Source organism: Poecilia mexicana, unplaced genomic scaffold (assembly GCF_051168715.1).
Source record: "Poecilia mexicana isolate PSO_F unplaced genomic scaffold, ASM5116871v1 scaffold_22, whole genome shotgun sequence".
In the NCBI taxonomy this organism is placed as follows: Eukaryota; Metazoa; Chordata; class Actinopteri; order Cyprinodontiformes; family Poeciliidae; genus Poecilia; species Poecilia mexicana.
In genome coordinates this window covers 7,805,591-8,040,913 of record NW_028263391.1, presented here as the reverse complement: position 1 = coordinate 8,040,913, position 235,323 = coordinate 7,805,591, and the positions used below count along the sequence as shown (strand labels likewise).

The 235,323-nt window shown below is 40.8% G+C and overlaps 8 protein-coding genes and 1 long non-coding RNA gene across 12 annotated transcripts; 6 read left to right on the top strand and 3 right to left on the bottom strand.

Annotated features, from left to right (window-relative positions):
- The first annotated feature begins 5,226 nt into the window (after positions 1-5,226).
- LOC106918777 (transmembrane protein 62-like) lies at positions 5,227-16,404 on the top strand. 2 transcript variants are annotated; one of them, XM_088002347.1, is made up of 14 exons: positions 5,227-5,366; positions 6,236-6,440; positions 6,957-7,068; positions 7,150-7,287; positions 8,645-8,690; positions 10,023-10,164; positions 10,897-11,021; positions 11,199-11,321; positions 11,427-11,582; positions 11,860-12,019; positions 12,125-12,323; positions 12,462-12,557; positions 13,597-13,715; positions 14,210-16,404. In XM_088002347.1, exons 1-14 carry the CDS (start codon positions 5,272-5,274, stop codon positions 14,528-14,530), a joined length of 2,037 nt encoding a protein of 678 aa, XP_087858473.1. In that variant the 5' UTR covers positions 5,227-5,271; the 3' UTR covers positions 14,531-16,404. The 2 variants fall into 2 exon arrangements, with proteins under 2 accessions (XP_087858473.1, XP_087858474.1); XM_088002348.1 differs by lacking the exon at positions 5,227-5,366 and adding an exon at positions 5,833-6,126.
- Positions 16,405-19,487: 3,083 nt separating this feature from the next.
- Positions 19,488-32,045, top strand: tmem62 (transmembrane protein 62). Its single transcript, XM_088002349.1, has 14 exons — positions 19,488-19,863; positions 20,020-20,224; positions 20,736-20,847; positions 20,929-21,066; positions 22,303-22,348; positions 22,772-22,913; positions 23,651-23,775; positions 23,953-24,075; positions 24,181-24,336; positions 25,003-25,162; positions 25,268-25,466; positions 25,602-25,697; positions 27,916-28,034; positions 28,546-32,045. Exons 1-14 carry the CDS (start codon positions 19,826-19,828, stop codon positions 28,864-28,866), a joined length of 1,980 nt encoding a protein of 659 aa, XP_087858475.1. The 5' UTR covers positions 19,488-19,825; the 3' UTR covers positions 28,867-32,045.
- A 375-nt stretch (positions 32,046-32,420) lies between these two features.
- On the bottom strand, positions 32,421-36,021 carry ptgr2 (prostaglandin reductase 2). The gene is made up of 9 exons (XM_014988790.2): positions 35,876-36,021; positions 35,662-35,730; positions 35,440-35,558; positions 35,167-35,358; positions 34,146-34,316; positions 33,228-33,437; positions 32,946-33,155; positions 32,825-32,864; positions 32,421-32,748 (listed from the first exon to the last, which is right to left on the bottom strand). Exons 2-9 carry the CDS (start codon positions 35,696-35,698, stop codon positions 32,684-32,686), a joined length of 1,044 nt encoding a protein of 347 aa, XP_014844276.2. The 5' UTR covers positions 35,699-35,730; positions 35,876-36,021; the 3' UTR covers positions 32,421-32,683.
- A 1,238-nt stretch (positions 36,022-37,259) lies between these two features.
- On the top strand, positions 37,260-65,620 carry mideasb (mitotic deacetylase associated SANT domain protein b). Of its 2 annotated transcripts, none has more exons than XM_014988785.2 (13): positions 37,260-37,692; positions 44,681-46,276; positions 50,080-50,352; positions 50,831-51,170; positions 51,988-52,054; positions 54,485-54,627; positions 54,869-54,972; positions 57,553-57,628; positions 57,988-58,076; positions 59,213-59,356; positions 59,501-59,626; positions 60,709-60,899; positions 62,332-65,620. In XM_014988785.2, exons 2-13 carry the CDS (start codon positions 44,891-44,893, stop codon positions 62,576-62,578), a joined length of 3,186 nt encoding a protein of 1,061 aa, XP_014844271.2. In that variant the 5' UTR covers positions 37,260-37,692; positions 44,681-44,890; the 3' UTR covers positions 62,579-65,620. The 2 variants fall into 2 exon arrangements, with proteins under 2 accessions (XP_014844271.2, XP_014844268.2); XM_014988782.2 differs by lacking the exon at positions 37,260-37,692 and adding an exon at positions 41,047-41,438.
- A 2,172-nt stretch (positions 65,621-67,792) lies between these two features.
- Positions 67,793-109,356, top strand: LOC148152787 (uncharacterized). Its single transcript, XR_015761955.1, has 2 exons — positions 67,793-68,421; positions 109,227-109,356. It is a non-coding gene; the product is annotated as an uncharacterized LOC148152787 (long non-coding RNA).
- crip1 (cysteine-rich protein 1) lies at positions 75,821-81,899 on the bottom strand. The gene is made up of 5 exons (XM_014988791.2): positions 81,738-81,899; positions 76,857-76,951; positions 76,406-76,463; positions 76,189-76,233; positions 75,821-76,051 (listed from the first exon to the last, which is right to left on the bottom strand). The coding sequence occupies exons 1-4, from the start codon at positions 81,775-81,777 to the stop codon at positions 76,193-76,195; spliced, it is 234 nt and encodes a 77-aa protein (XP_014844277.1). The 5' UTR covers positions 81,778-81,899; the 3' UTR covers positions 75,821-76,051; positions 76,189-76,192.
- Positions 109,226-135,686, bottom strand: crip2 (cysteine-rich protein 2). Its single transcript, XM_014988793.2, has 8 exons — positions 135,293-135,686; positions 119,140-119,234; positions 114,943-115,000; positions 114,591-114,713; positions 112,675-112,743; positions 112,488-112,582; positions 111,562-111,619; positions 109,226-111,390 (listed from the first exon to the last, which is right to left on the bottom strand). Exons 1-8 carry the CDS (start codon positions 135,333-135,335, stop codon positions 111,323-111,325), a joined length of 609 nt encoding a protein of 202 aa, XP_014844279.1. The 5' UTR covers positions 135,336-135,686; the 3' UTR covers positions 109,226-111,322.
- A 12,892-nt stretch (positions 135,687-148,578) lies between these two features.
- mta1 (metastasis associated 1) lies at positions 148,579-193,127 on the top strand. 2 transcript variants are annotated; one of them, XM_014988795.2, is made up of 18 exons: positions 148,579-148,861; positions 165,365-165,432; positions 167,862-167,955; positions 177,775-177,901; positions 179,523-179,586; positions 180,636-180,753; positions 181,906-182,008; positions 183,583-183,682; positions 183,804-183,992; positions 185,052-185,126; positions 185,246-185,304; positions 186,453-186,589; positions 186,755-186,906; positions 187,922-188,111; positions 188,214-188,303; positions 189,000-189,155; positions 190,845-190,994; positions 192,165-193,127. In XM_014988795.2, the coding sequence occupies exons 1-17, from the start codon at positions 148,834-148,836 to the stop codon at positions 190,952-190,954; spliced, it is 1,860 nt and encodes a 619-aa protein (XP_014844281.2). In that variant the 5' UTR covers positions 148,579-148,833; the 3' UTR covers positions 190,955-190,994; positions 192,165-193,127. The 2 variants fall into 2 exon arrangements, with proteins under 2 accessions (XP_014844281.2, XP_014844280.2); XM_014988794.2 differs by having other exon boundaries at positions 148,581-148,861; positions 192,162-193,127.
- A 3,857-nt stretch (positions 193,128-196,984) lies between these two features.
- On the top strand, positions 196,985-218,654 carry tmem229b (transmembrane protein 229B). The gene is made up of 3 exons (XM_014988796.2): positions 196,985-197,862; positions 198,872-199,022; positions 213,662-218,654. Exon 3 carries the CDS (start codon positions 213,717-213,719, stop codon positions 214,308-214,310), a length of 594 nt encoding a protein of 197 aa, XP_014844282.1. The 5' UTR covers positions 196,985-197,862; positions 198,872-199,022; positions 213,662-213,716; the 3' UTR covers positions 214,311-218,654.
- Positions 218,655-235,323: the final 16,669 nt, after the last annotated feature.

The following is a 235,323-nucleotide window of genomic DNA, read 5'->3' as shown; positions in this document are numbered from 1 at the left end:
CACACACACACACACACACACACAGAGTGACTGATCTAACATGTGACGACGAGGCGGGGCCATGTTCTTCCTCCTCCTCAACGCCGCTCGTCGTCAATGATTAGGAAAAGGAAAACAAACCTTAAACCCTGGCAGCGTGCTGCCCCCCCCCTCTCTCTCTCTCTCTCTCTCTCTCTCTCTCCTATCGTGAATCACGCTTCCTGACCCAGCATTTCCATGGCGACGCCGGCGCAGAGCCATTTTCGTTCGCTGACGTGGCTCGTCATCACCTCTGCCCTTTTCGCTCGGCCGGGAAGCCGCGCGTTTTTAGCTTAGCCATCATGAAAACCTGCAGTCCATGCATGTGCATCAGCACAGGCATGCAGGGAGGGACACTTGGCAGAACGTGTTCCTGTGTTGCGGCAGGTCTAATCTTGGAGTGGCCTAGTTCGGCATAGCTGGACAGAGGTACACGTCCAGAGCTTGCAGCTGGATGAAGAGTCTAGTTTAAAACTGGGCAGAGGCCAGCTCTGGCAATGCCCTGGCTGCACGCTATGACCGAGATCAAGGCAGGCTTTAGGTGCAGCAAGAATGAATAACCCAATGTGATTATTTACAAAATAATTTAAAAAAAAAGAGGTTTGAGAGAAAGTGTTGCAGAAGGCGAACTGGGATTTTTCTCTGACTAACTCAGGAGGAGTCAGGATGAAATGCTTGCAAGGATACGCAAGACATAATAAAGTACTCACTGAGCTTTGTGCGTTATTTGTGACCCCAGCTAGAACACAACATCTGGAATTATTAGAATACAATAGTAGCATGGAATAGCGACTCAACAAACCAGACAGTGACCCGAGTCAGTGCATAAGACTCTAGTTAGGACGGGGAGATATGGATTAAAAATAAAATCTCGGCTTTTCTTCTCATTTTTTTTTCCTTAAAAAGACATTACAAGTAACAGAAAATGCTTTTAAAAAACTGTCTTTCCTTTCAATACATACATACTTCTGAAACATGATGATAGACTTTGAACTGTAGAAATCCAAGGAGTACATTGGTGGGGAAAAAAAAAACTATCCATATTTTCCAAGAATTAAAATCTTCAAAAACAGGAAATTCTATGAAACCATTAAAAGAAAAATATCGATTTGTCGCCCAGCTCTAACTCAAATCAGACTTGCGTTGCAAAACACAAGACTCCAGACTTGACTTGACCTCGAGAACCTTCTGGACTCGACACACACTCAAGGTTTAGATCTCAAGACTTGTAAGTAATTCTTTGTCTGTTTAATCAGTGGTGACAATAAGCAAGTAAAGCTTATTGTCACAGATGAAATGATGAGTGTTGCCCCCTTCGAGTTACTGTGACCACAACCACAGCTCGACTCCAATGACCTCTGAGTTCTGATGGAATCGGCAAGGTTGAAGCGAATTGGGGAAAAAAAAAAAAAGACGACCGCCTTTCAAACTATAACTGGTTTGTTATACCAGTTGGTTAAATAAAGGTAAGACAAAAAAATAAATAAATAAAACAAAACTTTTCAGTAGTAAGGTTATTTAAGCGTTGAAATGTCAGTCTGGTGATGCAAAATTTGTTGTTATTGTTCCAAAAAAATATTTTACAGTAATAAGACAAGTTTGGAAAAAATATCTGCTTAGCTATCGGTTTGGTGTTCGACAACAGTCACAGTTTTATGACCCCAAAGGAAAGTAACCCACCATTGGAAAACATGCCTAAAGGAACATTTTTGATTTAATTAACAACGAGAAAAATACAAATGGATGTACGTTAGATTTCTTATGATGAATTCTCATGGTGCCTAATGCTTTTTTTTTTAAATAACATTTTGTGAAAACCCTGCAAATGAAACACATCTTTGTCAAATAAGCGATATTAAAAAAAAACCATAATAAGAGCTACAAGTGTTAGATGTGCATTTATCTTGGACTTTAAAACTGTTCCAAGAAGACTTTAAAGAATTCACTGCCTGCAGAAGAAAACATCATGAGTAGTTTTCTGCTGGCTGCAGAGCAAACAATGGATGTTTGCAGATGTTCAGTATGGTTCAGTTTTTCCATTTAAGAGGTCAGTTTATGCTGAGTTTTTTTGTTGTTGTTGTTGTTTTTCTTTTTTGTTATTATTATTTTTGCCTGAACCAGTTTGATGACAGTCTGCTTTGGCAGAAGAATAAATGCAGAGTTAAGAATTTGCTCCAGATCAGACAAAAATAATCATGATATTGGAGAAAATTGCGTGTTTGATAAAGGCGTGTTTCATTTGCAGGTTTTAATTTGTGGTATCCCTTTTCTGGCTACGTAAAAACTTTGCAGAGATACAAAGTCATATTGAAGGTAAAATTAATTAAGTCCCACAAAGGCGGCATGTGTTTATTTCCGTTACACGTTGTCCATCAAACCTATCATGGAGAATGTGCAAATTACAAACTGACAAATAGCTGTTTTTTTTTTTGTCAAAATCTGTTTAAATGGCAACTGTTTAAGTGAAGGTAAAATAAGCATTGCTTCAACTTAAACCTTTTTGGTTAATGGGTTTAGTTTACATGATGAGAGTATTTTTTTTTCTACATAATGATTGCTATTTTTTTTTTCTAGAAAACAATTTCTTTTTTAAAAATTAAAAAAAAGAAAAGCAAACCCAATCGACTGAAACAGAATGTCCCGCAGACCTTTGCAATGATAATTATGTGACAGATCTGAACTGCCACTTGAAACAGCTTACAGTATCTTCTTTGCTCATAAACACAACAGTCTGAAATAAACACGCAGGGTGTTGTGTGCATCTGGTCTGTGCAAAGACACTGTTTCACAACAGGCAGCTGTGAAATTTTACTAATACATGCTACTATTCTGGATAAAAAAAAATAATACGCAAAATGTATGATGTAATTGATATTTATTATATCTATAATATACTGCTCAAAAAAATAAAGGGAACATTTCACTTTCATTTTGTGTGTGGCTCCAAATCCAGGCCTATATTGGTTAATAAATTTGATTTCCACTGATGATTTTTGTGTGATTTTGTTGTCAGCACATTCAACTTTGTACAGAACAAAGTATTCAATGAGAATATTTCATTCATTCAGAACTAGGATGTGTTATTTGAGTGTTCCCTTTATTTTTTTTTAGCAGTATATATCTTTGAGTCTGCTTCTACTGAATGTCCTTCAGCCTGTAAAAACACTTCTTGCATAATTTTTGACACATTTCTAAACTAACATTATCATAGTGATAACCCTGATAAATGTACACACAAAAGCATTATAGAACATGTTAATAAATCATAATATGTAAAATGCTATTTGTTTATACAGGGAAAGTGTGGCTGGTGCCTTTAAATTTGGAGGTAGGTGAGGAGGGGGGGGGGAACTCTACCTAAGGCCTTACAACACCTTGGGGCCGGCTCTGGAGGGTCAGACATGGATCTGCACGTTTAGAAGCAACTAAAGAGCTGCATTTGGTTCGCTAAAACTACTGAAATAACAGATGTACGTAAAACAATAATAATAAACACAAACTAAAAAAAAGGGGGGCGGGGGGGACCAACAGAAATCGCTCCGGTTTGTCTTTAATGTCCAGCTGCGCCATTTCATTTCCCCCTCATGCTGCGTCGAAAAATCCAAACTACCTCTCCTCCTTCTCCTGCGATGAACCGACCGGCTTTATTACGGAGAGCTGTTGCACGGCGAGGCTGGGTTGCTACAGCAGATTTACTCAGGCGCGTCCACAGGCCACGCAAACTCATCCTGCCGACCGTGCCGATGAGGTTAGCCTGACGCCGTGCAGGATAAACCCCACATGCTGCAGCGGCCGCTTGCAGTGGTGGAAACAACAGGCATAACCGCGAGAGGCGGAGAAGAAGAAAAAAAAGAGGGGAACCTTACCTCGGCAATCCTTGATCCAAAGAAGAGCCGGGTGTGGTTACAAAATATCCTCAAGGTTTCGAAGCGGCGCGTACGACATCAAGAGGAATGCCATGACGCGCGGACCGTCCATGGGGATAGAGGGAGACGGGAGGCGGTGTTGGCGTGATCGGAGGAAGAAAAAAACAGAACCGGTGTGAGGGGAAATACTGTGTGTGCGTGTGTGTGTGTGTGGAGGGACGGGGAGAAGGGTCGTGCCGTTCCCTCTTCTGCTTGTCACCTCAGCATCTCGCTGCGGATCCGTGACGTGACAGCTCCTTGGTGGTCATCCGCTTTCCTGCGCGCGGCCCCGATCCGATCGCCCCTCGCAACAGCTCGGTCGCGCGCAAGGGGAGACATTTAAAGCGAGCTGACAGTTTTACAGCTCCACGCACGCGCAGTAGATGGTCTGTTAAATACGCTTAGTATTAGTATTTTTACGATTGCTAATATCATTGTTATTATAAAAACCGCATTATCTAAACAGAAAATCCAGTGCATCTGATGAAATGATGCAATCGGTTTTATTTGGAAAAAGTGCAATGTTTTAAAAGACCACTAGAGGGAACCCGTGAGTTGAAGACTGCATCTGCAACGTCAGTATTAGATTTAGAAAATGTTTATCTGTGTGACCCATGCCTAACAGGGAAACTCTTAAATAAGTATTTGAGTCTTGCTGCTTATCATGTTAACGCGATTAAAATAAATGTTAAGATAAATATGATCTGTAGAAGTGAACATAGAAAGGGAGATTTTACTTTTAGCAAATTTAGATGCTTAAAGGGGATGCCATGTTCCACTGTTGTCTGTGTTTTGGTCCTAAATGTGCAAATAAGCTCTAGAACAAAAGTCATAGGCATAGGAATGGTCATTACCCATTACTCCAAAAAAAAAAAAAAAAATATATATATATATATATATATATATATATATATATATATATATATATATATATATATATATATATATATATATATATATATATATATATATCCTGGGAACAATATTACAAGTGTGAAATATGGACGGCTGGTATAAGTGGGCTAGTAGGACTAAGCCCTCCCTGACATTTACAATAAAGTTGTTAAAATCAACAACTTAAAAATACCTACTTAAAAATAAATATATTTTAGAAATAATGTATCACATTTTGTTAAATTTTCAACAAAATTTGTGTCAAACCTGGGGTCTTTCCAAAGATTCTGACAGCCTCATTCAGCGTAACTGTCTTTCACGGCTCAGAATGATTGGCAGGCGTCTAGCCACGCCCCCTCGGTTTGCCGCGACCACATGACTCATCCAATCAGGATGGACTTGCCTCGAGCTCGAGTGTGTGTGGGCGTGGTTTGGCGTAGACCGAGTAGGTGCGATGGCGAGCAATATTAGCCTAAGCGAAGTGGATTATTTAAACTTTTTGCGTCCCAGTACAGTCGTCAGAGTGAGCTTCTCTTTAAATAAGCGCAGGTAGGCGTCATATAAAAACATATCGTATGTTGTTTCATTTTATTGGTGTGATTTTGTCCAGGAGTATTGGGGAATTATTTTGGACAACTGCAGAGGCTCTATGCAAGCTTGGTCTTTGGTATGTTCTTATTTTTCATATTGGATGCGTCTCTTATTGGAATTTTAAAAAAAGATACCCACACTTAAAATGTCACCACCAGCCGCCACTGTTCTTAAAGTTAAAATTCATTGGCAAAATCGTTGGCAATATATATTTTCTTGTTTTAGTCTTCAACAAATCCAAACTAAAGCAAATTGAAATACTTCCACTTCTCAAAAATTTCCTCAAGCGGTCGTAAATTGCTTACATCTTACGTAATTATTTCTTTCCGAAGGCAACAAATTAATAGGAAGAGGGTCGCAGGTGGAGGCGATACTGAAAATAATATCAGAGTGGGACCTCCTGTTCCTGTTGTCCCATAATCTCTGTTGTCTTGGTGGTGTCGTTTCCCCGCTAACCGGTTCAAACTGTAGGAAGCTGGTAGGCGGCTGACAGCTGGACAAACCTCCAGCTGTTAGCTGGAGGACTGTCCCTGAACAGTCTGTCTCCGCCTGTTCAGGGACAGACCGGGATATACTTCCCGTCTGTCTCTGAAGGTAGCCGAACGGAGTTGTGAATGAACTAAGCACCTTAATGCGTCTCCCGTAGCCGCGATGGCAGCAACAAAAACGGTCTGAGCCTTAGCTTTAGCCATGTAGCTAGCTGGTGTGTAATATCAATGTAAGTGTGATTCGTGCCCTCAGCTGTTTCCGCCGCCAGTAGCTAGCTTTTTTTTTCCCCTGTCCGGGACAGACGGCGGCAGCTAGCCCCCCTTTTCTCGCCACTACAGGAGGATGCTGAAGCTGTTCGGTGCGCTGGTTGTCCTCGGACTGGCTCTGGCGTTCATCACCTCTTGGGTGCTGGATAGCTATGACACGGCTTGGCACCCTAAACGCATCATTCGGCACCCGAGTGCCAGTGATGGAGATGGACCTAAAGGAAGCTCTCCACCATTTCCCGGCGACGAGTTGAACAACATTTTCTGGTTTGTACAGGTGGGCTATCATTTTCTTTTTCCTTTTTTTTTTCAAGTGACAGTCCCCAGGTTGAAGTCTAACCAAACCCCGTAATGCTTTAGTCTGAACATGATGCATGGATTTGGCTTTACGGAGCTAAAAACCGGCTTTGGTGGCTTTTTGAATGATTGACAGAAAGGGGTCACTGACCACCGAAGTATTATGCCAGATAAAAAAGGTGATTCATCACCACAGCAGGTTGTGTTCAAACTTTGATACCTTGTTCTTTACAGCTGACAGAAATGCCTTGCATAAGTATTCACACCTTTTATACCTTTTCACATTTTCTCACTGTGATAATACAAATTTCAATCGGATTTAGTTCTGGATTTTCACTGGACCATTTTAACACATACATGTTCTGATGATTATGGTTGTAATGTGATAAAATTTTGGAGGGAAAAACAAAAACACCAATGGGTGTGAATACTTTTTTAAGGCACTGTGCACCATTTTACTTCTTAGTTTTCATCCTATTTTTGTGTCCGATCCAAGGTGTCGGACATTCACATCAGTCGGTTTCGCGACCCAAAACGTATTCCGGATTTTGAGAAGTTCTGTACCCACACCATCGATGTGATCAAACCGGCTCTAGTGCTCGCGACAGGTAAAATCCCAGGAAGCATGTTCATGCAGTCATGTTCATGCAGTCCAAAAAAGATGACCGTTTGTTGTTGTTTTTACTCAGGGGACCTGACAGATGCCAAAACAGAGAGCAAGGTGGGTTCCCTCCAGCACGAGGTGGAATGGCAGGCCTATCATAACGCCCTGAAGAAGTCGCGAGTGATGGAGCGCACCAAGTGGATCGATATTCGAGGAAATCATGGTTGGTAACCACAGCGCTGTTAAATGTTACCAAAAGCTTGGCGATTTATTGGGACAGCTCCTTATTTTGAGAGTTTACAAAAATCTTTTTCTCAGGGATCAGAAGGGAGATTTTTTCTGACTCAGGACGTCTTCACCGCCTTTTCAGAAAGCAGAAAATCCCCATCAATCTACTTGTACAGTTCCACACAGTCACTTTCATTTTCAATTAAATTACATCCTGTTGTATCAGGGGTGTCAAACTCATTTCCACTTTGGGCCACGTCAAGATCATTGACGTCCTAAAGAGGGTGTCAATAATCTGGCTGTTGCAGAATTGATTGATGAAACTACCCATTAACAAACAGTTAAAATATAAAAAAATAGCTTTCCCTGCATTCACCGAGACCCTCATATATTTAAATATTCATGAAAATGCTTTCGCATTTGGGAACAATTAGAATCAAAAAATGATTTGATTTGACATGAAATAAATATGAAATAATATTTAGGCATACAACTCATCTTGAAAGTTCTATTTATGTGGTTCTCCAAAGTCGAGAGGGCCACTTAAAATAGGTGTGGTGGGCCGGATTTGGCCTGCTGACCTTGAGTTTGACACCTTTTTGTTAAAAGGTGTCTTAAATTAATGTATCCAAAATTAAGGCTTTAAAATATCTTGAATTCAATAAAGAAAATATAAGCTAGCTTTAAATGCATAATCACAGCTCTTAGGTTATTCTTAGATTATTTAATCTTGTATATTCTATGTAGGTTTTTTTCTTGTGGGACTTTTCTTTGAGGCAAAAGTTTGAGTTGTGCCCAGACATCTTCACACCCCCCGTACTGTGAGGGAACAAGCTGCTAATACTACCTAGCTAATAGCTAGGCTAGCTATAGCTATACCTAGCTAGCTTTAGCAGCTATGTATAGCTGCTAAAGTAGACTGCTACTTGCAGTCTACTGCTAGCAAGAATTAGCAGCATTAGCAAGTATTAGCAGCTAACTAGCTAGATTTTTTTGTGTCTATCTTGGGTGTGTGTAAGTTTATCAACAGTTAGCTGGATGATGTTTGTCTTAGCCACTGGCTCGCTTCTGTTGTCAACACATACAAGGCTACGTTCTTCTCTACAAAGAAGCTTGTGTCAAAGCGGCTGCCAAGAGCCACCCCAGAAATTTCACAGCTTTGTTCCCCTGAAAAAACAAACAAGCAAACAAAAAAAATCCAGTTGTTTTCTGCCCAATACAGGTCTTGAATTTTATTCATAATGATCTTAAAAAGTCTTACATTTGAGTTAGTGAAACTGGAAAAAACCTTGTGTTAGCTTATGTGTGTTTTGAGATGCTTCTCACTCTCTCCCGTTTCGTTTTGCTTACAGATGCCTTCAACATTATGTCTTTGGATAGCGTCAACAATTATTACAGGTTAGTAAATAATCAATATGCCACCGAATTCCTGCTCAATGTTGAGCTCAAGCATTCGCAGCATAAATCTGATCAGTGTGTGTTGTGTCTTCGGAGCGGTCTCGCCGCATTGCAATCCGATTAGAGTTCACGTAGACCAGGGCTGCCCAAAGTCGGTCCTCGAGGGCCGGCATCCTGCACGTTTTAGTACTCTTCCTGTATATAGGACTGGCCCTGCACAGACAGATCATTCAAAAACTCACACCCTCTTCCTCGCTACCAATGAGCAAGGGGGGTGGCTTGGTGAGACACTCACTCATGCTACTCAGAGAACCGGGGTTACGAAAGTAACCTGTATAAATACTCCTGCAGTAGTAGGAGTATTTATACTCCTATAAATAGGAGTGGTTGAAAGCTGCTGGTTCACTTTCAACCAGCAGCTCCCGGAAAAAAAAGGCTGCCATACTCATTTTAAGGATGCTTATTGGTCCCCCCAAAATCGATGAGTACCCGGGCATTATCATTAATCAATGAAATCCCCACGGGCCGAACTTGAAAATTGGACGTTATGGTGCTAACACTTAGCTTTCGTCAACAACTCAGAGGCGGAAGTGAGAGCTACGCGTAACGCAAATAATGTCCCGGCCGGAACACGGTGTGCTAAATGATAAAACATAAATTAACGAAGCTTCGAGGCAGGACAATTTTTCTCAAGGAATATTAATAATTGAGGAATCGTTTCAGCCCCACACTCATGCTACTCGGAAAACCGGGGTTACAGAAGTAAAGTAACCAGTTCTATATTGGTCTATGTCAGGGGTGCCCAAAGTCGGTCCTCGAGGGCCGGCATCCTGCATGTTTTTGTTCTCTCCCTGGTTTAACGCACCTGGATCAGATGATGACTCGTTAGAAGGCCTAAGAGGAACATTGACAAGCGGAAAAGGTTGTCAACTACCACCAGGTAGGTGGGACACGCCCCCTCTCCCTGCCACTGACAGACTTATCCCCAGCCAATCAGGGCCGGTGGAGAGTGATTGGCGCCCAGGGCGTTCCCATAGTGAGACACGAAACGAATGCTATGAAATGCAACCCGAATCTACATGATCAGACTCTCACTGCGTTGCCTTTTGACAGTTATTATGCTTTATTGTTCCCTTGCATCCTCCCTTAATGTTGATTTGTCTCCTGCCTCCCTAATAATCCTTAATGTCCTGATTTTTCATCTGTGAGACGAGGCTAATTTATTTATTTAGAATGCATTAAATTATCTCTGAGGCTCAGGCTCCGAACAGGACCACCGTGCCGCCCTTCTGCTGCTCACTTCGCCTCTTCTTGTGTTGTCCTCTTTCCTAGAAAATACTCAGCCAATCAGAAAGTAGGCTCTTTTCATTATGTTCACACGACCCCGTTTGGTAACTACTCCTTCGTCTGTGTGGACGCCACCCTGACTCCTGGACCTAAACGGCCATACAATTTCTTTGGGATCCTCAATCAGGTAAGCTCTGTTTTTTTTTTTTTTAACATGTCCCAATTTCTGATTGAAAAAAAAATTGCAAATGAATGCTTTGAGCTTTTTAGTCAAATTGTATAATTTCATTCTTGTGAATTTAGGTCACCCATTAAAACGGGTAATAGAGGTGTAATTGCACATGTGTTGGTAACCAGGCCCTCGTCAACATTACATCATCAAGTGGTGCACCGTATTATTTGAAATGGACTCAGCTTTGTAGAGCAGGAGCTGCTTTAACAAGGTTTTTGTCATTGAGAAATGACCTATTTTGAAAGATCCACCTTTTTATGTTGGATGTTGCTTAAAAACGTTCATCCTGTCTGTCGGAACTGATCTACATTTTGGAATAAAACCCTAAAACATGTTTGGTTTTCTATTCATGCAACTTTCTTAAGCATATTTGTAATTTAGAATAGCTAAATAGTAATCATGAATAGCTTCTCAAGCTTGGTCAAACAGAAAAAAAGAAACAATTTTAATTTGGTCAGTCAGTGCAATTATAACAGACAATGTAAAATAAATAATAAACAAAAATGTCAAAACCAATAGGTCAAACATGCAACAAACCTTTCAAATGGACAAATTAGGCTATTTTTAGGGGAAGAAACAGAAGGTGCAAAAGAAGCAAAATTACTCTTACTATGCTTTTTTATCTTTGTTCTCTTCCTATTTCTCGTCTTTGAGACATTTTCCTGTTTTTCTGGATTCGCCTGTTAGACTCAGATGGACTTGCTGAACAAGTTTGGAGCAGAGAGTTTGAAGAGCAATCAGTCCATCTGGTTTGGCCACTACACCACCTCCACCATCGTCTCGCCGTCTCCTGGGGTCAGAGACATGATGAGGTAGGAAGGTCAAACCAGTTTAAAACAGAAGACGGGTTATGTTACCCTGTCGTGGTGCAACTATTCATCCACCTGGCTTTGCCTGCAGCCTGAACTTGCATCACACTCCTATAATATTGTGGCCCAGGCTTGCTCATGTAGATTCCCAGTTCTCAGGTCTGGGCTTTCTGTGTTCAGATCTGCTGTGGTGTATCTGTGTGGCCACCTGCACACACTCGGCGGCCTGATGCCAGTCCTCCACAGCCGCCATCCGCACGGCACTCTGGAGCTGGAGCTGGGAGACTGGATGGACAACCGCAGGTGTGTGACGCCACAGAACGTTTCGGAATGACAACTTTTTAGTTTTTTTGTTTGTTTGTTTTTTGTTTTTGTTCCTTAGAGAATTTCTCTGATGTTTTCCTACAGGTTCAGGGTCCTGGCCTTCGACCATGACCTGCTGAGTTTTTCTGACCTCCAGTTTGAGCAGTGGCCTGCAGTGCTCATCACAAACCCTAAGGATGCGCAGTACCTCCACCCAGGGGTGGAGCCACTGGGCCGGATACGGAAATCAACACACATTAGGTGCCTGTAAATTTGTTATTTTTATTTATTTTTATTTTTTTTTAATGTGTCTGGAAAGATTTGGAATGTAATTTGACTGTTTTAAAAGCCTGGAGAAGAATGGAAACATGTTTGTTCCTTCAGTTTATTATCATATCCCATTTTCTAATAGATCAGTGGATCCCTCCCTTTGATTGTTTATTCCTTTATCTATTTATGTGTCTAATTTTCTTCTCCCTCTTTTTGCAATGCTTTATTAATTGCACTTCCTCTGACTGTGACTTTGTGACTTCTGAAGGATCCTGGCCTTCTCCAAGGCTCCGATCACCGCGGTCCACGTCAGCATAGACGGGGAGCCGCTGGGCACCGGCCGCTCCGCTGGAGGGCCCCTGTATGTCCTACTGTGGGACCCGACTCGCTACCTCACTGGCCTGCACATGATTACAGTTAAAGTGGAGGTCGGTGCTAATGCGATTTCTAAAATATTTAATTTAGTTTGCGAGTCCCAAGAGTGCTTGTGAACTGTGTTTTAAAGCTTCCCTACTGGCCTGTGTTTGCATCAGGACTCAGCGGGCCGGTCAGTGGTGCGGGAGCAGCACTTCACGCTGGAGGACACCCTCAGTCCCAGCTTCGGTTTTGCTCAGTCCTTCATCCTGCTTACGGATCACTACATCCTGGGCCGAGCGCTCTTCATATTCATGGTGTTTCTGAATGTCGCCGTTCTCATCGCCTTCAGGTTCCTCCATGTTTCCTCCAGCAGAGGTGAGATGCTGCAGAGTCGCGATGCCATGTTTTGGAGCTTTAGATGAAAATGGCGTTCTAGTTCAACCCGAGATTTGAATTCGAAGAATACAGGAGCTACTAATTAATTAATTAATTATATTTTAAATTTTTTTGCAGCAATTTTTTCTCAAAGCTGTGTATCCCTCCACCTCATCAGTAAAATGGACCTGTACTACTACTCTCTGCTGATGTTGAACCTGTGCACAGCTTTAGGTAGGTAACCTGCTGTTCTTCAGTCTTACATTCACTGTTTCAGATTAATAAAAAAAATATCCAAAACAATATTTAAATAATTATTTTTAATAATACTTATAGAATGTTCAGTCCAGCATCTCTTATAAAATAATTACCTTTTCTGATGTACTGAATCTTCTCGAACTGCAAGCCATTATCATCAAAATGAACTAAACTCGAGGTTTGAAATATATCTTTTATTTTTGATCAGATTCTAATTTGTCAAGATGCTCTTGGTTACTCACAGAAATTATTTAAATAAGCACATCAGAAATAAGAGGCTGGATTTATAGAGGAATACTTGTGTAATGATACATCTGCACAAAGAAAAACATAACATTTTTTTTAGAAATTTAGAAATAAAATATGGGATTGCAAAAACAGCCTACAAAGAATCTTAACACTTTGAGACTGGAGTTGTTTCAAAATGGTTGAAGTTCCCTTTTTGCCGTCTTGTTTAGACTAGGCGTTAGTTTTAACCTCCAGAAACATCTAATCTATTTAAACAGAGGAAGATACAAATAAATAAAACACTCAGCTGTAGGATAGATATGAAGCTCCCATAATCGCTTAGCAAAACCCAAATTTATAAATTCTCACTATCAGGAGATTATCTTCATGTACTTGTAAATAAAGATAAAGACAATAATATTGTTTTTCTTAGGCAAGTTCAGGGATTTTTTTTTTAACTTAAAGCTGGAAACAATAATTATTTCATTGTAGCAGAGGTTTAGCAAAAGAACCTTTTTCTTGCTTTGTCAAATTAAAACCAAGTAACTTCACTGTATTTTTGGAGGATTTTATTTGATAAACCAACACAAAGTTGTGAATAGCAGTGAAGTAGGAGAAAAACATTCAGGGCATTTTTAATTGAAGCTATATATATATATATATATATATATGTAGTGTGTGTGTAAAAATGGAAAAAACGGTGACCTGTCCAGGGTTTGGACACTGGATAGATGTATGGATTCTGTCACTCTGTGGAAGAATGAACTGTTCATGTGCCTCCTGTCAGGTCCGTGGTTCATCGGAGAGATGATAGACGGACACAGTGGCGCCTGCTTCGCCTTCGGCGTTTTCATCGACGGCCATTTCCTGGAAGGAAGTCGCACATATGTTTTTGGAGTCAATCAAGTAAGACTATTGATTTTATTGATCGCTTCTGCATCTCTCTATGCACGACTCCTTTCTTTTTTTATTTCATGTGTGCAACATGCCTTTGGAAATCCATGTAAATATTTAATCAGCAATATTCTTAGCCTACTGGAGTTTTTTAATTCATCTTTGTCCAGACTGGGGATGTAATCAATTAACTGACTTCCCGTTAATTGTTGGTTAATGGTTTATTCAGCAACCTAAGAGCTTCCTGTTTTGTTATAGTTTAGAAATATGTCAAAGGTTAAAAATGTGAGTCTTTAATACAAAATATTTTAATGTTTTATTTTTTTCTAATTCAGCAACTCAGGTTTTTGAGAAAATGTCAGCTCATCAATTAATCATTAGTTGATCAATTAGATCAATTAACTTTCGATTAACTCATTAATCAATAACTTGCATCCCTGCTGTCCAGACTTATTTAGGTTAATAAAAAAAGAGCACAATAAGTGATCTCACTTTCTTTCTGGCAGCTGCTGTTCTTCAACATTCCCCTCACCTCTTACCTCTGCTGGAGCCTTCATCACCGTTGCCACGGCAACACCCTGTGGACCCACCTGGCACGGCCGGGCCGCCGCGGCCGGACCGTGGCGGTGCACGTCTTCATGCTGCTGCTGCTCACCTGGCAGGCCCACTCCTGCTACTTCCTCCTGCAGACCTACGGCGTCACGGCCTTCTTCCTGTCTCCCGTCCGCACGTGGGCCCTGGCGCTCGGCGTGGCCCTGGTCTACTGGGCCTGGACGGGCCCCGCCCCTCTGTTTCGCGACAGCGGCAAGAGCAACTCTTCCTCTTGACAGTAAATTGCACTGTTGCACCCTGAGCCTGACTCACAGATACATTTTGCTGTCTCTCCTCACCCTGAAAGCCTGACTTCCCTCCTTCCTCCGAAGCTCATAGTCGGTCAGACTGGACGAAAAGCAATTTTCAAGTCTTACTCCAGATTTTCAGATCTGACTTTAGTGCTAGACTTTGACTAGGTCATTTAGACAAAACCATTTTATTGCAGCTCTGAATGTCTCTGCCTTAATTTGAAGTCTTTTCCAGCCTATTTGATGTTTTTCACGGTTATTATGCTTCTTTTGAGGAAGGAATATTAACAAATATTAACATTTCCAGATTTTATTCAGGATTCCATTTTCTAAATGTTATCTCCTTTCTTCCATTTGTCTGTCCTTTCCTTCTTTCTCCTTGTGCCCTTACTTCGTCCTCTTTGTTTTCTTTTTCCTTCCTTGGCTGCTTCCTGCTGCTCTTCTCTTCGCTGTGTTCCTCCTCCTTGCTTGTCTTCCTTACAGCTTGCCAGCTGTAAAAATTCATGAGAATTTGTAGGGCTGCACAATATCAGGGAAACATTTAAGTGCGATACTAATTCTGAATGATACTTTTCCTCGATATTGCGATGACTATATCGATCCACAATTTCCAGACTTTCCCCCCCTTCATTAAAATGTCCCCACTTTCCTGTATAAGCTCTAGAATCTCAGGCAGGAATAATGTGGGGATCGAAAATCTTATTCAGTCAAAAAATAATTACTACAATGCAGGGCACTTTAAATATAACATCTTACGAAATATATCAGACAAGTGTTCTTACGGTTTGCTAATTTGCACACAGTAACGTTTGATTTATGGTGCAGCTGTAACAAATGTCTAATCTTGGGGTGATTTCATTCAAAATCACCCCCTTGATCTTTCCTACCTTTACTGGAGAAAAGCCTCCCCACAGCATGATGCTGCCATCACCATGTTGACAATCTTTTTCTGACTTGAGTGCCAAGTAAGTCCCGTTTCCAACACTCTTGTGAGTGGAAGTTATTACAAAAGGAAAATATTACCCACTGAGAACATTTTACCTCATTTTTACTAATCTCTGAACGAGGTTCACCTTTGTCTCCTTATTGGACAAACTCATCTAAAAGATACAAAACGTGCCTTTCTTGTGGTGGTGTATTTCCCAGCATGGTTTTAATTGTACTGGAAACTTTTGATCAGACTGATTTTAATGTGTCACACTTCAAGGATTTATGCGTGTACCAACGATTTGGCAGGAACTTAACTCTGGTTTGCCACAGTATCTCCACATCCCTGCCAGTACGCGTGTCAGGAACCAGATGGTTCAGATTTTACTGTGAAGAAAAGTCCCTCGTATTTTCCATTTACGACACGGGCAGCTAATACCGGCAGTTCTCAGGCCCGTAGACGTCACATTTTTCCACGTTGTAAAAACAAATAAAAGAAAGAAACTGTTGTTTTTATATTTGGAGTGAAGGCGTGTGACATTGCTCCATGGCTGACTCTGTGGCGTATCCCTCCACCAAGACTGACCTGAAGCTCCATCACCACGTAGTAGTGTGTTTCTCGTGATGAGAGCAGGATGACCAAGGAGCCTTGGAATGATACTGTTGGTCAATGTTTACTCTCGACAGTTGCACGGATCAGCAGCGTTGGGGGATTAGAGTTGAGTTCATCTCAAGTTACATGCAGGCTCCCTTAGGAAGCAGCAGAATCACAGGGCTGCAGGTCGAGGCCATTAGACAGCAAACATGATCCCAGCTTATCGATTTTCATCTCAGATGGACAAAAGAAACACAACATGCTGGTTAAAAAGCAAGAGAGTAGAGTTTAGAGTTAAAAAAAAGAAGAAAAGAAACGGATTAAGCCTATGCAAAAATTTTCTGATGAATTGTAAGAAGAAATTGACAATCAGGACACTGCAGCAAAAATGAAGTGTCACCCAAACTGAGTTTTAGATAATCTGTCCCCAGAACTGATCCACACATGGGTTTGCCACTCAACATGCCAGTTCCTGTGTTTTCAACAAGATTTATGTAAAAACGGTTTTCTTCTTCCCTACAACATTCACCCAATGACAAAAAGTACATGCATGTTGAATCAAATCAATGGGTCACTGCATCGGCGTGGATCGATCGGTTCTTGTAAATGAATCCACCGAGCCCATTTCCACTCACCCTGGAGCTTCTTCAGGACGGCCACCTCCATCTTTAGCACCTGTTTGGGCTGCTGGGGCGATTCCACCTTCAGCGCCACGCTGCCCCGCGTCAGCAGGTCCTGCGCCTCGTAGATCTCCCCAAAACCGCCGCCTCCTATCTTCGTTACTTGGGTTATAGAGGGAGGCAGACACCTCAGAAATGGCAAAAGCAAACAGAACAACACTGGGACAGAAATGGGATTATGTTCAGAAAAGGCAATCTGATGATTTTATAGCAAGATGATGATTTGTATTCAGACGGTATGTGAAAAAGGAAAAAAAATAGAGTATTATGATTTCAGTGGCCAAAGTGTTATTTTTGCAACTGGGAACAGCTGGATACCATCTCAAAAGCTCAATAATACTTGATAGAAGTTGAAAAGGAGGTTTTATGGATGCAGAGCAGGACCAAAGAGTAGAAAGAGAGGAAGTTCTGACCATCTCTTCCATCCATCATAACAAAGGATGTGAATAGTAACAATATGCAACCCATAAATCATCAGGTTGCAGTTTGCCCCAAGCCTTGAAGACACGGCCTTGGAATATAACGCTCCAGTTAGATGAGACCAAATTGTAACTTTCTGGTCTACATACAAAACCGTAGCTAGCTGTAAGCTAACACTGCATGACAATTACACCATCACGCAATGTCAAAACTGCTGTTTACAAAAGGCTTTAGAAGAACGATGCGCGCAGAATTTCAGTTTCTAGATGTGTAAACTTTTCCCATTGCAATGGATGTAAAGCGCTGTTTGACAAGATATGAGGACAGGGGGATGAATACAAATGTCCTCCACACTTTTAAGATTTCTGTTTGTAAACTACCGTTGTGTCGGTGTATCCGAAATACATTAAGATAAAAAAAAAAAAAACTTTTAAGCTTATGGTCTTAACCTGACGCCGTGCAGGATAAACCCCACATGCTGCAGCGGCCGCTTGCAGTGGTGGAAACAACAGGCATAACCGCGAGAGGCGGAGAAGAAAAAAAGGGGGAACCTTACCTCGGCAATCCTTGATCCAAAGAAGAGCCGGGTGTGGTTACAAAATATCCTCAAGGTTTCGAAGCGGCGCGTACGACATCAAGAGGAATGCCATGACGCGCGGACCGTCCATAGGGATAGAGGGAGACGGGAGGCGGTGTTGGCGTGATCGGACTGTGTGAGTGTGTGTGTGGAGGGACGGGGAGAAAGGTCGTGCCGTTCCCTCTTCTGCTTGTCACCTCAGCATCTCACTGCGGATCCGTGACGTGACAGCTCCTTGGTGGTCATCCGCTTTCCTGCGCGCGGCCCCGATCCGATCGCCTCTCGCAACAGCTCGGTCGCGCGCAAGGGGAGACATTTAAAGCGAGCTGACAGTTTTACAGCTCCACGCACGCGCAGTAGATGGTCTGTTAAATACGCTTAGTATTAGTATTTTTACGATTGCTAATATCATTGTTATTATAAAAACCGCATTATCTAAACAGAAAATCCAGTGCATCTGATGAAATGATGCAATCGGTTTTATTTGGAAAAAGTGCAATGTTTTAAAAGACCACTAGAGGGAACCCGTGAGTTGAAGACTGCATCTGCAACGTCAGTATTAGATTTAGAAAATGTTTATCTGTGTGACCCATGCCTAACAGGGAAACTCGTAAATAAGTATTTGAGTCTTGCTGCTTATCATGTTAACACGATTAAAATAAATGTTAAGATAAATATGATCTGTAGAAGTGAACATAGAAAGGGAGATTTTACTTTTAGCAAATTTAGATGCTTAAAGGCGATCCCATGTTCCACAGGTGTATGTATTTTGGTCCTAACTGTGCAAATAAACTCCAGAACAAAAGTCAAAGGCCTTGTTAAGATGCTGCCTGAAGCTGGTAAGATGGTGTCAATCCGTAGTGTGTCCTGGGCTGAAAGGCCGTTCAGCGAGGAGGAAGCCATTACCCATTACTCCAAAAGAAATATAAAAAAAAAAAAAAAAAAGCAGACTGCAGTTTTCAAACGCACACAGGGACAGAGATCTTCATTTTTGAGATATCCTGGGAACAATATTACAAGTGTGAAATATAGGGTTGGCTGAATAAGGTTGTGGGTCTGAATCGGTGGACAAGGAACTGGTGGACTTCATAAACTAGATGGCATCGTGAAGAAAGAACTGTATGTAAAAATATTGAAGCAACATTTAAAGACGTCAGCCACGTTTGGGTGCAAACAAGTCTTCCAAATGGACGATACCCTAAAAGAACGCAGGCAAAATTATTACAGTGGCTTAAGGACAATAAAGTCAATGTTTTTTCCCATGGACACCACAAGACCCTGAGCTTTGTTGTGTATATATAATGAAATATAGAGAACTGAAAAAGATTTTGCTTTTGATTGTTTTGCTAAAGATTAATGTAGCTAACTTATTATATAACCTATAAGAGAGTGTAGGTCATAAACATGGTGTGGACTGCATAATAATAAATGAATTGAACAGATATTATTCGGAAAGATTAGAAATTGTGATTTTTAACAAACTAACCAAATTGCATCAAAGAACATCCTAGTTGATTCATTTACAGACAGAAAAAAAGAGTTTAAATGATCGGTAAAATAAATTAGTTGATCTGCATTACTGGTCGACTGATTATTAACATAACTTTTATTACTTACGGTTGTACTTTTGCTATGTTCTAAAGCATAACAAACCATCATTGGCAAAATCGTTCGCAATATTTTTTAGTTTTAATCTTCAACAAATCCAAACTAAAGCAAATGTTTTCCCCTACTATACTCCCCTTGCCTTACTCATCGTGCTCATAAAATTGAAATACATCCACGTCCCAAAAATTTCCTCAAGCGGTAGTAAATTGATTAGATCTTAAGTAATTAATTTTTTCCCGAAGGTAAATTTTATTAGGAAGAGGGTCGCAGGTGGAGGCGATACTGAAAATAATGTCAGAGTGGGAGCTCCTGTTTTCACATAATCTCTGTTGTCTTGGTGGTGTCGTTTCCCCGCTAACCGGTTCAAGCTGTAGGAAGCTGGTAGGCAGCTAACAGCTGGAAAAACCTGCGATATACTTCCCGTCTGTCCCTGAAGGCAGCCGAACGGAGCCGTGAATGAACCAAGCATCTCAATGCGTCTCCCGTGGCCGCGATGGCAGCAACAAAAACGGTCTGAGCCTTAGCTTTAGCCATGTAGCTAGCTGGTGTGTAATATCAATGTTAGTGTGATTCGTGCCCTCAGCTGTTTCCGCCGCCAGTAGCTAGCTTTTTTTCCCCTGTCCGGGACAGACGGCGGCAGCTAGCCCCCCTTTTCTCGCCACTACAGGAGGATGCTGAAGCTGTTCGGTGCGCTGGTTGTCCTCGGTCTGGCTCTGGCGTTCATCACCTCTTGGGTGCTGGATAGCTATGACACGGCTTGGCACCCTAAACGCAGCATTCGGCACCCGAGTGCCAGTGATGGAGATGGACCTAAAGGAAGCTCTCCACCATTTCCCGGCGACGAGTTGAACAACATTTTCTGGTTTGTACAGGTGGGCTATCATTTTCTTTTTCCTTTTTTTTTCAAGTGACAGTCCCCAGGTTGAAGTCTAACCAAACCCCGTAATGCTTTAGTCTGAACATGATGCATGGATTTGGCTTTACGGAGCTAAAAACCGGCTTTGGTGGCTTTTTGAATGATTGACAGAAAGGGGTCACTGACCACCGAAGTATTATGCCAGATAAAAAAGGTGATTCATCACCACAGCAGGTTGTGTTCAAACTTTGATATCTTGTTCTTTACAGCTGACAGAAATGCCTTGCATAAGTATTCACACCTTTTATACCTTTTCACATTTTCTCACTGTGATAATACAAATTTCAATCGGATTTAGTTCTGGATTTTCACTGGACCATTTTAACACATACATGTTCTGATGATTATGGTTGTAATGTGATAAAATTTGGAGGGAAAAACAAAAATACTAAGGGGTGTGAATACTTTTTTAAGGCACTGTGTACCATTTTATTTCTTTTTCATCCTATTTTTGTGTCCGATCCAAGGTGTCGGACATTCACATCAGTCGGTTTCACGACCCAAAACGTATTCCGGATTTTGAGAAGTTCTGTACCCACACCATCGATGTGATCAAACCGGCTCTAGTGCTCGCGACTGGTAAAATCCCAGGAAGCATGTTCATGCAGTCATGTTCATGCAGTCCAAAAAAGATGACTGTTTGTTGTTGTTTTTACTAAGGGGACCTGACAGATGCCAAAACAGAGAGCAAGGTGGGTTCCCTCCAGCACGAGGTGGAATGGCAGGCCTATCATAACGCCCTGAAGAAGTCGCGAGTGATGGAGCGCACCAAGTGGATCGATATTCGAGGAAATCATGGTTGGTAACCACAGCGCTGTTAAATGTTACCAAAAGCTTGGCGATTTATTGGGACAGCTCCTTATTTTGAGAGTTTACAAAAATCTTTTTCTCAGGGATCAGAAGGGAGATTTTTTCTGACTCAGGACGTCTTCACCGCCTTTTCAGAAAGCAGAAAATCCCCATCAATCTACTCGTACAGTTCCACACAGTCACTTTCATTTTCAATTAAATTACATCCTGTTGTATCAGGGGTGTCAAACTCATTTCCACTTTGGGCCACGTCAAGATCATTGACGTCCTAAAGAGGTGTCAATAATCTGGCTTTTGCAGAATTGATTGATGAAACTACCCATTAACAAACAGTTAAAATATAAAAAAATAGCTTTCCCTGCATTCACCGAGACCCTCATATATTTAAATATTCATGAAAATGCTTTCGCACTGAATAAAATTTGGAACAATTAGAATCAATAAATGATTTGATTTGACATGAAATAAATATGAAATAATATTTAGGCATACAACTTATCTTGAAGGTTCTATTTATGTGGTTCTCCAAAGTCGAGAGGGCCACTTAAAATAGGTGTGGTGGGCCGGATTTGGCCTGCTGACCTTGAGTTAAATTAATGTATCCAAAATTAAGGCTTTAAAATATCTTGAATTCAATAAAGAAAATATAAGCTAGCTTTAAATACATAATCACAGCTCTTAGGTTATTCTTAGATTATTTAATCTTGTATATTCTATGTAGGTTTTTTTCTTGTGGGACTTTTCTTTGAGGCAAAAGTTTGAGTTGTGCCCAGACATCTTCACACCCCCCGTACTGTGAGGGAACAAGCTGCTAATACTACCTAGCTAATAGCTAGGCTAGCTAAAGCTATAGCTAGCCTAGCTAGCATTAGCAGCTAGCTAGCTAAATTTTTTGTGTCTATCTTGGGTGTGTGTAAGTTTATCAACAGTTAGCTGGATGATGTTTGTCTTAGCCACTGGCTCGCTTCTGTTGTCAACACATACAAGGCTACGTTCTTCTCTACAAAAAAGCTTGGCTGCCATGAGCCACTCCAGAAATTTCACAGCTTTTTTTCCCCTAAAAAAAAAATCCAGTTGTTTTCTGCCCAATACAGGTCTTGAATTTTATTCATAATGATCTTAAAAAGTCTTACATTTGAGTTAGTGAAACTGGAAAAAACCTTGTGTTAGCTTATGTGTGTTTTGAGATGCTTCTCACTCTCTCCCGTTTCGTTTTGCTTACAGATGCCTTCAACATTATGTCTTTGGATAGCGTCAACAATTATTACAGGTTAGTAAATAATCAATATGCCACCGAATTCCTGCTCAATGTTGAGCTCAAGCATTCGCAGCATAAATCTGATCAGTGTGTGTTGTGTCTTCGGTGCTCCTGAAACACGAGTCTCACCGCATTGCAAGCAGATTAGAGTTCACATAGACCAAAATAGAACCCGAATCTACATGATCAGACTCTCACTGCGTTGCCTTTTGACAGTTATTATGCTTTATTGTTCCCTTGCATCCTCCCTTAATGTTGATTTGTCTCCTGCCTCCCTAATAATCCTTAATGTCCTGATTTTTCATCTGTGAGACGAGGCTAATTTATTTATTTAGAATGCATTAAATTATCTCTGAGGCTCAGGCTCCGAACAGGACCACCGTGCCGCCCTTCTGCTGCTCACTTCGCCTCTTCTTGTGTTGTCCTCTTTCCTAGAAAATACTCAGCCAATCAGAAAGTAGGCTCTTTTCATTATGTTCACACGACCCCGTTTGGTAACTACTCCTTCGTCTGTGTGGACGCCACCCTGACTCCTGGACCCAAACGGCCATACAATTTCTTTGGGATCCTCAATCAGGTAAGCTCTGTTTTTTTTGTTTTTTTTAACATGTCCCAATTTCTGATTGAAAAAACAAATTGCAAATGAATGCTTTGAGCTTTTTAGTCAAATTGTATAATTTCATTCTTGTGAATTTAGGTCACCCATTAAAACGGGTAATAGAGGTGTAATTGCACATGTGTTGGTAACCAGGCCCTCGTCAACATTACATCATCAAGTGGTGCACCGTATTATTTGAAATGGACTCAACTTTGTAGAGCAGGAGCTGCTTTAACAAGGTTTTTGTCATTGAGAAATGACCTATTTTGAAAGATCCACCTTTTTATGTTGGAGGTTGTTTAAAAACGTTCATCCTGTCGGAACTGATCTACATTTTGGAATAAAACCCTAAAACATGTTTGGTTTTCTATTCATGCAACTTTCTTAAGCATATTTGTAATTTAGAATAGCTAAATAGTAATCATGAATAGCTTCTCAAGCTTGGTCAAACAGAAAAAAAGAAACAATTTTAATTTGGTCAGTCAGTGCAATTATAACAGACAATGTAAAATAAATAATAAAAAAACTAAAAATGTCAAAACCAATAGGTCAAACATGCAACAAACCTTTCAAATGGACAAATTAGGCTATTTTTAGGGGAAGAAACAGAAGGTGCAAAAGAAGCAAAATTACTCTTGCTATGCTTTTTTATCTTTGATCTCTTCCTATTTCTCGTCTTTGAGACATTTTCCTGTTTTTCTGGATTCCTCTGTTAGACTCAGATGGACTTGCTGAACAAGTTTGGAGCAGAGAGTTTGAAGAGCAATCAGTCCATCTGGTTTGGCCACTACACCACCTCCACCATCGTCTCGCCGTCTCCTGGGGTCAGAGACATGATGAGGTAGGAAGGTCAAACCAGTTTAAAACAGAAGACGGGTTATGTTACCCTGTCGTGGTGCAACTATTCATCCACCTGGCTTCACCTGCAGCCTGAACTTGCATCACACTCCTTTAATATTGTGGCCCAGGCTTGCTCATGTAGATTCCCAGTTCTCAGGTCTGGGCTTTCTGTGTTCAGATCTGCTGTGGTGTATCTGTGTGGCCACCTGCACACACTCGGCGGCCTGATGCCAGTCCTCCACAGCCGCCATCCGCACGGCACTCTGGAGCTGGAGCTGGGAGACTGGATGGACAACCGCAGGTGTGTGACGCCACAGAACGTTTCGGAATGACAACTTTTTAGTTTTTTTGTTTGTTTGTTTTTTGTTTTTGTTCCTTAGAGAATTTCTCTGATGTTTTCCTACAGGTTCAGGGTCCTGGCCTTCGACCATGACCTGCTGAGTTTTTCTGACCTCCAGTTTGAGCAGTGGCCTGCAGTGCTCATCACAAACCCTAAGGACGCGCAGTACCTCCACCCAGGGGTGGAGCCACTGGGCCGGATACGGAAATCAACACACATTAGGTGCCTGTAAATTTCTTATTTTTATTTATTTTTATTTTTTTTAATGTGTCTGGAAAGATTTGGAATGTAATTTGACTGTTTTAAAAGCCTGGAGAAGAATGGAAACATGTTTGTTCCTTCAGTTTATTATCATATCCCATTTTCTAAAACAGTGAATCTTAACCTTTTTTGAGGTACCAAACCCACCAGTTTAATAAGCACATTCACTGAACCCTTCTGTAGTGATAAATAAAATATGATTTCCCCCCTCCCCTAATTCAAGACGTAGGAGTCTAGTTGGGTCACCCCAAGATCACTAAGTCTTCTTAAAAGGTAGAGTCTCTGAGAACAGTTCTTCAAAATATCGAGAGAAACTGGAACCACTTTAAGGTCTTGTTTAAATCATTTAATTAGCTCTACATTCTTAAGAGAATGAAAATTTAATAATAAATAATAGTCTTTGCAGTATTCTGATTTAGTAATATAATTATATTAGTTGTGTTACCACCCCCACGCCACTAGGTTCGATCGAACCCAGGTTAAGAACCACTGTTCAAAAAGATCAGTGGATCCCTCCCTTTGATTGTTTATTCCTTTATCTATTTATGTGTCTAATTTTCTTCTCCCTCTTTTTGCAATGCTTTATTAATTGCACTTCCTCTGACTGTGACTTTGTGACTTCTGAAGGATCCTGGCCTTCTCCGAGGCTCCGATCACCGCGGTCCACGTCAGCATAGACGGGGAGCCGCTGGGCACCGGCCGCTCCGCTGGAGGGCCCCTGTATGTCCTACTGTGGGACCCGACTCGCTACCTCACTGGCCTGCACACGATTACAGTTAAAGTGGAGGTCGGTGCTAATGCGATTTCTAAAACATTTAATTTAGTTTGCGAGTCCCAAGAGTGCTTGTGAACTGTGTTTTAAAGCTTCCCTACTGGCCTGTGTTTGCATCAGGACTCAGCGGGCCGGTCAGTGGTGCGGGAGCAGCACTTCACGCTGGAGGACACCCTCAGTCCCAGCTTCGGTTTTGCTCAGTCCTTCATCCTGCTTACGGATCACTACATCCTGGGCCGAGCGCTCTTCATATTCATGGTGTTTCTGAATGTCGCCGTTCTCATCGCCTTCAGGTTCCTCCATGTTTCCTCCAGCAGAGGTGAGATGCTGCAGAGTCGTGATGCCATGTTTTGGAGCTTTAGATGAAAATGGCGTTCTAGTTCAACCCGAGATTTGAATTTGAAGAATACAGGAGCTACAAATTAATTAATTATATTTTTTATTTATTTTGCAGCATTTTTTTCTCAAAGCTGTGTATCCCTCCACCTCATCAGTAAAATGGACCTGTACTACTACTCTCTGCTGATGTTGAACCTGTGCACAGCTTTAGGTAGGTAACCTGCTGTTCTTCAGTCTTACATTCACTGTTTCAGATTAATAAAAAAAATATCCAAAACAATATTTAAATAATTATTTTTAATAATACTTATAGAATGTTCAGTCCAGCATCTCTTATGAAATAATTACCTTTTCTGATGTACTGAATCTTCTCGAACTGCAAGATGATAATGTTTTGATGAACATTATCATCAAAATGAACAAAAATCGAGATTTGAAATATATCTTTTATTTTTGATCAGATTCTAATTTGTCAAGATGCACTTATGTACTCACAGAAATAAAAAAAAAAACACATTAGAAATAATAGGCTGGATTTATAGAGGAATACTTGTGTAACGATACATCTGCACATTTTTTTTAGAACATTTTCCTATCAGTTTTGTTTTCTCATTCTCTCGGTAAAGTATTCTGAAATAAACAGTTTTGTTCATTTTGTAATAGGTTTGGGCGATGTATCGAGTATACTCAATGTATCACGATATTTTCAATTTACGTAGTTAACATGGCTGTGCAACCATCGATTATAAATTGCCGTTCAAATAAGAAACTTTCCCCGTCAAATTCACTGCGAGTATTGTTTGTCCGACACCCTATGAATGCATCACTAATCCCTCCCGCGGAGAAAACGAACAACATGGCGATAGCGAGAGTTTGAGGCGAGCCGTGAATGAGACGGTAACTGGAGAGGAGTCAGATGAACTAGTCTAGTTCCGAAGAGAAACAGCGCTGGGTCAATAATTTGGCAATAGTTCAGATTTTATATGGAGGATGTCGAACAAAATTAGGTAATTCGTGAAACATGTTATAAAACTATTGTGACAAAAGGTTGTACCACCAAGTTATTTCACCGCCTAATCAGACTACTCTTTTACATGCCATTCATAGTCAACTAATCCGTTAAAGTGAAACCTGGAGACGTATGTATGATTCATTTAATGCTATGCAATGGGAAAAATAACTCAAAACTACTCATTCTTCTCTCTCTCTCTCTCTCTCTCTCTGCTGGCTTTACGATACAAGCAGATTCATTGCCGTAGCAACTGACAACACCGTAACCTTGTGTGTCAGGATTCAGCACCAAAAACACGTAAACATTACCCCCACATAGTACAGAACATTTAGTTCGTTACAGTTTTATGGTTTTAGGCTTGATGTGTATTTTGCGATTATTAATAAGTGATCGCTGTGGTAGATTAGCCACCGCTGCTATTAGCCAAGCTAACACAGCTGTGGTTGATTAGCTAATTTAAACAGCTACTGTACTGATGATCTGTCAGTTTGTGTGTAGATCGCCTTTTTTATTTTTAAGCTGAACCAAAACATCTTATTCCACAGCACATCTATTTAAGTTTGTCAAAGTTAAGCATAACTGATCTACTTCCCTCTGCCTCGCTATTTTTTTTCTTAGTTAAAACTTATTTCTGACCTTGTCTTAGTGTAGACAGTACATGGCAAAACACTGTATCCCTTTTTATATATGAGCTTACATTTAAGTCTAGCAGGAAAATGGGGGCGGGAACTTGCGTGGATGACATGCTGCAAGGAGTCTAGTTTAAAATAACATTGGAGCTCATTTAAGAATGTTGTGATATATTGTGTATCATGATATAGTAAAAAAATATCTGAATATTAGATTTTCCTCATATCTCCCAGCACTACTTTGTAATATTGCCTCACCTTTTCAATCTGGAGTTTCACCCAGAAAACTGTGGACCTGATGTTTAATCTAAATGTTCTAGTTTTTCCCAACCCATGAAAGAAATGTCAAATATTTAAAAACGGCACAATTTTCTGCAGCACATGCTTAATCTACCAGGATGCACTTGCAAAAGACATTTCTGATCTCAAGGTAAATAAGAAATAAAATATGGGATTGCAAAAACAGCCTACAAAGAATCTTAACACTTTGAGACTGGAGTTGTTTCAAAATAGTTGAAGTTCCCTTTTTGCCGTCTCGTTTAGACTAGGCGTTAGTTTTAACCTCCAGAAACATCTAATCTATTTAAACAGAGGAAGATATAAATAAATAAAACACTCAGCTGTAGGATAGATATGAAGCTCCCATAATCGCTTAGCAAAACCCAAATTTATAAATTCTCACTATCAGGAGATTATCGTCATGTACTTGTAAATAAAGATAAAGACAATAATATTGTTTTTCTTAGGCAAGTTCAGGGATTTTGAACTGTTCATGTGCCTCCTGTCAGGTCCGTGGTTCATCGGAGAGATGATAGACGGACACAGTGGCGCCTGCTTCGCCTTCGGCGTTTTCATCGACGGCCATTTCCTGGAAGGAAGTCTCACTTATGTTGTTGGAGTCATTCAAGTAAGACTATTGATTATATTGATCGCTTCTGCATCTCTATGCAAGACTCCTTGTAGGCATGTTTTCTTTTTCTTTTTTTTATTTCATGTGTGCAACATGCCTTAGGAAATCCATGTAAATATTTAATCAGCAATATTCTTAGCCTACTGGAGTTTTTTAATTCATCTTTGTCCAGACTGGGGATGTAATCAATTAACTGACTTCCCGTTAATTGTTGGTTAATGGTTTATTCAGCAACCTAAGAGCTTCCTGTTTTGTTATAGTTTAGAAATATGTCAAAGGTTAAAAATGTGAGTCTTTAATACAAAATATTTTAATGTTTTATTTTTTTCTAATTCAGCAACTCAGGTTTTTGAGAAAATGTCAGCTCATCAATTAATCATTAGTTGATCAATTAGATCAATTAACTTTCGATTAACTCATTAATCAATAACTTGCATCCCTGCTGTCCAGACTTATTTAGGTTAATAAAAAAAGAGCACAATAAGTGATCTCACTTTCTTTCTGGCAGCTGCTGTTCTTCAACATTCCCCTCACCTCTTACCTCTGCTGGAGCCTTCATCACCGTTGCCACGGCAACACCCTGTGGACCCACCTGGCACGGCCGGGCCGCCGCGGCCGGACCGTGGCGGTGCACGTCTTCATGCTGCTGCTGCTCACCTGGCAGGCCCACTCCTGCTACTTCCTCCTGCAGACCTACGGCGTCACGGCCTTCTTCCTGTCTCCCGTCCGCACGTGGGCCCTGGCGCTCGGCGTGGCCCTGGTCTACTGGGCCTGGACGGGCCCCGCCCCTCTGTTTCGCGACAGCGGCAAGAGCAACTCTTCCTCTTGACAGTAAATTGCACTGTTGCACCCTGAGCCTGACTCACAGATACATTTTGCTGTCTCTCCTCACCCTGAAAGTCTGACTTCCCTCCTTCCTCCTTCGTCCTCGTCCCCCCCGGCGACGGCTGTCTTTTCCTCTCTCTTTCTCTACAGAACAACACCGAACTCTCCTGTTTCTAGATAGAATCGTTTACTTAATATGCATGTTCTTGTGAAACACCGACGAGCACATTTGTGGCCATATTCATAGCAATCTGTACAGCGTTTTAAAGGTAAATGGATCTAGGATGCATAAAGGGCACATAACGCACTGCCTTGCAAAAGTATTTATTCGTATTTTGTCACTTTAAAACCATGATGTTTAATATATTTAATTGGGATTTTATTGGATTTGTATTGAATCTTGCAAAGTTGATACTACGTCTTTTTAGGGATGTGTCTATTCCCCCTGGACTCCTCCAAGGTCAGACTGGACGAAAAGCAATTTTTAAGTCTTACTCCCGATTTTCAGGTCTGACTTTAGTGCTAGACTTTGACTAGGTCATTTAGACAAAACCATTTTATTGCAGCTCTGAATGTCTCTGCCTTAATTTGAAGTCTTTTCCAGCCTATTTGATGTTTTTCACGGTTATTATGCTTCTTTTGAGGAAGGAATATTAACAAATATTAACATTTCCAGATTTTATTCAGGATTCCATTTTCTAAATGTTATCTCCTTTCTTCCATTTGTCTGTCCTTTCCTTCTTTCTCCTTGTGCCCTTACTTCGTCCTCTTTGTTTTCTTTTTCCTTCCTTGGCTGCTTCCTGCTGCTCTTCTCTTCGCTGTGTTCCTCCTCCTTGCTTGTCTTCCTTACAGCTTGCCAGCTGTAAAAATTCATGAGAATTTGTAGGGCTGCACAATATCAGGGAAACATTTAAGTGCGATACTAATTCTGAATGATACTTTTTCTGGATATTGCAATGACTATATCGATCCACAATTTCCAGACTTTTTCCCCCCCTTCATTAAAATGTCCCCACTTTCCTGTATAAGCTCTAGAATCTCAGGCAGGAATAATGTGGGGATCGAAAATATTATTCAGTCAAAAAATAATTACTACAATGCAGGGCACTTTAAATATAACATCTTACGAAATGTATCAGTCAAGTGTTCTTACGGTTTGCTAATTTGCACACAGTAATGTTTGATTTATGGTGCAGCTGTAACAAATGTCTAATCTGGAAATGTTGACATTAATATTTCGGTAGGAACTCTAGACTTTCATTCAAAATCACCCCCCGGAGAGAAGCCTCCCCAGCATGACACTGCCATCACCATGTTTCACAGTTCCTTAGTCTTCACTCTGCTATTTGCTCACTAACAAATTTCTACTGAGATTAAATGACACCCTGTCCGATCACCTAAAATCCCAATTAAAGACGTGGAGGGTTGTCGTTTTAGCCTGACGAAATGTGCTGAAGCTTGAAGGCTGTGTATACCTTTTGCAAGACAGTGTGTCTAGTTTTATCCATAAGAGGAATATTCCAACTTCTACTGTGGTTGACAGTATTCTGTATTCTGCTGTGGTTCCAGATGGCTCATTTACTTGAGATTTAGCACTTTTTGGATATGTTGCCTTGGCCAAAACGCCACTTCACCACTGCCAAAGGATGAGTAAGAAAGATTTTTTTTTTTTTTTTCCCCCCTTTTTTTTTTATGTTCTCCTCCAAAGCTCGGTTTTGTTGGTGGAGTTTCCAAACTGCTCCCAGTGTTTACCTTGGAACACAAATCAGACAGGAAGTAGAAGTACAGCACTTTAAAAAAAAAAAATATATATATATATATGTATATATATTTATATATTGCTCCACTGGAACCTGTGAGCGATAAAAGCAACCGAGACTTTCATATTCTTCGTTCAGTCCACACAGAAATCCAGTAAATCAAATCGGCATTTGGACTGTGCGAAGGTAAGTTGACAATTTTAGCTGTGAACCAAGTTAACTTTAAGTGCAAACGACTGCCAGTGATGTTCACATTTACGCCAGTTTTCTCCGAAATCCTGAACCCGACTTGGATTTTTGTTTCTACTCTCAGAAAGCAGCCGTTTGTTTCTCAGGAATGTGAACGCTGGTTCCAGAAGTTTCTTTTGTTTGTTTTGTTTTGTTTCTTTTTTTTATACTCCAAAACAGTTCAGAGAACAAAAACCCAACATGAAGCAATCCAGATGTGTTTTGGATTAGCAAAGAAACTTAGATGAATGTGTTAAACGTGTGATGAAATGAGATCAACCACTATTTTATGCTGTTTTTATTTATTCATTTTGATTGTACTGTGTGATTTTTACTTTGGAAAAAAAAAGTGTTTCCTTGTGTTATTGATTTACTCTGAAAACGGGGTATACGGTATTTCAGCTCCCTCCAGCCCCCGATCCTTGGGTTTGGCTCGGAAAGCATTCCTCGTGTGTGAAAACCTTTCGTCCACGTTGTCGAGAATGTGTGCGAAAGCACGGAAAACCTGTTTGTTGCACTGTCGTTCACGCCTCTCTACTTGTAAATGCTGATGTAAAAACGTCACGTAGGCACGTCTGTTGGTTCAAATCTCCACGTAGGGGAAAACATTCAAAGTCGCATCTTTGATCGGATAGGAAACATTAAGACACTTTATTGCTGAAACGGCTGCCAGACACTTGGAAAATAATTTAATGGTGCAGTTCTTTCCTCTACAGCGACATAAATATACATTTATCTTCTCTTCATTCATTTACGGGAGCCGTTTTCTCCTACAATCCACCGTACCGTTCCATCATCTGTCCACATGGTGGCAGTGTTGAGATAAATTTGGATCACTACAAACACCTAATGCATGATATTTTTCCTTCTCCTCAAAAAAAGCGTCTCCACGGCCAAACGTGAACGCGCCCGGTTCGGTTTGGAATGCACAACGACCGGACTCGGTGAGGAAAACGCTGGCATGGACTCCACCACCTGCGCATCAACGCAGAGGGTGGACATGCGTGCTGGTGTTTGTGTGACCTCCTACCGCAACCCCTCCCCTGTGTCGGAGCACTGATGCTTTGTGAATGAATGGATGGTAATTTTACACCTGCCACATATTTTTCTTGTGACAACTCGATTTAGAACCACGATAACTATATTTTATTATTGGTTTATAGTGTTGTGGAATAAAGAAATGTGCATTACGGTATCGTTTGTGTCGTGCGTCCAATGTTTCTATTTAGACTGAACGGATTGCAATAAGACAGAGGCACGTAATCGATGGATCAGTATCTGATATCAGTGCCTTTCAAGAATTTAAATGGTAGTCGTCTGCTAACGGAGAATAAAGATCACTATTTTGGTTTAATAGTGCTTTAACTATTTCTTTTTGCACAATTTCTCAAGATCACAGGATCCAATCGGAGCCAGAAGTGGTTCTTTGAGCCTTCCTCAAAATGTCTAATATAGTTATAACATGTAAATACATATGAATGTTGATTTTAGCAGTTTTACATGCAATAATTGTTTTGAATTTCCAATATTTTTGTGTTCTATTTTTCTTGTGATTAAGTTGAAAAATTAGTGCAATTTTTTTTATTTATTTATTTCACAGTAGTTGGTGGATTGTCACTGATTTGACCCACATTTGTTAATTGGCTCCAGGTTACTCCAAGGCTCAGAAATTGCATTATGTTTTATGTTTTCAGAATACAGGCAGAAAATAAGTAAATATATTTTCTTGTTGCAACCTTAAAAGACTTCAGTAGGTTAGTGTTACAGTAATGCAGGTGATAAAAAGGCAACAGTGGACGTGGATTGCAAGCTCGATCCAGCTGGAATCTTTTCTCAGTCGGATATTTTTACTATTTGCTTGCCGATGTTTCCGCCTTTCATCATGGAGCAAAAAGCAACTGCAAGAAAAAGAAGAAAAAAAATGCTGAAACTCCAACTAAAAGTTACGACTGACTATATTTTTAACTTGCATACCTCCCATGTTTTCTATACCGTTCACCACCGTTTCCAACACCTGCAAAGAGGAAACAAAATAACGCCGCGTGTCAACCGAGGAGAAGGGAGCGCATTCCGACGGAGACGTCGTCTTTCGTACCTTGATTTGAGACGATTTTACTAACTGGCTGAGCTCAAAGAGGGCAGCTTCCGCTTTACTCATGTAGCTGAGCACCATGAATCTCTCCCGGGCGATGTTCCAACGTTGCAGGATTTCTTGCGTCTTGTCGCTCAGAGGGGGAGGATACGGCACATCCTTGTTGTACTGCGAGATCTGCCCGCAGAGGATCACGTGTCCTCCTTCGTTCATCTGCGGGCGAAGAGGCAGAAGGCTCGGTGAAGGCCGCGAGGCACGCCCGGCCCTAAAAGACGCGCACCTTACCTGCTCTATGATGGCGTCGCTGACGGCGCCTCCCACGTTGTCGAAGTAGACGTCGACGCCAGCGGGACAGGTCTCCTTGAGCCGTGCCGAGACGTCGCCACTGCGATAGTTGATGGCTGCCGAGAAGCCCAGGTCTTCCACCAAAGCTTTGCACTTCTCGTCCGAACCGCAAATCCCAACCACCTTCGCACATCCATCCAGCCGGCCGATCTGGGAGATGTACATTAGTACAAAGTAAGCCCTAATATCTTACTTAGGGCTGCAACTGACAATTGTTTTAGTAATAAATTATTCTGACGATTAATCTGTTTTTTTTTATCGACACATTCTGCAGATTTTTCATTCTGTAACGACTCATACATTAGAAATACGTTAAAAGATGCAAATCAATTTCTTAATAAAAAAAAAAGCATTTCATTGCTTAAGTCAACACCTGATCATTTGTACCAAAGGATGCCTCCGCAGGTAAAAAAGAAAAATATTTCAAACATCAACATGTGAAAGGACCTGCCCTTTCTGCTTTGTTTGACTTGTTGATTATGTTTTGGATTAACAGACTAATAACTGAATAGCAAAAGGTGTTTCATTGTAATTTTCTTTCTTCTTTAAAGAATTAGTTCAGAGTGAAACAACAACAAAAAACTGCTCCTTGTGGCATTTTTGATGGAACAGACATTTTTTTGTATACTTTATATTCAAGTTTTGTCTTGATTACAGCTCTTGAGTGTGGTTCTTTCAGCATATCTGTATATTCCAGTTAACGATTAATCGATTACTAAATTAGTTGACGATTATTACAGAAACTGATTAATCACAATTAATCGTTTCAGCCCCATTTTTACTTCCTACTCTGCTATGTGAACATCTCAAGTAACCAGATGAGTCAAAGACCCAAAATCTAAAAGTTTGTGTGTGTACCTGTCCAGCTAGGGAGCCACAGGCGCCGGCTGCACCGCTGACCACCATCGTCTGATTGGCCCCTTTGGTCACGTGGCCCTTCTCCCTGACCCCTAACAGCGCGGTGAGTCCCGTCATACCAACTGCTCCCAAAAAATAGGAAAGATGGCCGTCAACCATCTGTGAATCAACCTGTAAAAGGTATGGGATCCTCATGAACTGCGTATTGTACAAATGAATTTTATGGGTCGACTGACACAATGTAGTGCCTAATTTTGAAGAGGAAAGAAAGTGATAGATTTTTTTTTTCAAATAAAAATAAATAACATAAGGTTGTATTTTTAGACAGGTTTGACAAGAGCAAAAAAAAAAAAAAACATTTTTTACCGTTACAGCAACAAACTAAAATGCAATATACCCCCCTGGTTAAACATGGTGGAAGGAGCATCATGATTTGAGTATGCTTTACTGCAGTGGTGACAGAGAAGCTGCATAGTTGATAGATAAATGGAGCAACATACAGGGTAATGCTGGGGAGAAAAAAACCCTGATAGAAAATACAAACAACTTGAGATTGGGGCAGATTTTCATTAAATATACAACCAGAGCTAAAATGATTTAAAAATTGATCACGTTTTAGAACGGCCTAGTCAAAGTTCAGATGTAAAATCTGTCCCAAGACTTGAGAATATCTGTTCACAGACACTTTTCCACCCAATCCACAACTTCAGTCTACACAAGAAGCCAGTAGACATTCCCAGAAGTCTACAAAGATCGACTCGAGCTGACTCATTACAAATTAGCATCTTTCAGATTCTTTTGCTTGTTTTGTACTTTCCTTTTTGGTGTTATTTGCCTCCCTCTTCACAATTACATTTTGCATTGTGTAAGTCCATCACAGATAACCCTTATAACTATAAAGAGATCCTTAGTTAATCGCTTCTGAAAGGCACTGTAACATACAGCTTTTTGCACACGCAACCCAAGATGGAATCAAATCTTCACAACATAAAAACAACAACTTGGGAATAATATGCCATACCTTCTGAAGGCCACCTCCCACCATAACTGCATGGGTCTGCCACGGCCAGTTGAATGAAGTGACGATGTCTCCCTCGGTGAGAGCCCTGCAGCGGCTGCTTTCAACCACGCCAACACCGCCACCGTCCGCGCATTCAGACAGCTTCCATGGAGCCAGGTAATCAGCACCGGTGTCTTCATTCATTCTGCAGCGCTGAAAAAAACACACACCCCATAAATATGGACCAGTGGCTAAAGGTTATTAATAATGCTTATTTATGCCTTGCTTCGTTACCATGTAAGGGTCGACTGAGAGGTAAAGCGTCCGAACAAGGACTTGTCCATCTTCCAGGTCGGATGTTAAATTTATCTGTTCCAGGCGGAAATTTTCAGGACTTGGCTCCCCGTTGTTACCTGCACGTGCAAATGCAAAGCTCCAATAATAATAATAATAATAAAAAGTTTGCAACATGCATGCAAAACTCTTAATAAGGTCGCTGGTTCTGAAATAACGTACCTGGTCGAGAGTTAAGAACGACTCGTTGCACTTGCATGTTTGTTGCAGCGTTTGCTCGGGTGACCTGACCTGGCAACCCATGAGAAAAGCCAAAGACAGGTCACGGTGTAAGAAAGGGTGTTTGTAGCTGCACATTTTAAAAGAACATCTAAAAAATAAAAATAAAAAATAGCTGCTCGTGCAGAAAATTCTTAAAAATCTTTGTTGTACTTACAGGTATGAGTCGATGCTTGTTCGAAGGCTAGCAAAACTGTGAGGAAACAAGGCGCATTCCGTCACAGTCAACCGGAGGATGACCCGGGTAGAAATGAATACGGAGCAGAGTGCGGAGGGGGACTTTTCCTTTTAGGTTGGAAGTATTATATCCGGATCGGACGTCAGCGTGGCAGCCATATTGTGATTGGCATGCTTAGTTTGGGACTGGGGGGAAAAAAATGGTGCAAGTCCATTTATGGTGTATTACTGGCTACATTAAGACTATACCTGCTTATAGCAGTGTCACTTAGCAGTGTTCATGTTCAGATGCTGTAATAGTTCGAATATCCTTAAAAATGTTTTACTACAAGCAGCAACTGAAATAAGACTGTTAATAACCACATACTAACACTATGTAGTTACTAAAATACTGTTAGTATATACTTACTACTTACATTCCACAAGGCGTGATATACAATTTAGAGTCTTTCATCCCTTATTCCTAAACAAGGCATTAGTGTTAAGTTCATCAACATTTGAAAGACGAGATTTATGGTTTTTACATTGCTTTTTTAGTAATAATTGTTGACAAAAGAGAAGAGTTGAATTTTTTTTAAATGTCTTAGCTAAAACTAAAATTATGAAATCGTTTAGTGGTTTAGTATAATTTCTAGAGGCAAATAAGACCAGTTTATTAAACTATTTTGGAAGCAGATTTCACATAGTTATTCTGCCTTATTCAGAACTGCAGATATTGTTGATTTTTGTCTTGGTACAATTATTGATACAAAAACTTATTGTGTTTATAATTATTCCTAATTATTTGACTGTAAACTTTAGTGTTTCTTTAATTATGAAAATTAAGTTTTTAAGCGCGCTTGTATTATATTCTAAGGCGAAGGTGCCACTCATAAAATGGCGCACGCACCGTGCTACGTTTCCATGAAAAGACGGAGCCAACACAGTCTGTATAAGCGAAATCTACCACAGCAATGTCACTTCACTACGTTACCAACTGATTATAAAGGATGACATGTAAAGGTCTTGAAATTATATCCTGGTAAACCTGGTGTTTAACCCAATTCTGTAGAATTGTTCCCTCTGTTCATTGTTTAAGACGATACTTTTACCTGAATATATCCACACAATTCAGTTATAGTCACATGGGGTAAGCTCCGCCTGCTGGGCCTGGTTCGCAAACATTTGCAAAAGACTCGCCGGTTGACAAATGATGCGCACCAGCTGCTGGGAAAGTGTAGTTGAGAACAAACCAAAGATGATTCCCTGCTCCCAGCTTCCGTTTTCGTTAACCTTCTCATTTGTAGACCTTCCGTCCGAGATTTAATATGGATGATTATTTTTTTAAAAGAGTAACAACTAATACCACTAAAAACCTATCTTGAAAAATATATAGCTCTATATGGGATGGCAAAATTTAATTCACGTTTATGTTAAAGTGCGACATTATTTGACAGAAGCGGCTTACTATCTTGTTACTAGTACGCCTTGACGCGCCGTTGAGCCGTTAAGGAAACCGTGGAGCAAATAGAAACGGTATGCGCCCTCGTAATGAGGTTATATGGTTGGGTTTCATCAGCTCTGCAGCTTCTGAACAGATAAAGACGTTGATTTAATTACACGTTTTGTTGCTATCGAGATACTTTAAATGAAAAAAAAGTTCTAAACGCGCATGCCGTCTCGCGTTGAGGGCTAGCAAAAAGCTAAATTGGGTCAGTGTGGGGCTGGGATGTGACGCCTTGTGGAAGAATCTGCAGGAAGGCAACCTCAGAAACGGCGAGATGAAGGCTTGAATGCCATGGAGGACCAGAGGATAAAGTAAGTAAGCCTTACTGAAAGGCAGTCTGGGTGCATGGCAGCAAGTGACAGATGTGGTTTTATATGAATCATATGCTGGTTTTGTTGGGTGTTATCCGACAAACTGATCTGAAATCCCCTCTGACAGACTGTGACACAACTCAAAATGCCCCCCAGATTCCCAGGAGTGGCATTCATGCTTTCAACAGCTGGAGTCTGAATAAATAACTTTTAAGCAAATTAAACTCTTGCACCTGCTGAGTACAAGTGCAAGGAATATTACACCCCATTTACAGGTAATTTGACTTCTCATTGTTTGATTAAAGATTTCTAAATGTCAGTCAGGAAAGAAAAGAGAATCTGTAGCTGTTTTCGCGGTTTTAATTTTTCACGGTAACAGAAAGCCACAGAAGTCAAATATGTTTGTTTTTCCTAAGACATTTATCTAAACAAACATAGTAAATAGCTATATTTTAAAATGATCAAATTGCTCCACCCCTACATCAGTTTTCAATGCAGCAGTGTCATTAGATGTAGTTGGTTCCTAAATGCATTTACTTTCAGTTGCATCTGCAATTATTATTATTAAATCTTTGCTTGTTTTGCTTTTTTTTGTGTGGTTTGTGTTTTTTTATTTTTTTGAGAGTCAGAAATTAGACCGCCACATTGCTATCTTGCACATTTCTGTTTTGTGCTTTGTCATTTCCACTGTTACCATGAATTCTGTGTCAGCAGTGTTTATTTTATCTTTTTTAATAGGTTTTATGGCTCCCCACCCAGGGCAACCTTGCGCCATGTGGTGGCACTGACGCGCCCAAAAATAAATGAATACATAAATTATATATATATATGTATGTATGTATGTATGTATGTATGTATGACATATCTATGGTACTAATTAAATATAGAAGACATCTGTAACGTCTTCTATATTCTTTGACAAGAGCCTGTGGAGGTGATCTTATATGTCGTTTGTCCCCTTCCAGATAATCTAGTTCCAATGGACTATTTTTGATTTGTTTGCTTTGTGAGGGTCAGGGTCAGATTGTGTGATTGTTTGAGATTACAGACCACTAGATTACAGAAGAAACTGCATTCTCAGCGATAGACTGCAACACGAAACAGACATTCTCATGACAGCAGTGAAATAAAATTCACTGCCGGCATTCATATCCTAAAACATGCCTAAATGAAAGTTATTATTTCTAATATTTGTACATTATACCGATATATTTTCTTTCATTTAGTCATTTCCGTGGGTAAGTTTTGCAAAGAATTCATTTGATGAGCATATTCAGTGCACAGTGCTGCAAGGGTCTGGAAGGTTTTAGAAAGTAATGCACAAGTCTAATTATATGCAACTGAAGAAGCTTAAAAAGTCCAGACCTATAGCCTTGCACTCGATGAATATCACCACGCTGCTTTTTTCTATAAATGAGCAACAACCAGTTGTAGAGCGTCTCCGGGGATTCCCCTCGTATTCTGACAGTTTGTATGTTTCGTAGTGTAATAATTTGTAATACTGCAGAAAAATGACTAAGAATTAAGAAGTTGTTCTTCTTATTAAGTCTGGTTCTGTTTTTCCTTTTTTTTTATTACACAAAGGCCCAATAGTACTTCCTCTGGAGTTTTTCCCCATTCCTGAACACAAACTTTCTAATTATAGAGGTGGCTAACAGACCAGTATAGTGACACTTATTACAGATTGCAGGTCTTCTATTTTAAACCCTATGCTATTACGCAGATGCAAATACAGTGCGTTAAAGCCGACAGAACATGTACAAGCTGCGAGCTCTTAGGAAAACAGTGCTATGGTTATTCTGGTTCATGTGTGTGTGCAGAGCACACAATGAGGGCTGTTTGCAGTGGTTTTCTGTTGGAGAAATGGCTGCCGTTTGTACTGCCCGTGACCTCAGCATCTTTAGATAAGGGATCCTCCTTCACCTCCGCACAAAGCCTGTTGTAACCCTGTGCGCTGCGGTCCTCAAACCTGCTAAAAAGATGTAGAGGCAGCGTAATGCCTTGGCGAAAACTTGCGAATGATTCAATCTCTACAATTAACATTTTATTACGTTACGTTACATCAAAGTAATTTTACTTTCATGGCAGATAAGTGCCTGAATGACCAAGTTTTTCTTTTATAATAAAGAAAAAATTGGGTTTCTGGAAATATTCCCAGTTTTCCGGTCATATTGTGGAGACTTATCCATCGGTTTTCTGAATAAAATCATTTTTAAAGCTGCAGACGACTTCAGTCGGGTTAATGAGCCCGACTCATTAACCAACTACAAATGGTGATGACTAATAATCAGCTTCTTATGCTAACTTTTGTTGGTTTTTGTTTTAGTTTTTATTTAAGTCAGCGTGTCATAACCAAAATGGTGGTTGTTGGGGATATCGTAGAGCTGTAATATTTAAAGATTCACAGATTTCCGGTTTTGTTGTTGTTGTTTTATCTTTGCTCCTAGTTCCAACTTGACCAGAACTGGTCAAATCAGAATTTGAATAAATCGGAAAGAATATTCAGATTGCTGGATTCCGATCAGAGCTGGTTGGCGAGAAATTGACCGATTGATCAGTTCATCTGTAGTAAAGATCAATGTGTTTGTAGTATTTTTACCACGTGCTGAAATAATCAGTGCTGATCTCTTTCTTAGAAAAAAACAAAACAAAATAAAGTTAGGTCATGTTTTGCATCCTAGTATTAATTTCTACCTATACATAGAGATAATGAGAATCTCTTATTGTTTCTCCCTCTTCATGTCAGCTGTGTTTTGTTTTTGTTTGTTTTTTTAAGTTAAAGCAGAAATAAATGTTTGCTTAGTCTCATTTGCCATAACTTCCTGGTAATTACTACTTTAATTCATTGTATCTGTGTACCACCGACGTTTCCCATGCCTTCAGAATGTTTTCTTTATCTGAAAGGTGATTCATTTTCCTCTTGTGGGATAATTCTGAGGAAAAGTAAAAAGGTGAAATCATGCTGAAAGTATTAGGAGTCGCCTTAATATAAAATAAACAGTACTGTTTTCATCCTCCCACATCCCCCAGGCGGATGTAATAGGGATTACCTGCACCGCGCAGGCATTCCAAGAGTTTTTCAACGAGTAAAATAGAAAAAGTTAGTGAAAGGGAAGATGAATTCCGGTGCGTCTTTCTTTCCCCCGCCCTCTCCTTCATCCCCGCGGTCCTCCCTCGTGTGTTGGAATTTCCCGCATGGACTGAGAGGGATCTTGCTCCGTAAATTACAGCGCCTTCGCGTGTCAGAGGAAGAGCCTTTTATGGGCAGGGAAGTGGGCGGGGCCACGGAGCAGGCGGCGGGCAGAGAGGAGGTGGCAATCACAAGACAACCAGAGAAGCGCAGTCGATGCACGGCAGCAGCAGGCCGCATCCTTCTTTTTCTTCTTTCTTTTTTTTAGCCTTTTTGTGCAATCACAGTGCAATAATGTGCAACAAACAGCGGCTGCATTGCGCTTCTGTTCATGCGCATTAGCACGTTTGTGTTTACGCTCCAGCGTCGAATCCCCCTCCGCCCCCTCCTCACCTCTCTCCCATCCCTCCTCACTTGTTTTCTTCTTCTTAGCTGGGGGCACCGAAGAGAAGGGAAGGGGTGGGGGGAGAAAGTCCAAATGCGTGAGGTCAGCAGCGTAGCATGAGTCAACCTCGGGGATGTGTGCAGTCATCATCGTGGGCCTGCTGCTGCTGCCGCCGCCGCCGCTGCTGGCCGCACGAGAGAGCTATCCAGCGCGGCTGAGCAGCTCCTCGCAGTAAGTACCGGGGGAGATCTTCCGTAGAGGCCGTAAAAGTCGATGACTGTGGCGCTGTTGCTGCTGTTGCTGCTGTTGTTGTTATGGCAGACGTAGATGTTGTGGTTGACGCTGCATGTTGCTGTGGCCGCAGCTCGCTGACAAAGTTTTGTTTACCTCGGACTGGGGCGCGCGCGCGCTTCGGATCCCGGGGGCTCGTCACCGCCGTCGGGGTTGATTCCTGTGGCAGCTCCGTAAATACAACAAAAAGGGGCGAACCGCCGGGATAATGCGCAGGAAGAATCGTGACGCGTTAACCTTTTGACAACTTGAATCGATCAGTGGTTATCTCTCCTTTGCTCTTCTGCTGCCATGCTTGTTTCTTTTTCTCTCTCCTTTTTTTTCCTCTCTTTTTGTCGAACTGGCGGGCATTATTGGGTCAGTTTGTTGCAGCGGGACACGGCATTAGTGACTGGATAATCCGTTTTCTGCAACAAAGGGCTTCTCGTAAATAGCGCTGAGCTGGCTGGCTGGCTGGCTGGCCTCAGAAAGTGATGTGGAGGGAATGGAAAGCGGTGGTGGTGGGGGGGGAGAAGAGTCCTGAGCTCCTTCCTTCGCAGGCCGCGCTGGTAGTTTTAAATTAGCAAATGGCGATGGATTAGGGCTCTTGACATTTCTTTTAAGCCAATTTGCCGCGTTATGTGCTAAAGCCTCGGCTTGTGTAAGGGCTGCACTTGTGATGCGTCATGGTGATCCTTCACCTCAGATGGAGTGTGCTGCTTGCTTAATAACCCGCGCCGCTACCCTGTAATCAGCAGGTTCTGCAAGAATAAATAGGGCTATTGACGACGAGCACCTTCTCCAAAGGGAGGATGCATCCTGGGGTTTGACAGCATGTCAGTGCCATCACATGGTTGCTGCACACATGCTGTTTGTTGGCCACACAGCGTGGTCTTTGGTTTTCCTCTGTCAGTGCCTCCTCTAGCCCCCCCCCCCCCTTTCAGCCAGTGCAGGATCTGAACAGCTGCAGATGTCTATTTTAAGGCTTTCTCCAGGGCACCGGAGTAAAGGGTGACTATTGTCAGCCACTTCCTAAATGATATTAAGTGCTATATTTTTTTGAGATTTCAGGATTCATTTGTGCCACCGTGCTATCAATTCTGACAGATTATTATAATTCAGAAAGTAGCCTGCATGCTTTCTCTTTCTCTCTCTCGTCTTTAGATTATTGACTTCAGCACTTGAACGGTTTCTACTTTGTGCACAGATGGAACAATTATAATTTGACACACTGCGCCGTGCCAGAATCTGCTCCGAAACCCGGCCATTATGTAATATACTATCGGCCCGGGTTGCCACGGTAATTGTCAAGATGTGCTGTAAGTTACACAGATGCCCGCAAGGACGTCTTGACTTTTTCGTCCTCACCGCCCCTCTCCCCCCACTGTCTTTGCACTGTGACTCATGTGTGCTCACTTTCTGCTGCCCTTCCTATTTGAGGCTGCAGCCGTAGTTCAGAGGGCACAGTCTCCCTTTTCATTTTCACCTCTGAGTCACACGTTGTAAAAAAAGAAAACACTTCTTTTTTTCTTTCACATTCAGCTTTGCTTTGGCGGGAAAACGAGCGCTTTCTTTTCTGCTGCGTGTCTCGCAAAGCTGTTAGGAGTTTGATAAGGGCATCAGAGCTCCAAGCGTGCCAGTCGATGATGAACTTCGCCTCCGAGTGTTTGCGCGAAACAGCCCGACATAAACGCAGTGCGAGTGCGTTGATAACTGGTAATGACACTTTTGGTAACTATTGATTGAGCTGTATCTGCCATCTGCTTTCCTTTTGTTTCTGCAAGTCAAAACAAATTAATGCAGGACTGTAAAGACGCACGATTTTCACAGTTCTTTCCCAAGTTAATCTGAAAACCGTGGTGTGCATTTGTAGTCGGACTTTCTGGGTCAGTAGAACCACCTACAACTGCAGATACAGCTGCAGGTATGTGTGCAGCTTTTGCACATTTTGCTCCTTCTCTAGCTCTCTCACATTAGAGGGAGAACATGTATGATTTATTTTAATTTTTTTCATGTTTTAACAATAGATTTGGGCCTGATCTTTGACCAGCCAGTGCAACACGTGGACATGTTTTAATCAAAAGTCAAGCTGCACTCCGTCGGAGCTTTGGCTATTTCGGGTCATTGACCTCCTGGAAGGTTAACCTTCACTTAAATATTATTTTTGTCTGGGTTGTTATGTATTTAGCTTTATTGATCTTTCCATGAACTCTGACCAGCAAGGCACCGCCAGAGCATGATGCTGCCACCGTGTCTCGCTGTTGGCCTGCCTCTTTCTTTCTGCCACCCTATTACAGATGTCATATTTGAAGAGCGTCATATTATTGCTGTCATACTGACTTTAACTTTAGCTCACCTGTATGGTGTGCTCTACCTGATGCACTAATAGATGAAGATTTGTCAGTTTAAATGACACAATTAATAATTTGCAGATGTTTTTAAGTGTTCGTATTGGCTCGTAGGTGAATGAATACAAACGTACACCCTCCTTTTTTAGACTTCATTAAACCATTGTTTCGTCTACTTCACATTTTTGCACCAGGGCTGGACATTTATCACATCCAAAACCCCTGCAAGTGTCCGTCTTTTCAGCATTGTTAGTTTTACTATCTTTTTCTCCTGTTTGTTTAATGAAAGTATCAATGCGTCTTAATTCATCTGAAAATATGATTAAATGCAGTTACTGTGAGCAGTTGAGTGATAAAAATCACATGTCTTTATGTGACTGGTGTCCTAAAGAAGCGCCTTATAAATAGGTAGGTTTTCTTAGATTGCTGTGTCATGCCATCACAGCCATGCAGTTACCTAAAAATGAAGCAATAAATAGCTCTTATCGTCACTGTTATCGTGTGTCACAGTAACGCCACAAAGCATTGTGATAAAACTTTAATACAATGTCACGCACCCATGTAAATTTGCTCAATTGAGCGTTAATCCGTCACAACAAATCCCCCTTCCTCCTGCAAAATACATTGAACATGTTGTTTGTTGCATGACAATGTGAGCCAGCATGTAAACCCGCCCCTCCCCTGTGCTATTCTCCCACTCGGTACCTTTTAAAAGGAGATCTTTTGCTGAAAAAGCAAACAGCAGGTTTTTACGTGGCTGATGCTAATGAGACCCCCAAACCCCCGCCCCCCTGAGGGTCCCTTTTTTGGTCTGATTGTTTAACCCATGACCTCTGTCTCATTTTCTCTATGCAGGGTGTCGCCCATGAATGAGAAAAACACAGAGACGTCTTCAGATCTTTTCACCCCCGAATGGAGATTGTGAAGAACTTCAGAGGGCTTTTTTTTCTCTTTTTTTAACACTGTGAATAATACAGAAGACTGTTTTTTTTTGTTTTGTTTTTTAAGTCAAAAGAACATTCTGCATACGCCTGGGTTGGAGTGGTTCCCTGCTTCGGCCCATTCATGCTCGTCATGAGCGTACCTGCCCAGCAGAAACCCAGCGCCAAGAGAACGGGCAAACGCATCACGTTCTTCGGCGACCAACCAGGAGACCCGATGAAGGAGACGTCGCAGCATCCCGACGGAGCGTACTTCGGTGCCGCCGCCGCCTCGGAGTCCGGACAAAGCGAGGCGGCGAGTACGGTGACCTCCAACCCAGAGGCTCCTCACATGTACTTCAACTCTGTGATCTTCAGCCCGGATAAGGGTGACCAGAACAGGGGCCACTATCAGCAGACGGTGCCGATGAAGTGGGCTCACCCGGAGCCCGGTCAGCAGCAGCAGCAACACAGAGCTGCCTCTTGGACTGCAGTGCCTAACTGGGCGCCGGCTTTTCCGAATCTCACAAGGACCCAGAATGCGTTCGCAAAGGCGATGCACGAGACTCCCCCCAGCTTGCAGCTGCATCAGCAGCCGACCAACGCTGTGAAGTCTCGAGCTCTGGAGTGGGAGCAGCAGCAGCAGACATCCCAAATCTTTCAGGAGACGTTGAAACCAGGGGCGCTGAACGCCCAGCAGCAGAGCGCCCCTCACCCTGGAGGAAGCTCCGTCTTGCAGTCCTTCCAGCTGGCCTTCGGTCAGCCCAAACAGCACCTGCCCGCTTATTACCAGACCTTCCAAGGGAGCCGGAACACACTACCGAACCCGCCGAACTACTCGAATTCGAAACAGTCTTCGCTGCATCTTCAGCAGCTGCAGAATCAAGAGCAAATGCAACGGCAGCAGCAGCAGCATGTCATCCAGCAGCAAATTCAACAGCATCAGCAGATCATCCGGCATCCGCATGTCCAGTTACAGCAGCAGCAGCAGTTACACCATGAGCAGCAACAACAGCAACAAAAGATGCAACAACAGCGGCAACAGCTCCAGATTCAGCAGCAAATGCAACATCAGCAGTCGCAACAACAAAACCCCCATGTGCTAGACTGTTTCTCTGCGGCACAAAACGCACACCCGCACCCGCAGCCCGTGGTTGTGCATTCGCAGGAGTCCACCGCTCCGGCTCCGCCGAAGATCCAGGAGCCGCTGATCCAGGACATCACGCCAGAACCCCAGCAACAGCCATCCGATCCCCTGCAGGCCCCTCCGCTGCCCGAGCCGTCATCGCAATCGCAGGCACAGCTCCGCAGATCGCGCCGGCTGTCCAAGGAAGGCGGGGCGCCGTCTGACAACCCTTTCCTTTGCGGGCCCTCGGACCAGTCGGGCCTGGAGAACGGGGCCCGGGACATCCAGGCGGCGCCCACGGGGGTCATCCAGAGCACCCGCAGGAAGCGCCGGGTGTCCCAGGAGGTCAACCTGGAGATGCTCGCTCAAGAGGCTTCAGAAAGAAAGTCTCCTTCACTAAGCAAGGTAAGGAAACTGTTTTATTGTTGACTTAAGGAATATGCTTGTTCTTGTTTGCTTGTTCATGTATTCAGTGTAGTTCAGTTTATTTATATTGCGCCAATTCCCAACAATGTCACAGAGGCTAACAAAGGAAGTTACCAAGTGTTGCTTGTTGTCATTTTGTCCTGCTAACTCCTAAGGGTAGCATGACCAGCAATGGACCAGCTGTATTTTGGTTTTATTAATCATGGAGAACGGATAAATCTTCACACAATACAAACCTTTAGCAATGTAGAAATGTTATTAAAGGGTTAATAGAGGACCAATGCCTCTCCCTGAGGCCGGGTTTCAGAAAGAGCAGGTGTTTTTGAAGCAACAGAGACACAACTTCAAGGCATTAAATTACAAAGTTTAGTTTTTTTTTAGTCACATGCAGCATTTTTAAAACAACTGAAGGTAACATAGTTACTTCATAGTGCAATTGAACAGCATGATGTGTTTGAAAAACACAATATCGTATTAATAACGATATTATATGTCGTTATTTATACAACTCTTCTGATTCTGGTTTGTGAGCTTTATACACTGCTCAAAAAAATAAAGGGAACACTCAAATAACACATCCTAGATCTGAATGAATGAAATATTCTTTGTTCTGTACAAAGTTGAATGTGCTGACAACAAAATCACACAAAAATCATCAATGGAAATCAAACTGATTAACCAATGGAGGCCTGGATTTGGAGCCACACACAAAATTAAAGTGAAATGTTCCCTTTATTTTTTTGAGCAGTATATAAAGTATCAAAACATGCATTCGTTGAAAAAAAAAAAAAAAAAAACAGCAACATTTTTGGGCACCCCCCAGAAAAATGGAGCCCTGGGCTTCTGCCAGTTTTAAAACCTTGCCCAGCACAGCTTATTTTCTTTTACAGAAGAATATCAAATACGCTGAACTGCCCCCACCTCTGCGACTGCACCGCAGTTTGGAGCTCAAACCCTTTACAGCTAAAAAATCTGTTCTTCCAGCACCATCCACGGATATAATTGAGTTGGGACTTAAATTCCCTCAACAGGAGTGTAAAATAGAGCAAGAGGCATGACACGGCCGCCAGCAAAAAGTGTGCCAAAGCTCGTCGTTTGTGATTACCGTGTGGCTGGAAGAGCCTTTGGGTGTAAATCAGCACCCAGCGACATGTGCGCCACAAAGCGAGCTGCTCAGCTCGGCCTTATGGGTAAAATCTGGGCTGCGGAGTTTATTCATTCGTTATGGGACGCTTTTGGGTGTAACGTTTCAGGCATTTTTTTTTGTTTTGTTTTAAGTATATATGAGGTTGAATAACGAGAAACCCCCAAAACGCATGAGCTCATAAACTCCTCTTTGTTTATGCGCTGAGAGTCTCGGTTGTGCAACAAGTCGTGTTGCCAAACAGCAGAGTGTGTTTGTAGTGCCCTGAATTCGCCTCATGAGTCGCTGATCATGCAGCCTGTGTGTTTGGTTACATGCCTGCACACCTCCCCCCCCTTTAAAAAAAAAAAAAAAACGCAAACCCTTCAGCTTGGTCCGCCCTCCCCCCCTCACAGCCTCTGTGCAGGGTGGGGGGTTCAGGGTTGCCTCGCCTGCAGTGCTCAGCAGAATATCTCTCTACTTCTGTGTTGGAGGGAGCTGGAGTTTTCCACCAGTAATAATGCGCAGCGTAGCCACGGCGGCCTTGTTCCTCTCCGGCGAGCGTCTGGCCCCAACACTCTTCTGATGTTTTGAGATCGGGGTTTCGAAGGTGCTGCAGACCCGAGCCGACCGCGGCTTTGATGTACGGCCGCTGATGCTCAGTCATCGTGGTTTCTCAGAGACATTAGAAGAATGCAAAGGGGGACAGCTCCTTTTGTGAACCGTGGTAGAGTTTGAACTCTAAAGTGTGACGCTTCTGTTTTAAAGTCCGGGTGCAGACTGTCAAAAACAATACAGGAAGTGTCTACCACGAAATTGGATTTACTTTCTAAATTTTTGACTTAATGATATGTTAATTATATAATCAGAAAAGGATTATGATAATAAAGCAATAAAAGTACAAATAATATTGATGAAAATAAAACAGCGATTGTCATTTCTTATGTTTGCTCTGTCAGTTCACTTCTTCGGTTCTTGAGCTCCTTCCTTTCCCATATTTTTCCATCCTGCTTCCATTTTCTACCTGTAAGCAAATCATTTATACCCTATGTATCTTACCATTGCATAATATCCATTGAATATCAATATCCACTGAAATGCTCATGTCTCTGAAATATTTAAATTTAAATTCAGTTCAAAATCCCAAAGCGAAATTCAGTGTCATTCTACATCACATTAATTCAAGTTTCTTCAAAGAGTTCTTGTAGATGCTGATGGCTGTGGGCAGGAATGATCTCCTGTAGCCGTTTGTATTACAGCGAATTTGAAGAAGCCTCTGACCGAAGAAACTTTATTTTTGCATGACGGTTTTTTTAAAGAGGGTGATCTGTGTTATCCGTAAATTTTTTGATTTTTGTAAAAATCCTTTCTATATTTAAGCTAGTTTTTTTTAGGCATCATTTATTTTCATTTTGATCCGAGTTTAGATGTGCCAGATTGTTAGCTGTGATCAAGCCAATCTAATTCTAGGTGACTTTTCACTGGTAGGTAATTACTAAAGTAATAAAACATTTCCTTGCAGTAGGGAGTATGTAGCATACATATCATCAAAGCTGCATAAAACACCAACCTGTACCTGAAAGAGGTTAAATGTACAAATCTGTCCATATTTAAATGGTTATTTTATGTTCAATGCCGATTGAACAGCTTAGTAACTTTTTTTTTTAATTAACTAAACTACATTTTGCAGTTTTATGCTGATCTGTGGTTATTTTCAGACCTTAGCAAGTCACATGAGAGTTTTACTGTGATAAAATCTGCAAGCTGCTGTTTCAAGTTTTGGGCTCAACCTGAAAGTTTATTTCTGCTTTTCCATCAGTCCAAATGTCCTACTTGCCTTGCTTAGAAGTTTGCTCTCTTTCATGTTTAATATAGCACTTGTTCAAATGCTCATATATGAGCGGAGAAATTTGTGGGCTCTCATTATGATAAAGATGCTTTTAAAGGTGTATATTGTTTTCTTTTAGCAGTATTGTAAAAAAAAACAAAAACAAAAAAACTTTAGCTTGAGTATGTTTATTTAATGGATGAGGTAATGTAGTGATTTGCATGTATGCAATATGCTAAGTTGTTATTCTGTGAAATGTCACAGACTGCTAACACTCACAGTTATTGGTAGGCTATTAATAGACTCTTACTACTATTATCAAGAGTCCTTTTATATCAGTCTCTTGCAATTATACTTCAAGTGTCAGCTAATTAATTTAATGGATGCTTAATGTGCATAATGTCTGTATCTGACGTATATTTTTAATGGCTGAGATGATAAAGGTCACAAAGAGCGGTGGGGGAACATTATGAAACGGTACCAAAAAAAAAAAAAGTGTCAAGAAAATGTAGGTTAATCGAAACAGGCCCAGAGCATCACAGATCCTCCCGCCATACTTAAATTTGGACATAAGATGCTTTTGTTTCACATCAAAATCACTTTTAGGACAATTATTGATACTTCTAGCAATCCTTGAATGCTTAAAATTGATTAAAGGTGATTGAAGATGTTTTTTTTGTTGTTTTTTTTTAAGATCAGTGCATTTTAAGACTCGTTGCTCATCTTTTACCGATGCCGGCCAGCACATGTGCACCCAGCTTCTGTCTCGTGTCACGAAGTGGACAGTATTCCTAACGAGCATCGATACTTTTGCTCTGCCGTGTTGATCAGGAGCCTCACAGGCCGTGGAGCCCCGCCGAACCGGAGAGCATGAGCGCCAAGCGGCCCCGAGACGACAGCCTCCTTCCGCTCGTCATCCCCGTGTCCGTCCCCGTTCGGAGACAGGACCCCTCGTCTCCGGATAGGGATGGAGCAGCCGCGGCAACCAGCTGGCCTCACCGGCCTCCCAGCCACCAGGACCTCGGGCGAGCCGATCACAAACCCTCGGTCATCGTCACCCGCAGACGCTCGCTCCGAAACTCCTTGTCGGAAAGTTCAGAGCAGGTCAGTGCTCACCTTTTTTGTTTGTTTGTTTTTTTTGTTTTGTTTTGTTTTGTTTTCTGTCGTATCGTTGAATGTCATTTTACACACTGTAATAAAAACAAGCTGAAGACCTTCCTTAGAGCTGTGGGGTATAATCCAACGTCCTGGATTTTGTCTGTTTTAATTCCAGCTTTAAATCCTTGAATTCATGGCACGTCGCCCTACAGACGTGCTGCCCCTTCCCCATGCGGTATTCCATGTTGTCCCTCCCCCATCTCCTCCCTTTCCCCTCATTCAGCTGGGGGTGAGGGGGAGGTGAACTGGATGCCCTGTCCCAGATCAGGCCAGATTAGCAGCACTTTGATTCTGTACATTGTGTACCTTACATTTAAGGCCCGGCGCTCTTTGCTGTCTACCTTTCACGTTTTGTCTCGATCCCAAAGCGCCACCGCACACGCGCATGTCACCGTAATCAATTTTCCCACCTCCTTCTCTCCAGAATGACGGCACGGAGGGAGAGAGGGACGACGACGGCAAGAAGTCCAAACGGCGTCCCCGGCCGGAGCCTCTCTTCATCCCGCCGCCCAAACCGAGTTTGTTCATCGCTCCGCCCGTCTACTCCAGCATCACGCCCTACCAGAGCCACCTCCGCTCCCCCGTTCGCCTCGCTGACAACCCGATCACGATGCCCCCGTACACGCCTCCGCCGATCCTCAGCCCCGTTCGGGAGGGCTCGGGCCTCTACTTCTCCACCTTCCTCTCGTCGGCTGCAGCCAGTGGTCCGGGCCTGCCCCCTCCTGCGACTCCCAAGTCAGCCACTCGCAGCTTGTTGCGTTCCAGTGAGTTCAAGGACATCTGCAACAAGCTATGTGGAAGCATAAGCACATTAAATAACAAATCTCGTTACTGTTACTAGCTTATGGTTACATTTTAGATCCAATTAGTGCTGAAAGGATTAATCGAATTAATCGTGAAGAATTGGTTATTTAAATAATCGTCAACACGTTTAGCCATCGATTAATCATTAACTGGGGTATACAGGCTCATTAAAAGGCTATTTGAGCAATGATTAGAATAGAATAGTATAGAATATACTTTATTGATCCTCAAGTCCAGCAGAAAGGGTTGAGGTGTCGCCATTTTTTACCTGCAGCTGGATCATTTGCTTTAAATTATACTCACTAAACGAATTCTGTGTGGCTGCATTTTAGGCAAGAGAATCTTTATTTTATTTTAAAAAGGAATTGAATTATTTGTTGATTTGCATCTTTTGATGCATTTCTCATATTGCATAAAAAAACGATTAAATAAAAATTCTGCCAATATTTAGATCCCATTAATCAGTTAATTGTCAGAAGAATCCGTAAATCAACTGATAACTGAAATAATTGTTAGTTGCTCCGTAGTTATCCTATCAGATGCGACTTTTCCTGGCAGGTAAAGCTAAGACCTGGGTGGGCCCGGTTGCCTTACAACCGGTCAGATTGTTAAGTGCCTTACAACAAGGTCAGATTTGCTGGACTGTTAGAAAATGTACTCATATTGACTTTTGCTTTCTTGCAGTTCAGTTTGAAAAGAACAAAGCAATTGTTAAAGCAAAACCATGAGACCCTTGTATATTGTCAACTGACTGTATTTTCTTTCGCCGCTCTCCAGACAGCTGCGACATCACGCCACCGGTGCTGTCCGCCATGAGTGAGACCACGCCGGTCAGCATCGAGCCGTGAGTAATCCCGTTTCACTTCCGGAAGCGAGCGGCTCGAAAGGCCGACTGACATTTTCAAAGAGACGACGCCGCTCCTCCGAAAGCTCGCATTATCTTAGCCGGAGGAATAGCCCTGCGATCAATTATTCAAAACAACACCGGATTGAGTCATAAATCGTCTCGGAGGAGATCGCCGGTTCTTGAAACTCTAAACCTGTCATTAAATGCGGCTGTAGTCTCCACCACTGTTGCCACTCGACCGTCTAAAACCAGGATTTGCCCTTCTTTGTTCTCAGGATGCAGAAAGAGACCGTATAATGAAAGGTTTCTAAAAGTTAAGTTCCTGAAAACATTCAGCTTGATTACCATGTTGCACCGATGCTCGAGTCATTTAGGCTCGTGTCAATAACCAAGTCCTGCCGATACTTCATAAAATTCAACGCCATTTACACGCTTGAACACTCAGTAACTTAAATTGCAGTAAAATAACACACTGTGCTTCATCTGTATTACCTGGCATACGTTAGTGTTGTGATTATGTCAGTTCGGTTTATTTATACAACTCCAATTCTAAACAAAGTGTCCGATTTATGTACAACAACAACAAAAATCAATCAGTCCGCCAACGACGCTTTGTTTTTGTTTTTTGTTTTTTTCATGGCCGGTCCTGTCATAACAGAAGTTTTGTACTTTTGTTACTGAAAGCATACCTGACTCGACACATGCAGCTACATTCTTCAGTAGAAACTCACTTCTTGCTACTTTTTGTCATGTTTTGATTCAGAGCAGTTAGCTAAAATCCTAGCCAATTGCTAGCGAGTTTATTGTTGATGTTAAAAATGTTGGCTGGGCCGAGGAACAAGAGGTATAAATGAGTTGAGTTTGGTTAAGGATTACCGTTTAAAAATGCATTGACTTTACTCTGATCCATTATCCTGGATTGAACCCATACGTTCTGTTTTATTTTCTTTATGTTGCTTTACATGGACACAAAGGGCATAAAAATTAAAGTTTCTGTCCGTGTCTTTAAAATAAACAAATAATCAAATGCTACCTCAGTCGTAACCTGTCGTCCTGCCACTTTCAACAAAAAATAAACAAAAAAAATTGCCACTCTCGTTACCCATAATCTCTGACTTGATTGTTCATTCATCTAAAGCTCATCAGGTCAGTTTTATGAGACTTACAGGAAATAAGCATTTCACAGAGAGAGAGACAGAGATATTTTGTCTGGAACTGATTCATTCCAGGACCTTAATTCTTTGTCATTCTGTTGTTCTTCTGCAGATTTGTATCTGTGTTTAGAATGATAAAACCCATTTCTAGACCCTAACTGGGCCAGACGACACGGTGGTGGTTTCCTTAACTAGTTCAAAGCAGATTAATGATCAGCAGCACCTTGTTGCTGCTTTGTCAATTTCTGATTGCAGCAAGGATGTGCTTATCCTCTATTTACACAGATTTATTAAAGTTAATAGCTTTTATTTGGACACAGCAGTTTAAAGGGAAGAGTTTGGCACTCTCTGAATTTATTGTTGAAGCTCATTAAAGGCAATCGCCCATCCAAACCCAGCCTCTGTGAACTGAAATGCGAAGTCTTGCAGGCGTGCCCGAGAGGGTGGCCTCGTGTTTGTCGCCGCATCGGCAAAGAGCGGCAGTTTACGGCGTCGCTTTGTTCCAAGCCTCGGCCCGGCTGATGCTCGGCAGTTGCTCAGCCGCAGAGCACTCGGGCTTTTTCCACAAATCATGCTTTCAGATCAGTCTCCCGAAACGCACAGGAGCCATCGCGGGTCGGTTTCTACCGGCCCACCTTCCCTCGAGGGGGCCGCTACAGTACACTCACGCGCACTTAGCGGGAAATACGGCGAAGCTCGTGGGAAACGCAGAAGAGGAAGGGGACCGTCTGAGTTGTTTTCGGTGGCAACAAATTGAAGTGAAATATGAATATTCATTTAGAGGTTTGCATAGAAAAAAAAAAAGGTTATTTAATAATATACCTTTAATGACTTAGCAATGATTTAGTTATGTTGTGATGTAGGTATCTGATGTGATGTTGCTTTTTGTCAGGAAAGCTTTAAGCAGGAGTGCCGCCCGCAGCGTCCTCTATGACTTTTCACAGAATGACGTTTTAATGCAAATAAACTCAAGAGTTTTACTTTAAAACTCCAACATCTGTGCGGCTTACAGATCTGTTTCCGCAGCAACCGCTGTGGTGTTTATGTTTTTATTTATTTTTTATTATGGACCTCATTGTAAGGAGTAATTTATTGGGAGAAAACCTCAAACTTGTAGAGCAAAAACTCAGTGTCAAAGCAATATAATAATTAAAAATAATAAGAAAAAAAATAACAGAAATAAATGACACAACACAAGTTTTGCTCAAAAACAGAAACAACTTTTGGAAATCCTAATGTATTTGATTCTAATGTTCTGATATCACCTCTGCAGACGAATAAATATCGGGTCGCGGTACCAAGCGGAGGTGCCAGAGCTGAGGCAGAGGTCCGCTGTCGAACTGGATCGCCATCGAGCCGAACTGGTTTGGGCTCCACCATCCGAACTGGAGGGGAAACCAGACTTCCAGGACAAGGGTGAGACAAACAAGCCGAGAAAGGAAATTGGAACAATTTTGGCTCCTGTGATTGCAAATAGACTAAAGCTACTTCTGTAGAATAATCATTCAGTGTCTTACAGAACAAGCCTCACTTAGATTCCAGATTTCTCTATTTAATCGTCTTTCATAATGGAAATACGGGGTGAAAATAAATCCTGAGAGCTCAGTTGCTGTGGTCACGCTGACATTTTAACGTTCGCTGTCGACGTCTCTTTCAGTGGAAGACCTCATGCACCTGGCCTGTTCCAGCGTTTTATACGGAGGAGGCACCAACCAGGAGTTAGCACACCATTGTTTATACGAGTCCAAAGGGGACATAATGGTGAGTGCAGCCGAGCGATCCATACCGACTGACTCCACGGCAATTTGTATGAATAATAGAAAAACGGGCTAACGCTCCCACAAGCTGACAGAAGAGCCACGACTTTTCTGCCTGTTCAGATACAGGGTTTGTGTTTATGCTGATTAAGTGCAGGCATGTTGTTTTTTTTTCCTTTGGGATATCCCCTCACCCCCCAAACTCTTTAGATTTCAGTTTAGATTTCTAAACTGAATGAGAAAAATGTAAACGGCAGTTCCAAAGTTTACATCCACCGCGTGCAAATCCTTTGATCCTGTTTGGTCGAAACGCTTTTTGCTCTCGTCTCGACAAAACAGATGGAGAACTTTTTAGTGTTGGTCTGGTCCATCAAAACATCACAAGATCCGTCGGAATTTAAAATGACAGTGCCAACATAGACACTTTGGCACAAATGTTTTTTTGTGCCTCTGTGCGTTTTACATCTATAAGAACAACTTTTTTTTAAATTGCACAAAATCAGATTCCAGTTTTTTTTTTTTTGTCTTTGTATTTAGGTTTTTTAGTACTTTCTGACGCTAATCTAACTTCTTTAGAGTAAGCTATTGTGTAAAGAAAACCAAAGCAAAAAGATTTTTAGTGTTACAAAACGACGTACGATGTACAATCACAATAATTAAAACTTGCGCTTCAGCTAAGCAGTCTAAATTATTAGCTGAAAACTTCCTTACCTAGGTTTCAAACTACAACCTAAACCGGCCACATGCAAATGTGAGGTTTTAATAAAATCTGCTACATCTAATTTACAACCCTTCTCTAATCTGATATCTCCTCTTAGCCTTTTTTTTTTATTTTATTTTTTTATTTCTCGGGTTTGTGAAAGCGCGAGCGTTGACCGTCCTTCCACCAGCCCGCGCTGGTTGTTGTTGAACGGAAGTGACTGATCTCTGGATTTTCACTTTGCTTTGTGCTGATGCTCTGTGGTGATCTGAGATGACTGTGATAGTAAACCCGCCCAGGTTGTTTATAGCCTGAGGCCCTCGCTGCAGAGCGGTGTGGGCTGCAAGAGCCGAAACAAACATTTTAGCACTTTCGTCGATCGGTGAAAGCGGATCACAAACTGCTGGCGAATCATGAGGTTTTTCACCACGTGTCACACTTGTGCCATCTTCGTTGCAGACATGTGCCGGTTAGGAGTGGCCGGTTCAAACGGGGGTTTTTGAAAGATTTGCTGGCAAGATGAAGACAACCGATTTGTTATTGAGGCTAAAATTTCAGAGCCACTCGTTGTGATTCAAACCTCCTGAAACTGAGCAGACAAATAATAAGTGCCACGCCCATGCCGCAGGAATAAAACATCCTGTGCCCCGTTCTGATTGCATCACAAGAAGGCCACTAATGAAATCAGAGGCTAACCTCAAGCAGCCATCTAAAATGTTTTAGTGCCCGGATAAGACGGGCAAAATAAAACTCGGCTTCTTTTTGCACTCGGTTGAGTCGAACTTCAGCTGAGAGAATCGTTTAGTAATGAGGTAGGAAACGATTATTGGTAAATAGTGTGAGTTACTTCCCCAGTTCAACAGGAGAGGATAAATGGAACTCGATGTGCAAAGACATTCTTGCCACTTGACTTTGTCATGTTTTGGGAAAGTTTGTTGTGTTTTATTTTGGGCTTTATGTGATTGGAAAGTAGCTCCAAAATATTTTTATTTATAAAATTCAGAGATGATTTATTGGCATTTTTATTTACTCTGATGCCCCTAAATACAACACAGTTGGACACAGAGCGTTTATCAACAGCAATATCCAAGTCCTGCCACTGACTCTAAATCTAGATCGTAGGTGTTCAAAGTGAGGCCCCGGGGCCATTTGTGGCTCTTGAAGTGATTCTGTTTGGCTCCTGACCACAAGTCAAACATTTTGAAATTATTTATTTTTCTTTTAATAAGGCCTTTTTATGCTTTGGATATTTGTTGATATACAGATTTTATTAAAGAAAAGTCTATAGTTGACCAGGTAAACGTCAAGAAAGAAAAATTACAAACAAACTTTTGCATTTTTTTTAATCGAGTGCTATTTGTAGGCTTAATACCTAATAACAATGTTTGGGGGTTTTTTGCGTACTGTGAGAAAGACTTCAGAAAGATCTCTATTAACAAGATCTAAACTGAGTTCTTGCATCTTCATTGAAGTCTTCTCCCAACGTCCTTGCAGCCTGATCCCGAGCTCTCACAGTGCTGCACGGTGCTGTAGGTTGAGATTTCAGGCCCTAGCGACCAGCACCGGACCAATGTTGTCTAGGAAACTACGAGGAGGGGGCAGCCAAAGCGCCCACTCTCTGCAGCAGTCCGGCTCAAACTGCCGTCTTCCTACATTCACGCGCCGTCAGATGGTTTTTCTCTGAAAGAGAACAAAGTCGATTCGACGACTTCTCTCAACCCCGATGGAGTCCGGTTTTGCTGTAACGCTCGGTAGAGTGTGCAGGAAAGACGAGCGCGGTTAACCCAACTCATTGCAACCTCTAACCCCTTCCTCTAAATCTGCAGCCTCTAATCATGATTAAACATTACCTTTTTTTTTTTTTTTGCTTTGTTTTTCCCTCAGGCTGCTCTGTCTCTGCTGATGCTGAGGGATCCGATCTTCCCAAAGACACATCATCTGTCCTGCTACCATTACTCGGGTAATTCATGCCTCACACAGATGACTCCAGAACCCCTCTGTCTTTTTTTTTTTTTTTTTTTTTTGCTTTTTCTCCCTCTTTCTCTCTGTACTTGCCTGAAAGCAGCTGCAGCTCTGAAAGTGTGTTGGTGCCTTGGATGACTGCGAAGGTTGATGTAAAGAGGGTGAAGGGCAATGCAGCATGTGGTTAATCCCAAACAGAAGACAGAAGAGGCATTGTTTAACCAGTGATTTTATTTTGGGTGGGGGGATGGGACTCCACTTGTTACTGTCTCCTTGCACTCATTCTAACTGAGCAACTTTAGATGAGTGAACATGTTTTTATATATATTTATCTTCTTCCCTTCCTCCTTCCTGCAGGATCAGACAGCTGGACGGCAGCTGAGAGGCGTCTGTTCAACAAAGGCATGGCCACGTGTAAGAAGGACTTCTTCATGGTGCAAAAGCAGGTACGCGTGCTTTCAGTCTGAAGGAAAGGAAACTTTTGATTCTCCCCGTGGCAACAAAAGGCCGCCGTTATCATGTGTTCCTGTTCCGAGCGGAACAGGAACACATGATATACTGTGTCCTCTGCCCGCTGCGTGGGCGGAGGAAAGGGAAATACAGTTGCTGTGGAACAGCGTTTCCGTTTCTGTTTCGATTGTTGCTCTGTCATTGTCAGGCAAGGTTTTTTCTTCTTTTTTTTTTTTTTGCTTTGCTTTTCCACAACGGTGCAGCAGAATTTGAGGTCAAAGTTAGGCCTATTTAGAGTGTCACATTGTCGATGCCTATGTGGTTTGCACACTCAGTCTTTGCTCCACTTTTTTTTTTTTTTAAATCACAATTTCATGTCAAATGCTACAAGAAACTGTAAAAAGTCATGTGCAAACTTAAATGACTTGGTTCTATTTTGCTGACTCCACACTGAGTGGAGTTTTCTTTAAGGCCCCTACAGAAGCATGGATGAAGGTTTACTAGTGTCTTTTGAAGCATTTCTCTGTTGTTTTGACCTTTTGATTTCGACTCGTTATTCTTCTCAGTAACACAATTATGACCCAGCTTCTGTTTTCGGGCAGAGGCTGCCGTTTTTTTTTTTTTATTTAAAATGTCGTCGTATTGCAGCGATGTTTTTTGGCTTCTGGGAGATAAACTGGCCCACAGCATCACGGATCGTCCTTTACTTTGGAATGTTCATCATTTTACACCCAGATAGTGTTTTTGCTAAGCTTAATTTTGTTTTCCTCTGACTAATAAACACAGTTCTGGAACTTATGGCTTGATAAGCTGCACTTATTTCATAGAAATTGTGGTCATTTGATTGCTTAATATGATTTTCCCCGGTGAATAAATGTATTCACATTAAAGACTAGATTTTTCTGTTTGAGGTTGTCATCCTCGTACAAAGTATTTGACAACTAAAAAAAAAAAAAAAAAAACTTGGTGTAGAAAGTGGCAAATCTAGAAGCTGAAATCTTTCGCCAAAACCCAACTAAAACAATTACTTTGCCGTTCATAACCACAAAGAACGAGTGTTTGGAGAAGCATTCGTCTTTTCTTATGATGGAAATATGCAAAGATTGTGAAGCTGTGCTTACGGTCCGTGCAGGTGACGACCAAGACCGTGGCGCAGTGCGTGGAGTTCTACTACACGTACAAGAAACACGTGAAGGTCGGCCGCAACGGAGCGCTGATTTACGGCGAGAACGAGCCTCCGGAGAGCAGGACGGCAGAGGAGGAGCAGGACCACAAGGTCGGTCACGCGAGCATCTCCAGTGTTCCCCCGAACTTCATCCCCCCCTGATCGTCCACCTCGCTTCAGCGACGTCGCGGACATCTCAGGAAGACGGCTCTGTCCTGCCAGAGCGCTGCGTCTTACTCGCTGTTTTTCTCGCAGGCCGCTCAGAGACTGGAGCCGCAGCAGCAGCAGGAGGAGGACAGCAGGAAGTGGGATGGTTCAGCTGACAGGAAACAGGATGTGTGTCCCACCAGGGTGGCGCACACGCTGCCGTCCACTGAGAATGTAAGTGTGAAGTGACCGACCCGTCGTGAAGGCTTTGATCACTGTGGTCTTATTGTTACATGCTGCATTTTGTACCTTTGAAGTTCTTCCTTTGCATTTCTTCCTTATTCTTCTTTAAATCCGTTAAAGTTGTGTGTTTAAAAAAAATTCCTCAAAGGAAATCTGAACCCAGACACATTTAGATCACACTGTGAATAAATGCAAACGTGTTTGGAACTGAATCCGTAAGCAGGCCGAAGCCCGAAGCTCCTCGTGATTTACTGGATTTCAACACTCTGCTCCGCGCGTTCCTGGGTGGAAAACAAAAAAAAAAAAAAAAAAAAGTGATTTCATCACACACAGTTTTCATGTTGCACTCGGAGCTGGTGGCGAGGCGTTGGATGTGCTGCCCCCCGCTGGGCTTTTCTAGAAATAACTTGTCTCCTGTCTGTGCTGGGAAGGGAAACAATGACTCGGCAGGAAACTTTTGCACTTGTCCGGTTGATGTTGTGTGGAGACGAGTTCCGCCTCGATGGTTATGTGATCGGACACATGGCCACACGCAGCTTGGTAAAAGCATGAGGTCGTTTTTCACAGGTCTGGATAAGTTGAGGAGTTGGGAATGGTCTTCAGACTTTATTCCTCTTCTTGGCTTGTAAATGCTGCATCCATCCAACCATCCGTATGGTCGTCCATCTATCCTAGTTTCCTTCTCTCTTTTTTTCCTTCCTTCTTTCTTTCCTCATTTCTTTTCCTTTCCCTTCTTCCATCTTTCTTTACCTTTACTTCTTTCTTTCTTTTGTCTTTCTTTCTTTTGTCTTTCTTTCTTTTTCTCCTTTGTCACTTTCTTTCTCCTTTCCTTCCTTCTTTTCTTCTTTCCTTTACTCCTTGCTTTTTTCTTTCCTTCTTTTCTTTATCCTTTCTTTTTTTCCTTCCTTGTTTCCTTTATGTTTTCCTTCCTCACTAATGTTGTCCCTTTTATCCTTTCTTCCTTCCCTCATGCCTTCCTTGCTTACTTCTTTCTTTCCTTCATTTTTTTCTGTATTCTTTTCTTCCTCCTTCAGTTTCTGCCTTTTGGACTAAAACTTTTTTTTTTCTTTTAGCTTGCGACAGTCCTCATCATGAAGGAGGAGGTGGGAAGGGAGCAGCCGGTGTCCAGGGTCATCCACCACGCCCAGCCCCCCCAGACCAAACCACGCTTCGACGGCGGCAACGCGCGCCGGCCGAGCCCCCCGTCGGGCAACAAGGCCTCCGCGGGGCAGGAGGGCGAGTTCCCCTGCAAGAAGTGCGGCAGGTGAGCGATCGGAGCCGCCGCTCCCACAGCGGACTGCTTACCGATTCAGAGCAGGAAACGCTGCTGCTTCGACTGCCCTCTCGGAATCTGAATCGGTAAACAGAGGCAAGCGTTTCATGGTCTGTGTTTGGAAGAATTACCCTTCCTGTCATGCTTTGGTTGAATAACAGCTTGTCCTCTGGCAACACCGGTTCTGTTATTGCCAGCCGTGTCCTAGCAACCGAAGAGCAGAGCAGATAAGGCACATCTCGCCTCTCAGCGAATGCAGCTCTGCCTCTGCGAGAGCTGCATTCGCTCTTTAAAGCGCTCCAACAGCGTCCGCATTAGAGACGATGGTTTTTATTCAAAGGGTGTGAATACTCGTCGCTTTACACCCGACATTGGTTCCGATGGAACCGACCCGCGCAGTTCCTTCCGCGAGGCGGACTGCATTTAAACAGAAACGCCAAGGATTTTTCTTTAGCTTCAAATGTTTTTAGCAGTTTCAATGCATGTTTGTGGTTTCAACTTTTTATTCACGGAACATTCATGCGTCTCTGAGAAAATGTAAAAAATAAAATCCCACTCCTTTGAAATTTCTGGCTTTACCCACGTTCATCAAATTTAAATAATTATATTCTTTTTTTTGTTTTTTTCCCTTCTATTTAATTTCTAAGACTGTTTTGAGTCTGTTCAAAATATTTAATGTATTTTATTTAAATTAGGTTTTATAGACCCGCACAAATTAGTTCATAATTCTGCAATTATGAGGAATTATAAATGGTTTTAAAACGTTTTTTTTCCCCCTAAAAATGTATTTGTATTCCCCTCTTACTCTTATGCCTCTAAATTAAATTCAGTGCAACCAAATGTCTTCGAAATGAGGAAACGTAGGAGATTACAGGTCCACTGCGCCACACAACACCCCACAAACCTCACCTTTTATAGAAGACTAGTCAGAAGAACAAAAGGATTTTGATAGTACTAATTCTGTAAAATATAAATAAATAAATGAAACGACTCCTTTTTAGCACTTTCTTTGATGCAACTTGTAATCTGCCTCCAAGAAATAGTCGACAGATCAATTTTTTTTTTTTCCCAATTAATCGTCAGAATAATTGAATCAGGGAACCGACATCAGATACATGCCACACTTTTCAGATATTCTGTTAAAAATGAGAAAACAACACATCATTTTCCTTCCAGTTGTAATTTTTCATCATATGTCTATTACATGTAATCCCAATAAATGATATTGAACTCTGGTCGGAGAACAACAAACTATGGTAAGATCGTAATTTTCCAAGCCTCTCTATCTGCCAGCATAGGCAAATTATTTTTCCCGCTTAAAACGTGACGACGTGGTCGTTCTTTTTGCTGACCGTGATGTCACCAGTCCCCTTAGAAACTCAACTGCGCCACATGGTAACTCAGCCAATCGCTCTGTTCCCAGGATTTTCTACAAGGTGAAGAGCCGCAGCGCCCACATGAAGAGCCACGCGGAGCAGGAGAAGAAGGCGGCGGCGCTGCGACAGAAGGAGGCGGAGGAGCGCGCCGCGGCGAGGGCTGCAGCCGAGGCCGCCGCCGCCGCCATGGCCGCGCGGCAGCAGAACGGAACGCGGCAGGCGGTCGGCGACAGCGCCAACGACGACTCCTCCGGCGGCGAGGACAGCGACGACGACGACGACTGGCAGAATTAGGGCGAAGGCAGAGACCCTCTGCACCAGGAGCGGGTTTCCCCTCCTTTTTTTTTTTTTTTTTTACAGACCGCCGTTGCTCGGCAACGTCGGTGACGATCACCGCTCAAACTTTAGCGAGCGTCCGGATTCGTTGGGTTCTTCCCAAAGCTCCCCTTTACTCAGCTTTTCCAAGAGTTGTTACCTCTCTTGCTCACAGGGCTCGGTGAAATCAAAGCCATGCGTCGTCCTGTTGGATTCCCAGCCGCCGCCGTCGCCTCCTTCCTCCGCACTTTGAGTCCCGCTCCGACAGGCGCGTCGGACCGCCCCTTCCGTCTTCTGTTTTCCTTTCACCTCCGGCTCCTCTTCGGACCTCAGTCGACCAATATCCGATAGTCGGGGATGAGGTGGGAAAGAAAGGTTGCTTCCTCGGACAGACGGACGGACGGATGGCATGTTCAGACTGTTGTTGTCGCTCCTCTGCACTAACGGCTGCCAAAAGTGTTTTTAGAAGCATGAAATGGGTTCTGTCTGTTTATCCGGGCTTTCGGTTCTGTGAATCCCCCCCCCCATGCCCCCCTCCGTCGTCAAACTTTCTTCTTTTTTTTATTTTATTTTTTAAACCTGCTCTGTTTCTCAATGTTTTATGCCTTGGATGTTATGACAGTTTTATTTGAAAATGACAATCAATTTTACACTGTTGGTGTTTTTTATGGACGTGTATATAAGCAGGTCAACTTTTTTGCCCCTCCCCCCCCCACTCCCTCTTTTCTCTGTAGTTCTATGTGGTTCTTGTTGTTTTTGTGAATATTGTTGGTAATTAATATTATTATTATTAACATTATTATTATTATTATTATTATATTCTAGTTTTGGCTGCAGTTTTGTCGAGCGATTTTTTTTTAAACAAAGCTTTTCTTTTTTTTTATTTAAAAAAAAACAATTGCTCCTTGCTACCTGTTCATAACTGTGATTTTAAAAAAAACTTTTCTTTTTTTTTTTCTCTTATTGGGAGCCAAGAAATGAAGAAAAGGCAGAAGTGTATGTGCAATAGAACAAGTTACCCCTTCTCCCTCCCCAACACGGTGTCAGCTGAGAAGCAGCTGCTCTGGATGCCTCGCTGTCAGCTCCGTTACTGATAGCTGATGGGACCGCAGGTCTCCACGGACACGAGCGCGACGACAACCGGCCCAGTCCAAACCTAAAACCACGCTCCAGTATTTACGGCATGACATTGGCTTTCACAATGTGTGCTGCTGCTTCTTCTTCTTCTTTTTTTTTGTTCTTAATTGTAGGCACGAGCTGGTCTGTCGGTATAGATACCTCAGTATGGCAGTATTTACACAAGAAAAACTTTAGACTGTAATGTATAATATGTTTAAAACAAATTTCTAATATCACTTTTAACATTAGCTCATCTTTATTTTGATTCGGATTCACAGACATAGAGGGAAAAAAAAGAAATAAACATCTGCTAGTTCTCAGGTAAACGTCACACAGAGCCGTCTGTCAGTAAATCATTTACTTTCATCAACAGCCAAGCTTTTTGGAAAAGTAGTGATTTGTAGTAATAAGTTTTATTCTGAACTAAAGGTTCTGCCTCCTGCTTTCTACCTCAGCTTTGTAGCCGTTCCACAGACTGTTAACAGTAAGATCCTTTCATCAAAAAAATAAATAAATAAAATTACGTAATCATTTTTTTCTTTAGTCCCATCTAATCTGAGCTCAGATTAGAAACGAGTAAAAAGTGATATTGGTTTGACTTTTTTTTGTTGTTAATGGAGCTTTTCCATTATTTTTCATTGTTACGGATTTTTTTTCTCTCTTTCTCTTTTTTTGTTATTTCTGAGATAAAATCTCGAGCGTTCCTTAAAACAGCTCGTTTTCCTGAAAGCCTGTTGAGGGCAGGAAATCATTTACTGACAAACGGCAGATTCTGATCTAGACGGCTGAAATAAAACCTCTTGTTTGCTCTTAATATTTTAACATTAGAACGTGTCGATTGCCAAGACTTAGATCTCTACTAACACAGAGATAAATCTGTCTGCCTTTGGATATTTTTTTTTTTTTTGCTCTGAGATTCCAGATTTTTCTGAAAAAGCTGTTTAGATGACAATTTGTCATTTTTTCCCCCCCTCAGTTATTATTATTATCACATTGTCTTTTAGATGCCGATCTGAAGACAAAGTTTTCATCTTTCTAAGCGGACTGTTTGCATCTGTGATTCCTCTCTTCCCGTTTACCTGATACCAGGCGCTGAGTTGGACCATTGTAACCGTGACTCATCTGTTGCTACATATCCCAGTGTTAAGCCCTTTAGCCCGGAGCCGCCGAATGCAACAAATAGGTGAAAGGGTTGTTCTCCTTTAAAGGACAAACCGGAGTAAGGGAGGAACGTTGGGGTGGGGAAAGAGACAAAAAAACACCAAGCAGAATCAGCTCTGCTTACTCTACAAGTTCAAATCTGGGTCTATGCACAGGCTGTGTGTGTATGCGCTCGCGTGCGTGCGTGCGTGCGTGTGTGTGTGTGTGTGAGAGAGAGAGTTCTGTGAGGTCAAATGTTTGACTGCCGTACCAGTCACAAACAAACAAACAACAAATAAAAGGGGGGTTTTGCAGACTGTTCATGTTTGGTATGTTAATTTATATCTCCTTTTTATTTGGGCTCGTCTCAAGGTTCTTGTTTGGGTTTCGGGTGGGGCGGGGAGCAATGTTGCAAAAAAACAAAAAAAAGGTTTCGAAAAAGAATTTTTACGGATGGAAGCGGAGGCCACAGACACTTCTCGTTTCGTCCGGCCGGTTGAGGGAAAAAAAGTAAATAAAATTTCCGAAGAAAATGTTTATTTAGCTAAAGATTGGAAATATATAATATGAACGGAATTCTATGTTTGCATACTTTTTATGCTATTTTCGTATAGGGTTCACACTAATGATAAAATCAGAAAGGAATCTCAAGTGCTTTTTACTACGGTGTAACTTATTTGTGTTGATTTGATTTTTACCACCTGTGTTTTTAGTAATGATTTATGGAAGCACTGTATATTAAAGGTTCAAAACATTCTCCGAGCGGCTGCGTTTGTTTCTGCTCTCTTCTTGCACAGAACGATGACGGCTACGAAACGAAACGGTGATCAGTGGCATGTTCACCCTTTTCAATGAAATCCGGTTTATAAAACACCAATTCACCAACTAGGAGAAAATTAATTATTCATAATTTAATAACACAAGTAATTTTCTCCCTTAATCTTCTCCATTCTCTCTGTTTGTGTCGACTCCATGTTTTGTTTTTTGTTTCAGAGCTGGAACGTGATCATTTGGATAAAATTTGAAATACATAGCAGATAACTATTTTTAATATATTTTAAAGGTCCTAATTTATTCAGTATACTAGCTAACACAGTGAACCAATGTCATCTTTTAAAATTAGTTTTTGCTTTTTGTGCTATTATGCAACAAGTTACATAATAAAAATAACTTCAACAGCTGCTGTATTTCAATAAAGAAAAACCCAAGTATCTGATTGGTTAACCTGCACAGAGCTGCTGACCAATCAGCCGTCCTGTATCATGTTTTGACCCGCCTGCTGAGTCATGGCCATTAAAAACAGAATGCTATTTTTTTTTAATTGTAGTGTAAAAGTAGCATGATTCTTCTGTTTACAGTTGACGTGTGGATTAAAATATTTTAGTCGTTTCTGAACAAATGCTGCTGATAAAGGTCACTCTTCTACTTCATAAACTCAAGGATTTATATTTGATATGGTAAAAGTCAGAAAATTGACACTAAGGCACTCAATGCAGTCTCTTTTCATCAATGCAAAATATGAAGAAAAAAAAAAAAAGATTTTAGGCACAGTTGGCACATGGTGGTGAAATGAAAAAATTATTTCACTGTATGTTTTTTTTTTATTATTTTCTGACTTTATTTCACTTTAGAAGTACTGAAGGTCTGCGAGAGTCTGGGCGAAATTTAAATGTCAATGTAGATTCATAGACTGATAGTGACAAAGAGAGGCAGATGTGCTTGTAATCAATGTCTTGTTGTGGTAGCAACCATTACCTCGTTAGAAAAAAACAAAAACAAAAGACGCTCGACAATCAGAGGTTTCATTAAAACAGCCGCCCATAAAATTGTTGGCAAGAAAATCATGAAGGAAACAATAGTTCTCCAGATCATCATGAAATTCAACGTGAGATTGTTGGTGTCGACCAATAAAGTAAAAAAAAAAAAAGATGGAGAGAAAGGGTGGGTGAAAAAAATCAGTCCTTGAACAATATCTAATTTTTTTTTCAGTCAGTTTTTTCATTAAAAAAAAAAAACCTGATTAGAAAATGCAAGAGATAACCTCCTCCGACTGTTTCCTCAAGAAGACTGTGCTGCAGAATCACCTCTTAATAAACTTTAAACTTAATAAGTATATTGAAGCGTCTTTTAAGTTGTTAGGAATATCTGTAACAACTTATCTATGAGTGTTACCAGCCCTGTGCTGTCGGCTCCTCGTCCAGTGTGTTTCTTTATACAAATCTGCCCAAGAATTGTGACTAGATTGAAACAATACTATAATAAAAAAAAATGAGCCTGCCAAAATGTCTATAAAAATTTAAAAAAAATAACTGACCATGTAATTTTTAATACATGTATCTTTTAATGTATTCAGTAGTTTTTCCTAGTGTTAGCAAAATGCTTTATTAGGTTTACGGGCTAAGTATTTTTAAATTAAAAAGTAAGTTGCTTTGGATCTCCATTTTTCCCTTGAGAAATGGAAAAAAAAAAAAAAAAAAACTTGTGTATGTGTGTTTTACAAAGTTTGACCAAAATATTTAACTGAGACACAAAAGCATAGATAGAAGATGATATCTGCATTGTAAATTGGCATTATGCTAAAATCTGATATTTGTCTGTTAAAATGAAATCATGATTAAAAACTGCACCTCTTGATTGAGTTCATTACATTTTATTTGACCTGCTATTAGATGTTATAAGCAGTCTTCTGAATCTAATCGAATCTCAAACAAATAGTTATGTAAATACACACAAGGTATGCTGCGGGCCTCTCTGCTGGCTCCGCCCCTGCCAAGAAACACAGATGATTGAAGAGTCCAGAAATCCAGACACAGATTATTGTCATTGGCCATCTGTGTGTTTTCCTGGATGATAGAGCTCCCTTGTTGCAAAGCATCACAGTAATAAAAAAATTTACTTGATATTGCTGCAGATGAGCCAAAAGCTGCTGGCAACTACTGTTACTATTCAAACATTGGCCTTGTAAAACCTTCAGAGTAGTTTTACTTGTTTTAAAGTACAGCATAGAAACATATATGGATATGATAAAATTATGCAAAAATAATAGATCACCTGTGTCCTTGTCCTGTGACTCTGACAAACAGGTGTAAACTGTAGACGGCACTGGAACAGCAGGGGGCGGTGTTGTCGCAGAATTGATCTGCAGAAGAAGCGGCGTGTGCGTTAGCTTTAGCTGCCCGGACTAGACTTTAGAAACCGCTAACAGGGGCAGAAGCCCAGGGGTCCAAGTTTTGAGAGGCCAAAAGACTTTAATTTTCCTCTTGCTTTTTTTTTTTTTATTTTGGAATGAATGCATAGTTTGTAAACATTGCACCTTACTTAAAGCTCAGAGGCCCATATCAGGTGAGTTGTGTTAATATTTTGAGATTTTTATTTAGGTAAACAATGCTCAAGTATTTGAAAATTATGAAGTTAAGAGTACATTGTCTGGGAAACAACACTGCGCTACTGGCCAGGAGACATATTGAACCTACTTTGCATTAATTCATACCCATTAATTTATAGGACTACCTAATAATGTTGTGTATAAAGATTTTTTTTTTTTTTTTTTTTTTTTTTTTTTTGTGGAAAGCTAAGGAAGCCCCACAGCCTTCTAAAACAGAAAACCGGCCCTGACCATGACCCACATGCTGGTTGGCAAAGTATCTGAAGACTCAAAGGGATCACAAAAAGGTTACAAAATGTTTGACTTGTTACATGTATCAACAGATGCTTGAATGATCCAGTGAGAGTTCATAAATGTAGCTATTTTTGTCCTGGAAAATAAAAAAAAAAAGTCGATTTGTTTGGCAATGTCTAAATTTTCTCTCAACTGGGACAAAAGGCTTTTGCTGGCTTAACTCATGTTTTTTGCAATGCATTATAAACTTGAAAACACTTCTGGGAGATTGAACATTTTTGGCTTTCCAAATGAATTTAGTGGAAATCCTGATCTTATCAAGCATCCTTACATAGTATGGCTGTTTTTTTTGGTTTTTTTTGTTTTTGCATAGCGTGAAAAATTACTCTTTTGGTTAAAGTTCAGACCAAAGATCGTATCAAGCTCGGTTTCCCTGTGGAGCTAGGAAATATTCAGACTCGTTCTTCTCAGTATGAACCTACTCTTCTCGTTAGAATCGTCCTCCCGCTCTCATAAACGTCTCTTTATTGTTTCTGCTCTATTTTCATTTATTCCTTCCACCTTTTTTCCTCTACGGTCCCTGGTGTGCTTTTCAAACTGTTGTGAGCAAAAACCTGCAGTGAAAAAAAAAACGGAAAAAAGAAGAAAACCCAAATTTTTCACCGCTTTCACGTTTACGATTATGACATCGGAGGGTGGTTAGGCAATAACTGTGGAGCAGCGGGATCTGGCAGTGTCGGATCAAATGATGACAAGAGCTGCTTACTTCTCCCTCTGGCACCACAGCGAGCAGCAGAAAAATCTGGGAAAGGCAAACAGGAACAGCATGCGGCTCAGATGTGTCCTCGCGTTCTGTTTTCACCAGATCCAACCCGTGGGAGCAGGAGGAGGAGGAGGAGGAGGACAGCATGAAGGAGGAGGAGGAGAAGGAGGACAGCATGAAGGAGGAGGAGGAGGAGGAGGAGGAGGAGGAGGAGGAGGAGGAGGAGGACAGCATGAAGGAGGAGGAGGAAGACATAATATGTGGGAAGGGAGGCGAGGCATGCACAAGAACTTAATCTGGTGATTTCTGGAGAAAATTAGAGATCAGAGTGATGTCTGGGAAAGTTTAATGAAAGAGAACCTACAAAAGTTCTTGCATCTCTGTATGAAAATTGACGTTTAAACATTAGATTTAAAAGGCACCTTTTAGAGATCCCTCTGATCTTACTGAACTCTGTCATCAGCGCTGATATTGTGGAGTTCCCCCTTGTGCAACTCGAGGGAAATGGCACGTTGTTTATAAGAGTCATCATGCAGTTTAACAGCCCCTCCCCCCCCCCAAAGCCTCAGACAATACTAGTCTTAAGAAACCTGAAGAGGGTGGCCAGGTACAGTGTGTGAACACAAGGGTGCGTGGGAGTTCAGAGAGAAGATATGACTGCAAATGAGTCCCAAGCGGCTTCGGTCGTTAAGCTGAGACCTGATACGAGTCTGATTGCGCTCTGCTCCCATCCATCAGGAGGTGAGGTGTACGACGACGATCCTCAGCCAAATCTTCTGTCAGATTTTTGACAAAATGTGGAGAGTAAATCCAATGCTTTCGCTTGACTTGAACTGCTGCCGTTTTCCCCTTAAACCCAAATGCGGTTGGGACAGAATTTGGTTTGTTTTTACATCTAGACAAAAACATCAGACTTGAATGCTACACCACAAGTGCCAACAAGTATAGTCATCTTCAAGCTTCACTGAAAGTCTCCTATGGTTTGACACAGGAAAGTGTAAGATGGTAAATTTGTCCTGTACGTTGACGTTAAAGTCGCTGTGTTGTGTTTATTAGTTTAATTCTCACTAGAGAATGAGTTTAAGATGAAACCGTTAAACTTTTTACCTGCTTTTTCTTCTCCTTGTTTTCCAACAGCTTCAGTATTTCCATTAAACTATATTTAGCTACTAAGGCAGTTTAAAAAGAAACCAACCAAAAAACATTATCGCTCAAGTCTAGAGACGAGTGAGCGGAGTAAAGGAAACGAGTGAAACCCCTATCGATGCCAGTTGTTTAATTGCGGTCTTGGTGTGAGGCCCCTTTAATCCTGGAGCTGCTTAATAGAGGAAAAACACGCCTGCCAGACTCATGCGAGGCCTGCAGGGTGAACGTGGGAGAAACCCCAACCGTCGCACAATGATGTTTACTTTTATGTACTTCGTTTTAAAAATGCATTTCTTTTCAAAGTTTAGGGCCATATCCTCCTCATCAGGAGCCCCACTGCAGATGCTTCCCCCTGGCTTTTGGGTGGTTCTTTACGCTGCCCTCTTCTCTGCGACTGTTTGCAGGAAGCCGCCCGCCGTACAAACAAGTTTTCATGGCACAAGCTCAACTTTTTCTCTGCACACATGTTCTGGACCTTTATCAACAGTTGCACCGCCAGAGGGCCTATTTATAGTCACGTGGCGTTTATAAATCTGGTGAATCCTGCAGCATTAATCAACCCCAGACCGAGTTCTGGTAAACGAGACGGGAGAGTGGAGATGTGGAGAAAGTTGAAGTTGAGACGTTAGGCAGCTTGACTGACGATCAAGGGGTAAAAAAATGTGAAGTCAGAGTCAAAGGCTTTAGAAACGAAGAGCACAGATGTTCATCCTACCAGGACAGCTGGACTTTATTTCCTCAAAAACGTGTTTCGTATTCCTGCAGTTATTGCTACGAGTGAAGTCCAAAAACATCGAATGCTGAGACATTGTTTGCGTTGATTTCTAACAGATTTGTTTGGGTTTCCGGTAAATTGTTCAGTGTCGCATCATACGTGGGAAAAACTTTTCCAAATGAATTTGCGTCGTCCTCAGTCTTTTACATTTAAAAAACATGACACTTCGAAAATGGTGTGTATGCATCTGAGAGCCGCTGCTGGTAAATAAATGGCTGTAACATTCTAAAGGAAGACATCAAATTTGTCTGAATTACTGCTAATCAACAAAAAGGCCCCACCTATCTTTATGAACGCCTTGAACTTCTTCACATTCACTGGCATCTTATTCAGTAGATAAACACAAAATGGTGCGTAATGGTGTTGTGGAAGGAATTTAATAAATGGCTTTCAACTTTTCCTTTAACAATCAAAAACGTGGTTGTACATTTGCAAACTCTACCAGGTTTTCTTCGGCGTTTGCCCTTTCCTATCAACTCCAAAGCGCGAAGCTGCCACCCTGTTTCACCGTGTGAGTGCTCATATTCAGTTTTTATTTTTTCTCCTCGTGTTGCAGTTTTTATTTAGGAATAAAAAAACGTCAGTTGTCTGTATTGTTCTATAACCTAGCTTTCCATTCTCCCTTTATACATCACAGGTTTTTGTGTTGTAGTTTTTCCACCAATGTTCAATCATCTATTTACCAATCATTTAAACGCAGTTGGACGCGCTGGCGTTTATCGTTTCCTTTTGTCATCCAGAGATAAAATCCCAGTGACGTCACAACGAAATTTACGGTTCTGACAAAACCTTTGCACAGGAACGGTGCGAAGGAGCAGGAGTGAAAAATCTCTTCTCACATCTACGTCGCAGTGGTTACTGATTACTTTTTATATTGCACCGAGTGGAGACTGTGTGCATAATTTCCTCTTCGGATCTCTCTTTCACACTAACAGGTTGAGCGGCATACCACCAATATTACTTCTGCTCATTCGCTTCATAAGATGGAAGTGCTCTCTGCGGAAAAAGAACAAACAGATGTTCATTGGAATATTATTGGATAGGAGAGATGTGTGTGTGGGTGTGTGGGTGTGGGTGTTTTCACTGGTTCATATCAAAACTGACAGGGTGGGGTTCATGACCTCACACATCTGAAATGGTTTAAAGGATACAAAATACCTTTGGCTCATTTTTCTTTTTTTTTTTTTTTTTTTAAATGCAAAGAAATGCTTAGAAAACCTCCTGTCGTGAAACATGGATTTATAATAATAATTTTCCATTACCGTGCTGTTTACCTTCACTTTCATTGGGGGAGATTTCAACATGTCATTCATATGCAATACGCTTCACTTCTTCTCCTTTCCAGTCACACAGGAAGCAGCGGCCTCTGGTCTGTTGTCGCTCTGTCTCAACCACAAAGTTCTGGTTGAAAAAATGTTTTGTTTTTGGAGAAAGAAGTGCATAATGGTGAAGTGGAATCAAAATGATACTTGTTTTCAGTTTTACATACATATACAAAGGAAGTTAAAATCAAGTTCAACCAACTGTCTTCAGAAATCACCTAATTTCTCATCTTTGTGACTGATTGCAATTATTCATTTCACCACCAGGAGGCACCAAAGTCAGAAATCTGGCACAGGTAATTCATGCAAGTACAATAATGTTACTTATGCATTACTTTTTTTTTTTTACTTTTTCTGTATGTACAAGAAATAAAATATAAACTAATCCTTGATAATTTTATTATTATTACTATTATTATTACTATTATTATTATTATTATTTTCGGCACAAACGTCCACATAATTTATTAGAACCTTACGAGTTGAACCAACATTAAAGTACAAGTAAACATCTCAAAAGAGCGCATATTTGTCCATTTTTCTTTGCAAAAGTAGTTCAAGCCCAGTCATAGTGGAACACAGTTTGTTTTTTAAAAGAAAAAAAAGTTTCAGGTCTGGACTTTGACTGGACCACATAGCTGTTGCTGCATGTTTACTGTCGTTCTCCTGCAGGAATGTGAATATCTGCCTCAGTCTACTGCTTATAGGTTGTTTTTTTTTTTTTTGTTTTTTTTCCCAAGATTGTCCATCCATCTTTCCATGTTGCTTGAGAAAATTGTCCCCACAGCATGATGGCGCCACCACCATGTTTTGTTTTGTTTTGTTTTGTTATGGACATTACTCCTTCAGGGCGTAGTGCAGCATAATTTTCCTGACACACACAGCATTCAGAAATGCTGTGTGTGTCTCGTCTGACTTTTTCGGGAATAAGTTATACAAGTCTTGCAAGCAGTTGCACTTTGCTTTATTTAGGCATGTCAGAGTAAAGTGGGTTGAAAACACGCTTCACTATTCACATTTCCACTTTTGCTCTCAACGCACAATTTTGTGTTTCACATAACACCCAGCACAACATGATAAAAGTCTGTGACTGAAATCTGGGGGGTGAACAGGTTCAAGGGACGGGAAGACGTTTGTGAAGCGCAGCAATATGTTTTTCATTTGTAACTTTAAGGACTTAAGCCAGACTCCAATCCATCTGGAGCCTTTGCATCCTCACCTTTTGCGCTCCTCTGGACTGTTTGGCCACCCATGTATAATTAATGGCACCTGTGAAACCCTTATTTTCCATCCATTAATGGAGTCTGAATTTACAGCCTCATGACTTTGAGGGTCCTTGATTCACGCTGACTCAGCAACGTCAGCTTCCTCTTCCTCCTCTTCTTCCTCGACTGAATAGAAAGCAGTTAATTTTAAGTGCAGTGGAAGTGCAGCAATAGGACTTTATGGTGGTGCTTTCTGCTCGCATGATGCTTTCATTATGATCGTGCCTGGAAATTAATACACCCCCATCCCTCCCAGTTTAATACTTTAGGCTTCCAGATCCATGAATCAAAGCGGCGGGCCAGACACAGTTCTGGCGCCTCGCTGTACGTTTCTTGGATTTCCGTCTTGTAATTGTCATGTGTTTACACTTCAAGCTTCCAGAATCGCATATCGGGTTCGGGATCGAGCTGGGGAGGTGTGCCCATCCTGCGGGGCTCACGCAAACATCTGGACGCATCGCTCGCGTGACCAACAAGGTGCGGGATATATCGTGTGCAAAATGATGTGCGCGCGAGCGAGCAGGATCCAGGGATCTGAACACACGTCACTGCGCCGTGTCCGAGGAAGATGAATTGTCTTGTTTTTAATGCTTTGTGGAGAAGCAATGGCAATTTCGCACTAAATTTCGCCATTTGAATCAATTTGAGCGTTATTTAGATGATAATTAATAGTGGAAACAGCACTATGGGCTTTTTTTAGTTGATAAATGCTACAAAAAGTTGAATCTAGATGACGTGTTGGTGCCAAACGTCCTCCTGAATGTTTCCATCAGTGTCCTTTGTGGAGGCTCTCTCTGGCACAGGGAGCGTCTTTGTTGCGCAGGAGAGGGTGACAGTCAGCCAGTCTGACAGACAGACAAATGGGCTGTGTGTTGGGGCTTGTTTGCGCTGGTTGCCATAGCAGCGGGCGGGCAAAACAGGCGGGAGCATATAGTGCTACATGACTGAGTGCAGCCGTGCAGAGCAAACTGCTTTGCGGAAAGACAAGCAGAGGAAGATAAAGATGGAACTGCGCAGATACTCAAAATAATGTGATTTTTTTTTTTAATCCACAACTTGAACAGCCTTGAACTTCAACGCCATTTGCACCTGAGGTGGAACCATCAACCCTGAGTTTGGAAATGATAGTTCCACAAAAGTCTCGGTTGCATTGCACGGTGATTTTCTTAGTCATTTTTTGTCTTTTACCTTTTGGGAAATCACCCCCGTTAGAAGTGCTTAGTATTATTCCAGGCCTGTGTTTCACGTCACGTGCTCATTCATCTATACAGTAGTATATATATATTTTTTAAAGAATGACAATCATTTGAAACGGGAAACCTTATGAATTAGGGCGGAGACAACATCAGGCTAAGTTCGGGGAGAGCTATTGTAAAATAAAGCTTCTATTATTTTAAAACACCACAGACTTACTTTAGTCTTAGCGTTTAGATCACTGTAAAAAAAAAAAAAAGTCTCCAAGTTACGGTAACATTAGTAATCACGGTAGTATTTGTACCGTATTTACACTGTAAAATTTGGGCAACTACAGCTGCCGGTATTCTACCATAAATTAGAGACGTTTTTGTTGTTGTTTTTTTAAACTGTACAATTACTGCAGCTAGTATTATAAACACAACAGCCTGCAATTGTATTCCCTGGAAATCCCCAGATTCAGGCCTCAACTCAATATGACCAAATTTAGCAAGTCTTATGAGAGACGATTGAAAGCTCAAAAGTAATTTTGTTCTCTTGAAACCTTGAACCTGCTTCTTTTGTGATTAAAACTCCACAAAAACAAACAAATTCTCAATGTTTGTTGTACATTTGGGTCAACTGAAGCAAACGTGAAAGGCAGGATATAAGCCTGGACTAATTAACTATTCCTACACAAATCCTGAAGCGACTGGCGCTGGTCTTGCCCATTCAAGGTTCTGACAAACTAGTTTTCAAGAAAATGAAGACAAAGTAATTTCTATGACATTTCTCAACTACATTTGTTATTTGATAAAGTAAAACTTTGCTCTAGTGGTAAAACACTCATGAGTTTCTCACAAAACCGCCACAAAATAAAGGAATATCAAAGACACAAATTCCATAAAATGTTTAATTAGACAAGCTGAAGCCAAAGAGCGATGTCCCTATAACTAAACAAGAAATGATAAAATAAAGAAAAAAAAAACAACAAAAAAAACAAAAGCAAATGCATTCAAATTATTTCCTGCATTGGAAGCAGATGATTTGTTTAGAGGTTTGCTATCGTCTGAGAGGTTTGGTTTCTTCAATCTTGTTCCCGCAAAGCTTGTTCTCTGCGACGCCTCGCCCTGCAGATGAAGCGAAAAAACACAACAAAAAAAGCTCAGGTCAAACAGTCCAAAGTGCAAAGATGGATTTGCTTGCAGTCTAGTCTAATGTAAATAACATGAAAATGTATGAAAAAACAAAAACATCGAGACTGTACCTGTCTATTTGTAGGTGTGGCTTTCAGCTCCACCACGTCCGAATCCTGAAATGCCGAAAGAAACGCGCAAATTAGGTTTAAAAGTAGAATTAAAATGGAACCGTGGTGTTAAAATCAACGCACTCCTTAGGTTTCTGACAGAGACTACCTACCATTTATGTATTTTATTGACATGTTTTGTGTCGAGAGTTCAGGAAGTGACGAGATCACGGCTTACCTTTAGGTCCAAACATTGCAGCGTAGCAGGGGTTGTTACAGTACGGCTTGCCTTCATGCTGTGGGAGGAGAAAAGATGTTAAAAGTCTTTTTTTTATCATGGAAAGATGAGGCTAACGCAAAGTAGATGGAAACAAGTGAGTCAGAAACTAGCTTCATTTGCTATTTGCACCAAACAGGCTGAAGTCGAGTTTTGGTATTTTTTTAGGTCTAACTTGCTGATATCAGCTTTGACCAAATCCATTTTTCTCCTAAGTGTGTTGCAGATTTTAGTATATGCAAATAAAAAAAATCATGTTTTTCAGTTTCTGACCACCCAGTCAGAGGTCATAGAGCAAAGAAAATTGGCAGACTCCAATCTCTGACCTGTTCATTTAACAGCAGTTCGATTATTTGTAACATTCAGCACTTTTTCTCCCCCCTATCAAGGTGGTGTAATTTGGCCGTTCTACCTCTGCATGTGAGCCAGCCGACAGCGTCTTGTTGCACTTCTCGCACTTCAGACATGGCCTGTGCCAGTCCTTCCCCAGTGACGTCACCCTCTCAGCTGCAAAACACACAAACGGACAAATGATTAACACCAGTAGCAGTCCAACCTTTACCATAAAGATCGGTTACTGTTGTCTGGGAAGGAGATGTAAGCCAGAGAGTCATGCTGCAGGGCACATGAGCTCCTGGAGCTGGGAGTCGTTTTAGTCCCATCTCCGCTTAAAACCACAAAGATACACTGGTTGCAGATTAGTTTGGAAACACTGCTGGGTGTGGTTGAGGGAATAGAATAAAAAAAGGACTGAATGTCCCAGAGGGAATCCGTCCTCCTTGTGCCTCATAAACACAGATAAAGACTTTATCAGTTATGGACGATCTGTGCCAACCTCCACCCACCCAGGAGGACTGGAAGGGAGGCGAAGGGATATGACAGAGCAGCCTCGTGTTTTTAGAAGAAACAGAGCCGAAACGCAATTTTGAAACTCACGATGACGTGAGGGGAAGTGAGCCCAACAATTTGCATATGCTAACAAACAAAGCGTGCGTTAGAGAGGGAGCCATTATAGGGCAGGAAATGAGGAAAGCGAAGAGTCAGGTTACTGAAAGTGAAGCGCTAATGGTTTGATTCGGATGTGGAATCAAACCATTCGGATGGTCACGAAATCTTAATGTAAGATTTCAGAGTCACGAAAGGCTTGTCCAGAGTCCTTCCTAAAAAATGTTCATATATTTTCATAGTGTAATTTCTTTGTAGCAAACATCTAATGTAAAGTGAAATTGTGGCACCTTAATATCTACAAGGAATTTAAGTATAAAATATATGGGAGGACTGCGCTATGAGTCTGGTTGCCTTGTAACGTCATCGCAGATTTTCTTGCTTTAAAAGTTCAAAATTTTCCATTAAAGCTGTCTATGGCTGTTTGGAGCATAGCAACAGTCTTCCCCTTCCCCCACCTATTGCTGTGCATGTACTCACAGAGACAAATTAGCCTGCTTGGAAATATTTGCAGTTATGTTCGAAAAAGGACGGCGAGAATCTCATGCCGGCCTAAGCTTTCTCTGGTCTGCCGTGCCAGAAAGCAAATCCTCTGATTCCCGGTGGCAAATGCATGAAAGAATGGGAAATAATTACAATAACAGGCAAAAGCCACTGGCTTCCAAACATGTCAGGAAGTGGATTATTTGTGCCCTAAGAATAGCCCACTGTGGCAACGGATTACAAGTAAGTCATGAAGAAGCATGTGTAAGAGTCTCCAGAGTTGGGTCAGGCGCTCAGGTCTAGAAAAAAAAAAAAAAAAAACATCCCGACTGGATGCGGTGTGGTTTTGGAGCAAAGGTTCGTACCCATTCAAATCACTGTTTGACCTCAAACAGCAAACCAGTAGGTCTGGTAAACGGCACGCCCGGCCCAAAGCGGTAAATACAAACGGGTCCGTTCTAATCGGCTGTTATCGTGCCCAAGTTATAGGCCTGATAAGGCTAACCTTGGTGTTTATACCTGATAATAATGAGGGTTAAATGAGGCGTGACAGATTGGAGGCTAATTATCCCCTCCGCTCCCGGCTGCCCGGAGCTTTGTGGCAGCCGTCCAGGACACACAAACACACAAGTCTCCCTGTAAAAACACCATGAGTGAGAGCTGGGAAAGATTAATGGAGCGACATTACGACATTTTGTAGCGCAAACACTGTGAACGGACTTAAAGGGATACTAAGATGTTAGGATCGTCCTTCCACTGGATAACTCCCTTGATGTTAATCCAGATTAGTTAGCCGGCTACATGCCAGGTGCAAAGACGACTTCTTCTGTCTTGAAGTTGTCCATACGCTTCATCGAATTGTTATTAAAGACACTATTCTCGTGTTTCCGTTGGGTGCTTATTTTCATAGAAGCAAATGATTGTTTATACAGGAAGCAGGAGAAGGACGCGGTGCGCTCCCAAAGATCTTCCTGTTTGGAGCACGAGAACAGAGCGTTAAATGGGTTCCAACAGACAATTAAGACACCGTAATAACCAATGACACAGCATTGACTGAAATCTCTGCAGTGTATTTTTTGCTTGACTCTTCCACCAGTCAGTTAGGTCTGAAAGGAAGCGCTCATTTCTTTCTCAGCGCGTGTTTCACACAGACAGATTGTTGGAGATGCACATCCTCCAACCTCCCTTCTTCCTGTAAAGAATCATCAGTTTCTTATCCAAACACCATCCAACACCAATGTGGCCGGTGCTTGGAAGGTGGTAAAACTGGTGTTTGCATGATATGATGTTGTCCTAATTGGTATTCTTTAGGGAAATAAAAGTTTCTTCACTTTTAATGAATATCGACGGCGAGGGAACCTGAACTACTTTAACGATCTGGTTTAGAACATTCATTAGTATCGTCTGCCAAGGGGTTCGGTGAACAAGACTTTCCTTTTCATGACTTTTACCAAGATAATTTGGTAATTATCTAATTTTACCAAGTTCTTGTGCAAACTCAAGGCAGAGCCAGATAGCTTTTTTTTTTTCTTATTGTGGTTTTAAAAAAAAAAAAACACACACACACAAAAAACACTCCTTCTACCAAACCTAAACCATTCCCATTTGCGCTCTGGGCTGAGGTCTGGCCATCAACAGGCAGTCTGTAGCGTTTCCAGCAAAAGAAAAGCATTCCGCTGTTGTTGGACCTCCATCACTCAGGCAGGCAGACGGCGGTAGCCTGATTGTTTCCATCTGAGCTACAGAAACATTAAGTTGGACAAACAGCGAGGCAGACAGAAAGATGGAAGGTGTGACGGAACGAGCCGGACGCGAAGGGAAACATGCGGAGGTTTATTTGAGGGAAAAGAAACCGATTCAGACGCTTAAGGATATTGATGAATATGCTCGTTTTCTAAAAGGAAATGAAAGGCTTTGTTTCACGCTGCTTTTCCCCAAGCTTCTGAGGTGAACATCCATCTTGGAAGAAGACCTAAATGGCTCGTTCTGTTCTGCCAGAGGCCAACTGGTTTGATTACATTGGCTGGGAGGGAAAAAGATTATCCAGGAAGCAGGAGGACTGGCTCAACAGTCACACGCTCTGCTCATCTGCATGAGCGTCCAAAGACTTTGGGCTTTGCGCTCTGCTTTGGACTCAGCTGTTGCACCATCACAGAGCTGCTGGTGCACAGAGACGTGGGTAAAACAACAAAAGAAAAAAAAAAAAAAAAAAAAAACGGAGTATGTGGGTGATTAATGTTTGCTTTGACTGAGTCTTCTCATGGGAAACGCAGGACGAGGGTGTAGTTTACAAAATCAAAAACCTGCTTCCTCTGCTCCGGCCATTACTCACGGGGGCTCAAAGAGCAGAAACGATTCGGGGCCCTGATGGAGCAAAGATCTTTGATTTCAAAGTAACCTCGTAATGAGAAAGAGCATAGTGCAGACACCCTTAGAGACTGCAGGGCATTCCTCTGCACACATGAAAAGATGCAATTTTTCATTCTTATCACCTCTTCCTCTGTTTTTTTCTGTTATTCCGTATTTCAAACACGTTTACGTCTAAGAAAACTACAACATATCTGAACAGTGCTCCAATGCAAAAGTATCCTTAAGGAAACAATTCTGAATCCTGGAAGTGAGGTTTTGTTAAAAGTGCTGTATAAGGTGTTAATAAGTCTGCTGGTAGCTTGATTTAGGATAAAAACAAATCACTAGTTGATTCAGAAAGCTGAAGCTAATGGCTAGTCAGTGAATAACCAAGAGCAAACCAGCAGAACAACTCATCACATTTGCATTTGGAGGTTATTTACACAGGAGATAATAATTACTCCCACTGGAAAGGGAGGTGGAGGGCGGCATGCCACTAACAGCCGTCCTGAGTGAAACGTACGGAGAAGGCAATATGTAAAGAGTAAAAAAGCAAAGCCTTTATAAGCACTGAATAAACTTATTTTATCACTCTGCTTAGAGCAGATGGCTACACTTTGAATTTCCCAATCTCTGTTCACACAGGAAGATTAATGGTGTTGCACAGCCTCCAGCCTCTGTTTTCTGAGTTCACATATACTGGCTTCTTTGTAACGAAATAACCACCAAATGCAAATGTGACGACAACTTTAGGACATTTTTGAAGGAAAGAAGTTCCGTTTGGTCTTAGCCATCTTGGTCAAGATAATCTAAAATTATACAAAATGAAGACAGTAAAAGAATAACGCAGCACATGTCCATTACTACCCGCTTTTACAGAAATAGGTGAACTATCCCTTTAACAGTCACCCGCACTTGTGGATGTCGGTTCATGTCTGACTTCTGGTGATTATGGGAGCAATTAACTTTATCCAGGATCTAATCTAGCCTGCAGCTGCGGAGCACTTATAGTTTTTAAACTTTTACGATGAGGTTGTAGAAGCTAAAAGTATCAAAACGCGTTTTTTGAGTTTCCTTTTGGCACGTAAACCAGTAACTCAAAACATAAATAACACGTTTATGTTATTTATGTTGCTACTGGCCAACTAGTCAGTAGTAATAATCTAATGTTTCTATTCTTCAACTTATAGTTAATGCAGTTTAAACGACTTGTGCTCTAAATTTAATATGCTGAGCGCGAATGCAGCGCTGCCGCGATCAGGTCACTACAATGCCAGATTTGGTGCATAATAAACACATCACTTTTCTTTAATCTCTGTATCTTCTTTTTAAGCATATTTTTTTTAGCATTAAAACATGTGCCTGTCAGTGTTGCACCCAGCTTCCTGTTTCCTCCCATGAGCAGAAAAAGCCGCTATTTCTCTTCACCAACCAGGAAATGTTGACAAACGTGAGCAACATTAATAAAAGTAGAAGAAAATGTACACACACACAAAAAAAAGCGCACAAATCTCACCGAAGTAAACCTCCTTCTGGCACTTTGGGCACTTTACCATCTTGCTGCAGTTGTGTGTTTACGCGCTGATGTGCAGGAGAAAAAAGCAGATCCAGAGCCACCTGTCGGATCCGAGCGACCACGCCTCACTGTGCAGATGTGCGCTCCCTTTCTGTATTTATAGTCCGGAGGAAATGCTTCAACTGAAACTTTTCTCTTTTTTCCCCCCCCCTCTCCTCGTAAGTGGGAGAGGCCTGTGCTCAATGCAGAGAATAAAACGCTGAGCACTTCATGTACAGCAGGAAAAAAAAACTAATCTGAGCTGTTGCTGTTCTGCATTACTTTTCATGAGATAGTTGTGTTTGTAAAATGCCTGTGTATTTCATTTGTGTAAATTAAGTGAGATTCAGACTTTTTTTTTGTTTAACAAATTATTTTTATTTTATTTTATTTTTTTGTCTAAATGCAAGTGTAAATAAGAAGACCGTAGTTTTATTTTTCCAACCCAGTCCTTGGTGATGTATGGAGCGATCCATAACGTTCCAGCCATAACAAACAGGGTGAAGTGACTAATGTCTCACATAAAGACTAAACAAAAGGAAAACCCATGGCCTACATTGCTATTGTTATGATCTAGCTCAAAGGCAACCGCAAAAAGAGAGACACACGCAATGTGTTTCTGAAATATAAACTTATTCAGCATATTCGTGCATGAGAATTGTAACGTGCAATTAAATCGATGCATATAGCACTAGCTTGCCATGTTCTTACCTTCGAGCAGGTAAGAGGCTGATGTTGCCCCAAGTGAACAAACGTGATAGCATGAACTAAAATAACTGCGGCGACCCCACTGACATTAACATTGTCAGCGATACCGTTATTATTCTTTATCCAGCGGGTGTTAAAATCTTCCTAAGTTGTGTTTCAGCAGCGAAGTTAGCATTTGGTTCAAGGTTCAAGATCTGCTTGGCATGTTGTCTGATGCCGGGCGTCGAACCGAATATTTCGTAACCTCTGAATCTGAAGATGTGTCACTGATTCTGGAGCCGAGGAGAAAAGTTAATGGGGCATCAAACTTGATTGTTCAAACACCGATTTATGGCTTTCACTCGTCCTCTCCTTGACAGACGTTTACACAATGCAAGGCCGAGGAACGCTCACTCTTAATTTAAATCTCCAGTTCAGCTTTAATACCTTGTGGGAAACAAATTTCACTTTTAAACTACTTCACATATAATTATAATAGTTCACATTGTCATTGACTTATCCACGGGCCCAACCTACGACACGCCCTGATGTGTCATAGCGTAGTTTGACTCAACTACGCATTCCTATGTTTATAGATAAGGCAACTGACGTTATGCATACACCACTTCAGAATAATAAAATAAAACTGTCGGTGATTAAACATGATTATTTCTTTTTTTATTTATATATAAATTGGTTTGTAGAGTGACTGACACGGTAAGCCCTGCTTTAACCTTTAACCTGAATGGGATGGATCTACATCTTTGACAGACAAACAGAACTAGTTTATGGCATTAAAACAAAAAATCTGTCACATCTGCATAAAACACGCCTGTTCGCACATCAACACTCTGTGCTGGGCAGGTTTTTATCTTTAGTCACAGTTGTACATGTTTTTGGTGCATGCATCTTAACCTCACTTCTTTAAGACATTATTGAGAGGATAACTCCATAGCAATGAAACTTTGAGAGTTAAAAAAAACAAAAAGCCTGAAGCGCGAAAGGCTTTTTGATGCTGCCAAATTGTGGAACCGGTTGAACAAACGATCCACATGAAACAAAACAACTGATAACTTTTTAGTTTTCAGTTCTGTAATACCCTTTGGCACTTTAGCGACACAGGAGCATACTGAAGGCAGCATGGGGCGGATGTGTTTTACCCAGAGCTAATTTGATACATTAAGGGTCTAGAAATAAAACCCTGAACCTTCTGACTGCAGTGTGAACACTCATCTTTACCGTACAAGGAAGCCTTCAATAGGTTTCTAGGTTACAGCATGATTTTCAAAACTTTAGGTGTTTTTCAAGATTGTTTTCTTCTTCAGCTGATCCGATTTTAGCTTTACCCGTCTTTCCATCGACCCTGACCACCTTAAAGGCCCCACCATGTCTCCACAGAGCGGTTATAATTATTTAGAGACTCAGATTTATTCTAATTGCTAGGCAATTGCTCATACTGAATTTTACTTCAGAGGATAAGAGGAATGAATACAAGTCTACGCCAGCTTTCTGATTTTCATAAATTACTATCAACACATTCTGAGGAGCATCTATGACACATAAAATCCCAACTTACATGCAGGTTTGAATTCTGACAAAATGTGGAAAAGTTTGAGGGGGTGTGAATACTTTTGCACGCCACAGTAAAAGCCAATCAAGGAAGGTGAAACGAAACTGAATGGATAATGACTGGCTGTCATGTGACGGCAGAAGCTTCCACAGCTGATTGAAGGGGGGTAACATATCTGTCACTGCAGCCACAAACACTAGTGATTTTAAACTTTTAGAAGTACAATAGAGAGAAAGAGAAAACTAATTCAATTCAGATGCACACAAGAGAACAGGACTAAAGCCACCAGACCCAGGCCCAGGCTGCCGCCCCGTTGCTTTGCTCCAAAGCAGTGCAGAAAGTTGACGCGTGACTGGATAATCACGATGATGTCAGCGGTCTGTGGGTCTTACGTAGTTCAGAATCTGATGTTTGGTTCTTCACACCCAACTCCAGGTTGACTTGTGGCTTTCTCTGTGTGGACAAGAAAACTGCTGTTACTCAACAGCTTGTAGGTTTTATGTGTGTGTGTGTCGGGGTGTGTGTGTGTGTGTGTTGGATAGGTTTGTTATGGTTACTTTTATGATTAGCCTTTACTACACACACACACACACACACACACACACACACACACACACACACACACACAGGCACACCTTCAAAATGCAGCTGATCTCTGCTTTGATGGACTTTTAAAAGATAGCAAAGCAATGAAATCCCATGGGAACCAACAGCAATATGTTTGGTTGCTCAACTTGTTTTGCAAATACAAAAGTCGCGCTTTGTGTTGGGCTTTGTTGATCCTCTCTGAAGGATCACTGAAGGATCGCTCTTTTAAATATGTCAATGGGACGCGGCAGATTGGGCAGAACGCGTTGAACAAAGCGTCCCATATTTTAAGGGATATACCAAAAATGACGTTTTGACGGGAGGAAAATCCTAATAAATGGACACAGCAGAAAACAAAAAGAGCGAAGCAAAAAAGAAAAGAAAAGAAAAGAAAAACACGCAACAGAAATTTATTTTCATGCCGATATCATTGACAGAATCTGGATTGTTTGTAAAAAGGCACGATGACAACAATTCTTTGGATACACGGTCATCCACCTCAGTTAGAGTTCATCATGCTGACAGGTTTTATACATGATTGAGATTTATTAGGATGATTAACCAAAGTCCTTGGATTTAGAGGATAACCTCGTAATTCTTTATACGGGATGACGGGGCAGAGAACCTCTGGACTCTGGAGATTAATCATTGTGGAGCTCTGCCTCAGCCACCCAGGTAGCCGGGTGGAGTGGGGTTTGTTGTCTGGTTTAGGATTAGGAGGAAGGTTCTGCCCGGGCCCTTAATCCAGCCAGGCTTTGTAAAACTGCTGTTTTATAATAACATCTTACAGAAATCGTCTCTGCTCTCCTCTCAAATTAAGCAAGCTTAACGGGGACGTTTCATGTTCTACATCACCAGTCGAGTACAGCATCTTCCTAAACCTCGACCACATGAAAGCATCAGACTTTTTAGAGTTTTCCTGCAAAGGGAAGCCGCTTAGCAGAGCTTAACGGTTAAAAAAAGCTGCCTTGAAGGTGCCTTATGCAATTTTATTTAAAAAAAAAAAAACATCCTTTTGTTAAACGTCACCATCTTGTGACAGTATGGTATGAGACAGATAACATGTGAAAAGATCGATGTCCTCCACCTCCTTCCTGAGCTACCATTGGTGTCTGAAGAAATGCACTGCTCCCGATCAAAAACAACAGATCAGAGACAGGTGAAGGGCCTTAATGCTGTCAATCAACCTCATGTACTTGTTGTTGAACGTGCTAATGGGTTAGAAACAGCCTTCCGTTACAGAAAAGGCAGTTATGTGGATTTAAGAATTGTAGGACACTAACTTTTCGTAATATTTTCAAACTTTTACATTATTTGGATGGACTGAGAATGCAAAATTGGGTTCATACAAATGTTTTATTTATAGCCTGTTGTGTATATTTATCTGGACAATGAGCACTTCAAGTATTGAATACTGAAATGTATAGGCTCAGTAAATCAAAATGCTGATTCATTTCTTGCACGCTTTTTGGAAGGTGGCAGGAATACTTTATCAGACGCTACCTCGTTTTTGAGCTTCTGCTCAAGCCAGTCGGGTTATGAGGAAGGACAACGATCCATCCGCCAGTGTGTCCAACAAGTTAAACCTTCCTAAGGAATGTCAAAGGAGGGGATACTTTCTCACAGCGCTGTAGACATTCACCACATGCATCAGGATATTCACTTCCATCTCGTCTGGAAGGAAAGACGTTGACAACATCACGGGTCATATGCGGCTGGATTCGGAGAAGTTGCTAAAAGAGTGGTGCACATGCTTCCAGCTGTGAATAATCCATCCCGTTACCCAACCAATGGACAATAGCTGGTGAAAGCAGGGATTTAGCCGTTTCCCATAGGCCATCTTTTAGCCGGTTTCGGATGCTTGGCCTGGCTTGGTCTGATGGCACAGCGCATGCCATGAATCCTCATCAGTCAGCATGCTCAGCTGGGGAATGCACCATGCGACCGCTCCGTCAGAATAATCTCTCTGCTGAATCTTATTCTTATCTGTCAAAAAAACAAAAACAAATACCTTCTGTTGTAGCAGAAGGTCTCTGTGAAGTGTATCTAATACATACCACTGGAAATACACCATGGGAAATTAGAATATACAGCTGTAATGCTACTTGACATGCTATTGGCTGGCATTGAAAAGCAACCTATCAGAGAGTGCCATTTATTTTCCTTGGTTCTGATTGGCTGTAGCCCCAAGAACATTGAAAAAGAAGACTGCATGTTTGCTAATATGTCTCCCAAAGCGTGTGTTAACATGTATTTGGTATTTGAGCTATTAAAATAGGCAGTTTTGGAGCGGTTTCAGAAGGATTCCAAAGTTTTTGCAGATATTAGCTGTCTCTGGTCCCTAACCCTGATGGGGCTCCACTGTATTTGGATTTTCAGAAAATTATCTCCATGTTTTGGTTAGCTACGAGACTCTAAATCATCCCAACAGGATGTGTAAAATCTTTAGTGCGCCACCCAAAAAGTTACTTTTCCCAACAAAACCATCTAAACTTTAAACTTTTACATCCTTCTGTCACAGCTTCATTGTACCGAGACGTGACCTGAAATGCCTCCGTTTTGACTTGCCGTGAGACAATCGTATCAAGGTTTCATTACTGACCACACCAAACGGAGGGAGGAAAAATAATCATCAGATTTTTGGGTGAAGGCTGGCGGACAGATAAATGACTTGTACAAAAGTTTCCACCATCTTTCAGCCTTTACACTTCTTCTCTTTCATGGCTGTTTAGTTTGTCCTCGCTCTGTTTTCACGTTCCAGTCACATCTTTCAAACACACACAAACTGTGAAGTAAAATCTGTGAATTTACACGACCCGTCAGGACCTGTAAGCGGCTGCTGAGGAAACGAAACATGCTTCATTGATTATTATTGTTTAATGTGGCGTCTGACTTATAATTACATAATAGAAAATGTGTTAGGTCTTTGAATTTGCTCTGATATTTGTGGTCTGTGGAAATTATCAGAAGTTGAGGCGAGTTCGTGCTGTGGGCCTTTGAGTGGCCTGTTTGATTTTCATCTGTGTGTGTTTTGTTCTTTTTAAGTTGATGAGAGCTGCGGTGTAATCAGATACACGGATATAGATCAGAGTCTGTGATGGAAACAAACGGTGGCAGTTCATGCTGGGCTCTCTGGGTGAGTCCAACCTTCCAACTGCTTACACCCCTAAAGTTTAGGGACGACATCATTTCTTGAAATGTATGCATTTCAAGAAATTTGAAATGCATAAAAACATTTATATATTATATAAACATATAAAAACCGGCTTTCTTGTATACAAGAAAGCCGGTTGAGTGTTTCTTAATGTAGTGCCCAGCCAATCTGAGTAAAGAACGAGGAGGAGTCACAAAATGGCACGGGCACCAGGCGACAGAGAATAGGAAACTTGTTTAATGCAAAACTGATGAGCACTCAATAATCAATCTGATGCAGGTCTGCAGAGGACAAAACTTTGTTAAGAAATTGAGATGCGGTCGTTGTCGGCGCGAACTTTAGAATAACTCTGCGCTTTAAATCATTTATTTAAACTGCTCTTTGACATTCACTGACTGTATAAGATGGCACTTCAAGGGCATTAACTCGCAGCATTGTGTTCAAGAGTTCAAATTTGATCACAGATTTTCTCTAATCCAGACGGATAAAAATTCTGCATACAGGGAAGAAAAAATTAACAACGCTTTTCTTACTCTGCTTAATCGCTTTGATTCCTTCGGGACTCTTCAAATCTCTTTTCAGACAAAAAGACAAATGTTCTTATAAAACTCACTCTTGCTTTTAGCTCATATTTCAATAGCTTTTTTTTATTGAGTCAAATCTCGTAGTTGCTTGTTTTGTTGCCTTGTTTGTTTTATTAAAACAGGCGTCTCTCAATGAGACAACCTGTATAAATAAAGATTAAAAATAAAAAAATCAACAAAAGGCTCAAATGCATACATACACCCACAGTGATACTCTGCATCACGTGAACGGAGTGTTGTGGAGTTTCTCAAACCTCATGCAACAGGAGCAGACAATGGGGTGCGTGAGCGACGCACTACTCGGTTCATTTGGATTACTGAATGCTACACAGGTGAGTAAACAGGTGAGGATCAGCAGGTTAAGCCGTCGGTGCGCTTCCCTCGCTCAAAACGGAACAAAACGGCGAGAGGAAGAGGATGGATAAGATTCCTGTTACTCTCCTGGAAGACGAACGAGATCCTCATTTTCATCGCAACAAACACAACCGTCACACGATCGACGCCTCTTCCTTCCCCAACAAGGGAGACCCCTGCGCATTTTCATGCCACATTTGGACAGAGTTCATCTTTTGGAGTGTCTACATCAAAAATCACAGAAAAAAAGTGGCGTTAGCTAAAAAAAAACAACTCAAAATTGATTATTATTATTATTATTATTATAGAAAATAGGAATTATTTTTGAAGTCCTTACTGATAATGTGCATGTAAACACAAACAATGTGAGGAAAAAAATGTGTCGTTTTATACATTGCGTGTAAATATGTGATTGAAATTTCTTATTCAAGGGAAGAGACCTCACTGAAAGAAGCTGTAATGGTAAGATACTGGAATACTCACAACTGGACACAATTCATTCTCTTCTTATGAAAGGTTTCACATGTTGGTTGCAAAATATGCATGTGCTTTTTTTCTTCCACGAAATAGTCAAAAGATGACAAACATTCATCAACCCGGTCACATGTGTAGCCATTTGTCTGACATCGCATCGTTTCGGGGGACATTGTTCTCCTTTCATCTCCCTGAGTTATTCTTAGCCGGTTTCAACATGAACGCCCAACAATAATCCCTCCACGTCTACACCCTCACAGAGGGTGAGAATGTTGCTGCAGCATGGAGGAAATCCTGTGGCTGAAAAATGTTTTAATCTTTTTCGTTCCTTGTAACTTGACACATTTTTGTCGCTACGAAGTTGCAATATCGCTTCCCATGGCTGCAAAGCCGATGGTATATTGTCCAGAATCTGAGCTGGCACACATGTTTGCCTTGGGTCTCTAGTAGTGTAGCTCTGGGAGCTCGTTCAAAACAAACCCCGCTCTTTCACATCCACACACTTGCACTTAGAGATGCGTGTGTGCAAACGGCTGAGGTTGAGCTTTCGACTCATGGGAACTGGCGAGGAGGCTCGGACGCAGCTGGGGATCGTCAGGACTCCAAACACGGCTGCAGACAGAGTTGATAACCCAGGTCGAGTAAGAAAAAAAAAAAGAAAAAAAAAAAAAAGGCATTTTTTGCGAATTCAAAACATGCATTTAACCCACTGAGCTACGGTAAACCATTGTCATTAAGGTCCATTTAGTGCTGGGACCTGGCGGGGGTTCAACTATTTAACCAGAAAAAAAAAAATTCAAGTGAATAAACACTGTGGTAAGCTGCAATTTCCTTAGCGACTGGTAATTGTTTATGAGAGTGGTTGTGTCCACTGCTATGGCAACCAAAAGTTCCCCAATAACAGGAAATGAAGAGGCTGAATGATTCTGAGATCATTTCCTCAGAAAGACAAAGCAGAAAATGCTCCTTAAGGTCACAGATCATGTTAGCTGAAATCGTACCTTATCGTCTCAGAACCGTTGAACTTCCATGTGTTTCGTTAGGATTTGATGTGATATGCCGACAGAAAGCGGGACACGCTTGTAATCGTGAAGCAACACAAAAATGACACGTAGCTTTCATTATTGTCTACACATAAAAATTTAGAAAGCACTGCACCCACTTGTCTTCTGCACCCCAGAAACAAAACAGAACCCCAGTTCACTGCAATTACGGCTGAAATTGTTGCCCATTCCCCTCAGTTTTAGTTTTCTGCTAAATGGACCGTTCTGCCCGTTGAACAAAACCAAAAAGTTCAATTACCTCATCTGACCAACCCAAGTAGGGCACACAAACCGCAAACAGGACTTCTTATTCCTTTCTTCCACTTCTCGCTTCTCTTTCACTAAGGTCAAATATGTTCACAGAACAGCTGGTTTTACAATGAGATCAAGTTACACACAGATGGACTTTAATTAATACTATCATAATTTCATCTACACTGTGTTAGTCTGTCTCATAAAGCCCTAATGACACACATTCAAATATGACGTCAAAAACATTTCAAAGCTGAAAAGTCACAGATAATGGAGTGAGAAAACCAACGTGGAGGAGAGACAGCTGTGTCGTCTGGGCTCACTCAGCTGGAAGAAAGGGCAGAAAAAGAAAAGTGAAATAAAAAAGCGAAGGCCTCATCTGAATCAGTTCTTTCATTGCCAGGCAGAAGTTAAGTAAGAGAGGAAGGGCAGTATGGAAAAGGACTGGGAAACATGCAGTCGAGAACGACTGAACGGCTCATCTTCACGGAGACAGTTGTTAGAAAACCGACTGATAACACACAGCATGACCTGTGAAGTTTTCAGTTCCTTATAACAGAAACGTCACAGGAGAGAAGGAGGATGTGAAACCTTTGGTGACCAAGTCTGGTGTGAGAATTCATGAGGGTTGGCACTCCGGACACCACAGGGTCCGATCAGGAACCTGGTCTAAGGACTCTGGGAAACAAGACCTGATTGTTAATTCGCTTTACAGTTGAAGGTTGAGCGGGGAGATGAGTAGGTATGATTTTAAGTACTGTAGGTTGAGTCTCTAATGTCTGTGGGATGAGAAAACATTCCTCATTATCTCTGGCGCCTCGTAGTTGTGGTATGACCAGACAAAACACGAGTACAAAACTATCTACTTAGTTTAAAATGTTCATAGTCAGGGGTAAACCTCACTATTGTCTTGTGGCCTTTTAATTTATTCAAGCACGTTCAAGCTAAAGTAGGCTAGCATTACGCAACTAACAAAACTGCGTTCTCGGTCGGAAACAAAGCCGAAAACACCTGCTAAAGTGCAGCATCAACATAAAAACAACTTCATTATAGAGAGACAATCTTCTAAAATGATCAAGACAAAAAAAAAAAGAAAAAAAAGCAGGCTGCTCTGGGATATAAAACACAGAACCTCGTCACAAACATCTGGTTTTGCTGCCGACTCAGTTTTATCTCAGGTTTCCTGCGTTTGCGTCTTTCGTTGTTCCTCCTGAACATGTGCTGCTGAGGATCGCGTTTCAGTCTCAATCATGCAGTTTGTGTGTTGACAGCGATTCTGAGGGTGATAAACTGCATTCTTCCTCCCTATCGACATCCTCCATCAGCCGCTTCCCGCGATGCCCCCTGAACTCACCGCAGCTTCCTACCATCTCTAGGCCTGTTTCTTTTCTCACATTAAAGCTGCAGCTCCTCTTACCCCTGATTCATGGTGTGAGGTTGCTTTTGTGGCATCTCGTTAGCTATATAGTCCCTGCACGCTGGGTCAAATTAGGGAGTGTTTTAATAAAAATTAAAAAAAAGAAAAAGGCCTGAATTTAATTTCCCCATAAACAGCTGAGGCAGGACTATGCCTTGAACCAAACCGCAGCGCAGATCCCTTCAGTAGATCAGGAATGTGGAACAAGGCTGCATGTTTAATCGGGTTTAATGAAGTAGTTTTATTTGCAACTCATGGTGCATTGTTTGTTGTTTTAAAAGCACCCCATGTATGGAAGGAAAAATGTTGCAATGATAACAGCAATCACCGAAACCTTTAGCTGAACATTTAGCTACTGGACGGCGAAACGAGATGAGAAGCAGAACTATCTCACCTAATCCCATAGAGGACCCGATATAACCTCGCCATAGATTCTCAGTTGAATTTAGGCCTGGACTTTGGCTAGGACTTTCTACGGAAACACTCTTTGATCTGCAGCAGGGCTAAAAGTGAACGACATGTTGGCGTCGGAACAATGACACTGGGAAAGGCCTGAAATTCATCACTTCATTCTATCTTTGGTTAAGTTGCAACTAGCTGCTTGTAGCAAATGTGTAAAACGACTGGAGGGGCGCAACCTGCACCGCCGTCCCAAGAGCGACAAGAAAACAGGAGTTTCCAAATGAAAATGCAGTCAGCTCGAACACGTGCAGCAGCGCAGGTTAAACATCTACTCTTTGTTTTATTTGGACTGGATATCTTTATTGATGCGAATCAGCAATTAAACTATTCCTGCCGCGTTCACTTGGCTCCAAGTTACATCAGACATTGTTTTTGTCTGTTTCTGTCGCCGGGATCTTCCAGCCTCAATCCCCTGTCAGTCTTGAAACCTTTAACCTAAAAGCGTTAGCTTGCAATCGCAGCCCAGAATACGCTGACAGATTCTCTGCTTTTCTTTTTGTTCGCCTCTAAAAGTCTGAGCACCTTCCCCAAAGACATCGGAGAATGTTTGGTTTCGGTGCTCTTCTTTTTCTGCTCCCGAACATTTCGGAGGGTCGATAAAATAAAGTCTACTGGGGCATTTTAACGTATTTTGAAGCAAAACACATTTCTGTAAACAATGGCAGTACAATTGTTAGATAGGGAGTTCTTAACGTGCACATCTTGAAGCCTATTTTTTTAAATTTTAAATCATGTGTAAAAAGATTTTTACATATCGAAGGGTTGTTTTTGGTTTGGTTTCCTCCACCTTCATCTAGGCCCCATTTTTGGGGGGGATTTGAGGTCATAGTTCAAATACTATTTCAGTTTTCACCATGCTAATTAGCTACTCCCAGTTGTGAAAACATTTGGCCTACCTTGTTGCTACGGCAATGCATCAAAACAACTGTCTGAAAGGTAAAAAAAATAAAATAAAAAAACATAAATAAAAGGAAAAATCCTTCCATCTGCACAGCACTATAGAGCCAACCCAAAAAGACGGCGAACAAAAGTCAACAAAACCTAATCAGAGCCACTCCAACATGCTGCCACGATAATCAGCGCAATTCTTCAGATAATTAGACCTGCTTGTCCCGCGAAGTGCTTTGAGATGACATTTGTTGTAAATTAATGCTCAGTAAACAAACTTGAATTATGTTTGATGTTCATTTTCCTGTGTAAGTGTGTTTACTTTGCCGGGAGTTTTAACCTCGCCTCTTAAGGCAAAACATAATCTGGGTAATTAGAAGAATCACGTCAGGTCTGCGCTGTGTTTTTACCAGGTTGCTCCTGTTAGTCTTTAGGTTTGTCCCAACGTTAAGCTTAGCCAAGAACCCGACTATTAAAGATCCCACTAAATGTCTGTAAACCAGCTGAGATATTTCAGGGGAAGCAGCTTCTAGAGGGAGTGTTAGAATATGTTCTCATCTTATCTCGTCTTTGAGTTATTCTGTGTTATGTGTTCATGTTTTCTAATTTACTTTGAAAGGTACTTTCTGTTTATGTGCATGTTGTACTGCTGTTGTCCACTGGGGGCAATGAGAGCGAGTTCTTGTCTGTAGGCAGCACTGTTCTAACCCAGAGAAGAAGTTATCACCTGGACGTTAGCAATAAACGCCAACACAGCTATCTAACGAAAAGAAGTGCGGTTCATTGTGAATATGAGAACTGAACAAGAAAACGCAGCAGGGAGTAATGATCCTAGTATTAAGGTTCTCTCAAATAATGATTCAACTGGACGGAGGAAACACCTTAAATAGGCCTGCCGTTCAGAAGCCGACTCTCCTCTTCCACAGACTCTTAACAGAACCGCGCAGTGGTTTCCCTTTGAGTCCTTTAAAGGTTTCACGGTCGGCTGCGATCTCATTGGAGGCTGCACTTAAAGCCCGAGCGTCGTTAAAGATCACGGCCCCCAAACTGCTTTCAAAGGTTGCATTTTTTCTTTTTTTTTATCCCGTAAATGTCACATGAATCCCACTTCAGATCAATCACCGGTCTAATGATTCGCAAAGTGCCAGAGATCACATGCCGGCCCTCTGCCTCTCCTCGTGTGGCCTCTCAGGGCGCAGCAGCGGAGGAGAGACTGTAAAATTTTACTGTTCAGCACTCATGAAAAGGACAACAAATCGACACGTCAAAGTTTCGTCATCATGGGTGTGTCGTATCAAAATAATATTTTTACCACCAGCCATTAAAGTCGAATGAACCCGAACCTAATTTACAATAGTATTCGCACATATAAAAGTATTCGCACACCATTGGATTATTATTATTTTAACAGGATTTTATATTCTGATTTTTTTTTCTTTTTCTTTTTATAAAATCGCCTTCCATTGCAACCCCTAACTCTGTTCGGTTTTTTTTTTTTTTTTTGGGGGGGGGGGGCGGGGGGAGGTTCTACAGTCAACATCTATAAACTTTAAATTTAAAATCTAGCTAATTGGATTTAGAGTAGGACTTTAACTGCGAAGCTTTAAAAAGATATGTACGGCAACACAATCCTGCCAATACTAAGTTTACTTTCATGCAGTTTTACACGTGGGTCAGAAAGTTTGATTTTGGTGTCACTATCATGGAATGACTGATGTTTGTGGACAACCAACCGATGGTGTTCTGGTGAGTAAACGTTACGTTTAAGAGTGTTGACAAAGGTGTCCATGTTTAAAGGGTTTGAATAATTTTTCTCAGCGCCATACATACATGACAAAGAAGTGTAACCCAGGATGTGGATGTGCAGCTAGTGGAAGACACCCTACGGACTCTGCGTTGTGTTTTATTTTGTGTGTGAAGGTGGGATGTGATCTGTGCAGAAAAGAGGAATCGGACACAGGGATCTTAGTTGCGGGAAGACCTTGGCGCGTTTAATTCGTCCACCTTACAGGCAGTAAACACACTGTCAGCATTCAACCGTTTTTTTCTTTTTTTACAAAACAATCAAACATCACAAAACAATCAAACATCACCAGAAAGAAAATGTAACTTGTGCCTAACTGGCAATCTGAACCAATAGAAATATCTCGGTATAATAATGTTCATTTTTACACCGGGCTAGCGGAGCTGCTGCTTACCTCACAGGCAGTAAACACGCTATAAGGAATACAGCAGTTCGCGCACAAAAAAAAATCCCCGGCACTACGGTGTCCCCGGCAGGACAAACATGCCAGGATTGCGGTGGTACTAACAGCACCCTCTTTTGGGACACTTGTCCACTGCTTTAAAGAAGGATTGGAAACGTCTGCACACCTGATGTGCAGACGTCTGTGATGGTTTAGAAAAACAAGCCTTTCATTCATCCACTTAGTTTTTCTTTTCTTCTTCTCGTAAAGTTCCTCATTTTTCACACACACACACACACACACACACACACACACACACACACACACACACACACACACACACACACACACACACACACACACACACACACACACACACACACACACACACAATTCCTGGTGTATTTTATGAACCGGTCGTAATGATTTATCCCAGAATTTCTCGACTACCAGAACTTTGAAAGTTTCTCAGCTGCGCTGATGCATGATATTTATGCCTCAGTCCTGCTGGAAAACCAATCAGCATCTCCTTTATGCAGAGCCCAATGCCAGGGAACATCACGTTCCACTCGAGGTATCCGTTAATCATGCCGTGTTCCTGTCTGTTTGACTGTATTTCCATAAGGTCTCATGAGTTTTTGCCAAACAACTGCAGAATTTACTGTAGAGCACTCGGTGAAATGACAACCCAAGCGAAGATTTTTTATTGTACAAACAAAAAGTGACGAGAGAGGAGATCACGTCTATTATAGTGATTCTATTAGAGGGAAATTCCACAACAATCTATGGAAACCTAAAAACTAACCTTTTTTTTTTTTGTCAAGTGATTTTGTGGTCTTCTGTTTAGATCTACTGTTTCTCTTGTTGATCCATTTCAAGCCAGTAAACGGGAACAGTGTGTGAGCTGTGTGTGGCTTTACGCATATCATGTACATATGGACAGTCCCGTTGCATTAAAAAAAAAAGAAAAACAAGAAAAATGTCCTCTGGCGTATTTATTCCTGCCATCTGAGCCCAGATTCAGAGCTTTTAGTCTGACGTTGACCAGACCTGGAACGCTCTGCCGCCCTGAAGCCGTTTAGACGAAAACAGACGTGATTTCAAAACTGTGCTCCTGATTTTAATAACCGTCCTGCGGCTTTGTGTGGTTCGGTTTAAGCTCCTCAGAGACACCCCTGTGTGGGCTGTATATCAGAGAGGGATCTGGATGTTGCATTGCAAAAGAAGACCATATGGGAGGATGTGCTCAACCTCATAGTTTTCCAGGAAAGTTTTAATATAAATGTGTGCTCATTCTCATAGCTAACACACGCAGAGCTGGGAATGGAAACTACCGAGGTTAGTCTCTGCTAACAGTTGCTGGGGGGGACAAAAAGCAGGAGGTGCAAAATTTAGTCTTCCAAGCTTTTAAAAGGCTGTTTTTTCTTATTTTTTTAGGTAACCATGACGTTGTCATGGTGAATTGGACTTTTACACTTGCTACAATATACCAAAGTCCATTTTGCTTGACAAGCATGATGGTCCAGTGTTACTTTGAACTTGGTGGGTCATTTTGGAAAAGGTACACTCAGTTTCATATCGTGCGTACGGGAGCGTGTTGGGTTTGATTGTAGCTAAATCCAAGAATGTTGTGCTAACTGAGAACTGAACGTCAGCTCCTTTCATTGAGTGTGGGATTATTTGGTTCATCTAAAAAAAAAAAAAACAAGTCCAATCACAAAACGGAGGGATCAACCTTAACGGATTCTTGTCTACACTGATAATCCCATCACTCTGCAGCAGTGCAAATCTGGTTTAGTTCTACCTACACAGGTCATTAATCCCAATACCTTCAAGTTGCTGGAGCACTCTTACTTTGACTACTCACGTTTAATCATTAATGGTCGCATTTAGGCGATTCAAGAATTTTTCCAAACCAAGTTTCTTCCATGCTTGTGATGGTTCTTGAAGCCGCGTTGGAGAGATTTTAACCCAATTTTAGTCATTTCAGCAACCTCCTTAGATGTTTTCCTAGCTGCTCCAAGCTGATAATTTGATCCTTCTGAAACAGATTGACATCTTTTCCTGGACAACTGGACGCATCTTGTTTGAGAAATGAGAAAATACTCACTGTTTACCAAATTGATTCAGTCGAAATCGGAGAGACAGATTAGAAACGTTTGCGTAGTCTCAGTTTGTGTTCCCAAGAGGAAGATCATTGGTGGCGTACCGCTTCGTACATTGGCCTCTATTTTTTTTTATAGCTGTCCAATGAAAATGTAGTAGTTGTTTAAAGGTTAATAAAATACAATTTGAATAAACCACCTCTGAAACAAGTAATTTACTTCAACCTACAGGAAAAAACTGATCTGGATTTACACTAAGCAAAGATGCCAAGAGTGTTTTATCCCCATTGATAACCTTTAACAGAACCTCAAATAATAAAAACTGTGAACTGTACCTTTAACTTTTCTGCTAGTTTCCTTGGAAATCTGCATGTGACTTTATCCCATCCTGACTTCAGTGCACATTAAATGAAGCTTGTCAAGGAAGAATGTTGTCATATCTGGAATTTTGAATTCATCTTTTACTTTTGCTGTTTATGTTGGTGAAATGTGAGGGGAACATTCATCAGTTTTCCACACCTGCAAAAACCTTTGCAACATCGGGACAAAATAACACGTAACTCCAGCAGTGTGGGGTTAGAAGGAGTGACAGGATTCCAGCAAATTGGGGATAGTTACTATAAAATTATATAAACAAATCTGGTACATTTGCAAAAAAAAGAAAAAAAGAAAAGAAAAGACGTACAGACAAAGTCTGTTGTAATAGTTGCATATGGGGGGGGGAGGGAGGGGGATAAAAATCCTTTAGTTACTTTGACTTATTATCAATAACATCTGAATCTGTTGCTGTTGGTTTCCAAAAATGCATAAGTAAGTGGAAAAACACCCAAATTACACCGAAGAAGTTTTAGTTTTAGACAGAAACATGGCAAAAACAGAACATGAAGCACTCATATATACATATATAATCTGACCATTATGGTGATTCTGATGAGTCTTATTCATCACATGCTGTGGAAGCAAGTTTCCTGCATGTTACTTTGATGGATTTTCACAGTAGGCAACTTTCTTTCCAGTTGGCGGGAGCTCTAAAAAATCTTGCGGCTTCCCCTGATCATTTTCTACTCAGTCCAAATAAAATATAGGTTCTAGTGGTCGGTTGGATTTTTATCCAGTTTTTGCACCACTTTTTGGCAGCCTCAACAAACACGGTGAGCCACAGGCCAGCGCTATTAAATTAATTAATTATTTCTGCTTTGTTTCTGTGACGTGAGAGCTTCCAGAGCGACTGGGATCCCTTATTGTCCTCCAGCACCTTTCAGGAAGCCGAGTCGTCTCTTCATGCTAATTTGTTTCACTGTAATGGGAAGGAGCATGCCCCCAAATCATAACAAAAAAAATACATATATATATATCAAAGACATTCAAAATAACTTGGAATGCTTTTCGTCTGAGAAGCCCGCGTTTCCATGGGAACCGCCTCCAGATAACACAAACAGGCCCCGATTACCCGTCCAGGCAAGAGCGGAGAAAATGTTTTCCCTGCTGATGGATTCTGGAGAGTCCCTGGGGTGGGTTTCCATTATGTGGGAAAGCTTTGTGACCACTGAAGAAGTCTGTGAAATAATATCAGAGCAACAGCTGGGGTATTTGCAGGCTGAGTGTTGCTGGATAACAATCTGATCTATGCTGCCTTGTTTTTTTTTGTTTTGTTTTTCATCTGTTATGCTGTAGATTTACACCAAAAAAGGGACAGGAAATTTTTCAAGAAATGAAAATGTTTGCTAATTCCAGATTTTTTTTTCCTGTAAAAAAAACAACACAAATTATTCACTTCTTATTCTATTTTTCAACTTATTTAGCTCCAAGATTATTGTTTATGACGAAACAGATTAGCTGAACTTTTTGATATATTAATTACCTATTCATATTTACTTATAATATTTAAATTTGTTTATTTATTTTTTGTTGAAAACCCTTACTTAGACATTCTGACTAGATTTTAACTGCAGATGTTGGTTCAGTCAGGACGTATTCCCGTTTTGTTTTATATGAAGCCCAGAATAAGAGCCACTGCAAAAACACTAAATCTTATTTTTGGTCTAGTTTTTAATGCAAATGTCTTATTACATTTGAAATAAGTCAAACTAGTATAAAGTAACATTTCAGCAAGATATATGGGCTTATTTTAAGTAAATAATTCCTTAAAATATTGATGAAAATTTACTTGTTCTGTTGGCAGATAAATTAAGTTATAACACAGGAAAAATGTCTTGTTATAAGTTAAATAATCTGCCATTAGAGCAAGTACTTTTTAATCAACAATGAGGAACTATTTACTTAAAACAAGCCTCTACATGTTGCTAAAACGTTACTTTTCAGTTAGTTTTGATTTATTTCAAGTTTTCTATGATATTTGCACTCGAAATTATATACAAAAATACTTGGTAAGATTTTGTGTTTTGCAGTGTAAGACTGGTATATTATTTTAATTTTGGTTTACATAATGAATAAATATCAACTCAGTAAACATTATTAAATATATCATAAAGCATGTGCAGTAGCTTTGACGAGGGGCAAAATGGGCGGTTGCTCAGGGCGACAACTTCAGGGTATGTATGGGGTTTGCATAAACACCACAAGAAAAAAAAAAGACTTATTTATTTATCATTTGCCCCCTGCACAAGTGTGTTGCATTCATGCTTGTGCAAGTTGACACCGTCACGCTTTGACAAGATAACAACTGCTTTACACTTAAAAGTATTATGATCAGTCATACTGCGCCCACGTGGAGTTAGAAGCAAGTTATCATTTAGCTTCTTTTTATCTTTCTATCTTTAGCTCCACCAAACTCGGAAATTACTTTTTCATAGCTTGTTGTAGCGGCCGAGAATGTCCAAAGGAGTATGTGGAAATGAGACAAAGTTCATGGGTTGGAACAAGAAGTTCAGATTGTGTCCAGCTCTGGCCGGACGGAGCGAACATTGAAGTGAAACTTTCTCACAAGCTGATCTTGGCCTTTGAGGCTGTAGCCTTTAGTTTAAAGTTGCAAAATGTCCAATTATCTCCGCTGTGCTAATGTTGACTTTCTATCTGCCGTCTCGGCTCGTTGACATTCCAGCCATCTCTCATCCTCCTCCCACAAAACATCCACAAGCGACTCGTGGTATTTCACCGCTCCTCCTCGCTTGTTTTCCATCCCGGGCCTGACAGCCTCACACTGGGCCCATTGTACACACACACAGACTTTCGTTTTTTTTTTTTTTTTTTTTTTTTTACACATTCACCGGACATCCAACAATGAGGGAAGCTGCTGTGTGACGTAAAGCGGGTGTGCCCTCTGAGTCTGAGTGCTGATGGACACCCTCACGCTGGAAACACAAACTGTGCAGCGTTCACAATGTGCCATCGGAGTTACAAAATCCCAAAATGACAGAACTTCTGGAACCACATCCACAGAACAAAACGTCGAGTCTTTTCAGAAGCATCCCTGTGGCGCTCACACAGTTTGTCTCACGTTAGGTCATTGTTTTTGTTTCTGGTCTTACTGACAGATAAGAGTTCGGTGGCGTAGGAGCTGACAGTTCCCACATTCACAGACTGTTAATCACTTAAGATTTCAGGAGCTATAAATAAACTTCAACCTCGCTGAACAGGGCGATTTGCAGTGTAAAGCAGAGAGTGTTTTGGTTATTAAAGGCGCCCTTAATGTCCATTTGGATTGCAAATTGTCGGTTTAACAGACAACAGTCTAAAAGTGTTCCTACCGCTTTAACTTCTTTCGTGTTTTGCGATGTTGCAACCAAGAAATGACTCGATGTCAGAATTTTCTTATAGATGGGGCAGCTGCTAATTGTTAGACATAGGAGAAAGGATAAATAGTTTTCAACATTTTATCTTACAAACTAAAACGGAAAAGTTTGGTATTCAAGCTTTTCAGAATAGACAGACTTTGACTAGGCCATTCTAACACATGAACATGCTTTGAAGTTGAGTACGGGGCTCTTTGTCCAACTGGAAGGTGAAGAAGCAGCGACCCAGTGAAGTTGTTTGCGGCGGGAAAAATATTTCTGTGTTTCCAGTCAACCGTTTTCAGATGCTCGACATTCATATCGGATTTTAGCTGAAAGCGACACCAGTGAAATGAAGAAGGGATAGCATCGCTGCTCAAATCTTGTGGCGGTTTCCATCTGTTTACAATTTCTTGCATTCTATTTTTGTTTTTTTGCAATAAAAAATTTTCCAGGTATAATTCTGAGACAAAATCAAAATGCAAATTTGGTTCATTCAGGAAGTGCTCCACATTTCAGGAAATGTGATCTAATTTTGTTACAACCAGAGACGTCTATGAATGGCTCATTGTCCATGTTTATTCTGCATTTTTGCATATATTCATCATGCAACATGTTGCAAAACAGAAGATGTCACATCTGGCAGAAATATGACCTTAGAATACCCTGTTGCTTAAAAAAACACAAAAACACATGATTGTTTTGAAATAGGTGAAAACAATAATAACAATAATAAAAAGTGGATTGTGCGGCTCCTCTTTAAATTTCAGAACATAAAAAAACCTCCAGCCCTGTTTGGGATTAAACCAGTTCTGGTTTAAATACGGATCAAACCTTTGATTCATTCAACATAATTAAAGAGTCATGACTTTAAAAAAAAGGTGACTGATTCTAATTTCAGATGAGTAAAAAAGAATAGCCTAGCTTAGATTAAAAAAGATACGATTTTTTATTTTTATTTTTTTACCGACAATATTTCAATAATTCTCAGCTCATTTCTTTATTTTATTTTATTAACTTTCTTTCATTTTGAGGACGAGGCTTTCGTTATTTATGATGGCAGTCTTCTCTAACCCAACAAACAGGGACACAATGAGAAGATTTGTTCTTCGCTAAAACTGCTAAAAGCCCCCCAGACCTTTCCGTCTTCATGTCCTGCTTCATCAGCAGCTCAGCTTTCCACTCTGAACTCTGCTGGGACATAAGATCAGGTAAAAACCCAGTTTGTCGGGTTGGAAAAGAGACCGCCATGTTGAATTGTCAGTGCGTGTCTTCCCCAGAACGTAAGAAATAAAAAAAGAGGGAAGTTTGTTTGTTGTTGTGTATGTTGATACTGATCAATCTGTGCTAATTATTGAAAGCTAGTGCTAGCTATGCTAGCAGTCTCAACTCAACAGAAACATTGACAAGCTAAGTGTTCACTGGGAGTATTTTATACTATGTGATATATTTAGTTTTGTTTTGTTATTTTAATTCAATTATCAGTCGGTAAAAGCCCTATTAGACATGAAGAGGCTGTCAAAATTTCTGGCTGTTTTTGGCTCAGTTTACATTGTTGCTTTGCTCCAAGAAAAACCCAAGTCATGTTTCCAGTTGGGGCCGTTCTGTATGGCCCCAACTGCGTTCTCTTTGTGCGTACATATATTATCTCTTCTGTCAGTTCTCAAACACTTTCTGCTGTGAAGCCTTGCCGAGGAAAAACCCTTTTCTGCCCTGTCGTATCAGCAATAAAGTAGGGTTACATTTTGTTGCAGTTAAAGTAAAAGAACAGAATCAATATTGGTTAATACAATATCTATCAGGTGCTTTTTGTCCTACTGATCGTCTCTTTTCATCTTTGCCCCATATTATTGGTTCAGACCCACAGCCCAACCCTGCTATGTAAAATTATCCCATGATTGACCTAAGACTTGTTTGGAAAAAATAAATGATGAGATGTTTTTCCCTCTTGCAATTTCGAGTGAAATTGCAAGAGGCTCAAAAAGTAACATAGGTTGGAAATCTTCCTTTCTGCTCAATCGGTTTGGCTGAATAACACTGAAGTCACAGCAGCCTGGCATACATACGGGATCAGCTGTAGGTAGGTAGTGGAAAGCTGCAGCATTAAAGAGGAAAAAACAGGAAAAGCTGACAAAGGAGGGGAAAGAGTCGGCGTAGACCCGGTGATCGGCGGTCCGCTGTTCCATGTGATTGGGTTCACAGCTGCTTCCTGTCTGTCTGATGGGTGTGGATGCATGTTATATAACTGATCTAACATCAGTGAACTCCTGAAGGCGCTTTGTCTCTGCATTTTCTTCAGAGACATCTGAAGAAAGGAGACTCCTACGACAGCAACGCATCTTTCTCCAGACTTTCCAGACTTTCCTTTCATTCCGCCTCTTTTCTTCATCACTTCCCAACCCAATAACTAAGCTGACTTGCAGCTGAATAGGCCCTGTCGCTTGAATCTCGTTAACGCGTGCTCTGTTTTACTGTTTTAGCGGCAAGTAAAAGAAAAATGAAACCTGGTGGGTCAAAGATGAAATCATGTCGTCTTTGACTCACCAGCCAAGAAAAAAGCGAAGTAGCCTCATGCTGGATAAGGACATCCAGGCATTTTGTAGAATATATATATAAGTCCCTTCATCGTGGGCTGGAGGGAAAGAGGAGGGAGCTGGGGATTCAGAGGCGGAGGTGGAGGGAGGGAAAGGTTGGTTGGCTTCCTGCCCAGTAGTGGTATTTTGCCATGGCTTCACGTCTCTCCGCTGCCGTTCTCCTCGATTTAAAACAGCAGACGGGCCCACCTGTGTCGGCTGGTGGTTGACATGGGGCTGCTCTGGGCTAGAGCCGGAGAAGCCGCCTCCCGCGGTTAGGTAGGCCGCCAGGGCAGCAAGGAGGTTGCGGGGTTCGGGTGTCCTGCTCCTTTGTTAAAAACGATGCCGCTGCATCCAGGTCCATGTTTGGAAATCGAGCTCATCATCTGGTCGGATGTTCAGAACAAAGAGAGGCGCGATGAAACGACTGGCTCCAGACGCGAACGCGTGACAAGTTTGTTGAAAGAACGGAGACACAGAAAGCAGCCTTGGTGTACGAAGCCGTCAGTATGTTTAGCTGATTTAACACTTTACAAAGTTAAACCTTAATTTTCAAAGCAATAGAAAAAGGAACATTTGTTGTATCTTAGTCATTCCTTCTTCTCTGTTTTAGGGCGCAGAAGACAAAAAGCAGAACATGTCAACAATAAGGTGTTGTCTCCATTTTTGAGTATTCCTGAAGGATGGTGGAGAGGGGATGTGTTACACTTCTTTCTCTGCAGTCCTGCTGACCTTACACTGCTCTCTGAGCGGCGTACGTGTTTTGTTTTTTTTTATTTCCCCACCTACATTGACTGTTTTCAACTCTTAACAGCTGTATGGAGGCTCTGCTTTACATGTGGTTTAGAGATTTGAATAGAGTAACATCATGAGCTTGGTGCTTCCTCCTTACTAAAGAGCTGCAGTGCATGTATGACTTTGCAGCCAAAAGAAAGGACCAACACCTGTTGGACTTCTGAAAATAAAATAATTTTCCAAAAACGTTGATGTATTATGTTAGAGTTAATAAGCACCCCAAATGCATCAGATTTGTGTTTGTTAAAAGAAAAACAACTGAAAATTGTGTATTTTTCTTCATCTTAATAGTTGTGTGCAGTTTTGTTTTGGTTCATTACATGCAGTTCAAATATAAAGAGAAGATTGATGAGAAAAGGGGAAAACAAGTGGAAAAAGAAAAGCAAAAGGAAGTGTTATTGTACTGTGCGCTGCAAAAACACAAAGTCTCATCAAGTATTTTTGGTCCAGTTTCTAGTGCAAATATCTCAGTTCACTTGAAATATTAGAAGAAAAACTACCCTACAACTAACTTTTCAGCAAGATATGAGCTTATTTTAAGTAAATAATTCCTTAATATTGACAAAAAAGAGTACTAGTCCCCCTGGCAGATTATTTAGCTTATAACATGGGAAAATATCTTGTTTTAAGTAAAAGAATCTGCCAATAGAACAAGCATTTTTCATCAATATTAAACAATTATTGATTTCAAACAAGCTCTTACATCTTGCTGAAAAGCTACTTGTAAATTAGTTCTCTTACCCCAAATTTCTTGATAAAACTTTTGTATTTTTGCTGCATAGTACTTTTTTTTTAGTGCTTATAATACAAAAACGTGTAAAGAAAACAACTACAAGTGCAGTTCAGCCTGGCCTCATGATGAGTGTAGCTGGTTCAACTTTCTCAGCTCTACCAAACTCCTGCATCTCTAGATAAAGAAGAGATGTCGATAAAAAGTTCAGTCTTTTTATCGACACACCCAGGGGGAAACTGGGTTGCCCAGCGTCATTCTATGTTCGGTGACTCCTAAAACTTCTAAAGCTGCTGCTAACGTTAGAGTCTGCTTAAACACTTGAGCTAAAAATGTGTTTAGCGCCGTTTAAGTTGAACCGCGGAGTTTTTTTTTTTATTATTATTTTGTAGATTTTGCAAAAGATTTTGCAAAACTTTGACGGCAGGACACAATCATGGTCACTGCGATGGGACCTCGGCTGAAAGGAGGGGCCTGCCAAAGAAAGTGACTAACAGGTCTCCAGAGACGTGTCCCGATTTCATTTTAGTGACCTGTCCCCCTCCGTATGGCTGCTTTGGTCGCGTAGCTGAAGTGTTCAGACATCTGCTGGAAATGTTGGAGTCTCTGGAAGTATGCAGGACCTATTTAGGGAATAAGACGGTGGAAATATGGTTTTATGATGTGAAACAAAATTATAATCCCCTCAGAGAAGCAAGGCACAGCAACAGAGAGGAAATGATATCATTTTTACAAGGAAACCAGTTCTGCAAATTATTAAAAAAAACTATTAAATAATCACATGGTTTGCTGAGATTTATTTATACTTCAGGCTAGACTAGAGTGATTCCAATTATTCCCTTTGTCCCCCCCTCAGTAGTCACAAATGTGGTCAGAAGTGGACAGTACAACAGTTCAGACAAATGGCGAATTAGCCAAATTGCATGGCAACAGCTGAATGCATGCAAAAGACGACCTCCGACCTCCTGAAGTTTAAGCTGAGCATCAGAACGGGGGAAGAAATGGGATTTAAGGAACTTAAGTCCCCGTGGTCTAGGAATGTTTGTTCAGATCTGCTGAGAGTTTCTTGCATAATAATCTCCTGGGTTTACAGAGAATGTTCCTAAAAAAAAAAAAGAAAAAGAAAAAGAGTAAATATCGTGTCAGCGGCGGTTTTTGGGATGAAAATGTCTTGTGGGTGTCTGAGGAGAACCAGCAGACTGGTTTGAGTTGATAGAAATGCAGCAGTAGCTTTGAAAATCCACTTGTTGCAAGCAATGTGTACAGATTTCCAAATGCACAACAACAGATGGGCAGCAGCAGCAGCAGCAGAAGAAGAAGAAGGCCGCGTGCCTGGTGCCGCCACTCCTGTCGGCTGAGAACAGGAAACTGGGGCTGCAGTTTACAGACTCGCCAAAATTGAAAAATGACAGATTGGAAAAACGTTACTTGGTCCGGTGCCGTCTTGATTTCAGCAGCGGGAGTCGGACGGTCGGGCGAGAATCTGAAAACACGGTCCCACCCTGCATTGCGTCTACGGTTCAGGCTGCCGCTGCAGTCTAACGCAGCGAGCTTTGCTTCAACAACACATGAGACTGAATGATGAAGAACGTCACAAAATCAACCCAGTCTGGATTCTTAAACAGGACCATGTGTTTACTGTAGTTCACAGTTAGCATATATAAATCTAACATCCCCTTTGAATTGTGATGGAAACATGGCTACGACTAACACTTACTTTAGTAATCGAATAATCTATTGATTATCCGGATTAATTGAATTTAAAAAGTTGGCACATTATGCAGATTTTTCATTTAACCACTTGAGCCTTTTTGACATTAGAAATACACGAATAGATGCAAAACCCCAATTAATTAAATTCCTTTTATAAATAAAATGTAGATTGTATTGCCTAAACTGTAATAACATGGAATATTAATACAGAATAATGCTGATCTGATCCTATTTTTGCATTAACCAACTAATAACTGGATATATAAACGATGCTTAATTTTTCTTAGTCTTTATTTTATTTTATTTATTTATTTTTTTTAATTTTTTTACAGAATTTGAATTAGGTGAAGCTAAAACTGCTTCACCTAACAGAAATAGTAAATATTTGTTGTGCAGTTTTGGATTGATTACTATTCAGAGCATGTTGTTCTGTCAGCAATTGGTCTTTTTTTGAGTGTCCAGTTAACGATTCTGTCGATCACTAAATTTGCTGGCGATTATTTCAATAATCGAGTCATCTCGATGAACCTTTTCAGCCCTCGGTGGAATGGAAGATTCACACCCTGGATCTGCTGCAGCTGTGATGCTGTCCCGACTCGGACACGCTGATGAACCAAAACCAAAATATGAGAAGTTTTGAAGCTTAAAGGAGGACCTGACTCATTGTTAGCTAGATGTACCTAATAACGTGGCCAGTGACCAGCTCTGGACAACATAATTGAAATGAAATGATCATTATGGACTATTCTCTTTGTGTCTACTTTCGCCTGAGACAGCCGTCTGCTGCACTGCGCGCGCTCCACCGCAGAGCCAGACCCAGCTCGGGATGTGCGCGAGTTTACAGTGAAAGCGCGCGCGCCGTGGGCGGCTCAGTGGCTCCGTTTAATGTTTCTGTCTGTTTGGTATCCAGGCAACGGCTCCTCGGAGTTTTCAGGGAGCGGCCCAGCCCAAAGCAATGAAGACGTCCGATTGGAAACGACTGAATACGGAGGGGAGGGAAAAAACAACTTTATTTTTGATTTTCGTGCTCATAAATCACATCATGATGCAAACTGCAACCATTCCGCTAAATGCATCTTCCCCCCGCCCCACGGCAAAGCAGGAACGTCAACGCACCTGTATGAAGGAGAAACTTTTTTAACTCCCTTGTCGTACGGGTCAAAAATGACCCGCCCTAACAAAAAGCCCCAAAATAAAGCACCTTACTTGAATTTGAAATCCAAAATCTATTTTGCATGATAAATAACAAGGTTATTTATCAATTAAACTCAATTTAATTCATTTTTATCATGTATTTTTTTTGTTACAACATAAAAAGATGATCACATTCTTTTCTTTTTATGACAAACCAACCGTCATAAGTTTTCTTTTACACAGTACAGGTTTATTATTGTAATTATATAAATGTGAAGTAATTACTTCTGAATTACACTGAAAGGGTACAAGTTCAATTCATACATCAATCCAGTTTATTTGATGCGGGTGTGTAGGTGTAGAGACAGTTTCTGTGTGATCTTTGAAGTTTTTTCTGCTGTTTAAATGGTTTTATAATTCATGGGTCAGAAATGGCCCATAAAACGATCCTTGTACCCCAGTGGTGTGCAGCCCAAAAACAAAATCAAAGTGTCTCTTTTTCTAACGATGGGGTCAATTTAGGAAAAGTCATCAAATTTCACGTTGGAAAAAGATCGTTTAAGGTATTTTTTTCCCTACAGCTGAACACGCTAGTGGGTCATTTTTGACCCGCAACACAACACAAGGGATGTAAAAGTGAAACTGTGGAGCAAAGTCATTCTTGTTTTGGTCAACCACCACGTATGGAAATGAAGCGACAACGATGACGTCTAGCCGTTTCTAATACTTTGCGCTTCCTTTAGGAAACGAGGCGCTGACAGATGACGTTTTGTCGTGAAGGAAGGCACGCGTTATCTATTCTTCACTGCAGGATGGTTCTGCTTTAACGAGCGACAGACAATAGGACCATCTCACATGGGTCCAGGCAGAAGTCTGCATTCTGGGCTAAATGAGAAGAATGCAGTCGTGCTTTGTCTTTTGGATGTCACGTGAAAAGAGGCCACAGTCCAGACCTGCTGTTTCACTTTTAATGTTGACAAAAAAAAAACAAAGAAAGAAGAGACCTGCAGCAAGTTTAGTGTTCGTTTATTGCAGTTTATGAAAAGAAAAAAAAAAAAAATCAGAATTAGTCAAATGTCTTTCATAACAGAAACGGAGCTTCTGAAATAAAATACAATAAAATAAAAATAAAAACACAAAGGCCGTTGCCCAGTGAGTGTCTACGGTGCACAACAAACAGTGACGATCATACATTAATGCTAAAATGCACATTCTTACAGAATGACTTGTCTGTACGTCTACACGCTAAGCTAACATGTTGGCTAAAGGCAAAAAAAAAAAAAAAAAAAATTAAAATAGCGCATCATATCCTGGAAAACAACAGCAGGGTAACTTTTTTTCCCCCAAAAGAATAAAAAAATCTTGATCATAAAAGATTTTGTACAGCAGGCATTGCTTTGTTTAATCATCTTCATGATGTGCTCTTCCGTACGGAAGCTAGTAGTACGATGGCTGAAATTTAAAGGACTTCAGTTAAAGCAATATATACCCGCAGCCCGACCTTCTCCAAACTTCACCCACATAATAACTTTTAGAAAAATACCCCCCTCCCCCCAAACGTTTGCATGTAGTAGAGGGGGGGCGGAGAGGCTAAAAAATGTTCACCATGTTAAGCTTAAAAGTTTGCAGCGCCTTGTGAAAGAATCAAACTGCTAGCTTATGCTATATAACCCCAAGGTACAGCAAAAAGAAAATGTTTCATGGTTTAGAAACTTTTATCTTACAAATAACCAGAAGAATTTGGTGCATTTGTAAGTGAGGCCCTTTAACTTCAATACAACTAAAAAAAATCCAAGTCAACTAACCACCTTTATAGGTTACTTATGAAACATAACTAAAAAGAACAACATTGTTTTGAGGGAGGTGAAACACCAATATATGCCACATATTTTTCAATTTGTAAGACATGTTCAAAACCACAGCTCTTCTTCTATTATTCACAACAATAAACTGAACTTCATTTTTTGTTTTTTGCATTATTATCTGAAATTCAAATCAAACTGATGCTTTATAGCATATGTAAGGGTCACCTCCCTAATGCTTTCCCCCCCACCTTTTCACAACGTTCTCAGATTTCTCCCTCTCGTAGCAGGAACGTTTGTCACGCAGCCAAACTACGAATATGGCGTTTGTAAAATAGAGAATTATTGGCACGGCGCTCTGTTCCTCGAGACCATCTGTGAGTGCAAAACGGCCTCCGAGGTTGAATTTCTCCGTCTGTCGTCAGGCGGCAGTAAAGCAGCACCTGAGAATCCCTTGCGGCCGGATTTTTATTTCCTCACATATATCCTTAAATAACCCGAAGGACAGATTCGATTAAGTTTTGCGGGGTGAGAAATGTGAGACGGGGGGGGATCTGAGTAGTCTCCTCCTGTGAAATCGCATTTACAGTGTAAATGCGGCAACAGCTTTAGCTCTTGTGAAGGAAAATTTTTTTAAAAAGCACACTGCAACCAACATAAACTTTTAGTTTCTAGTGCAAATATCTTAGCACTCTTTAAATAAGACACAACTAACCTATTAGTAACTTTTCAGCAAGATACAGGAGCTTGTTTTAAGGAAATAATTCCCTAATATTGATTAAAAATAAATAAAAAATCCAATAGCAGATCTTTTCACTATAAAAAGATGTTTTTCCATGTTATAAATGAAAAAATTTGCAAGTGGAACTAGTACTTTAAAAAAATCAATATTATGAAATTATTTACTTAAAACAAGCTTATATATCCTGCTGAAAAGCTACTTGTAAATTAGCGTTGTCTTATTTCAAATGTACTAAGACACTTCCACTAGAAACTAGACAAAATATCCTTCATCAGATTTTTTTTTTTTATGTGAATTTTATGGGATACTTTGACGTGTCTGTGCTCCTTTCTGCATTCGAGTTCGCTAATTTTCCTCCGTGCTGCTTTATCTGATCCTGGGAGAAGAGCCGGGAAAGGGAGTCGCAGCCGACCGACAGCCGCCTCAGGTATGAACAAACGAGTAGGAAGGAGGAGGAGGAGGGGCAAAAAAAAAATCAGCACATAATACTGTGGGTGTTGGTCAATGTAATGTAGAGAAGAGGAGGGTGAGGCCGAGGTGGGTGTGGGGGGGGACAAAAGGTTCAAGGCTGGGTCACTGCACTGGGCTCCTTGTCATAGATGTAGCTGCCCACGCCGCCAGTGTTGACGCCTGGAGAGACCAAAAAGGAGAACAGCGGGAGAAGAGTCAGGAGGGGGGAAAACAAGGCGAAACATCAGCAGGAGGGGTCGCTGCACAGTCACAGTGGAAACACTTGTGTGACATTCTCTTTTCAAGTGTCAGTCGGAGATTCGTGGGTCGACAGCGCCCCCTAGCGGTTACCTTTGGGTCCAAAGAGGACGGCGTAGCAGGGTTTGTGGCAGTAGGGCTGGCCGTCATGCTGGAGGGGCAGGGGAGGAGACAGCGACAATTAGTTTGACAAAGTTACTCTGAAATGGAACAAAATAATAATAAAAAAAAAAAATAACAAAACTCTCACAGCTACAGCGTAACGTTACATATGCACGGATAAAAATCAGACTACAGCTGATGTTAACCTCTACAAAACGGCAGTAAAAAAATCTTCTGGGGAATCAAATCTTGGCCTTTTTAGATTATATTTATTTTATTAGAGAGCTTCTGGATTAAACAGTCGTACGTAGACGTAATAAAAGACTCAAAGAAGTTTGCTGTTGGAAATATGAAGTGACCTTTTCAATTAACTCCTCCTCCTCAGAACAGCTCATAATGTTAGCTTGGAGGTAGAAACGGTGGGGATCTGTACTGTCAATATTTCCTATTACCCAACTTGATTGTGGTCACTTATGTTGTTGGTTTTTGGTAAGTATTGCTTAACCTTTTAAAAACCACTGTCCAGTGTAATTTTTTTTTCCCACCAACATTTTTCCTCTGACTACAATACATAACACCAGTATGATGGAGAATCTGTATAGGAAGGGTGATGGCAAGACGGACTAGAGGAGACGTGCAAAAAGCATCAGCTGACATGATGAAATGAATAAAGATTTTTCAGTTTATTATTGAGGAGGGTGTAAATAACTGTCAATACAGGATTACATTTTTCTTATGTAGAAAATTGTTCATTATCTTCAGTCTGACTTTCAATGAGAAACAAACTTCTCAGTTGAACGAAAGTGAGCATTTTTACATCTAAATCTGCTCAAAGTCTACGAATGTTTCACGAATGCTTTTAACAGGCCTGTATTAGGCTGCACAGTAAAAAACCAAAACCTAATGCGTGCCGTCACCTCTGCGTGGCTGCCAGGAGCCAGAGTCTTGCTGCACCTCTCGCAGCGCAGACAGGGCCGGTGCCAGTCCTTCCCCAGGGACGTCACCTTCTCAGCTAAAGGGACGGAAAGCAGACACACATTTCATACGTCAGACGCTTTGCACGTCCGCGCCTTTTCCCTGTAAGGAGGCGTTTTAACGACTCACCAAAGTACACCTTCTTGTTGCATCGGGGACAAAGGTTGGCCTCGCCGGAGAAAGTGGTGATGCTGCCAGCTGCAGGAAATGAAAAAAAAAGACACCTAGAGGTAAGTCTCTAAAGAACAAATGTGGGGAGAAAAAAAAAGAATGAAAACTGATGAATGAGTATTAGTCTGGTCCTGCTGGGTGTGAACTCCACTGGGGCAATAATGAAAGGACAGGAAAGAAATGTTACGTTTTATGGATTTCAAGGGAAGTTTATATAAAACACCCAAATATTGCCAAGTTCAGACACTTAACTCATTGTTTCCTATCAGACTCAATCGTAAGGCGTGCTTTGGAACAGCGTGAGACGACAGGAGACGTGCTCTGACTGAACAGCAGCTTCCATGTTTCCCCACACAAACATGAGGCTCAGCTGACCGACAGATCCACAACATGAAGCATTCACACTCAGAACCTTTCCACATTTCCTCAAGCTACATTTTATTCGACAGCTAAACACAAATTAGATCTTAATTGCAAGAAAATGGAAGAACAATTAGAAATGATTTCAAAAATGTTCACATCTAAGAACAACAAAACATGTAATGCATTTGTATTTACCCCCCTTTTATCCTGATATCCTCTAAGTTCTGTGCAGCCAGTTACGCGCTGCATCTAATTGACTAATTAGGTGCCCAATTAAACATCTAAATTTCCAATTAGGTGCCTTGGAGGGCATCTAATTACATAAAATCCCCCTGTGTGTTATTTAATCTCTGTGTAAATCCAGCTGTTCTTTGTTAGAGAGGATTGGAGAACAAACAGCGCCAGGCAGACTAGGAACACAGCAGACAGGAGGAAGCTACGGAGACGTTTGAAGCGGGGTTAGGTCACAAAGCCACATCTCAAGCTTTGAACATCTATCAGAACTTTGTTCCGTCCAAAGTCTGAGACAGAAACGCCTTCCTGAAACTGCGTGAATCTGGCGGGCTGCGGCGTTGACGAGGGAAGCAGCCGATGGGGCCGAATACCAACGCATGCCACACTTTTCAGATTTCGGCATTTAAAAATTTTTTTGAAAACTATCGTTGACTTTCACTTCACAGCTATGTAGTACTTATTGCTTGTTTGTCACATAATATCAAGCAGGGCTGGAGCAATTAATCAGACGAATTGCTTATCGAAATGATTGTCAACTAAATGAGTAAGTGATTAATCGATGACTAGAGACAAAAAAAAAAAAGACATTTGAGAGAACAGTATACTCAGAGCCGTAATTAAACCAAAGCTGTCCAAGAAAAAAAACTTACATTTTGTTTTTAAGATAAAAAAACTAACTTTTGTAAACATGTTCTACCTAGAACTCCTCAAAAGGCAGTTTTAGCTCCACCTGGTTCAAATTATATTTATGTATATTAAAAAAAGTCTATTAAGCACCTTTTCCAACTAATCAGTAGATCCAATAAACAATCCACAAATCAGCACTACACTGTATTAATGTTAATACAATACATAAGGTCAAGACCTATTGACCTATCAAGACCTACTGACCTTCTTTTAGCTGCAGATGCATCTTTGCTACGAATGATGAATATTGCCTGGTGTTATTCCATTTTGGGCAATAAAATGTTAATTTTCTTATTAAAAAAAAAAAAGAAACTGACTTCTTTGTTTATTTGCATCTTTTAACGTATTTCCAATATTGCATAAAAACAGATTAAATTGTTAAATCAAAAATCTACAGACTGCGCCGATTTTTAAAAATCAGATTAATCGTCGTAAAAAAAACCCAACAAAAATGAGGGAATTACTCGAATACTCGGTAGTTGCAGCCTTTATATCGAACTCCCAAACAAAGAGAGAACGTCAGATCATTTTCTCACGTAGATTTTAAACCGACCGCAGAATTTTTTCTATGAACGCTGCGTCTGAAATACCTTTTGATGGTGCCTTTGGCGCGTACACACGCTTCTCTTCGACTTTAGAGGCCGAATCCCCACCGGTGTTGTTGTTGGCTGGAGAATCGTACACATAAGAACCTGCTCCTCCAATGTTAACACCTCGGGTAGAGTAGGAAGACGAAAAAAGGATTTAGAATTACACAGATGTAGTGGATATAATATTCATTTGATGAATTATCTGCATTAAAATGTTCCAGATTATATTTTCGTATAACAGGTAAGGAGCTAAATATAGAGAGTTACAATCATCTCACCAGCAGAAAAACTGCATAAATAAATCAAATGGGTTTTTAATAATGCAACGGTGTGAGACGGGAGTGCAGTTCACCTTTTGGCCCAAAGAGGGCAGCATAGCATGGTTTGTGGCAGTAGGGCCTTCCATCGTGCTGCAGAGAGAGAACATATCATCGTTAGCGGGAGAAAACCCCCACACTGATTCCCTTCTAGAGTACATAAAACAGAAGGGAAGCTGGACATGATGTGTGTGTGAAGTCATAACGTTCACACACTTTCCCGGTGTTATAAATGTTGCAGATGGGGGAACATGTCCAAAAATGGAGCTTTTTTTTTTATCCTTCTGCCACCTAATGATGAAGTCGTTGTCACAGGGTGCTATAACCTAAAATAACGAGCGCTACTGTATCCAGGAAACCGGTCTCTGTTGATGAATACAAACACACACACACACGCACACACACACACACACACACACGCACACACACACGCACACACACACACACACTTCAATGGGAGCTTTGTGTCTGCACATGTGTGACAGACATCGTGTTTCCATTCCCAAGAAAAAAGGGGGAGGAAAAGGGAAATAAAAAAATCTAAGTTGTGACATAAAAGGTCTTGAATCCGATGCACACTGGGAATGTGTCAGCCACCGCAGAAACATGTGATGGGTGAAGGGGATCGGGGGCGAGGGGCCACCGGTGTGTGTGCAGTCTCCGATGCCCATAGATGAGAAAAATCAGCGAGCAGGTGGCGAGACCTGCAGGGTGTTGAGTGGAAAACCAGCCACTGCTCACTTCGCCATGGCCACCTGAGCTCTTTATTTATTTTTTTTTCTTCCTCGAAGGACAGCGAAGAAGAAAGAAAAGATCGCTCTCTGACTTTAATAATGCATCAGCCGTGACAGGATTGGCTGTTGTTAAAGCCGCCACACTCTCCCTCTGGGCCTCGCGTTCGGCTTTTACGAGACTCCCGACGGTACGGAGTCGGACTCCGACGTCTTCCGCGGGATCCGACCGTACGGACGGACGGGACGCAAAGTGAACTCAAAAATGGATTCGCCACACAAAGAAAAGCCGACTCTCTTCCCAGCAGTTAAACCTCCCACACTGTCACACACACTTAAGGTTTGCTCCAACTCTGTGCTCTGGTTTCTAAACCACTGCTCACCTTTCAGCTGCTAAATCATCTCTGAAGGTTTAGCCGCTTTACTTTTTTATTTTCTGCAGACAAACTCCCTGCCATCCGTTTCAGGGTGAGTTATCACTTAATAAGACCCCTATTTATGAAGTTAAAGTTCATGTTTCTTCTAGGATTTCCTGATGAACCCTGGAATCAGCAGCAGCTCAGGAACGACCCGTCGCTGCAGGTCATGTAAGCGAACAGGGCCGAATTTCCTTCCTGTATTGTCTGAGTTTAATCATTTTAGATGGCTGAAAATAAGAGCAGTGTGATGAAAGAGTTTACATTAGCCGAGCCTTCTGAAAACATTTCTGACACATTGAACTTTTCCAGTTTCTCACATTACAAAGTATTTCATCAGGATTTTATCTAACGGAACAATAATGTCCCTGATAAATGAAGGAACGTCCGTAGCGTGAAGCTACCAAAAACCATTTTTTTTCCACATTAGGGTGAAACGTTTTGTTTCACTTATTAGATGCCTGCTGTGGCATATAGTCGGTTATTTAGGTGCCTTATTAGTAAATTAGTTCAGTGCAGCCAATCTTAACTGACCTAAAACAAGAGAAATGAATTTGTTCAGACAATGAGATATTTATTATCTTTAAAAATGTGGTTTCAACTGTAAGTGACGCTTTCTAAATTAAATTAAGGCTTTTAATCAAACGTCAGATTACACTTTAATATCAAACTGTGCAGTTTGAATATCAGGTGCTTTCGAGGGTTTTACACAGAAATCGAGCACTGATTTAGCACGACTGTCCCTGATCATTCTGACGTTTTCATGACCCGTACAGGCGGCTTCAGAGCATCATCATGGCCCATTAGGCTCATGCGATGACTGCTGACCCCCCCCACCCCCCCCCCAAGTGATGCAGCTGACCCTAAAGCTGAAAACAACCGGTAGCTTTTATTCCATTTGCGAGAAAGTGAACATATCTGAACGGACGAGTGACTCACTTTGACCGGATTTGAAGCTGTTAAAGATTAAGTCAAACATTTTAACCCAGCACATGCGCTAATTCGTGACCATTAGGATTTATGGATGTTAACTGAGTCCAGATGGTTCTGACGTTCCAGCAGTGTTGCGTTTAAAAAAAAAAAAAAAAAAAACACCTCCGACTGTGCTGGAACAAATAAAGCCAGGCTCTTTCAGGGTCAACAACGGAGACTTGTCACGTCGCATGTTGGAGGTCGTGCCTGGGGGGAAACCGCTGCCCTCGTTTAGCCCACAGACGTCAGGCCGCTCTGGGCCGCATCCTGTCCCTACGACTCCTTTTAAAGCAGCAGTCCTCGTTCTTCTGGGGTTCGCAACCTTCCACATACCGGGCCTGAGAGGATAACAAACAGCACTCCCGGACAATCCCTTTTAAACATTTCTTTCCAGAAGGAACGTCACCGGGCCTCGAGTTTCCATGACGACGATCGGGCAGAGATTCGTCTTCCTGTTAAAGTAAGAGTCGTGGCGTGGGGAGGGACTTGGATGCCCTCCACGGAGCGGAGGATGGCGGGAAGAGCGAGCGAGGGCCTCGGAGAGAGACTGTGTGCGACTACAGTACTGCAATCAGGCAGAGATTAAATGGCAGACAAGCATCCTTTGGGGTCTGTGGGGGGAAATTGCTTTTGTGTCCAAAGAGGTTGAGATCACATCCTCTTTGACCAAAAGGGAAAAAAAAAAAAAAAAAAGAGCGGGAGATCAAGAAGAGTGTTTAAAAATAAGAAGAAAAAAAGAAAGCATGGTTGCCCGGGTCATGAACGGGTAAATCAAAAATGATGAGATGAGAGAATCCTGAAAAGGCAGAAGCGGAGAGTGAGCAGTGCAGCGTCAGGGGAACCTGACTGAGATGTGATACTGCAGTCTGACTCTGCAGGACAGAGAGGCGGGATCTGAAAACGGCTCATCCTGCAGGGCTGGAGGGAGAAAAACATCCCATGAAGACCCGACATATCGAGACATACAAAACAGGCCCGGAAAACGGAAAGCAGACACAAATATATCCGGTGACAGATGCACAAGGACTGCGACATATCATGACCCAGAGAAGGAAAAATAACACTCCGATACGTCACAGGACCTTTTAAAAGAGACTACGGACTCTGGTGTTACACGACACCTCCGGCCCAAAAGGCCAAAATTCAGAGATTCTGTCTGCAAGTCTGATAATCACCAGGCAACAATCGATTCTGGCTCTTAGACGTTGCAGTAGCAATGAATGGACTGCAAGAATACTAAAGTCCTAAAGGTTGCAGACCTGTGCCTACTGTGCCGAGTCGTCTCGTCTCATTCTTTTATCTGATCATATTGCCATGAGTTATCGTAGTTTATATCTTGGTAAAGTTAACTGTGTGTTGTTGTTCTACTTTGTGCAGCACTTTGGTCAACTTTATAAAAGTATTATAATATAAAAAAATAAAAAAAGGAAAAAAGGCTGACTTGACTTCAAGAAGTCAGACTAGGATTCTCTTGCAAAAAAGATTTGTAATCTCAATGACAAGGTTAAATAAAAAAAAAAAATTAAAAAATTATTAATGAATAATGGTTGAAACAATGAGCTCATAAAGCAAAAACATCTCCTTTCTCCAACACAATGTCTACACGGCAATTGAAACTAATTTCAGAAAAAAACTAATATTTTATCTTTTCATGGATATATATATATATATATATATATGTATATATATATATGTATATATATATATATATATATATATATATATGTATATGTATATATATGTATATGTATATATATATATATATATATATATATATATATATATATATATATATATATATATATATATATATATATATATGTATATATATATATATATATATGTATATGTATATATATATATGTATATATATATATATATATATATATGTATATGTATATATATGTATATGTATATATATATATATATATATATATATATATATATATATATATATATATATAGATAGATAGATAGATAGATAGATAGATAGATAGATAGATAGATAGATAGATAGAGAGAGAGAGAGAGAGATAGATAGAGAGAGAGAGAGAGATAGATAGAGAGAGAGAGAGAGAGAGAGAGAGATATTTCACAGTTTGAACCCACTGACCTCTGCGTGGCCTCCTGCATTCAGAAGCTTGTTGCAGCGGTCACATTTGAGGCACAGTTTGTGCCAGTCCTTCCCCAGCGATGACACCTTCTCAGCTGCAAATCAAAGACAAAAGACAGAAGGGAAGTGGGATCAATGCAAACATTCACATCACGCAACATTTGTGCAGATTACTGTGAATAATCCCCCCTTTGGCCCCTCTATCAATTGTGCATGTTTGTATCACAGAGCGCCCTTCAATCAGCCACTGCAGGGAGGAATGACGTCCCCCATTGCTTCACTATCTACAATAATGATTGGTTTGTGCTGTGTTGTCTCTGGCCTCGATGGGGATGCTGTCATCACGCCAACAGAGGGATTGTTTTCTTGGAGGCGGGAACAGTGGGGATGCCTGTGCACAACACCGGGATACGGCGATGATGTCATAGCCGGGCTAACTGACAGCGGCGTTAGAAACAGCGGGGGGGATCCATGTCTAACCCAGATTCTTTGAATAATCCATTAAAAAAAAAACAACTATAAAAAGAAAACACACACACACTCCCTTCCCCCACCCTGATGCACATCACCCCTCGGCGCCCCAACCCCATTTCAGTCCACTTCTCCTGCCGTCGTCCGTCCAGACAGGCGAGGGACGCAAAACGTACACTTCAAAACAACAAATCACCACTGCCTCCAAACAATGGGCCCCGAGGAGTCGTCCTGGCAGCGGAGGAAACACCTTCTCTTATCAAGGAACAGCAAAAATAGCCGGATACTTCGGCCCGTTTCCTACATGCCCCAGCTCATAAAGCACACAAACATGTGCGCACGCAGCCAGCTCATATGCAGACATTAAGGCATTCCTCTTGTTCCTCCACACTGCAACATAGCTTCATGTTATAGTATATATTTATGGAAAGGTTTAAAAAAAATACTGTCTGCAAGTGAAAGATGAAAAGACAGAAGAGCCTTAGTGGGAATGTATTATTTTTTTTTTTGGATGATGAAAAGAAAAGATATAAATAGCATAGATGCACAAATCAGATTTGTGTTTGATTTTAGATCTCGCTCTGCACTAAGTTTGAAACATTTCACTGATACCCAAAATAGTTAACTTTGAGTCTTCCTCCCTCAGTAATAACTTCCACACTGCAGAGTTTTGTGGTTATTGCAATCTGGTATTATTTAAGAAGGGTGTGTTCGCTGCTTGGAAAACGATTGTAATTTTGAGTTCTCAATCAAAGTGAGCGGAAAAATATTAAACTCTGAATATTGCCTGGTGCATTTCTAACACAAAAAATACATGTTAGTGTTGAAAGCTGTCATTTTCTAAAATAAAAAAAGTTATTCCGTTAAAGAATAAACTTATGAAATTTGTATCTGGGCATTAGATCAATTGCCACATGACTTCACTAAAACATTTATTTAAAAAAAAAAAAATCAAAGTTCTATTAAAAATACATAAAACCCCCAAATAGCCACATGTAACACTTCTTGATTGTAGAAAATCTGCAGGTTTACAGCTAGACTGTGTCTCCTTTGACTGACTCTCAATGACTTCTTTGTAAACCTGATTAAATCAACTTCCCTCTTTGGGTAATCAAGTTAAATTTGATTTGATAAAAATTACAAAGGAATCACATTAAATTATCTAGTGGAAAAAATTCCCTCAGGATTGATTCGAGAGATGAGATTACTCTGTTCTTTCTCCAGTCGCACTCTGCTGACTCTGTCAATTACGTCAAATGGATCACAACAAGACCAGGGGAAAAACTCACACTGTGCGTGGAAGTGGGGGTCTTGGAAAAACACCAAGCGCTGGACAACTTCTTAAGTCCAGCAATTCACGCTGCAGTTTACACAATAAATTGCAGAGTGAATACTTTTTATTTCTTAAACCAGAGAGAAAATATACTTCAAGCTAAAGAAAAGAATCTGCCTTTCGACAAATATAGTCCTCGGCGCCACAACTCTAGTAAATGGAAACGCACCACCATAGTTAGGTTCTTAAGGTCACCTTTAACAGAAAACAGATTGGATTCTTGACAATAAAAAAAAATACCTTTCCATCAGGTATTCACAACCTAAAAAAAAAAAAAAAAGACGGAGCGAGAACAGGAAACAGCCGTGAGCATCAGGCGTGCTTTTGAATCGCTGTTCACCCCAGGATCATGAAACAGCTGCAACTGGGGGTTCAAGGGAAAAAACAAACACACACGACTGAGAGAAAAACCAAAACACAGTTCATGCAATAACAAGAGGTGACTGCAGGTGTTGTTTGTGAGCATAAAGTTTCTTAGGTAAGAATTCTCTGTAGTAAGAATAACATTTTGACGACTACATCAGTGAGGTGCACGAGTAAAGAAACGGACTGATTATGTGCGAAGAAGTGAGAATTTTAGCTGCTTCCATTCACTGCCACCATATTTTAACACATCCTCAGCAACAATGCTGACCAGAATCTTAAAGGAAATTCCTGTTTATCTGAGAACTGCGTGAATTTTCATTTTTTTTATTTTAATATTTTTGTCAAATTGTCATTCATAAGAAAATTGACATCCCATGTCTGTGCAACCCAGTAAGTAGTTGCCTTTTCGCTACAACTTCAGCTCAAAAAAGTAAAAACAGGATGTGTTCAGATTCTCTTCTAAGCAGATTTGCATCATTTCCTCTTGTGTCTGAGGTCACCGTATGACCTTTCAAATGTTGACAGAATGGCGCAGAAACGGAATACTGGAAAACTGCCTGCATGTCCTCGGGGAAATCTATCTGTCAATGACTCATTCACAAAAACGGACAGAGTTTTAAAAGTCAGAGGATGAATGGAAACACACTTCAGGGGGACTGCTGCTTGTTCTCTGCAGATGTCCACTGTTTAACAGCTCCCACTTTGAAAAAGACGTTAATCTAACAAGAAGGGTGAACTCATCTGGTGTATTAAGTGCAAGAAAAGGGAGGGTGGGGGAGGGGGGCTGGCCTAGATAAACTGAGTCACTATCTGCCGTCGTCATCCTTTATTCAGTCCAGACTAATGCACCAAGAAACAAAATGTGTTGCGTAACAATAAACAATCACGGTATCCTAAAATAGTGGACACGGGGGAACAAATGATGCAAATGAAAAAGCTGCAGTGCATCCTCCCGCCTACATGTGGGTAAAAGCCCCCACCGGTTTAAAACAAACAAGGGGGAGCAACTTGACAGAAACTCACGTTGGCAATGTCAACATTGAAGAGGACGTGCCAGATCCTGCCTGCTCTCTATCCAAAGCCCACAAAAAAAAGGAGGGGATTCCTGGGAATGTTGATGTAAACATAGGAAAAAGAAATCCCAACTGAAACGTTCTCATACATTTTACCTGACCTACGCTGACAGAGCCACGGGGAAATGGATAATTGTCAGTGAACTGGGCATCTCTTTGTGGTCATCCTTGCAAACGACAAGCATCTCTCCTATTGGATGTTCTGCGCTGATTTTGCAGCTGGACAGATTAAATACAGGACACTAACTACAGATATTTAAATAGTCCATAATTTGGGGTGCAACCATGTAAAGGCCTTCATTTGTGGAAAGGGTTTCATGTGAGAGATGATTGCTGCTGAGGCGTTTAGAGGCTCTTTGGATTTGCAGTGTTTGTGTTTATGTAATTGAGAGCCGGTGCCTTCAAAAACGAGAATGTCAGCGCCGACTTTAAATCCTGACGAACAGAGCGCGGTCCCTGCAGCGACGTCGAGCAGGACAGAGGTCGACTGATACCTGAACCTCTGAAAGCTCTTTGACTTAATTTCTTCATGTGCAGGAGTCTCTGAGTCTTGTCAGTGTGGTTTTAATCACAGAGACAATCTGCTTCCGACTCTCACTTACCAACGCAACTATTACAGCATCGCGCAAACGTACTCACCCCCCGTCAGCTTCTCCTCATCATGTCGTGTTACAGACACAAACTCTTTTTAGAAGGATTTTATGTGCGACCAAAACAAAAATAGTGTACAACTTGAAATAGAAAGGAGATTGATATTAGTTTATTTATACAAATTAAAATCTAAAACGTGGTATTCACTGCAAAAACTCAAGATCTTACCAAGTATTTCTGGTCTAGTTTCTTAGTGCAAAACTCTTAGTGCACTAGAAATAATACAAACCTAAAATTGATAATAAAAAAAAAGATATTGATCAAATTAAAAAGTACAAGTTACACTGGCATTTTATTTCAATTATAGGACAAATGTCTTGCAATATGCAAAATAATCTGCCTGTGGAACTAGTAAGCTTTATCGACTAAAGAAACCTTCCTATATCTTGCTGAAAATTTATTCGTGAGATATTTGCACTTGAAACTGGACAAAAATACTTGTTAAGATTTGGTCATTTTTTGGCAGCAACAGACGAGGGATAAAGTTATAGTGACATTCAAAGCAGACCCTTCACATGGTGATACACGATGGCGGCGGGATGATGCTGTGGGATGTTTCTTTTCCAGGAGAGTCAGGGAAGCTGCTCAGAGTTATGGGGAAACAGGGAGTGATAGTGGGAGCAAACCTGTTAGTCAAAGTCCAGATCTGGAGAATGGAAATGAGAGCCACATGTTTTTTCTTTTTCTTTTTAATATTTTTGAAAACTATGATTAGCCACGACTTTGCGGGGGTCTATCACATAAAATCCTAATAAAACACGTGGAGGTTGATGGATCCATTAAGCATGCATACCCAAAAACAGAGCAAAAAATATATATATTAAAAACATTAAACCTAACCCCAAAAGTAGAAAAAAAACTTCAACTGTATATATATAAAAAAAAAAATAACACGACCAGCGTGATCTGTAATGAACTGCAAATAAACAAGGCAACGTTCTTCACAACAAAACAAAACAAAGCGTCTGCATGTCGCTTTACGCCCTGCATAATATAATTTCATAAAAGGTTATTTCTGGTAAACTGTAGTCAAATGATTTTAACTAAGGGGAATAGAAAGGTCCATTCAGCATCAAATAGATTTAGCATTAGCGAGCATGAATTACTCGTGATTGGGTTTGAGATTGTCCGAGCATCCATGCCGTTGACGCCACAAAAAGCCTCCTGGAGGCTCTAATTTAATTCTCCCCATTCGCTTCGGTTGTGAGATGCACTTTTAGTCTAGACTGCTCTCAGAGTCGGGTTTTCCGCTTGGGAACAGACCCTCAACAAATGGTTCACAAACACAGCATAATTGGACGGAGCATTAGGAAACGGAGCACTAACGAGCAGCCTTCTGAGGGGAAACATTAAGCCGCATTTCTCTCAATGACTTAATTACCTTTCCACGATTGTCAGCAGTGACAGAGCAGCTGTGCCGTAGCTACAGGAGGACTTGTTTTTTGAGCTGGGGGGAGAGATTGTCCCCGTTTTTCTCACGAGTGATCGACGAGAACAGAGCGCCGAGCAAAATTTACACAGCCGAATTCACAGCATTAAAAAAAAAAAAAAAAAACTACAGGAAGCACCGTCGGTAGGTCTGGGTTTGGAAATCTAATATGTGTATTTACTTATCACTCAATAATTCGATCAGGGTGTAACAGGCGGAAATGTAATTTGCTTGACAAGAAAGAGGACAACAGGGCTTTCTGATCAGGAGCTGGTTTCTGTAAGAGAAAAATCTGGTCATCGTTTGGATTCATCAGGTAGTGATAACAAGCTACAGTCAGCCATGATGGTTCTGGTGTGACAAACTTAATGATTCGCCTAATGCTTCGTTTTGTGCCGTTCTGTTGCAGCCTGAGTTGACTTGGACCCTTTTCTGCAATAAACCCAACCACACAGCCGTCCCTTCATCTTCTTCTTCATCCAACTAGAAACAGCTGTGTCCACACGGGTGTTTGTGATTTCAGTGTGATAACCGTGGCTCCACGCACCTGAGGAACAGACTGGAGGCCACTCGGTTTGTGTCCCGGGAGAAACAACAACTAACCAAAGGGAAAAACTGAGCACCCTGTGTTTTCCTGTCTGCGTCCTTGTTCCGCTCTCTGGAGGAAAAACACCCTCAAGCACTTCTGACCTTTTCCTCCACATACAGACAATAGGCATTCATGCACCAAAGGAAAGTTCTCAATAGATAAATATGCTGTGAATTTAGCACATGTTTTTATTGTCTGCTCATTACAAAACATTCGAGATGCAAACTCGATATAAAGTTGTACAGTGCATTCAAGGGTGAACATTCTTAGATTAATTACTAAGAGGACAAGGCTCAAAATTACCAAAAAACATAAGAACTATGGACACACAGACCAAGTCTTAAATACAGGGTTTCTTCTTATTTTACAGTAGGATAATTTTCTAGACTCAAATTCCCAGTGTTCTCCATTCTTTATACACATTTTAAAATATATAAAACTGAAAAAAAAAATGCTAAAGTGAACAGGCACAGAGCCTATAAAAACCAAAAGGAACCCAAGGAAGGATACAAGAAAGGGAGGAAGAACAGAAGTAAGCAAGGACTAAATAGAAGGAAAAGCACAAAGAAAGAAGGACACAAGGAAAGGAGAGCAAAACAGAGAAGCAAAAAGGAAAATGGTGGATACCAGAAATAAAGGAAAGTATAAGAAAAGAAAGATATACAGAAGCAAAGAGAGAAATGGATAAACATCATCATAAGGAAGAAAAGAAGTAGGACATGATGAATGATTCATTTCCTAATGAAAGATGGAAAGACACAAAGTGAAAAAGGAAAAAGAAAAGAGAGCAGAAAGGCAAAAAAATACATGAAGAAGGAAGAAAGGAAGGATGGACATGAAGAGGAAAGGAAGCATTGTGTAGGAATCCTATAAAAAAGTAGCTTTGGCCACACTTATTGCAGATCAACAGGGTTTAACAACAGATTCTGCTCCTTCTTAATGGGTTTCCTGTGGTTGGGGGAGGAGAGGGCTTGACCAACACTGACAGAGCAAAGGAAGTTTATCTTAACTTCATAAGAACTTTCAAATGAATATTGTATCTCGAATGGCCAGAGGGAAAATGCAGCCTTTGAAACAAAACATACAGATAAACTCAAGGTTGGAAAACAGTCCTTGGAAGAGGGCCCTGCAGAGGACAGTGAGGGGATCTGAGTAGGTCATTGGCATAACCTTACCCTGTGTTTAACATTTGTTTAAGATCATATCATGATCACAATTTCCTATTGTTATTTATCTTAGGAGAAAACGTCCATTAACTCAAAGAAAAGTATGCACAAAGTCATAATTTAGTTTTCTAATATATTTTAAAATATCTGGTAGATGGAGATGTGAAGAGTAAAACAAAAACAGGAACACCAATTTAAAACAATTACATAAAAAAAAAACAATAGAGAGAGAGTGTAGCTTAATATAATTCAGGAAGATGTTACTATATTAGACTAATTTTAAAAAGGAATTCTGGGAAATCTATCCTGTAAATCCCCCTCAGTTTTATTTTGTAGTGTGGCAGCAGTTTTGGGATGTTGCTAAATCTGGTGAAAGTAACATGGAGCTGACCCTGATGGCAGCATTAACCAACAGAATTGATTTATTTATAGTCGGTACGCGCTCGTAGCTCCCTGAGCGGCTCACAGTGACTGTTCAGGGTGGTTGTTCGTTTGCTTCACAGCTACTAAAAAAAACATTGTTTTGGACCCAGCTCACTCCCTGTGGCTGATGCAACCTCATAGCAAAACCAGCTCTGGAGGTCGTCCATTGCCTCAGACGAGGCGAGGCTTCCTCTACGGGCTCACTACCCGTCGCCCCTCCCTTTGTGTACAAGCGAGGCCGACCTTGGGAATCCCGCTGGCTGATGTAAATGGACTGCAGTTAACGTGCATCCTGCCTGCGCCGACCAGCAGACCCGCGGGCGAAGCAGCCACTCGACTGTCCATCTCCCTTTGACTTTTTCCTCCGCCCCCCAAAGCTGCTTTCCCTGCACCGAATCTGTTCTCCAAGAAAAAAGGGAAACGGTGTCCAAGCTGCGTGCCGTTCAGAAAGATCGAGTGCTCCTCAAACAGGAAGTGGAGTCGTTTTTATGACTTTGCATTGTGCACCAGATTGCTTTAATTTGATAATGAGTCCCTAAAGGGAAGAGATCGCATGAGAGCGCTATAAAGGGCAGACGGTTTTAAGTGAGTCTTGAGGTCCGACTTGCATGGACTGCATGTCTGTGTGGCAGGATGGTGCAGAGAAGAAGCTAGGGCTGTTGTAAACAAATATTTTAGTAATCGAGTAATCTATCGATTATTCTTACGATTAATCGAGTAATCGGATAAAAAAAAATTATAAAATGAAATATTGGTAAATCTGGCATAATACCGGTGTTACTATCAGATATCAATATCAGTCCAATTTTTCATATTTGAGCATCCCTAACAGTTGCTTTTTTGTAGTTTAGAAAACTAACCTGTAACAATAACAGCTCACTTTCTAAGTTAACCAGAAGAAAAGTTATAGAAAAATCTGAAATTATATTGAATTTAATAACAAAGGGGCAGGCTCACAAATATGCTTATAAAAAATGTCTACAATCCAGCTTTTAGTTTATGTATTCATCTTCAGTGAGTTTAATAGATTAATTAAACTCACCTTGCCACCTAACCTTTCACGCTTTGGGTTTGAAAATACGGGAAATGCCGCCTGGACTGGGAGGAGAGGGCGAATGAACGAACATGGGGTGGAGGGGAGGAAATAGACCAGCGGACTGACGAACCGTTAGACCGGGGGACGAACACGACACCTTCACTGGTCACACTCAGAAACTCATCTACCAGCCATGTACGATGCGCTCCGCCACCCGTTTCTTCAGACCGGGATATGAAATTTATTGTGCGGTTCGTCGGTAAAGCTACATTTACACGGTAAGCATCAGCTACTCAGCCACCCGCCCTGTTCAGGCTATCCGCTCACCTCAGCGCTCTTCCCGCCGTTCGCTTTCAACCAGCAGCCCCGGAGGAGAAATGCTGCCGTACTCCAGGCATTCCCCCAGTCATTTTAAGGATGCTTATTGGTTCCCCAAAAACGATAAAAAGTCGGGCATTACCATCAATCAATAAAATCCCCACGGGCCAATCTTGAAGATTGGACTTTATGCCGCTGAGACTTAGCTTTTGTCAACAACTCAGAGGCGGAAGTGAGAGCTCCGCGCAACGCAAATGAAGTCCCGGCCGGAACACGGTGCGCTAACTAATAAAACATAAATTAACGAAGCTTCGAGGCAGGTAAATTTTCCTCGAGGAATTTTAGTAATCGAGGTACTCGAATCATTCGAGGAATCGTTTCAGCCCTAGAAGAAGCTCCAGAGTCTACCAGATGAAGTTGTAACTCAATGGAAATTTATGTTTCCACTTTAAGTACAATTAAATCATACTTAGAACACTGCAAATATTGTATGAGATGCATACAATTTTCATCATCTGAATGACATCCAAACCAAGTGCATGCACCATTTACGCAAATTAAAACCTGGAAGACCTCAAAAGGCATCAATTTGGGAATGTGGTGTGTTCCCAAATTGATCTTTCCATCAGATCGATTGGATGCTTTGTTGTCATATCTGTAAAACGGACTCCAGCTATTTCTCTTTACAGTCGTCAATAACCCCAAAAAACACAAACATGACCCCCAATCTTATCAAGCATCTCAAAGCACACAATACATGCAGGAGACCTGAATAATAACGCTAGTCTGATATCTGATTTCACTTCTTCCAAGTCCTTCTAGCTGATTACAAACACAGACGTTTGCAGATATTGTTTCCCCAAGTCATTTGTGCAACAGATTTTACTTTGGTAAGCTGTTTCTCATGGTGATACCTCAGCCCCCTGGCTTCAGGTACTCTCACTGCTCATGTTAGGTTTAATTGCTCTCTCTAACTTGACCTTACTAGAAAGTGTTTTGTGCTCTATGATGGACTGGTGTTGTATCCAGGATGTGTCCTGCTAGAGATGGGTACCGACTCCCCTACCAAACCTCACCGGGATAAGACGGTGGATGGATGATTCGTGCCAGCTGGCTGTGTGGAAGTTATGCCAAAATAAGCTTTTCTTTCCCATCATCACAAATATAAACATATGAAGTTTTTGAAACTCTACTGGAAGTTTTGTTTTAATTTCCTTTATTTAACCAGGTAAACCCCTGGTTTAACTGGAGCTCTGTGCATAGGCCTGTCACAGTGATCAATAAATTAATTAATTGCATGATCAATTAAAACAAGCTCAATAATTTCCATTGGTATAGTTCATCGTTTTCCTGTTTTCTTCTCTTTCTACAAAAAACTGAGATAGTCTTCAGTTTGGTGTTTTGGTTTCAACTAGCCCCTTTTTTGAAGGTCAACTGTGTTGCTTTGTTTACTCATCTTTGATATTTGACGTTGGAGACATATTTGTCTCCAACGTCCAGTGTTAAATGTCCATGACAATTTAAAGTTTATTGCTTTTTGGAAACGTGTTCTTGCATTATTTTGTCATTACTGTGACGTTCGTTGAAAATGGTCTCAAAACAATATTATCGGTTATCGCGATAATTTCTGGGACAATTTATCGTCCAGCTAAATTTGTTATCGTGACAGGCCTGTGTGTGCATTAAAAACAAGATTGGGCTTTTCAGTAGCCAACACTGCAACAAAAGAAGTGCCACTCTCTGTGTATGTTCTAACCTTGAAAAATGTTACAGTTTAAGTGCCATTCTGTAATAGTAGGCATACTAATATTTGTGCCAACTAGGGCTGAAACGATTCCTCGAATGATTCGAGTACCTCGATTACTAAAATTCCTCGAGGAAAATTTACCTGCCTCGAAGCTTCGTTAATTTATGTTTTTTTAGTTAGCGCACCGTGTTCCTTGTTCCGGCCGGGACTTAATTTGCGTTGCGCGGAGCTCTCACTTCCGCCTCTGAGTTGTTGACAAAAGCTAAGTCTCAGCAGCATAAAGTCCAATCTTCAAGATTGGCCCTTGGGGATTTTATTGATTGATGATAATGCCCGACTTTTTATCGTTTTTGGGGAACCAATAAGCATCCTTAAAATGACTGGGGGAATGCCTGGAGTACGGCAGCATTTCTCCTCCGGGGCTGCTGGTTGAAAGCGAACAGCGGGAAGAGCGCTGAGGTGAGCGGATAGCCTGAGCAGGGCGGGCGGCTGAGTAGCTGATGCTTACCGTGTAAATGTAGCTTTACCGACGAACCGCACAATAAATTTCATATCCCGGTCTGAAGAAACGGGTGGCGGAGCGCATCGTACATGGCTGGTAGATGAGTTTCTGAGTGTGACCAGTGAAGGTGTCGTAAATATCCCGTATTGCTTCCCCCCGTGTTCGTCCCCCGGTCTAACGGTTCGTCAGTCCGCTGGTCTATTTCCTCCCCTCCACCCCATGTTCGTTCATTCGCCCTCTCCTCCCACTCCAGGCGGCATTTCCCGTATTTTCAAACCCAAAGCGTGACAGGTTAGGTGGCAAGGTGAGTTTAATTAATCTATTAAACTCACTGAAGATGAATACATAAACTAAAAGCTGGATTGTAGACATTTTTTATAAGCATATTTATGAGCCTGCCTCTTTGTTATTAAATTCAATATAATTTCAGATTTTTCTATAACTTTTCTTCTGGTTAACTTAGAAAGTGAGCTATTATTGTTACAGGTTAGTTTTCTAAACTACAAAAAAGCAACTGTTAGGGATGCTCAAATGTGAACAATTGGACTGATATTGATATCTGATAGTAACACCGGTATTATGCCAGATTTACCAATATTTCATTTTATAATTTTTTTTTATCCGATTACTCGATTAATCGTAAGAATAATCGATAGATTACTCGATTACTAAAATATTCGTTTACAACAGCCCTAGTGCCAACCTCATCTTTCATTCAGGGAACAGGGAGAATACCGTGTGCACTAGGATGAACAACCAACTGTGCTCCTCTATGCTGTTGCGTAACAAGTCAAACCACAGCAACGGTTGTACCTGTGTGCGAAGCAGTGGTAAAAGATGAGCCGTCAGCACCAAGCTTAATGCCATCTCCATTAGAGGATCATATTTGTGCCTCATAAAGGCAGAGAAAGAGGACCCTCGCTGACTGCCGCACAGGAGCTGGTAGGTTATGCAATTCCACAAAAAGCAGGAGGAAAAAACCTCAAGAAAAGATCTTACATAACCGACAAGGCACATTCACCCAGCCCCGCTGGGCAGCCAAGTGGAAAACAGGGTGCTCTAGCGTTGACAGAAAAGCGGGGTGGGATAAATAAGGTGTATTGTGTGGGATAAAAGTGGGAATAAAAGGGGAGAGGTGTGTGGGAAACGGACCGCTGGCCTTTCGTCCCCTCGGTCTGGTTAGACCGAGGGGATGAAGGTACTCGGGCTCTCTGGAAGGAGAACCGTGCGCAGAGACAGAAAGAGCCCTGTGTGAATAGAGATGTCGCCTCTCATTAGAATGCATGAAGCACTCAGGGAGTCTCCGCTTAAAGAAAGGCAAAACCATCTCACCCTGCTTTCCCCATTCCGTGCAGTTAGAGCGAAAAGGAAAGTGGAGGAGGAATTACAGGTCCTGGGCCGCCACCAAGAGACTGAGAGGAGTCGGTGGATAAAAGAGAAAAAGAAGTAGCTCACCCAGGAGCTCCATTAGTTCCCATTAAGTCCTCGTTTATTCAGTTAGCAGCACAAAGATGCATTGCCCCCGTTTGTCATGCAAACGATACACATCAGCTGAATTCAGGCTTGGACTCCATGACATGGCCTGAATTCCCAGTGGGCCTGGCTACATGTCTGCCTAGAGTCCCCCCAGTGTATTATTACAAGCATTTCTGTCCCCTTCCAGATGCGAGGCCACAATGCGGACATGTGGTATTCAACCAACCATACCCATACAATCCCCTGAGACATTCGCATTCTTTCAATACCAACTCTGATGAGGGATTTCCTTTTTTTTTTTTTTTTTTTTTTTTAATATATTCCTGACGTTTTTCTTTTGGGGTCCCTGAAAGCAAATCAGCATTTTAAGTGGCAGAAACTACAGAAGTAGAGGTAACATTTTCCCCTTAAGTTGCAATTAAGCTAAAACGTCAGTGCCCAATAAAGCTTCAACGGAAAACCAGAGGAATTTCCATCCCAGCCGCGGCTCACCACTGCCCTTTGAAAAAGTATTTCTATTCAGAAAAGATGAAGAAAAAAAAATTGGAGTTAAATAATGAATCTACTGTTGCTTAACCCCATGCTAAGGGAACCAGATGGAGGGCCAGGTGGGTTTTTACAGGGTGGGCAAGTAGCTACTTTTTAGAACATGTCCCAAACAGCCAACGCATGAAGAAAAAGGAGAGCTAAACAAGACAGGAAATGGACAATTTTCTTAACCAATGACACACTTTTGAGAACATTTGAAAAAATTAAAGGCATAGTCGTGGAGAGAAGAGAGTCTTTGTTTAGGAACTTCAGTGCATCATATTTGCCTTTTGCAGATGATGTGGTTGTGCAGGCATTCCTTCAGCATGAAAGCGGTTCAAAACTGGACATTAAGGAGCTGTGAGAGTAAACCTAAAGTTCTGAATAAAAAGTATATGATGGACTAGGAGGTCAGCCTGTGTGGTAGAGTTCAAGTTCCTTGCCATCAACCACGAATGATGGTGGAATGGATGAAGACAGCTGGGCTAAAATTCCTTCATAGGGATATTGGACATGGTCAGGAACTGAACCATTCAGGAGAAGGTCTAGGTAAAGCCCTCGATCCTTCACAATGAAAGGAGTTATGATCAATTTGAGATTCAGATAATGACCTCAAGACTGACAGCTTGCTCCATTAGCCAGGGGAGCTCTGACAAGAGCTGCTGCTCTTCCACATTGAAAGGACTCAAACGTAGAAAAATATGGTCGAAAGAGCAAAACTCTCGATTTTCCGATGCGTCAACAAGTCATGTGAAAAAGGACTAGAAAGCAAAGATCTCAAGTTACTGGTCTCGCTAAACCCCAACATGACATATAGTTCATGACCAAAACAACCACACCTTGCATATAAATGACTGAGATTAGCTTCCTTCATTGGTTGGCTGGGCTCACCTTTAGAGATAGAGCGAATATCTTGATTTTCTAAGGGGAGATCTCAAAGTCGAGCCACTGCCCCTCCACGTAGAAAGGACTCAGTTGATGAAAGACCTGAGCCAAATAGTGAGGTTCTACATTTCTTAGAACCGTCCAACCTTCTCCGATGTTAATAAGAGATGGATCAAGTCCAAAAGAACTGGAAAGGAGGTCAGAGATAAGCCAATGACCTCCAAGTAAAGTCAGCAGTCCTCCAGGGCAAAAGGAGTCCTCTGAGATAGCTCGGCCCTCTGATCAAAACATCTCCCTCTGGAGGTTTTCCGGCCACTTAAAACTCAGCTGGAGAGCATCCGTGGGGAGAAGTCTTCTATATCTTCCTGGACTTTTTACCTTCGAAGCACCACAACCTCATAAGGGGAACACAATGGACAGAAGGATTGATCATCACACCCACTCATGTCTGCTTTGTAACTTCTACATTCCTGCAGACTTGTTAATTCACCCCTGCTCAGAATTCCTCACCTCTTTCAGGAGCAATATAATTGTAAGGAGTATGTGTGTGTGTGTGTGTGTGTGTGTGAGTGTGTGTAGCTAGTGCTGCTGAACTTTTTCTTTTACAGTATCTGACTGTCATTAGGCATGCTGTTATTGCTGCAGGCCAAATGTTACTCCCACCCTGACCTCTCCCATTCCTCCTTGCGCATTTCACAGCTTCGCTCTAAAATGACTGAAACGTTAATATTGTCATTAACGCCTCCCTGCACTCCTCCATGATCCCTTCATCATCTTCATCACTTGCTCGTCCCAGACACACCTCACGCAAAAATAACTGACCCGGACCAAAGTGCGTTACATAAAGACAAATAACACACACCAACAGGGAGCGGTGATTCACACGCTGCAGAGAATTAAGGCTACAGAGAGAAGTGAATACTCATATGTTTGAAATCTGTAAATAAATCTTATTTGTAGGGATGTTATTCCATGCCAGTGACCCGGAGGATGAGGAGCAGCTGTGTTGCGTGCTGCGGGCCGCTTCTGTTACGCAACAGTCCTTCCATCCACTCACATAATTGCTTTTGACCCCCACTGATGAGCACTGTGAATTGCGTAGAGCTGTGCTTTCTGTGTTTTTTCCAACACAAACAATGGATTATAAAAAAAAAAATCAACAGAGGAGTATGCACATGAAGAGCAGAGGATGTAAATTACTGTTTATGTTGAGAATCTGAGCTCCTATAATCTAGGCACATCTCAAACTGTAAGCATCTTTTCATAAAACAGAGCATATAAGTAGTAATCATCCTCGCTGTATGGAAGTATGAGTCAGAGCTCTCGTCATGTGGGTGTTTTGATTTCTCAGTTTTGTTTACAAGGATGAAAAAGATGTACATTTCCAGGTTTCCATCCCACTGACGCCGCGTGATGTTGCTACCATCTTCTGTGAGTGGACACTCTTAGCATATGGCTCTCTTGGCAATAGGTCTCTGACAGCTATTCTCCAGAGCCAACCGCCGAGCTTGGAGCTTTACCAAACACAACAAATTAAAAATGGCACAGATCGGACTCAGAGCGGGATAAATCCTTCATCTGATCTGCAGCAGACGGCACAAACATCACAAATTTTCACACTGACCACCACTTGATGACATAAAGAGGGATCAATCAATGAAAAAACGTGTTTGTTTACTTTCTTTTTGTTCATTAACCCCTCCAAATCTACAGCTTTTGGGTTTCACAGAGTTTGTTCAAGTGAATCATTTACTTTTCTAGTGACTATGACCCCTAAAATTGGCCCAGTGAAAGGAATGTTGAGGACGTCTGTGAGGAATCCTTAGGGGAAAACTGGGAAAAATTTAAATATTTCCCGCCAGTACAGTGATAATTTATCATAGCCCCAACAGCAGACAAATTTGACCAAATATGTTGGTGCATTGCGTGGAAGATGTGCTCACATTCTAAACTTTATTAAAAAAAAAAAAAAAGCAGTGTTACTTATCATATATCTTCGTAGCACAAACATAATTGTTAAATCGACAACATCTAAAAACAACACTGCATGGACTCAAATGTTTACTGTTTAAAAATGTTTACATTTAAATTAGCGACACCGTTATTATTGGTCAAATGTAATTTAAGCACACAAAAGTCCACTCTGCTTGCATTACTCACCGAAATACACCGTCTTGTCGCACTTGGGGCACTTCGAGGCCATGTTGGAGCTGTAGGAAATGTGGGTCTACTAGTTTTGTCTGTCCACCCGGTATTTCTCCTCTCCTCGTGCTCCGGTTCTCCCAAAACAGCAAGTGTCCCGCCGTCCACAGCAGCCAGAGCATCTATGCCTCATTTGCATATCCCCGCCTACTTCCAACAAAAATCCCGCCCTGAATACTTCAGGGACTGTCGGAAATATTCCTATTTGGCAACAAACCCCCCCTCCTTCGTAAAAAAAATAAAAAATAAAAAATTGTGAATATCTTAGCCGCATTCTCGCCCTTCACTTTCTATAATCCAGGCTGAATAATCTTTCTGTATGAAGCAGGTACTGAGATGTAGCCTAAAGCATCCCCAGTTAGAGCAACAATAGAGATGAGCAGATCAAAATTTTCAAACTTACCAGTTCATTATTTTTTTAATTTTCCTCTTAAAAATGTACTACACCTATTTCTATTTTTCCTTTATTTTTAGCAAAACTATGAGACAAAATTTCAAAATCAGTCATTTTTGCCACCTTTTAAATATTGATAAGGTTTACTCTGCATCATGCTAACTGAATTTTTGGAAACTGTGCTAAATATTTGTACAGCAGAGCCAGCTCAGGTTATAAGCAAACTTTGTAGCTGGACATGACTTCCAGATCCTATAGAGGAGGAAAGAACTGTCAAGTTTTTATAAAAAAAATAGAAAAGTGTTTCCTCTGCTTAAAATGTCTTATTTTGTAATCATGTTATCTATTTGCATTTTTTTCTTCATTTTAGTCTATAAACAACAGAATTAGCACATAACTCTACGTTTTTGTCTGTCTGATTACTTAATTTCTAAATATTATGATATTGTAAACAACTACTCAGGACATAGCCTTTTTACTAAATACTTTTTTGTTCTTGAGTAATTTCTTAGTGAAGAGTAAAAAACTTGAGTAAAAATATGCTACTCTTACTTGAATGCAAATTTTTGTTATCAATTAATTCAGACCATAAAATTAAAATGAAATGAGAATCTATAGTTGTTATATTAGCTTATGTAGCTGGCTACACCTGCAAAGCTGTGGTGCTGTTTATGAGCAGTAAAAACATATATATTTAAATGATAAGCTGAATATGTTCATTAAGTGTATTTGTATTCTACACAATGAAAGGTTACATAAAACTATGTTGATTCATATTTTGTTGCATCAAAACAATGCAATGAGTTACAGAACTTTGTACGGTTGTGATTAGCCTAACCTTCCTGAGCAAAGTGAATATCCGCTGTTTATAGCATCTCCATTAGCTGTTGTGATATATATATATATATATATATATATATATATATATATATATATATATATATATATATATATATATATATATATATATATTATATATTTTTTTTACAGAAGTCATCCAGTGATATTTTGTGTGCTGCTACGAGATTTTAAAAGTCAATATAAAATAAAAGCAAAACAATAATAACAGAGTCACATGGATAATCCGTTAAATTTTTCAATGGCTTTAGAATCCTTTCAATAATCATCTACCCCGTCTAGCAGTACTTGAATGCATCACTTCTTTGTCACTGCCTGGCAAAGCCAGGCGGGAAATCTTTAGGCCAGCTTATTCACCCCCACTTCCTTTTCCCTCTCTTCCACAAGAGGAGTAGGCAGCCTTCGGTTGAGTCACAATGCTCTCTTTCAGAGAGAGTGACTTGTAGGAATTTGTAGGTAAGACAAGACGCTGAAACGTGGCTCTGGTGGATCAACTTTCCTTCTTTCAAGGCTTCACTGTCTTCTACACATATTGGGCTTTCTGAGAGAGGCGGGTGGAGTTGGAAATCGGGTTCTGAATTTCTCACAATCGCATGCATGTGACTGCTACGTTCACTTACGCCTCATTAAAGACCTGACAGGAGACAACCAGTTCTCCCAGCAGACAGTCTACCTCTTTCCAGTGGGCCTCTTGAGAGCGACTGAAATAATCAGTTTCACACATTAGTGCTGTCTGGTCTGTCCGCCTCGTGACACAGAGCAGGCCCGGGAACAGCCGAGCTGATAATTCCCACATCTGTAGAGCAGCCGATTAAGACCCGTCAGCATAAATATCTGCAACTGCTTCCTCTTTATCTCTGAGTGCGCTTTGTAAATTTTTTTTTTTCACAAGACCTCAGAGTTAACGGTCAATCGGAAACTGAAGGGGTTATTAAGGGCAGCCAAACTACGCCGGACAGCTTGAGGGGATAATCTTGAGGTTTCGCAGAGTTCATTACTGTTTGCCTTCAGCTGTGTTTGCTGTGGTTGCAGGTTTGTTGCCAGTTCAGCTTCAGACCTCAATCAGACCTGCTGAAAGGATATCCAGTGTACTACTGCGTGAATCTGAAACCTTTGGCTGGCTGGTCTCCTGCAAGACAGAAAATCACAGAGCACATTTTTTTGTGTGGCCCTGAATTAAACTAATACTCGAATGAAAAAGAAAACCTTCCCTGGAAAATACATCTAGGAACATGATCTTAATACATCAGGACAACCCTGAATGGGTTGGCAGCCTGATTTAAGGCTCTTGAGGAGTGGATGATGCCAGGAAGATTGATCGGACATATTGAGGCCAGTAGTCTCTCTTTGAAAGTGTTTTTGGCGCTTGGTGAGCTCTTATTGTCTGCAGATCAGCTATCCAGCAGGGGAAAACACAGATAAACAGGAAGGGTGGAATAGTGCGGCATCAGTAGTAATAGTAAGGTTCAGAAAAAAGTTGCAATATGTGAAAACAACTCTTATGACTCTTATGTTAATTGTATGAAGAAAACCTTATTTAACACCCACAGGAATTGAGCGCTAATGTTTAATTGAATTGAATTGAATTTAAATGCAGACTTGTTATTGTTTTGTTTATGGATGAAAAATTGAGAGTACAGCAAAAGTACTGCAACACCCCGAGTGAAATTCCCAACTTGAGGACGTCAGAGAAGAAAAAGCGGCTTCCGCTTAGTCCAGGGACTCTCAACTTGTACTTCAATGATCTATATCTGACAAAGGTCAAAGGTCCAGTAAAAAATCTTTGTGCATGTAGTTTGTTTGTTTTCCCCATGCATGTATGGGTTCTCTCTGGGTTGTGTGACTGCGACTCCTCCCCACCACTGACCAACTCTGATTTATCAGGAAAGTTATTGGGATTTCTTTTTGGATACCAGCATTCCCAGGTACTGACTTCAAAATTAATTTCAAAACATCTGACCGACATGGATCTAAATATTACTTTGCAGAACAGAAAGTGTCTGAAACCTTATACTGCAGCATTCTTTCGGTAGGAGACAAATTATCCTGCTGTTCAGCCCTTTTATCCTGATCGGGACAACCAGCTGTAGAGATGTAACACAGGAAGGAACAGGGGGTTGGTGGGGTGTTTTCAGATTCCAGCAGGACACCTGTCTTCAACACGACTCGATTCCAAACGTGCTACACAAGCCACGTCCCCCCAAGGTCAAACAGGTGCCAACGTTGGCCGACGACTGGTGAAAATCCTGCCTCTCCTACTACATGTCCGTCCTTCTTCCTTTCAGTACCTCGCCCCCACCAACTCTCACAAAAAGGCCAGACTCAAGAGATGCAAATGCAGCGGTAATCCACCAAACGCAGAGGAGCCTGCAATGCAGCTGGACCCAGAACCGGCTGCAGCAAACAGACACCAGAGAAAAGCACGGGTCGCACAACTGAGTTCTTCTGAGGCCTTCATTTGAAATGCACAAACACGAGCATTTAAAGGACACCACGCCGCCGTGGGTTTTCTTTAACCGTAAGCACAGAACGGTCGCACGGGTAACACGTGATCAGCCGGGCGAACATGTGCATGCCTCTCGGTAAGACAGAAAAAAAAGGGAGCTTGAATTAATTATTGAAATGTTCTCACTAAAAGCAATCTGAGACATTTTTTTGTTTTTTTAGAAACAGAAGTTGGTGTTTATCACTACTAAAGAAATGGTAGGGAGAAACTACTGGGCAGATGATAAGACATTATTGTTGATACAAAGGGGTAAAATTGACCTTAACAAGGAGGCTCATTATCTGCAGGATGGGGCCGTTTTATTTTTACTATTTCTCCACGTATTAAAATAGGGGGTGATTTTTAGCCGTCTTATTGTGGAACTGCAACGGAGTGTAAATAATGAACCAGTTCCAGTCAGAATGCTCTAAGAAGTGATCTAATCTAATCCCATAATCCCACACGGCAGTCTCTTGACTTGGTCACAGAGTTTTTTTCTTGGCAAATTGTCATTACATAAGATTCTAGGATTTATTTGCATTTATTTTTTCATGTATTACCGGTGTAAACCCCACCAGAGATGATTAATCTGAAATATGGACATTATGATTAAAATTAGAACGTGTGTCATATTAATACCATTAAAATCTTTTTTCTTTCCACATTTTGTCACAGTTTCCAATGGATTTTTGGATTTTTCCATTTCTGCTCCCCTAGTTCAATATTTGTGAATTCACCACCTGTTACAGATGCAACATGCTGCATGATAGCATTAGTAATTTTTCACTTTGTCTTGTATAAATATATATACTTTAACTTCATGAGGAAATACAACTTAATTGTTCGCTAATTAGAAAAAAGAGAAGAAAATAAGGTGGGAACTTTCAAGCATTAGGTAATAGAAATGAACTAACTTAATGTGTTGCTAAGTTGAAGGCACAATGTGGTAGGGAATTGGACAGAAGCATGTTCTTAACTTTGCGCTGCACATTTAGCTCCCATCTAAATTTGGGCTATTAGCTACGGTTAGGTGGTTAAACATTCGTGCTTAAATCCAAGTTTATGATGAGCTGAAACTGATCAAATTGGTTGACATCACCTCCAGCTCTCAGTTTATGTAATATCCTCAGTGAGCTCTCCAACCTTGACCCTTCACCATGCGAACACACTCGGTACCGATTCTGGCCCTGGAGTGGCTTTCTGCAGACAAAATACATTCGGTTAGTAAAGTCTCACTGCCTTTTTTTAACTGCAGAAAAGCAGAGCTTCTCTGTGTTTTTAGCCTTGGACAGTTAGATTGGAAGAGCTATATTTCCACACGCCCACCCAGCAGTGTGGGTGTAGGGTGGATTTGGTTCCACCAAAGGCCTTTTTTAAGTGGCGCAGGCGTGTTGTTTTACTTGGCAAACGTCTTTCTAAGTTGGTTCAGGCTTCTTTTAAAACACTTTCTCTGCATTCCCCAGGCGTATGTTTAGCACGTTTGTTTACGTTCGAAAATGTCACTTTAATATTGATGTCTGTTATGAGCGTATGGTTATATACATTTATAGAGGGACATGTGGCACGGTGAGGCGGGGCACAGATCCTGACAAGCCCAGCCAGGGCCCCTGTGGGGAGCGGGGTGTGGCGGAGGCAGCTGGCAGAAGGTTTTGGAGGTTTTGATCCTCCCTCTTATGGCGCTCCCTTTCATTTTCAAGAGAGTCGCATGGGAGTTAAGACCTAAATGCAGAAAATTCAGTAGCATATTAAGGTAGATGGGTAGTAGATAAAGGTCATTTTTGTACAACTCTTAAGCTCTTCTAAGTTCAAATGGTTTTATAGGATGTAATTCGCTAAATGTCTGCTTAATCAAGGTTTTTCTGAATGCGTGGCAGCATGTTGACTGATCAATAAATGCTGCGTTTGTGCAGAAACCCCTCAGTACTCAGCAGATGTACCAGTGCTGGATGTGTTTCAGCTTCCCTCATCAGGCATCAGTCAGCAGGCGGATCATTCAGCAGGGAAAAGACATTAAACTACTACCTGCTTTTGTTGGCAAGGTTTTTTTTTCTCTAGGGTTTACTGCCTAAGTGCTTCCACACAAAAAAACATTTAGCAAATTGAAAACTCTGACAGAGTTTTTTGACACGCTTTGCTCTTTTGAAAATTTCAGATTCAGTGGATTCATAGTCTTTCTGAAGATGTGCTTCAAAGAGTATGAATGCAAAGTTGTACTTGTTTGAAAGAAGGTTTGTTGGTAATTCCCTGATCCATCTTTTCTTTCACTCATGTCAGGTTGTGACAGGAGCTCCCATGATGAGATCTCAGCCCACAGACACCATCAGTCACCGTGACAACCTCTTAGCTGCACTTCTAGATCCCCCCCCCTCAACCACTCATAGAAATTTTAGCACTGGCTTTGATATTTTATCTTAGCATGCATGTGCTTCTTCCTCATAAGCAGGATCGTCTAAATTTCTATTTCTGTCTGGTCTACTCTAGAGTAAAATCCACTCCCTGGCGCGTTCCATTTCTCATTCCTACCAACGTCTGTGAGACTGCTTTCCAGACTTCTCACCAACTGCAAGTGTCCCTCTAAAAAAAGGAAGACCCACTTGGTCATTCCCCAGCTGCTCTTCAAAAGAAAAAAAAAAAAAGAAAAAGAAAAGAAAATGTGAGGCTCTCGTTTGGTATTTTGGTTGGGAGCTGAAACTTGCCGACAGGATTCCCTGGCGAGGTGGGGCCTATTGGAGGAACAGAGGGCGTCTTTCTGAGTGCCACATATTCCAGCGTCTGCTGTCCGTTTCTGATATTTCTTTCATCTTTCCCTCATTGTGACCTCGCTTTCATTTTGCGAAGGTCACAGTATCAATAACCCAGAAGTAAAGTATGGCTAATCCCTTTGAATTAGAGCCAAGAGTTCTGTGGGTCTGTGCCTCTCTCACAGCCAGGAGGCAGATGGCAGACGGAGAAGCTAAAGTAGCAAACTGTGCTACTATATACAAGCATAAATGAGAAAAAAATATGTATATTTTTTGTGAAATTATTTGATTATGCTATGTTTAAAACCGGCAGTTCCAGACAGCTTTATTTCATAATACGAAATAAAAGTGCAATTTCTCACACTAGACATGCATTTTTTCTTCTTCTAGAGAAGAACACATTAAAAAGCAAGTGAGGACAACTGCAAATGATGACCCCTGCTGGAAGACTGAAGTCAATGCAACCCAATGCTATTAGTTCATCGGGGGTTTTGAGCAACAACAACAACAACAACAAACAAAATTACTATTTCTTGTACTGTAAAAAAAGAAAAGAAAAAAAGATACACCATCTGCATATTACAATTAGCACCAAATTGACCGTAAATACATAGATCCAGATTTCTTTGTCTTAACTGTAGATTATTTTCCCCAAAACAGAGACAACATCTCCCTCTGCTGGCGGATTAATATAATTACACACTTTAATTTTTATTCCTAAGAGTTATCCGCTTCAGCATGACGACTCATTGTTGAGGTCAAATATCGATAGTGTGCTATCAATAGAGCAAACTATTTGAGGACTTTCTTTGAGCAGGAAAGATGAAGTCAGATTCAAGAACTCTGCAGTTGCTTGTGTTATTAGTACAAGTGATATCATCTAATTGTAAGTTTCTTCATATCCACAGAACTAGTTGGTACCACCAAAAAGCCCTCACTAACCCTGGAGAGTGACTGTGCAAACAGGAATCAGCCCTCTGCCTCTCAAGAGCTGTGTCACACGTTGCACTTTAATAAAAGTAATTACATTTCTTCTTCAGTTAATTAAGAATACACCTAATTGCACCAAGGTGTGCTGGAGAAAGTGCTCCAACAATAGTCTCTTTGTTATTGCCTCCCCATAGAGTCTGTCTGTTTCCACCCACCGCCCCGTGAGGGAAATGTAAAAAAGCACAATCAAAGCTATGGCGTGGCTTCTGCGGGGGGAAAACAGGCCTAATTGATTTCCTTTGTGTCCACGTCCTTCCCGTGGGAGAGGAGGAAGGTGAGGAAAGGAGATGCACAGAAAGAGAGAGCCGGGGAGACGGGACTTTCTGAAGACGTGCTGCAGTATGCAGAGCCAAACTCTGGGATGCACCAGGGAGGACACCTGCAGAGCACGGCTCTGAGCAGAGCTCTGCCTCAGTGCTGCTCCGCTCGTCTTCCTGACTGCAGAACATCTGGCAGAGGAGCAGTGGAGATTCAAATCGAACATCTGCAGGCAGCACGCAGCCAAGGAAGCAGTCCTAATGAAAGCAGGAACGGCTCCCAAACGCACCACTACAGCTATACTATCCATTTTCCTTTAATTGGGACCACATTTATAGATTGGCAGTTGTTTTCTATCTAATTAGAGGACGGTGCAAAGGCATAAGATTTCTCAGTGCTACACGGAATGAGGGAGCGTTCTCCAAAGGTGCTGCTTTTTGTTGGCTCACAGTGATGGTGAGCCAACAAAAACTTCACATTAGATCAAAGTGGGAGATAATAAAAAAATAAAAAATAAGACACAAACAGGAAAACATAAACGAAGAGCTAACCAAGACTAAACTTAAATGTTAAGAAATGTGCAGCTACCAGAAGTGATGTTGATTTGAGAGACTTAGGAAGATGAAAATGATGAAGAGGACAAGAAGAAGACATGACATTTCTGAAGGTCTGAAATCTCGTGTTAAAACTAAAAGGAGGAATAGATATTACGAATTAAGTTAAAATAGCATATAAATAGACAAAAAATTGACAAAATGAAAATAAATAAGTCAAAAGATAAATAATGATAAAGATTTAAACTAAATAATAGGAGGAGTATTGATAAAGTACTTAAAATAATAAATAAATAGGTAAATGAATAAGCCATGATAAAATTAAAAGACAAAATAGAAGTGCTAAATCTAAGATTTAAAAAAAGGGGAATATAAAAATAAAATAATCTATAATAGCAAATAAAAATGTAAAGAAAAATCAACTGAAATCTATTTAATTCACATAACAGGACTTTAAGCACGTTGTTATAGTTCATTGATCACCACCAAAAAGCTAAATCAGCTGAGAAGTGATTTAAAATCAAAATAAAGTCAGATGATTGTCTTAATGTGCATTGAGTAGAATTAAGGATACAATTCCTAAAGGTCATTATGGTAAAAACACAGAGAAAAGTAACGTTTTTAAGTTTGCTTTTCAACACATCATTGGACCAGGTCAGTTCAACACATAGAGACTCCACTGTCTCTATGGTTTGATTCCCGGCTCCGTAATAAAGACAGTGTGAGGTTGTGCTTAGATATTGAATATTACCAAAGGAAGACCGCAGAGGTGTGGTTAGATGAATAACTCATCCCATAAATATGTGAGACTAAGATCTCAGTTTGAACGTCTTTAAGCAGCTGAAACACCAGTGCACAATGCACAAGCAGCCAATGTGGAAACCGTAAAAGCGGAGTAACGTGAGCGCCTCTTCTGATCCTCCTCAGCAACTGTGCAGCTGGATCTGACTCTGACAAGCATTTGAACTCGTTGTTTGTCCAACACGTTCACACAGTCACGTATGAAAAACACACTGCCTGACTTCCCTCGTCCTCTGCCATGAAAGAGCTGAAGGAACACAGCACAGGATAGATGGCGTTCCCTCGCAGCACACTTCCAACGCTGAGGCTGCACGGCAGCAGGAGTGCGTGCGGCACAAGTGCACACGATTGGCCTGCAGCGGTCATGTGACTGCAGGCTGTAGTCCCCTGTGTTAGGCCACAGTAATTGAAGCTTCCATATGGTATAGATCAGATGGAGCTTTTAACCACAGCATTCCTGCAGCACAGAGGCTCCATGCTCGTACCCACAAAGAAAACTGAGCTAATACAACTGTGTGGGGGATTACTAAATGACATTCTCTCATCGTGTACTGGCAAATATGCTAAACACCTCTCACTGACAGTTTATGCGGTTGCAAGTCTGCTAACTTATGGTAAGTAATAAAATCGCAAACATACGGCGATACTGCGTCATGCAAGCAGAAAGGAGCAAAGCTTGTCTTGTTGCAAAACTTCCTGACTATAGTCTTAAAAGATTCAAATCTCTCTCTCTCTCTTTTTTGTGAGTCTGCGTGGTGGCACCAGCAATCTTCTGTGGTGCAGTATGTTGGAGCAGCAGCTTATCAACGACTGAGAGGAAGCAGTTAAATAAGCTCATCAGGAAGGCCAGCTCTGTCCTACGATGCCCCCTCAACCCACCGCAGGTGGCGGGAGACGGAGGAACTCCAGCTAAAATAATAACATCACACTAGTTCCAAGTGTGACGCGGTGGGAGACAGCGTTCGTGAACGCTGTCTCCCACCGCGTTCACGAACTGGAGAGCTTCCTTCAGTGACTGACTGCTGCATCTTAAGTGCACAAAGGAACGTTATTGTAGATTCTTCCTCCCAGCAGCTGTTAGACTTCATAGCTGCTGCTGCTCCTAACAAAATCAAACTCATGAGGTGTCATTTGCGCATCAGTGGGATGTTATTACATCTTTTTTGGTAAATAGTCTTCCTGTTTGCTATTGTAAATAGCTATCCAGTATTATTTTTCTTATGTTGTTCTTACTGTACGCTTTCATAGTTATTTTTTATATTTTTCTTTCCATAGTTTGAATATGGATGTTTCCATTTAAGTTTAACTTGCTGCGGTCACACCTCAATTTTCCCACTGAGCCAAAATAAAGAATAATTCTATTCTATTCTATTCTATTCTATTCTATTCTATTCTATTCTGTACAGAATGTATTTGTATTTCCAGTTCTATGCATGTTTTGGTATGTCGATGTGGCCATGTTGACGTCATCATCATCTACAGTCTTGAAAATATAAACTCTCTTATGATCGATATGAACAAAGGAAAGGACAGAGTGACAGTGTGATTGGATAGAAGACAATATAAATCAGCAAATCAGCAGATTTGGAAAATTCAGAGTCCATAAAGTAAGATTACCCACAACTGGCTTCAACAGTGAAGAGAAGAGATAAAAGTCCTGACAAGATGGCGCCAGGGTAACAACCTGCGGCTGAACGTCGACAACACCAAGGAGACGATTGTGGACTATGACAGGAAATGGTCTTCTTCTTCTTCTTCTTCTTCTTCTTCTTCTTCTTCTTCTTCTTCTTCCTCTCTCTATCAGAGACGCATCTGGTGGAAACGCTGAGAAACACCAAGTTCCTTGAGGTTTAGCTTAGAGATGATCTCACTTGATCCACCCAAATACATGCTCAGGTCAGAAAGGCAGGAGGACTGTACCTTTCCCACCCCGGGGCGGCTGCAGAGGGTGTCTTAAGGTCCTCAAAACCTTCTACAGGGGCTGATGCTCGCAATACTTTGTCCATCACTGGGAAGGTTACAGTGCTGCAGAGGACTGTTAAGACCTGTGGAGCGTGATCAAAGCAGGCGAGCACTACATTAGATCAAATCTCCCTTCACTGCAGGATATCAACAACAGGAGCTGCCAAGTACAGCCATCAAAATGATCACAGATACCTTTCAACCTAGTATCTGTCTGTTTAGGTAGTAGAACTCAGACAGCGAACACCCAGAGACTCAGAAGGGCCTGATATTCTCATAGCTTGAGGCTCCTCAACGGGGCCGTGCCGTACTATCTGAAACGGTTCACCACTACCATGAAGCGCATGTGTTGCACATTCCAGTTTTTACTTTTGATGTACAGATGCAGCTGATTGTCTTGACTGCACTGGTCATCCATATGTACTTCACCTGCCATTTCTAACAATATCATGTTGTTTTTCATTCTCATTGTTTATTTATTCATTATTGTTACTATTTTTCATTGGTGTTTAGAGTTCTACTTCCATTTAGGAATAGTATTTTTTGATCCTGTGCTTATGTTATTTCACTTGTCCATGTAGCTCTGCAACAAATGAGAATGTAACAAATAAACCTGAATTTTAAATCCTAAAAGATGGATATATTTGTGTCAATCCTGTACATTCATCTGGATTATAGGGACTTTTTTCTTTTTTTTTTTTACACACTGCTGTTGTATGATGCCCTTTGGTGGGAAGTACCTTAAGTCAAATTACTTGAAATGCACAAAATAAACAACAAAATAATGACTAAAAGGTTGGTTTTGGCATTACCAGTGGTCCAGCATACACATATTAAAGGTTCACAAGCACACTGTTGTGCTTTTATTTTCAAAATAAAAGCACTTAATTTGTATTAAATCGTGTAGATCAAGAGATCCTTTGGTGTGTTTTGACCATGTAACTCAGAACCTTTATTTCTCTGAGATTTTTGTTCTGTGCCATTCCATTGTGTGACAAAAAAATCACGCTGTTCATGTAAGCTACGTTGGCATAGCTACTGGAAGCGTAATAAAACTCAGGGGCGAAATAAAAAAGAGCCTGTTATCTGTTAAACTCCATTGGTTCAAAGGAACACTTGTTATTGATCACAAATAGAGGTTTCAATTTTGAACATTCATGCAAATTTAGAGATCTACACATATGGACCATCTGCTAGTGCAACTGCTGAGACCAGAAAGCAATTAAAAACATTAAATTCACACTAATACAGCTTAATTTAAGGGTAGTTCAATAACAGTCTTCATTTAAAACCATATAAAGTTACTCCAAAACTCATGTTAATGTGTATCTAGAACAGATTTTAAATCAATCACAATTATCGTCCGTTGTGGGACAGAGAGTGCAAAGAGGTTCTAACTGCCAAAATAAAAAAAGTTAAGATTTTAAGTAATTAAACTATAACTAATGATTCTGTAACACCTTTCACAAGTTATAACTCATGGCAATTCACTTTAACATTCACAAAAATGTGTAACAAACTTTAAAAAACAAAAAAAGGCAATAGATGTTCTTTCGGCTTTGAAGTGAGAAAAGGGAGCGTTACTGTCAGGAGTACAACAGTGGAAACACTAAAAAAACAGTATTAAAATCCCTGTAAACTGAGAGGTACACTAAATGCCCGGGGGGTATAACAGAAGTTTCTTCAAAAATAAAGTACACACAAAAAACGAAATAATAATAAAACAAACACAAACCCATATCAAAATCCATCTTTAAACAGGAATCGATTTCCAGCAGACTTCACTAACTTCAAGAAAAGTAAAACGTTAATATATATATATATTTAAATATATGTATATATATATATATATATATATATATATATATATATATATATATATATATATATATATATATATATATATATATATATATATATATATATATATATATATATATATATATATATATATATATATATACATTTGACTCCGGATGGTCCGTTCATAAATTCTTGACTGGTTTTAATTGAGATGACAGAAACACAGGGCTGAGAAAATTCAGTCTTATCACTCCCTCCACAAAACTCCACTCAGTAGTTCTGAGTAGTACATCAGCTACTCCCCGCCCCTGATCCCCTGCAGTGCATTTTAAAGAGGTAAATATGAACCTGGTAATCTGTGTTTAGCCTAGAAGAAGCAGTGGAAATTGGGGACGGGGTGGGTATGAACAAAGACCCCAGAAAACTACCCTGGTTCCTGCAAAAGGTTCCTGCAGTCAAAAACGCGCCTTTTGTTACATTCCTCCCCCTGCCAGAGTCTGAGTTACGTAGAGGTGTACTGTCTCTTTAAGAGCTCACTGCCAGTCTGTTTCGTATTGATCAATCCTCCATTTTCCAACACACAGCGGCGGCAGCGGGAGAGAGCAGAGAGCCACCCCTCTACCTGGAGAGGAAGCCAGGGACCAGGGGCAGTCATGGCAGCGAATATGTACCGGGTTGGAGGTAAGGCTGGTGGATTACATTTTAGAGCGGTAATCGCTTAAAGTCGCTCTCGCCATGATTAACGCAGACTCGGTTTTGTGTATTATTCAGAGCGTGGTCCGTCGTTGCTTCCCTTCGTTTTTTTTTTTTATTTCCCTAAAGCTATATAGCTCACTGAGAGATGATGGTGAGTCTGTGAAGAGAAGGGATGGTGATGAGGACTAAAAATTGCTTCAAAATGTCCACACTTCCTTTGTTTTATTTTCTCTTCCTTTAATGAAACTCGGCATAAACACGGACAACTTGAATGTAATGATGCACCTAAAGTATCGTCAGTGTTGCTTTTGTCTGAGAAATCCCAAAAGTTTTTGCTTTTGTTCAACTATCTCATGTCCTCGCTCCTATAAGTAGCATTTTGAGCACTTCACTGACCTCCAGGGACCGCTTTTAACTGACAAAGCATCCAGGGTTCAGGCAAGTGAAGGCAACAGGGACACAAAAAAGTTGAAAGGTACACTTAGTTTTAACAGATGGAAATGAGGGGGGTGGAAATCTTCTAGCATCCTTCTGGATCCTTTGCATATGTACAACTAGGGTGACCTCTCCGTCTTTTTTTTTTTTTTTTTATACAGGCAATTGCTTCTAATACCTAATTAAGATTCCTGATTCCCCCTCCCACTCATTTTCTGCTACATCCTGATGGTGCTCAGTAAAAATACTCCAAAAGGAAGTTCTGGCTGCTGTTCCACCGTTTAATTATAACAATGTTTTTTAGATTTGTTAGGTTTAAAACAAAGAAAAACGATCACAGAGTGACTTAAAGATACTCTCCAGTGGTGTACTTTTCCCCCTTTCCAACGAATGTACTGGGTAAGGAAGTATGGATTTTCACTGTGAGATTTCAGAAAAAACAAATGTTTCTAATGTTTCACACAAAAACTTGTGTGTTTTTGGGTTGATGACATCAGGAGAGGCACAGGTTAATCAACACTACGGAGGAGAGGCAACTTTTGACAGATTCTCATAGATTCTGAAATGTGACTGCAAGGGCTTTGACTGTACACGCGAGTCTGGATTTGACTGAGGATCATCAGTTCATGACGGACAAGGCGGTGAAATGATGACTGTGACATTTGCTGCGTTCTGAACTTTTATTTTGTTCAAATCAATTAAGTTTGTGCTTAAAATTTTCTATTAGTTTTTGAATGCGTTCACCTCTGGCATCGACTTGAATCGTGGTGATGACGGTGTGGTCTGTACTGCAGGTGGATGCGTGTTTTGGCCAACTGGCACACTTGCTCGTTGGTAAATATATTTGGTGGGAATAAAGGGGTGACTGCATCGCTGGAGAAAACATCATAGGAACTGAAGATGTTTGGAGAAATGTGGGGGGAAAAAAATCCATTCCTGTCTGACCTGATCATCTTGATAAACCAGCTGCAATCAGCATTTTTTTTAAATCCTTGGATGATTTTTTTTCTTTAAACATTAAAATTATTCATACTTGGCCTTACGTTTATGTTCATTTTCTTTCTCTCTTTTTTTCTTTTAATAAGCTCACTTACACATCCAAAACTGTTATATTTCATCTTAGGCTCATTGGATTGTGTCTAAGTAGCAGGATTTGGACAAACAGGGACTCATATGGTTTCTTAGTAACTGTTTTAATGCTTTCTCCATTTACTGTTAGACGGTCTTCAAGTTAGACGTATTTAAATGTTTAAGATAAATGAAAACACCTATTTAATTTTTCTCTCACTTGCTTATTACTCATGGTAGTCATAAAACGAAGTTATTTTCTTGTAACTCATGCTGAGAAAGTGATGTTCTTATAAAAGAATGACCAGAACTGCAGAAAAAAGTAGCACAAACCTTGTTTGTTGTTGGCATAGTTTCCAGAAATCCATGTTGTGTTTTGAGATGCAAACTCAAACTTTTTGTTGCAGTCGCTCATAACAGAAGCGACCAACTCTTAAATGAGAAGTCTGATTAGGTGAACTGCAAAAAAGAGGAAAAGCATACAAATGGGTGCCCTGTAGAGGTCTGATCGGGTTCTTGTGCCTTATGTGACGTCACCAGAGGCACAAGCTTGTTTTTGAAAGGATTAACTTTATCTTGACTAAGTCATTTACAACCAGTTACATAGTTAGGAAAACTGACAAAAGGGAATTCCTTTATAGATGAGGAACTACTCAAGTGAGGCTGATTGACTTTTACTAATTAGCTTTGAAGTTATTAAAGCCAACAGGGATGTTAGCTTTAAAGCTAACTCTCGACCAGCGTCATTACAGGAAGACGTGCTGCTGGGCTGGTCTGTGAGCACAGTAGGTTCTTTATTCGTTCTTATTTTTATTGTTTTATCCGTCACCGTGCCCGACGGATAAAACGGTACTGATTGTACAGTTCTGTTTCCAGCTGTTTGTAAGTGAAGGGAAGGGAGCGTGGAAGTGAAAACGATAACTTAAATGTTTAGGGCTGCGGGGACTCTGTGCTCGGCTCGGGCACACGCAGCGAACGGTGTGAAATTGAGCAAGGCCAGGTTGAAAATTAACACTTCTCTGACCACATATTGCTTAATTCGGTGCATGTCTTGATGCTGCCAGCCTCGCACACAGGTCCAAGGAGCCTGGATTCACATCTCCTGTCTCCGAGTAGCTACATCAGCTTTGTTACAAGTTTCCTCCTCTGTATCCCTTTCAGCTTGTGGGATTTGGCCCACATGCTGTTGCGCTGCATGTCTGCAAGTTAAATGTAATTAACGAGAAAAGACCAAACTATTTTATGTAAGGCTGTTAATTATTTATTTTAGACAGTAGTAGAGATGCGCCAGTCTCTACACAGTTTTCACTTCGAGTCTCATCAGTCAGACAAGTCAAATACTGAAAAATTCTTCTATTTTAAAACTAAAAATACCCTCTGTTTTTGGTCTATAAACACATCAACCAACAACATGAACTCTGGCTCAGTTTTTCTAAAATAACTTATAAAATGTCAGAGGTTAAGAATGCACAGCTATTGCCTCTATCAAGGAGCCGGATGAGTATTTTCTCTTTTTTTCCCTGCGTTCTAGTCCTTTTTTTTTTTTAAAAAAAAGGAAAGGAGCAATTAGCATCAGCCAAGTAAAATCTGATTGGTGTGTCACTTAACGGCGCTTTTGGTCTGTATAAGAAATATTGAAATAACTATAGGGGCTGAAGTATTTAGATGGATTTTAGTTTAGGCCAAAAATAAACCATTTTTTAAATGCACTTTGACATTTCACATCCTCCTTCTTCCATTTTTCTACCAATGCATGTAAACTATTATTTTGTTTTTTTTTTGCAGTATTTTCAGCAATTGTGGGGATAAATAATCAATAGAAGGCTCAAATCTCATGCATCTTCAATCATTGTATATTATTTTCAGAAGTATTTGTATTTCACCCGGTCTCCTGATCCCTGCTTGGGCCAGCTGATATCATCATCGATTATGACAGCTGATCAAACAAAATAACGAAGAGCGATCTCCTAGTGCTGGACATTATTTATTCAACCTCTAATTTAAATGCATTTTACTACAAAATACAGGAAACCTCCGATGTGCATTTATGAAATCTTATGTGAATTTCTTTTTCCTATCCAGCCCAAAAAAATTGTCACTTTTTAACCTAAAAAAAAAAAAAAAAAAAAAAGACTAACAACAAAAATCACAAACTTTCAGAGATAATTTCAACCTAGCATCCCGACAAAGCCTGGTCCTCAAAGAGACAACTATAACTTTGCAGGACAATAGGGCCCGTCTTGGGAAGGCAGCGGCTTCCCTTTTCAAAGAGCAGTGGACAAAAGATGGCTTCTTAGGCCTTGATGTCTTTGTTTGTTAACCGTGCTGGCCGCACTCTCCTCATCCGGCACATGCAACGCCAGTGTTGGTCCGCAAAGTGTTGATGACTAACAATGAGCTCACACAGCCAATGACTCGTCATCTCAGGGGTATTGAAGGTGGCCATGTTAGTTTTCAACTGGATGGAAATGATTCCTGCAACAAACTAAATCCAGCTAGAGACAGAAAGCATGGATGGGATTTTTGCATTAGATCTATGATTTTTATTTTTATTTTCTCTACCTTATACTTTGTGCATTTATAGTACGTTGAATGATTCAACAGAAAATGATGCCGGTATGAATGCGATTGGCCAAGGAAGCACAAGGCTCGGTAATAATGGTTTCCTCAGAAACCAAGTTCAGAGAGCTCCTCTCTCTTTATTAAGTCATCCTTACAGACATGAATGTTTCCATTTTAGCACGTCAACAATAGGAACTGCTGGGGGTTTCTCTTAAAAAAGAAAAATGACACAGATCCAAGTTGGTGCGATTTCTCTTCGGATCAATCATGTTGAGAGACCAAAAGTAAGTGTAGGCCTTAAACTGTTCAGATTTTCCCACCTGAGGTGTGGCTGATGCCTCGGCTCAATTAGCAAAAGAAATCTTTAATGGACAACTCCAACAAACGGCGCCTAAAGTTGAGCTTGTCCTCTTGCTGCGTATCAGCACATGCAGCTGTTCCATTCCACTGTTGTTTCAACAGGATGCACCGTATTTACTAGCTTTGTGACATGATCTGACGAGAGAGCAGTAATGTTAGAAGGGCCGCCAACGTTTTGACGAGAAGGCAGCGTCTCATGTGACAAACAGCTGATATGGTGTTCTGAAAGACTTGCGTGGAAGAGAAGATCATTTGATTCTTGAGTCGATGGTTAGATTACACTACTAAAGTTATTTCTTCTAAGGTTTCACACTTACTGTTATTAATCTAGAGAGTTTTATACTGCTTTTGTTTTCTCATTGGAGTTTAATTAAAACTTGTCTTTTTTTTACTCGATTAACCGTCAGTGTAGTTTTGTGCAAGACGACAAAAGTATACACAAGTTGCAAAGGACTGTTTGGAGTGCAATAATTGTTGGCTATTGTTATGAACTTGCAGTTTTTGTACTAAAGTACTATTCAGCCATTTGGACAGAGTCTCATGGCAGCAGACACTCAAAATGCCAGAAGTGATGAAGCCCAAATGAGGGCAAAAGGGAAAAATAGGCATATATCACAAGTAATATCATTGCAATGTTTACCAGTATTATTGCCACTCCAAGATATTCAAATATCGTTTAATCCCAAGATATTCTCATTCATCTTTTTATCCGTTTGGCTATTTATCTGTTACATTCAATTGCTGTCACAAAATGTTTAAAAGGGTTTGGAAATCCTGAGTCTGGAAAACTGTGGAAACGATTTAAAAATCTTGTTGGAACTTTTGTAAAAATAATTAACCACAGAAGAAGAAGGAACAAATGTTTCACATTCATTTGTTTGCAAGTTTCTTGAGTAGTCATAATGAATTGATCTTAGAAGGAATGAAGAGATTATTAAAGCTCACGTCCCCAAAAGAGATGCACTGAAATGAAAATTTGGGCCGATATTCTATATAAATATCGCTTTTATGGCTAACTGATATTTATCAATATACCTCAGTAGGTTTTCGATACCTTGAAAAAACTGACAACCCCACTAACTTCACCCTTTCAGTTAAACTCCCCACTATTTTTTCTGCATCACCATCACATACTACATACAACTTCCTCCTCTGCCCCTTCAGAAACATAAAACAACAAGATAGAAATAAATATCGGTCTGTAATATTAGCCTGGCTTTAGTTTTTGGACCGATACCGATATGTTAAAAAAAAAAGAAAAGACCAACATCGGCATTGTGGATCCCTTGTCCTAATCCAGAGTTTTACTAATTGCAAAGAAAGTGCATCAGTAATGCACTTTCTGGGAATGTGTTTCGCAAGCTGAAAAAAAAAAAGGATTTTCTTTTTAATGCATTTATTAAACAGGAAAAGATTAAAAATTTTCAGCATTTGTCCTGCCAGTCAAGGAGAAATTGACCAATTGATCCGTTCTTCCCTAACAGGGACACGAACAACGGAGGTTTGGTAGAAAATGGTGAACAAGTTCTAAAACAGAACATGATTTAGCTTGACTTATACATTTAGCACGCCGATATTCGTACTTGGTGAAACGGTTCTGGTGTGAGAGAACCTCCTTTATCAGAACAGAACAAAATGTTTCACAGCTGGAACGCAGCGCAGCTCCTTCTAGTGGGAATCGAGGCCTCAGCCAGAATAGACATAAGGAGTGATTAGAGCTCGCACAAGATGTTCAGACATCGTACGGACACCGGAATATCATTTTGGGACAATTTCACATCTGCTGTGAATAAATACTCTGTGTTCAAGCAAGTTGTATTGCAACAAACACTGCTGTAAGCTCATCTAGCATTTGCAGAGGAACTCTCCATGTTTGCTTGGTGCGATTCGTTTGATGCTTGAAGTTATTTACCGATACACAAACCGATTAAGTGGAAAAAAACTTTGAGAGAGCTCATAGTTTGCTTGGCTGAGCGCTGGTGTTAATTTCCCACGCTGGCAGTTGTCTCGGCCCGCAGCTCCGGTGGGTGCGCTTCACACAGTGAAAGTCGGAGGCTTCTTCGCAGCCTTCCTGCCAAGTTCAGGACAGCCAGTTGGACAGATGCATGACAGCAATTACATTCCCTCAACAACGTGTCACCATCGCTGCATTTCAGAGACCAAACATCACCCATGTCTGTAACGATAAATAGTGTTAGCCAAGAGCTAACTGTTGTTGTGTTCCCCCTTCCTGCTGGCAGGAGCAGAAATATTTCAAATTTCAGATGTGGTCGGCTTCAGAATAAGCAGAAATGTTGCCGTTGTTCAGAACGCATGGCTGATGCATGAGTTTAGCTCTACTGTTTCACATAAATCTCTGCTAAATACTGACCTCTAAGAATATCCATGAAGACGTTATGTGAATCGGGGAGAGCTTTACTATTTAAGTATAGAAGAAAGGTAAGTTTGACTTCACAATATTACATTTCCAGCTATTACCATAGAAACCTCCATCCCTCGTCTATGCCAGTGTGGGCGGATCTTCCTCCTCTCGTACGTTGGCCTGGCCGTCTTCATCATTGCCTTGGGATGCTTAACTTTGAACAGGCCATGTTTATTTCTTGCATTTAAACCTTGTTTGTTTTTGCCGACTGGTGACTGATTAGGTTTTCATGTCCTTGAACTGGTATCGTCTCTTCAGAGTTCTCTCCTGCCAGTCACATGCTGTGTTCTAGCTTTTAATTGGAGTGCCATTGGCAGGAACTGCTGGATCTCAGTCAGGTGATCAACACGTGTCGGCAGATGTTGCGGTAGGCATGGATACCACCCCAGCTTTTAAGCCCCTTTTCACTTTTTTCCACATATTATGTTACAGCTAGAAACTTCAGCGTATTTTAAGCAATGGACCAACAGAAAGTAGAGCATCATTTTGATGTGGAAGAAAAATTATACTCCACTCCAGGACTCTGGACTTTCTGGAACAGTAGCAAGAAAAAAAAAAGAGAGAAGGTGCTCTGGTCAGGTAAGACTAATTGGTGATTGCAGTGTCATGGCGTGGGGATGCTTTTCTTCAGGGAAGCTGGTGAGACTTGATGGATGATTCTAAACATAGGTCATGTGAGAATACCAGGTTGGAGAAAAGAAAAGACTTCAGACAGAGGTGGAGGTTCACTCTCACACGGCAAAACAACCCTAACTGTACAATCACAGTTACGGGGGAATTGTTTAATTTCATTAATTGAAACATTCAAAGTCAAGATTCAAATACAACTGAGAATATGTTGGAAAGTTTAAAGAAAAAAATTGTTTGGATGCCCTTCATCAGATCTGACTGAGCTATACTTATTTCTGCAAAGAAATCTGTTAAAAATTTCACAACCTTGATATCGCTCTACTACTAAAAATCCCAACAAAACGGTTTAAAGTTGGAAAAGTTGGAAAAATGGGGGCGGGGGTAGCTTACAGGGTGCAAATACTATTGCAACACAATTAATTCACACTCAGGACCACTGTGTTAAGTTCCATCCATTCATTTTCTGTAGCTGTTTAATCCTATTTGGGGTCACGGTGACGGTGAACCTATCTTTAGCAGCCAATAGGCAAGAGGAGAGATGCACAGTAAACAGGTCGCCGGTCCATTGCAGGCTATTAACTACCTGCTTACGTAATCATCGGATGAGATGATATTTGAACATGCACAAAGTGTTGCAGCAGCCGTTGTGGGAGTAGCTTTGCTTGGGTTTTGTAAGTAATGTAAATGTCTCAGCAGACTGTCAAATGGTAAAATCACAGTTCATCTAAATTAGACCTCCAGGATGTTAAACCTGCATTTACTTGATGTCCTGTTTGGCCTCTTTGAGCTTTAGCATCTCTGCCACTAAACTCTGCACCAGGTGTGGGCATTGTGTGCAGGGAGAGTTCATAGGCCTGATTGATGAAATTTAAAGGCCAACCCAGTCTCATCAGTCCTTTGCAGTTGCGATACCGTATTGCGCTGGTATTGTGACAACGTTTTCATGAGTTGTGTAGATCTGGAGAGGGCTTCTGACGGTTTCATGAAGCACTTCCTGTTCATATTTCAGCAGCCCAGATTCTGGGTTGCTGAAATGTAAAGACATTTAGTAGTTTCTTGGTAAAGAGTTCAGTCTGAGTAACTCATTTGCTACGGCTAACATGCTTCCCTCTACGCTCTTCTGTTCTATGTACAATAATTAATTTGACGTAATTGTGTATATTTCCTTCATTTTTCACCAGTCTTTGCTAATTTGCCTACTTTTTAAAAATCCGTGCGGCTCAGTACGTCACGGTTCTCCTGAAATGCATTTCGGAGTCTGAGAGTCTCTCTCTGGCCTGGTTTGGATCAGCCCCACAGGCTCTCTCTTTTGGGGCTCAGGAAAATGCCTTGATTGGCTCACGCGAAATTTGCCTGCACCGTGACATCACAGCCGCCGCAGCCTGCTGTTTGGCTGACGCTCGGAGTGGGGGATGGATGGTCGGGCGGTTGCACGCTGGGTGAGGCGGCGGGAGGGCTCATGGGAAACGGAGAGACTGAGCGACGCTGCTCAGTGCCTACAGGCCCTCTCTCTCTTTTTCTTTCTCTCTCTCTGTTGCTCTCATTTTGAGTTCCTCTCCAGGCTGTTCTCTACTAGGCTACAACTCCTCTCATGGTGGAAACTCTCAAGCAGCCTGCTCTTTGACGGTTAACTATTTCCTCACTGTCGTCGTGTCATTCTTGGTAACTTACTCTTCCTTAACCAGGAAAAACAAAGACGGTCAAAGTCTCCTCTTCTTTAGATGTAGGTGCAGACATACTGTCATCGTCTTAAGATGCGTGGAAGCGAATCACACCCTTCATCACGTTAAAACTTTAAAATGTGATCTTGCTTCATGTTTGAAACATTCGCACCACTTTCTGGCTCCCAATTAATAAACAGCAGAACTGGTCCCTGCAGTTTGTCACAACACCCATTCAGAATGTCGCTTTGATTTAGAGCTTTAATAAAGGTGCAAAATTATTGCTGGGTCCTATGAAAAAAAATTTATTCAAATGATCTCGTTTGTAGAAGCAGACTAATCATTATCATTTTCTATGGCTGGTTTTTGATTAGATTTCTTTGCAGTATCAGAAAATCTGAACGTTGTAATGACGACTGATTTAGAAATACGCCTTACATGCTCAAGATCCATGTTTGTTCTGAAACATTTATTTTAGCATAGAATTATCCTTGATTTGTTGGCTGGGGGATGTAGCCAAAAAGCTTTTTTTTTTTTTAACGCATTATAATGGTTTTATATCAGTAATTATTGATTAGCTTTTTGTTTTAAATGTCAAAAATACTGCCAAACTGGTGACGTGGCCGTTTGTCTTTTATCCACAACTTTCTCTTGAGCTTTTGTACTTATTTTCTACTTTCATGCTTACTGCTCCCACTTACTCAGGCACACTGTGTGTAATCTGTACTGTGCACTCACTGTGCACACCGTCGGCAGACAATTGAAATTTCACAGTCAAGCGTACCGAGTACCTAAATTTTTCTTGACAAATTCTGTCTTTTTCCCACAATCTGAATGGATATCATACTAGCAAGTTCGTTGAGCCAGTTGGGCACCAATCCTTGTTTCTCCTCCACCAGGGCACCCATCGGACAGCTGCTGGTCCTGCACAGAAAGTGGCACACTATGCACTGTAGTGACGGGTTGCAAACATTATCAGCTTGGTGCCGCATACAAAACTTTGTGATCGTTGTTTCCCACCTAGCAACTTACTGTACGAGTCGTAAAATTGACAATTGTGCAAATGTCTGCATTGTGTATGAGCGGACCTGACTGAGTGATGCATGCCCGAACATGTTGGGGTGTTTACTCAACAAAGAGTGAGTGAGTTAGTTGATGCCACCAACCTTGTTTAGCCTACATTCGTGTCTGTTGGGTTAGATATCATTACTGTTTTGTGAGACTGTCAATACTTTGGCATGCAAATGCGAAGGTTGCTGCCAACCTATGCTAGACGCCTCGTCTATTTTTAAGCCAGTGTTTCCTTTCAGCTGCTGTTCTGGTTCTTGTTGGGTTATTACTGACCTTACCACTATATGCTTTACATCCTGCTCCCCTCGGACTTCATAACTCCATGAAGGACTGCCAATCACAGAACCAGAAGAGGGTGTCTGTGAATGGAGGACATGGAGAGAGTGCCGTATCACCCCTGCTGCTGAGGAAACGCTCCTGTAGGATTTCCTTCTGGTGAAGCTAGTTTTTAAGAGATCAGAAACCACAGATGGCGCTGAAGTTGGGATGGTAATTGCAGACTCCAATGTGGAGTCAGATGCGGGTTCCGCCTTGATGCGACAGGCCGAGTCATCGGTGTTGCACTCTAACCTTTCGGTCAGATTTAGGGAGCTTTGGATTAGCTTTTTCTTTGTGTGAACTTTCAGTAACAAGTTAAATTGGAGGAATGTGCTTTTCTGTAGTTCTACCCTATTGTAGGGAAAACAGCAGTCTGACACTTGCCCATCAGCAGATTAAATTATCATTTCTACAGCTCAATTATCATGTTAAGTGTAAATTAACTGTAAAAACATTTTACTTCTACATTCCAAGATATCAATTTATATTCTTAGTCCAAGTATTTCTTTTTTTCTTTTCAGTCTGCTGTCTTATCTGGGTGTCTGAAACAGAGCTACCCGAATATCTTATGATCATCTTCTAACTCTCCAGCACTCGATTTCATGCCGCCCTATTTGGTATTCAGCAGTGTGACGAAGATGTCATAGTGACAGTGGAGTCTGATAAGCTGTTACAGTGTGAGGGCTGATGGGCCTCGTGTGGATCCCCCCCAATGTCTACAGTGTTGTTCAGCAGTAAAAAAAAGAGTGCCCGAGAGAAAACTGCGCTCTACATTTCTTCTGAATTACTGCTGCTGCGTTGGTGAGCTCACAGAGGGAAGTTATTGGTCATTTCAGAGAGCATTGTACAGTTAGGTTTCTGTTGCCACCTTTTCTATTAATTTTGGCTACATTGACTGTAGATATTTTCTTAGAGTTTCTTTTGGAAAACTTGTGACTGGTTTAGATTTTTTTTCTCTCTTTATATTTCTAGCATTTTTTTTAGTTAAAATTGGCTAGTTAAAGCACATATTTCTGTCCAAGAGTCCATGGCATGGTAGAGCCTACTTGGCTTGAATCAGCATGGATGAAAAGATCTGTATACAATCCTAAACCAAGGAATCCAAAATAATTTGTCTTCATCAAGAAACTTAAATAATTCAGTCATAATCTTAAAAATGACTTATAACATTAAAATTTGAATTGCATTTTTTTTTTTTGTTGCATTCCTGTCACTTTAGATGACTCCGACACCTAAATAATATGACCCTCCCTCTTCCTGGTTGCATGTTTGCCTCACTTGCCACAAAGTGTTAGGAGTTTACATGCACATAAAGTGAAAACTGCACTCTAATGGCAGGCATGAAGGGATGACTACATTATTGGTGGGCTATGTGCAATAGGGCTGTTGTAAACGAATATTTTAGTAATCGAGTAATCTATCGATTATTCTTACGATTAATCGAGTAATCGGATAAAAAAAATTATAAAATGAAATATTGGTAAATCTGGCATAATACCGGTGTTACTATCAGATATCAATATCAGTCCAATTTTCCATATTTGAGCATCCCTAACAGTTGCTTTTTTGTAGTTTAGAAAACTAACCTGTAACAATAATAGCTCACTTTCTAAGTTAACCAGAAGAAAAGTTATAGAAAAATCTGAAATTATATTGAATTTAATAACAAAGAGGCAGGCTCACAAATATGCTTATAAAAAATGTCTACAATCCAGCTTTTAGTTTATGTATTCATCTTCAGTGAGTTTAATAGATTAATTAAACTCACCTTGCCACCTAACCTGTCACGCTTTGGGTTTGAAAATACGGGAAATGCCGCCTGGAGTGGGAGGAGAGGGCGAATGAACGAACATGGGGTGGAGGGGAGGAAATAGACCAGCGGACTGACGAACCGTTAGACCGGGGGACGAACACGGGGGGAAGCAATACGGGATATTTACGACACCTTCACTGGTCACACTCAGAAACTCATCTACCAGCCATGTACGATGCGCTCCGCCACCCGTTTCTTCAGACCGGGATATGAAATGTATTGTGCGGTTCGTCGGTAAAGCTACATTTACACGGTAAGCATCAGCTACTCAGCCGCCCGCCCTGTTCAGTCTATCCGCTCACCTCAGCGCTCTTCCCGCCGTTCGCTTTCAACCAGCAGCCCCGGAGGAGAAATGCTGCCGTACTCCAGGCATTCCCCCAGTCATTTTAAGGATGCTTATTGGTTCCCCAAAAACGATAAAAAGTCGGGCATTATCATCAATCAATAAAATCCCCACGGGCCAATCTTGAAGATTGGACTTTATGCCGCTGAGACTTAGCTTTTGTCAACAACTCAGAGGCGGAAGTGAGAGCTCCGCGCAACGCAAATGAAGTCCCGGCCGGAACACGGTGCGCTAACTAATAAAACATAAATTAACGAAGCTTCGAGGCAGGTAATTTTTCCTCGAGGAATTTTAGTAATCGAGGTACTCGAATCATTCGAGGAATCGTTTCAGCCCTAATGTGCAATGAGTGATTGTTCATGTGCTAGGAATAGCTTGGTTGTTCCAAAAACCAATTTTGTAATAAATTCAAAATCAAACAATTAAAATTTGAGATTGTTGTGTCAGAAAAATACAGCAAAAACAATCAGCAAATATAGAATGTACAAGTCGATGTTTTTCCACCACGTTTAGTCTGATGGCGGTCGCTGAAGCTGCGGTCTGTCCAACGCAACCCGAGCCACTGTAAAAGTTAATGGGATAGTTTTGCTTCCAGCACTTTCTTGGACTTATGGCATCCTGTCAGGTGTTGGCATGTCCTGCAGAAATTATTCATACCCCCGGCAGACTGAGATTTAAGACTATTTTCATTCAACCAAGACGTTTCTGACAGAAAATGAGACGGATGTCTGTCATAAAATAAGAAAACGATCCAATCAGAAGAAACATGTTGTGAAATTAAAGCGATTACTTAAACCTACTACTTAATTAATTAATGCCTACCCTAATTTGGTGGGTATTTATTGCACTGTTTATGATTTACCGTGATAAATTTGTCGTTAGAATTTTGATTTATTGTTGTTGCAATAAATTCCAATTAATAAAGTTTAAAACTGTCCACATTGTTTGGATTGTTTTTAGGGCTGTTGTAAACGAATATTTTAGTAATCGAGTAATCTATCGATTATTCTTACGATTAATCGAGTAATCGGATAAAAAAAATTATAAAATGAAATATTGGTAAATCTGGCATAATACCAGTGTTACTATCAGATATCAATATCAGTCCAATTTTTCATATTTGAGCATCCCTAACAGTTGCTTTTTTGTAGTTTAGAAAACTAACCTGTAACAATAATAGCTCACTTTCTAAGTTAACCAGAAGAAAAGTTATAGAAAAATCTGAAATTATATTGAATTTAATAACAAAGAGGCAGGCTCACAAATATGCTTATAAAAAATGTCTACAATCCAGCTTTTAGTTTATGTATTCATCTTCAGTGAGTTTAATAGATTAATTAAACTCACCTTGCCACCTAACCTGTCACGCTTTGGGTTTGAAAATAAGGGAAATGCCGCCTGGAGTGGGAGGAGAGGGCGAATGAACGAACGTAAGATGGTTTGGAGGGGAGGAAATAGACCAGCGGACTGACGAACCGTTAGACCGGGGGACGAACACGGGGGGAAGCAATACGGGATATTTACGACACCTTCACTGGTCACACTCAGAAACTCATCTACCAGCCATGTACGATGCGCTCCGCCACCCGTTTCTTCAGACCGGGATATGAAATGTATTGTGCGGTTCGTCGGTAAAGCTACATTTACACGGTAAGCATCAGCTACTCAGCCGCCCGCCCTGCTCAGTCTATCCGCTCACCTCAGCGCTCTTCCCGCCGTTCGCTTTCAACCAGCAGCCCCGGAGGAGAAATGCTGCCGTACTCCAGGCATTCCCCCAGTCATTTTAAGGATGCTTATTGGTTCCCCAAAAACGATAAAAAGTCGGGCATTATCAATCCCCACGGGCCAATCTTGAAGATTGGACTTTATGCCGCTGAGACTTAGCTTTTGTCAACAACTCAGAGGCGGAAGTGAGAGCTCCGCGCAACGCAAATTAAGTCCAGGCCGGAACACGGTGCGCTAACTAATAAAACATAAATTAACGAAGCTTCGAGGCAGGTAAATTTTCCTCGAGGAATTTTAGTAATCGAGGTACTCGAATCATTCGAGGAATCGTTTCAGCCCTAATTATTTTCCCCACTGTGTGTTCAGTCAGCGTTTCGAGAAATGTTGACAAATTTATAAATCTGATTAAATCCGGTAACTGCGTGCAACTTAGTGATGTAGCTTTTGTTGTCACTTTTATTGTTATCACAATAGTACCACAAAATATTGTGATAAAGCTTTAAGTCTATATCGCTCACTCCTACTCTAAATAATGTTAGGTGAAAGTAGATGGAGACATTTTAGTTGCTGCTCCAGGTCTGTTAATATTTTCCTCTCATTGATGACTTTAAGTCAGAAATATTTAATATTTTAAACTGGATTTCCAACCCGCTAATCTTCTCAAAATTATATTTTGGCTACTAATCTTAATATTACTTCTTCAACTTTTAAATCTTTTATCTTGTTGCTTTTTTTTTTTTTTTACATTTGTGAATGCTGGACTCAGTTTAAAAAAAAAAAAAAAGTATTCATCACTTAACGATTCGTTGTTGGTTTTTACAATGCTTCTAGAAATGTAAACATCACTGTGGGCGATTTGAAGTCTATTAAATCTGCCGTGTAAATAAAGTTGACTTACAGTGCTTCCAGCTGGGTGCCAAATCACATAAAAGTCCCATGCTGCCACCGACTAGATCTGGTTACAGCTCGACGCCATGGTTCTCGTCAATCAAAAGGATTTGAACCAAAATCAAAACTACTCAGTTTAATGTACCAAAATGAAGTTGGAACATTAAAGTTTAAAATTGTTGTTTAAGTGTCTAATTTTGTAGCCATTAAAGTTGATTATGTTGTGTAGGAAAAAAAGCAGTACTTTCAGTTGTGTGAAATTTAGTTTTACCGTCAAGCTACTTTTAGATTAATGAAAATATTGTCCAAAAAAAATACCACAAGAGGGGGCTTTTTTGATTTCATATTGGCTTTTAGGGACATTAAGCACAGTTTTGGCTGTCATTCACATCCCGAGTGCCTCAACCGGTTTGTGTTGGTGCATTTTCAGAGTGGGGAAACAAAAAAAAGCAAGAATTGTTGTGGTTTTTCTGGTGGAAAGTCATACGGTCCCTGCCCCTGACGGTCAAGAGCAGAGCATCAGGGGGTGTTGAGAGACGGCATGCGATACATACGGGGGTGACTGGAGCAGAGCTCCGGTACCAGGCAACTTACCAAGTGCTGTGTATAATCTGAAAACACTCAGCCAAGACACATGCAGGGCTAAGACCAGGCACCCTACCAAGACCGGGGCCTGTGGGGACATCCTGGTGAGAGCTAAGCCTCCAGTGGGCCTGGAGCTGCGCCAGGAGCCACACACACACGAACACACACACACACACACACACACACACGTTAAAGCTTATACAGGCTCTCATCACACCCACACAAGCCCAGACCCACTGCGCATGCAAACAACACTAAACAGAAGGAGAATGAATGGAGCAAAAGACAAAGAGAGCATGAGGGTTGAGGAAATTCAAGGTTTGCAGGCTGAATTGAAGGTTTGCAGCGCCAGATTTGTTTTGTTTAGACGCGCATTAGCGCATCAACGTCTCATTCAGTCGGCCTCCCCGGCTACAATGGGGACTCTCTGCGTATGAAATTAGCCTAATCAAGTTAAACTCGCATTTCTGTAGACGTGTCTGGTGCACACTTGTTAATTAAGCAGTCGCGGTGTCCGAATGGAGGCACCCCATGTTGCTGAGTAACTCTAAAATGCCGATTGTCATGTTTCTTTTTTTTCCTTTCTCCTCTTCCTCTTGTTCCACAGATTATGTTTATTTTGAGAACTCATCCAGCAACCCACTTCTGATCAGGAGGATAGAGGAGCTGAACAAGGTGAGTGGGTGTCGGAGGTTGAATTTCCACCCTTGAATGTGGCACTAATCCCACCACTGTGTATCGGTTGTTAAGGCTTCTGCTTCACCAAATCCTCCAGCGTTGTATCTTTCCTTCGGCTCCTTTAGTAAAACCTGTAGAAAAATGTTTTTTATTTTTTATTTTAATTTTTGTAAACCTGTTCAGCTTAAAGTATAGGAACAGTACATCTCAGTACATTCCCACTTAACTAAACTTACAGACAGGAAAACGCAGCAGCCAATACAGTCGCTCTTCCGCTTTAAACAAATAGATGATTTGAGATTAATTACATTTAAAGCAATGTGTGCAAACTGTAATACAGGTGCATAAAGTAATTGGCCTTGATTTGTCTAGGACATTCCCGGTCCTTACAGAGCTGTGCAGACCAACACGTTCTCCACAAGTAAAGAGAAAGTTGTTCTCTCTCCCGGAGCTGCAAACGCAGCATGACGTCCTTCTGTTCTGACTGCCCTGGTTTGAGAGTTCCTCCACTTTGCTCTTGACACACGTCCTGGGCACAACTTATTATTTTTTTTGTAACTCGTGGCGCCAGCAGCTGGTTGCTAATACATCCTTGCTAGCTAGGTAGCTTTGTTTTGTGTCCGTTTTGAGTAAGTGCACCAGTTGCTTGGGCGACTTTTGTTTTTACCACTGCCAGCCGATACGATCCAGCAGGAATCATCCCCTGTTTTTTCCCAGTATTAAATTTAATTCAATCTGGTATTAAAAAGTCTTAGATTGGACTTGCTGAAACCTGCAGATACCCTTTTTTATTATTGTGATGGATTTAGAGGTCTTAACGCTTGATTTCATTCTTCCAAGATTCTATAATCCTTCTCAGTTATTAGGAAAAGTGCTACATTTATATTTCAGAGGTAAAATCCATTTCTTGTTACAAAAATACATAAAAAATTGTTAGGCTAAAGATCTGAACAAATCACTGCTTTAAGGCACTTAAAACAGCTTTACAGTTTTGTGGCTTGTCTCCTATTAAGTAATACAGGGCAGAACTGACATTTTATTCATTGTTAATTATTTCAAAAATTGCAACTTGGAATTTGAAATCCTACCATTAGTCACAGTGTGTTTTAAATTCTTCCATCTGTTTTGCATCGAAAGCAGTCAAACTGTTTTATTATAATAAAAGCAGGACTAAAAGGGGACAGATGAGCTGTCACTCATCAAGTCAAGCCTGCGAGCTGTTTTTTTTTTTTTTTTGTTTTTTGTCAGAAACCCAGTGCCAATCTCCTGATCTGTGCCTCTGCTCCAAAATGTGGAGGTTGTTGTAGCGTGATTGACACAGATCCCGGCGTCGGCCTTCTTCTTTTCCGACTGTCGCCGTCGGTCTCCTCGCGATACGGATTCAGATTGAGATTTAAGAAGCGTAGATGTGTACAAGGAAAACCGCTGAACAAAAATTATGAACTAAACCGGAGGAATCCATTCTCTCCTTGCATAAAACGTAAAGACGACTTAAGTAAGTTTTGGGTTAAAATCCTTAAAAGTGGCAACAGATGCTTTCAGAGTGGGGCTGAAAATGAACCCGTTTTGATGACAAAGCGTGTGTGAAAGAATTGAAATAGTCGTCACAGAACAGGTTTAGTTTCCAGTGATTTAAAATTGCGTCAGATTAACATTCACAGACCTTGAAATCACCTCGTCACATTATAGGTACGGCTTACATTCCTGCCTAAACCTTTTGATGTTGTCACTTTCCCGCTATTTGCTGTACAAAAAACAAAAACTTAATTTGCATCTACCTTGAAAACACATATTTACGATTTTAATCTCCCAATTTAGCTGCAAGACGGATTCCTTTATAAAATGTCCTTCAATGTCTTATTCTAAATGTGATTCATGAGGACTTTCTGCTTGGATGACACACATTTAATGTCTGTTTTTGCTTCTGTAAATTCTGGTCGCCAGCCGATTTCTTGGTACATTTCTACTTGCTAATGTCTGTGATGCAGACTGAGGTTTAGTTTTTCTGCTATTTTTTTTTCTCACTGCTGCACATGAACCGATTATCAAGTTTCACACAGAGGATCCTGTAAGTGGGATTCAAATTATTTAACTAACAAAAAGAGAAGGTGCAGGTCCTCCTTGCTGGCAGAATAAAAGCTTAGAATGATCTTTTTTTTTCATACTTTTCTTTTTTTTTTCAGTTCAACATAATTCAGCCTCAACTCCTCTAAGCATGAAGCCATTTTTTAGTCTTTTTGTTTTTGATAAATGATTCAATGTCTCATTAAGTTTGTAGGGAAAACGGCTACGTTAACAAGTCTTGGGCTGATTTAAAAGAAATATATTTTTAATTTAGTCTGTGTAGTGCATTCTCACGTGTGTCGGTTTTTCTTTGTGCGGCACCACTTGTTGCCTTGGTAACGTCGATTGTCTCTGCTTTGCAGACAGCCAATGGGAATGTGGAGGCCAAAGTGGTGTGTTTTTACCGGCGCAGGGACATCTCCAGCACACTCATCGCTCTGGCAGACAAACATGCAAGTAAGTGACTGACCAAAAACCCAACCAGTAAGCATCGGGCATCAAAGACTTCCAGCCCCCGGCGTAAAAATGCCCTCCTCTGCTGCAAACCTTTTCTGTTATTTTCTCACTGCGGCGGTGAAAAGCCCCAACATTAAATAGTGCAAGCTTGAAATCAAAAGAGCTTTTACTGCACTGATCCAGGCTGCAGACTTGTTTGAGGAGAAAATTGTTTCTTCTTTTGTTTTGCAGTGTGACGACGACTCTGCGTGTATACCCGCACGGGTGTGTGTGTGTGTGTGTGTGGAAGTGTTCAATGTGCAGCTCTTTGCTTGCGGAGTGCTGTTCTCCAAAGCAAGTCCAGTCGTACTCAGAGTGTCGCTACCCCAGGTCGCCTCTCGGTGTTAATATCTGTGATTTGATATTTCTCCAAGAGAAGGGTCAGTGAACTGGGACACAAATGAGCTAAAGGGGAACGCTGTTCAGTTGTGTGGCAAATCCAACAGGAGCACGCGCAAAAGAAAGATTTGTGGCTGCAGGTGGCAGAAGGCTGTCGCTAAAAAGCGGCAGCCATTCCAGACTATTGCATCATCGCCAAAGAGGTCAGCTGAATTGAAAGGGAAAAGAAGCAGAGACAAAACAAAACAGGATTTCTTCCGACCAGGTGGCTTCATATTCTTAAAAAGAATTTTAAGAAAAGGCTTTAAATTCATGCGTCTTAAATTAAGGCCTTAAAATGACTGAAATTCCTTAAAGAAAATGTAAGTCGGCTTTCAATATGTTCAATCACAAGTCTTAAATTTTGTTATGGCAGGACCATTTAATGTCATATGTTCTACGTAGGGACTTCTCTTCTCTTGTGCGGAGACCTCTTCACTCACTGCGTTGTGCAACTCGAGGCGGTTTAGGCTACCAATAACAAGCTGCTAATGCTTGCTAGCTCGAGAGCACAAAGCGGCTGCCAGGCGACACAGAAAGACCCCAGATATGTTACAGTTTTGGTCCCCTGTATTCTTTTTTCTGCATCTCTGCTGTGGTAGAGGTGTTAAATTTTATCCATAAAGGTCTTAATGATCTTAAAAAGCTATAAGTTTGAGTAGGTGAAACACTTTTAACTCTACAGACTGTCATAATCTCTTGATGTGCATTGAATAATTTGATTAGTTTGGTTAGGTAGCCAACAGGTGCTGAATGATATTCAAATTCAAAAGTATTTAATTTTGCTTTGGGAATAATAAAGTAATTCTTTTAGTGAATACTTGATCATTTGTCAGAAATGATGCACCTGCAGCTAAAAAAAAAATCTAATAACATGTGAAAAGCTCAGCACCTTCTGAATATGAATACTGTGTATGGCATATATGCTGTTTGTTTATTTGTTTGACTAACCGATAAATAATTGCATGGCAACCCTAACCCTACGCCACTTTAGGAGTTCTGGTTAGAACATAACTACAGGTTTTTTTTTAAATCTTAAATGTATTTTCTTTGTACAGCATTGGCTTAATTAAAGCTTTGTGTTTTTTCAGCTTATATATATATATATATATATATTTTTTAAATCTGTGTACTCCATTTATCGATCAATAGATTACTAAATTAGTTGACAATTATTGAAATTCATCAAATTATGTCTATATAAATTCACATTTATTCATCACAATTAATCTGTGTTGTTTCAGCCGTAAAGCAAGTTTTGGTTTTGAACATTAAAATCAGCACTAATGAATAGTTTTTTAATTTGATTTATCACACACACACACACACACACACACACACACACACACACACACACACACACACACACACACATAGTCCCTTTTATAGAAAAAGATGTATAATAAAAGTAAATGTAATTGGCAGTAACTACCAGCTACTTGCCTCGTTAATCAAAGCATTAGTCAGTTTTCCTTACATTACCACTTTGTTTTTTATTAAATACATGTCGTCACAATATAATATGTCTTGCATCTGTTGCAATCCAGTAATTTGCATGTTAAGGATCAGATGCTTAAAAAAAAAAAAAAAAAAATATATATATATATATATATATATATATGTGTGTGTGTGTCTTCATCAGATGTGAAACCTTCTAGATTAGCATTAAAACTGCACCCAAAAAATGTTTTCATTCCCAAAACTTGGATAATAAAAGTATTTTCCACAATTTCATTTAACTCAGTCTACTGTCTTCAGTAAGTCGTGCTGTCATCCACACGCTCTGGAGGTTTGCAAACCAACTTGTCCGGCTGGGTGTGGCAGGCTGTGTTGGCTCCGAGGGTGTGAAAGCACTTGCGTGAGTCTCTATAAAGAGACCGACCGGCCTTTTTGGAAGCGCGTTTATATAAATACAAGTCTTAACCACGGCGTCCACAGAGGAGACATGGGGGCACATCTATTGTGGGGCAGTCAGTGGTACTTTATTGAGTCTTTTTTTTTTGTATGCAATTAATGTCTAGAAGAAGTGTAGATTAGTAATTTGAATGTACTTATAAGAAAACACACTGAAATACTCTGCAGGATCTGAGTAGATTGGACCAGATTTGGATTGTTGATGGGTTGACTTGACAATTTCAACATTTCTAATTTAAAACCCCCCCAAAACAAACGGTGACAATTGGACTCTACCACATGGGTGTGGTTAACATCCCATCTGCATTTCTGTAGCTGCGACCTCACATCCCCTTGAGTGCATGACTGCAGATACATGCATGTGCATGCATAATAGACCCGAGCTGCTTGCCTTGAGGTGCCACTGGAGGGCTTGAATCTACTTTTAATTTAACATTTCTAATGGCTCTGCGGACAGCAGTTCTTCGTGGCCTGTGTATATATAAATCTGGGTGTCTGCTGTGAGTCACTGATCAAATATTTTGCTTGCAGAGGTTCGCAGTGCTCCTTCTGCGCGAGGCCTTCAACTCGAGCTTTAGTCCCTCCCTACAAGTAAAGCAGGGCTCCAAAGTGGACAGTCTCTCTGGAGAACTTGGCATTTTGGCTCCAAAGCTCCTCCTTTCAAACACATGAATTTGCTGTGACTCAACCTTTAGTTTCTTTTTTTTTTCTGTCTTTTTTTTTGTTTTTTTTTTAAAGGTGGTGCCTTCTTCCTATAAACTGTGGTCTCAATGCTATTTGTAAAGTGATTCACAAAAGCATTGGCAGTTAGGGAAGCTAGCAGGGCTTATCCAACCCAGTTTTGCTTATGTTTTCATTTAAAATGTGCTTCATTACTTGAAAACTGAAGACGTTTTACGGCCGCCTCACTCGTAGCTCCGGTAATTAGGTGTTTTCTGCTCCCACAACTGAACATAATGGAAGATGACTGTTTCTAATTCTGTTTTTTTTTTTTTTTGGCTCTGAAGCTCCTCCTTTCAAACGCATGAATTTGCCTTGACTCAACCTTAGTTTTTTTTTTTTTTTTTTCTGAATTTTTTAAACCAAGTCTATAAACTCTTAATGGGTGCAATGGTAAAGCTAATGCAAACAATATAAAGAGTCGTCTTACTTTCCAGCTGTGTTGGTTTTGTTCCCGTTTGGAATCTGCTGTGGATTGGAGGAAAAAAAAAAATCACAATGCACTAGAGTGAGGAAACGGTTGAACACTGAAAAGGTTTTCTGGAAGTCGTCTTTTACGTAGCAAACAGAGAACTGTGCAGATAGCTGGTAAGTCTTTCACTTCTTTTGACCTACAGTTGCATTTTTGATGACTGTATTTTACAAGCGTGTTTTTTTTTTTACTTAGTAACATGTTTAGTCTGAGATAGAGTATGTTTGTATTTCTCCATTTCCTGAGCCACTCCATAGCTTGTAGCAGCACATTTGTATCCATTCAACAATTGGCTACTATTAGAGATGCACTGATCAGGATTTTGTGGCTGATTTTTCGTCTCCGTTTTTGTAAAAGCTTCAAGCTGCCAGTCCTGATTTTAGCCGATCCTGTTTAAAAACTATCCATGTCATGCTGTGTGCATGTGAGAGAGCTAACATTGTAGGGTTTTACTGTTTCAAAACAAATGCATTATTATATGCGGTCTGTCTGTGCGTCCTTAAGAAGTTTTAAATTCATTCATCTAAAATGAAGACTTAAAATGTCTTAAATTCAAGTAACTTGGCCTTAAGTATGTTAAACACAAGTTACATATTTTGATCTGACATGACTATTTAATCATATTTCTCAAAGAACTTTTCTGTCAGGCAAAAGTGACTAGATGGTTGAGGCTACCAGTAAGTCACTGCTGACATACCCTGGCTAGCTAGCTAGCTAGCTAGTTTTTTTTTTTTTTTTTTTTTTTTTTTTGTACATCTATCATGAATAAGAGCAAATTTATTGCTAATTGGCTGAACAAAATTCATACATTCATGAACTTTGTCCAGCCAAAGACCACTTGGCTGGCAAATGGACAAATTTAAGACTTTTAAACACCATTCATGATGGTCTTAAAAAGTCTTATATTTTAAACCGACAGAAACTCTGATATGGAGCAGTCACTTCAAACAGGTTTTAGGACCTGATATTAACAGCTAGGGCAACTAGCATGGTCAGCTTTGCTAACCGTAAATATTTATCTCTGTGTGTACTCTGTATTAAATAATGTACACCCCTAAGTTTTCCAAAAGACTAACATTTCCAGTTCATCATGTTCAATGACGGAGAATGAAAGCTTCAAAGGAGACAACAGGGCTATTTTAATGGGTTTAGTTTCTCCTTCCTGTTATCTACTGAAGTCTGAGTCTCTTCTCCAATGAAGGACAGACGGCACATTTTCCTGCCTGCAAAAGTTTGGTATGAAACACTAAAAGTTGTAAAAGCATCAAAAGACAAATGAGCGAAAAGAACAACACTCTTAAAATTATAGTTCTCCTCTGGAGAAGCCTGAATGAATTGTGCCTCTATAAAAAATATTTTTAGCTTATAACCTTTTGTGCTTCCTTTGGATGTGTTTAAACATGTCAACAATACAGACGACTGGCTAACTATCTTAATGCAGTGATGACTTCTGCTCTGAAGAGTGTTTTAAGTTAGCATGACCTGAAAATTTAGAAAATATGAAATTAAAAAATTTTCCGACTGTTTGCTCATCCCTAAAATCAACAGATTACTATTGATAAACTTTTCTTTCCCCGATGTTTTTATTATTATTATTATTAGTATTTAGTACCTATAATAATGAAGAATTGCAAGTCTTAACTGCACATCTGCTGTTGACACATTAACACTCTGCATATTGAGTATAGGAGGTTTATTAAGGCAATAAAGGTCCATTGTGCTCTCCTCACACAAACATCTCACCCTCAGGCCCACTCTCTTCTCTTCCTCACCTTCCTCTTCCATCTCTCAGGCCAGTAAGGCGACCCATTCATCAATAATTGATAATTGGCTCGGACAGGTGAGGCGGAGAGGCAATTTGTAGAGAGTGTGGTGTGGGTACATTGCGAAGTTGGGTTGCCACTCAAGGACTCGCACTGAGGCGCCAGCTGGAAGGTCCAAACAACCGATGGACTACTTGATAATCCTTGCTTGTGTGTAGGTGTGTGTGTGTGTGTGTATGAAGTCAGTGACGCGTACATGAGGAAAGCGTGGATGTTCTTCCTTGGTGGATACGACTCTTGCAGCTCGTTTCACTGTTAGAGTTTACAGAGGAAGTCGGAGGAAGCCCAGAAGATGCAAGACTTTAGACAGGAGGCTGTGTTTTCTGTCTGTTCAACCAGGCTGCTGCAACCAAGAGAGTTAGACATCAGCAGATAACAGGGAGCTGATCGTGTTACAACAAAGTTGCTCCGTTTTATACTTTATGATTGTGCAACGTGGATTTGGAAATGCTGGCACTGTTTTTGGAAAACCCTCAGGTAGCATTAGGATCTATAACTACAGGGAATTCATGCTTAATACTTCTTTTTGCTTTCAGCACACGATTATAGTTTTGAAAGTCACACCAGTGATCTCTGTTTCTTTTATTTGAAGTAATTGTGAAATCCTGTTCTGCGGAGCTGCGTAACTCCAACTGCTCTCTTACACACGGCGGTATTAAAGGCTTCATAAGGGTCCTGTAAGAAGCAAATAAACAACTTACCGACTTAACACAATAATAAATCAAAAATAATGGTTTTATTTTCACTGATAACTCTTAAGAGAATTGCATAACTCTTAAGATTATTTCCACTTTATAACTTGAGGTTGTTTTCCTAGAAACCATAATTCAATTCTGTAAAGACACTTTTCCAATTCGCTCTCAAAGATGATTTCCTAGAAACAAAATCTGTGTCGGAGCTTTACAAGTCCCCCCCAAAAATTGGAAACTAGCTACAAAAAGTAATCGGTGCACCTTGTGGTATTTTTCGTTGATTTTAAAAACGTCTCTACAACACATTTGGGCTGCTTTATTTTCCTGAGGGGTTGCAGCTGGTTAAGTGGTTTTCTCATTCTGTGCGCTGCTAGATCCAAGGTTTGCATTCGTGGGGGAATGATTGTTGCATGTTGTGCGTCTTCTCTCGTTTCTGTTTGAAACGGGTCCGCTGTGCTCAGAAGAGAAGACGTCTCGCAGAGTAGAATCTTAACTTTACTTATTTACAGGATTTTCCTCAGGTTGTTTGATTCAACTTGGCTGTCTGGGATTAATGTAGCTCAGTTTATATTCCCCTTTGCTTCAGCTGTTTGGAGATAAATGGAGAATTAAAAGAGCAATTGTCTCTGTCTCGGTGTGTATTATCTGCCTATTATTTATACCAGTATACACTGCATTGTATTATGTACTTTAAACAGTGTGCGTAGCTGTTTAGATTCCACTTTTATTGTTCTTAAACAGCCCTCTGATTAATTTGATTACATTTGATAATTGCTGATAAAGATATGGATAAGCCCCTTGTTTCAATTGTGATAAATTATGTGTTTTAGCTGATATAGTTCTGTAGAAATGCTTCGTTTTAGAGCCAAAGCAGCAGGAAAATAATTCAGTTATTTTGGCCTTTTTTTAATCTGCATCTTTAAATAAAAAAAAACAAAAAACGTCAGCCTGATGATAGATGGAAGGAGGGTAACTATGGCTTTAATTGTTGCTCCAGTGCATTCTGGGAATTGTAGCTCTTACTCTTTTTTGTTCTGAAGAGGTCAGATTGTTTTCAGTACATTTGAAAAAAAGAGGCAACTTTGTAAGACGGTCCAGACATGGCTGCCAGTCCATGAGCTTTCGTTGTGATACCAAGCTGTACGCATAGTTAGTCCTAAAGGGGGAACATTTTTCCTGTAACACATCGACACCAATATATAAGAAAGTGATCGCTGTGGGCCGATACAGACGTTAATGCCCATATATTTACTACACAACTCGGTCAGAAGCAAACGTCAGATTTGGGTTGTCTCATGATTTTGAAGACCACAGATCTAACAAAACCTGTCTAGGTTTAGTTTTGGAATATAAAACTTTAAGCTGGAATATTGAAATTGTAAATTTGTTGGAACTTTGACTGAACACTTCCTGTAATTAGGCTTGGTTGTTTCCTGTGTGCTTCACATGATTCAGCAGCACAAGGAAGCAGAAGAAGAAGAAGGCGGCGGCGCAGGGCCCATGCAGAGTGTATCCATCTGAGCGAGCTGAACTGCTCTTCCTGGGCATTGATGGTGTGTCTGCTGGGCGCCGAGTGCTGGGCAGAGAGAGAGAGTGAGGGAGTGAAGAAGTACTTATTGATTTTGGCCACACATCTCTTCTCCTGAAAATCCCTTGATTGCTTTTGTTCTGCTTCCAGCCTCCCTCTCTCCATCTCTCTCTCTCTTAGCCTCGCTTCCTCTAATGAAACTCCAAATGAATTGGAGCACGTACCGACTGCTCCGGCGCTCTTCGTTTCACTTCTCTCCTCTCTTAGGCCTTCCCCCCCTCCCATATAATGGCAGTCTCTCGTTGTCTTCATTTCTCACTGTTTTTATTCCCCTTTTATCTTTGATACTTTTGTTATTCTTGCCACTCCTTACTGTGATTTTTTTTTCTTGGATCTATTATTCAGTTCATTTCTTTCCTGGGGGTGCCTCTCTCCAGCGGTCATTGGGCGAGAGGTTGCCAATCCATCACAGAAACACACAAACTAACACCTTATGGCGTGAAGCACCACTTAATTCAACAGGAAGCCAGACTACCTGGAGTTGAACCCACATTTGCACTGGGAAAATATGCAAACTCCATGGAAAAAAGCCCCCCCACCAGGATTCAAACCCTGGAAATATTCAATCTTGCTGCTAATGCCAACAAGACAAAGTACATTCTTCCTTGTAAATGTTTATAAATAAAGCGTTTTTGTGAAACAGGAAGACGAGGATGTATCGATCCGGGCACTCCGACTGTTACGTGTTCACCAGAGAGACGGTCTGGGGGAAGAAACTGTCCCTAAGGCTGCTGGTTTTTGCGAGTGACGCTGAAGGTTTAAGTCCAAATGGTTTGTATCCAGGATGTGTGGGATCTGCAGAGATGTTAGCTTATCCTTCTCCTGACCGTAGAGCTGCACACGTCTTGCTTTGTGCATGAGCTAAACTGCACAGTGATGGACGAACGCAGGACAGACCAAATAATTGTCGTGTAGAAAATAACCAGAAGATTGCACTGCTTGCGTTTCTACAGGAAGTAGGAAGAGGGGTGGAGGATTTTGGGGTCTGTCTGTGAGAGATGAGGATGTGGTTTCTCAATGTTAAACACAAAAAATTCTACTTTTAATGACGACTGCAGTTTCAGGCTTGGTTGGTTTGGGGACCAAAATTGCAAAATTTGCTATCTGGCGCTGGTCGCTTTTACTTTGCACTGTCAGACGAAGCAAACGCTTAGAAAAACCCGTTTTCCCCCATTTGCCGGTGGTGGCCCTGTAGCAAGAACCACTGGAGAAAGCGGCACAAAAACCTGAAAAGAAGACGTGAGCGCAACTTCCTCCTTCGCAAACTGTGAACAAAAATGGAGTAGCGTCAGATTTTAGCGGTTGTAGGATTTCTCTTTTTTTCTCATTGGTCAAAGACCAATGGGCCTTTTCTTCCATTAGATTAGAGCATTCATTTACCCAGTGCATTTACCCAGAATGCACTGCTGCAGTTCACTTTCTGCTTTTGGATTTTAGATCACATATGCATTCGAGCCGCGCTGAAGTTCAATACTAGGTTTGTATGCGGAGCAGAGTTTGCCTTTTCGGTGCACATCAGCATTTGATTCACACCTCCCCAAACGAACCCGACATTCTTGTCAAACTCTTAAGTTGAACTGAACAGGGCTGGTGTGTGAATGCACCTTTTTTTTTTAACCCCTTCATGACAATCATCCCTATTTCATAACAGAAGACCTTTTTGCTGTTTGAACCTCCTGTCAACGTGAGTCATAGCTGCACAGGAAGCTTTTACAATTTCATCTGCTCACATCAAAGATTGTTTGTGCTTCTTTTTTTTTTTAAAACCCAATGCAATCTTTCTGAGCTTATTACTTTTGTGATCAACATGTAAGACATAAAAAACGGCAGCTGTGTTACCTCAGTCAATCTGAAGGAGGCAGAGTTATTACACGTGAACTTGTTTCTTTTGGCTTATTCTTGTACGCAAAGTCAGTCGGATTCCCATAAAACCCGTCTGAGGTGTGTGCGAACACGGCTCATGCCTCTGGGGGTTGGGGTTTCATTGTTCTGGCTCATCAAGTGCGCGTCCCCGTGTTTCAGGTCCTCTCGCTGTGCACCTGAGACGGCGTACCGACAGCTGCCGAAAGATTTTTCCATTCCTGCTGTTTTTCCCAAAGGAGCCCATTGTTCCACCTCATCTGATGTGCGTATGTTTGACCTTTGTTTCCTGCTGTTTTCTTTTTTTTTTTTTTTTTTTTTTTTTACTCTTAGGGGAGTTGGAGGAGGAGATGGAGAATTCAGAGATGGCCGATCTCCCCAAGAAGCAGAAGCACCAGCTCAGGCACAGAGAGCTGTTCCTGTCCCGCCAGCTGGAGTCCCTACCAGCAACACACATCAGGTAGTCCACCGGCTGGCCTCGCTAGCTGCACTGCGCCTTTGCTTTTGTTTTGTTTCAACTTGTTTTGAGACAAAATATAAACTTAGAATATATCAAACCAAGAAAAAACATTGTAATATTTTATTTTTGAGCACAGCCGTGTAATAACTGATTAACCCAAAGGTTTCAGTCAACTTTCAACCATCTGAAGTCATTAAGGACGAAAATAAATTACCATTTCCTGAAATAGTGCTGTGAAAACCTTACAGGTTGAAATTAAGTTGTGATTTTTTTTTTTCTTCAGAAAATGAAACTCTAAGGTTATACACATAATTATATTTTGCAAGCCCTGAAAGACTAAAAATTGGGGCTTTTAATGGGATTCTGTGCAGCATAAATTTTATCTGCAAATGACTAAATTGTTGCTACATTCTGGCTCTAAAGCAGATCATTATTATTTGGCAGATGGAAAATACCTCTTTTTTTTCAGAAAAAATATTAACATCTCAATCTGACTTTTGAAGGCATAAAATTCTGATTGTTGCTTAATATATAATTATGATCAGGACTGAAGTTGATCAAAAGACTTGACCTAAAAAAGAAGTTGAAAAAGATGTGACTTGAAGTAATATTTTAAGTCAAAATTTTGAATCCTTTTTGTTTTTTTGCATAACTTTTTCTTTTTTTTAAATAGATAACAGTGGCATGAAGGGTTAAAATTTTCAGAGTTTTGAGAAAATTGTCAAAAGAAAAGTAAAATAAAAATCTGAAATGTTTTTTTTTTTTTTTTTTTTTTTTTTTTTTAATTGCATTTCCTGGAAATGGACGCGTTTGTCCTTTATGGCTCAAGAGGATTGAACATTTATCTTCTAACGGACCGCTACAGAAATAAAAATTGAATTCCAAACGTCCAAAACACACAAAAAATGGCTAAAGACACCTGAGGGTTAAAGGATGCTGTGCTTTATTAACATAATCTGGCACTAAGTGAAGCTCTGATGGGCAAACCGAGCACTAAATGCTGACAGAAGCCAGTTTCTAGACTAATCCTGACCGTTACTCCTGAAAGAGTCCTGAAAGGTTCAGTCCAAGCCTGATTAAGACTTCCTGATTAACACGGCAGTGCAGACTTTTTCACAGGTTGTCTGAGTTTGTCACCCTCCCAAATGAGATATAAGGGTGTTAATAATTTCCTGCGAAATCATCTAAATTTAGAAAGTAGCAATTAGCAAAGCCAAATGGACACTATCGCTGACCGATCTCTGCGCCGTGATTCATCTGATTTGGAAGAACGTTATAAATATGCACTTTTATTTTTTTTAGCCTCACTTTAAACAAGTTTCAATTATCCTGGATTTTGTTCAGATGTAACGGAATAAAAATAGCTGAACGCAGATAGACAAGCACAATTCGGAACGTCGCATTTTTTCCTTTCCTCTTCACAATTATGCATTACTTTGTGTTACTAGAAATGAGACACGTTGAAGTCTGGGGTTTTAACGTGACCCAATGCTATGTTTTAGGGACATGAACGCTTTTTGCAAGACACTGAAAATGTTTCTTCTGGCCTTTCCTCCAATTTCTCTTTCATCTCGTGCATCTCGCTGCTCTGATCTTCCTCCCCGTCCTCGCCCGGCTCCAGAGGGAAGTGCTGCGTGACGCTGCTGAATGAAACTGAAGCCCTGAAGTCCTACCTGGACAGAGAGGTACGTATGTGTGCGTCCATGTGCAGAGAGCGTGCAGGCATTCTTGCAGAGAAACGTGCAACTGAGGAACGCGTGAGCAGAATGCACCGCGCATGAAGATTTTTAAAACCGGCTTTGCACCAGAGCTTGTTTTTTTTTTTTTTTCACTCTTTGATTGTGGCTGGTTTTAGTTTTATTCGCCTGCAGCCATACAGCCATACGTAATAGTTCCTGGAAGTACCTTTCCATTTCAGCTTTTATCTTTCTTTTTTTTTGTTTATTTCAAAAAGAAAACTTTTTACAGTTTTAAAACCTCTTCATCACCTCAGCTCTAACCGCCGCTTTAACATTTCATAATTTTCAAACAACTTTCCAACAATAAACCCAATCAATGACATTCTATTCCGATAAATGCATCGTTTTCTTCCCAGCAAGTTTTTTTTTTTTTTTTTTTTATTAAAAACTTGCATCTTCCTGCGGCTGCTGCGTTGGCAGTGAGAATTTCTCACAGAAGTTTCTCATTGACAATCTTGTTCACTGAAAATGTTTCCTGTTGCTTTAAACACCTAACATTACAAAAAAAAAACGTTTCTGCCGCACAGAGCAGAAATATGTTGCTATAACTAGCTCATATTTATTGCATCCTTGCACACGTGAGGGGAAATAAAATTATAGGAGGACTGAAATTTCAATGAGATCTATACACACAGCCTCATACTCCTGAGGAACGGGCTGTTGTGCGTCTGACCGTGAAGCTACGGTACGCATCCAGCCCCAGATGCTGGATGCCCAGCGGCATCATGGGATTTAAATATGTGATTAGGTGTGTTAGATTTGCGGGCTTGTGTGAGGTTGTGTGGGTCTGAGTCTTACGAGTTTAAAGATTCCTGTTTCTAGATGAATTATTCAGCATGTTGACCCAGAATGTTCTGTTCACACACAGTAATGAGGAGACGAGAGACTAGCAGCGAAGAAACCACGCACACACGCACGCAGTCAAATAACGACACACTCTCAGGCCCGGTTGCCCGTCTTCTGCTCTGAACTTTCCTCCCGCCTGTAATTCCCAGGATGCCTTCTTTTACTCGCTGGTGTACGACCCTCAGCAGAAGACCCTGCTGGCGGATAAAGGGGAGATCCGCATCGGGAACAAATTCCAGGCCGACATCACCGACCTCCTGAATGAAGGTAGTTTAATCCGGCCTGTTTATTTAAACATTAGATTCTAAGAGGAGAAGGTTTTTCTTTTCTTCAGGGAATATTTTCTCTCTTCTTTTTTTTTAACCACTGAATATTGATGCGCTGCGTCCAAACGGCACAGTAGTTCAATAAATAACTGCTTTCATACCTGATCCTGAACACTGACGTCCCAGCGCTGTCCGATAATTTTTCAGCCAGCAAAAGTTTGTTCACCTCTTGAACTTTTTCACGCTTTGTCACAACAGAATGCATTCGATCTCTGATCACAGAGCATACATGTAAAGGAGACTAAATACAAATGCATGCCACACTTTTCAGATTTTAATGTGTAAAAGAAAAAAAGAAAAAACATAGAAAACTATACATCAAATAGACAATTATTTTTCGAACGGCTAAAAATCAGAGATGCAGCAAACAAGATCGAGATCAAATTTATTTATGTAGCACGTTTCCAACAACTAAAGCTGCAAAAATTCAAAGAACAAACAGAGATGAGATCCAACCTGTAAGGCTGTTAAACTACGAAAAACGGCTAGAAAAGAAAAAGGACATAATAAATCATCCAATGATCAGCTCCAATCAGTGATTGGCTGATCAATTACTGAAAATGCAGCTTATTTTTCATCCTAATTCATTAATTGCATCAAAACAAAACACTTTTACTATTTTCACTCTATAAACTCGCCCTCTAACACACGTATGCAGATGTATGATTTGCTTATGTAATTGTTTAATTACAGTCTTTCAGATTTCTAACCACCTACTTCAATTTAAAAACCTGCAGCAGATTTACCCTCCTTGTTTAAACAAAAAAAAAAGTTTTTGGTCAAAATCTGCATCTGCCAAGAAAAGCTTCCACAACTTGTACTTTCACAGAAAATGAATCATAACCACAACTTTTAATTTTATTCCAAAATTACAGCATTCCATAGAAAAATAATATTTTTGTCTCAATACTTTAAGAAAATGTAAATCTTTGTGGACACATTATATGTTTTGCCAAAACCTGTTATTCTTAGCAAGTAAGAAAAGCAGAAGCTGAAAACAAGTTGGATTCAATAAAAACGTTAACACGTAGATCAGTTTTTTTAATTTTTTTTTTAATCAAATTATGTTTACTGTGTTTGTTGGTAAATTTAGACGAAGAGGACGGCAGAGACCTGGCAAAGCTAGAAGAGAAGATCTGGGATCCCAACAGCTCACTAACAGAGAAACAGATCGACCAGTTTTTAGTCGTGGCTCGGTAAGTGAACAATGACGCTAAAAAACAAAAAAAAATACTCACAAGAAAACTGATTAGAAAGGAACATAATTATGCCAACGCTGGGCAGATGTTTTAAAAATGGTGTCCATCTTCTGTAAAGATACAAAAATATTCCAGGTTTTGGATTTCAGTTTTATCGTGAACAATCATGCGCTGTCTCCAGGTTCCAGTTCTGTGTTGAAATATAAAAGTCGTTTGTTGTCAAAATTTCCCAGGTTTGAATTAATGTGAAAACCAAAAATGGATTAAATGTTTTGGTTCCGTCAGAAATTATGTGGAAAGTTGAGCTTAGAAGAGATACTACAGAATTAAGATTTTGTAAACATATAATCATAATTTTATACTGAATGGGAACAAAGTTTGCAAAATGAGCATCGTGTAGTGTTAAACTGAGTTTAAGCGCTACGAGTAGCGTTAATACGTCGCATGAATAACGCCATTACTAAGCTTTTATTTTGATAGAAACAAAAATAATACAAAGTGCTTCTCAGATTGAATGAAGTTAAATGAATAGGACAAAATTTACTGTTTTGGCATAAAAAATAATAAATAATAAACCTAGAACAGTAGAACAGAAATATTTTTATTAAATTCATAAGTGCAATAGTGTTAAAACTGAATGAGTAACATCTTTACTTAAGAGAAATAAATATTTTCACGTATCCAAATTTTATTAATAATGAATGCATTGTTTTGAGAGTGCTTTCATCTTTGGAAATGTGTAACACCTCTGCTCTTTTATCTGTCTGTGTGTGGAAATTAGCATCATCAACAAACAAATTGGATAAAAGAAATACACCAAAAAGAACAAAAAAAACAACAAAAAACACATAAAGAGAAATGGCAATAAGAAAAACCTCACAGAAAAACTCCAAAATAAAATATTTCTCTTAGAAAAGATCGTCTGTACATAACATGAAGCCTCCAGTCTCATCAGATATTGTCCCTTAAATGGGATTCCACGTTGGGAGGTGTTGTACTTGTGATTTTGCATTGTTACACAATCTGTGGGGAGCCGTGCTTGTTGTGCAGTCTGACGGTCGCTGGCAGAAAGGACCTGCCACTGTCTTTCTGGAATAAAATCCTGCAATAAAGAAACATTCCCTCCATCTTATCCATATGACTTATTATAAACATTGGACATTCAGGAGCCAAAACTGACCTGAAGACAATCAGAACTTTTTTTTTTTTTCCCACAATAGAAAATGTTTTATTCGCCCTTTAATAGTCAAAACGTTTCCATGTTTAGTATTGGGGCTGAAACGATTTTTAGCTTCGCCTGGGTCAATTTCACTAAAACAAGAGCTATATTACTGCATTTCAGGCAATAAAATTTAGTTTTTTTTATTATTTGAAAAAGGAAATGAATTGTTTGTTTACACATTTTAATGAATTTCTAATATTGTACAATAAAGGCTTAAATAATTAAATGAAAAATCTGAATGTGCCCAATTTAGTTTAATCCGATTATCCGTCAGAATAATAATAGCCCAGTAGCTACAACAATCGCAGCGCGGTCGTGCGTCTTGTTGAAAGCCGTCTTCGTCCCGCAGGTCGGTCGGTACATTCGCCAGAGCGTTGGACTGCAGCAGCTCCGTCCGGCAGCCGAGCCTCCACATGAGCGCCGCCGCCGCCTCCAGGGACATCACGCTGGTGAGATCACGCGGTAGCGGGTTCGGAGTTAGCTCGCTTAAGAGCGTGCAACCTTGTCCTGTGCAGCTGTTACGTTAGCGGTAGCTTAGCGTTTTAACTCTGCGCCGCGGTTTCCTTCCAGTTCCACGCCATGGACACGCTCCACACCAACGGCTACGACATGACCCGGGCCATCGCGGCGCTGGTGCCTCAGGGCGGGCCCGTCCTCTGCAGGGACGAGATGGAGGAGTGGAGCGCCTCCGAGGCCAACCTGTTCGAGGAAGCGCTGGAGAAATACGGCAAAGACTTCACAGATATCCAGCAGGATTTTGTAAGTGACGAAACCAGAAAGTAGAATCGCTCACTTTCGTTTTTTTTTTTTTCTAGCTTCTTTTATTCTCCTATAATAAAAAGACTGGAGTTGATCATTGCGCAGTCATGTGACGCCGGTCTCATATTTATCATCATCATGTTTTTCTTTTTTTTTCTTTTTTTTTTTTTAGTTTTAATAATGCGCTTTTCAAAAAATAATTTATTAAAAATAAGCGTTAGTTTAACTAATTTACTGCAAATATTCTTCAGGTAACCTGCATAAATTCAAACTTGTTCCCCCAGGCTTTGTTTTCAACATTCATTAGAGCAGCAACTAATGACTATTTTAGCACACTATCAGTTTTTCTGACAATTAATCAAATAAAAAAAATTGCATATTCTACAGATTTTTCATTTAACTACTACTTGCACCATTAAAAAAAATCAGCTTTAGAAATGCATCAAAAGTTGCAAATAAAAAACAAAGAAATTCCTCTTATAAATTAGAAAAAAAAAAAAAAAACATGTTTGTTGCCTAAAATGCAGTTGTGCCACATTGATTATTTATATATATATATATATATATATATATATATATATATATATATATATATATATGTGTGTGTGTGTGATCATCCTATGTGTGGTGATCACACAGATCCGCCTGAAAACAAGCTTGAGAAGCCGGGAGGAAGACGCTGTGCAGCTCCTCATTTTCTGATTTGTCTTGAGAAGAACGTTTCTAATCCACAGTTGGTTCACCGTGAGCGCTACTCCGCCACCTGGTGGCCAGCGTCTCTCAGTGCTACTCATTCTTGTTTCCACTTGAACCTTTTTCTTTCTTTCTTTCTTTTTTTTTTTTTTAAACAGCAGCATGGGTGGGGCTGCAACTTGCTACATCTTTGTTTTAAACTTTGAGATCTGGAATCGGCTCCAGCTGAACCAGAGAATAAATCTTCAGGTTTTCCTCCCAGAGGGAAAATGTCCCACAGCAACAACAACTCTGTGGCAAATTGGATTTTATTTAAAAATCAGCTGTTCACATGACCATGTCCTTCATCCTCCTCTTCTCTCTCAGCTGCCCTGGAAGTCGCTGACGAGTATAATTGAGTATTACTACATGTGGAAGACTACAGACAGATACGTCCAGCAGGTGTGTTGTCCTCACTCTTAAGCTCGGTAGCGTTGATGTTTGGCTGCAGGAAGCCGAGGAGCTGAATGGATCTAATTCTGTCGTTCCTCTTCTCTCCTCCTCGCCCGTTCCTGCTCCAGAAGCGATTAAAAGCAGCCGAGGCAGAGAGCAAACTCAAGCAGGTCTACATCCCCAACTAGTGAGTGCTTTCTCTTCAGATGCTAAGACTTTTGCACGTTTCGGTTCAAAGCAAGAAAGCAACACGGGTTGCTAAGCTAAAAAAAACAAAACAAAACAAAAAAACAAAACTGGAGTTGCAGCCACAAAATTTTTTCCTTTTTTGGTGATAAACAAAAATTGTAGCACGCTCTTGTGTTTGGCTCCCTTTCCTGTGTCGCCCCTAAATAAAATGAGAAGTCACCTGATTGGTAAATGAAGCGTGTGTGTGTGTGTGTGTGTGTAACCTCAGTATAAATCCAGCTCAGAGAAAACACTGAGATAGAAAACCAATAAACACTGAAGACAAGTCAGAGATAAAGTTGTAAAGAAGTTTAAGGGAAGATTAGGTTATATAATATGCCAAGTTTCAAACATCTAACATAACTCTGACCGATTCACAATCTTTAAATGTAAGAATATGGCAGAACTGAAAACTACAAAGTTCTGGTCCACTGAACTTTGTCACTGCCCTGTAGAAAACGTCCTTACAACAGGCCAAATGTGTTGTGTTGGTCTTTCACATACATTTTAGTTTGTGTCTGAACCTCAGGATCCCTCATTCAGCTGCTTCCTACATTTTGGAGGATAGAGTCTGTCTGAGAAGCTTCAGCTTCAGCACACAGAGAGGAAGTATCCGCTTTCAGAGTCGCTCTACGCGTAATGCTGCAGTTTGATCTCCTTGCTTTCAAAGATGGACTCGTTTGGTCTCATCGCTAAGAGTCAATTTGAGAGTCTGTAGGGAGTTTGAAGAACTAAGAGGAAGTAAAAGTGTGGCGTGATCCATCATGGGTTGTTTTTTTTTTTTTTGGATCTTATTAAGGTATCTGTTAAATAATGCGAATTAAGACAAGTAAAAGAAAGTCTAGGAAAGAAGTGCTGCAACTGATGTGAGCCAGAAAAAAAAAACCCAACAAGCCTTCCAGTGTGTGAAAACCTTGTGGTTTTGTAAGGGAAAGCCTCAAAGGAAGCCATTTCTTCCCTTCCAGTAATTAAACTTTAATATTAGTCAGATATTGGTCATTCCATCCTTTTTTTTCCCCCCCCCCACTAGTCTGTGGCTGCGTTCATGTTTTAAGACGGTCTGTTGTTCTCGTGTCTGACTCCGTCTCTGTTCGTCTGAACTTCCAGCAACAAGCCAAACCCCAACCAGCTGAGCAACAGCGTAAAGCCGGCGCTTCTAAACGGAGCAGCGGGCTCAAATGTCCCGGCACCGCCGGGCTCAACGCAGACCCCGGGTCTGGGGAGAGCCTGTGAAAGCTGCTATAGTAAGTCTACTATTATGTGTTTTAAGAAAACACAGACTCCCTCTCTTCTCTGTGGATCACATTAGATGATTATGATGGAGGAGATCATGACTTCTCCTATCAGCTGACAAAGAAAGTGAAAGTCTGTTCTCTGTCATGCTGATGTGTGTGTGTGCGTGTGTGTAGCCAGCAGCTCCTACCAGTGGTACTCGTGGGGACCTCCCAACATGCAGTGTCGCCTGTGCGCTTCATGCTGGACCTACTGGAAGAAGTACGGCGGCCTGAAGATGCCCACAAGGCTGGACGGCGAGAGGCCGGGGCCCAACCGCAACACCATGGTAACGGCTGCGTTCCTGGACCGTTAATCAGAGGAAATCCTCCTGACTCGCTCCATCTAGCTGCATCTCAAACAATGGCTGGTTATTTTCCAAATTCCGTTTAGTTTTTTTTCCCCTCCCCAAACTCTCCTTTATCTGTTTTCGTTCTCCCAATTCCGCTTTGTCCATTCGACCGAAAGTCAAAAAAGTGTCGCTATGGAGTGAATGAAGTCCACAAAGAGATCCACATTTCCAGCTATTCAGGCTTCACCAGTAACTTAATTAACGCTGCGGTTCAGCAGAGCACTGAATGACTTTACAAGACGGTTAAAAGCATTTTGCTGTCATTTTTTTTAAAGAACTCAAACTTTATGTTCAAAATAAAGAAGCTCGTGTTATTTACAGTTGAAACCAGACATTTTCATCTCAGAGATGTTTTTTTTTTTTTTTTTTTGTTTTTCCTCGCTGTCTGAAGTTAAATCAGACTAAACTTTTCTTACTTTTAGGTTAGTTATAATTACCAAAATAATTTCTATTTGCTAAACGCCAGAAAACGTAGCAGAAAGTGTTTTAATTTTACTTGAAAACTTCTTGAATTTTACAGTGCGGGGGACAAAAGTGGACCGACTCCGTCTGTATTCGTGTTTCCGACGTTGCTCTTCGCTACATGTGGCCGTCACATGTACGCCTGCGCCTGCAGTAGAGCATGCACTGCTGCTAGAAAGAAGCTGCCAGCCCTGATTCTTGCATAAAGCTTCACCTTTTTTGGCTTTTATTTCGAGGGAGTTGGCGTTTCAGTGAGTTTTTCCCGTAGCTGCAGCCGCCAAAAATACAACAGAAACTATCAGGGTTTGTTAAATTCTCCGATCCCGTCTGTGTATTTTCAAAAATAACAGCCACTCGCAGCAGTGAAGTAACCCATCCGAGTCCAGGTGAAACAACTTGACCTCAAAGCCATGTTGGCACTTTATAGTCATTCGTTTTCAGGTCCGAGTCCTGCCTTGTCCTCTGACCGACCCGACGTTTGCCGTTCCAGAGTCCTCACGGCCTTCCTCTGCGGCACAGCGGCAGCCCCAAGTTTGCCGTCAAGACCCGGCAGGCGTTTTTCCTGCAGACCACCGGCGCCACGCGGCTGGCGCGCCGCCTCTGCGAGGACATCATCCGTCCGCGATACCTGGCCCGGCACCCCTACCTCCCCGTCAACACAGCAGCCATCAAAGCCGAGTGTAGGAGGCTTCGTGTTCCCAGCAGCCAAACTTTGGTCACATTCAAACGTTTTGTTTGTTTGTTTGGTTATTGATGAGTGTCGTTTCGCTGACTGACTTCAGGTGCTCTGAGGTTACCAGATTGGCCAAAAAAGCCTTCGCAGCTCAAACCGGTGGAGCGGAAACCTCTGGAGTCTGTGGTTCGGTACTTGGGTAAGAGGCCTGCTGTCAAGTTTGTCATGTTTCAGCTTATCTGTTGTGCATGAGAAGGTTTTGTTCTTAAAAACGAAAGTCTGGAATTGTCTGGGATGTTATTTCAATCTTTTCCAGGAAAAGTCCAGACTAAGAAAATACGACTGCTTCCAGACTTTATTCCCTGGCCGGTTGTCTTTCCTTCCTCCCTACCTCATCTTTCCATTTTTATCCTTTTCCTTATTCCTCTTTCTTTATTGAGCCCTTGCTTCCTCTTATCCTTCCCTCTCTGCTAACTTCCTTTTTTAACTGCCTTTCCTTCCTCCTTCACTCCCTTATTTGTGCCCTTTTACCATTTGGATTGTCCTTTCTTCTTTTCTTTCCCATGTCCTTCCTATAATTCCCATCTTTACTTCTTGTGTCCTTCCATTCTTCCTTGTATCCTTCCTCACTCGCGCTCTTCCTTCATGACTGCGTTACTTCTGCCCTGTTGTCTTTCTTTCTTTGCTCTTTGCGTCCTACTGCATTTGTTCCTTCCACTGTTTATTCCTGTTTCTCTTTTGAATGCATCTGTTGTGCATGAGTTGATTTTGTTGAAACTTTCTCAAATCCAGAGATAAATTCAGTATTTAATGTTTTTTTTTTCTTCTTTTAAGATGTTTATCCGTTTGAAAGTAAAGCCTCTCATGTCTTCTTCTCTATGCTCCCTGTGTGCAGAAGCACATCCCCGTCCGTCCAAGCCCAACCCGCCGCCCCGTGGCGGATCCATCTCAACAGGCTGCTTGACGCCCATAAAGTCCTCTCCCATCCTCAACAACGGCTCGCCCACCATCCTGGGCAAGCGCAGCTACGAGCAGCACAACGGCCTGGATGGTGGGTTTCACCGATTCAGGACATTCTTCCTTTTAGCCTAAACTACTGCAACCAGAGCGACACCATTGAGTAACTGTAACGACCTCACTGAAATCACTCTTTCTGCTAAAAGTTTGAGTTTAGCTCAGAGATCAACACTCGTTAGATATTCTGTTTGTTTTTTTCTTTGAGGCTGCGTTCTCCAGTTAGCGATTAATCAATCAATCGTTTCAGCCCTGCACCACACTTCTGAGGTTATTCTTTTTGTTTTTGCACAAGTTTAAAAAAAATAAATCCTTCCGCCACTTCAAAATCCCGATCTGTCGTGTTTATGCAGCACATAAAAAAGCCCAATTAAGTGCACCTGCAAAACAAATACTTTTCCAACGCCACCTGACTTAAACATGGAGGTTCTGCGAGGAGCTGCTGTGGTCCCGTGTGACGCGGGGAGTCGGGTTACCGTGACACCGACGGATCAGGGGAACGCCAGAGAGAGAGGAGGCAGAGCCGGAGATCCGATCAGCCGCGCTGCTTCGGCTGTAGGCCTTGGCGCATGTCGTCATGGTAACGAGGCGAGGAAAGGCTCGCCGAGACGATTCAGCTGGTCTCCGAGCCCTCTTCAGAACCACGCCGGGTCCGTGTGCTAACATTTATTTAAATCGGTAGTTAATGGAGCTGCAGTCTGGTCGAATCCAACATGTCGAGGTCGTCGTCGTGAGATGAGCAGGGGGCTAACGGCAGGTTATTCATGTGGGACGTTTTCTGCTGCTGTAATTGTTTAAACTTCCTCTAAATGTGTTGCAGTTAAAAGTGGCCGTGGTAAATGTTGCATCGGCGAGAAAATGGAAAGAAAAAAAAAACATTAAATATGCTGAGATCAGGCTTGATAAACGTGGAGCTAAACAAACAAGAGATTTATAGTAGATGAACACATTTAGTGGACACAAACTAAACTCTGGTGATTTGTTATTTTTAACATAAATACTCAATTGTGCTTTACCAACTAGTCTGAAATTAGCTGAGATTGAGTTTTCTTTCTTATTTATTTAATTTTAAAAAACATTGTGTTTATTGCAATGTTAAAAAATAGTTTCTTTTTAAAAGGATTTTTTATTTTTTATTTTTTTACCAGACAGTTGATGGGAAAGTTAAATTAATATCAGTCCTAACGTCTGTCATTCATCTCTTTGTTCCACTCTGTGAATTTTGGCTGAGAAATATGAAAATCCGAGAGGGAAACTGTGAAATTTATCTTAAAGAAGATCTAGGAAGCCTTTTTTAAAAATTTTTTATCTTTAAACTGTGATGTCTCACTTCATGCATCCTGAAAATCCATAAAGCCAAAGATTTGTGATCCTTAAACATGGCTTCTCTGATAAACTGTCCTCTGCATCTATTTTACAAATTAGAAATGAGAGAAAGATCCATAATATAGTCAAATCAGAAAAACTGACTATTGATAATGTTTGGTAATTTCCTTTTTTCTTTTTTTTTCTTTTTTTTTTTACTGCTGTGATCACATGAAATTAGTTGCTTTTGACGCCAGCAGGGGGCAGATAAAGGTTAGCTTTTTTCTCTCCCCCTCCAGAACTGGCAGATTGTGTGTGTGTGTGTGTGTGTGTGTGTGTGTGTGTGTGTGTGTGTGTGTGTGTGTGTGTAGGTGTGTTTGATATCTGCTGAATCAACTCTCCTGCTCCGCTCCATTTGCAGGCACCAAGTCCAAAGCCCTTACTCCACAGTGGGACATTATGGCCAAGCGTGTTAGCGATGCGGGACGGCCTTCGGCGTCCTTGCAGGACGAGATCCACGAACTGGACTGAACTCTCCGTGGGAACAATCTCTACTGCAAACAGCAGTGAGGTGAGACTTTGACTTCTGCTGCTGCACCACTTTGAACACCAGGGGTGATTTATTCAGTAGGTTGTCTGCTTGTTGGTGGTGTTGCAAATGTTGACTTGAGAGGCGAAAACCAAGCTGAAGATTGAACACCTTTTCAGGCAACAAAAAGAACGCCTTTTAATCTTTGTAAGGTTAGAACAGAAACTGCATATGTTCTTTGCACCAAGTTTTTGTTCATGGTTTTTGCATAAAGCTAACAAAACGATATTTCATAAGAATTGCCACATTATGTCCTACATAATCACTGGGAATACAACAGACTTTACAGCAGGCTGTCCAGAGTGCTGTATGCAAACTTATTTATGGAAAGTTAAGTGGAAGGAAAAATTGTGGTGCACATTAGCGCAGTAATTCGTGATAAACGAGCTCCACCAAGCAGCTGTAAGCCGTAATCGTCTGAATTAGCTCAAATATGCATCTATAATACTTCTGGTTCAGTTTATTTGCTAATGTTTGCTCACTAAGGCCAAAATTCATGTGCTGATGTAATAAAATTTAAACATTAAACCACATGATTTTTAATTGACAGTATTGAAAAATTAAAGAAACAAGTCAAAAAGTATTACAACTAATGTCACTAATCTACAAGTGACCAATTTATAGTACTCTTAATAAAATTATTCAGTGGGACAAGGCCATCAAAAATGAATTAAATATCCGAGGATTTAATCCTGTTTTTCCCGTGAGAAACGGTATCTATTTCTCCCAAATGAAGCTCGTTTCTTATCAGCCTGCAGTTTATCCCATCGTACAGTAAATCATACGTGACACAATCATGGCGTTCACCTGTGAATCCTGGGTAGTGGAAATATTTGCGTCCACAATTCAACAAATTCATAAAAAGCTTTGGAAGTTTTAAAAAACTTGGGATCCAAAAGTAAACTGAATGAAATATTACAATTGGATATTTATAGCCATGTCAGTCAGTCCCCCTGCTACTGCAAAATCTGGTTTAGTTTCACGCTTTGTATTGAGTTATTAATGATATTCAAATGCGTCCAGCTGCACTTTTTCTTCCCTCTGTGACGCCTCCGCCAGACGATGCTTCTGCTGCCCCCATGTGGCCAAAGATATTTAATGGCATCTTTTTTTCTCTCTCTCTCGCTCTCTCTTATCTCGTTTTTCCAGCAGGGGGAGAAAGGAGAAGGCTTTCCTAGCAGACCATAAGTGAGGGCAGCTGAGAGGAGACGACAGCATCGGTCACTTTTCTTTCAGTCAGTTTGTGTCTCTTTGCTGCTGGAGACCAGGCGACCGCTTCGGCAGAGGTCTCCATCTGAAGATGAGCCTGACTGTACAGGACTGTGTTTATTACTTACATTACTTATTACTGTCTTTGTAATTATTGTTATTGGGGTTTTATTTTTTCATTTTGTTTTTGTATTTTATTTTATTTTATTTTTTTTTTTACCAACTATAACTCGGTTTGTTTGTCGATCAAACGATGGAGACTTGTAAAGTTTCATGAGAAGTGCTTGAGGAGCCCCTGTGGAGAAGGAACGTTACATAAGCCACTTGCATCTTTTGTTGTGTTTTAATATTATTTTTTTAACAAGATCAAGTCAGAAAAGAGACACACTTTTCTCTTTGTTTTAGCAACGTGAGTTCAACTCGTCTTCTGCGTCGCTCTGCAGCCAGAGGAGGGTTAACTTATTGAGAAGGACTTGATGTTCTTTCTACTTTTTCCAGCAATTGGCGGCATCTCTTTGCTTCGTAATGCAATTAAAAATGTCGATTTTTTTCTTTTTTTCTTTTCTTTTCCCCTCTTCTTGTTTCGGTGTCCGTCCACAGAGCTGAGGTGTTGAAACACACACACAGACCGTTGCCGCTCCGGGCTGCTGTCGGTGTGTGTGTGTGTGTGTGTGTGTGTGTGTGTGTGTGTGTGTGAGTTTGTGTGTTAATTTTTTTCTTTTTTCCTCTACTCCACACCGGGTATGCAAGCAGGGTATATGCAAATTTACAGCAACTCTTCATTCCTAATGGCTTTATATGTTGTCAGTATTGGAGCGGATTTAAAGCTCGAGCCGTTCTTTGTTTTGTAAGCAAACATCTGAAATGAACTAAAAAGCAGGAATGCAGTCTGCTTTCATTGTCCAACCTCTTGTCGGTGTGTTTATTTTTGTACATTTGTCGAAAACGTCACGAGCAAAGTTGGCTTTTCCACAAAAGCAGAAGAAAGAAAGATGTAATTTCACCATCCGTCCATAACACACGTTTACAAATCAACCCACCAATCATCTGAGACAACCAGATTGTGAATAAGTATCTTCTTCAAGCGACGCTCTGACTGTAGTTTATTTGAATCCTTGTAGCTCGTTGAACCTGAGGACTGTTTAGAGCGCTCTCCAAAGTATCGACGGGCAGCAACAACGTGAGAGCTGACATTTTCACCTGTCTAACAATAAACTAAACACTCAAAGAAACCAAGTATTTACATCTTGGAGGGAAAACTAAACGCGGAGGCCTGTGGAAGTGTAGTTCTTTTGCAATCAGAGAGCCGTGGGTTCGATTCTGACCCGAAATGTCGGCGTCCTAAAAGTTTTCTATTTTCTAATTTTCTTTTTTTTTTTTTTTTGGGATATACTCAAACAAATGAGTTAACAAAAAAGAGGCTTTTTGTGCCACATTTATTAAATGCTTGCTTCTACATGAATCTCTGTATTTGTGTAGTTCTGCTTACTTTGAAATTACAATGACACCAAAAAAGAAAAATGTCAAGATGCATACTCTGTGTTGCGCCTAGCATTTTTTTCTTAATGAAGAATAATTAATTTGTCTGTCAAACTTTGGCGTCACTAAAGTTTTCAGCATAAAAGATTTTTTTGTTTTTTTTTAAAGGCGGCAGACACCAGGGCTGCATCTTTAGACTCCGCCCTCAAACCCCACAGCTTAGCGCTTATGCAGTGCCTGGCACATCCTTGGACTTGTTTTTCCACATTTTTCAATCACAAACATCCAAGTAGGGCATGTGAATATGAATAGGACACGTGGTTTTCAAATATTTTTTTAGAAATAAAAATCCTTAAATGGTGGCATTTATTCGTGTTTATCTCATTTACTCCGTCAGGAGTGCAGTGTAACCAGCCGCCGTGTTAAATGACTAGAGTCCAACTTGTGTGTAGTGAATTCAGCTGTTCTGTGGACGGCTGAGAGGTTGGAGATAAAGTTCTGGAGAACTTTAGACCAGAGATAGGTCATTAAAGTCTAACCTCAAGCTTTGAACATTTCACAGATTGCTCTGCTTTTCTTTCTTTTTTTTTTTTTTTTTAAACCCTCCGTCTGGCAGTGTAGCATTCAGAGTCCGAGTGCCAAGAAGAAGTCCAACAGATTTACTTTCACAAGTGGAGCATTGCAGTTTTTGCTATTATGCAGAGAGAGAAAGTAAGTAAACGCAACTGTTGCCGGGTAGTTTGGCCTGATCTCTGAGCCAAATGAAAACGATGCTTCGACTGTGAAACCACATACAAAAAATAAATATTTGTAACTAAATATTGTACACATAAACGCACATCAGCAATGGACATTACAAACATTTGCATATTGAACATAAAGGTAACATTTAAATGAAATATTTCTCACAAATAAAACAGATTTTTTTTAATACTTAATTGCATGAAACGGCCCAAACATGTCATGTTAAAAATGCACTTTTTAAAATAAAACTAAAATTGACAGTCTTTCCAAAACCCACAAAAATTTATCAAACTAAATAAACACAAAAGTAAGTCGCAATTTCAAGACACTATTGGCCAGAAGAACTTAAAGTATCTTATATTCCACCCACTTTACAATTATGAAATACTTTGTGTTATAAAATACATTAAAGGTTGTAGCTGCGACAAAAGAGTTTAAGGTGTGCAAGAACTTTGGATGTAGTCTCTAATTTAACCAAATGATCACAGTAAGCCCATAAGAATTCATAATTAATTCACAAGTCAAGTGTGAAGTTCTAACAAATGCTTATTTTCAGAGAAGCAGTGTAATTTGTTTTTAATGTTTTCTTTTCACTACTTAAATAATTGATCTTTTTCTTACGGATTAGCTGCAGCCTGTTCTGTAACATCCGGATTCATCTTCAGTCTGGACGCTTCCTCACTCGTTGGGTCATAGTTGGCTCTAGCTTCTCCTGTGCCGGTTGCTTTTTCTCCTCCGTCAGATAACTTCTCTGTAACACCTCCTGAATATTTCTCCGTTGAGTCATCTCAGGCGGCTCTATCTGCGCTTGCGGCCCTTTTCAGATTTCAAGAAAGTGAACTTTGCGATGAGAGACGCGCATCTCTTATCGACTCGCTTCTTGGCTGAGTTTTTTGAATCCGATCTGATCCCTGCTCAGATGACGTTTCTGTGCCGGAGGAGCTCAATATTTACGGCAGCTGCAGGAGATGACTGGCGCTCACCGTGGAGACGCGATCCGGTCCAGTCCACTCGTATGGACGACCTGATCGATTCCGACGGCCAGCGTAACGATTTTCAGAAAGCTCTTAGTTTGACTAAATGTCTGTAAATATACTGTCTGTCACTCCCGAGTATATTTTTCCATAAGTGCAGGACTGTCAATATCCCAGTCACATCCTGCATTATATTATGTTGTCATAAGTGGACACGATGTTTATTTGATCAGGCTGGGTAATGTGGAGCAGGTGGCTGTGTTCTGCAGAAATCAGTACGTTAGGGCTTTTAGTTGTCCGACCATAAATGCTTGAATTTTACCACAAATCGTAGATCCAAATTTTTTAAATGCATCTATTGAGATTGGGATTACTGTTGAGTTTGAATTGATGGTTTATGTACAGATAAAATACATAGATTTATTTTTTTATTTAAAGGGGCAGTGTTATGTGTTTTTATCATTTCATAGCAGAATCAAGTAACTATGTTGCCGTAAAAATGCTGCATATATCAAATACTTAAAAGAAATTTGACTTTGTAACTTAACGCCTTGAAATTGGGCCTCTGTCTCTTTAAAGACTCTTGCTCTTTCTGAAACTCCGCCTTCGGGAAGTCATTACAACTTTTAACAAAGTTTTTTTTTTTTTTTTTTTTTTTTTTTACCAGCGTTGTACTGAGAAGCGGCTCGCATAAAGAGCTGAGTGGATGCCCATTTCCACCAGGTGTTTGCTAACTGCTGCTGGCTAGTCTGAAGGAGCAGAGCGGGGTGAGTCACAGCAGAGGAGGTCTGCTCTGTGAGAAGCTTGAAAACTGCAGCTCCAAGGAGGAGCTTCATCCTTGAAGGCGGGGCTAGGTCCACCCAAGCCCTTTGCACAGCTGAATGGTTGCCACGGGAGATTAAAGTATTTCTTATGCATGAAAAGAACAAGGCAACACTCCAGGTATGTAGATATGATGTGGAAATACCATTTTAACAAGACGTAAAGCTCAGAAAATTTTATTTTTACGTAGTTGTGTCCGTTTAAAGGAAATGGAAAGTTTATGTTGGACCTGTGTTTTTTTTTTTTTTTTTTTTTTTTTTCAGCCAATTAAATTTGGCCCCTTTTTTTAGATCTTCGTTAGAGGTAGCAAATTGCACTTAAGAGCCAGCAGTGGGTAGCATCTCCAAAAACACAAAGTGTTCCTGGGGTGGAGAAAGAAAAAGTGAATGGACTAAGAGACAAACACAAAGCTTAAACAGCTCCTAATCATCTCTAAATATATTAGGGACGTCTTACGGCTTTGACCCGCACGGCTTTTAAGGATAATGGAGGCCTACTAATTTATTAATGTGATGATAGAAAGACCAGAGTAACAAGTTAAACTGTAAAACGTGTATCTGGATGATTGTCTTCCGACTGGACGGCTGCCCTTCCGCAATCACTCTGGTCTTGATGGGGTAGGGGGGAAATTTTTTTTATAAATAATTAAAGTAAAACATGTTTTTTTTAAACAGTTAGATTTAATCAAGTCACAAAAGAAAAGCATATTTGAAGAAAGTAATGTTAGTATTGTGCAAATACAAGCATTATAAATGATCATTGAAAGAATCTTAAGGTATTTTTACATATTTGTGTAGTTACTTTTTTAACAATGTTAATGTAGAGATAGTGAAGGTCCACAGATTGTTTTCTCAAAAGGCTAAGACTTAAGGTGATGCGTTCAGCAAAGAGGTTTCGGAAAAAACGCTGATTGGAGACCTAGCTGACCGGCACCACATCCAGAATTTAAAAGTCTAACTTAGCAATTCAAAGAGTGAAATTTATATAATAAGGTCACTACACCAAGATGTGACTCATATGTTCATTTTGATTATCGTGTCTTACAGGTAGAAAAAATTAGACAAGCTAACAGGGAGGAATTTAATGGGTACAAAGGACATGCATAGCCTTGGATCTGGTCCTCAGGAAAGGTGACTGTAAGGGAGATATAGAGTTAATTGAGATGAAGAATCCAGTTCAGTAAGTTAATCATAAGAGCCGTCAGGATGAACACACCACAGGCTGTGAATGCCAGGAACTGGGTTGAAAACTAGCTGTGTGGTTCGTAATGTCTCTCAGCAGGTTAAATGTCAGAAGATTCGTTGGAGGGTGTCATGGTCATACCGGCAGCAGACAAACAGGTAAGTTAGGACCAGGTCACCCATGCAACATGAGATGGTTCCAGATAAACGAGCACCATATCAGATCAAGACGCGACAAACTGAGCTCACTCGTCAGAAAGTCAATACTGGAAACCATAAAAGCTGAACATGAAGCGACTGAGGCCTGATTACCAAGAGAACGATCCGGCGTCCGTCTGAGAGAGCTGATTTCCATATATCAGCTTCCCTGAGGAGGCTGGATGAGCTGCAGCTGCCTGGAGGAAGAGAGAGCGAGAGCACAACCGAAAAGACTGCATACAGGTAGATAGACACAAATTCAGTTTCTCTTATCAAATATTTAAAACTAAAAAAGGACTTTTAATCCAGAAATGACTGCTCTGACATTGGACTTGATGAAACACAGAGGGCCAGCAGCAGCCTCTGATGACCTGACTCACCACATTATCATTTACTGTGGAAACTTCCCACTAGAACTTGAGCGACTTGGACTGTGTGCCTCTCCGCTCTACCTCCAGTCTCCGGGAGTTACTTTCACCATTTAAAAACGACTTTAGACCACCGAGTGACAGTGGTCAAGCTGAGACTGTTCTTCAGGATTGGCTAAAAACGCTAAGGAACGTGAATGCTTCAGTCCCTATCCGGGACACTTCTAATGTCGTTCTGATTCCAGCTGCGGTCCAGCCTCGTGAATCTCTTCCAATCTCTTTATTGTGCTTTGCTTGACAATATATTGAAAGTTGCAGTCATCCATTGGTTGTGGGTTGTTGTTTTTTTCTTCACACTTTTTCCTACCGCTCAATTTTCCATTAATAGTGTCCTTTTAAGAACCAGCTTCTGAACAAATTTACTTGTCACCTTTTGTTATGGAAGCTGTTAACCTTCGTGATGACGTGTAGACCATAGCATTTCAACATTTAAAAAACTTTTCTTTTTTTTTTAAATTAGCATCTATTATTAAAAACTTAAGGGAACTATAAGCAGAAAGCAAAAAAAATATTTAAATATTAAAACAACTACAAAAATTCATAAACTTTTTAAAAAAATCTATTAAAAAGCACTTGTAATCAGTGCTGCAACAAACAAAACAAAACAAAAGCAAAGTGGCGCTACGGGGAAATATGCTAACTGCTCTCCGCGCCCTTCGTGCACCAACATGCAGCCTGGCTGTCAAGCGGGCGCAGAGCTGCGGACAAGAAACGGTTAAGCGCAAAGATGCAGGAGCTGCGTGAGTCCATCTGAGCATGTGCCGCTGGCGCCGCCGCCGCCGCTGCTGCTGCAGTGAAGTAAAAAAATGTGTGGATTTCCACAGGACAGAGCGGAGACACCGCGCAGGGGAAGCCGGGCGACAGACTAGCAGAGGCGCGGACCGACACCGACTCTTCCCGACCGACCTCACCGAGGGATGTGTCGGATCCGCCGGGGTGTGCGCCTGGGCAGACACCGCAGAGATCCTTCTGAAGGTAAATAAAATAAAATAAAATATATTTCGCTGTGCTGATTGTAGAAAGAGAGAGAAAGAGAAAGAGAGAGAGAGGAGGGGGGAATGCAGTCAACATGCTTGTACTCAAGCGGAGTGACATTCAGGGCAACAACATGTGTTCCTGTTGGGGAAATCTTTTGGGTTTTTATTTCCCTTTCGCAATGAAATGTCACCAGATTACTCCCAACTTAATAGTGCTGCGCTATTGTTTTTATTTTAACCGTTTATTCAATTGAATGTTTAAAGCGGTTTCTCTCTCTCTCCTTTCATATTCCACAACAATATTGCGCGTGTTTTCTGCGCAGTCGCGCCGCTGCACCTGTTAAAATCCGGATTATCGTAAGTTTATTTGTTAACCGCTCTGTGGATCGCAAGTCACCTTTTTTTTTTTTTTAATGCGATACCAAAGAGTTGCAAAGTATATCCCAGATATGAAACCGGTGCATGAGCTGCACAGCTACATGTATGTTTAATTGTAGTGTGCGGAGAGGGTGCCGCACTGCTCATCATCAGTGTGCTTGATGCTGCAGCGGAGTGCACCCCCCACCCCCTCCTCCTCCACGGCCCCCTGCCCCTCCAACTGGCCCTGCACCTTCCAGTTTCCCGGGACAGATCAGGATCGGCGGGCGTCCAGCGTGAAGAAAAGCCGTTCATTAGCAGAGCGGATGGACGCCTGGACTCCACGTCCGCAGTGTAGCTCCATCTGTGGAAGCTTTTTATTTTTTGCAGAAGCTTTAAAAAAAAAAAAAGCCCTAATCGATTTATGCCACATAAACCCTGCAGTTCATTATCATTTGGGGTGAGATAATCCCCGCTGTCGCTTCTGTAGTCCATAGCCTATTTATAACCCACGCAACAGCCTCCACAGCTAGGAATCCCAAAATGACCCCGTACTATAACACTGCTGAAAGGGAGTAACAGTGAGCTGTGTGTGTGGACGCAAGATTAATATTCCCGTAGTGATGCAGCGGGTCTGTTACCACTCTGTATTCACGTGTTGAAGTTTCCCAACTCATAGGTCTTACTGTAAGTCACCTTACTTGGAGCAAAAGGTATATAATATTGACATAGTGGTGGTTAATGAAATTGGCAATGTGGTGCAGGCCCAGGAGGGCATTGAGGGCGGCATTATTGTAAGCACTGTAAAATATTATTATTATTATTATTATTATTATTATCATTATTATGATTATTATTATTTGGCTGTCTACAGACTTCAATTTGGCGTTACAGTAAATGACTATTTCCACCCTTTACATAAACCCTGGCCTGCATTTGTACATAGTTGAAATTCTAAAACATATCCGACCTGAATCATTGTACATTTTGGCTGTTTCGGCTTTATGAAAACAAACAGTAAATAACCAAAACTTCACAGCAGACGTTGAACATTATTCAAATTGAAAGTTCACAAAGCAGCCAAGTACAGTAGCGCAGTAGAATATATGCGGAAAATTTCATTTAGGCAAAGCTGTGTGCATTTTCCAAGTTAGCAAAAATGCTGCAGTGATGAACGAAAAAAAAAAAATTAGCTCTGCTCTTAAAACGTGATATGCGTAATAATATTAGTGAATGTGAGTGGAGAATGACATCACTGGTGATAAATAAGCTATTTTAAGATCATAATTTATATATATATATATATATATATATATATATATATATATATATATATATATATATATATATATATATATATATATATATATATACACTTTGCTTCAGGTTGATAGCAATCCCAACAACCCATTTTTATTGGTTTCTTAGTGACTTCATCACCTTATTATCTTCTAAAAACCTTTGGTTTTTTTAGTTAATGGATTAAATATCAAGTATAACAATAATATTACAGGAATTCGGGCATAGGTACCTAAATATTTAGGTAAAACTTATTGCAATACAGGCAGCAACTCTTTGTATTGCATACAGTTATACTGCCATAACAACAAATTTGCTATATATCGCTTAGCAATGCCACCAAACAGATTATAAACTAAAAAACTAGTGGCCTCATTCAAAAGTAAATAATGACATGTTTTGAAAATTACATCTTTATTTATGATCCGCCTTTCCTGTGCTACATTGAGAATGTGTGGGTGAATGGGTGAATGTGGTGTGACGCCCTTTAGAGTCCTCTGGACTAGATAAAGCGCTATAGAAGTACAGGCCATTTAACATTTACAGCTGTGTGACTTTGTTTTACTGCTCTCCCTTGGAGCACACTTCATGCTAACCGCCACACATCAGAGGAATTGCTCAGTACAGTAACATCCGATTCTGGGTCAACGGCTTTCCCTGTGTCACATCGTGTCAGGGTTATCTCACCTGCTAGCGATCCCGCCACTTTACAGTGTGTGGGAATCACTGTTGCAATGGAAATCCTTTCGGATGGGAATATATCCAAAGAATCCCTGATTCTCAATGACTCCCAATATTTGCAAATCCATAAAAAACAAGAAAATCTATTTTATCCTCCCTCCCACCACGCCAAGCTTAAAAGAAGGTCACCTCATGCCAGAACTGGCACTGTTTTTACACACTGAGCTTATGTGTTTGGAATTGATGGAATGCTACGAATAAACTATGTCTGCGTCACGTCACAGGTCCGGTTTAGCAAATATGCTCTTTCAAAAACTCTGGGAGTTTGCGGCATGAAAGCAAACGGATACTTCTGACGTCACTCAGAGTTTGGCCTTCGTCTCACCTTCTAAACGTTAATCGTCCCTTTCTCTATAAATAAAATACTCAACACGTTATTCCAGTTTATTGATTTGAACAAAAGCCTCAGTAGCCTCAGTAGTTCATTGAGTTGACTCAGACAGGACATTTCTGTACCTCTGTTGTTTTCCACTGATCTTCTGCCATAAAACCAACATCAATTATGCATGACCAACGATTGATTACAAAGCTTCTACGTCTGATAGCCGGTTGAATCCCCGTCCATTAGGTGCATCCATCTCCATTTCACCGCTTCCATGGTGACAATGTCTATAAAACTCCAGATTCTTCCTTAGGAGCTCTAAGATTTAATGCGTAGCTCGGCCCACAAATGTCAGAGCTTCAGCTTCCCAGGATCTGAAACTTCAGGACGGTAATGGACCTGCAAAGTGTTTGTACCTCTCAGACTCTTTCGCATTTTGTCACATTACAGTTAGAAAATTAATGTGTTTAGAGTGGCGTTACGACAGACCAACAGAGTAATGCATAAACGCAGACTCGTCTTTAGTCAGTACTTCAGCAACAACATTTTTATGCAAGCCTTGTTTTTTTGGGGGTGGCGACGGTATTTTTACCTACTTTGCCCATCCAGAACTTTAAATGTTTGCTCATTTTGATTTGGAAAACAGCTGAAGATCAGTCAGATTACGTGAAACATATTAACTTCCAGGTCTTCCCAAAGATTCTCTACTGGATTTAGGTTTGGACTTTGACTGGACCATTGAATCAGCTTTTATCTAAACAGCTCCACTGTCACTCTGGTTCCATGTTAAAGTCTCAGGTGTTTTGTTAGTTTGTAGCAGTAGCATGATTTGCAGAGTGTGCAACTATTACTTGCCTGTCAACAGACTCTCCCCCTCAGGGCTGTTCTTGTTCGGAGGCAGAGGTCTGCAACCTTTACACTCTAAAGAGCCGTTTTTGTCTTCGGAGCCGCAAATGTAACATGACCTTTTGAATAAAGATACAGATTTTTGACAAACATTTTCTATAGGAAATCTGATGTCATTCTTAAATAATCTCTATAAAATAAGCCCATGTTCCTTGTTTGTCATTCAAGCTATTTTGAACCTTTTAATTATTACTTTTGCATTCTGGGGAAAAAAGGGCAAGTTTTGGTAAGTTGCTTCCTGCCTTACTTTAATGGCTTCTCCTTCCCATTTTGTAGAGCGTCTCAGAAATGTAGCCGCTGTGTTGCTTCATATTTATACTGATCATCATAAAAATGAGGGGAAAAAATGCCTCATTTGAACTTATTTTATGAGTTTATTGAACGTAATTACGTGTCCAATAATTCCTTTCTAACGTAATTATAGAAATTATTTTTTTATATGAGATCCTATCCACCCACTGAATAAATGTACTTTAATTACAGATGGGATTTATTTCTGAAATTTCCAGTGTGAGATTGTGCTGCTGCAATAATCTCATGTGGACAGTTTTTAAACTTTTTTTTTTTTTTGGTCTTATGTCATACTTATCCCAAATCTTTATAATCATATGTCCCTAGGTGACATAAATTGCTATATAAACCTTGATGAATCAAATATTTTGCTGATACTTTCTGAGTTACACACCAATCTGTTTTGTTTTATTGCGTTGTTGTTGGAGCCCAAAGCAGAGACATTGCTTCCAGTTGAAGCTTCAGCCTGTCTGATCACCCTTGGACACTGACATGTTGCCTGGACGGCTTTATGGATCACTTTAATTAAAGAGTTAGAAAGTTCAACCTTCTGTTATATAACTGACTTGTTTGGGAAAGCTTATTTTTTGACTTGTCACGTTTAGCGCAAGAAGCCTCCTTGCCCTCCACGCATGACTTCAGGTTCTATTTCTTGCCAATCAATAAAAGCCTTTTGGATCTGAAACCCGCCTCCCTGTTTACATAAATCCTTCCTCCTCCGCCGCTCTGCGTCACTCGCTAAAGCTTTCACCTTGCGGTTATGGAGAGGATGCCTTTGATAAAGTTGCACGGGCCTGTGTCGGCCGTGCTGCGCCGGAGCTTTTAGTGTCAGCGCTTCCTGGCGCCTTTCCAGCCTCACCTGAGAGCATTATTGAGAGACCTCGCTAATTATAGAGCTCAAACATGCAAATCGAGGCTTTGTGTTACGAATGAAGCTGTGGATTTGTCTGAAAAAGCGTCGCGCCGGTGATGTTTGGAAGGTTTAGACGCAGTTCAGAGGCTACGTGTTTGCAAACCTTACAAAGAAATGGTGGCCTTGGCGAGGAGTCAGAGAAACTGCCAGGAGAACGTTGGGTAGCTCTTGGGGAGCTGCAACAATCCTCAGCTCAGGTGGAGAATGCCACAAGGAACCACGAGAAAGAGGTGCTCTGGTCAGAACGGATCAAAAGTTAAACTTTTTTTGGTCCTCGCACCATCCCCAAGGTGAGGCATGGTGGTAGCAGCATAATTCTGTGGGGATCTCTTTCTTTACCAGCAACAATGAAGCTGGTTAGAATTAATAGAATAGATGTGACAATCCTTAAAAAAATAAATATAAAAAATAAGGCTGCAGAAGACTTGATTTTAGGATAAAGTTGACTTTTCTGCAGACTGAATACTTTCAGTGTGAGGAATGAACATCGGCTGCCGCCTCCCGCTGGGCGGCTCGGACTCACATGATCGCACGGCCTCACCCGACACGCCGCGGCACGCCGGAGCGGACCGATGGAAAAAAACAAGTGTGGCGTACATAACCTGAGGTCTAATGTTGTTGTTAAACTGAGCTGCTTTCTGAAACTGTAAACCAGAGGGAGGGGCGCGGGGAACGACATGTTCCACACGCTTAACTGGAAGACTGCTTTTAAAGGGACGTTTCGCGTGTTGTTTGCAGGGTGTGGGATTCCTGTATTTAAAAAGGAAAGAGAAGATAAATCAATGGAAAATATTTGTATTTCAAGACTTTATATCCTATTGCATTGTTTAAATTTTCCTTCTTTCACTGCTTCCTTATTTCCTACTGTCACACCTTAACTTCTCTTTCCTAGTTCACTACTTCCTCTTTCATTTTCTCATATCCTCCCTCCATCCCTATAATGTTACTTCTCACCATCCTTAGATCATAAATGCAATAATACATTAAACTGCTTTAATTGGAGTGTGTACACAGTTCTAATCTTTATTTATCAAAGGAAATTTGGATATAAAACATAAGAAAATGTTGATGTCATCATCTGGATGCTATCAAATATTTCTCTGATAAATCTAGATACGTAGTTTCCTTAAAATAACAGGAAAAATGTTTCGTTATCAAGAAAATGATAGCTTTTAATGATGATAATTTCCCTATTATCTGCATGTAAGTAATAATTACAGTGGCCGTTCTTGGTTAGTGTCTTATGATTTTCAGAGAAAACTCACATTTATAGCCGAACGACATTAATATTAACTTTCTCTTCTTTTCACATGCTTCTCTGCATCCAAGATTGTAAAGTTAAAGCACGGATGATGGCGCGTTGAACTCACTGCCTTTTAAACGTGACACCAGAAGCGGCGTATCGTAGCTGCAGGAGTTTTAGGTGCTTTTGCACGAGTCTGAATGAGAGGAGAGGCGTAGTTCTGCCCTGGGGGGTTGAAGGCCAGCTTGCTGTTTCGGAGCTAATTGACCTGTCTTTGCAATCGATCAGGGTCGCTTTATTTTTGTGCCGCCTCATGGGGTTCTCCCATTCCACCTTTCCTCCATCCCCCGCGCCTGTCCATCTTTTATCCTCTCAAACCCATCTCTGGATTCATTACTCTCCCTCCCCGACTCGGCCTGTTGCTCATCGTGGATACAGAGAGCATGTGATCAGGGTGGGTATGTGAGGAAGCTGAAAGACGCAGGAATTTAAAAGCACAATTTAAACTTTAAAGCCTGTCTTGTGTGTATATTTCAGATGTGAAGGTGATTGGTTTTTGCCTCTTAAAATAGGTCAAATTCGTTTTTGTAAAGATTTAATCTGAAAATGTTTTGCTTTTTCTGTATTTATTCTAAACTTTGATCTAGTTCATGTTTCCTTTACTTAATTTGTTTGAATTTGAAATAATGAAATTAAAAATTTAAATAACCACTTATTTTTTATTTATTTATTTTTTCATTACTTGTTTCTGGTTAGAACATTCAGCAACTAAAATGCCATTTAAAGTGTGAAAGACTGTAACTTTATGATATTATACAGATAATTCTGTATTTTTTAAATTAGGTCCTGTTTAGATGTTTTATTATTTAGATAATGTCTTAACCTGCGACAAACGCAGCAAATGACAGGAAGCGGTGTGCCACCAGAGATCTTCCTGTGTGAAACACATTCTGAATACAGAACATGTGAAGTGTTTTTGACTTATCACCTGATAGAAAAAGGGATTGCCCTGAAAAAAATCAGTAGACATAAACCTCTACAGTAGTTTTGCTTTTAGCACCACTTTAGTTTTATATCAGACATTGACTCTGACCAGGAAATGCTTTGAGTGTTTCATGATCTATCAGTGTTTCAATATCAGATCGCTGTCTGCTGACTCGATCTCCAGTGTAAACGTACTAATAGTTTTAAAATCGCACATTTAAAAAGTCCTGTGTCGTTTTTGGGTTTTCTGAAAGACTGTGGAAGGCAGATAATTTGACTTCTCCTGGACCAACCAGAATTTATGCTAATTTTGCTAAATGAAGACGCAGAGCAATACAATACTAAATTATTATAAGCTTTTTAACAGAGCCCCACTTGAACAATCCCAAACTATCCCTTTAAATGCGGGAGCGCAGTTCTTGCTGATGCAGTTTCTGTCACTGGAGATGAGTTGTCGCTGAGGTCACCCCGATTCGCCGTCGTTCACCCGCATATCGGATGCTGCTGGTTCCTCTCTGATGCCTCCCAAAGTGACCTTCCAAAAGTCGGAGTAGACCTGGGATCCGTGCCACACACACTCGGAAACACACCGGCACGGAAGATAACCTGACTGTGCGCTGCGTTGTGGATCCCTCGGTGTGTTCGCTGTCAGAGCTCATACCTGTCAGCACTATAAAGACGTCTTTATTCTCCACCTTTCGCTTACTCCGTATATCAGTCCGTGTGTTTTCTTACTCCCTGAATGTCTCATCTGTTCCTTTCACAAATAATCATGTTGTTTCTCTTAAAAGCACACAATCAGTTCCTTAAACAAGACCTGCGTTGCGCGGTTGATTTACACTTTTTCAGTTCAGTTTGTTTCCACTGGCTATTCCCACCTCAAACTGAGATATTTTGTGGCAGGTTTCAATAAAGGGTGATGCCAGAATGGGGCCACTGCAGTTGGAGCAGACAGGAGCCATGTTGATCGATAGCTTAGCGCCTCTGTGATGGGGAGGGAGGATATGATACAGCAGCTACATCCAAAACAGAACAAAATACTATCTGGCAATTTAGTTGTGTGATCATGAGGCAACAGGTCAATAAAGAAGCATAAATAAGGTGATCTGGTTATGCTGTCTCGGTGTAATTATCAAAGAAATCCCAATTTGAGTCTAGCTAGGTGCCTTTAAATATGTTACTATTAATATTTCAGTCGCTTTCTGACTGCTGTACAGTGGGAGTAATCAAAAGCATCTTTCGGTTTTGCTACCTCAGCAGAAAGGGGTTTTTAAATTCGTGACACAACTTCATGCAGTTGCTAAAAACAAAGTGCGAAAAACTGGCAAGTTTCAAGGGATTTCATGTAGTGTGTTTTCCGACATTTGATCAATTCATGATCCCTCGCCTCATGGGAAGAGTTCGCTATGTTAGCTCGCAGATCCTTCGGCACTTTCATTCAGACATCTGATATTTATTCATTTAAACGCTTAGCCATGTTTACATTTGACCTTTTACAATTGGGGTCGCATGTGAATCTCTCTGCTCCCTTAGGTGAACTCTTCCATCTTCATTATTACCACCAGTAACAATAGCACCGATCCAAATCTTTAGCATGATTCTGCCACTACATGCAGAAGTAAATTAAGCTAATCAAACATCCAGCCAGCCTGATGCCAGGAGTATTATGGTTTGACATCATCCTACAGGCCTGTTCAGTTTTTATGGAGCAGTGTACAGTGCCCTTTTTTGGCCCACTAATATTTTATCAGACAAAGACAAACTATGTTGCTTTTCTCAAAGTGTGACGAAACGATTGGCCGTTTAAACTGGACAATGATCTCAAGCGTGCTTCACCAAGGCTTGGTGTCAGAAGGAGTCCTTGAAAGAGACTAGACTGGTAAACCTAATCGTCTGACTTAAACTCTGGTCTGATTCGAAAAACATGATCACAGAATCCAGAACTAAGATTATTAGTGAACTGGAGGGTTTGCTCACGACAAGTCTCCTCAAGAACTCTGCCAGAACCTGTTGGGTGACCAATAGCAGGTCAACAGCAAAATGGCTGCTGCACCACGTATGAAACATACTTGAAGGAGTTAAATCTTTGAGACTGCTGTCCTTAAAAGTTCTCTTTTGTGTTTAATGTGAAGGAACAACCTGTAAGATTAGCTTTGCTAATATTTGCTATTTGTTGCATGTTTATAGCTTTTGCCAATTAATTCACTTCACAGTGGAGACTCAGTTACATTGGATGCAACTGTGCTAATATATTTACGCGTTGAAATGGATGTGCAATAATTATAACAAATCTCAGCTAAATTTAATGTGACACATCTAATGCATATTACTCAGGTGAATGCGCTGCATTGTAGACCCGGCCCCTTCGGCCACACGGACCCACTGCATGCTCAAGAAGCTCACATTGACCATGATCTCACCAGACCAACTGGTGTGACTTACAGGATTAAATGAGCCACCAAGAGGGATTAGTGGTTACGTATGATGATACGATGATTTGAGAAGAGGCTAGAGGAGTCCCAGTTCACCGCTGGGTTTGGCTGTTTGAATGATCTTTTGTTTGAGTAGTGCTAGACAAAACATTTCACTCTGCCTCACCTTACGTTTGGGCACAACCACGCACAGTGGCACACACAGGTGGAAAACCTTTCATAAGCCTAACCGGATAGTAAAGAATCATCACCACAAGAATCTCTGTGAGTATAGAAAAGAAATTGTTTGGACCATTTTAGTTCATGTCAAGTGTTGACTCTCTCTGGTTTCTCAACGCCATGAAATTATCAGAAGTACCACTAGCTGTTTTCAGAAATGAAGATCACAGGAAGAACACAGAAATGATTTCCTTTTCTCAGTGCTACATCGCTGCCTCACCTTCGTCTGGACGTTTGCACGTATTTTTGGCAGGAGGTGTAGCGTAGGACAGCCTCATTACAGTTTTAGATAATCCTTCTCATTAGCAGATTATTTGCATGTGTGTGGGTGACGAATGTAATGTGCATTTTAGGTGCAGAGAGAAAGGGGGAAGTGTTGGGAGAAAAAACGGACGTGGTTTCTGTGAGAAAGTGGTCGTCAGTGATGACAAGAGAACAATGTGGCTAACACACTGCTTTGATCTGCATAGAAAGTGTTATATCAATGTGGTTTGGGGATTTTTTGGAAATTGGAATATGCTGGTGTATTTAAACTATTGTCTACTTATAAGGGCAGATTTGACAGTTTTATGGTGAAAACCTGAACTAGATAGAAAAAAAAAAGCTTTTCCATTATAAATGCTGCCTGGATACTGTAAGCTAAATTGGTAATCTGATTTTTCATTTTAACTTCTGCTGAAAAAGTTTAACTGAAGCACAAATGAATGTCATGGAGAACAAAGAGGCAGAAATTGAGAACAATCCCTTTCAACAGAGCCATACTGCATAGCAGAAGCAGAAACTGAAACTGAAAACCGCTGAAGAAACTGAAGTCATAGCAAACTGAGCTGAACTGTTGAAAGTGGTGTTAGATTGAAGAATCAGCAGCCTGGCATGAGAGACCATAAAATAAAATCTGAGAGCGTAAATCAGCTGACGATGTTAAACAGTAGGGAATTTGCAACTTAAGTGGGAGAGCTTAGGCATGAAGTGAAAAGTTTGAAATTGTGATGTAGGCTACACTTAAAATGAGTGGAAAGGCTTTCTTTTTTTTTTTAAGAAAAAACTTTTCAAGTTTTAAATTCAATGCTTATTTCTTTTTTTTTTATCTTTCCTACTTGACTTTAGCAAGTATCCATTGCTTTGCTAATAGCATCTTCTGTGCCACCATTAGCTAAAATGCTAGCATAGTAAAATTAGCATAATAGCTATTCTGCCTGGCTATTTGTCATGGTTTTAACTTAAGATACATATATTGAAAACACTAGCAAATATGGTAGTATGTTAGCTAACAGTAAAGAATACAAAGAGCTAACATCCTAACATTAACCTGTAAGATGCTATTAATGATAGTTATATCACCTGCTACTTGTTTTTGGGTGATATGCTAACATTAGCTAATGTGTAGTAGTTAATGTTAATTCCAGAAGGTTAGCAAATGTCAGCAGGCTAGCAGCACTTGCTATTTTAACATTAGTTAATATACTTACATTAATATACACTGTAAACAATAATATTTTTAACAGTAGTTTTAATTCCTTAACTGTGGTGTTCTGAAAAAGTATGAAGAACGTGAATTTGCCTTTTAATACTAACTCAAACAGCTGCTTCTGCTTTGATAGCATGGAGATGTTCAAAAGCCTAAAAACAAAGAGTGACCTGGTAAGCTTGTGTGCCTTTTTGACTCTTCCATGAGACGATGGGGCACAGTCCCTGTGACAATAGGCTGGAATTTGTTTTAATAAAAAAGTGAGATATTTGAAAAGTGCAAGAGGAGTAAATAATGTTGGTGATAGCTGACAGATTCTGAATATGCTGAATATTTGAATGCTTGAAATACCAGACAGTCTGCAGAAGTAGTTCGGTGACTAAGACATAAAAAAATCAAATGACACAGAGAAACAGAATCATATTGGCATGAATTCCTTGTGGCTTTGACACAATTTAACAATCTGACCTGTTTTTACTTTTTACTGACTTATAGAAGCGAAGGAGGACTCAATTCGGGGTGCTTCTCTTTTAATTACAGGCTGAACCTTTCTTCTCAGCACTTGAAAAGTTGACCCAATCTGACTTTCATAGACGAGGTGTGTTTCTTTCCCAGGAAGCCAGAGAAAAGATGGAATAAGGAGGTTTATGGAGGCCAGTTGGTCCATCGCTGTGGCCCAGTTAATCACATGAAACCCTTGTTCCTTGTTTGGAGTAAATGTGCTAATCCCTGCGGACTCTCTCTGGGTCACAGCCAGGCTTTGAAGACAAAAAGAGACAAAAAAAAGACCTTTTGTTCTTCAAACATGCGTTTGTACTTGTAACCTCGTACTAAGACGCTATTTCACCCAGCGTTTGTGATCTATTGTATAATCGCTGTTGCTATGACAGCTTCCTCTGGAGACATTGTATGGTAAAGGATATAAACTGTGTGGCCTTGTTGAGTAAATGGCCTTTGAATTCGTCATTGTGCTGTTTGCATTCTGTGTTCCTCTAACTTAAGACGCGGTGTGTGTGGAGCAGAGCCACGAACGGGCCCGTCCCTTCGTGGGATTTCTGATACCTGATATGTCAGCACGAAATGTTTGTCAAGCAGCACGAGTTGGAGACGCAGAGTGTTGATGTAGGCAGTCAGATGACAAAGCTATACGTTACATAAGAAACCCCCTCACTGTGTAAATAGCATCAGCTGAGGGAAGGTCGGTACACTTTAAGTGCTTCATCAGCCTCCAGTCTTTAATTAAATATCCTGATGCCTGCAGTGTTTCACTGCCTTGGCTTAATTTAAAAGTGGCTTAGCACCCCACGCAATTAAATTTCTAATCCTGAAGATTTCACTTTTGATTTGGCCAGATGGCTGTTGCTGGAGATGGCAGCAAATCCTGTTTAATTCTGCAGGCAGCAGACTCTGTTTGGACAGTTAGGCTGTAATCATTGCTTAAGATGGGATGTACTGCATGTCAGTGTTTTATAATGAGGAATAATTATTGTAATTTCTGGGGTAAAATCTCTACAAGCGGTTGCAGTGCCTGTCACAAGTATTCTCAGAAATTGCTGCCTGGTGAATTGTACATTTTAGTCACGAAACAGAGTCGAAGACTTAATTCTGGATTCCCTCTGGGGCCTTATCGTTGAAACTGAAAGGTTTTATTACTAAATAAATGGCATTCAGATGGAGAAGCTTTGGGTGAAATCCAAAGACAACAAGCTAGACTATCCGGACCAACAACTTTGATACAAACTAAACAAGAGGCGTAACACAACAATCTTGCAGGGAGCAAAGCGAACAAACCAGAATGCAGCATCTGACACATTTAATGTAATGTTTTATTTTCCACATCTCACCCAGACAGGTTTTCTGTAGGAGGCAGATCCTGATACTGTGATAGTCATGGGAGAATGTTGATTTGTTTTGTGGCGGCCATGTCTGTGTTGGTTTGAATTTGGTCTGTGTTTTGATTATTAAGCTGCAGAAATACCCAATAAGACTCATAATTTACACTTGTATTCAGATGAAATGTAGATGTTTTTACATTTTATTTCAAAGGGGTCATGAACCCATACACCCCTGCATTACCAATCTCCCACTATCCTTTGCATCAAACATGAGATGCTTTTCCTTGACTCATCCTGCGTCTTACATATTTTGTTGCTGAATCCTCATCACACCCTTCCAATTCAACTCCTAGTAGAATTTCCTTTTGTGTTTCCATCTGTTAAGGCTTTTTCTTTGTCTTATTTTTTTTCTGGCATCACCCCGAACCGTTTGGTTATATCGCAACAGCATGTTGTGGTTGCTATGGAAACTCGGTGACCTGAGACGCCACTCTGACTGTGGTTCGCTTTGGAGATTTTGTTACATCTTCTATTGCTCTCCTCGTCTCTGTATGTGATGGAAAACTTTGTATTATGGACTCCCCACTGCTATTTCTGTATTGGCACATTGCTGTTCACACATTATTTGCTAGATGTCTTGTATTAATAATCCATCTCTGAGACTGAGAAAACAACTTGGCAACTTGTGTTTTATCGATTTTTTTTTTCTTTTGTAGCAATACCTCTTTCAGTAAATCTCATGCCATTGTAAAGCTTTTTTTAAGTTTCCCTTTAAATGGTGCCACATTTGTAAGGAAAATGCATTTGTGGGTTGAGTACCAGAGTTGAGTATGTGGGCTGTGGCAAAGGAAAACCTTTCAGATCATCTCTGCTAATACCAAGTAGTTTAATCTGCTACTTATTCTTGTTGAGTGTCATCAGTTGGCCTATGGGATTGAAGCTTGATGAAGCAATTATGACCAAAAAAAACATTAATTGAATAAACAGTGGCCTCAGGATGTTGTGTCATATACAGCCACAAAATCCTGCCATCTTCTCCTCATTCTGATCACCAGATCATATTGGTGTGATGAGCACACTAGTCTTCAACCAGCACTTGTCACATGTAGTTGCATTGGTCACTTTGACACCACTGTTCAATGAGGTTGCGGTCAGGACTGCAGGGAGGAAATAGTTAGTGTCTGTAAAAGCTCTCTCTGTCGGGCATTAACATTATGGAGGTTAGATTTTGGTCCCAAAGAGAGCAAATAAGGGATCGCCACTGGTTGTAGGATCTCATCTTGACTCCTCTTTTTGTGAAGATTGCTTCCGACGTTGACAGTGATGAAATGCCGTCCCACACTGTCGCTCTGTTTGGTTTTTGGCAAGTGTTTTTCGAGAGCAACCCACATACTCAACTCTGCTGCACAACACCACAAAAGCATTTTCTTTACAAATGAGGCCCAATTTAAGGGACAATAAACAGACTGTTCAGCAGTGTGAGATTCAGTACCATGAAACATTGTTACGGCAATGAAAAAAAATCAACCACGTACAAATTTCCTTTCCTTTGATACCTGGAGTTGAATAAGGTGTAGCAGGTTTTCCAAATGATCATTTCTGAAGTCTTTCTTTGTTCTCTTTTCAGACCTGAATCCTGTACATACAAATAGGAAATCTGTGTGAAACCCACAAGAGGAACCATGGTAACCTTAGAAACCTCAGGGGACCCTGTTCCTCTGACGGCCCTCTCCCGCTGGTACCTCTACGCCATCCACGGCTACTTCTGCGAAGTGATGTTCACCGCCGCCTGGGAGTTTGTGGTCAACTGCAACTGGAAGTTCCCCGGTGTGACCAGCGTGTGGGCCCTCTTCATCTACGGCACCTGCATCCTCATTGTAGAGCGGATGTACTTGACGTTGCGTGGCCGCTGCCCCGTGCTGCTGCGCTGCATCATCTACACCCTGTGGACGTACCTGTGGGAGTTTGGGACGGGGCTGCTGCTGCGGCAGTTCAACGCCTGTCCCTGGGACTACACCGAGTTCCGCTACAACTTCATGGGCTTGATCACGGCCGAGTACGCCGTGCCGTGGTTCTGCGCCTCCTTCATCGTGGAGCGCTTTGTTATCCGCAAAACCCTGCGGCTACGCTTTCATGAAGGGCCCGAGGACGGCTGGTCAAACCATAGGCATGATGCTGGAGGGGGAGGCGCTGGAGAAACTTTGGAAGGCAGCAGGCAACGAGAACAAAGGAGGGGGAGTGGCTTTAATTCAAACGGCTACCTTAAAGTTGATTGAGTCAATTTGCAGGGGACTCTGTCAAACCTCCTTGACCCGCCACTGGCACTTTTCCATATGCAATCCTCACCCTGTAGTGCATGGGATTGAGAGACAGCCATCAAGAATAGGTTAGTTAATGCTGAGGAAGCCAGAAAACAAATGTCTAACTGAGGCTTCATATCCCAAATACTCACCGTCGTTAGCTAAACAGGGACTCATAATGCTACTGTTATTACTGCATTTCACATTACATTTACATGGGGCTGACCCTAATGCTAGGATCTTCAATGATCTGGATTAAACTTTAAAACTCCTTCTTGGAGCTCAGAATATAGGATTATAAAAAAGCACTTTTGCAGAGATTAGTGTTATTGTTCTGTAAAAAGACTTCTTGGAAAAAAACAAAAACAAATACAGTATCTGTGTTATTTAAGTATGCACCAATCTATGTAAGAACAGTTCTCTTGCCTCATAGGAATGTTAAATGAAAGCAGCACAGCCACAAAGTATCATCTAGAGACCCAAATGCCGGCCTTTCTTTACAATCAAAGGAATGTGTAACATTTAGGATGATTTTTTGAGTTAAAATACAAAGCTGTTTTCATCAGCCTAGAAAAAACTATGAAGATATGAGGAATTTTGTCTCGGTTACGTTGTAATAAGTAATTTATATTAGGGTCGCATGTGCAATTTTTTTTCTTTTTTTTTAAATAATTGAATCAGCCTCTGATTAAACAGCAATAGAAGTGCTGCTGTGGGTGTTCCCAAACTTTTTTTCTTGAAGCATACAAAAGAGCCGGGTTCTACTTCCCTCCGTCAAAACGGTGCACGCGCGCACACACACACACACACACGCACACACACACACACACACACACACACACACACACACACACACACACACACACACACACACACACACACACACACACACACACGCACATTCATATCACACTCCAACAGCCAAGTCATTGATTATACATGAAAAACTCTTTACAAAACATCCATTTTTAAAGAAAACCTACCAGTCACCTGGGTCTTAAATATGGAGGTAAGTTGTCAGGTGAAGGCTGTTGTTTATTCTCATAAGGTGCTAAAGTTCATAATAGATACAAATAAAACTAGATATTAACATGCACTTTATAAGAAGACACATAACCGTTTCCCTCTCACTGTGTGATATTAAATCAGACCAGAATAATAATTGATCAGTTATTTAAAAAAAATATCCACAGGTTCACAGATATTCCTCAATTTGAGTTCGAAGATCCTAAAGCTATGAGATCATTCTCATTATCTGGACTCACTAAATGTAATCTTGGAACATTAAGAAGTAAAAAAAAATCTCTTTCATTATTCTGGTGCTGATAAAAAACAATCTTGGTGGCGCCAACTGGAAACAGGAAAAGGCAAATCTGATGTAATTTCAGAGAATAAGAAAAAAACTTTCTTGCTTATACAGTTGATGTAAATATCTGGTTTCAAGTTTAGGGGAGAATGACCTAAAACTCTGTGTTTGTGTTAAACCTGTCTCCAGAGCTGTGTGCAGTTTCGCCAATTCATACCCTTCTTTCTCACACAAGCAGCACCATTTGACCTGGAGCCACTTCCATTTAGTACAGGACGGTTCGTTATCACTGTAGTGTCTTGGTACATTTTTCTGACCATTTGTCTACAGTAATACACAAAAACACTTGACTACAAAAAAGGTAACATGATTTAGTCGTGGTATTATTTATACGGATATATGAAATGGCTGTAGAAAATGACTAATGTAGGTAACTTGTGTGTGTGTGCGTGTGTGTGTGTGTGTGTGAACTGAGGGTGCGAGTTGGCAAAGGAGCAATTAAATTAACACTGTTAATAATGTTTGCTTTTCTTTTGTTGGATATATGTCCAAACTTGTCGTCTTTCTGCCACCGTCACTCTTAATGTGAACGTTGCCGTGGTGCGACAGCAAAAACTGTCCCCTTGAAACACTGTGGTCGCCGCATCGCACCCATTCTTGTGAATTAAAAGTCGCACCAGGCCAAATTTCATTTCTTTGATAGAGGCTTTTGAAGGTTACACCCAGAAACACTTTGGCTGATGTTCACTTGGCAGCATTTTCATCACATTCTGCAGCAATGGACCTTTAAGAATGTATCCTCCCCCAGAAGCAGGGTTTCGCCATTATTATTTTTTTTTTTCGCTTTGGTCTCAAGGATCACACTGAAAAAAAAAAACAAAGCAAAAAAAAAAAAAAAATTCATGGAAAGATCTTCTTTCAGCCCGTTTATTCAATCAACAACCATAATGTATGTCTGATGAATCACTCTGCTGCATGTGCGAACAGAATGACAGAAGTTGCTGGTTGTCAGCGAGGGTCTGCGGTTGTCTTCTCCTAGCATGTCAAAGTGTCCTTGAGCCACATGTTGAACCACTAAACTGTAAGTAAGCAGGTCATGGCTTTGCATGGCTGCTTTCCAACTCTGTTTTTTATTTTGTGTGTGTGCGAGTACGTGTGTGTGTGTGTGTAACTGGACATATATGTGTGTTCTTTTGGTAAATATGGGGATGATAAATAAAATGATTCCTCTTGACATCATTTCTATTACCTATATGCTAAAGTCTGTGACGACTGAGTCGTGGCCATCGACATAAAAGCCTTTTGCAATTTTTTTCTTTTAAGAGTTATGTTGTGTGTCTCTGTCTGCAATTACCACTTTGTGTGGTTTGATGCCATCTTCAGTATGGCAAGTCTTATGTAATACTAATTACTGTAAAAAAAAAACAAACAAACAAAAAAATACACCCAATTCACAGAGCCTTACAAAAGCGTTGGCTTACAAAATTCAGTGTATTTTGATGGGGGTTCATGCGATAAACTAACACAAAGTAGTCATAGCTGTGCAGTGGAATTAACACATTGCGTTCAACCTATTTTACAATTAAAATAGTCGCATAAATGTGTGCTAGGAGGAATATGTATTCAACACTGACACCAGAAAAAGTGCAACTTGTTGCCTTCAGAAGTTACGTGTGTGTAATCGAATCTCAGTATAAATACAGCTGTTTCTGTGAAGGCCTCGGATGTTTGTTTCTACAAACCACATGCCACTTCACAATGACGGTAAAGACAGATTACAAGTAACAATTTTCAGATTTTAACTTGCAAACTCATGCGATGTGCTCCTTTGTGTTCGTCCGTCACATAAAATCCAAGTAAAATACATTTGGTGTGTAGTCAACATAAATTTTTTTTAAGTGTTTTTGGAAGGCTCTGTGGACACCGTAAGCATATTTCTAGAGAATTTAAAAACAGAAAAAAAAAACGCCCTGAGAATCATTTAAGAGTAACATCAATAGTTATAAAAAACATATCAATAAGATTAAGTAGAGAGGGCTTCATGTTTTTATTGGCTTGAATTATATAAATCCTGTATGGGATCGCAAGCTGACAGTCTCCGTCAAATGACTCTTTATTAAACATCTTCCATGGGAAAGAAAGGAACATAACTAAACTGAATATAGACTCAAAATGTCACAGCAGACTAGATAAACTTAATAAATAATAATAATAATAATAATAATAATAAACATTACTCTTTTTAATGTTTCCACAGTTCTGCTTGACTAAGTGGACACTCTGACCTTCTCCTGTGTTGTTGATGCGTTAAATGTGGCGTTTTCCCTGCGCGTGGCTCTCCTGAGAGCTGCTCTGCATCTCAGATGAAGTGCTGCCACCCAGTGGTGAGCGGCCTGCTAAACATCCAGGAAACAGGAATGTTTGTTTTGCACTCCTCAGCGTCGTATGCATTTTTCATTAGGCTTAAAAGCAATACTGTAGATGCGATTATTACCCTTTTCTAAGGAAACGTCTCTGCATAATTCATATGCAGTAAATATCTTAACTTGCTAACCTAAATGTATTCTCTGCAATATGTGTGTGAAGGAACTTTGAGTCACGCAGAGACGCTTGTCTCTGAGTAAGTGCATGAATAAGATGTTAACAGTAAGCTGGGTGTCTGGTGTTGTTTTTATTTATTCCTCTCTCTCTCTCTTTCTCTCTCTCTCTCTCTTTGAATGTGCATGTCTAAAAGCAGCTCCACCAAACTCCAGTTTCAAGCTGCTGCTGATTGATCTAAGTATTATTTTTATTTTTTTTAAAAAGGAGCAGGATTCTTGAGAAATCTGTACTGTATATCGCTAATGAATGATTTATCAATCCCTGAGGAACAAATGTTTTTTTTTTAAATAAGTATTTGGTTTTTAATGTGTGTGGGTGTGAGAACTGTGAAATATGTCTAGAATGCCTTTTTATATTATTTCTTGATTAATTATTATTAACCCTCATGGATTAAAGATAAACATCTTGCTGGTCTTTGTGTCTTTTTTTAATGTAAAAAGTTTTTCACCTAATGAAAACGGGTTTGTGCAAATGATATATTGTAATACTGAATACTGAACATTTTTAAACCATGTTGGTTAAATTATTGATGTTTCTTTTGTTTATCATACAGCCATTTCTGTAGCTTTCACCAATCAATACTAGTCACTTTTGATACATGAAATCAGAAAAAGGTCCTACTTTTTTATATTAAAAATAGTCTTGATTTACCCACTCACACAGAACTTAGAGGGACTTTTTAACCTAAAACGGGGCTGAATCCCCATTGACTCAATATGCAGGTAACAAATAGAAAACAAACAGAACTTTCCAGTTTAGTTGTTAGAGCGTCACCCCTGGATGGAAGGGCGCCCTGAGAGGGGAGCCATCTAAGACAAACAAACAAAAAAACATCATATATGGTGAATTTTATCAACTGCAATAAAGCCTCTGTCTCCCTCTCTGAAGGGTATTTTTTTTATGGTTTAGCATTTCACTGTTCCGATGTTCTTGAGTTTTGTTATCCACACACAAACTTTTACTCTCCGTTATGGCGTCTCCATGTGGCTGGCATAGTGAATTGCAGTCTGCAGCCCTAAAGCAACTCCCCCCCCCACGGAGCTCTCCTCATCCAGGATTTTGAACAGACAGATGTTTGTTATATTATATGTAGTTGTTTGCAATTATTTCAAAGAAAATATAGAGCCTGTAGTCTTTACCATTCACGATATAAATAAGTCTGCTCTTCTGTTGCAGTACACATTTGAACCTGAAGATGGCTCTTTTTCACCAACAAAAACAAGACAATCCTGCCTTTGCGATTCAGCTTAAAGTCACAGGTTGAGTCACCAGTCTGCACTTAGCAAGCAGGCTTGTCAAGCAGGCTTATCTCATGACTGGGCCTCCAAAGCAACAAAGCACAGATTTACTTCAAATATAACTTTGCACTCATCTTAAGGTGTGGGCATCAAAATGACCTTCATTGCAGTCAGCATGATCAGAGTTGTTCTTTTTTTTATTTTTCTTTTGAAAAATAAAAGAAAAATAATCATCCATTTCTGACACCAGTTCAGAAGTGTTCAAGCACAATTAAAAGTATGCTTAAACAAATCTCATTTGCCTACAAAGAGGCCTCGAACGAAACAAAAAAAAAGTTTCCATCTCCTTCTCTTTTTGTGGCCATGGCCTCTCGGGTTCCAAGAACATCGCCTGTCAAAGTGTTCGATTAACTGCGGGTTTCCCGCTGGCCTCGAGGCCCTGCAGCCAAAACAAAGGCTCCCATGTGAGGGTGTGTCCACGTTGCACGCTCTGCTGCACTAATGGCCCAGAGCCATGGTGGCCCGGCCTCGTTTCACACCTTCGGCATATGGCTTCATCACCTTTCCTCCAATCAGGGCCTCTCATACCAAATATGGAAACTGAAGACCTGTAATCTCTGCGCTGCAGATTACCAGCGTCCTCCCTCGGGCACATCCGAAGGCCTGTTTTGTCACCATGTTGAGCTGTTTACGAGCTCACACCCAAATGTGTCTTGTGTTTAAGTTTTGGCAAGCGTCTTCATGATTGACTTCATTGTGTTGTGGGTCATGTTTGAAGTTTGTGTAAGAGGAAGTCTGCACGGATTACGGATAATAAATAATGGAAGAAATGCCCTCACTGGGTTCCTTTTCACGGATGTGTAAAAGTATTTTCTCACCATGCAGACTGTTTTTTAATCACAATTTATGCTGACCAGAAGAGACTTTTTTTTTTTCAGGGTGCATCTCTTTAGATCTAATGTAAAATATAAGTGACACATGGTGGCGATACTATGAAGAACCGGTGTTCTGCTGTCCTTCTTGAGCAACTGGATGATTTGCAACAATTGGTGGATCCATGCATTCTGCTCTCAAGACAACCTTTGCATGACTCACGAAAACAAACAAAAATACATTGCAGTGGTCTAGTCAAAGTCTGGACTTGAATGCAACTGAGATGCTGTGGGATGACATTAGGAGGTTCAAATTCCAGCCTGGGGTCTTTATGCATGAAATTGTTCTCTCTGGATACTCACCATCTGTAATCTGTCCTAAAACTGCACAGACAGCTGTGCGTTGATTTACTGAGACACAAACTTTCAGAAATGCAAATAAGCTATTTATGAAGATAGCTTCCAATGTGCTTTTAAATGCATGGCTGCCATCTTGGATTTTGAGGTCAGTATTAGTGAAAAACTTTTGTATTTCTAACTTAAAATGCTGTCCTTCCTAGTGATTTTTCTCATTTGGAATCTGAAGATGTATTCTTTAATTATTAATGCAGATACATCAAAATATATATATATTTGTGATGTAACATCAAATGACAAAAGCCCAAGTCTTGTTGTACTAATGTTTTAAACAGTCTTGACTCTAAAAGCTTGCTTAGTGAGGTGACAGGTTTTTAGACAACCAGAGCTCACGTAGAAAGTCTTAATGCTTTTCTTGGGTTTCCTAGTGTTGCGCTTTTGCAGAAATGACTTGTACAGAAGCAGACTGTTTGCTCAGTTCATCCTCAGAAGATTCACCATGTCACTAAACGCAGTTTTCAAACAGCTTTTGAAATAATAATAAAAAAAAGGTGGGTAGCTGAAGATCTTGGACTTTTTAAGCTTTTTTTTTTCTTCCCATCTTGCTTTTGCCACAAATTGAGACTCTGAGGTGTTGCAGCAACTAATCAGTTAAAGATACGGGAGTGAGAGTAACTTACATCATTTCCTCTGCAGCATTGCTTTGAACTTCCCTGTGAGTCAATATATCTATGCCTCGTTTCAAATTTGAAACATTCGAGGAGGAAAATTCTCTGTAAAATGTGTACATGACAGAAAACAAAAATAAAATATATATTTAAAAAAAACAACTGTTACTGAAAGCTGTCACTTCCTACTTGTTTAAAACTGGCACATCGAAAAGCAGCTGCAACCATTGGTCACAATAAACTTCCATTTTGCATCTAAGAAGCTAAACTGGTCTGGAGGATTTCAGTGTTTTGAGGTGACTAAATAACTGAGCTCCAACGTCACTCAGGAAAGGAGTAGTTTAGGTCAGTAATGTTTGTCCACTGTCTTGTGTTGTGTCTCCATGGTAACCAGCTGGTCCAGTGGCGATTGGTAGCCTTCAATGATTTCAGTTTAGTACTTAAAGTCAAGTTTGTTTGTAAAGCACAGTTCAGCAACAAAGCAGTTCACAACGCGTTACTCCATGTTTAAACATGAAACTAAATATGAAACGATGCATTTTGTCAAATGCCATAATCAAAATCATCAAATATGTTGACCAATGTTCCTATTATTATGAATCAAAGGCAACGCTAAACCGACTTATTTAAAGGAACTACAGGGTCTCAGCTGTTTTGTAGTTTTCTGGAAAAACTTCTTCGTCTTTCGGGCTCCGACCCAGATGTTCGTCACAGCATCAGGTCGGAGCTTTCGCAGCAGACTCGCTTCTTTGTTGTTCGAGTGGGCAGATATAGGCTGATACTATATCCAGCTTCAAAGACGTTGCCATGGAACTGGTCAAAAACAAAAACACGGGAGTCTCTCTTACTGGAAGATGTACATGTTGGGTGTGGGCACGCAGCTGTAAATAATCCATCCGGTTATCCACGGGATGAACATTAACACACAGTGATGAAGCAGTTCAGCTCCAGGCTGAACCCAGGAAACCGTCCTGCTGCCCAGCATCCATCCACCACTCATATCAAAGCTTTTATTTTCTTCTGTAAAATGATACTTGTCCACATCAAAAACAAACCCAAACAGCAATACAGAGCAGCAGAGAGAACAGCAGCAGGGTCACGGTACTGAATGACTGTAAGCATGTGGGGTCAGGTGGAGGTAGCTGGCGTTGAGCAGGGTGAGCCAAGAAAATGAACCTTTCCATCGAATCAAGGCAAGGCCCAAACATCTGCATTTGAACAGAATAAAATTCCAGCAAAGAAAGCCTCTACGTCTGTTCGACACGTGAGCTAGAAAACGCATCAGGCCCTTCCAAGCCGAACTGCTTTCACGTCTTCGCAGCTTTGGATCAACTTTGAGCTCTTCGCTCCCATCCTTCTGGAAAACTTCGAGCTTTTTATCAGTCACTTTTTCCTCTCGTGCCAGGACTCCTGGCAGTCAGGGCACTCTGCGACGAACCCTGGACCGGCTGGTGACGGGGAATTAGCGTGGCTCGAAGGATCACTCACTCTCTTCTACCACTCAACTTTATATGTGCTCACGTAGTTCTGGAAATGCTAAATAACTTCACAGAAGCAGCTCAGATGAATAAAACGTGGTGTTAGGAAAGGGAATCCTTCCCGGCGTCGCTACATTGCTCGCTAATTTGTTTGCCATTCGTGAACTTAGAGGAAAAGAAAAGCTCACTTGAATACTTCACTTTTAAAATGCTCAGTGTTTCGAACCACTTTGCGCCAGACTACAGCAAACTGGAAGGTCATCGGAAATGTTTTTTTTTTTTTTATTTCCCTTCGGTAATTCAATTCAAACAGCGTAACCCACATGTTAAGAATATATATTTTTTTTACACACATGGTGATATATTCTAAGTATTTATTTTATAGATTGTTGCTCACAGCCAGGAAACCCCCCCCCGCCCCCACAATTTAATTGTATTTTAACCAAGAAAGTCCCGTTGAGATTAAAATCCTCTCTTTCAGGGGAGTCCTGGCCAAGAGGCAGCAAAATGTTAGGCAGCAACTACAAGTAGTTACACAATTAAAAGCCCAAAACAGTCCTCTCAGCAAATCTGAATATTACTTCAGTCCAATAAAATAAAAAAAACATAAAAAAACACAAAGTGGTAGGTAACCTACATGCCTGTCAATAAGCTGGAATTTCTGCAATAGAAATCCTTTGCGTAACCCTAAGCCTATCAATTTGGTATCAATACGTAAATGCTGTTGAGTGTACTCTTTTTTTTTACTTTTCTTCCACAATTTATGTGTTTTTCAAAGAAGCTACTGTCCTTTTGAACCACTATTCTCTCTTTAGTGACTGTACTAAACCAGAGGCTCAAAACGAGTTGAAAGAAAAAACGTTCTTGCCTTCTCACTCTGCAGAATCAGGTGCAGGATGTGACTTAAAAAGCTGACAATTTCCTAATTTGAACGTTAAGGAAGAATAACAGAAGGCTTCCATCTAAAGTTGGACTTCAAAGTGGGATGTTAGATGTTTCTCACCAACCAGAACCTCAAAATCCAATATGGCTGCCCTGTGTAAGAATTAAACAAAACAAAACTTACAGTACTTCAGTTGAATGAAATGTGTCACTGGATTTTGCCTTCGTCCTGCCTATATTTGGGTTAAACGTCATTTCAAATTATGATAGATGACCTTAGAAATGTTGACAAATCTGCAGCCTGTGTCTGTACTTGTATTTTTCGTGGTTTGTTTGCCGTCTTAAAATGGAACCGGTCTTTTCTTCAAAGTCCATTCCTCGAGGTCTTTAAAAAAAAAAAAAAAAGAAAAAAAAGAAAAGAAAACAGCAGCTTGTGATGATTTGCGTTCTGAATCCTGGAGATGGGTTTATTGAGATCCAAGATGACAGATCCTGAATGACAACATTCCCCTTATTTGGCTCCAGTCCTCCTTCTCGTTTCTCTGCCTGCCAGTTAGTAAAATGAAGTCTCCGTATCTGGCAGGGCTCCTAAGCAAAGCCACAACGGGCAGCGGTTTGTGCACATTTGATTCTGACAGTTTGAACCTGTGGCCATCTGTACAAACCTGCCGTTTAGTCAACGGTCACGGTTTATCTGCTGAGAGGCTTTTTGCATAACAAGAGGGAACAACGCTTTCCCACGCTGCTTTACATGAGCTTTATTACACGAGCTGTAGTTTGAATTGTGACTGACAAGAAACAGCGATCACCGCCGCTTGCACCGGGGCACAAATCTGAAAAGTTAACTTAAGGTTTTTAGTAAATATCACTCCCTCTCACTCTCTGCACTTTGAATTTTATTGCATTTGCACAGCAATCAAACTCAGATTCAGACAGACAGAAAAGAATGTATTACGAAGAGGCCTTATGGATAGCTACTAACTAACATACTGATTTGTGCAACACGTCACTTTTAAGCTCAGGCGTAAAAATCCTTCGGTAAAGTAGCAACGTGCGAGCAGGATGTAGGTCTAAGGTCAAAGGAAGACGTTGCCAAGAAGAAGAAATGTCTCATTGCCCTGCCTGGTCTAGTGCACACTGATTTTCATATTCAAATTACCTGTTTACACTAGAAATAATTCATTTATAGCATCCTGTATTTCAGTATATCAGATAATATTGAAATGTGCTCATCTGTATACCTAAAATCCCGTCACATTTGTTCTTTTTCTTAATTGCAAAGAGAGTCATTTTTAGAATGTTTATCACTACCTGAGAGGCAAATCATACTTCTGTCATCGTTTGTCACGTCAAGATTCATAATGAAAGTTAATTAAGAAGATTGCTTCCAGTCTTTTGTACTTGAAATCTATCTATTCCAAAAACAAAACAAAACAACAACAAAAAAAACACAGAATGTAGAAACAAAAGAAAAGTGATTTGATCTCCAAACCTCTCAGGTAACCCTAACCCTAAATGTCGACCTTAGAGCAATTATTTGTAAAAGTGATGCAAATCTACTTAGCAGGTGTTCATTTTTATTTTTTTTTCTTCATCTCGTAAAAGTGTCATATGAGTTCAGACACCCGGGAACTTTTCTGTCATCTGCAAATAACAAAAATAAAATAAAATAAAGAAAGAAAATAAAAAAATCACCAAAAACAGCTTTTCTTCACTGGAATATTTCATTTTTAAATGAACTAAACTCATGTAAAATTTTATTTTTGCAACCTGCAGTACATGAATGCAAGGGTTCGGTACCCCTGCAAAATGGGGAGGAGGGTGGTGCCAGTCTCCAACCGTCATTGAGTCATGGGCTGGTTGCTAGGTACCAACAGGTTCCGGTTGCCATGGTCGCAAACTCCACACAGAAAGATCCCAGGCTGGGATTCAAACCCACAACCTTCTGCTCTGCTGTGTAGCCTACATGAAATCATAGTTGAAATAATTTGACATTTTTGCCAAGAATTTTGGCAATGATTGTTGCAAACAAATCTCAGTTCATCTACATCATATAAGAAGCATAAGTATTTACTCCCTCTAACATGCCGGCATTGTCACAACTAGGGAAAAGTTAAACTCAAAAACTGGATGGTGAATGCGGCTGTGGTGCAAAGTGCTTTGATTGGTCAGTATGACTGGAAAAGCAATGTATAAATTCAGTCCTTTTGCCATTTTATGAGTGCAGTTTATGCGTGTATAAAATTGCAACATCAAGAAAAAAAAAACACTCTAAGAAAACTCTGAGAAAAGATCATAAAAAGTCATACGATGCCTGGAAAAGACTTCCAACTCGCTGAGCATTTCAGGGAGTTCAGTTAAATCCATCATTAAGAAATGGAAGGAGGATGGAACTTGGCTGGATCTGCTCAGAGCTGGCCGCACTCATAAACTGAGTGAAGGAGACCACCAAGACTCCCAGGACAGATCTGGAGCTAAAAGCTTCAGGGGCTCTGAAGGAAGAGATTGTACAAACACCACCTGTGGCCCCCGGTTCTTCTCCGGTGGAAACTGTATAGAAGGAAAGCAAAGAGAAAACTACTGCTGAAAAAATATAGGTTCCTATGCTGAGCGATAGTCTAACTCAGCCCTGCAAGGAAATTGCATCTTGGGGGCAGATTTATTTTCCGGCAAGACATAAAGCAAGAAAAAAACTGCACAGAAAGGTAGACGTTCTGGAGTGGCCAAGTCAAAGCCCAGATTTCAATCTTATTGAGAATTTGCTCACAGGAGGTTGAGCTGCTCATAAAGGAAGAATGGAGAAAATTTACAATGTCTAGATGTTCCCCAGATGTGGCTCCAAAAGGCTTTCTTGCCTTTGGACCTGGCATGATTGTGGAGATGTAGATGCAAGGCCTCTTGCATCGTACCCTTGCTGCCAAGATTGGACGCTGTAAATTTTCTTAAAATAACCTGATAGTTACAAAAACAAAAATTCCAAGTTGTGAGATCTCACAAAAACTTCATCTGATCCTCAACACCAAGTCAAGGCCTGTTCTGAATCTAGCATCCAGGGAGGGAATCTGAGAGGTTAGCTTAATGAGCACACCACAAATCTTTGGACTTTGCAGAGAGAGTCCAAAAAGAGGCATGAAAGTTTTAACAAAAGGGGGAAAAAAAATCTTGACACTCATGATGACTTCCATGGTTGTGGCGGGTGCGGTCCATTCAATCGAATCGTCATAAAGACGGATTCAAAGTGAGTTTTATAAGTTCTTAGTCATAAAGCGATGCTGTCACGGTCTTTTTGTTAGCTTAGGAGATAAAATGTTCTCTATCTAAGGAAACACAGTTGGTTAGACTGATTTATTTAGTTTGAAACAATCCTTCCTCCTGAACTACCACAGTGGAGGAGGTTCCTGTATGACCTGGGAGCTTTTTCCCCTCAACGGATCTTCTGCTTGAACACGATCATTGAATTATGACAGGCCATGCGACGTAGCAGGCGTCCGTCTTCCGTCTTTAGGGTTATGGTCTTAAAGCTTCCATCGTCCGATGATCACTTGTTTTTGCTTTGTCTCTTGCTCTTATTTCTTGTTTTTATTTTCCGTCCTGGTTATGATCCAGCCACACAGACTCGATTATAATTCTCCTCCCCAGGTAGACAGCCTGGATTACAACGAAAGCCGCGGAGAATGTGGAAAATAGGAGCAGTTACCGAAATTAAAGCAGCCGCTGCTTCTCATGTGGCCTTAAGGAGCTGGCTGCAGCAGTATCAACTACATACTTCGGCATTCATCCCTTATTTCATTTGAAATTCTTGGGTATATTTTGTGTCAACCCAGCATAATCTTAAGAGCGGCCATTTATCCATTTAGGGCATTTCAAAGCTTGGCTTTTGGGGACTGATCCGAGTGTCTTATTTGTCCAACATAACCAATTCCAGCTTGTCTAAGTCCAACAGAGCCAAGGGCCCGGATCTGTGTTGTGTCTCAACATGGTCCACCGTACTTCAAACAGACCCCACGCTGCACTGGAGTCCGGGGCCAGTCCTCATCCTCCTCTTTGAAGTGGGAATCCTTTCACTTAAGCAAATTCTGCCGTTGTCGTACTTTGGTTTCGGCGGAGTCCAGCTGGAGAGGGTTTACTTTGTTCACTTTAAACTGCATTTGATCGTTTTTTTTTTCCATGAAATTATTTCATCTTAGACATTCATTTGACCAACACAGAGGCCACAAAAACGCTCCCCTACTGCTCATTCCCTTTTTCTTTTCTCTCTCTTTTTTTCTTTTTTTGTTTTTATGATGAACGCCCTGCTAAGGCATTGGAAGCAGTTTAGCCTAAGGTGTAAACAAACACGAATGCCAAAGTTATGGCTTAACTGTATTTACCTGCATCGCTCACATAGCACCTGTCTGATGTTTCTGATTACAACTGAAAGTGTGCGCCCACGTGACCATCTGCACACAGAGAATATTTGATCATTCAAACAAGCAAAGATAAGAATCTAACAGTTTTACTCGTGCCGCAGAGCTGGGCTACTGACCCAGTGGTTGCATAAGCCCTCTGGTCATGATCCGCTGTCAGGTTTTCCGACTGTGGGGGAAGTGTTTGTGTTTTCCACGAGGAGGTTCTCGCCAGCTGGCGGTGGCGGTTGTGGGTGACTCCAGGTTGCTCATTCAGCCTAGTTCTGACTTTGGCAGAACTCACGGTGCTGCGTTTGGGTTGCTGTTTGCTCGTACTGTTGCCTCCATGTTGGTACTTTTCTTTTTTCAATCAGGTGTATAAAAGATGCTTTCAACTTTTGCCATGAAGTTACGTGTAACCTTTGTTATATTCCCTCTGTATACCTCAATGCGATTACCTTGGTGGTGTGGGGATGTTTGATGGGAATATGGAGCTAAATATAAAGCTAAACAACATAAAAACATTAGCAGTACTGCTGTGCCCCTACACCTTCAAAGAAAGACGAGGGACTTTTCCTTAAGCCGAGAAGTTAGTTTACCTTTACCATAGTGGTAAACTTAAGTTTTATGCTCATGGTGTCGAACCTCTGGCTAAATATTACTGTGTCATGAGACTATACGTATTTGCAGAGATTTTAAAAGGAAATATTTAACTCTTTTTATTGAGCGCAGCTGTCAGCTCCGGTTGCATTTTACGTCAAAGTTCAAGGCTTAAGCTACAGTTTGATCATAAAAACGTGGAAATCTGTTGTTTGATCTTGAATTGTGCTTTTTATATCTAAGGCGTATCTATGAGAGGCGCTCTGAAGTTGTACTTTTTGTTGTTGTTGCAGACTTTATATCAGCAATTAACTCCTGTGTGTGTAAGAGCAACAGCTCAACCAGTGGATACACTATAAGTTACATTCATGGCCTGTTTTTCCGCCCGGTGTGCGCCTGGGAGCAGCTCTACAGGACTTTACAGTACAGCTGCTGTTTGTACAGGTGTGCTGCAGTATGACGTCGGATTATGAAACGTGCTGGTGCCGTTTTGGATCATTGGTGCTTTTCAGAGCAGTGCCAGACTCAGAGCAAAGGCAAACGGTGTGATTTCCTGCCTGGCTCAGAAGCATGTTGCGGGGGTCTCAACCTGGGCCTCCTCCTCCGCCACCCGCATCCATCCCCCTCTTTGGTCTTACTGGAAAGCAGAGGGGCACAGTCAGCGACTATTTTTAGACCTGCTTTGATTCGTGGGCTGACAGCCTGTGTTTCCAAGCTGCGGGTCGGTCGGCGCCCCCCACGACTCTGCTGAACGCCACCTGTGGGCGTCTCACTTCTGTTATTCCTCCTCTTGATCTAATGAGGATGTGATGAAGAAGCTTATGCACTGTCACGGGCCCGAAGCCAGGACAGAGCTGTCAGGTTTAATGTTCATCACAGCCACCCCTGTGAACACTTTAACCTGACAGGAGGTTTATTTAATCACATAAAACATGCGCAAACTATAACTTTCACCCTATAGGATCTTGAATTTGACAAATAAAAACACCTTGCAAACACAAATTTACTCCATAAACATTTCCACATTTTGGACAAAGTACAACACAAGACTTTAATAGATTTACTTGGGATTTCACGTGAAAGGCCAACGCAAAGAGCTGAATTCACTGTAGCTAAAGTGTTACGATCCAAGGCTGTTTGGGTTTTGCTTTGATCCTTTTCTTGTTCAATATATTCTTTAGGTCTTGCCATATTCTGCATCCTATTATTGCCATACAGGTTCATTCATTTGTATTTAGTTTCTTAGCCCATTATGTTCTGTTCTTTGTGATTATCTTGGATCAGAATCGTCCTTTTCGCCTCGTTCTGTAATATCCTCGAGTTTTACTTCGGCCCACACAGCCATTCACCTAATTTTCTTTCTTTCTTTTTTTTCCTAATTATTATTTTTTTTTTATTTAGGTTTTCATTTACTTCATTTCTCTTCCTCTCCTTCAAGTCCCATTCTTGTCCGGCTCCTGTTCTGATTAATTTAATGAAATTCCTTTATGATCCTCCAGAGTTCACGTCTGCAGATGACAAACACCCCAAGAACACCAGAACCACAATGTAATGGTTTGGACCCATGACTAGAGGCCCAAAGTCCAGACTTAAATCCAGTGTTCAAATCTCCCTCCATGTTGAAACGGCCATTTGTCTCAGACTCTACATGTGTAAATCTTCTACAGATGGTTCAAATATTGAATCAAGAGACGCGCCACAGTTTTCATGATATTTAGTTGCTAAAAAAGTTTCAAAACAATATTTAATTTTATTTCCATTTGTGGCCTGCTTTTGTGTTTGTCTGTTACGTAAAAAAAAAAAAACTAATAAAATTCATTATTGTTTGTGGCTGAAATGTGATCGAATGAAAAACAAAGTTCAAGGGGGAAAAAAAAACACTAATGCAAGTCGGTCTAGGGTTTCAGATAACGTGTTTTTCTCTGTTCTTTGCAAATGACATCAGATAAGGTTAGAGCCACTTCATCTTCCAGCAACCGTGAAGTAAACGGTTAAAAACAAGAGAGGGGAGAAATGTGCTCTGAGAGACATGTTTATTCGCCTGCAAAAAAAAAAAAAAAGGGTCGAGTATCAAAAAAAAAAAAAAAAGAGGCATAATTTGGCAGCAACGAAAACAGCATCTGCTCGGGCCTCCTCATGTTGATTTTGGCACGGGGGGCTGAGTGCGGTTTGTGTTGTCCGACTGCGGTCCACGAGCTCGGCCTCTTTCCCTCATGGGAGCTTCTCCTTCCTCCCGCTCGCCTCCCGCCTCCCTCGTTGCATTTTATGAAGCAGTTAAGTTATTTTACATCATGTCTACACTCCACAACACTCCCTCCCCCTCCTTTCTTCCACCCCGTCTTTCTACAAATCTTGCTTGTCATTATGAAAATAGACCCTGACTGCAGAAATTCGCTTGGCCGGGCAGCATCTGGCGGTAGAATGGCCCCTCTGTGCACGAGGATGTGGGCACTGCACGCTTAAAAGCGTGTGTGAGAGAGTGTGGGTTTCAAGGAACAGGAGAAGGTGGATGAGTGATTGCTCGCAGGTGACTGCTGCAAAAAAAAAAAAAATCTTCAACTGGAGTCATTTCCAGTGTGACAGGTGAAGTTTCCAGCGCTAGGTATAATTATGACAAATGGCCCGGGTCATAGCTTGGCTGGCTCTCAAGCGGGTACCATTTATCTGTGGAGAATATCACATGCTCACTCAGATCAGATGTTTGATGGGTGCTGCGAAACAACCTTGTTCAAATAGATCAAATGTAAGAAGATATTCTAGAGCTCTTTTCTGGAAAAAGCTAATAGGTTCAGTAGGTGTTTATATATATAAACGGACCTTATATATAAGGACTTCAGGTCACCATCGATCCATCCATTTTCTGTATCATGTTTATACTGTTTATGCTAAAGTTATCAATGTATAGCGATTATTGGTCAAAAGGGCGTAACCGCTAAAAGGTTGCCAGTCCGTCAGGGTCAATGCCAGTCCATCAGACACACACAACAAGCAGACATGCCAACACACTCTCTGAGAACAATGGGGGGAAAAAAAAAGTCTTTGCAACATCGCATGCATATTTTTTGGAAACATGAGTAACCTGAGAAAACCCAAGCGTGCACAGAGAGAACAACGAGCTCTACACTGGATTTTAATCCAAGACTTTTCCGTAAAGTCCTGACCACCAAGTCGTAGTGTTTTTAGAGCATTTTTTAAGAAGCTATACATTTGTTTTAGGTTTCTTGTAGTTGTGATTCAGTGTGCCTGTGGATCTCTGGTATGTGCAGGGATTAGGAACCACACAAAAACAGCCTTTTTCAATTGTTCCACCACCAAATATATGTTATTATGTATTAATACAGAGTGAAAACCATCTTGGCTCAACCGCAGAAGCTAGCATCTACAATCTTCCTTACTTCCACTTTTGGATGTTCAGAAAATAAATGCCGCTCCCACATTGGCTGCTTTAGAAAAACGTCCGTCAATAACATTTTAAGCAGCATTGTGCCCAGATATTTCAGCTTCCCAAGCTGCATTTGCTATTTTAGAAATGCTCCACAAAAACACACAGTCGTGAATAGACGAGATTTTCCACTGTATTATTTTCTCAGCTGTAGTGATCAGCTTAATGTAGGAGTTTTATTCTAAGATGTCCAAAAAGCTGGAGTTTTTTATTATTATTTTGGGAGAGAAGATGGGTTGTTTTAACCAAACAATGAGTCAAAATTCAGACACAGTTTGTTGGTTGAGAGAAATACAAGAAGGAGCCTCAATATTTCACACGACTCGCCATTTTGAATAAATGACCTGTTAAAACTTCACTAAAAATCTTTCAAGGAATACAATAAGGAAACGTATAACTTTTGTATAATTGAATGTAAAATGTCATTTATCATTTAAGTTCTTGTCAATAGAAGATGTCAAAAGGTTTTTTTTTTATCTGAAATTTAGTAGTGTTGAATTAAAATGACTGATTTAATTGACTTTGTGTCAGTAAGATTTGACTGAGTCGACTATTTGTCCTGTGGAGTTAGATGACGTTTATTATACCTGGTGTAAACATTAATGAACTAAACTGAGTTACGACAAAATGGAAAATAATTAATTTATCACTAGTGCTTACTTGTTTAGTCATCCAGTTTACGGCTTAACGTTTCTTTTTTTTAACCCTATCTTTGGTAGTGACTAACCTTCCACATTAGGCACTTAAATTTAAAATTTTACATGAGTTAGCAAAACGTTTTTTGTTTTTCTAAAAGCAGAGCACCTAGTCTGTGCACATAAACTCAATAAAAGTTAAGGAGGCTCCTCTCTGTTCCCATGACTAGTAAATCATTTAAGACCCAGAGCATAAACCACCAAAAAATAAGTTCTTCCTTGACCCTATTACCTATTGTTTATTTTACCGACTTGCGATAATGCAGAGGATAACTCCGAACTGCCTCCTAATCTCTGAGCTCACGGCAAACCGAGGCATGATCTGACCTTTTGATGTATTGTTTTGTTTTTTCCCCTAAACGGATGCCAGCTCCTAATAGTCTTTAATCCACATCCATCATTTTGACCGGCCCCTCCCACCGAACAGCTCACTAGTTGGCAGAGAGCCTGCGGCCAGACAGCGCAGCAATCCCCCACCTATTGTGATGTAACAGTGGGAACGCTACCTGAGGGCTCTGCTTTTGTTTCTCCTTGGCTGCTCTGGTCCTCCGTGAGTCATCGCGCTTCAAGTTAGTGATTGATTTCATCTGTAAACATTCTAACGCACACCCTCCAACCTTTCATTAGCACTCGGAGGGATCCTTTAATGTTTGCTTTGGCTGTCCTAACTTGTCAATCACAGAAGCAGGCAGGCACGTACACACACGCTGATTTGTCAGGGTTTAAAAAAATAAATATACAAAAAAAAGATAGGTTGTGTAAACTGGAAATGCAGGTTTGGCGCCTTTTCACATGCAAACAACCGCGGAGTTCTGTGAATGGCTGTCCGAGGGCTGGATGAGTAAGCGGTTCTGTCTCATTCTGTGAATTCATCACTGACCTCATTCTTTCATTTTAAATGGAAATGAAAAAAATAAAATAAAATCTTGGTCAGGTTCAGATGAAGCCAAGATTACCAGGTCTAGACAATGACTGTGAAAACCCGAGAGACAGAGCGGCAGGGCCGATTGTCAGGAAGCCTGGTTTTTCTTTTGTGTGTGTGTGTGTGTGTGTGTGCGTGTGTCTGAGTGTTGTTCACAGTTTTGGGTCGGAAAACAAAGAAAATCCAGGAGGATTCATGTGGAAAATAACAAACTACCAGTGAAGTTTGAGGCGGTAAATTACCACCTCTGCCTGCCCTGTTTACTTGAGTCATTCTTATTATTTTGCAGGTCAGCTAAAGTATCAGTTAAACTGATGACTAATCTCTGTAATTCTGAAGTTAAATTAAAAGCTCTTACAACAGTGTTTGCAGTCATTCATTAACTAAATGATGTGAGGGATTATGGGAAAGTCCCTTTTGTCTCATGAATGAATTTAAGGCCATCGTGGTCTTGAGGTATCTGGTGTTCCACTCTATTCCACTACACTGAACCCTGGAGATCACTGTGTGTGTGCGCGTGTGTGTGTGCATAGCAGGTTTTCATATCTTTATGGGAACCTATTTCTGTCTACAATGTGGGGTTATGGGGACCATCGCTCCTTGTGGGGACATTTTGTTGGTCCCCATGAGGGAAATTGATGTTTTTGGGTTAGTGGTTAGTCTGTGATGGTTTGGTTTGGGGTAAAGGTTAAGATAAGGGTTAGATATGTGATGGTTAGGGTTAGGATTATTGTATAGGGTTAGGCTGTAGAAATTAATGGAAGTCAACGTGAAGTCCCCACAAGTGATGAAAACACCACAGTGTGCGTGTGTGGAAGTAAAGTTCTCATACATGAACGTTTCCACACTTTGAAACAATGTAGTGTGTGGGAAAACAAAATCTGAAATGTGGCATGCGTTTGCTCTCATGCCCTTTTACTGTGTCATCTAAAATTCACAAATACACTACAATATTTAATCAGTAAATAGCATCTGCTTTTGTAAAGTTAATTCTTTAGCCATTTATAGCAACATTTCTTTGAAGGAATCAGAAGGATGTGGGAGAACATTTCTGGTGAACAAAACATGCAAAACGCTACGCGTCGCCCTGAACGCATCATCCCGAAACTCAGACACGGTGGCAGCATTATCATGATGTGTTAAATATTTTCCTTTGTGGGTGAAAAAAAGTTAAGTTAATTGGAAGATGGATGGAAATAAACATAATGCTGCACGTTATCGCTGCAAAGCAGAAAGATGACTCGAAATATACAGCCAGTGTCATCATTTACGGAGGCAGAGGTCACAAACTAATAAAGTCTTTATTAGTCAAGCTTACAAATAAAAGCATTTAAATGAGGCATGGATAAAGGAGAAATAGTGGGGTGGAAAACTCAGGAGCAACAGGAGAAGAATTACATTTGATGGAAAGATCTGACTAACATCTGTAAACATCAGGAGGGCCAACAGTAAAATTGAAACCAGGTGGTGAGCAATGCAGTACAGCTATGAGAAACATGGCAAATAATTTGAGCAAAGTTCCACAAAAAAAAATAAATAAAAA

What these genes read in the sequence shown, in the direction of transcription:
- LOC106918777 (XM_088002347.1), top strand. Translation starts at nt 5,272, where the DNA reads ATGGCGAGCAATATTAGCCTAAGCGAAGTGGATTATTTAAACTTTTTG. An exon ending in GGCTCTAGTGCTCGCGACAG is followed by an intron (nt 7,069 to 7,149) that starts GTAAAATCCCAG and finishes GTTTTTACTCAG; the next exon opens with GGGACCTGACAGATGCCAAA. An exon ending in TCTTTGGGATCCTCAATCAG is followed by an intron (nt 10,165 to 10,896) that starts GTAAGCTCTGTT and finishes TTCGCCTGTTAG; the next exon opens with ACTCAGATGGACTTGCTGAA.
- tmem62 (XM_088002349.1), top strand. Translation starts at nt 19,826, where the DNA reads ATGCGTCTCCCGTGGCCGCGATGGCAGCAACAAAAACG. An exon ending in CGGAAATCAACACACATTAG is followed by an intron (nt 24,337 to 25,002) that starts GTGCCTGTAAAT and finishes TGACTTCTGAAG; the next exon opens with GATCCTGGCCTTCTCCGAGG. An exon ending in GAACCTGTGCACAGCTTTAG is followed by an intron (nt 25,698 to 27,915) that starts GTAGGTAACCTG and finishes GCCTCCTGTCAG; the next exon opens with GTCCGTGGTTCATCGGAGAG.
- ptgr2 (XM_014988790.2), bottom strand. Translation starts at nt 35,698, where the DNA reads ATGCAAGTGCAACGAGTCGTTCTTAACTCTCGACCAG. An exon ending in GTGGCTCCCTAGCTGGACAG is followed by an intron (nt 33,438 to 34,145) that starts GTACACACACAA and finishes TACATCTCCCAG; the next exon opens with ATCGGCCGGCTGGATGGATG. An exon ending in CGGTATAGAAAACATGGGAG is followed by an intron (nt 32,749 to 32,824) that starts GTATGCAAGTTA and finishes TTTTTCTTGCAG; the next exon opens with TTGCTTTTTGCTCCATGATG.
- mideasb (XM_014988785.2), top strand. Translation starts at nt 44,891, where the DNA reads ATGCTCGTCATGAGCGTACCTGCCCAGCAGAAACCCAGCGCCAAGAGA. An exon ending in GTCCTGCTACCATTACTCGG is followed by an intron (nt 57,629 to 57,987) that starts GTAATTCATGCC and finishes TCCTTCCTGCAG; the next exon opens with GATCAGACAGCTGGACGGCA. An exon ending in CGCTGCCGTCCACTGAGAAT is followed by an intron (nt 59,627 to 60,708) that starts GTAAGTGTGAAG and finishes TTTTTCTTTTAG; the next exon opens with CTTGCGACAGTCCTCATCAT.
- crip1 (XM_014988791.2), bottom strand. Translation starts at nt 81,777, where the DNA reads ATGGTAAAGTGCCCAAAGTGCCAGAAGGAGGTTTACTTCG. An exon ending in CCAGAAGGAGGTTTACTTCG is followed by an intron (nt 76,952 to 81,737) that starts GTGAGATTTGTG and finishes TGTGTTTTGCAG; the next exon opens with CTGAGAGGGTGACGTCACTG. An exon ending in CGGCTGGCTCACATGCAGAG is followed by an intron (nt 76,464 to 76,856) that starts GTAGAACGGCCA and finishes CTCCTCCCACAG; the next exon opens with CATGAAGGCAAGCCGTACTG.
- crip2 (XM_014988793.2), bottom strand. Translation starts at nt 135,335, where the DNA reads ATGGCCTCGAAGTGCCCCAAGTGCGACAAGACGGTGTATTTCG. An exon ending in CAACAAGAAGGTGTACTTTG is followed by an intron (nt 112,583 to 112,674) that starts GTGAGTCGTTAA and finishes CCGTCCCTTTAG; the next exon opens with CTGAGAAGGTGACGTCCCTG. An exon ending in CTCCTGGCAGCCACGCAGAG is followed by an intron (nt 111,620 to 112,487) that starts GTGACGGCACGC and finishes CTGCCCCTCCAG; the next exon opens with CATGACGGCCAGCCCTACTG.
- mta1 (XM_014988795.2), top strand. Translation starts at nt 148,834, where the DNA reads ATGGCAGCGAATATGTACCGGGTTGGAG. An exon ending in CTACCAGCAACACACATCAG is followed by an intron (nt 177,902 to 179,522) that starts GTAGTCCACCGG and finishes GCCCGGCTCCAG; the next exon opens with AGGGAAGTGCTGCGTGACGC. An exon ending in CAGGTCTACATCCCCAACTA is followed by an intron (nt 185,305 to 186,452) that starts GTGAGTGCTTTC and finishes CTGAACTTCCAG; the next exon opens with CAACAAGCCAAACCCCAACC.
- tmem229b (XM_014988796.2), top strand. Translation starts at nt 213,717, where the DNA reads ATGGTAACCTTAGAAACCTCAGGGGACCCTGTTCCTCTGACGGCCCTC.